The sequence below is a fragment of the Microcebus murinus genome, chromosome 5 (genome assembly GCF_040939455.1).
Source record: "Microcebus murinus isolate Inina chromosome 5, M.murinus_Inina_mat1.0, whole genome shotgun sequence".
Lineage (NCBI taxonomy): Eukaryota > Metazoa > Chordata > Mammalia > Primates > Cheirogaleidae > Microcebus > Microcebus murinus.
The window spans coordinates 12832150-13120507 of NC_134108.1; the positions used below are offsets into that span (position 1 = coordinate 12832150).

The 288358-nt window shown below is 35.7% G+C and overlaps 3 protein-coding genes and 1 pseudogene across 6 annotated transcripts; all 4 read left to right on the forward strand.

The window, feature by feature from the left end:
* Nucleotides 1–55688: 55688 nt before the first annotated feature.
* On the forward strand, nucleotides 55689–154268 carry RGS17 (regulator of G protein signaling 17). 2 transcript variants are annotated; one of them, XM_012748144.2, is made up of 5 exons: nucleotides 55689–55852; nucleotides 121389–121532; nucleotides 137153–137242; nucleotides 138727–138961; nucleotides 149877–154268. In XM_012748144.2, the coding sequence occupies exons 2-5, from the start codon at nucleotides 121414–121416 to the stop codon at nucleotides 150063–150065; spliced, it is 633 nt and encodes a 210-aa protein (XP_012603598.2). In that variant the 5' UTR covers nucleotides 55689–55852; nucleotides 121389–121413; the 3' UTR covers nucleotides 150066–154268. The 2 variants fall into 2 exon arrangements, with proteins under 2 accessions (XP_012603598.2, XP_075858968.1); XM_076002853.1 differs by lacking the exon at nucleotides 55689–55852 and adding an exon at nucleotides 101721–102233.
* A 5165-nt stretch (nucleotides 154269–159433) lies between these two features.
* Nucleotides 159434–174537, forward strand: MTRF1L (mitochondrial translation release factor 1 like). Of its 3 annotated transcripts, XM_012748148.3 has the most exons (7): nucleotides 159434–159733; nucleotides 164627–164706; nucleotides 167349–167532; nucleotides 167941–168104; nucleotides 169592–169709; nucleotides 170959–171095; nucleotides 172084–174537. In XM_012748148.3, the coding sequence occupies exons 1-7, from the start codon at nucleotides 159475–159477 to the stop codon at nucleotides 172282–172284; spliced, it is 1143 nt and encodes a 380-aa protein (XP_012603602.2). In that variant the 5' UTR covers nucleotides 159434–159474; the 3' UTR covers nucleotides 172285–174537. The 3 variants fall into 3 exon arrangements, with proteins under 3 accessions (XP_012603602.2, XP_075858969.1, XP_012603603.1); XM_076002854.1 differs by lacking the exon at nucleotides 172084–174537 and having other exon boundaries at nucleotides 170860–171091; XM_012748149.2 differs by lacking the exon at nucleotides 159434–159733 and having other exon boundaries at nucleotides 167374–167532.
* A 7147-nt stretch (nucleotides 174538–181684) lies between these two features.
* On the forward strand, nucleotides 181685–194151 carry FBXO5 (F-box protein 5). The gene is made up of 5 exons (XM_012748145.3): nucleotides 181685–181893; nucleotides 188703–189423; nucleotides 190812–190902; nucleotides 191922–192104; nucleotides 193281–194151. The coding sequence occupies exons 1-5, from the start codon at nucleotides 181797–181799 to the stop codon at nucleotides 193530–193532; spliced, it is 1344 nt and encodes a 447-aa protein (XP_012603599.1). The 5' UTR covers nucleotides 181685–181796; the 3' UTR covers nucleotides 193533–194151.
* Nucleotides 194152–199602: 5451 nt separating this feature from the next.
* LOC105862101 (kynureninase pseudogene) lies at nucleotides 199603–201139 on the forward strand (annotated as a pseudogene).
* Nucleotides 201140–288358: the final 87219 nt, after the last annotated feature.

Here is a 288358-nt window from a genome sequence, read left to right on the forward strand (position 1 = left end):
AGCACAGAGCACTGGAGAGTTCAAAATGTTTCCCGCTACTGCCTCTTCTCCACACAGCCTGGCATCCTGTGCCGTAACTCCGTACTGACTTCAGAAGCTTCCCTGCCTGAGAGGATGTGGAGGTCAGTGGAGAAACAGTCGTCTTCTTGTGGGTCAGATCACACTGCCCTGGCTGGCTGACAGACACGGCCATCCCACACTCTATTCCCTATTGTATATTTTGCACTCCCCAGACTTTGAGGTCAATTCTCCAGTTCACCTTATTTTTTCCAGCACTGCTTGTCCCTCACTGCTCCTCTGCAGATTCACAATGCTGTCCCATGGGAGAGCGATCCACTCGTGTGTAGCTGTGGACATTCTTTACTTCCTACTCGGAGAGCAGAGAGCCAGGAGGCCACCACTAATCTGCCATTTTGGTCTGTTTTTCCAGAAATAACTGAGTTAGAAAAATATTCAAGTGATTCAAGCTGAGGAAAAAAATCCCACATTATTTTCTTTTCAGCATTGGGTAAATATTTTTAAATCACATTTTATTATAAAATTGATTTATGATTACAGTTAATTTTTGAAATATACAAAATAATGAAAAATAAAAATCACTCATAATTCTGCCATCCACTGCAATGTTTATATTTCTTTTTATTTTTTCATATACTTTATAAATAAAAGTTGACTAGTGAAAATTGAGTAAGCTGCTCTTTTTCATTAAACATTGTTAACTATGTGGATTTTCTATGTCATTACATATATTTCAGAAACAACTTTTCAGGGCAACAAAGTATTTTACTTTAAGATTTGTCTTTATTAAAATACAATAGGAAAGAAAAGCCTTTTTTAGTTTTTTGCTAGCATAAATACATTTATGATGAACTCTTATAACACATTGTTGTGTGAATAAATGCTTTTTCTCACCTGGTATAAATTCCCAGAAGTGAAATTACTAAATGAAAAGAAATGAATATTTTAAGGCTTTTGATGCAAGTAACCAAACTGCCTTAGGGAAAGATTGGTAATTTATATGCCTGCCAACGATGAATTAGAATTTTCAATTACCTGGGAACTCAAAGATGCCATTATTATTTTAAAAACAAAATGACAAAACTAAACCCACTCATGTGAAATTAGTAGGTGAAAACCAATTGTCATTTTATCTTGCATTTCTTTGATCTCTAATTGGGTTAAACTTTTTCATACTTATTTGCTTCTTCCATTTCTCTTATTTTTGCCTCATTTTGTGATTTACTTATTTTTCTCTTGAATTATTTATTTTATTGCTTTTAAGAGGATTTTTAATATTAAAACTTTAACTGCTTGACTGTCATAAACTTTGCAAATATTTCCCAAATTTGCCATTGTCTTCTAATTTTATTATTGAGTTACTCATCTATTTTTGCATATATGTAGAAGTTTGAAATTATGAACCTTAAATATCAATCTGTTTTTTCCCCTTTGTGGTTTTGGTCTCAGTGACAAGCTTAGAGAAGCCCTGCCTGGCTCAAAATAACATAATTAACTAAAATTTTATTTTACAGTTTTATTTTTACATTACATCCTTTAATTTTTCTTTGCTCTACTTAATGATTTCCAATCATTAAATGCCTTTTATCTGAAATTCTAAATATCTGATATTGATAATCATAAACCTTTCATTTGCCTGATAAAACTATGCCTACTTTTACTTGAAACCCCTTTTCACTTTTTTAATGACACTCTTGATATTAACAAATATGTTTTTGCTTTTACCTTACCAAAGAGCTCTATCTTCATAACATCTTTCTGAATTATTTTTATATGCATTTAGGATTTATTTATCTTTGTGATCTTAAAAATTATAACAAAACATTTAGAGTGGGTGTCTTTTTAATGATATTGCTTACAATGACTGATTCAAACAGCACATACAAATCTTTTTTCTTAGCTCGATTTTGGTTCATATGTTTGGTTTATCTAAGTGATATTTTCTTGTTTTAGGGTCTTGCTGTTTTCTTAGTTTTCTTTAATATATGGACTTTTGAAAAGTTTTATTTTACTTACATGATCTTATATGTTTTAGAAGGCATACTTTCTATTCTACTAGAGCTAAAGTTTAAGTTTTTTGAGTTTTTCTCATTCACATAAAGTCTATTAATATAATCTGAGATATTATATAGCCACTGTTGTTATATTATTTTTAATATTATATGTTTTAGTTTTCATTTTTGTATAGAAAATATTTTCACTGTTCTTTTTACACCAGACTGCTTTGAATATTCAGGGTCTTTTGTGGTTCTGTATAAATTTTAGCATTGTTTTTTCGATTTCTGGGAAGAATTTCATTGGTATGTTTATAAGAATTGCATTCAATCTGTAGATCACTTTGGGTGGTATGGACATTTTAACAATATTAATTCTTTCAACCAGTGAGCTGGGATGTCATTCCATTTTTTGTGTCTTCTTCAGTTTCTTTCACCAATGTTTGATAGTTTTCATTCTAAAGATTTCTCACCTTCTTGGTTAAATTTATCTCTATCTAGGTTATTTATTTATTTATGTAGCTATTGTAAAATGGATTGCTTTCTTGATTTCTTCTTCAGATAATTCACTATTGGTTTATAGAAACACTACAGATTTCTGTATGTTGATTTTGTATCCTACAACTCTGCTGAATTTGTTTATTAATTCTAGTGGGATTTTTGGTGGAATCTTTGGGGTTATATATAAGATTATGTATATATGAGAATATGACATCTGCAAACAGGAATAATTTGACTCCCTCCTTTTTGTCCTTCATTCTGTTGATGTGAAATGTCACATTTATTTCATCCTCAGATAAATCCCACTTGATCATGGTCACTAATTTGTTTGATGTGCTGTTGGGCTTGGTTTCCTAGTATTTCATTGAGGATTTTTGCAGGTATGTTCATCAGGGATGTTGTCCATTACCTTTCTTTTTTTGTTGTTCTGGTTTTGATATTAGGGTAATGTTGGGCCTCATAGAATGAATTTGTAACAATTTCTCCCCCTTCAATTTTTTGGAATAATTTGAGAAGAGTTGGTATTATTTAATCTTTAAATATTTAGTAGAATTTAGTAGTGGATCCATCAGATCATGGGCTTTTCTTTAATAGGAGATCCTTTTTATTACTGGTTAAATTTCATTACTCATTATTGGTCAATTCAGATTTTCTATTTTTTCATGATTCAATCTTGGTAAGTTGTATGTGTCCAGAGATTTATCCATTTCGTCTAGATTTTCAAATCATTGGAGTATAGTTTTTCATAATAGCCCCTAATGATCTTTTGCATTTCTGTAGAGGCAGTTGTAATGATTCCATTTTAATCTGATTTTATTTATTGAGTTTTCTCTCTTTTTTTCTTAGTCTGGTGAAAGGTTTGTCAATTTTGTCTTTTTAAAAAGCCAACTCTTATTTTGTTGATCTTTTTATTGTTTTTTTAGTGTATTTTTATTTCTGCTCTGATCTTTGTTATTTCTTTCCTTCTACTTATTTTCCTTTTGGTTTGTTCTTATATGGTATCATAACACCTAACTTCAAAACATACTACAAAGCTGTGGTAACCCAAACAGCATGATACTGACATAAAAACAGACATATAAACCAATAGAATAGAAGAGAAATGCATCTACAGGCAACTAATTTTTAACAAAGGTGCTAAGTATGCACAATTGGGGATGGAGAGCTTCTTTAATAAGTTATGTTGGGAAAACTGGATATCCACATGCAGAAGAATGAAACTAGACCCTTACCTCTCACCATATACAAAAATTAATTCAAAATTAACTAAAGATTTAAATGTAAGACCCAAACTTGTGAAGCTACTAGAAGAAAATATAGGAGAAAAGCTCCAAGACATTCATCTAGGCAAGGGTTTTGGGATAAAATCACAAAAACACAGGCAACAAAAGCAAATATATGCAAGTGGGATTACATCAAACTAAACCACTTCTGCACAGAAAAGGAAAAATATCAACAAAGCAAAGAGACAACCTATAGAATCAAAGAATGTATTTGTAAACTGTATATCTGGTAAGGAGCTAATATCCAAAATATATAAGAAACTCAAAAGAATTCAACAACAACAAAGCAAATAACCCAATTTAAAAATGGGCAAAAGATTTGAATAGACATTTCTCAAAAGCAGACATACAATTGGCCAATAGACATTTGAAAACTTGCTCAATATCACCAATCAGAGAAATGCAAATGAAACTACAATGAGATATCAACTCTCTTTAGTCAGAATGGCTACTATCAAATAATCAAAAGATAACAAGTGTTGTAAGATGGGAATGTAAATTTGTACAGCCATTATGGAAAACAGTATGGAGATTCCTCAAAAATTTAAAAATAGAATGACCATATATGATCTAGCAATCTCACTATTGGGTATATATCCAAATGAAATGAAATCAAAGAGATGTCTGCACTCCTGTGTTTACTGCAGCACTATTCACAATAGCCAAGAAATGTAATCAACCTAAATGTCCATCAACAGATGAGTGGATAAAGAAAATGTAATATATATGTACAATGGAATACTATTCAGCCATAAAAAAGGATAAAATCCTGCCATTTGTGGACATAAATGAACTAGAGGACATTATGTTGAGTGAAATAAGCCCGGCACAGGAAGAGAAATATCACATGATCTCACTCATATGTAGAATCTACAATGTTGTTCTCAGAGAAGTAGAGACTAGAATGGTGCTTACAAGAAAATGAGGACAGGTTAACGGAAGGGGATTGCGAGAGATTGGTCAGTGGGTACAAAGCTACAGTTAAATAGGAGGAATAAGTTTTAGCACTCTATTGTATAGTAAGAAGACTATTAACAATAATGTATTTTATATTTCAAAATAGCAACGGGAAAGGTTTTTGAATGTTCTCATCACACAAAAAATAAATGTTCAAAGTGATGGATATGCTATTACCCAATTTGATCATTAAACAATTTTACTAAAACATCATCTTGTACTCCATAAATACATACAATTATTATATGTCAACAATAAATTTTAAAAAGATAATATTTTGACTTTATTTTATTTCAATATTCCTCATCATTCCACCAGATCATGATACTACAATTTATTTTCATTCTTTTTTTTATCTCCTCAGCCTGTCATTCAACTTCTGATTTCATTTCACCTCTGTCAACTGGTGTTATCAAGTGATTTTTTTAAAAGAATATCATACAGGTGTCACTTTAATTTACCATTTTTGATTTGAATATATTTTTATCTTCCTTAATTAGCAAAGGAAAAACTGGGTGATTATATAATTATTAGATCAAATTAAAATTTTACAAAGTATGCTCCACATGTTTGGCATTTAGGGTTGCATTGGACATTTTAGTAGATGATCTCTTTTTGTCTGCATGGACATTTATAAAAGATTTGTCATGCTAGAAGGGGTTGCTTATTTGATTTTTTTACTTTGTTTTGTTTTTGCAAACTCAGTATATGTCACACTGTGAATCTGTTCTCATTGTTGTTGAACCTTTTAATTTGTACATGTAAGATTGTTTTAATTGGTTTTGGCTTTGATTATTGATTCTCTTCTGTTAGCTTTTTATATTTTTCTAGCAATAAGATCAGTTCTTTCATTTCCTCATTTCCATCATTTACCTTTGTATTCTCAAAGAACTTCTAAATTTTATCCTCTGAATCACTAATCCCGTTTCCCACTTTTTAGTTCTGAGCTATTTCTTTTCTTGCCCTTCAATGAAGCAGAATGTGTGGAGATAAGGTTTTCTCTAAGAGATCCACTATGTGATTTGCCCGTGACACTGCTATTCTTTTGTGAGTGACAGTTCAATTGCAGTCTCGGGTTTATAGCTAGAGAGTAGATTACTAAGCAGAATCCCAAGGCCATATCTAGTCTCCAGTGGTAATTTACCTGGTGCAATTTGCTTCACTAGCGTTGATTCTTTTCTTCCGCTCGTCATTTAGTTTCTCTGAGTTGAAACACTTCATACTCAGAACCTCCTGTTGCCAGGCTTCTTGCAGGGTTTCTTTTGTCTTCCTCCTCTATGTCTCATTGATCGTTAGGTCAGTCTGTTCGTTTGTTCTACATTACTGTTCGAGTTTTCACCTTTTTCTATGTCTTCTCATGTATTAGTGAGAAACTGAGAAATACTAAATCTAAGAGCTGCTGAATAGAAATTATTTAAAACCTAAATACAAAGCCCCAAACTCTTACTTCTAGTGAAATTCTTTCTTATTAATACTTCATGCCTGACTCTCATCACTATAGATCATACTATTTTTCTCTATTTCATCATTACGGCCTCAATTGTGTCCCACACACCCAAGATTCATATGTTGAAGTCCAAACCCCCAGTACATCAAAATGTCACTGCATATGGAGATAGGGTCTTTAACGAGGTAAGGTAAAGTGAGGTCATTAGGGTGACCCCTAATCCAACCTGACTGGGGTCCTTATAAGAAGAGGAAATTTGGACACAGATGCATACAAAGGGAAGACCAGGTGAAGACACAAGGAAGATGTGGCCATTTACAAGCCAAGGGGAGAGACTTCAGAAGAAACCCTGCCAATTCCTTGATCTTGGACCTCTAGCCTCCAGAACTGTAAGAAAATAAATCTCTGTTGTTAAGCCACCCAGTCTGTAGTACTTTCTTATGGCAGCCCTAGTAGACTAATACAACCATTTCCTCTCCCACACTGATACGTGTCTATGTGACCTACTCTCATCTTCCTTCAAACCCCCTTTCCCTCTTCCACCGTCCTCACTCTCAGCCATTAACCCTGCATATTATGTCATTGAGTAAACAGAATCAATCAGAAAAGAACATCCATAGACACCACCACCACTTCTACCCATGAACATGGGGAACAAATATGGAGCAAACATAGAACATATAGAGCATCTAAAACCTTTGCATTGGCTACCCCCACTGCCAAAGCACTCTTCTTCCAGATGTCTGCATGACCAACTTAGTTCCCTTCTTCAAATAATTGCCCAAATATCACCTTCTCTATCTTTCTACTCTGACCTACCTATTTATAATACAATTACAATGCACATCCCAATCCCAAACTGACACCCGGATTAATTTTCCATAGCATCTTCTAATATTCTACATAATTTATGAATGTATTATATTTGTTATTTATTGTCTAGTCCAAGTTTATAGAAATACACGTCTATTTGCTTAATCACACATCTCATGCCCCTAGGTCAGTGTCTGGCACACAAGAGGTATTTGTTTAGATATCTTTGTATCTGTTTAATAACAGATGTTTATCAAATCTATTAATAAATTGAATATCTTCAAACAATAACAACTTTTCTCAATGCAAACTCTCTGTGTTGTTGGTGGCACAAAATAGGAGAAAAGACAAAAAGAGCCAACCTGGTGTTACGTAATGAAGGGTAACAGACACACCAGTGTTCTGGGCATGTCGATTGATGATCAGTTCCCAGGACAATAATGGATCTGGTATTTAGAAAGGAACCGTCTTCTTTACTAGCAGAAGTGTCTTCTCTGTTATCATATGCTTAGCACAGAATAGAGTACTAGGGCATCCACATCAGCATCGAGCTGCAATGTCCCTTTCTAAATTTCTATTCTCAGTGAACTTTCTTAACTGGTTTATTGGCTTTTTCCACAAAGCTCCCAGCTCTGGCTTGGATTGTACAGTACCTGCCAGCTTCATTCCCTATAGCATGCTTCTGTTCCTTCTCCCTTATAACAGTTCGTTCTTCTCTGCTGTGAGGCTGTGTTATACAGAAATCAAGGCCGTGCGGTTTGGAGCCAAGGTGCCTACATCTGAGTCCTCACTCTGGCCCTTCCTGGTGAACTTGACGTGCCTTAACCTGCAGCTTCCTTATCTTTGTAAGGGATTCAAAGGGTGCAGATCTTACGAAGTTTGTGAGGATTGAAATAGATAATGCACGTAAAAACTATTTAATAGAGTATTTGCAAACATTAAGCACTCAAAAAATGTTACCTGTTGTTGCTACTGTTGCTAATTGGCTCTGGTATTCATCTGGTATTAAGGATAAACTTTCTTAGAAACACTGGCAGAAGGAGTTTCTGCTTTACCCTGTTCTCTTTCAGTTGGCACCAGCCACACTTTACTTTCTATGTTTTCTTGGATTGTGTCACTTGGGCTGCAGAAAGCAGACACATTTGTAGGTAAAGCTAACTTTTATCTAGCCCTGCCCTACACTGAGCCTGGCTTGCTTCCCACTCTTTAGAGCTCCTAAATGCTTGAGAAGTATAGATGCAAGGGTTATCACAGCTCTCCAGTAGAGACTATCCGGCTACCTGACAGCTCAGCCTCCCCAAGAAAAAGTTTTTCTGTTCTATAGGCTATCGTACTTCTAGACACCAACTATCTGATTCTGCACTCAACTTTGGCTCATTGGATTTTCATCATTTTATCTCTAATATCTCTGCTTATGAACCTATAAAAGGATATATGTAAAAAATTCCCTGAATCTTAATAATTCTCCTTCCAGCTAGACACAAACCATGATTACCTATAGGAATAATACCAATTCATACAAATTAGTTTTCTCAGCATACCCCAATATATGATAGCTTCATTTGATAAAGTTTTACTGACGCTCTATAATGTGCCTGACTTTAACAAACCACTCATGGTTTCTGCCCAAGCATTTTACAGTATAATTGGGGAAACAGATCTTGATTGATTAATCCCAAACATTGACAAAGGAGTGACTAAAATAACCTGAGATATCATACAGTAGACTATTAATTTCATTGTGTCTAAATAAAGTTGCCTTACCAAGTATAGATATTGTTATACCCTAAGAATGCTTCATTGTTTTAATAAGAATTTTGTTTAACTCTGTTATGTGACTCTTTTTATAATCAAATAAATATGTGAAAGAACAAACCTGTAACTTTTTAAAAGAATTTCTGATGAGAAATTCTTAAACATGGTCAATATTTGATGAATCTATTTTAAATAAATGCATGTGTCTATATCTAGTCTTTAATTAGCAAGAAAGGAACTTTATAAACAAGGATCAATTCTGAAGCTCAGCAAGTGGCCCATTTTGATGTAGTCTCATAATTTACTAGAAAAATTTCACATTTTACTCTAGATTTATGGAGTGTTTGATCCAGAAACAGTTCAGTATGTTTAAGAGTCTCCTTCCAGTACCTTTGGCTTTGTGCCCAGTTTCAATCAAAGCAACATTTTTATTATCAAGTGGCTCCTTTCTGTCCTTTGATGTAGCTTTGGCTTATTAAATGCATGCTCAGTTCATTCCCTTCTATCAAACTTTTTAGCAGATTGATTCCTAAAAGCAGACAGTATTTTCAGACTCTACTGTAACTTTTCCACTTGCCTTAATCAAATCTCCTAATTGCAAGCAGACACTGAGGTAAGCATCAGCGTGGAGAAGGCCAAGCATTGATCACAGTCCAACACTTTCACTCTGGAATCTGACCAGAGCAAACCAATGGTTACACTTCTATTTTCTTGGCTGGAAATGAAGTACATGTGCCCATCAAAACCCCACAGGGCCATTAAGGCCTTTAAGAAATTACCTGTGGCTTCTCTTTGCAAACTTTTGGGAACCCACATAATTTGTACTTGAATATTGTTGAGAATAGTATGTTACAGGGATAATTTTCAACTGATGGTTAAGACAGTCCATACATTCTTTAATGTATGTACTTTATTAATGTCAATATCTATGTATGAAAAAAACTAACAATAAATTACTTAACTATAATGGGCCTTTAAAAACACATCTGTCACAGCAGAATCTGTTGGCTTACCCTGATGTGTTGGGGCTCTAGAAAGATATCAGGAAAGATTATTGTCTCTTTAATTATTGGGGCCCTTATTATATTTCAATTTGTCTGTGAGAAGAAACCCAGTCTGAATGTTCTCTACTCAATCCCCAGAATTCTCATGATAAGCAGCAGAATAGTTGTTCAATAAGTATTTGTATAATAAAAGGATAATTAAATAAATGAATGAACAAATTAATTTTTAATGAATGGCTTTCAGTCCTTTACCCAAACCTCCCCAATGCCTGCAGACATGAAATCTGCAGTCAGAGTGTTCAATAGTGCTATATTCCTAACCCTCCATTTTGTTTTACATCTAAGAGCCTTTCTCTAATTTTCATTTGATAGAAATCTCTGATCTCATGCTTATTTTAATATTTCTATTGCTGAAGCCTAGCTGTCTCATCCTTACCATGTAAACTGAAATGGTAGACTTGGCTCTATTCTCAATTCATGGTCATCTGACTTCTCTCTGAGGCATATTGAAGTCTTGAAATCAGCTGGATGAGAAATAAAAGAAGCTGGGTCTTAAAGACTTACAGTGAAGGCTTCCTTGAGGTTTTTCTCAATTACTCTTTTTTTCTCCCATAGACAAAAGTTGTCAGGCAAACAAAAACAACCCCAGTTTTGTATCGTGGGAAATATCATAATTTGCTATAGGATCTAGACATCTATCTTATTCTGATCTTCCAGGAAAATTTTAGGGATCCACTTGACAGAGAAAAACTGATGCCTCAATTATATCGGATTAGGATCTAGCTCTATGTCCCTGATGAATAATATTAAAAATGTAAGTAGCTTCATGCATATTTCAAAGCATTATAAATATAGCAACTTAATTTCTTTTCTTTTTAATTTGAGGAGAGTATGTGAGATCTTTCCAAAAGGTGTCAAAAAGTCACTGTTAGTTTTCAGATCAAGTCTAATCAAGTCTGAGCAAGACTCACCAAGAATGCAGACTTAGAGCAGATGTTTATCTCCATCATTTCCAATATCTTCAATAAAATGTTAATACATAAACAAATCCATTCCATCAGAGAGAATGGTCCATCCTAAGACAGGAGATTTTTAACAAATTTCTAAAAGATAGAAACTCAGTGAAAGCCTGTTGGCAGATTAAATACAGCAGTGTGAAATATGCAGGGGAAGTTGACAGCAAAGGAGAGAGTTTATCTTTCAGGGTAGACTCCAGAGAGGTTCCAGACTCAGATTGGCAAGTACAAAGGAGGTCCAGAAAAAAAAAAGAGCATGACACAGAAACTTCCTGAACCAGTGTCTCAAGCCTGAAATCTCCTTCATTCCCTACTCATAAGGCAGCCCAGGTTTTATGCTGGCAAACATCTGAGAGCTCCAAATAAATTCACCAAACTATGGAAATGAGGGGCAGATGGAATGGTTTCTGGAACTCCAGGAAAGCGCTTCCCATTCTGGCATATTGGAGGCCCCAGTCTAAAAACCAGCTCCACCCCTGTACATCCTCCAGTGAGCCCGCCATTGATAAGACCTTTCCCAGGCACAGAGCTCACAGTAACATTTCCTATTCATTGGAAAGACCTAGGAGGAAAACACCCTATACACAGGTCAGGAGAGAAACAGACTTAGCCCCCTTTATATTCAACCAAATCCTGATTCTTCAACATGAACAAAAAACTGATAATCACCAAGCATATGAAGAAAAACAAAAAACAACAAAGCTCCAAATGTACAAGACTCACTAGTACATTTTTAAGAACTTTTTTTTTAATTGACCTGTGAGCACACATGGAATTTTCTTGTGGTTGAAGGATTTAACATAAATGTTAGAACCCTGAGAATGTACAAGTAAGGATAGAGCTGACATGAGGTGGTAGAGGTAGAAGTAGAGGTGAAAACGGTGGTGGAGCACTAGCAGTAGCATCATCTTTCATGGTAGTAGAGGGTGTCAAGAGACAACGCTTAAACTTGATGGAATAAGAAATAGAATGTATTACTTAAAAGCATAAATGTAGCTAACAGAAGAACCGTATCAAAAATTATAATAAGAACAAGGGAAAGAGTGTAGGGTAAGCTAAATCCTATTCTTTTAAATCTAAGTAAACAAATCAGTGAATCAAATAATGTAACAGAATTGTCAGAACAAATAAGTACCTAAACTATTTATATTAGTGTTCTCTGAAAAATGGAACTGGAGATGTTGAAGGTGCCCAGGAGACTCTTGTTTTTCTATTCTAATAAATCTATTCTATTTCATTTTTATCTTGTATACAAGATATTACTTTAAAATATTAAAGCTGAAGATTGGTGAAAGAGAGAATTCTTTTCTTTAATTGGTGGCTAGATTTCCGATGTTTAGATGTCATTTGCCATAATTAATTGAATTAGTATCTCAATTGGTACCAGCATCATCAGGTTTACTTGACAGTACTTAAGCACATGAAAAAGTCAGATCCATCTACCCAGAAACTCCCTGTCAAAATCCCCCATGTATTGTCACAGAGTAGTTATGGTGGCCAAGGTGGACAATTGCCATCTTGGGCAACCAGGGATTGAAGAAACCCAGACGCAAACCTCAATGTCTTTTCTCAGGGCTCTGTCCACTATGCCTCCCAGTTCCTCCTGCCTTTGATCTTCCATATTTCTCATACTTTGACATAAGATTACGACCTCCTTTATTTTGACTTCATGTTCAATGTTGGCTTCTTTCAAGATCTGTCTCTGGTTTAACAGTCCAAGTCCTACCTATTCCTTGGATTTATGGTTTGGTTTTAGCACATCTGGTCACAAATTGTTTGGTGATCCCATCAGCATCAACAGCAAAACCTATATACCGCAGTATGAGACTGCCATAGACCAAATCATTTCTGCAAGACACCATACCAACCTGACGAAATTACAGTGACACCCCTTGAGGTTCGTGAATTGATATTATAACTATGGTAGTTATAAATCTGATAGTTCAGATTAAGGAAATATCACCCAGCCAGGAACTTGGGCAATTCAAATTCATTAATATTCATCATTCTCCAAAGGGTGTTTCAAGGGTTCAGCTCCATTTATATTATATCCTATAAATATTTTCTCTAAAACCTACTGTTAAACATTTGAATTATAGTTCACTTTTATCAATTAACTAAATTAATATTGTGAAATATTATATTGTACATTTCATCATTTAACCCTTATTGCACACATAATGATGTATTTCAAAATTTATTTTTGTTTACATTGAGCTTTGTACAACAAAGAGTATTCCACATAAGAGACATGCTGGTGGGACTGCAAACTAGTATAATCTCTTGGAAAGTAGTATGGAGATACCACAAAGAACTAAAAGTAAAGCTACCATTCGATCCAGCAATCCCATTACTGGGCATCTACCCAAAGGAAAAAAACCACATTCTATAAAAAAGACATCTGCAATAAAATGTCTATAGCAGCACAATGCACAATTGCAAAGATGTGGAAACAACCCAAGTGCCCATCAATACATGAGTGGATTAATAAAATGTGGCATATGTATACCATGGAGTGCTACTCAGCCATAAAAAAATGATGAACTACTTATTGTATTATCCTGGATGGAGCTGAAGCCCATTCTTCTAAGTGAAGTATCACAATAAAGGCAAAACAAGCATGACACGTACTCACCATTAAATTGGTACTAATTGATCAACACTAATATATACATATGAGAAGTAACATTCATAGGGTTTCGGGCAGTTGAGAGAGGGGATGAGGAGGATGGGTAAATCACCACCTAACAGATGCAGTGTGCTGTGTCTGGGGGATGGGCATGCTTGTTGGGCAGTGCAAAGGCAATCTGTACAAACCAAAGCATTCGTACCCCTGAAATTTAAAAAAAAAAATTTAAAAATAAAATAAATGGCCAAAAAAGAGTATTATAATTCAGCAAACCCACTACTAGGTAAATATCCAAAGGATATGAAATCAGGATGTCAAAGAGATATCTGCACTCCTATGTTCACTGTAGCATCATTCTCAATAGCCAAGATATGAAATCAATCTAAGTGTGCATCAATGGATAAATGAATTTTAAAAAAGTGATGTATAGACACAATAAAATACTAGTCAGCCTTAAACAAACAAAAAAAGCAACTGCCAAGTTTCAATAAAAACCAGATTCAACATGATTTGTTACTCCTTCTATTGATAGAATATTGAGATACTACAAAGAGCTAACAGGCGTTCTGTGTCACAAATTTAAAATACATTCAGTGTGCTTATAATAATAAGCATACTAAATTCTATTTTCTTGAAATATTTATAAATAGAATATATGAAAAGTGGTAGCTCCTAAGCTATTTTTTTAATTTGTCCCTACTAGTTAAAACTTTATTTTTATTTTGGGTTTTAAGATATAGAACCAGAAGCAGTAGACAATGAGGTAGGACCCCAAAATTTGGAATTTTCCACATGGGTGCTAAACCAGATTTTCATCCCTGGCTCTCTTAACTAATTGTACTACATGTGATTTGTTCACAAATATTCCAGCTTTATCTCTAAGCAGTAGTCTGCCCTTCAATAAAATGGGGGTAAAAAGGTTTGCTTCGCAGGGAAGTCATGATGTTTGCAAGTAAAAATCAATGTAAAAAATATGTAAATAAGCAAACTATTAAGTATCAAAAAAAGAGACAGAGACATCAAGACCATGATAATATTTGGCAGTGCATTTGCTAAGAGTGCCATAAAATAAAGTGTCATTACTTAATATTTAGCTGGCAATTGCCTCATATTGCTCAAAACACAAGACACTAAACAACCTTCTTTTTTAATACCAAAAAACCCTGTACAACTATTTATGAAATAAATGTATTGATCCTTTCATACAAGACTTAACAAACTCAATTGTTTTTTTTAAGTATCTCCATAGATTTATAGTAGTAAATGGGGCTCAGGGGAATTGGAGTAAAGATAATGCATGCTGAATTACTTTTCTATACTTCACTAGTTTCAATAATTTGAGCAAGATTCATAGTCCCTCTGAGCCTCTTTTTCCTAAGCATCCAAATGGGGATGTACTAATCAAGAGTTTTTGTTTACAAACAACAAAGACTAACTCAGGCTAACTTAAACAGAAAAGGAATATATTTGAAGGCTATTGTTTTGCTCAAAGCCTGAATAAGTAGTTCCGTTATAGGCTAATAAACTGATCAGAAATTAGAGGAACGTGAGATAACAAAAAGGAATATTCTGCTAAAGACAACATCGCTAGGGCCCGTACTACAGGAATACCACATTCAGTGAATCAGTTCAGATAAAGCCCCTGCATCTTTAAATCATCACCCAGGCAGGAATACCATGTCAACCCTGCCCTCCACCTACCGTGAAATCCCTAAAAATAAAATAATAGCTAATATTTTTATAGCACTTCCCCCATAAGCATCACTTTTCTGACCTCCCCCCATATATCATAATCCCCACAACACCATATGAGGTTATTCATTTTTATCAATTAATTATTCATTTTTATCAATTAACTAATGAAGTTGTTCACTTTGATCAACTAACTAATGAGGCACATACACCTCACGATTAGCCCCATTACACAGATTAGGAGACCAAGACAGAGAGATGGAACTCGCCAAAGCTGGTGAGTTGTGGTGCTAGAATTCCTACCTGCTCTTTACACTAATTTGTATGACAATCAATATACCAGCTAATTATATGGCAATTCATATACCAACCTCACAGATTATCACAATGCCTGGCACATAATGTCTGATCCATAATTAGGTGATAATACTATTTTCCCCACAATGCTACATGAAACAGAAATAACTGATCACCAAATATTTTCTAATGGTTTGCTAAAGTATTTATATTTCAAAAATACAGGCTGGGCTCCTATGTTGTATAAGTGTACAGTCAATCTCTCCTTGGTAGAAGACACAGATGTCTGCAGACGAAAATTCCACAGACTGGGGAAACACACAGATGATACAATTAAGAAGAGCACTCTAGCGTAGAGCTTCCCATCCATCCCACATTAAGACACTAAGAAGATGATAGCATTTGCACAGTACAAGAGTGAAACCAACCAGGATATTTGTAGCTGGGGCTGCCCCAGGCCCCACCTGGCCTTTCCTGAGAAGAGAGGGCATCAGTACCTCAGGACATCTACAGCCCATTCATGGCAAATCAGCGTGACTGGTGAGCGCCACTGTCAGCCTTGGAGAAAGTCTCAGACATCGATAATATGTCAGATTATGTTTTAATAAAATATTCTATTTCTTCTTTTTAAAAGATCACCAAAAGATTACAAACCAAATTCCTCCAACCTTCTACTTGTCTCACGTGCATAGATTTTCAAATTCATGCATGCAGTGTTTTTAAATTATGTTATGTAACAGGCCTCAAATATTAACATAGAGGTTAAAAAAAAAAACTGCTTAGTTAGTGCTGAGGCACTGGGGTGTTATGCCCTGTTGTCAAGTGTCTCCCCTGCTTCTTGGGAGACATCTTCATACACAGTGTGAGAAATTCTGATTTACATAAAATAGTCTTCTCTCTTTCTCTTCTTACCTCTACACCCCACTATACTAAGCTATTTATATTTCTGCAGATGTACCATACATTCCTCATCTCTGGCTTTTGCATATGCATAAAGCCAAAAGGACCCAGTTTCTATTCGAGGACCTGTCATCTGAGCAGTGAGGGCAACAATGGAGGCATTTCACATCTTTTCTGGCCACCGGAGCAAACAAAGCTACCTGGAAAACTGTCACACGTGAGAACCTAACCCCGCCAAGATTCTGGCACAGTCCTCCCCACATGTCCCCGTTGGACATTTAAGGATCTTTGTAACGGCAGAGCTTTTCCCGTGACTGAATAAAGTAGGGGCCATAAAAATTAAGCCATACAATAAAACTAATTTTAAGAGGATAAACTGCTCTTAATGAGACTATTGCATGCCAAAATCAGATTATTTTTATTAACAATGTAAAAGTCCAGAAAGGAAAAATAAACACCTCAGTGGCTAAAAAATAAATCTCTTCCATTAGTTAGGATATTTTAGGCAAAATATTTAATTGACCTCTTTCAAAATCTTCTCTTCATGACAAACAGTGTGAAAACCACTGGGATAAGTAACTATAAAATCTTGAGTGCCTTTTAACACTAACCGAGAGGGAAGATAGATCTATAATATGAAGTCAGCCATGTCCTGAGAGTCCTAAAATCACTCAAACATGCAAATTAAAATGCAAGTGTGCTCCTAAGCAAACAGAACTGCCTATTACAGCCGCAAATGACTCTAGCACAATACAGATTAAATTAAAGTAAGATGTTTCTTTCCCAAAGTAAGAGAGGATTATTAACAATGCATCAGGACAGGACAGGCTTCCAAAGTAAAATTCCTGTTACGTGGTGTGCTTGGAGCATTTTGGATTTACATTTTAGCATGTGGAAAGCCTCACATGTCCTAGCAAATCCCAAGCATGGATGCTTGGTAGAGGCAGTCCAGAGTCTCTAACCTGCTGTCACAGGTGACTCCATCCGTGGAAAATCATATGACAATCATAGCCATCTGGGAGGCAACTGGGAGGCAAGTTCATCCTTCACCTGTAAGTGCCAAAAGAGAAACTTTCACTTGGTAAGAGAGAAGATGTGAACAATGTCACTTTTGTGCATTGATATCACTATAGTTTATTTGTATGCCTTTTCTTGTAGATTTTCTAGGTGATGTCAGAAATCCCACCCTGATCATTTTTAAAAAATCATTATTTTAGCAGGAAAATGTATGCCAATAATAGCAAAAAAAAAAAAAAATTCTCGGCTCTGGACCATCTCTATTAAAATCTCTGAATCTTCCACTCCAAGTTCACCAGGGTCCTCAGTCTTGTTCAAAATCCCACCTGCTGCAGCCACAGCCTTTGCTTCTCCCTCTCTGCTGTGGGGCTCTTCTCTACTGGAGGGACCACTGTGGCTGGACACATCCACACCTTGAGCTTGGCACACTGCTGCTCCTACTAGGGCCTCTGTCCTAAAGTGGGCATGAATGCCTCCCCCAGTGTGTACAGTTTAGCATCCTAGAAAACATAGATTTATTATGCAGCCATATTTTCTAAGGAATTAGTTTCTATTCCCCACTCCCCTGATCCTCTCTGAATGCTGTATTCAAAAGCAGGTATTCTATTAATAGTTGAAGTTGTTCATTGTCAAAAGAAATTGCATACCTTTTGAATCTACAGGAACCAAGTAGCCCACCAACAGGTTTCTTGAGTTTATAGGGCAAACCACATCCCATTTCATAATATGCATATGCAGATAGAGATATGTGACAGAGATAGTTAGAGTATGTGACCATGAAATAATGACAGCAATTCTGCAAACTTCATTAAAAATCATTCTCATTTCTGTGTGTTTCTGCAGATGTCCATAATCACATATGTGGAGGCACGGTGTACACTGCAGTCTTCTCATTATAAACACACTCTGGCAATGCCACTCATACTCATGGCATCTGTTATCACTGATAAAAGGCAACTCACATGTGTATATCCCTAGCCCAAATAACTCTTCTGAACTCCCGCCTTGATTGTTCATTATCTTCTCAAATCCAAAGTGTCCAAGCTGAACACACATGTCATCCTGCTGCCTACCCTCCCATGGGACAGGATGGAGCTTACAGGGAACCGTGAGCCTCTTCAAGGGTTTTCCATCAAAACACCAACCACTGAGTATGGAGTGTAAGACAGAAACCTGAGTCGCCCTTATTCCTTCTCCTCACTCTCCATATCCAATCTATCCCCAAGTACTCCATATTTACTCGGGTGTTTTTTCTGGTCTCCTCAGCATCTCCAAGTCCTTCAACATCAAAACAGTCCAAACCATGTAGGACTCTAAATAAGATGTTTCACGCCATACTATATCAATGCAGGAGCCAAAGTTAAAAATATAAAGTAAAAATTATCCCACGTTCTAAATATACCACAAAGCAGTTGGAGACCAGATACCTCCTCTAGGTTTATCATGAAACAGCCAAACCAACTGGACCTCCAGCCACCATCCTACCATCTCCCTCCAGTGTACCTGAGCAGGTTACCATGAGGACAGAGAGGGTTAAAGGAAAATCATACACACTATGATTAGAGGAGAGTCTGGTAGCTGTGTAATCCTTTGATCACCCAACTGATACCATCACTACCCCCTTACAGTCAGGTGAAGGGGCTCCAAAAAAATCTCTTGAGTAGATTGGAAGATGTCTTCTCATTGGCTTCTCTTTTTCTGGTAGACCTGTTTATATGCCATTTGTGACTATTTGAGTGAAGAGAAAAAAAAGAAAAAAGAACTGGAAAGAGATGTCAATTTAAAAATGCAGACCATAAATAGCCTAAATTTCCACATTTGCTTGGATAAGGATGAGCAAGCATCCCATGGGTCTAGGAAACACCATGGAAGTTACCTGGTGTGAGTCACCGAGCCTGCACCTTATGCAGGGGACTGGCTGCTGGGTGAGGAAGAGCCAGCAACAAGAAGGTACAAGCAGGACATGGACAATGGGGGTGAGATCAACAAAGCAATCAGGCAGCGAGGAGGCCCACAAAATGTTATGGAAAGAAACCACACATGTGTCCCATGGAGAACGGTGGTGTTTGGAAGGCTGGCCCAAAACCGGGATGCATTCAGCCCATTGGAATTCACCAGAGAAACATGATGATCAGGAAAGGATGGCCTTATCACCATAAACAAACAAAAACAAAATAAGGCATTTGAACCCTTCTTCCTTCGTATCTTCTCCAAGTTCTCGACATATCCGAGGAGAAAGGGTTACTGGAAGGGAGTGAAGATGTGAAAGCACAGACAGCTCTTTCCCGTTATCATGGGAAGTTCTTCAGGCCAAAGTTCGAATCAGGTTGAGAAGGAGGGAGGAGAAGAGTCTGAAAGTGAACATGAGACTGAAGTTTTAAATGAACCCAACAGGAACTGGACTGACTGACTGAAAGTGCGCAATAGGTAGGGTCTGTTCAGACATCACTGAGGGATGGAGAAACAAGACCTGATGAGATTTATTTGAAGAAAGGGAGAAGAAAAAATAAAACTATTCCATTTCATATTTATGGTTAATGAAGCATAGACCTTTTAATAAGCTAAATACAAAAGCTACCATCATCTTTCAACTAGACCACTATATTAAATACTACAGGACTACGAGCATCCACTCTGGTCTCCCTCAAATGTAATTTTGAAAAAAATAAAGTACATCTAACTATGTCACCATCCCCCCTTTCATTAAAACCCTTCCATTTTAATACCCAATATTTTTAAGATCAAAACAAAATGCTTTAACTTAAACTATGAAAACCTGCAATGTCTAGATCACAGCTTGTCACATTGTTCCAAGCTCTCCTTTTTTGCAATTTACTCGAGCCTTCTTTCAGACCCTCCTGCTTGCCATGTGCTCTCTCATGCCACGAGATCTTTGTGCATGTTCTTCTCCCTGGATTTGTGCCACGTTTTGCTCAGTTAGCTCCTAATCATCCCTCTGACCTTACTCAAGCATCACCTCTTCGTAGCATCCTTTCCTGCCTCTGCCACATCCCTTGATTAGAGCTCTCATAGCACTGTGGGTCATTCCTTAAGGTACTTACCAGAGATACAATTGTATATGAATTCATGGGGTTATTTAATTATGTTTTTTTCTGTGCTTCTCGTCCTTTCCCAGCCCCCAACATTGAGCTCAGTGATGGCAGAGATCACACCTATTAGTACTCACTTGTGTGCCCCCCCACACACAGTTCAACACAGTGTCAGACACATAGTATATAGCAGGCGTCCTCAAACTATGGCCTGGAGGCCACATGTGGGCTGCCTAGCATATTTATCCAGCCCTCCGGGTGGTTTTGCTGCCGCTGCCTGTCCTGCTTAGCAGCTGACTCGTCCCGGGCCCACAGTGCGCGCTCTCCAATGGTCTGAGGGACAGTGAACTGGCCCCCTGTTTAAAAAGTTTGAGGACCCCTGGATATAGTAACTCAATGCTTGGTGAATGAATGAATTATAAAATGTATGCATTATAATACTGAAAATAATAGCTATTAAATTAGAGTCTGGCAGTAGCTTTTCTCTTAATCAGGATTAATATTATTGAAAATGCCAGTGATCTTCAATATTTCTGTCAACTGGTCAAGGGCCATAAAAATTTGAAAAGTTGACACTGAAACCCAAGATTCAAATGGGATCTCAAGGAGTTCTTTCTGTTTAGTTTTTGGTGTTTGGCCTCTGGGTTCCAATGTGAGTTATGTTGCTAATGTATTTGGGCAGTGGGGTCATCCAACAGGCAACTGGAGTGTAATTTTACATGTACAGGGAGGAAAGGACTAGCTGTCCTATCGCAAACAGCTGGCTTGCTAAAAATTGGTTCTTTTTGTTACAACCAGCAATAATGTTTTTCTTTTTTTTTTTTTTCCAATTTCAAAATATCAAGGAGATACAAATGTTTTTGTTACATTACTGTATAATGCTGAAGTCAGTGTGCCTGCCACCAGGACAGTGTTCATTGTACCTGATAGGTGAGTGTTCATCCTTTACCTCCCTCCCCCCTGTTTAGTTTCCAATGTCCTTTATTTCTCCTTGTGGTCATGTATACCTATAGTTGAGCTTCCATTTATTGGTAAGATCATGTGCTATTTAGAGTTTTTTTGTTTGACTGTTTTGTTACCTATGTTGTATACAGAGTGTTTGTTTTTTCATTCCTGAGATACTTCACTTAGGATAAGTATCTCCAGTTCCATCCAATTTGCTGTGAAAAGCATTATTTTGTTCCTTTTTATGGCTATGTAGTACTCCATGGCATATATATATACACCACATTTTCTTTATTGGCTCATGAATTGATGGGCACTTAGGTTGATTCCATATCTTTGCATTTGTGAACTGTGCTATAATAAACATTTGAGTGCAGATGTCTTTTTGATAAAATGATTTATTTTCCCTGTAATCTGTGTGCCCCAGGCCATAGAGATGCTGCTCCCTCGATATCCTCAAGTACTAGGAAGCATTTGGGTAAATCCATTAGGGAACAAAAGGTAAAGGTGAGGAAAACAGACTCACTAACAAGACCAAGTTCTCAATACAAAATGGAACAGAAATTATACCAGCAAAAGTACTACAACAATGTGTACATAGGAAGTCCCAGGAAATGCTAGAGAAGTACTAAAATGATTATATATGCATAACGTTTTATTTGATAATAAATTATGACCATGGGCAAAATTCTGTTCCAATTTTCTTTGTGTTTAATCTTTTAAATATATTACTATTTTAAAATTTTTGACCTAGTTAATTTGTTTTTTATATTCTTCATAGCTGAGTTGTAAAAAGTCTAATTTTCCAGAATGTCTTTCTCACATTTTTAAGGAACAAATAGTAGAATATGTTATTAGAATTCAGAGACAGTATTAAATTGGTTTAATTTGTTTGATGTTTCTATCTGGACACAGTGGGATCTCATAGACATACAACAACCAACCTGCCCCACACCAGACAATACATGGGAAGCTACTCAGATTTCTCCAAAATCATTGTTTAATAGAAACTTTCATGGATCAGTAGTACTTTGTGTTTCTAATGCTGAAGCAATGTCAATGCTAGATGAAATCATTCTTAGTTGGAAATTTGCTGCTCCCCTCTGGGAATATCATTTGAAAAATAACCTTATGTTTTGAAGGCTACTCTTAGTCTGATTAAATAATTTCCAAATGTCTGCTCCAGGCTGGAAAAATTTTTCTTTCTAGGAAGAATTTCACCATTTTTTCAACCCCAGAATGTCATCCTCAATCTACAAAATAGATCATAAATTAAAACGTTGAAGTAAAAACCAAACCTTATATGTACATCAAAGGTTCAGCCTGTGTTAAATAGTGACAAGCTTTAAAAAGAAAGGAAAGAAAAACGCCAGAATGCTTTGGAATATAAGGGCTCTAATCCCTTACTGTAATAGAAATTCTTTGATTTAAACATGTGGTCTGAACACTGCAGGCACAGGAGTACCATACAATTAAAAACATATTTAAGGCAAGAGTTTATAAAAGACATATTTATGCAATACTATATCTTAATCTGGAAAGAATATATATGTCATTTAAATATTAACCACTATCATGGAAACTATGGCTTATATATGGCAATGGTAAAGTTTTTCATTAATTTTTGTTGAAGCTAGCAAAGCTAATAATTAGAATTTACTTTAAATGAACATGGCTGATTGCCTTTCAGTTATTTTTCTTGAATTTCTATGGTAAGCAGCAATTTAAAAATTACTGTTGTGTGTTATTAATCATGATTCTCACATTTCATGACTTAATGAGTGTCATTTGTAAAGGAAAAATTGTGTTTATGTGGTTACTACTGTATAAAGTCATTTAAACAATGCAAGCAAAAAGCTTAGAAGAAAAATGGTGTGCTTTATTTCCATTGCCAATATTCTACCAGTGAAGCCTGCACAACTACCTGAATTATGTGGAGAGGGCTGGCATGCGTGAGTAGGGTGGGGATTGAGACCACCGCCCTTTGTATTAGAATATAATGTTCATGACTCATTGTTAGAAAGCCATGCTCTCTGTTTCAGTAACGGTGATGAGTTTGTCCTGAGTCATCTATACTCTTGCCCAGATGTTCCTGTGACTAACTGCTTGATTTTCAACAAGTACATCTCAGCAAAACAAACATATAGCACAAGATATCTATATTAATTTATAAATGTTTATGAAAATGAATAAAATATTAAATTACCATAATTTCCAAAGCACCTCCTATTAATAATGGATTTACTCCACAAAATGATTGAAGCCATCGATATTTTTCAGCGCTAGTGACTAAAGTCTCTCTCTCACTGATTTCCAGAAGCTTAGCACCAACTCTAAGTTATCAGCAGCTTAATAAGACAATTTTATATTACCATTCACTGGAGTCATTTTACTGCTATGCCCAAATCATTCAGGGCCACACAGATTTTCTTCCCTTCATTTCACAAGAATGGAAGCATAAAGGATTTTCAACTTGGTTGCATGCTTAGCAAAAGTATGGACTGTTACGATAAAGCATTCTAGTCACATTAGGCTGCACAGTTTCCTTTTCAAGGCGACTATTCAAAGATTGGATCATGATCATGAGGACATTTTTACAAGTTAGTAGTATGTTCTAACCCATAAAGTTGAGGGGCAGTGGGTTAATTTGAAAAAAGAACCCCAAAACTATAATTCATATGTATATAAGTCATAAATACTCTTATAAATGCAAATTTTATAATTAAAATATTGCTTGAGAATAGAGAACAAACTTGCTTCATGATGATGATGTGCAAAGGAGTAATAAACTGAGGCAACAGAGTCCTTTTTGGGGACTGAGGCTTAAGAATAGAAAACACAGCTGGTGCTGCTTATTTATGGGAGTCTGAATTATTAGGCAAGGCTAGGCTAGATAATTGTTGAAGGACCATTGCAACCAAAAGAGCTGCCCTTTTTCCAAAAAGTCACACTGGGGAAACAGTAGCCATAGTCAATCCCTCTACAGATCTCACAGCTTGTGACAAGACCTGCTGAAACTCTGGAAGGAGGAAATTTGAAATAACAAGAGACGTTGGAAAACTAAGTGGAATGTTTTGGAATTTATTACATTGCAGGAAGGCTAGTATAAATGTTAATCGCCTTATTGGAAGACCCTCTTTTAGGAGGCATACTGGGATGCACCAGTTCACTTAATTTTTATTAAAATTGAGTCTTAGGAATTACAACAGGGAGTCCTTGTAAAATGCGAGACTTTTCTGTGTCCTGCTCTGTTTACACTAATTGTCCAATAAAGAGACTGTGTAAGATAGAAATCATGAAATGTTTAGCATAGTTAATACTAGTAGTGGATTGATAGTAGCCTGCATGTCTACCTGATTATTCAATATAATACTGTAAAACCAGGAAGCTTAACTTTGAAATGAATGTGACCCTGTTTAGAATGGTAGACACATAGTGGGTAGTTAATCCTTATTATTATAGGTAATTCCATTATTTTCTTGTTATATGAAATAGAATACCTAAAGAAAATGTGCCATTAGGAATTCTTAAAAATATTTTTAAAGAGAGGGTATTATTACATCTGCATTTTGAAAAAGTCTTTTTGAAAGGCAATATAGAGAGTGACTTCAGGCTTGAAGATCACAAGATCAATTAACAGACAAATTCAGTGAACTCAAATAAGAGCCTGCTACTGGACATCTCACCAGCTTCATCTGCACCACCCCTTATCCTTCCACCGCTCATGGTAAAAACTGAAGTAAAGCCAAGTGAATAATCCTTGCAGCTGAGGTAGTCATCCAAAATGACCAGATAGAGTCGAAACTCATGAACAAGGTAAGGTGATGGGCAGAGGAAAGACCAGCCCAAAAACATATTTTAGGGAAAAAAGGTAGGAGTTAGCAGACTGAAGTGCTGGAAGTTGGCAGTGAGCACTTTTTAATGGGGACAGAGAAGATATCCTGACTTCAGCTGTTGGTGGAAAAGAAGCCCTCACGGAGAGAAACAGCCAACCTGGAAAGCAACAGGGCAGGCAAGCAGTGATACGGGCTGAAAGAACCATTGCAAAGGGGGTGGAGAAGCAACCCCAAATTTGAGTCCCTGCTGTACTGGTCAGTGCAAAACACAGTGTTGCAATGATTCTGCATGCAGGTGTGGAATGGGAAAGCTGAATGCCTTTCCATACTTCTATTTGACTCCAAAGGTTGAACAATCCCAGACTACCAGACCCATTCATAGGCACGGGGAAATTCAGAAATGCAATTATGATCAATCAACGATAATTGGTTTCTGTATCTAGTTAGGATTATCTGTTCCATTACTTACTACAATTGTGCAGATAATTTAAAATATATGAAAACTTTGTCTCGACTCTTTCTTGTTTTCATATTTTATTGTCAAGTACTTACAATGTATTAAACATCTAGGATCATTACTTCATAAATATTCTAATCTTTATTTTTAAAGTTACTAAAACTAGACCTAGTTGATATACATCCTCGCTGTGATTTTTTTTCTCTATATTGTAAAAGTAATTTGGAAGGGGCAGGGATCAGGAGTGACTTGGGCACAGCCTAAAGGATACACACACACTACTTCATGAATAACTAATTTCATGCATAGAATAAAATTTAGATAGAATCTAGTGAAACATCTCAAAGGAACTTGCATGATACATAGAAGAATAGCATAGGAAAGCATTATCACATAAAAAGGGGGATAGGACCTTTACAAAAATTAAACCCCAACTGGGGTCAACCCTTATTTTTTATTCTTTCTCATGTTGTTTCCTTCCCCTAAAAATTAAAACACATGAATATGAATACTTGTTTTCATATGAAGGCTTCAGTATTTTAATTTAACCATAAAACTGGCCAATTCATTTTTTAATATTTTTATCATGGTGAAATACACAGTATAATATAGGCCATTTTATCCATTTTTAGGTGAACAATTTGGTAGCATTGGTTACATTCACCATGTTGTGCAATCATCACCACTATCTCTTTCCAAAACCTTTTTGTCACCCCAGACAGTACCAATTAAACAATAACTGCCCATCCCCTCCTCTTTCCAGCACCTCATCACCTCTAATCTAATTTCTGTCTTTATGACAGGAAGTTGCCTAATCTAGATATTTAATAAAAATGGAGCCATGAAATATTTATCATTTTTATCTGGATTAGAATGCCGTTGCGTCAGCCTAGCTCACAGCAACCTCTGACTCCTGGTCTCAAGCGATCCTCCTGCCTCAGCTTCCCGAGTAGCTGGGACTACAGGCATGTGCCACCGCCCCCGCTAATTTTTTCTATTTTTAGTTGTTTGGCTAATTTCTTTCTTTTTATAGTAGAGACGGGGTCTCGCTCTTGCTCAGGCTGGTCTCGAACTCCTGAGCTCAAGCAATCCTCATGCCTCAGCTTCCCAAAGTGCTACGATTACAGGTATGAGCCACCGCGCCCGGCCTATCTGCATTATTTCAGTTAGCCTAATGTTTCCAAGGTTCATCCATGTTGTAGCATGCATAAAAATTCCATTCCGTTTATGGATGAATAATATTCCATACTATGTGTGTACCACCATATTTTTTTTAGCCACAGATTTGCTGATGGACACTTGGTTTGTTTCTACCTTTGATTACTATGAATGATGATACAATAAACATTGTTATACATATACTTATTTGAGTCCTTTTGTCAGTCATTGTGAGTATACACCTAAGAATGGAATTGCTGTGTTTAACTTTTTAAGGAACCACCAAACTTTTTCACTGTGGCTGCACCATCTTACATTCCCATCAAAAATGTACATGGGTTTCAATTTTTCTACATCCTTACCAACACTTGTTATTTTCATTTCTTTTAATTATATCCCCCCCAGTAGCTGTGAAATGACAGCTTGTTATGATTTTGATTTTCCTAATTACCATTGCCAATTTATTTGTAAAGCTATATTTAATAAAAAAACTAAATTTTGTGTTTCTAAATGCTCATTTCTGGTATTTTATTTTCTTAGGTGGGCTTTAAAAGTTTATATACTTAAATAGATATTTTAAAATCTATTTTACAAAATAGAATAAACTTATTAGCATTTTTTCTATTTATAATACATTCTAGAGCCAAAATTCAATAATGTCTTGATGAAAAACATAGTTTAACTTTTTTAGAAAGTACCAAAATGCATGGAACATTTCAAACAAGACTGACGGTAGCAGAGAACATATTCAATGTCTAGATACTGTCAAACTCTTTAATAAAAGCTTCTTAGTCACCTGATGTAGATAATATTACACTGTTCTAATTCTAAAAGAGACTATTTAAAAGATTATAGAAAGGACCTTTTCCTTGTATCCTCTTCTTGACTAAAAGTATATGCCTGCTTATAAAAAATGTAGCTTCATTTTATAATATCTTAAGAATGTTGTCTGATCCACACAACTTTGTAAGACACAAACAGAAATATTTGCCTTTCTTTAAACTTAGTTCTCTTTCCAATTTATGCCTGTTTTCATCTTCTTATTTTATTTTTCTCAAAGTATAAAATTGGAATTTATGTTTTAGGCACTATTGTGCAAGATAGCATAGAATTAATTATCATACTCATAAATATAAGTGATTCTAAAAATATGATATGTAGATAACTTCATAATTAACCTATAATTTAGGCATCCAGTGGTTTAAATGCATTAAGTTCTGTACTCTGTGTAGAGACATGCATATTTTAGTTCCTAATATTAAGATAAAGCTTGCTCCAAATAACTTTTTTGTTTTCATAATTTATTCTCCATTAAGTATGTATTAGTTGGGTATTTTTTAATTTCCTTTTACTAGTGTAGGGAAAGAAACAAGTAATGGATAAATATATTATGACTAAATTATACAGTCCAATAACTGTGAAACACATATTTCTCATTTCTTCACAGCATTCTATTAAAACTTCTAAAGCAAAGAGTATTGGAAATTTTTCTGGTTTTTTTCTTTTTAAAAATGAGAATCGCTTAGGAGAAAGATTACCAATTTAAGTTTTTTCTCTTATCTGTTTCCAACAGCCACACTCACCAACAAACTTCTCCCACTCCAAAGCATTGAAATAGACACGCTGCAAATGCAAAGGGATACATGTCTGGGATGTGAACACAGGAGTGGGTTGCTTCACTTCAGCTCCTTCTGGAAGATTAAACAGATCCTAATCCTGAAAAATACACAGAGAAAAGTTTCTTTCCCAAAACATATGCTTACAAAGTCATTGTAGTATTGAGTCGGGGGAGGGGGAGGAGGATCTTTCCACAGTCCTAACTTTGGGAAAGAAGAAGATGGTTTTCACCTGCTAAGGCCATAGTTTGAAACATCTTTGGTAGGTTGCAAACATTCATGGTCCAGAAACCCTTAATGATGCCTTTTACTAACAGTCCTTTAAGTAGAAATGGGAACTAATTGACAGAACATTCACCAAAAAGATGGAAAATAGGCAGAAATATGTGTCCTAAAAATAAAAAACTGGCAAGCGTTTTACTCTGACCTGAACTAGTCTTACATTTACTAATGATGAGAAAATACATTTTGACAGCCATGTAAACATTCTGAACCCCTGGGTAGGATGTATAATCTTATTAACAATAATTTAAAAAACAAATGACAAAAGCACAGAGTAATAATGCCTGCCTTTGCTCCTAAAATGGATAAATCATGTCTGAATCTGAGGGACTTAACTTACAAAACGGGACGAGGGAACATAATCTCCCTTTATAACTATGCCTGAGTGGGTGAAGTACTGATTTAGGGGCATGCCCATGGTGACATGACCAAGAGAACTGTGGCACCTAAATCTACTCCTAACGCTTAGGAAAGGGTGTATCACTTAGAAAGCTCTATCTCTATTTTTCTTCCAGAAATGTCCATGAACTCCCATGCAGTCCCTATGGAACAAAATCAGGAGCCTCTCAAGCAAGAGCTCTTCACAAATTTACTGCCTTTTAATTGCAAAGAAGAGGGCATTGAAGTGATCACAGGGGTTCTGCTCTTAGCCTACTGCGGTGGGCACCTGAGAAACCCTAAGGAATATATGGGTGCACACATATGCAAACCCTTCAAAGCCATATCTAAGAGAAAGTGGCTGATATAGGGGATGAGCTCACTGCTACATACTTAAATCATTTCCTACCAAAGAGAAATGCTTGGGTTTTTCAGATCAGTCATGGTGCACCACTTGGAGTTCTCTTGTCATTAAAGCAATGGTGTGTCTAGGCTGATATACAAATACATCCATCTTCTCTTGATAAATTAGCATGGATACCTCAAACAAGAATGTACCTATATGGATTTTTGGTTGTTTCAGGTACAACATACATGGTAATGAGCATGCTAAACTATATCTTTTATTATATCATGTTTGGTTTTATAATTTTATATATCATACAAATACCCCAGATGTAATATTCACGAATTTACTTAACCCATTTTCTCCAGCTACCAGGAGAAAAGAACCTCACCTTTAACAATAAACTTTAAAATGTTAAGACCCTTTTTCACCTTAGGATGGGCAATTTGATACTTTACTAAGAATGCACACCCTTACTCAAACTCAAAGGAGAGATCTCGTGTTTACCTTCGTGTCCAATTTTCACCTAACGTGGCTGCTTAACTGCAGCTCCAGGTTTCTCAAGTCTTCGCCAGCCATCTAACAATAACTGTCACCAGATCATTTCATCTCAAGCGAGCATAAACAATTCTCTTAATTCTTTAGTGAATGGTTTAAAGTAAGGCCGTGATGTGCAACAAAATTTTACTGCTGTGGTTCTCTAGCTAAGTCACTGATCTCAAAACTCAAAGAAGAATGGCCCAGGGAAGGCTACACAAATGCCTAATCACCATCCAAAATTGAATTAAACATTGTCTTCTCCTTAGGTCTAAATCAGGAAAAAAATTTTCCTAGACCTCTGTTCTCACTAAAAGTTGAATAAACATTAAATGACAGCATGGTGCCTATGAAAATCACCATGATTCACTATATTTAAGACATCTCGCTAATGGGACCTAGTGAGCAGGAAGTAGCATATACATATATGCTTATCCTCAATAGTCTTAATAAAAAATATACATTCCAGATGACAAAATCCAGGAAAATTCAAGAACCTGTAACCATGACAAATTTTGAGGTATCAAGTTCCTTTTAGGTCCAATATTCCTTTTAGGTCCAAAATGAAATACATGTTGCTTTAACTTGTACCTCCCATGGTTAAGAGAGAGTCACAACACTCGGTGGCCTCTTTGGACTTTGGAGACAATGTATAATGCATTTGGATGCCTTGCATTTGCCAAATAGCCTGTAAGGCTGACAGTTATGATAGGGAGCAGTACAAGTAAAGATGCTAAAACTGGGTTCAGCTGGGTTCCTTCAGTGTAAGGAACGATGCTAACTAGTCTTTATGAACTATTGTCTAGTAATCTATTATGGCATAACAAACCACCTAAAGTCATAATTACTTAAAACCACAACAATCATGTGTTCAACTCACAAATCTAAAATTTGAGCAGGGCTCAGTGGAGAAAACTCATCTCTCTTCTATAATGTCTCAGCCGAAATAACTCAAATGACTGAGAGGCATGGAAGCTCTCCATGTGGTCTCTTCCTGTGGTTTTTCCATTTATCTTGAGCATGGCAGCTTTGGGATATTTAAATTTCCTGCATGGATGCTCAGGGCTCTGAGCAGGAAAAATAGAACCTGCAGTCATTCTTTAAGAGGCTATGCTCAGATTTGGCTATGCATCACTTCTGCCATACTTGGTCAAGCCAATAAATAGGCCAGTCCAGATTCAAGAGCAGAGTAATTAGAATACTTTTCAATGAGCTTAGTAAAAAAGAATATGCAGCCACCTTTAACCTATGATAGTCAGTGGATCCAATATCACTCAAATTATCTGTGACTGAATACATTTCTGTAACAATCCTACAGTAGGCCTTAAAGTAAAAAATCATATCAGAAGTTGTGGACAAAGTCATGCCCTCCTTAATGAGTAGGTATTATCTTTTTGAGAAACAGTTCTTGGCTTGCTGTTAAATTCTGATACAGACTAAAGCTATGACTATGGGACACCAAGTGACCTGAGCACCACATCATCAAGTGGGTGTTATCTGATCCACCAAACGAAGACAAGCAAGCCTAATAATCCTCCATTTCCAAACAGAAAAGACATGTGCTTTATCAGATTTAGGCAGGCCCTGAATACACAGTAAAATGGGTGGGGGTCCCACATTCCTGGGATGCCTATTCCTGGTACCTGTACTTAGATCTCAGGAAACATCTGTGCCTCATTTGGAATTCCCTCTAAGTGAGAAGGAAAAAAATCGTAAGTCTGGTTTACAGATGGATCTTCATGACAAACCAGCACCTGGATGTTGGATTATTAGGGCTCTACATTTTCCATTTAGGGTGGTCTTGAAGGAAGGTAGGAATGGGCATTTCACATGGGAAGAACTTCAAGTACCACATTCAGTATTGTGTTATCTAGGATAAATGATACTTACTACTAAGGAGAGATGGATTGCCGATATATGATTGGAGATGAGGAGAAGTATGTCTATTTTGGGGGGAATCTTGCTAGTTCCTTCCTAATATGCCTACATGCAACTGAACAAGTGAAAGAAATAATTTAGCAGCTTAATGTAGGCAGGATCATCAGGAGTTCATGAGACATTTATTCTCAGGAATAAATTTCAAAAGACCTGTCAGCCCAAGAAACTGTCCAATAAAGGTGTTGGCTGAAAGCAAAGGAATATGAAATGAGCAGTTGAGAAAGAAATTATTGTATATCAAATATGACCTCATGAACAGCTGTAAAAACTACAATGATGACCAATATTTTTTCATTGCTTTGTTATGCTCTTATTTTTATACGGTTCCTTTTATTTCCCACTCTCCTTCTTGTCTATGATTTTATACAGAATGTGCAGGTAATGACATCTCAGTGCAGAGATTACAGGATATCAAGATGCTGCTAAGTTATGAACTAAAAAGAGAATGAATATAAAGCAGAAATTAATTCATGAACTGATGAGACTTTGTGCCATCACTTTCAAATAGAAGATTTGTTTTTGTTTGTACAGGGAATGAATTCATTATGTTAGGCAGAAACACTTTGAAGTTATGATGAGGTTATTTGGAACTTTAAGTATCAGAAGATGGGTAGGGTTGAATGTTGAAAAGCAAAAAGGGTGGAATGGGGGCAGAGACTGCACATTGGCTCACTCAGCACCAATTCCAGCACCAGTTGAGCCTACCTTCCTGTGTTGCAGTGACTGGAAATGGAATTTGCACATTAACATACCAAAGAAGAATAAACATTATTTTAACAAATGCAAAAAAATATATCATCATGTAAAAACCAACTTGTATTCATAATTGTTTAAGAGCTCTTAACTAACAAGAAGTAAGAATTAACTCGTTTAATCTAATAAAATAATCTACCAACCATAATAGCAAAAATTCATACCTCATGTTAAAATAAATATAAATGCATTCTATTATTATTGATGCTTTGGCAAACTAACATAATAAATTGAGAAAAAATGAGATGCAAATATTTAAAAAACATAAAAATATGTCATTATGCTTAAGTGATATATATTGGTCTATCAGAAAATAATAGTAATGAAGACAATTTTAGTATCATTTAACATTCATTAAATGCTTACTATATCAGGCACTTTACCAAACTGTTTATCTACATTAAATAAATAAAAATAAATTGTTTACAAAAACTACATTCTTTATTAAAAGAATAGATTCTTTAGAAAAATATTATGATTATTTGAAGTTCAACAATTAGTATGATATATGCATAACATATGCAACAAAATAATGTTCAGGTAAATATTTTTAATCTAAAAAGAAAAATAAATACAAAAAATCTAGTTCCCCAAAAAAATATATGGATAAAAAGGTAGGATAACACCTATATGAAGAAAATCAGAAAACATTATTTAGTGGCATAAATGGACAAATGGCAAAATATGCAAATGTCCTAGAAGAGAGGATTCAATATGGCATATACTTCATTTCTTCCTTATTTATATATAAATCAATGTAACTCAAAGCAACATACAAATAGAATATTTGCTAAAAATTGACAAACTGATTCTAAAATGCATACGAAAAAATAAATGTTAAAAATAACCAAGAAATTAAATAACTAAAGGAGGAATCAAGATTTATTTTAAAACTATGGTAACTAAAACATTTTATTTTTCCACAGAGAGAGACAAATATATCCATGGAGATAATTTTAGAAACAATGGTAATAAAAAAAACAAAATAAACATGCACAAAAATGAAAATTCAATATATGACAAAGGCAGAATCACAAATTAAGTCAGATGGAAAAATAAAGTAAAATATGATCCCAAATAGATTAAATAAGCAAGTATAAAAAATAAGCCAAAGGGTTTAAAACTCAGAATAACATATAGGAGAACATTTTTATAAAATCAAAACAAGGAGAAATTTCTTAAACAAAATGTAGGAAGCTCAAATCACAAATATACACGACAAAATTAACAGATTCCATTTGACAAAGTAACTATAAATAAGCCTAAATAAAAAACAAGCAATAAAATGGGGTAGATATTTTAAATACATATAACATGCAATAAATTATTTTTCAGAATATATAAAGAATTCCTACACATAAAAAAGAAAAATGAGTTAAGTATTTGAACAGCAATTCACTGAGAAAGAAACTCAAATGGGCAACAAATGAATCTCCCAGCTCATTTGCAGTGAGGTTGAGTGCCTGTAACTGAATTTTGGTAAATGGGATGTACATAGAAGTGATGAATACCACTTATGGTTCTGAGAAAAAGGGAAAATGAATGGAGTTGGAGAAAGAGTAATAATAAGAGAGGAAGAAGAGTTAGGAAAAAAAGGAGGAGAAAAGGGAAAAGAAAAAATAAAAGAGCAGGAGGAGGAAGAAGAGAAGCAGAAGTTAAAACTTTGTGGCAAAAGTAAAGGTAAGATATTCATGATGACAGGGATAAATGATAAAGAAGGACCATTTTCCACCATGTTATTTATTATGCAAGAGATTAAGAGTTCAGGATTTGTTACTGCAGCATAGCCTAACCCTAACCTGACTAATATAACACACAACCTGGTTTAGCCACAGCTTCCACATCCCAGTTAATGACAATTCCATCCCTTGAAATGTTAAAATAAAAGACTTGATGCCATTTCTACCTCCTCTTTTTCTTTAATATTCAACATCCAATCCATCAGTGAATCTTATGGCTTTCCCTCAGAAGACATCCAGAATCTAATTTTGATAGTCATCTTCCAAGTGGTCATAATTTATCACTTGGATTATTGTAGTTGTCTAAAAAGTATTCTATCTACTTCCTTATTCATTCTTTTATAGTCTAATCTTAAACCAGGAACCATAGTGATTCTTTTGAAATGTATGTCAGAATTTCTTTTACATATTATGTCAGTAGTGTAGTTGCCTTAAATCTCCCAAACTTCTCCTATAAACCAAAAGAGAAACCTGTATAGTTAAGACAATGGTAACAATAGACCCCAGACTATGAGTTTATCTTGGTGACAACCCAGCAACACAGTAGGACATGCACAAAATCAACAGCTGTGTAATAAGAGAGCATGAAGTGAAAGACAACTAAGTAGGTTCAAAGTCATAGAAACAAAAAAATCACTAATAAACCTCCAAAAGGAAAGGACTTGCCCTGAGAAGAAATCTGGGAAGAAAAATCTGAGAACAAATAGTGAAATTAGGAAAAAAATTCTCCCAGGCTCAGAGTTGTAAATAAATGCCACAATGACACAGATGTGGGGGAAAACTGGAGGTGATGGTTCTACCCTCCAATAAAATCTCACACATATCCAGAATAGTGCCTCATCCCACTGAACAATCAAATTAAAATAGGAAGGAACCATGAGAATGGAAGAAAAGAGAGAGAATGAGAGACTGCTTGAGATTCAGAGAAAGGAAGTCCCAGGAAGTACTTTAAGAGTAAATGCTTCTTATTAATAGTTGGTCTTACCACCAAAAAAAAAAAAAAAAACTCTGTGAAATGTTGGATATGTTAATTTGCTTCACCAATTTAACCATATTACTACTCATAACACCATGTTGTAAACCTCAAATATACATAATAAAATTTACTTAAAAAAAATTTAAAATATACAGGAAAGAATTATTATCAATGGATAAATGTTTTGAAAGAATAAATGCAAGGCCTAATGCAGAAAGCACAGCCATGGAATGAAAGACTTGTGAACTTTAAGGATGGGAGGCAGAAAAGCCTTTCTAAGCCAGATGTACCTTAGAGAAACAAACAAGTGGCTAGCAGAGAGAAGACATATTTTTAGTCCTTCCTGACAAAAACAGAGAAAAAGTTTTTAAACTATGCTCATTCAAACATGGGCAAGAAAAAAATAATTTCTAACACTATAAAAAATTACTATAATGAAAAAAGTAATAAATCCTTAATCATATTAAGACAAAGAGAAATCACCAGAAAAACTGAGGTCATGGAACAGATAAAAACTGCAATATATTCAGTAATACACTCAAAGCACAGGCAACCAAAGCAAAATTGGACAAAGGGGATCACATCAAGCTGAAAAGCTTGTGCACAGCAAAGGAAACAATCAACAAAGGGAAGAAAGAACCCACAGAATGGGACAAAATATTTGCAAACTACATATCTGACAAGGAACTAATAACTAGAACATATAAGGAGCTCCAACAACCCAATCGGAAAAAATCAGATAATCAAATTAAACAATGGGCAAAGGATTTCAATAGACATTTCTCAAAAGAAGATATACAAATGGCCAACAGGTATATGAAAAAGTGCTCTACATCATTAGTCATCAGAAAAATGCAAATCAAAACTACAATGAAATATCATCTCACCCCAGTTAAAATGATGACTTTTATCAAAAAGACAGGCAATAATAAATGCTGGTAAGGATGTAGAGAAAGGGGAAACCTCATACCCTGTTGGTGGGAATGTAAATTAGTGCAGCCACCATGGAGAACAATATGGAGGTTCCTCAAAACACTAAAAATAGAACTACCATAAGACCCAGCAGTTACACTGCTGAGTATATGTCCAAAAGAGGGGAAATCAGTATATCAGAAAGCTATCTGCACTACACGTTTATTGAAGCACTATTCATAACAGCCAAGATTTGGAATCAACCTAAGTGTCCATCAATGGATGAATGGATAAAGAAGTGTGGTATATATACACAATGGAATATTGTATAGCCACAAAAGAATGAAATCCTGCCGCTTGCAGCAACACGGGTGGAACTGAAGAATATTATGTTAAGTAAAATAAGCCAATCACAGAAAGGCACATCTTGTATGTTCTCATTTGTATGTGGGAGCTAAATATTAAAAACAATTGATCTCATGAAGACAGATAGTAGAATGATGATTACTAAAGGCCAGAAAGGGTAACTGGAGCGGGGAAATAAAGTGGGTATGGTTAATGGATGCAAAAATATAGTTAGATACATAGAATTAACAATATTTGATAGCACAACAAAGTGACTATAATCAAGAATAAGTTAGTGTATACTTTAAAATAACTAAAAGAGAGGAACTGGAATGTTCCTAACAGAAAGAAATGATAAATGCCCAGGGTGATAGATACCCCAATTATCCCAATTTGATTAATTCACATTGTATACTTATACTAAAACATTACATGTACCCTATAAAGATATACAAATATGTACCCATAATAATTAAAAATATAAGAGGAAAAATAATGCAATATATTATAGTATTTAAGTATTAGAGAATAATGAAAGATTTGATTAAAACCACACAAACAAAAAAAGGAAAGTTCAGAAAAACAAATAGATATCAGTAAAAAATTAAGGATAGAGAAAACAATATATCATAAACGAACACAAAAATAGAAAAACACAGGAGCAGAGAGATACCATAAAAGGCACAGTAAGGGAAATAGGAGCAAGAAGGAAGAAAATTGAGGGAAAATAAAATAGAAATTTGTTTTAATGTTAAAAAGGATTTGAGATATATGTGTTATTCAAAATAATGCCCCCGCAAAGATGTCTACATCCTAATTCTGAAACCTGTGAAAATGTTGCCTTGCATGTCAGAAGGACTTTATAGGTATGATTAAATTGAGGCTATTCAGATGAAGTGATTATCCTGGATTACCCAGGTAGGTGCAGTATAACCACCAGGATACGTAGAGGCAGCCGGTTCGGAAGCAGAGGAGAGGTGACAGCAGAAGCAGGGGTAAGAGTCATGCAGAGCCTTAAAAGGCTGGAAAAGGCATGGAAACAGATTCTACCCAGGATCTTCCAGAAGAAACACAGCTCTGCCAAACCATTTTATATTTCTGACCTGCAGAACCATAAGAAAATAAATGTGTGTTATTTTAAGCCACTGCATTTGTGGTAATGTGTTAGTTACATACAGCAGCAAAGGGAAACCAATACAACGTGATAAACAAAGAAGATTGGAAATCAAAAAGCCAACATATACGTAATTGAAGCCTTCAAACCATGAAAAAGAAGAAATATTTGAAACTATAACTGTAAAATATTTCGTGAAATAAAATATCAAAGAGCATAGCACACTGTGTACCTGAGAAAACCGACCAAAAATTATGAACATCCAATCACATTCTAAGCAAAAATTAGTATATTTTTTAAACGAGTTGGGAAATCCCTTTGTTATCCACAGAAGAAGTTAAAAATCACTTATAAGGGAACAACTATCAAACTGATATGAGAGTTTTCAAAAGCAACAGTTATGTTAAAGAAAGAATGCAGTAACTTTTTAAAAAAGATTTTAAATAGGAAGAAACTGTGAGACAAGAATTTTATGTCCAGCCAGACTTTTCTTCAAAATAAAAGTCCCACAGACAAATAGCTATAAATATGCAAAAGTTCAAGGAATATCGTTTTCATAATCACTTCCTAAGAAATCTACAAAAAAATGAGCTTTAACCACACCATGTTTATTGAAGGTTTAGAAAATCCTTAACTTAGTGAAATTAAGTTTAAAGGATGGGAATAGTACTGAAAAAATAGCTTGTAGTTTTATATGAAAAAATAAAGACTAGAAGGCAATGGGATAAACTGTTCAAAATGTTCAGGTATGTAAAAAAAAAAAGCCTATCAATCAAAGAATTATATGTCTGGCAAAACTATCTTCTGAAAATTAAGAAAAAATTACGATATTCCAAGGTAAATAAAAACTAAGAAAGTTTGTCAGTAGCTGATATATCTTTCAAAAAATACTAAAGAGAATCCTTTAGGCTGAAATTAAAAAACACTAGACTCTAACTCATTAACATGAAGAAGTAATGAGCACCAGTAAAGGTAACTACAATGTTGAACATAAAATAGCATAAACGTATATTTGTTCATTTCCCATTTTTCATATCTGATTTAAAAGACAACTGCATAAAGCAACAGTTATAAAATTTCAATGTATAATGGTAAAATTTATAATAATAGTATGAAGGAAAAGAAGAGAATAGAGTTACATAGGAGCAAAGATTTTGTATACTTTTGAAATTAAGTTGATATTAATTTGAACTAGAACTAGATTAAATGAAGACAATCTGAACTAGATTGTTATAAATTAAAATGTTAATAGTAGTCTACAGGACAATAACTAAGAATATATCTCAAAATCTATAGTAAAAGAAATGACAAGTGAATGAAAATGATACACTAGAAAGTATCTATTTAACACAAACTGAAGATAATAATGGAAGAATTGAGGAAAAAAGACATAAGTAGAAAAGTAAATCCTACCTTATCAGTAATTACATTAACTGTAAATGCATTAAACTCTCCAATGAAAAGGCAGAAGATGGTGAATGTATTACAAAAATTTTAGATGATCCAACTACATATTGTCTACAAGGGACAAACTTGAAATTTAAAGACACAATAGGTTGAAAGTAAAAAGAATAAAAAAATATGTACCATGCAGAGAGTAACCAAAAACCAAAAAAAATCTTGGGTGGTTACAATACTAGAAAAATAGACTTTAATACAAAAATTGTTGCTAGAGACAAAGGACATTTTATAATGCTATAATCAATAAATTCAACTGTGTAGATAAATGTGGAATTCACTATCTTGAATAATAAAAAGTAGATGTTATTTTTAAGTGTTGATAATGGAACAGAAAAAGATATCCAAAAAAGAGAATACAGAAAACATTAGTTTATTCTAAAGCAGTAAGACTTAAAATTAATAACAACATCAGAAAACAAAGTCTCTTCCACCTAGAAATTCTCTTTTCCAAGGGGATAGAGAAATTAAAATTGTAATTTCTAGAAAAATACCACATAACATAAACTTTGGGAAACCATTTCAGCAATCTTTAATATAAAATTTATAAATCAAATATTTATAACAATAAAAATTAGAAATTATATTGTTCAGATCCTCTATATCATTGCTTATTTTTTATTGCTATATCTTGGACTAAGAGAGATTAATTAAGATTTCCTATTGCTAATGTGTTTTTTCTACTTCTCCTGCATTTTCTGTAATTTTTGCTTTATTAAAATTCATACTGTACAATTTTGAATTTTGTCCTTTGTCTTTACAAAGTGCCTTTCTTTGTCTTTTTTCAAAGCATTTTAGCTTGAATCAATGCCAAGTTTGAGCTTCTGCTTTCTTTTTAATAAATTTATTGTTATACATTTCTTTTCTTCTTCTTTTTAGTGTTTCTGTGTCATTTGTTTCAGGCATGTCTCTAGTATGCACCATGGAGTGTTTTAACAGTAATCTAACCTGAAAATCTCTTTTTTATGATAATAGCGATAACCTTATTTAAATGTGTTGATATGAGAGCCCTATTGAGATCTCAATTCTGTCACATAATTTATATTGTTTACTGAATAAGAAATACCTGAGGCTGGGAAATTTATAAAGAAAAGAGGTTAATAAAATTAACTTCTAGTCTTTCCCTCATTCTTCTCCTTCACCACCTAAATTCATTGAATATCACAATCTTTCTTAGTGTTTACATTGTACTAAAATATTGGTAAGTCTCTACTACTTGATTTGTCACTTTAAATGATATCTTTTGACTCCCTGATATTGCTTAGGAAGAAGTCTGTGAGCTCGCACCATTTTCCAACTTCTCTCCTCATTTCCAACTGAATTTTTGTTAGCTCAATTATTTCTTCATTGTCAAAGCACATAACATATACAGATAGTCCCTCACTTATGATGATGGCTCTACTTAACAATTTTTTGGCCTTATGGTGGTACAAAACCATCAAACTATTGATGTATTACAAATTTTGAATTTTGATATTTTCTCAGACTAGTGATTCGGGGTATGATACTCTCTTGCAGTGCTGGGCAATGGCAGAAGCCACAGTTCCCAGTTAGCCATGCCATCCCCAGGGTGAACAACTGATACTCTATAGTGTACTATGTTGCCAGCCTTTTTTTGATAGCATGCTTTGTGTTTTTGCATCCCGGGATGTCTACAAAATGCCCATCTGTCTTAGTCCATCTAGTGTTGCTATAAAGAAATATCTGAGACTGGTAATTTACAAAGTAAAGAGATTTATTTGGCTTATGGTTCCATAGGCTGTACAAGAAGCATGGCACCAGTACCTGTTTCTGGTGAGGGCCTCAGGCAGATTCCACTCACAATGGAAGGGAAATGGGAGCTCCTGTGTGCAGACATCACATGGAAAGAAAGGAAGTGGGGGAGGTGCTGGGTACTTTTTAACAACCAGCTCTAACAGGAACTAATAGAGCAAGAACTCACTCACCCCTACCCCCAGCCAAAAGGGCATTAATCTATTCATGAAGAGCCTGCCTCCATGACCCAAACATCTCCCATTGGCCTTTGCCTCCAACATTGATATCAAACTTCAACATGTGGTTTTGGGGGATAATTATCCAAATCATAGCACCATCTGTGTTTCCTGCTTTAGGTGAGAAGAGGACTTACTCTTGAATTGGAACTCAAAACAATTGCCCAGCATGAAGGCCATCACACCTGAGTTAGAACTTTCCCAATTCATAATCTCAACCATCTTAAAGGATGAGAAGGAATCAGTGAAGCAGTGAAATCATCAGTATCAGTTAAATCCACAAAGAAAAGAGCTGGGCTGATTGATGATATGGAAAAATTACTTGTCACATGATTAGAAGACCATACAGAAAGAAGCACAAGCCACTTAGCCTACTGACACTCCAGGCTAGGCGAGAAGTCTTTTTGCTACACTAAAAGCATGCTGATGGTTCTACATGTACATAAATGTTGAAAGCAAGTCATGGGTGGTTCCAATGCTTTAAAAGCCATCATAATTTTTATAATATGAAGGTCAACAGTGAAGTTGCAAGGGCCTATACTGAAGGCAGTGAAGGAAAAGCTGAATAAGATAATAAAGGCACTTTTTAGGATAAAAGGCACTTTTAAGGAAAAGCTGAATAAGTTAATTGTGGATGAGAAATATCTGCCAGAACAAATATTTAATCTAGATGAAACAAGCTTGCTCTGGAAATATATACTGGAGTGTACATACATTCATCAAGAGTTTAAGACAATGCCAGGATTCAAAGCATTCTATAACAATGCTTTTGGGTGGAAATGTTACAGGGTTGAAATTAAATGCTTTATTAAACTATCTGATAAACAACAGGTTTATCAGAAAACTCTAGAGCATTCAAGAATTTGAGCAAGCATATGCGGCTTGTTGATTACCATAACGAGAAAGCATAGATGACATCAAAATTGTTTGAAGACTGGTTTTGAACCATTTTATTCCACAGACAAGAAAATATTGTAGGCAATAGAACATCCTAGTCAAGATCCTTCTGATCTTAGACAATGCTCCAGGATATCCACAGCATATCAGCAACACGCATCCTGATGTAAAAGTTGTGTATTTGCCACTGAGCACAACCTCGCTTATTCAACCAATGGACCTAAGTGCAGTATCTGCATTCAAAATATACTATTTACATAAAACATTTGTTCAGGCTGTTGAAGCAACTGAATTTAGCCAATGCTCTGAAAGTTTTAGAAAGGATTAAACATTCTAAATGCTATTTGCAACATAGCTACAGCATGAGAAGAAGATTGAGAAGAGAGTTTTGAAGACATATATAAACACATTCAAAGGCTTTAACAAAGATTCTCCTGTTGATAAAATAGTAAGTATGTTAGGTATATTAAATACATTTTTACCTTAGAATATTTCCAACTTATTATACAACAGGTTTATCAGGATATAACCCATGGCAAGTCAAGGAGTATCTGTGTGTGTGTGTGTGTGTGTGTGTGTGTGTGTGTATACACACACACACACATATTATATTGTCACATTTATCATCTTTTAAAACTCTTTAGATGCACTGTAAAATAAATTCAATATTTTCTCACTTGTAATATTGCCAAAAATCTTTCCAATCATCTCTTGATTAGCTAGATTTTCAAATTTATTTGTATAATATTGTACAAAGAAATCTTTGGTGATTTGTAAAACTTTCTTCCACTTTGATAGCTATTTCCTCCATGTCATTCCTTGTTCTGAGTATTTGTACTTTTTATGGTTTATTTACCTTATGGATTGTACTTTCTCCATTTTTATTTATTAATTTTAATATGGTTTATTTACTTTATGGATTTTTATTAGCTTTTTAGTTTATTTGTCTTACTTTTTTAATTATTCTGGCTCAAGTATTTCTGCTTACATCTTTAATAATTTCTTCCTCCTCTTCAGATTATTTTGTTGATTTATTTTTCCATTTGGAAGAGATAATTAACATATTTGTTTTCAGTCTTTCTTAGGTCTAGGAATCAACAAATTCCAAGCATGTGAATATAAAGAAATCCACACCAAGATTAAGGTGAAACTGCAAAAGAAAAAATACAAAGAGACTATCTTGAAAGAAACTGGAGAGAAAAGGTAGATAAGTAAAAAAGTAGATTAGTCAGACTGACAACTGACTTCTCAGAAGCAAAAATGGAAACTAAAATGCATGAAATATATTCAATTCCATACCTAAATATAACCCTAAAGAGACAAATCAGGGAATAGTTATAATAATATTCATATTAGCAATGTTTTTAATAGCCTAAAACATGAATAATTGAAATGACTATTAAAAAAATAGCGGAATGAACACATAAATGACGATATAGTCATACAATGGAATAGTATGTAGTAATTGAAAAAAACCACAGCTCAGCCATAAACACGGATAAACTCAAAATCTAATATTACATGAAAAAAAGCAAATCACAAAAGAATATATACTATTTAATGCTATTCATATAAGGTGTGAAAATAGCAAAACTATTCAAAATATTTTTCAAAACTATGTACATTGGTAGGTACAATAATGCACCCATAGGTGCCCACACCTATTTCCTGGAACCTGTGAATATGTTACCTTGCGTAGCAAACGAGATCATGAAGATGTGCTGAAGTTAAGAACCTTGAAATGGGGAGACTATCTAGGCGGGCCCAGTCTAATCACACGGAACCTTGAAGGCAGAAAATCTTTTTCAGCTGTGGTCAGAGGGACCAGTGACTAAGGGAGAAGGGTCAAAGAGATGGAAAGTTGCTGGTTTCAAAGATGAAAGGGGACAATGAGCCAAAGAATATGGGTGCCTCTGGAAAGTGGAAAAGGCAAGGAAATGGATTCTCCCCTGAAACCCCCCAGAAGGAAATGTAGCCCTATGAACACCTTGATTTTCGCCCAGTGAGATCCATGTCAGACTCCAAACTGACAGAACCACAAGATAATACATTTGCACTGTTTGAGGTCACCAATTTTGCAGTAACCTATTGCAGCAGCAGTATAAAACAAATATAATATACATGTAGCAAAATTATTTTGTAACTGTGCAAGAATGAACACAAAATCCAGAATCAGAGTGTGCGTTCAGGGACTTCAGACATGCTGGGAAATGTTTTAATTCTCAAAGGGTAATTATATGGGTGTTATTTTTTTTTTTTTAGTGTTCTTTCAACTCTTACACATTCTTTATTATTAATAAAATATTTCATATTTAAAAAACTATGTTTAAAGACAAAAGCAATAGACTAGGCTATCTGCTATAAGAGAAACATCCTCTTCTGTACCCTGAATGGACATGTACTTAGGTGTGGATTTGCTCAGTGGCCCTATAACTAGATGGATGACAGGGCAGGGAGTAGCAGTGACAAGATAGCTTCCTGCACTCTCCACCCTTTGGGATAGCAAGATTGTGTAAATTTTTCATCATTGTGTGGGCATCATGAAACTTACCTGTGTATTGAACCAACTTGCTGGCAGCAAAGAGAGCCACCCACTCAGTGAGGAGAACCCCAGCAACAAGAGTCTGTGGGGAGGCCCTCAGTGGCAGGCGCTGGTGTGAAAAGGGCTTGTGGAACTACTGCAGCAGCAGCTGGATATCGGGGAGCTGTGCAATGGGAGTCCGTGACTGCCACAGAACCCACAGGTGCCCACAGCCAACCAGCATCTGTACCCCCACCACAGCAATGAAAATGCCAGCCAGTTAGTGTGGGTCTCCAAAGCATAAAAAGCCAACAAGGAGAGAATTGTGACCAAGACCAGTTACGAGATGTTTGCCCTTTTCTCTACATCTCTCCTCCCTGGCTCTCTCCCACCCAAGGGAGCTGAATCACGGATCCTAGAAGAGGGAGCTGGACATGACAGAGCTGCAATGACAGAGCAGACTGCCCAGTCTCCATTCTAAGTTCCTCGAGCCAAAAGCCTGTCCTGTAACGGAAGAAAAGAAAGTTCTGAAAAAGATAAATGTTAAACAGGACTGGAGTGAGTTTAATAATGGAAAGTGACCAGATAATTATGGAATCTGCCCAACATATTATATCATCATGGAACGTGAAAAGAGATTTGACATAGAAAGGTTTAAAACTGGTAACTGGAAAAAAGGAAACTGTGTCAACTTAATATTCTATCAAATGGAGACTGCTGAAAACAACATTACAGAGATGTTCATGGGCACACAAGGCAGGACGTCTCATGATGCCATCTGAACTGCAGATCATAATGTTCAAGTTCAAAATGGGGGATTATAACTCCTACATCAAGCGCTATAGTTCAGCCACTCTTTCACCTTAGATAACCTATATAAGCTTTAGTCTACATCCACAAAATGTAGAATACTTTTTAAAGATATATCAATTTGCACAATTTAAGAAAGAATACTAGGACCTATTTTATAAGGTTGTTGTGAGGATTAAATCAAATGATAGCTACAAAGCACCCACCAAGAGGCTTGACACATAGTTGAAGGAAGTTCAATGACTGGCTGAGAGTTATAGAACTTGTAATGACTTGTGGAGATGCTGACTCTTGGGCTAAAGTGTAACCGGCTAAGAGAAAGGTGATGCTGATGATAGGGGGTGTGGTGTGTTGTTAATGATGGGGAGCACATTCCAGGCAGTGGGAACAACATAAGCAAAGAAAGGAGGCAAGAGACAGAACATTGTGATGTGAGATGGGTGGGAGAGGGGTGGCATGCAAACATTTTGGTGTTGCTGGAGCATAAATTACTAGTCAGGGAGAAAAGTCTAAAAAAAGAAATGAAGGACTGGATGTCCTACTTCCTGTCCTTCCATGCTCTGCATCCCAGAAAAAGGTAGGAACTCTTCAGCTAGCATGCAGATCAGGTCCTTTTTGACCAGTCTTGCCCACCTTTTAAAATCTAAAATCTCAAGTACCGCACAGACATATATCCTAGACTCTAGCACTACTTGAGATTCCTTGAACACGTAGAAAATTTTCATATCCTACTGCTCTGCTCACATTATCATTAATGCTTGACACATTCTGACTCCTCCTTCATCTGATTAATTTGATCTTTAAAATTTAATTCAACTGATACTACCATCAGGAAGCCTTGTCATTCTTTTATTATCTTATTATTATTATTCAACAAGTCTTTCTTGGGCACTTTATACCTTTATATGAGCAAGCAAAGTCCCTGTCCACAAGAAGCAAGCCTCACCTCATGAGGGAAAGGTCAAATAAACAGGCAGTCATTATACTAAACAATGTTATGACTGAGATCAGAGTAGGCCATTATAAGAGGCCTGGACTCCTCTCCAGGCCCCTGGGTATCAGAGGTTTCCCTTCCACCAAGGATTCTCTTGCTATGATCCTATTGCCCCCACTTAGACTGCTAGGAAAAGAAGTGGGAGGAAAGGAGAAGAAAATGCAGACATGCAAAAATTTATTGTGCTCTTTGTATGTGTCAGAAGCTATGATAAAGCACTTTACATGAATATCTTGTTTAATCCTCACAACACCCCTATAAGACATATAGTTATTATTCCCATTTCAAAGATAAAGAAATTAGAGGTAAATTAACTTGCCGGTGGCAGCTAGCAAGCAGGAAAGTCAAAACTCCAGCCTCAGTCAGACTAACTCCAATCCTAGGCTGTAAAACTCTGCCCTACACTCTTTATATAGCAACACAATGTCTCCATTAAAAAAAAAAATTATAGATTAAGGGCAATTATCACAATTCACTGTAGACATTGTTTATATGTCTGTGTTCCTCATCAGCCCATGTCCTTCTAGAGTCTTGGAGATTTTCTAGAACAGAGAGAATAAAGCCTACAGATTATTCTCCTTTTATCTGCAGTCCCCAACTGATAGATGACTCACCGTTAGCACTCAGTAAATGTTAGTTTGAATGCACTAATGCAAACCTAACTGAACAAATCCTTAAATGAATGAATTAACTCAAGAACTGGTAGGAACTGAACACATGGAAAGAGCCACAGAGCTTTAGGGGGCGGTGACAGTGGGCAACGGGCAAAGGTCCAGGCCAAAATGGCAAATTGCCAGTATCATAGAAGTCCAACCACAGGCAACAGGCAGATGTCTTGGCAGACAGGCAGCCCCCGTGTCAATGAATTTGGCACTAGGAAATGGATAGAAAACCAGGCAGGCAGGTGGTTGGCATCAAGAATTTTGGAAGCAGGTTGCAGATAGTACAGCACAATAGCAGGATCTCATTCCATTTAAAGACTTGAGAAATAGAACCGGCACATCTATCCCAGACAACAAAAGTGGGTATTCAGAGGCACACGGATTGATACACAAAGGCAAGGTCTGTAGCCAGGATACAAGGCCAGAGCTGCATCAGCAGGAGGGGTTGAAAGGTCCTGAGCCAACAGGCCTCTCTCTATTTCCTCCGTCTGGAATCCCTCTTGCTCTCTGCACCTGGGGACCCTTCAGAGACAGTTAGTTAACCTCTTCATAGTAATTTATGGGCCTCAGCTGTGAGGACTGGAGGGCTCTGGGAGCAGGAAGTCGAGTACATCATTATTAAAGTTTCTGTGATTGAGCCAAAACCAGTGGAATTATCCTTGATTCCTCAAATTCTTTTAACACTACACATCCAAACAGTCAGCAAATCCTACAAACTCTACCTTGAAAATGTATCCAGCATCTGACTACTCTTTCCTACTTTCACTGCCATGATGCTGGGCCCTGCTGTCACCATCTCTTGCCTAGTTTTAGTTGCAATAGCCCCCAACCGCCTTCTGCTTTCTGTCCTTCCCCATTTAGTCTGTCTGAAACGCAGTAGTAGCCAGAGTCATTCTATTTTCATTCTTATTTTCTATTTGGTTTTGTTGGCCCTTTCTTATGGATACTTAGCAGTTCTTTAAAAAGATGTGTTATTATATGCATTGCAAATATCTTCTCTAAGGGTATGGCTTGTCTTCATGGAAGTCCCTCATTCAAAATCCTCCAATACATCTCCAGCTCACCCAGAGTACAAGCCACCCTCCTAAACTATGAGGCAGCACAAATTACCTTCCTTTTCCCTCTCTACCCTCAGGTTTGACCACTCTCCTCATCTGTTCATTGCCTTCCTCTGTCTAAGACCAACACACTCACCCGAGGGCCTTTGCTCTGTCTGGCTGTCTGCTCTGCTGGAGTGCTCCCTCTCCAGATATCCACGAACCCAACCCATGGCTTCCATCAGATCTTAACTCAAATATCACCTTCTCAGTAAGGTCTTCTTTGAAACCCTCAATTGTAATTTCAGAAACCCTTCCAACTCACATGTATGCATGTCCATTTTGCCGATTTGCCTTTTTTCCCTTAGCATTATAATTATCTAACTATATGTTTTATTTATCTATGTTGATTTTTATGTCTTCAATACTAGAATATATGCCCCCTATGAGCAGAGATTTCTGTTTGTTTTGTTCCTTGCTTCATCTCCATACTTGGAACAGTGCCTGCCACACAGCCACATATAGATGGTCAATGTATATTGGCTGAATGAATTCAGAAAAATGGAGGCAAAATACATTTATATGCAAAGAAGAGTATGATTATGACTTTATTTTGTTTTAATTTTAGATTACAGAATCAATAAAATTGAGATCCTTGATGCCACATATATATACATATGCATGTGTTTATATACAGTGTGTGTTTGCATATGTGTATGTGTGTGCGTGTGAAAGAGAGAGAGAGAGAGAGAGAGAGAGAGAGAGAGAGAGAGAGGAAGAAACTTTGTGTTTATTTAGATGCCATTATGGCTTTTTTTTAAATCAAGGAGCTTTTCAGAGTTTTTAATATGCTAATGTATTTATGAAATCCTAAGAAATAAATTTAGAGATCAACTTTCATTATGCAACCTTATTTACCAAGTAAATTCATTGTTCCCAGAGTACTAATTTTGGAGGAAAAACAACAGTTTGAGAGTTCTTCAAGAACTATTGTTCTGATATGTATGACTCCTGTTTCTCAAAATCATTTGACTCCCCCAGTTGACTAGAAGAAATATTTCTAATACCAAGCAAAGGTACTAACAGCCTCAGAATCGTATTTAATACAGTACTACTAACAATTGATTAGACTTGGTATGGGGACAAAACAACTTTGCCATACCTGACATTTTAACCCCATCCCCACCACAATGTAGCCTCAATCTACATTTAAAACTTCCTGACTTTATATAACTGAAAGCTCTAACTGAGCTATACTAATCAAGTTTTCTGATACATATCCTATACCTATCACTGAACCACATACAAGCATGATACCATACTGTGACTTCCAAGACAAATGCTTTCCATACCTCTCAGCATATGCAAATGGTCCCCATTCTTTGCAGCTCACTAGAAGGGCCATAGCCACCCATAACCACTTAGCTGAGCATAGTCTCTCTAGACTAGACGCTACCTACTTTCCACTTTATTCCTTATGTTCTTACTCACTTATGCAAACTTGACAGACCCTGCACAATGCTGTGCATGTTCAGGTTGCTTAATAGATATTTTCTAACTGGTTGTCAAACAAAAGTGTAACAAGTACTTCCTATTTAACTATCTTATATTCTAAATCTCTCCTTCCTTGAACTGCTATTGCAAATCTGCAAAGCCATTCAAAACTAGTCTCATGAAAGGAAAAGAAAGGTCTTGGTGTGTTACTTCAATAGGCCACTTTGATCGTTTGTAATTTCCACTCTGTGCTGTTGAGAGTTCTGATTATAAAGCGCACAATTCCTTTTTCATCATTATCGGACCTAACTCCTAGAAAGAAAACATAATACCACATTATCTCAAGTGTTCTCATTGGTTTCCTTTGGTTACATCATGTATGTAAAGCCTATTTCACTTGGATTATAAATCCCCAAGAATAGCGCAATATTTTCCATTGTATTTCCATTTCCCATAATGCCAGTGTAGATGCTTTCTAAGAGCTTTTTAAGGGAGTTGGTGAGGAACAAATGAATGAAACTTGAATAGATTATTATATGGTGTTGGGTAAATGCTACTAATATTCAAGTGTAAAGACTTAGGCAAGACTATGTAAAGAATGTTCATATACTACTTTAACATATTTCATTCACTCTATGAAACTAGTTCACAGAAAATCAAGAAATCAGGGAATCTTTAACACAACTTTTGCATTTAAGCATAGATCTTATTAGTCACTTAAGTGTATTGAAATATACTTAAGTTGCAAATCAGAAGATTTGGAATTAATATGGAACTCAAAAATTAGTCACCCGGGCCCTTCTAGCTACTGAATGTCCCTCCACACACATATACACAAAGATGTGCATTAGCTTTACACATGTCTGAACTTGTTCTATCATGAACAAAAACACAGTAAGGATACTGGAAACTACTGCAAAATAAACCACTGCCTCTCTTTATCCTCACTCCTATCATGCCCTGGAAGTAGGTCTGACAAGTCAGAAGCCTGTTTCACAGCCCAGCAACTGCCACAGATCTCAAGATAATATAACACTAACCATTAAATTATGGAATTTTGCTCCACACACTGAGAATCTGACTGTAATAATTGGATATCATCATGTTCTCTAGGTAAGGTAAATATTTTGCTATTTTTCCAGGGAAGAACAGAGGATTGTTGTCCAACCATTGTATGATAGATCTGGTGAACCACAGAAAATGTGAATATGCAGGTTCCATCTAATGAATACTTTCATAAAGTATTTAGGGTGACTCAAAAACAACTCTACATTGTCAAGCAATTGTGGAAATATATAATACACAAAATCGATCATAACTGATAAAAAAAAATCACGTGAAGATGTTTTATATCTACTTACACAGATTCACTCAATTACCTTGAGATATAAATTCACATTCTGAAAGAAAACATTGAGACTTTTAAGTTGAAAGCCAGTAAGTTAAACAATTGAGGGAACATTAATGATTTATAAAAAATTAAGTGCATGTAAAATATGAAACTAATTATATTTCATTTTATATTTTTGGAAGGCAGACTATCTTTTCTTTTTCTCTTACCTCCTCCAACTATTGAAGAAACAAGGATTTTCTATCTAAATAAGTTCCCTGGGAAGCGCTTGTATCAAAGGTTTGATTAAAACCAGTTGGAAAAACATGACAAGCCTCGTTTACTAAAAGTATAGAAAAAGTGTACTTAAGCAGTCATATTCTAATTATCCTTCCACATTCTACCCTGGAGACGTTTGCCTGGCTGGAGCAGTCAAGGTTTTCTAGATTCAACCAAATAATTTCTTTTCTTCTCCTCTGCTCTTAAAAGAAAGAACAATTTCTCTTAAATAAATAAGCATGTGGGAAAAGAGAGTAAAATTTTGAAATGCTAAATAGTTTCTGCCTGGAATAATTATTGAAGGGTTTCAAACTTACTAAAATAGATTCCAGGTCTCCTTTTGATGACAAACACCCTTTAATAATGAGTAAATGTGCTCTAAATATTTTGATGCTCTGTCCTTTTCTACTGTCTCCTGTCTGCAAATATCTTGTCTGCAAATTTCCTACCTATCTTACTAGGAAGGCATTATACCAAAACTGCAGCTGTGTCCAGATTCTCTCTACTTAAAAACCATATTCATTATGGTGTGGAAAGGCTCATGATCAAATGCTGCTTGTCATCGTTGCCACACAGCTGTTTAATGATGACTAGCCCAGTGAGCTCTGAAATTCTGTATAGGGAGTAGAAGAGGCATTCCCATTGCCAAAATGAACGGAAATCCATTTCTGAGTCATATATAATAATTTCATATAATGTTTACATTTTTGCAAAAAATGAAGACGTTAATGCCAGGCATATAGGCAACATTCATAAGGTTTACTGAATTGAATTATTGACCTAGTCATCACTTGATATCAGTGGTGTTACAGCTATTTCCTAAGACTAAGCTTCTTAGTCCATTTAGTGTTGATAACACAGAAATACCTGAGACTGGGTAATTTATAAAGAAAAGAGGTTTATTTAGTTCAAAGTTATGCGGGCTGGGAAATTCAAGGGCATAGCTCTGGCTTCTAGCCAGAGCTTTCATGCTGAGTCATAACATAGAGGAGAAAGTCTAAGGGGAAGTAGACACATGTGAAGAGACAAAAACCCAGGGACATCTTGGATTTATAACAAGCCACTCTGAGGGACCTAATTCTTCCCTGGAGAACTAGTCTAGTCTCACGAGAGTGAGAACTCACTTACTACCTTGAGAACTGCATCAAGATATTCACAAAGGTCTGCCCTCATGATCTAAACACCTAGGCTAGGCCTCACCTTTTAATACCACCACACTGGGGACCAAATTTTAGTATGCATTTTGGATGAGACAATCTCAAACCATACCACCAAGATATACACCCAGAGACTGTAAGTTATCAAACTCTAAAAATGAAGGTCATTAGACCTGTGGCTGGTTACACCCAACTAGTCTACTTTCAGATGGTAGGTGACATGTCCAGTTCCTAGAATATTATCGTTGAAGATTCTGGCTAATGCATAAGGGATTACACAAAAAACCACAACCATGAAAGGAAGTCACGAAGAGGTTACATTTGACTTCAGTGAGTAAATGAATAGCAGAATAGCCAAGTTACCGTATGTCCAATACAGCCATTATTACAGTTTAGGGAAGTTCACAGAAGTAAAGATCCCCCCTTTTTTATTGAGTATGCTTGTTTCAAAGTTGGTTCTGAGAACCTTACACCACTGAATGAAGCCATCTTTGATAGGTTGGGCAGAGGAAACAATGTCATCTATTTGTGCACTTCCAAAAAAACCCCCAACAGATTCTGACAGGCAACAATTAGGATGCAAGAAGAAAAAATAGCAAAAACTAAAGAACACTTTTTCTAAGTTTGTTATTTATTCCTTCAATGCATCCTTCATTTATTGACTAAATATTTACTGAGTATATACTATGTGCCAAATCTTCTTCTGGGCACTAGAGATAAAACAGTGAAAAGTGAAGGCAAAGCTCATGAGATACTTTATTCTAGCAGAGGCTGGGGAGAGAATAAATAAGTAAACAAATAAATCCAAGCTGATTCAGATAGTGAAAAGTATTTTAAAGAAAATAAAACAAGGGGACCCAACAGAAAAGAACTCATTGGGGCAGATTAGATTGAGTGGTCAGATCAAGCCTTTCTGAGGGTGATATTTAGCAAACACCTATGTGATATTAAGGAGCCTGATATGCAAAGATCTGGAGGCAGTGGATTCCAGGCAGGAAAAGAAAAATAATAGCAAATACTATACGCAGACCTATGTGGCCAGAACACGCATGGCTATGGTCTATGGGCACAGCATAAGAGAACTAGGCACAGACAACATTACATAGAACCTTCTAAGCTGTTGTAGGAATTACAAGTTGTATTTGAAGTGCAATGAAAACTCATTGGAGAGTGTTAAGCAAAAGCATGACAAGATCTGGTCATGTTTTTAAAAGATTGCTCAGCTGTTCTTTGGAGAATGTGCTGTTTGGGGTTGTGGAGGATAGAATCAAGCAGACAAAATAGGAGGTCTTTGTAGTAGTTTGGGTGAGAGATGATAATGGCTTGGACTAAAGTTATAGCAATGGAGAGGGAGAGTAATGGATGAATGGGGGGATATGCTTTGGAGGTGGAGAAAACATGACTTACTAATTAATTGGATGTGGGAATGAAAGAAAGAGACAAAATAAGGATGACTTCTAAATTTTTGGACAGAGTAACTGCCTAGAGCAATTTGAAGAACAGGTTTGGAGGGGGTGGATATCCGGAGTTCTGCTTCTGAGATGCCTGTTAAACATGATAATAATAGTATCTACCTTGTAGGATTGTTATGAACAAAGAATAATATATGAAAAGAATTTAGATTAGTACCTAGTATGTAGCAACTGCTCAATAAATATCAACTCTTACAATTATTCTTCAAGTGGTGATGAAAAGGTAATTGAGGACACAAAAGAGCTCCCTGAGAGGCCATGGCTGCTGATACAGACCTGGGAATTACACAGGATTCAGTGCTGCTCAAACCATTTTTGGTGAAGGACTTCGATTTTTATCCATCCTGGACCAATGCTGCAGTGGACTGAATGTTATGTCTCCCCCAGTTCCCATGTTGACATCCTAACCCCCAAGGTGATGAGATTAAGAGGTGGAACCTTTGGAAGGTGATTAGGTGGTGAGGGTGGAGGCCTCGTGAGTGGGATTAGTGTCCGTACAAAGGAGACTCCAGAGAACTCCCTTGTTCACTTCCACCATGTGAAGACACAGTGAGAAGACAGGAGTCCATGAGCCATGAACCGGGCCCTCAAAAGACGTGGCATCTGTCTATATCCTGATCTTGGATTTCCCAGTTTCCAGAACTGTGAGAAGTAAGTTTTGATTGTTTATAAACCACCCAGTCTGTGGTATTTTGTTATAACAGCCTGAAAAGAAGAACACCAAAACTTTTGTTAAATCCCCAAAACAAAACAAAACAAAACAAAAACGAGCACAGTTTGAAGAGCTCAAAACCATGGGTGTGGCTAAAGAAGCCAGGCCCTGAAGAAAGGGCTCAGACACATTCAACATAGGTGCCTGTGTGAAGGGTGGGGGCTCAAGGGCGAAATTTTCAGTAGGCTGAAATAGCAACAGTGTGTCCCCATACGTCAGCACACATACAATGGGAAATCGCATACATGTACAAGTAATCGGTGTTAATCAGGTATAAGAAAAAAGCCTAATCACTCCTGCAGGAACTCATTCCTTTTCCCACAGATGGGGTATCTGAAGAGCAGGACACCGCTTCTCACCCTCACAAACACCTCAATCTAATCATGGGAGATGCAATCTAGCGCTCAAGATGCATTAAGTAGCAGGAGTTCCTTCCCTACCAAGCTGGGCTGCGCTTGGGCATAGAACAATTATCAGACCTGATAGCCACCAAGCTGTCCCCTAAGGATGCTCTAGGCCCCAAGCATCAGCACCTCTGTTAATAATTCACTACTCTTGCCTTGTCATCGGCTTCTCTCCTGAAAACTCCGCTCCAGGCCAGAGATTGCACCTGCAACAATTCTTACTGAGAAGGTTCCTGTTTCTGGGTGAGGAAGTCAATAAAGTAGGGGACTCTTCGTGAAGTCCTTTGGTAAGCAAAACTTGCTTAACTTCACACTTTCTGGGACCGGCGGGCAGGGAATGCTTCCCAGCGCTGGGTGGTGCCCCACGGACACGCCTCTGGTCGCAAGCCTGCCAGGCCCGGGACCACGTAAGGTGGGCTGCAGGTGAGCATGTAGTCGAGGGAGGCTGGGCGGAGAGCGGCTCGGGTCAAGGAAAGCTCGGCGGTCTCCGGGGCTCCCGCGAAGCTCGGGCGGGCGTAGGCTAACCTGGGAGCCGGGACTGAGCCCCTCCGCCCCCTGGGCGCGGGCCCTAGGCGGGCTCGCGGGGCTCGGCCGGGGGCCGCTCGCAGGAGGGCGGGCGGGGGGCGGGGCCGCGACTCTCGGGGCCGCGCGCCGGGGAAGAAGCGGCACCTCCGGCCGCGCGGGGCGAGGGGCTGCGCCCGCCCGCGGGGCGCATGCGCGCTGCGGAGCGGCTCCCCGCTCCCTCCCCGCCCACCCCTCCCTCCTCCCCACCCCCTTCCCTGCATCCTCGCCTCTCCCTCGCTCTCTCCTCGCCCGCTGGGTGCTGAAGTTGGGCGGATGGCAGCACACCGGCTCCGCTAGAGGACCGAGCAGCCCAGCCCCGCGCCCCCGGACCCTTCGGTGCGCTGCCCACACCTCCAGGCGACTAGGTAAGAGGCTGCCTCTGAAGCCGAGCGGGGCTAAGTAAATGACATCAAAATGTCTGCTTTGCACCAATGGATGGGTTTTTTCAAGGTGTAGGGGGGAGGTGAAGGAACGAGGGGGCGGAGAGTGCGACTGCGGGTGCCCCGGCGGGGGCGGCCGAGCGGCGCGGGGTCTCGGCGCTGCCCGGGCGCTGCGGGCTGGGAAGTTGCATCTCGTGTCGCCGCTGGACCCGGTCCGCTCGCCGCCCTCCCGCTGCTGCCGAGGGGCCGGGCGCGGGTCCTGCCCGCCCCGGGACCCCGCGGTCGGGTCCCCAGAGTTCCCGCGGAGAGCCGGGCGCCTTCGGGGAACCGGCCTAGAGGGCCGGGGGTGGCGGGAGAGCCCGCGGGGGCGCGAGGTCCTGCGGGTTTCTGTGGTTGGGTGGGTGAGAGCCGAACGTGCGATCAACAGTGTCTGAGCGGCCGATCGCCTCGGGGGCTATTTTTCCTCCCTTGTCTTTCTTTACCTTTGGGAAGATGCACCGTTCAGGTGCGAAAGGTGTAAGCAAAAGGGATTGCAAGGACGAACCCCTTGAGCAGCGGGGACGTATCTGGGGTGTGCGTGTGTGAGTGTATGGGGGGCTCTTTTGTTCTTTCCCCTCCCCTTAGTCACAGGAAAGGGAGTCCTGGCGTGCGCGGCACGGGGTGGATTCCACAGCCCCCGAGGGGCGAGGACGAGGAACGCCCACTACACCCGTAGCCGCTGCCCGGGTGGGTGTATCTGAGCCTCCTGGCTGTGGTGATGATGATTCCTTTCATTATCGATAGAATCACAGTTTACTAGCTGCCTCCTCGCCAGCCTCCCTCCTCCTCTCCCTCTCCACGAGCTGCGGCAGAGGCTGGGTGCAGACCCTCGGCGGCTGGCTCCTCTTCTCCCGACCTCCCTGCCTCGGTGAAAAACGCCGGAGGACTCAGGGCGGCGGAGGGGCAGCGCTGGCCGCGGGAGAGGAGATGCCCCTCGCCTCGGGAGGCTGCTGGCAGCGCGTCCCGGGCAGGCTGCTCCAGCCTCGGGAGTCCCTGGGCTCCCGGGGACCGAGCTGGAGTCGCCCGGCCGAAACGATGCCCGCCCGCCTGCGGGACCCGCCCTGCGTCCTCGCCCGCGCGCGGAGCCGGGACGCCGGCTCACCTGGGAGCAGCCCGGTCTCAGGAACGCGGGCCCGGCTCCTGGCATAGTTGTCCCGGCCCCCCTGACCTTTCCACCAATGCTTCTTTCTTCAAAAGAGTCACTAGAAGGTTTGGAGAACTTTACAAGCTTTTAGAGTTGTTTCTTTCTTTTTAAAAATTGTTTTACAGCGAGGTTCTTCCCATCATGGGACAGTTGTCACACGTAATAAAGAGAAATCTTAGTTTGGTTCCCATCGAGAATAAGCATTTCTGAGACTGTGTGCCATCTGCATTTCCGGCGTTCACACGTACCAGTTTTCCGGGTGATGAACCCTTCTGAAAATCATTGAAATGAAGAAAAGAGAAATGATTTTTACTTGTGTAGTGGAAAATATTGTTTTTCTCCTGGATTCATAGCTGCTAGACACTGTATGTATTAAATAATTTTTGAGAAGCATGAAACACTTTAAGTACATTGTATTTGTTTCTAAAGTCTTTTGTAGTAATAGTAACAGTTACCCACGAAATATACATTATAGCACTTGTCTCTAATGAAAGGGTGGTTTGTACTAATTCAAATGTATGCGAAGTTTGACCTCCTCCAGTTAAGTTACTCTTATTTAGCTATTTTTTTCTGTAAACATAAGCTATGACAGTAATTAGTACACTATGGGAGAGTAGATTTATTCACTATTTTTATGATCATAAAACTTTTATTTAGGGCCACCATGGGATAGTAGTTTATTTACAGTTTTGAAGATGAGAAAACACGTGTGTATTATTATAAAAAGATGGAGTGATATTATTTATTAAATAAAATGAATTTCCATGACAATGACACCTGATCTCAGAGCCATGGGCACTCATCCTTCTTCCTGGCATTGTACTCTGAAAGATTAAGGAAACCTCTCATTTACAGAACAAACAACATAAAGTGCCCGTTATGCCCATGATTTCAACCCTTTTTACTCTGATTCCTCAATTACTCCTTGGTGTTTAGTCCTCATGGACGGGAATTAACAAGGAGAGTTAATTTGCTGTCATGTTCAATTCTAAGGCAAACAGCATTTTCTTCTCAAATAGGTATTTCTTTGGCCATAGGGATTTTCCTTGAGGTCCTAGCTTAGTTGAACTCATAATGTTGAAGATCTAAGTCCATTATCATTCCTATGGACTTCTTATGTTTTTACATCATCATCATAAGCCTTAGTTAACATTTCCTACCAGTAGGGCCAGGAGCTTACCTATTTGACCTCATAAAGGTTAATAATCTAAATCTAAATTGATAAAAAAGAAACATTCTGGTTGATTCACAGACTAAAGTGTAGGAAAGAATTTACCTGTTAATCTAAAGCTTCAAAGATAATGGCCGTTGCATTATAAGTGCATTTGCTGAAATAAATGGGCTTTCCTGGAAAAGTGGAAGGTGAGCATGAGCAATGGGGTATGGAAGAAGGATGGGAATCCATTCAACCACATCTCTGCTGAGAATTCTGTTTCTGATAGTCGGTTGCCTCTGCTTACTTAACAATGAAGATATTGCACTACGCAGAAGGGCAAATTCAAGGACCATTGTTTATCCAGTGGTTGAGAATAGTGCTATGTGATGTGTAAAGTATTTTATTTCCCTTGATCACTATAGTTAGAGTATAAGTGTATCATAGAGGCTAAAAATTGTATGCCATTTCCAAGGGGATGTCATAGATCTGCAGAAAATTCCATTTTTTGTGGAAATTTTTGAAAAATAAAACAGTCCTTTGCTTTGTGTAGCCAGGACTTTTGATATTAAATTGATGGATATTCTCACTTTCCTTTTCTTTCCTTGTCTCTCTTTATTCCTGAAAGATACTTTCCTAACTGCCAAAGAAATTTATTTAGACTATAATTCCTACTATTGTGTCAGCACCTAGCACAATAGCTGGCAAAAGGCAGGTGTTAGATAAATATCTCTTTTTTTTTTTTTTTTCTTTTTTTTTTTTCTTTTATTTTAGTTCCATGTGTGTAAGATAAATATCTCTTAAATGAATAAATTTTGCAGAATTGACATGGCTTGCAAAAATATTCCAAGATCAGAATTGCATTTTTTTAAAAGAGCATTCATGCTCTTTACTAAGTATACTAGTTTAAGATCCTAAAAATCATGTTCATAGTCCTACATCTTTGGAGAAGCCTACATCTTTTTAGAATTGTCACTTGGTGAATATGTATGTTTTTAATATAACATTTATATTATTGATTTGTTTCCAAATTATAAATGCAGTATTTGCTTATTTTAGATCTCCTAGAACACAGAAGAATGTGTGAAACAGAAAATGAAAATTACCTGTGGGCAGTCATGGATGTATGAACACAAATTTTGGTTCAAGCTGACCTTAGCTTGTATCCTGGCTCCTCCATTTAATAATTCTGTTGTTCTTTGTGAATAACTTATGTGTCTTGGGCCTCAGTTTCCCCAGATACACAACAGGAATAAAGGATGATGGCAAGCATAAATATAATACAGTGTATATAAAGTGCTAAACATAGTGCTTAGCATGTACTGAGTACTTATAATTATTTCAATGCCTAAAGAACTGCCATTGAAAATAGAGTAGTTTATTACCAGTTCATTTCCTTTACATAAATATACCATTGTTTACAGAATTTGAAGCATGTCATAGAACTTTATACTTGCTTTTTTAAGTTAACATTACTTTATTGCTGTTTCTCAAGAAACTAAAATTGACATTTTTAATATAATATAGTGACTGCAAAATAATTTATCTTATGGATGTCTTAATTTACTTAACCATTCTTTCATTTTGGGATTTTTATCCTTATGTCTGGATTTTGTATTCCTATCTCTATTGCAGTTTTCCCTTTAGGCTTGATGCTTAGAACATCTAGTTTTCACTGACTGACATAATGCCATCTTTTAAAACAAAATTTGCTAACTTGATAGGTGAAAATAATATTTTTCAAACTTTTATTTCTTTGGTTACTAATAATAATTACTTTGTGACACACATTGAGCAAATTTTTTGTCTTTGAGGATGACTTGTTCATGTCTTTTTTCCGTGTTTTCATTGGGATTCTGGTAAGTTTTCATATTTGTCTGAGTGCTAATAATAAATATTTTAAAGTGAAAATCAAAAGGAAGGAAATTCTTAGTGGCAAAGACTACAAAGATCATTATGGCTAAATCAGAAATGCTGTATTTGTCATGATATCAGGGCTGCCAAGATGTTCATCACATACTACCACCATGCCTGGGCTTTCCAACTTGCACATTTCCTTTGAGAGGTTCAGAATCACTAAATACTTTGCACACAAACACCTGACTATGAGAATCTTGTGCATGAAGAGTTCCTTGTTTTTCATGGATTGTTTCTGCCAGTCACCAGTGTTATAGGAGGACTTTTCAGCTCTCTTGAGATAAATGGAGCTGAAAAGGAAGATGGGAATAGATGGAGGTCCTAAGTGACGTTAATTGTGATTTCTCATCAGAATTAAATAAATTAAGCTTAAGTATAAAACCATATCAGGATAGAATCATATCTCAAATTTTAAGCTCTAGGGTTAATTTAATTATTTAAATGGTAAGGATTTAAACCGTTCCCTTAATGAATTCTGTATCTGTAGTGTTTCACATGATTCAGTGGCCTTGTAAACTCCTGATTTTGAGTTTTTAAATTCTATGACTTTTGACAAATTTGAAATCAAAAGTTTAATTATTGAGCTTGGAAAATCTATAAAGTCTTTAGATATTGAGCTACTGACAGAGTGTATCATTTTATAATCATCAGTGGTCCTAGTTTATCAAATAGAGTAAAACCTCAGTAATTCGGAGTTAAGGAACCTAGGATTTATGATGGTAGGAGGTCCCTATAGGGGAAGCAATGAGCTGTGATAAAAAAATAAAATCCCATTTCAAATAGGAAGGGTTTGAATTTTTATTCTATTTACTAGATGTGTGGGCTTTTTCATGAAATTATGTAAGTATTTCATACTTAGAATTCTAGCATGAGTAATAAACATCTAAAATCTCCCTGAATTTATTAAACTTGGTTATGTGAGATTTTTTTTTAAATCCCTGTATCAGTAAATATAACTTTATTATAGACAATGAGTGTGGTTCACAAAGCAAATATTTACTTCCTTATCTTGGGTAACAGGCTTTTCACAGTACAGTACTGCTGATTGACTATTGAAATACACAGGTTGTAATTCAAGAGCCGTGGCATTACAATAAAACAGATACAACCCAGGGGAAATTATGCCATAATGAAATGAGCAGGTAAGTGTTTATTTCATTTCTTCAATTATCTCGAATCTTCCCGATGGCATAGTGAGTTAAATACGGTGAAAACTCTTTTTTGAAAATTGACGACACTTTATTTATTTCCAGTCTCAATGAAAAGTAGGGGCTTGTTTTTTTGGTGTACTTGAAATAATGTTATCTAATGTAGAGATTTTGAGTGAATTTTGTCTCTAGGTAGACCACCCCATGTCCCTGTCTCCTGTTCCCCCAATTCTACTTTTTCAGGATTCATTTAATCAAAATTAACAAATATTTGAAAGTCTACTATATGTAAAGCAGCAGTTTATAAGATTTGATTTAGACAATGTAAAAAAATATGGAAAATTGCCTTTGAAAGAAAGACACTTTCAAGGCAAACAACGTAATTTGGTAGAGAGAGCCCGAATTTTAGATTCAAATAACCATTAATTTAGCCTTCACCTCTTTGTTCTTCAGCATCATAATCTATAAAATTGAAGGCAATTTGAAAATGTTGAAGGATTAAATGAAATTATGTCTATAACATGCTTCCGATATTGGCAATCACTATGCAAGTGTTAGATACTGTACTAGAGTTAAATAATTAAAATAAATACAAGAAACATCATGTAGACAGTAAGTGCTTGAAGGGATTTTAATTTCTTGCCAGTATTTGTCTTAACTAATGGGTCCTTATTAGTGTTGAAATTGTTCTCCATGTGTTTCCTGTGTTATCCTTTCCTGACTAGCTTGTTTAACCAAACTGTTAAATCAACATTCATTCATTTAGAAACATTTTTGAGCACCTACTATGCACTAGCATCTGTGATATGATTTTTGGATGTAAAGATTAATTTAACATGGCCCCTTTTCCATAAGGAGTTCACATATAAGCTTCTTCAACTTATTATTTTGCTTTTATCTATTGAGTGCTGGTCATTCTGAGCTTACAAGTCATATCTAAAGATACCATAGGACTAATGAACAGGGATTTCCTTAGGGTTTAACAATTTAGACTAATTGATCTCAAAATTTAGGAGCTCCTAGTTCATACAAGGTGCTAAGCAGAGACTCAGAGATAAGGAGAAGGAAAGCAGAAAGTAGCTCTGCTGGTGGATAATTTAACAACCTCAATCATAACATCAAAACAATAAAAGCCTAGAGGCTTAACCCTCTTTGAACTTCAGCTCCCAATTCCTCTCAACAAAGTAAAAAAAAAAAAAAAAAAAAGTCTACATACATCTGTACTACTTTATGCCTTCCCTCGCCCCTCACTTAAAGACTACCCTGAGTGATGATTGTAATATAAAGTATTTTAAAATGTTGATGTCGTGGATGAAGAAAAGGAGAAGGAAAGTGATAGCCCTACCATTTCTTAAAGTCCACATTTCCCATGTAATAGCAATATTTTAAATTTTTATCCTGATCCTGTTATAGTTTCATCTTTGATAACAATCTTATTATAATATATAGTACATTGACCAGATTAAGAAAATGCATGTGGTTTTGAAAAAGAAAACCATTTTCAACATCAATTTGTTTAAATCACTAGAGTAATTTCTAAGTCTAATAGTTTTACCCTGATTTAGGAAGATTTGATATCATTTATAAAATCAAGGTAGAGACTTCAAATCCTTTCTAGCAGTAATTTGCCTAACTATGGAAATATGAAAGACATTGGCATTATGAATGAATTGACTTGGAGATAAGCTGAACCTTCATGTCAGCCACTAAATTTAACATGTTTGTCATTAAACCATTGACTGGACTATTAATAAGTAACCATGTGTGCTAATTTAAGGTTTGAACCTATTTTTTTCTCAATTTATTTCTACTCAGCACTACCATACAGCATTTTACCTGTGACCTATGAGTTTAGTATGATCAAGATTCACTAGATAAAAGCAAAGAAAAAACTAATATCTTTTATGAGGGCACTAAGGCCTAGACATGCTATAAAGCAATACAATGACATGTATAATTTACAAACTCTTATGACTAACTGCTGTATTGTGAATTTGAGTATTTAATACTGTAACGTAAATTGGAGTATTAAATGTTCCATTGTGAATTGGAATATTAAGATATTCTCTACCTACTATTTAGGTGAAGCTTGACATTTGATTTTTCTTTCTTTCTCTTTTTATTCTTTTAGCAGTAGTAGTATTTCTAAATATAATGGTAAATTGAGGCAGAAGGAATATTCATTCTTTTGTACATCTAATACTTCATAGAAAATAGTTATTTACTGTTATTTTACATAATTTTAGGATATTTACATAATTTTGTTTCTGAAATGTTAAATATATCAAGAACTCAAATGTTAAATCTGTCAGGGGGGAAAAATACCTACTGTTTTATTTTCTTCTGGTATTCAGGGATAAATTGTCCTGATTCTCATATCTGTGCTAGCTTATGAGTAAAGGATATTATCTATTTTGAGCCAACTATCAAAGCTCATTATTTTCTTCATCTGCTCATGTCCAGTAATCTCAATTTTCACTTTAAAGAGACATTTTAGACTAAATTACCTTTAGTTAAATTCAATATCTAATGACCTACCTATATTTATATGAATGATGGATTTAGTTAAAAGATATATTAATATATCATTTTAATACTAAAAACCAGGAGATACGAAAATACTTTATATACTGGAATAGTCGCCAAAGTTTAGTATTCTGAAAAGATGATTTTGTTATGTCAATATATGCACATATATTCATGTGTTTCCTATTTTATTCATGGGCTGAAAGCAGGTAACAATTGACATGATGCCTGTATAATTATGGCCAAGTGTTCAGGAGGAAAAGATACCTACTTTAGAATACGGGGGGAGTTACCACTGAGAAGAGAAAAAAGTCAAGTAAAAGGCAGGAAGGCTGGGCTTAGAAAACAAGACTACTACTTTAAAACTCATTATCTTAAAGTATAATATCATTCAATACATTATTATATAACTCTGCTGTATTATGTAACCACTTCCAGGTTCGTGAATCCATGTGACCGACTCTTAAGAAGGTAATTTTTTTCCCATTCAGTAATTTCATTGAGTGAACATCTGAGTAATGCAAGTGGAGTTTCATGAGGTCGAATTCCATTAAATAAATATTAATTCTGGGAAGGAAAAAAATGTGAAGCCCTTTTCTTGACCTGACATAAATTATATTAAATAGTTAAAAATTCTTATAGGTGATACCAGAATTCAATCATATTGATAAAAAAATCTATTCCAAGTTTTTCTTTGTAAATGCAACTATTTTAAGTCCATCTGATAGAAAATCAATTCTATTTTTGTGATGTAGAGACCTTTATGCATTGCTTTAAAATACCGGCAATGAATAAATGTGCATGCTAAGCTTTGTTTTATTGAGCAACAGGGCACTGCAATGACTTAATGTCTAAAATATTTATTAAGACATTGTGCTTGGAGAAGCTTGTTTGCTCATTGCCACTGAGATTATTTTTAAGAGAATGTGGATTTATGGTTTAGTAGGATCACTAAAAGTAGTTACTCAGTGAGGCTGCTGATTGCAACCAAAATCAACTTTGACACTTAGTGTGCTGGCTTCTGACCACTAGCCCCAAGAGAGTTCTGGTCTGGTTACATTTCAGGGAAAAAGGAGTTCATGTGCCTGAGAGTAGAGCTCAGAGAGTACAATCTAAATCTCTCTAATTTGGAGATAGGTAGAAATAAAGGAAAGAAAGAGAAGCCTTTTGGTACATTGGAAAATATGGCCTGCTTGGGTCTGAATTTCAAGTGTTTGTGTTGCAATTCCAAGCTTTCTTCAGGTTCAGCCACTCATCAGTTTTACCTCTGCTGTCTCCTTCCTCTTTATTCTTAATTAATGCACTATACAGTTGAATCCCTACTCTGTAACTGGGAATAGTAAAATTAAATAAGACATTGCCAAGTCTGAAGGAGCCTAAAGACTAGTTAAAGAGTGATCTCTACGTAAATTTCTATCATTATTTTTACATTCCAGAGAGAAATAAAATGCCATGAGAACTCAGGAACTTGATACTAATTTTAGAGGGTCAGACCAGGATCTGGCAAAATTTCACAGAGATTATGATATTTTCTCAGGTTATTGAAAAATAGAATTTTGACAGGCAAAGAAAGGCCTGTCCAGGCTCAAAGACAATGTAAATAAAGGTAGGTGTGGAATTAGGAACATTAAAAATATACTTCTGGAAAAAATTTTTGAAAGCATATCATACACACAGGAAATCACAGAATAAGGCCAGAAAGGAGACATGTATACTGGCAGGTGTTAATACGCAAGTAAGAAGTTGGGCTTTTCCTTGACAGGCAAAGAGTGCTTTTGAAACCATATAAACAGGAGATTGCAGGGCGAGACCTGTGCTCTGCAAGGGAAATGGGAACACCATGATTTCAGCCATCCAGGTGAGAGAAAATGAGGCTGAACTGGGAAACTGCAAAAGGCCGAATCCATGGGAAGATAACGGTGTCAGAAAATGTTCAAGTCAGAGCCTTCAGGACTTGGTGAACAAAGAGATTTAAAAGATGTAGCAGGAGCCATAAAACTGACAGCAAGGTTTTCAGCCTGTCAAATCTGAGTAATAAAGATGCCATTAAGACATGGAAAAACCAAACTGTTGAAGGGGTTAGTGAGGAAATAAATTGGGTTCAGCTTGGGAAGGAGTTTGACATAGCCATTAGAGTTCTCGCAGATGCTAAGCATGCTGTTTGTTAAAGAGCCTCAGGAATACTAGTTGGATTCAGCAGGAAGCAGCAAGTTATATCTTAGGCTATGTCAATAAAGCACCATAGTGTCTAGAATGAAGTTGGTGACAGTTCTGTTCTAGTCTGCATATTCAAATCATAATGGAATGTTATTTTGGATTTATTCTAGATACTATGTTTAGAGAGGTTAGGAATAGGAGTGGTAAAATTAACTTACAAAACAAAAATAATTCATAGGAGAAATGATTGGAGGAATTTATGCTTTCTTAACCTGAAGTACAGTGGTTCCCCTGGAGAATATGTGTCTTCACCATGGAGAAAAGCCATGGGAAATAATGAGACTACTTCTAAATGGCCCCAGTGATAAAATGGAAATAATGAAAACACATGGCAGTGTTGTAAAAAGATAATATGTGCAATGCCCCTGGCACACATTTGGCACTCAGTGTATCTTAGCTCTTATTGTTATTTGGAGTGGCATCAGAACCAGTGGACACACTTCATAGAGAGAGATTTTGCCATCTTTTTGGAAATAACTTTTTAACAGTCATAGTGGGCTAGTTAGGTGAGCTGCCTTGGAAGGGGGTCAGTTTGCTGTCACTTGGAGAGTGTATGGTGAACAAATACTTGGCAGAGGTGTCATGGAAGAGATTTAGGGATTGGGAGGGCCAAGGAACTGCAAGCCTCATTGTAACTCTGAAGTTCAAGTGGTTCCAGGAAATTTGGAATGTAAACCCTATAAGAGAAAGAAAGTCTTTTACTTACAAGTAACAGTAGTGGAAGATTGCCAAAGAAAAAAGAGCAGAGAGCAGAGGAGTGCATAGAATAGAGTCTTGGAGCATATCTTCATGAATGGACATGTGGAAAAAGAAGGAAACTGAAAATACACACATGCATACATGCATATGTTCATACATATATAGCCATACATAACATGGACAGAATAAAAAAAAGTATTATAAAGAGAATGAAGATATAGCAATATGACATAAAACCAAGGAAGTGGAGATTTTTTTAACCAATTTTATTCATATGTATATTAAGCTTCCACAAAGGATTGGAAGAGGTATGAAAAGGAAGATCAACTAAGGTATGTCATATGGCAGAAAGGGCGAATAAAATCAGGATCTGGATGACATGTCAGAGTTTGCAATGAGGAAGTTACTTGTGATTGTTTGGAAAGCACTTGTGATTAATGATTTATACATCATCTATTTCCAAAAGGTTTGAGGCAGCTCAAATAAAAGCACTTTCACACAGGGCAATGAAAATGAAACAAAATAAAGATAAGAAACCACAAAGAGAAATAAACGGAGAGGGGTGGTGGTACATGTACCACAAAACTGGGATAAGATTGTTACTGTAATAGGAGTATTTCCATTTAGCTCTGAGGTTCCTGGCAGCCAAAATAAAAAGGTAAGTGGACAGTTTACCTATCACTCATTGGTTAATAAAAGAAAACAGTTGTTCAGAAGAATTTTTATTTTCTGGTACTAAATTCTGTGAAGAGTGTATCCCATGGATTCTTAGATGAGAGGCTGTGGCATACTACACAATGTGGTCAGCGTTGGTTCTGCTGAAGGTGTAGGCTTGCTTTGAATTGTTTCTTCTTAAAGCCCCTGAAGGTCAGGTGAGCAATATTGAGATGAAGTCTGTAAAGCCAGTAAGGCAGTGATATTTCTTGTGAGCAGAGACTGGTTGGGTATTTGAATACTCCTGAGTCTGAATAATCAGCATAGGATAGCATTAGGGAAGAGGGTATCCTAGACAGGAGGTACAAGGCAGTCCCAGGAGCATGGAGAGAGAGGGTACTTAGCGTCCTGAAACCTCGGGCCCTTTGCACTTGCACTCGCTCCACCTAACAAGCTCTTCTTCAGTCTTTTTCATCATTTAAGTTTTAGTTCAGATGTCAACACTTCAAGGAGGCCTTTGTTGGACTCTCTGTCTAATGTCCCTTCTTCATCCCTTCTTCATCCTTCCTCGTATCTATCACTCTGTAATAATAACCTGTTTAATTTATTTCATAGCATTTACTGCTCTTTTAAATTATTTTATTTATTATCAGTCTCCCTCATCCCACAAACTGGAATGGAAGCTAGTACACCAAACAGTGCGGAACAGAGTAGGTGCTCAATATGTTGAAAGAATGAATGTTTTGTGTATGGGAAAGGACTCAGCTCAGTATCGATATAATAACTAAATAAGGTGGTAGTGTTGGAAATGGAGTAAATTTCTCCTAAAATTTCAGCTGAGACAAGGATGACGATTATGGTAATGACACAGTTGTATCCTGGGAATTTCCAGAACAATGGGGCTTGGAGGAAGAGCACAGATTATCTGTATGCTTTCTTGTCCACTCACGTGAAACACGGGTACTAATGTGAATGATAAATTCACAAATATTAATTGATTATGTTTATAAGGGAAGGTACCTAAATGGAAAGAGTTCAAAGAGTCCTATATGTGGTAAACTTTCTTTCTTCTCTTATTAGAGAATATTTTGTTAGTAGTACCCATTTAAATTTTGGAGACTATCTTCCAGGTTTCTTTCTAAGAGTAATTGGTCAATACATGCATCTCCTTTTATGACCCCTCCTGGTTGCTAACAACAGAACCATTATTGTACTAAAATATGTGCAAGTGTGTGCATGTGTGTATGTGTTTTAGTGGTAAGGAATGCATCAAAATTGCCTCCAGTGTAAATCCCAGGTGCTGACATACAAATAGAAAAGCAGTGGTGCCAGTGGAGAGAAGCTTATCAGACTTGGAAAGGAAACTAGGACCAGGAAAGGAAGAGACTGGAGACAGACTAGGATGTGAGCCAGACAGTGCTTGGAATGTAGACTAGCTGTTTGAAAGAACTATGGCAAGGAGAGGACTAAGTAAAGGAGAGATGACAGCAGCCTGAGGTGGGTAGCAAAACCAAATCAAACTTTCTCTTAATATTGAGTTTAGAGTTAGAGAGAGCTTAGCTTGTTGCCCATGAGAAGCAAAATTATCATTAGGGAAATGTCCATGGAATTTCCTGGAACATCAATTTTATTCATTCCTGACAAATCTAAAAATGTTGCCTTATGAAAAAACAAACAGCTATTAGGAAACAAAATGTAATGCTTATGGATTTTTGTCATTTGTTTACTTGTTTGTTTTTTAGGTGAGACCTCTTGTTTGGAAGAAATTTTGATTATTCTAGGCACCATGTTGAGCTTTGCCTTCAGGCTCCAGGGGGCGAGTTTGCAGTTTAATGGAATTTGAAATAGTGGAATTTCCCCAAGGTTGGAGACGAGTAAAAGGTTTTAGAGTCACAGAGCTTAGTAAGTTCAAAAGGCACCTTGAAACTATCTGAGTCCACAAAAATAATGGATTCTTCTTTTCCTCATTTCCTTATCTCTAATTTTTTAACTCATAGCCAGAAGAAAGATGTTATGAGACAAATATTACAAATTCATTAATTTGTTTTTCTCTAATGGCTTTACGTGAAGCATCTGAAATGGTGACAAGTGTTTTTAGCTTAGAAAAAGACAGATTTAAAAAATAATCTGTACCGAATGAGGAGTTTTGATCGTAGTATTAACTATATTACAAAGTCCATTAACCAAATGTTTGGCTATTAAAACAAACAAGTAAATAAAGACTTTCCTAATTATAATTTGTTTAAATTGTTCCACAAGAAGATGTCCAATATAATGAATGTTGCCTTCGTACAATGAGCAAAAGTAAATTACCATATTTAACCAGGTATACTCTTTAAGTGGAAATGAACGTTAAAAGGAAAAGTAGTCACCTTACAAACTCACTGGGAATGTACTCTTTGAATGCAAATATGAAATAAGATAGATTTTCTTATACACTCTCGTATTTGAAGGCAGAACAGTGAACTGTCATTCAAAAGTAAGGGGATAAACAGGAAATTGAAGTTCAGATCATAAAAATGGGAAAAATTGGTGTTTAGCTGCAAATCTTCCAAGCTATAAAGCAGAAACTAAATTCATATTCTGTAATGTTTTTTTGTGTGTTTGTTTCTAGTGTTCCATTGCATATGGCTTTTATAGAAATAATCTGGGAGTGAGGAGTAAGTGATTTTGGAAAATAAAGTTGTAACTAAAGAGGATTCAGGATGAATTTTTATGTGTGGCACATCCAGTGACTTTCTCTTTTAGCAAATACTTACTAAGCACCTACTATGTGCCACACACTGTCCTGGGAGATTCAGATTTATTATGGAACAAAACAGAACAATGAGGCTTGTATGCTGAATCCTTGAGTTTTTTTATTGGCTCATAGAGCATCTTTTGTGTTCCTTTGTAAAGCAGGGCTATCAAGTTACACACACACACACACACACACATGCAATGTATGTACATATACTTTTATTCTTACATTAAGTGAAAATAAATAAGGATAAATGAGGAAATACCAAAGGCATGGTGGATGTATCAGATTGGAATGTGATAGAAATTTTCTACATCTTAATTTTTTTAAAAACTGACATGACTCGCATCACTCCATCTTAAACCAATATATTAATGTCTTTATTGCAGTTCAGAAAATATTGGAATGGAGTGGAAGGAGAGAGCCTCCTCTCATTCAAGGAAATATATGGCTCATAGCATCTAAAGTTCTGGGCACGAGGGGGAGAAGTGAGCTCATTTTTCTTAGTCTAGAAATCTGACTTCCCTCCAGGAATTTCCTAGGAATGAATTGCCTGTTTCATCTTCATCTTTTAGCTGTTTCTTGCATTTGCTTGCCAAACTTGTTTCCCAGTGTTCCAGGCTCTGAGGTATATTTCAGAGAATTTGGGTGATGATTAACTGAAGTAGAAGAACTTTGAAGTACATAAGAAAATATAGATCATATTTAATAGAGGTTGAAAACCAAAAGGAATAAATTGCTGGAATTCATATTTAGGCAATAAGATAGGGATGCAACTTTGTTTTGTTTGAACTCTTGGGAAAAATGTGTATGGAAGCTATATAATGTACAGAGCCAGAATAATGAGGCAGAGGCAACTTACAATAATGAACAAGGATGTGATACTTTTTGGGGGGAGGAAACAGGTATTTTGCAAATTGCTTCATAATGTGAACTCAGGGTTTCCAATTATATCATGGGAGAAGCAATATTTCCTGAAAAAACTCACTTGGAGCAATCTGAGATCCTTTTTTTACCTGTGATTTTTATTATTCATAATGGCATATCCACGATAACGGATGGCTTTGTTTTCAAAGATGCCACTGGAGCAAGAAATGATGAATTATCAAGAGCTGTTAGGGATTTGATTGCTGCCAAGGGGAAATGAAGGAAAATAATCTGAATGTATTCCAAGAAAATATGTAATGATAGCTAATGCTCCAGTTGGTACTTTATTTGTTTTGAAATGAGGGACTTGGAGACGACAATGCAAGTGTTCTACCACCACTCACAATAATTTAAGATAAAACAGAGCAAGCGATATTTTTTCACAGCTGAGACTTTTAAATATTAATTTTTAAGAAAATTCTGTGTTTGGACGGAATTAAAATTGGATTGGATCATAATGCCTGATGTTATAGAAAATATAATATAGACTTTAAGAAGTTGATTTTATATTTGAAATTTTTTACAAACAATATAAAATATTCATCACAGAATTTAGTTTGGCTTTATAAGAACAATTAAAAGCTTCAAGGTGAAATGAAAATAAATTTAAATAAAGCATTGTTAAATTTGTATTGAACTTGTTTTCTGACACTTCAAATATAGCCAAAATGTTAGATATTTAGAGAAAACATGGCACCAGTGATTTTGAATACTGAGCTACTAAAGTGTTTATTTAATCTGAGATGACATCAGGAGAGCTGAGTTCTGGCTCTAGCTTAAGAAGTGTGCAGGGAACTCATGAACTGTAGCAGGACAGAGAATTGAATTAATATAATCAGGACGCCTGTGATGGCTACCATTAGTCACTCAGGATTGCCAATCAACAGTGAACCCAGTTTCCTTATAAAATGGTGAATTCTCTCTCCCTGAAAAAAGAGTTCCAAATGCAGACCTCATATCATTCAAGGACTAGCCTCTTCATCCCTTTCCTTCCACTCTTTCCTACTTGTGAAGTCCAATATACTCACCCCCAGAAAATTGTTTCTAATTAGCCACTTCCATTGTGCCTTTGCTCAAACTGTTTTCAGCCTGCAACGTTGTACATGCTTCCTTCACTTTTCTAGACTCTGACCACACCCTCGAGGTCTAAGCTAAAGTCATAAGATCCTTGTCTGGCAACCTCATAGTGAACTCCTCTTCCGTTGAAACTGCCTGTGTCACAATAATGACACTTGTATTCCCTTCTCTGTGAGTAAACCCTTCTCCTTTCTGTACCCTTATCAAGGGGTAGCATCTGTGCAGTCACCAGGAGTCAACCTGGACCCCCTTCTCACTCACAGCCTGCTCCTGTGTACTCTGTCCATAACTGAGCCTCAGCCCGTCTCTTCAGGGCTTCACACCTCTGCTCCGTTTCCCCATTCCTGCTCTCCCTGCTCACCATCATCCTCGCTCCTGGACCATTGCAGCAGCCTCCTCGCCCCCATGGTCGCTTGGCTCTACTTGCCTTCCACACGGATGCCAGGGTGATCAAGCATGTGACTCCTGTGCTGCTCTACACTCTGCAAGCAAGCCACGTCTCCCCACCACCTGCAGGATGAAATCCAGATGCTTTTGCACGGTGGCTTCCCTGATTCCTTCCTGCTTGTCTGTCCCAGGTTGCTGCCACCTTTCAGACTCCTTCTGCCCCAGCCACACGGAATGAATGAGGAATCTTTACAAAGTAGCCATGCTATTTAGGCCTCCTTGTTTTTGTCCGTGTGTCACCTCTGGATGGAATGTGTTCTCTACCTTTACCCATTTGGAAACCCTCGCCTTATATATTCTTTCAGTCCTCACCTCTAATATTGTTTTCAGTGAAACTGTCCCTGGCTGTCCCGCCATGATCATGATTCTGAGCTTGCTCCTCCCACCGGCAAGCACTTGGTGCAGACCTTTATGATTTCACAGCTGGCTTATAAGCTCACTGAGTATAATGACTAAGTCTTTTCCTAGCGTATAGTGTGGGGGAGTTTCTTAAAATGCTGAGCACCGGTAATAGGTCTCCAATAAATATTTGTCAGCTGTCCATAGAGCTGGAAGCTTACCTGCCAGCACTCTAGAACACGGTAACAAGAAAGACAGAGCAACATTTGTTTGCCAGGTAGCCCAAGGCTAAATTGGAGTGATAAAGTAGACATATTTGGGATGTCGAGGACAGATGCATTGCACCTGACCAGATTCCAGAATCCATGAGGCTGTTCTGCCTAAGCTCATTGTTTTGTTCTGAGTAAATCCCACAAGTCCTTACACCGGTCTGCAAAGCCCTGTGTGATCTGCCTGTGTCCCAGTGCCCCTGCCCTGTACCTTTCTGTGCTCATCACCTTCCACTCTCCCATGCTTTTCCTCTGCCCTGGCCACCCCAGCCTCTTACCTTTTCACACAGTGGGCCAGAACATTCCCAACTGGGCAAAATAAATTGCATTTTTCTTTATTCAAGCATCACCTTTTTAGGGATGCCTTCCTTAACCACTATTTAAAATTGCAGGTTCCCCCTATTCTCCCCACCCCACCCACCTTGTTTCTCTCCATACCACTTAGAAATTTCACGTGGTTTTTAGGTCTTTTATTCACTACCATATCCCAGGTACTAAAACCAAACCTAGCACACAGTAACCATTCGATAAATATTTGTTGAATAAATCAATGATTTAATCTGACATGTGCAACAGCTCTTCTTATGTATCTAACAGAAGTATTTCTCTTTGAATTATCTTTATGTCTGTGATCTAATTTCAGGTCTGGTAGTTGGTTAATGGCTGACCTTAGTCAAACATGCTCTGGATTAAGAGTCATTTATATTGGGTTTCACTCCTTGCTCTGCCACTTTCTAATTATGTGACCTTGAGTGAGTCATTCAATTTTTCTAGGCCCAGTTATACACATTTATAAAATAATCCTAATGGTACCTAGTGAATTGCTGGGAGTTTGACAAATATGTCAACAACTATAAAGTTCAAAAAGCATGTTAGTTGATAACTACTTTTATCTGCTATCTGTGCAAGGAATTGAAGAGACATGACATTATGCAGAGTTTGAACATAGTAGTCAAACAGATATAGATTTGAATTTTCTCTCTGCCCTTTCTTAGCTATCTGACTCTGAGAACCTTAGTTTGGCTCTTTTTCTATAAATAAGTAGGATATTTTATCTCAGAATTGATTGAAATATGGAATGAGGTAATATACCATGTTTCAACAATTCCAAAATGCACATTTTTTCACATTTCAGAAATCAGGATGCATTTTACAATCTGTGGTGTCTCCAGTTCAGTGAAATGTGGCATCCACTTCAAAGCTTTTATATGTGAAGCAGGAAGATAATTACAGTTTAGAATTTTTCAGGTCACTCTGACAATGTTAAGATATTTGCCTCTCTTCCTCTACAGGGAAAAAGTGGCTTCTAATGAATACTGATAAAGTGGTGAATTTTGTGTTACAGTGCCTAAAAGCCATTACTTCGTGGTTTGTCTTTAAAATTTGGTTTTCTGACTTTACCCCAAGGAAAAGAAATGATACATTTTTAAAACATTAACAACAAAACAATTTGCTCGGCTTATTTTATCTTAATAAGAGGAGGGCACTGTGTTTTTCTGGGTCCTTCTGCCTGTGTCTTCGCCTGTAGTTTGGTTTACACTTTCTCCTGTGTTTGGATGGTCACGGAGGACGAGAATAGGAGAATATCCTGGCAACCTCGCAACTGCACTCTAACATAATATGGTTGCTAGGAGAGGAGGCTAGTAGCAGCACTTGAGAGGAAGTGTGTGGCTCTGCTATCCTGGAGGAGCCGGTGGCTGTGGCAGAAGCCAACAGCTCAAAGCAGCATTCTCCACCCTGCCTTCTGCTGCAGGGCACGTAAATATAACTATTCTCCCATGCCCTCAGTAATAATTATGGACTATTTTAAATGCATTATAAACAAAAAGGTAATAAAAAAGTTACTACTAAAGGTGCCATCATAAAGATATGAAACATCTGAGCCCATTATTTCTCAAACACCCTTCTATTAAACTGAAACTACTGATGCAGTGTTAGAGTGTAGCAGTAGGTCATTACTCAGACGTTATATCCTCCCATGTATCTTGTGGTTTGTTGTAGTGCCCCTGGTTTTCAGTTAGCAAAATTAGAAAAGAATAACTCAAGACTGCTATGTGGGTTACTGTAAGAAATTCTGCACTCATTAGCCATGTTCTTTGTTCGCTGAACTATAAAAATTCTGAGATGGATGTAGTATACTTCCATAATGATTTTCAGTAGCAAAGGCTTGTTGTACAATTCATTTTATTCATTCAGCTGTTTCGGCGGAGAGTCTACCAAGTGCCAGTCACTGAATATCAGGGCAGTGGCTAAAAATAAATATTTTAAGATAGAATGCATAAAACGAGACACATACATAGTGAAAACAGAACGCCTAATGTTTGTGTTGTATTTTTCCTTTGTTTGAAAAAGGCACTAAAATGCTTTTGGGCTTAGCCCTTATTAGCATTTGAAAGAAAGTAATATTTAGAAAAAAAATATTTGAGGATCCAGCCACATAGGCCAACCCTCAGTTGGCAACTGTGATAGGATTTCCCCGCATGCATAGAGGGGCCTGGAGGAACTCTAAGGGACCATCTCCGTTTGTGATATTGCCAGTGTTACAGCCACTGGAGTGAGATAGCTTACAGAAGGCAGCAAACTTGGATAGTTTTCTCTCCTACCTGTTTTCATTATGTGCTTTATGGGTTCTGGACAAAATCAAGTATGTCATACTTGAGTCTGATTCAAGGCTACAACTATTACATTCTACATCTGCACTTCTTAGACTAAGGAACCTGTGATTCAGTTCATCTAGTTGCAAGTTGCAAGGCCTGTCGAATTCAGCTACCCTCACTTTTCCTATCTCTGAAGAATTGATTAACCATTTGATATGCAGGAAACTCTCTTAACTCATGAGCTTATGCCACCTGATTTTTACATTTTCCCCCATTAGATCTGACTACTAAAAAAAAAAAATGAGAATGTTAGCTTCCATCTGGATATGCTTTCATCCCAAATAAAAAGTGGCATTAGGTTACAGGGCAATATGGACATGACGAAGCACAGAGCGTAAAACATTTCTTCTTTGATTAGTAAAGATCTATGTTAAAATAAAAAGTTCCAATACAATTGACCATTCTACTCCTTCATAGCCCAAATCACCTCTGTAGGCATGTGAACACTCTAGAACTAGTCTGAGAATTCATATAGGTTCACATACATACATTCACATTATGCTCATCATTTTACTTGACTTGTAGGATGTGTTAGTCTGGTTAGAGAAAAACCAGGGACACATGTGTCTCTGGCATGTTACAATTCCTGTCCTCCCTGATGGCATCCCACCACACTCTTTCACAGCATCATCTAGGATCTGGCTGTTAGGACTCATTGGAGGAGTTGGGCAATAAGGCTTATCACTTCCTTAATGAAAGACTGTGAAAGAGCAAAATGCTTTCAAAGTACAAAGGCAAATAGTTGTATCAATGGCCTGAATGCCAGATGATGAATTTGATATCTTGCTGGTTGGTACCACTTCATAATCACCTAACCTAGGTAGTCATTCACCAATGGTAGCATATCCTGTTAACTGCTGAGGTTCTCCTTACCAGCTTCCAATTCCATTTAATGAAGGAATTCTGTATATAGAAATGACATCTGCCATTACTTGTAAATCAGTATTATACAATATGGTGACTGCTGGAGTACAGTTACTCTCGCTGTCCGTAGGAGATTGGTTCCAGTACTCAAGTCTGGCAGTGGCCCTGTTAAACCCACGTATAGGATTTCCTTGAGTTTCACATTCTACAAATACTGTATTTTTGTTTTGTAATAGCTGCATATAAGTGGACCCCTGCAGTTCAAATCCATGTTATTCAAGGGTCAACTATACATAGTAGCATGCTCATGGACTTTGAAATCTAACGTAGTAGGTTTGAATCTTAATTCCATTGCTTGGAACATGGGCAAATTGCTTAAATTTTTCAAAACTCAAGTTTCATTTCTAAAATGGCAAGAATATTTCCCTGATAGCATTATAAGGAATATATATGCTATCTGTATTCTAATTCCCTTTCTAACATTTGATTCTAGTCACAGATTGATATGAGGAATCACATCAGCATGTAAACAAGTATTTAGGAGAAATAACACATTTCTGAAAGAAAAAAGAGATAAAACATGACAAATAGAAACTTATTATTGCATCTTACACAAAATTTATATAATATAGCCAAGAAAAATGTGGTAGTATATTCACATAAGTGAATATACTATGTGAATATATTCTATATTCACAAAATACTTTTACATAAGTAAAAGTATTTTGTTTTTAAATGAATAGATTACCTAATATTACCCTCATGTAAAATTTTAATTAATCAGAACACTTGGAGTGGAGCCTATAGGTAAATGGTCTGCCAGGTTAATTAAGACTTAAAAAGTCTTCTTTAATTTTTTAAGAAAAATTCTTGTCAAATTGGTAGTAGTATTGATTTAGTTTTCTGCCCTATCAAGGGGAATATCCTAAATATAGTCTTTGATTTGTGAACCAGTAGCATCTTGAAAATATCATTATTAAAAGCAGTTCTCATATAAAGGGCTATAGATTGAAATGGAACCTGGAAGTGGTACAGCCACATAATGTTTGAGGGACTGAATGCCAGGTGCTGTGATAAGTCCTTTCAAATGTATTTTCTCATTTAATCTTCACCCATTCTGAGAAGTATTATTCCCCTTGTGGAATAATAATTGTACAGATAAGAAAACTGAAGTGTAGAGAATTTAGGTAATATGGTTACAATTAGCTGTTGCACTAAGGAGAAGTGCAACCAGCAATGAATACAGGACTTCTGATTACCAACCCTCCTCTGTTTTTCTATCCAAACTTTTTTATTGTTCTTCATAAAGCCATTCATCAAATACAAAGTCAAATAGATTCCAGCAGGAGAGAAACTTGGTATGAGCAGACTCATACTTGCCCTAGGACAGATAGAGCTGCATATTTTCTGAATAAATTTTAGAAGAGTTTGTCTGTTATGCTTCTCTAATAATAGCAGGATAAAAAAAAATTCAAATTGTGTTAGGGTTTTACTTATTTGAACTTCATTTTTCCCCCAGAGATATTTAAAATTTAGTCTAAACCTTTTCCACTAAATCGTTAAAGATTAATTAAAAATCCTGAAAGGATCTACATGTAAATCAATAAATGGTAAATGTTAAAAATAAAAAGACAAAGTCACTTTTCTCTAAACTCTCTTGATAGGAGAGAGAGAGAAAGCGAAGGAAAAAGCAGTGATTCCTGATGAGTCATCATTAAAGACTTAAACTGGTCATCATGAAAATTTTTACTTTCTCTCCTCTTATGTAAGTCACTTCAGGAACCCCTGTTGACTTAGGTCACCACCTCATCCATGCTCCAGTCCCTAAAAAACTCTATATTTCCCTATTTTATTCCCATGACCCACTTCTCCCTAATTCATGGTGGAGGATAGGCCCACCATCATCAGCAGTGTTCATTGTCTAGTCTTCTAGACAGACATATCCTCTTCTCTGGATATGCCTTTCATTCTCCTGGTCTTGGGAGACCTGACTCTTCCATGAAGTTATTTCCCTGGCAGCTCCAGCAAATGATGGCTTTTCACCCCTCTCTACCACTGGCCCAGTGGGGAAATAGATAATCCTTCTTGCTTACCATTGCTCCTCTCACACCAATGTTTCTCCCTCTTCCCTGAAAATCTCCAAATTTGAACCTCACATAATCAGATTACATCACCCCATACCACTCACTGTTGCTGTCATCTACTTGCTACTGTGTCACTCTCCCTCACATCTCACCAATTTTCCCTCCAAGTATACTGTTGCTCTCACAACCTTCCTCCTATTCCTACTAATTTTAGAGATTCCTCATAGAGTTCTTTGACCTCCTCTTTTCTAGGGATCTTGTTCGCCCCCCTATGCTAGACACTCACTCCCATGTCGTGCCTCCTTAGACCGAAGACTTCCAGAATCTCGGTATTGGTCAATTCTTTGACCCCACCGCCCCTCTGCTTCCAGACCTCTGAAGACCCTTTGGCCACACAGGGACCTAAAATCCATTAATTCACTGAACTTTAACACCTTACCATTGATTGAACTAAGGGAGATGTGTGGAAGGAGCATTTAAATCTACAGAGCATTTTTTCTTCCTTTTGCCCTTAAGAAATATTTGTTCATTCTTTCATGCATTTACAAAACATATTTTATCAAAAGTCACAAATAACAGTCGGCTAGTTCACTGCTTTTTCCATAATTTGTTAAGGAACAAATAAGGCAAAGTGCATGTTAAGTTATTACATTTCATTTATAAGTTGTGAGCCAACAAGACACTGAGTTGAAACAGCCACAGAAAAAACAGATTCTCTCAATAGTTCTCCTATAGCCAATGTTATATTTTAAAGGAAGAGGCCCTGGTGTAAGGAAGGGGTAGTCTCTACCTTTGTCCATGTTTTTCACATGCTCTCGATCATCTTTGTGAAATCTTTTTACAAAAAGTTAATTTATCCGAAATAAACACGAAAGAGGTGTTCAGTTTTAAAGGAATTATCCAACCTAGGGACATAAAGCACAGTTCTATCAACCCTTTTATTCATCAAACGTAACATGTTAAAATTTTGTAATAGAAAATTTTCCTCATAGAGAAAATATTCCTACGTTGTAAAGATTAATGTGAACTATTATGTGGCAGTGGTCCTATAGCTATAACAATCTGTGAGATGTAAGGGGCTTGATGTCAACATCTAGTCTGATCCTTCTCTTGTTACAGAAAAGGAAGAGGAACCCCAATGAGATTAAATGGCGTGTGATAAGGAAATGAACCCAAGTCGACACCAAGAATCTCTAGTTTGCAACAGCTAATGCTTATTGAGTGGTTAAGTTGGGAGTAAACACTTTGCCTAGCATTTTACATGTGTCACAAAACCATCACAGTAAGGTAGTTAGGTAGGTCACTATTTTTTTTAAATGAGGAAACAGCCCAGAGAGGCTAAGTAACTTCTCTATATCACACAGCAGATGAATCACAGAGTCAAACTTCAGCCTCACTGAACTTGCTTTTCCCCAATCATTTATGCCTTTTCCTAACTCTGTGCCTTTACATGTGACGTTTCTTCTATTGTGCAGGCCTGTTAGCCCTCTTTCCCTCATTCTGATCACCCAGCTGAAACATGGCTGTTGTGAGAAGCCGCTCCCCCCTTCCTCTAGGTTCCAGTATCATCTTGTTCCTAGCTCCATCAGAACCCTCGTAAATGATTTCTTCCCACATTACAAATTATCTTTCTTCTTAGAAGACTTTTGTCTCCCGGAACATTCTTTGTTATTATTTTTCCTTACATATCCTAGACCTAACACATGTCTGGAATATAGAAATTGCCTAGCAATATTAGTTGGATAACTATTATAAGGACGCAACAGACAAGCTATGTGTTTTAGAGACCCACCTGAAGCTGATATATTCAAATTTTAAGGGATGAAAACAGTTTGGATCCTAAGTATTGTTTGTAATTATTTGCAAACCAAGCTACAAATATTTCTATAGACTCTAAATAATCAAGCGCCTTCCCACATGGAGAGTTATACATCCTTTTTGTGACTCAGCAAATACAAATAATATATAATTAGATCGTTTTTCATAATCTGCCAGTAAAATTAGAAAAATGGCAATCTGGTAACCAGTTTGAGATCCTTGCTCTTAAAATATTTATTTCACAGAATCACTTGGAATAATTTTAGAAATTCAATTTTGTATCTTTGTGAAATAGTATATATAATATTCAAAAGCCTGCTATACTACAGATTCAATTATTAAGTGGATAAATCTTCCTAAAGTAAATACATCTGGTATTTAATTTCAAAATCTTTTTTTTTAATTGCAGCATTTTCCTAGAACACAAAGTAGAAAGAAACATTTAAAATTTTGAAGATTTAACAGTACTATTTCAGATTTGTTTGTCCTGTTTTATTTGTGCTATATTCTTTTTGCTGCTTTTTGTTAAATTATCTATTACATGGTGGCCAAGATATACTCCCTTAAATTTTTTTAATAGACTATCTTCAACATCAAAGAATATTTCATTATGAAGCAATGATTTTCTGTTACCGAGGATTTCATAATAATTTGCTGAGAATTGAACAAAACTGAATTTTATAAATATTATCTACCCATAGAGAGTAAGCCGCTTAAATTTCTATTTTATCCAAATTATTTGAATTATTTTCTTAAAAAAATGACTATTTCAGAAATTACCACAAACACATACCAAATAAATATTAAACTATTAATGGATATCTCTGAGATTTTGCATTATGATTAATATTGTTATTTTGGGAGATAAATATTTATCTTGTTTCTTTTATTCATGAAGATTATGTTAACCACAAAATTATATTAATCTGTGAATGTAGTAATTAAAATATTATAGATGTTTAAAAATTAAACATTCGAATTCAAAAATTATTTATAGAGCTTTCACTGATGACAAAACTGGATGCGCTATTTGGGAGAAGGTATAAAAGCCCTCATTTAAAATATGTGCCTCTGTGTAAATATGAACGAGGGAAGAAAGAGAGAGGACCAGAAAATTATTTTGAGACCTCCTGCCATTCGTTCTCCCATTGATTGCTTGTATAATTTTCAAATTATCAATATATTGAGAATATCTCAACGCACTATAAGAAAATTCTGACAAAGAACTAAAATTATTATATTTAAGTTTTCTTTCTCCTATTAACCCAGAGTCAGGCTTCCTAAAAATATTCAGTGCTCTGAATTTTCTTATGTGATTTTCAAAAGATCTCATAATGAAACCATGCAAATTAGGTAGAGAAAAGCAAAGATACAAGGACTGGAAGTTCTTAATGCAATGGAGATTATTTCTTCTTAATTAGCAACTTTAAATGCATATTACTTAAATAGTTCAATATAACTACCTTAATCATGGGTGTGTATAATATATATTTTGGAAGCATACAAACAGAAAACCTCATCCCTGGATGATACCAGATATTATGTAATCATATTTATTTAATGCACTTTCATAGACGTTGTGATTTGGGGCCTGAGAACAATCCTGTGGGTTACTAGAGTATTTTATCCCTATTTCACGTATGGAAAAACTAAGGCTCAGTAAATTTAAATGATTTGTCAACGATTACCCAGTGATTTAGTATAGGTAGGGCTGAAGTCCCAAGTCCTCTGACTTTAAGATCTTTTTTTACTGGTTTGCTTTGAGTCTCCAGAAAGCTGTAAATGGAAATTTGTTGTCCATTTATGCCCTTATCTACCAAGTCAAGATTGTGTTGAGTGCCCTTCCGGGTGCCTCTCTGTTCTCATCTCTGTGGACTCTGTAAAATGTATGTACGGCTTGTCCTACCCCTTAATAGACTTACCCAAATGTGTTCAGTGTACTCACCGCTTGTCCCCTTGTTTATTCCTCATACTTAAAGAAAGACAAAGAAGGATCATAATCAGGAATTGAGTCCCTTGCCTGGTAATTAACAAGCTTGTGGAAGATAAAGTGAACTTTCTCCTAGTGGGAAAAAGAAAGATGAACCAAACCAATACTAGAGGCACAAATGTTGCATTAACTTACAAAAAGATTCACCATCCTGGGTACCAGTGAGAAGTCATCCCTGGAGAACAGTGAGTTTAAGAGATAAAGAATCAGATCAGGCTACTCTAATAATCTAAAATGTAGATCATCTGCCTGTAGATAATCATGAAAATACCATAAAAATATCCATTTTTGAATGACACTCAAAATATGGAATCAAATAAGACACTAAGATGTGCCATATTTGGAAAAATAAATGAATGTTTCAAGAACATGATACTTGGTTGTAAGACTAATTAATTGCTGTTGATAATATTTCCTAAGTAGCCTTTTTATATATTTTGGGTTCTTCAAGTTATTTGTAGTCATTGTTAGGACTCTCTCCCCAGATACAGGGAAAGTGAAAATTTAGTACTCTGAAGCTCTGGTAATGTCAGGAGTTAGTCAGCCCTTTTTTCCTCCTCTTTTACTGGTTTTCAAATGAAAGCAAATCATAGAGGGAAATTAAAGCTATAACTGCTTCTATAACACTTTGTTCCTCAGGGTTTATTTGGACTAAAAGGAATGCACAACAGCAAAATGCGTTTAAGGTACAAGTTATGTGAGTCATCAGACACTGTTTGTATAATTCCAAAACATTCATAAGCCAAATTGAACTGGATGATTTGTGAGCAATGTTCTGACCTTTAGCATTTCCAAGTCTCATTTGACTTTGTAGCTTAGAGGTATTTTTTATGTGGACTGTGCCATTTTAGTTTTGTGATATCCAAGTCCATTCTGCACCAATCCATGTATTATTGTGCATTCCTTATCCAAAAGGCGGAATAAATAAAGGTGGGGTAGGAGTTAGGGAGAGATAAAAGGCACAAAACAGCCACATTAATGGGGAGTTACTTTAGAATACTGATACCAAAATACTGTGGTTTCCTAGAGAGATCTTAAAACAGATATTGATAGAAGCTTCAGTGTCAAAAACAGCATTTTCTTCAGGCAAAGAAGTACCCAAAGTCAACAATCCTATACCTTGTAAAATTTTAACATAGTACTTATCTAAGTGAGTTAAGAGAAGATGAACTATGTCTATATTTTTAAAAGAAAAAATACAAAAACTAAGTCTAGTAATCTTTTAAAAAAAAATTTAATGGTTGGCTTAAAGTAAGATTTTCATGTAGTAATATATATAGTAGTCAATAGCAGTCTTGAGATATTTCTAGCTGAATTTGAACATTACATTTCCACTAGTTTTCCCAATGGTGAGAAATCTCTTTTTCATCTAAAAAGCTCTTTGCTTGATATAAAGATGTGTCTGGTCAAATACTAATTGAGATTCTTTTTTTTTTAATTTCCCCAAATTTATAGAATATAATTCAATGGATATAGTATTTTAAAGTGTAGTATTTGATCAGAATCTTCATATTTAAATTATGGATCTTTTGTGCCATTTGTTTGCATAATATGTAATTATGGGGATTTTTAGCTCAATAACCATTAACGAAGATATTTTCTTTAAAAGTTTATGAATTTACATTTGATGAAATCATATTAGACAATTCTTCAAACTAGCCATTATTTTCATGTTCAGGAGTGGAATACAGTATCTCAAGATACTGGAAAAACACAGTTTAGAATAGCTGTGCTTTTGGATTGTACTACTAGGCAGCAGCCACATGTGAATATCATTCTACAGTAAGAGTAATAACAGTAGGAATCTACCCCAGATTAGTGCTGCTTCTATACCAAACTCCTTCTTCTTCATAACTTTCTGGCCTATAAAAGTAGGAAATTACAAATATTAAAATTATCTTTTAATCTCTCTCTCTATAAATCTTTAAAACATTTGATATTTATAAATACTTCCATTTTGTATAAATCATTGATTTATTGTTTTTAAAAGTTTTTTGTTAAATGGTCTTATTTAGTTAAATGGTCAAGTTCAATACATATGAAGTCATTAATCAGAGTAATAAAGTAAGGGCTTTCTATAATCTAGTCTCAGAAGTAACATCCCATCATTTTTGCCACATTCTGTTTTTTAGAGGCGAATCAGTATATCTGACCTATATTCAAGGGGAGAGGATTACACTCTGGTACTCTGATGAGAATACCAAGAGGTAGGGGCCCTCTCAGGGTCCTCAAAAGTCTCCTTCCATCACATCATCAGCTCAAAGTCCAGAATTTCATTGTCTGAACCAGATCTAGGGGCGAAGGAGGCTTCTTGGGGGTAATTGTTTAATTATAGCTCATAGAATACCCCGTCTTCATCTGTAGACAGAAGAGACAGGTTGTCTGTCTCCATGCACCACGCCCACCGTGGCGAACGCAGGAAGGATAACTGCTATCAACATTTCTCTTCAGAGTTCAGAGAGGGCAAGCAGAAAGCTCAAAAAATCACCAGTTTATGGAAATTTTGGAATCCAGCTGGGCAAATGTTGGAAGTTCTTGATTAGATCTCAAGGCCTAGGAACAATTTTCCATGGTTCCATAACTCAGCTCTGCCCTGAGTTATCTTTTCTTCCTTTTGAAAGGTAGCATGTGTTTGCAGCAGACTAGTTTGTGTGTTTGCATTTATAAAACACTAGAAGAGATGTATATGCATACATATACATACATATATATATACATATATATATATACACACACATATACAGAGAGAGAGGTGGCTAGATACACACAAATGTTAAGCATTGTTCTTAGGTTATGGAAAGTTTTTCATCATTGTGTATATCTGTGTTTTCTAGATTTTCTTCAATAAACATTTTTCAGCTTTTTTCACACATACAAAAAATCTTTACTAAAGAATAAGGGAAATTCTAATTTATATTAAGAAATATTACCCCTAGCATTCTTTTCCTACATGCATAATTATGTGAAAAGTAAGTCATAATAAGCAAGTTGCCTGGTGAACATTGATTCAGACTAAAAAAGAAAATAAGTTACTAGTGTCCTCATGCTGTAACTTGATAAATGTTCCCACTGTGGAATGATTAGTGGTACTGGGTCAGCTTGTTAAGCCATACATTTACTGAAGCTGGGCCGGTCTTGCCTTTCAAATCTACTTCAAAACTACTTCTTGTGTGTAAAGAGATCTTGAATTATCACAGTTTTCCTCACAGGATATAATTTTGTCTTCTTAAATACAGTCTTATTTGTGTCAGGTCTTCTGAACCACCTTTGTCCCCATAGTTACAAAAAAACCTTGGAGGTCATTCTTGCAAATGATGAATACCTTTAATTGGAATTCTCACTTCTTTCACTCTCAGAGTTCTGAGTTGCTTTAATGTTAACTCTCCTGCCCTAACTAAAAATATCTTAGTTGCATTTCCTAGGTTACTTTTTTTAATAGACTGCATTTTTTTAGAGCAGTTTTAAATTCACAGCAAAATCGCTCACAAGGTACAAAGAATTCCCATATATCCCTTTCCACCACTCATGCACAGCCTCCCTCATTACCGACGTCCCTCATGCGGGGTGGGGATGTTACCATTGATGAACCTACATTGACACATCATTACGACCCACAGTCCCTAGTTTACATTAGGGTTCACTTTTGGTGTTGTACATTCTCTGGGTGTGGACAGATATGTAAAGGCTTGTGTCCACCATTATGGTATCATACAGAGTAGTTTCACTGCTCTGCAAGTCCTCTGTGCTCCACCTTTTAAAAGAGTTAGTCACTTAGGTATTGATGGACTTTTCTTTGTCCATAAATCTTGACACTGCTATCTACCATTTTTATTTGCCCATTGCATTACAAAAAGAAAAGGTTAATAAAAGCAAAATGGGTGGTAGAATATGGAAAACTTTAGTGTTATTTTAGACCAGTGCTGTCCAATATAACTTCCTGTGATGGTGGAAATTTTGCACTGCAATACAGTAGCCACTAGCTATTTGCAATGTGTCTAATGTGACTGAAGACCTCAATTTTGAATAGTATTTGATACTAATTAATTTGAATTTAAGTAGCCACATATGGCTTGTGGCTACAATTATAGGACAGCTCAAAAAACTATTAAAATTGAAATAACCATAGAATTTGCTCAATTAAACTTCCTGGTAATCTCAGGAATTAACTAATTTTAAAGAGAGAGGTATTTAGTGATTAAAAGCACAGGCTCTCCGGCCAGACTCCTAGGTTCGTATGGGACATCTGTGTATTTAGTCTAGGGCAAATTGTTAGTAACTTCTCTGAGTCTTAATTTCCTCCTTTATGTGATAGGATTAAATGATAATGCCTACCTCTTAAGGTGTTTGTGACAATTAAGTGATCTAGTATATTCTGTGTGTTTAGAATTCTGCCTGCTGCTATTTACAGCAGTAATAATAATGCTGAAGCATATGCAGCCAAAAGAAGATACCTATTCCAGCAGCAATATTGTAGAAGTTAGCATTTCCTTCAGGGTGGCTATAAATATGTTATCCATCACGGTGACTGTGGCATCACATCTTCCTCTAGAGATCTTTATAAACAGGCTACGTAATTGATGTGCAGGCACATTATAAAGTAAGAAATGAACTCAAGACCACTCATGTTCGGTTTCACCCCAGTGGTACAATAGTAACATCTCTTATGCTTAGAATTAACTTTCAGATAACCTATGAGTTATAAAATATATTTCTAAAAGCACTACATCAAAATTTGTCATTATTTCTAAAAATCAATTCACATTGAATATGATGAATCATAGCATCATTTTGTCCTGTATTTTTCATTTTTTTTCTGCTTAGGAAAAAACAGAATAAGATCATTATGGTTCATGTGATGGTTAAATTCATAAAAGATTTCTTGAAACAATTTAGTAGTAGTCAGAAGAATAGCTGAAGCCCATTAGTTAGTAGGGATGTAATTATCCTTCAAGAGTTTGTGTCTCTCAGACATACACAAACAAATATGGATCCCAAGAGCTCTACTGAATTATCAAACATTAAAAATGACCATGTTAAAAAGACAACGTACCTCCTCTACACTCCATTTTTCTGTGTGAATCTCCGTAAATGAAGGCATTTAAACCTGTACAGTAAGCCCATCATGCTCATACTTGCAGACCAGGTATGTGCTTTATTTTTGAAAGGTCAGTCTCTTGGGCACTTATTGGATTTTGTTGAGGAAAAAAAATACAAGAGTAATGAAGTAAATGTGGCTATGAAACTTCAGTAATATTTACTTAATGCCATTCCTAGGTACAGAGAGAACCAGACATTTTGTGGGTGCTTTTTCTTGCTGTTAGAGTTATAATACTCAAAAGTATATGTCCTAGAACTAATCCTAGTATGTGAACTGGTAGTTATGGATCAGCAACAAAATATAAACCAATGCACTGTTTCCCGTATTTTTTTTTTTTTTTTGCAAGCCCCTTACCTCAGTGTGGACCAGTAATAAGCATTTTACAGACTGAAACTTTGAGAAGTGCTGAACCAGAGTGTCACAGGTGATATCAGTTCTGTTTACCTGTCTTCTGCCCATGTTATGGCACAGAGTCTGTTGTTGACTTTGCTGTTCATTTGCAGTGTGATCCTGGTAGAATTAATTGCCTTGTATCTTGGTCTTCTGTGTGTAAAGAGGATGTGGCACCTGACAATCCCTGAAGCCTTCCCTGAGCTGTAATTCAAATTTATGCAATGACTGAGTTTAGGTATAGTCATGGCTAGCAGTAGAAGGTAGGTTAAGTAAATTATGGCAATTAAGTATTATAGTATTAGAATGATGACTATGAATTCTGTATAAAAGAGACACATGATTATGATAAGTGAAACAAACAGTATGTCCTATACTATTTGCATACATACACTACTACAACCATGTAAAGTACATTAAAAAAAGAAGACCAAGCATAACTTGAAACACAAATTTTAAATCATTGTGAAACTATGGGAGTTATACATTAATTTCATTTCTTTGTCTAAATTTTTGTAACATGGTTATATTGTTCACAAATATAAACAATGAAATAGTCCATTTAAAGCATTCAATTAAACATAATACCTCCATGACTTTTGAGTCTTTTTCTATGTACTTTAATGTATAGAATGACCCTATTTTCATTATTTGGAATTTCCTATGGCATCTATTAGTCCCTTGTTCTAGCACCTGTTAAGACTCTTCCAGAGCAAGTATTTGTATACTTCTGGCCACTCTGGAGTCATAGAAAGTGTTCATTCCTCAGTAACTTCTATTATAGTAAAGGAGTCCCAGCTCCTCACAGCTAAGGCAGTCTCCTTACCTCTCCTTTAGATTATAGTCTGAAGTCTTTAAGTCACTTCCATCTTCAAAAATAAAATATCCTCTTTGACCCCATAGTATTTTGCAGCTATTTTTTTATCATTCCTCTCCCTTTCACAACCAAACTTTTAGAAAGAGTTGTTTAAGCCAGCTGACCCCGTTTGTCACCTCTTCTCTGTGTCTCACCCCCTCAGTCAGCCTGCCATCCCATGACCATGTTGAAATAGCCCTGGCCTTCTCCGCTTGTCACTGACCCCCATGGAGTTAAAGGATTTTAGGCAGCTCCTAGATCTCTGAGAGGGCCAGGGAGATGGGCTCTATAACTGACTGTCAAGGAGCAAGGCCCAGCTGGAGCAGCTGTAGAGAAAACCCCACTGCTACTCTCTTTCAGCACTGATAAAGCTCCAGGCTGGATGATAGAAGCTCTGCTACTCTCATCCTTGAGTGACCAAACGCTTCTACCACCTTGCAAGCCAGGAAGACCAATTTCTATGAATGTGGCCGTCTCCTTCCTCTGCTAAATCAAGTATTAATAGCTAATCATTCATCAAATTCCAACGAGCTGTTCACCGTTATATCCTGACAACCCAAGATCACATGTCACATCTGAGTGTTATTTATACATCAATGCTGTCAACATTCCTATTTCATGATGAGATTTATGATGTTTTTAATATTTGTACATGCTACAGATGTTTGCAATGTGTATGTCCTCAAAAATAAACCTTTGTGTGGAAAGCTGTATTATAGTTTTTCATACAGCAAAACTAACATTGTCTACTCAAGATAAGAATACTATTTTATACTCTGTAGCATCAACAAATTCAAGCAAGTTCAGTTTGTCATTTCACATTTTTCTTTGTTAAAATAAGGATCTTTATGTTGAAATTTAATTGATGTTATCCAGTTCTTGCATTTCCCTTCCAAGAGCTAAGCCACAGAGTGGTATCTACTGATTCCATTTCTTGTTTGTTTCTCTTTGTCTCCTCTGTCATCAGCATTGTCTGAAAGTTAATGAATCATGCCCATCAAAGATTAGTACTAATGACCTTATTTCCATAAAAACAGACTCACCACTCTGCCAGCTTTCCCTTCTGCAAGCTTGCCTGTAAGTAAGGAAATGATCCATCAGTTAAAAATTAAAAAGAAACTAGAAAATGTTTGTCTCCCATAAATCTGGCTTATGGCATAGGCCTATTTTATCATTTTTCCAAAAGAGAAAATATTTTTAAAAAATCTATGATGACAACTATAATAACTGTTTTCTTTAATCTGTTTTCTAAAGGCTAATGAAGAAAACCAATTTTCTTAGTCTCATGAAGTATTCTTTGTAATTACACAAGACACAACCTTTTCTCACTATTAGAATTCAGATAAATGTTTAATTAGAGATCCAGTCTTATCTTGGAAGAAATGGAAACTGGAATTTGTGGGGGAGAGTTCCAAAGAGGAGGGAATTTTTTAGGTAAAGAACTTCAGAAATCTGCTTAAGGTCTTCTTGAGTCTTGCCTGAATACTAGGCCATGAATACATAATATGAACAAGCCAAGCTAAGAAAAAGAGAAGAGTTGTAAATCAACCACGATTCCCAGGGATTACATTGAGAAAGCCAGTCAAACTCCAACTAGCCAGAATGGATGGAGAATCCACAATAATCACCTGGAACATTCAGTGGGGACCCCAGTGGGTGGGTTCAGGCCTTAGTAGTAAGACTGAACTGCCCCTGGAGTGATGGCTACTCTAGACCCATGCAGCAAAGCTTAAAAATGGACCTTGAGTGGAAAATGCTGACTGGCTAGTAGCTTAATATAATAGCTTGCCAGAACTAAGTCCAATTGCCATTAAAAGAAAAAAAAATAAAATTTACACATCTAACAATGTAAAATTACTAAGTCCAGTATCCGGTGAGAAATTACTAGGTACGCAAAGACAAAGTAAAATATGATTTCTTGTCAGGAAAAATATCAGCCAATGGAACCAGAATTTTAAAAAGGCATTGATGATGGAACTAGCAGAGAAGTAACATAGCTACAATGTTCAATAATTTAAAACAAAACATGAACACAATGAGAAGAGTAATGGCAGACAAAAAAGTCACAAAATGGAAATCTTGTAGATAAAAATGCAATGCCAAATAAAATCTTTGGATAAGCTTAATAGGACATTAGATTGTTCAAAAAAATCAGTGAACTTGAAAATTTAGTAATAAAACCTATCCTTAAAACACACAGAGAAAAAATATTGAAATAAACATTGACAAAGCCTCACTGTCAAGCTGTATAACATACATGTAAGTGAAATTCTAGAATGTGGCAGTGCACAAAAAATATTTGAAAAAATAATAGCCAACAATTTTCAAAATTTGATGAATTCTGTAATCTCACTGTTCCAAAAACTTTAATGAAACCCAAGCAAGATAAACCCTACCAATAAATGTTATTAATATAATAAAATAAAAACCAGTAATAAAGAAAAATCTTAAATACAGCCAGAACACACACACACACACACACACAGACAAAATATACAGAGAAAGAAAAGTATGACTACAACATTCAAGCTAGAAGTACAGTATGACATTTTAAAGTGCCAAAAGAAACAAACAACCTAGAATCTTTATACCCTCCCCAATAGATCTTTCAAGTTTGAAGCATAAATAAAAACTTTATCCAATCATCAACAACTGAGAACATTTCTGCCAAGCAGAACTGTACTGTGAAAAATATTAAACGACATTATTCAGCCAGAAAGAAAGTGATACCATGTAGAAACTTAGATCTGCACAAAGAAGTGAAATCTGTCAAACACAGTAAAAGTGTGAGTAAACATGAAAATTTTTTTCTATCCTTTTTTTTTTAATATTTATTCATTGGTTAAAGCAAAAATAACAACATGTATTGTGGGATATATAACATATGCAGAAATAATATATATAACAATAATAGCACAAGGAACTGGGGGCATGAGAAGTGGAAGTATACTCAAGAAAGAAAAGGGGAAAGGAGAGATGGGATAAATAGAAAATAAATAGCATGATAATAGATGTAAAACCAACCATATCAGTAATCACTGTAAATATAAACAGTCTACGCTCTTCACTTAGAAAGTAGATACTAGGCCGGGCGCGGTGGCTCACGCCTGTAATCCTAGCTCTCTGGGAGGCCGAGGCGGGTGGATTGCTCGAGGTCAGGAGTTCGAAACCAGCCTGAGCAAGAGCGAGACCCCGTCTCTACTATAAATAGAAAGAAATTAATTGGCCAACTAATATATATACAAAAAAAAATTAGCCGGGCATGGTGGCGCATGCCTGTAGTCCCAGCTACTTGGGAGGCTGAGGCAGGAGGATTGCTTGAGCCAGGAGTTTGAGGTTGCTGTGAGCTTGGCTGACGCCATGGCACTCACTCTAGCCTGGGCAACAAAGTGAGACTCTGTCTCAAAAAAAAAAAAAGAAAGTAGATACTGTAAGACTGAATAAAAAAGCAAAACCTACGTGTATATATTATCTACAAAAAACTCACTTTAAATATAAGGTACAAGTAGGTAAAGATGGCAAGGATAAACAAAGACATACTTTCAAATCAGTAATGATAGGTAATCTGGAGAAGCATATGAATATCAGAGATTTAGACTTCAGAATAAAGAATATAGCCAGGAAAAAAGAAGAACATTTTATTAAGAAGACGTAACAATGATATAAATGTACCTATACAGAAAGAAGGCTTCAAGATACTGAAAACAAAAACTAACAGAACTGACAGGAGAAATAGAAAAATTGACAATACTAATTGTAGATTTTAACATTCCTTTCTGGGTAATTGGTAAAACAAGTAGGCAGGAAATCAGAAAGGATAAAAATGCCTAAATAATGCTATCAACCAATTTAAACTAATTGAAATTTATAAAACACTTGCATGCAAATACAGCAGGATACACATTCTTTTTAAGTACACATAAAATATTTAATGCTAAGCTGTAAATCAATTCTTAAATGGAAAAAAACAAATTTAAGTTAAATTTTTAAATATGCACACTCTAGTCTGAAATGGAATTAAATTAACAAGAGAAAGACTTCTGAAAAATATACAAATAGTAATAAAACAATAGTCTTCTAAATCAAGTATGGGAAAAATGAAAAAAAATGCAGGAGAAATTAGGCATTGTTTTGAATTGAAAAAAATGAAAACACATTATAATTTTTATAATGCAGCTAAAGCAGTGTTTGGGTGAAATTTTACAGCATTCCATGCTTATATTAATAAAGAAGAAAGATCTCAGCGCAATTACTTAAACTTCCAAAATAATAAGCTAAAAGAAAGAGAGAAGTTTTAGTTCAAAATTCACAGAAGGAATGAAATAAAGATATGAGCATAAATTATGAAAACCAGGAAAATAATAGAATTGATGAGAAGAAAAGCTGGCTAATTGTAATAACAGTAAAAGTGATAAACCTCTGGTGAGAATAGGGAAGGGACAGAATTTACTAACATCGGGGGAAAAAAAAGAGGGAGCATCACTGTAGATCTTAAAGATATGGAAAGAATAAAGGAATGCTATCAACAACTTTATGTCAATGATGAACAGCCTACATAAAATGGACAAATTTCCTTAAAAGATATGTGAATGAGAAAAATACAAGAATATTGTATTCCAAGAATGTTTGATTTGATATTTGAAAATCATTTGATAGAATTTACTATATCAATGAGAAACAAGAAGAAAAATCATATGATCACATCAGTATATGTTAAAAAATAACAATTTAATACTCATTTGTGATTAAAAAGAAATTAGCAAAGTAGGAATAGAATACTCTCAATCTGATAAAGACTATTTCTGACAAATCAGCAGTTAACATCACAATTAATGGTGAAATCTGAATGCTTTCTTTTTATTTTTATGATCAGGTACAAACCAAGAATGTTAATATTACTTCTTTTCAATATTGTACTAGATGCCCAAGCCAGTGCAATAAGGTAAGAGAAAGAAATATAGATTGGAAAGGAAGAAGGAAAGCTGTCTTTATTTATAAAAGGCATAGTATTTGTAGAATATTTTCAGGAATAAAGAAAAAGAAAAACTATTAGAACTAAGATGCAAATTAAGTAAGTCACGATACAAAATTAATATGTAAAAACAACTATATTTCTACATTCTAGCAATGAACAACTAGAAATTAAATAATACTTATAATAATTGTTTTTAACCTGAAATATGTAAAGATAAATCTTTTTAAAATATGCAAGGTCTCAACCCTGAAAAATGATATAACAGCACTGAGAAATTTGAGAAGACACAAATATATAGTGAGACACCATGATATGGATCATTAAAATCAGTATTTTTAGGATCATAAATTTGTCCCACAATAATTTAATTCAATCTCAATCAAAATCCCAAAAGGCTTTTTTGTAGAAATTGACAAAATGATTCTAAAAATATACACAGAAATGCAAAGCATCTAGAATAGCCAAAACAATTTTGAAATAGAAGCACAAACTAGACTTCCTTTAAAGATACTGTAAGTCATTTGCATACATTAGAGACTACAAGAATAGACTCACAACAAATGGGATCACATCAAGCTAAAGTTTTTTTTACAGGAAAGGAAACAATCAAGAAAAAGAAGAGACAGCCCACATAATGGGAGAAAATATTTACAAACAATCCATCTGACAAGGTATTAATAACTAGAATATGCAAGGAGCTCCAACAACTCAATAGGAAGAAATTAAATAATCTAATCAAAAATAGGCAAAGGATCTGAATAGAAACTTCTCAAAAGAAGACGTACAAATGGCCAACAGGTATGTGAAAAAATACTCAACATCATTAGTCATCAGAGAAATGCAAATCAAAACTACAATAAGATATTACCTCACCCCAGTTAAAATGGCTTTTATGAAAAAGACAGGCAATAACAAATGTTGGCAAGGTTGTGGAGAAAAGGAAACCCTAGTACATTGTTGGTAGGAATGTAAATCAGTGCTATTGAGAACAATACGGAGGTTTCTCAGAAACCTTAAAATAGAATTTCCACATGACCCAGCAATCCCACCGCTGGGTATATATCCAAAGGAGGGGAAATCAATACATCAAAAAGATATCTGCATTCTCTTGTTTATTGTAGCACTATTTATAATAGCCAAGATATGGAATCAACCTAAGTGTCCATAAATGAATGAATGAAAGAAATTATGGTACATGAAAGAAATGACAGAAAGAATGAAAGAAATTATGGTACCAAATTATGGTACAAATTATGATACATATACATGATGAAATATTATAATATATAGCCACAAAAAAGAATGAAATCCTGCCATTTGCAACAGCATGGATGGAACTGAAGAACATTACGTTAAGTGAAATAAGCCAAGCACAAAAAGACAAATCTCTCATGTTTGCACTCACATCTGGAAGCTAAACATTGAAAACAATTGATATCATAGAGACAGAGACTAGAATGATGGCTACCAGAGGCTGGGAAGGGGAGCAGGGAGGGAGCATCAAGTGGGGATGGTTAATGGGTGCACAAATATACTTAGATAGTTAGAACAAATAATCTTTGATAGCACAACAAACTGACTATAATTAACCAGAGGTCCTCAAACTATTTAAACAGGGGGCCAGTTCACTGTCCCTCAGACCGCTGGAGGGCTGTTGGAGAGTGTGACGCACATTCCACACATGCGCACTGTGGGACCGGGACAACTCGGCTGCTAAGCAGGACAGGAAAAAAACAGTGGAATTGGAATGTTTCTCACACAAAGAAATGATAAATGCCTGAGGTGATGGATACCCCAATTACCCTGATTTGATTAATTCACTTTGTATGTGTGTATCAAAACATCACATGTACCCATAAAAGATATACAACTATTATGTACCCATAATAATTAATATTCTAAAAAATAAAAATAATAGGCCCACAGATGTATGGTCAGTTGATTTTCTTTTTCAGGTGTGTAAAGGGAATCCAATGGATATACTAGATTTTTTGCAAATGTTTCTAAAACAATTGGATGTCTATATTGAAAAACAGTGAACCTTGACTCTCACCTCATTCCATACATTAACTCAAAAATGGATCATGGACTTAAATGTGAAGTTTTAAATTATAAAACTCATAGTTAAAAAAAACAAGAGAGAGAAGAAAACTTTCATGACCTTGTGGTAGGTAAAGATTTATTTTTAGAACACAAAAAGCATAAAGCATGAGAAAAAAATTGATAAATTCAACTTCATCACAATTAAGTCTTTTGCTCTTTGAAAGAAACCATTAATAAAATGAAGAGGCCAGTCACAGATTGGAAGAAAACACTCACAGTACATATTTTTATCAAAGGATATAGAATGTTTCCAGAATATACAAAGCACTCTTACAATGTAATAAGAAGACAACCCAATTTAAGAAATAGTCCAAAGATTTGAAAAGAATTTCATAAAATAAGAGACAGTAGCTGCAAATAAACACATAAAATGGTGCTCATTATTAGTCATCAGGGAAATGCAAATACATGAATTCTCATTTAACCCTAGCATTTGCCCAGCTATGCAAGTACTGATGTTATCCTCACTTTGCAGAAGTTAAGTAACTTACTCAAAGTGATAGCAGACTGACTCCAAAGTCAATGTCCTTAGCCACTGTACATTTTACTGTATTATAATTAATACTGTTTTTTAAATGAAATGTATTTCTAGAAATGTGAAATCACTTCAGACCACTAGAGAGAAAAATTTATATTTTTCTAGAGTTTATAAATTTTAAAAATGAGTGTATTAAATCAGAAAATAATATGATTACTTTTTTATTTCAGAATATTATGGGGGTACAAATTTTAAGGTTATGTATAATGCCTTTGCCCCCTCCCCCCTCAAATCAGAACTTCAAGCATGACCATCCCCCAGATGGTACACATCTCACTCATTATGTATGTATATACCCATCCCCTTCTCCCCCCTCCTACCTGCCCAATATCTGATAAATGTAGTTCCTATGTGTCCACTTAGGTGCTGATCAGTTACTACCAATTTGCTGGTGAATATATGTGGTGCTTGTTGTTCCATTCTTGGGATACTTCACTTAGTAGTATGGGTTCTAGCTCTATCCAGGAAAATACAAGATGTGCTATATCACCATTGTTTCGTAAAGCTGAATAGTACTCCATGGTATACATATACCACATTTTATTAGTCCACTCATGTATTGATGGGCACTAGGGTTGTTTTCACAACTTTGCAACTGTGAATTGTGCTGCTATAAACATTCGATTGCATGTGTCTTTATTGTAGATTGTCCTTTGTTCTTTTGGGTAGATGCCCAGTAATGGGATTGCTGGATCAAATGGTAGATCTACTTGTATCGCTTTAAGGTATCTCCATATTGCTTTCCACAGAGGTTGAACTAGTTTTCAGTCCCACCAGCAGTGTAGGAGAGTTCCTATCTCTCCACATCCACGCCAACATTTATTGTTTGGGGACTTTTTGATAAAGGCCATTCTTACTGGAGATAAGTGATATCTGATTGCAGTTTTGATTTGCATTTCCCTGATGATTAGAGATGTTGAGCATTTTTCATACGTTTGTTAGCCATTATTCTGTCTTCTTTTGAAAAGTTTCTGTTCATGTTCTTTGCCCACTTTTTGATAGAGTTGTTTGATTTTTTCTTGCTGATTTTCATGAGTTCTAAGTAGATTCTAGTTATCAGCCCCTTATCAGATGTGTAGGATGCGAAAATTTTCTCCCGTTCTATAGGTTGTCTGTTTGTTCTCATGACTGTTTCTTTGGCTGTGCAGAAGCTTTTTAGTTTGATCATGTCCCATTTATTTATTTTTGTTACTGCTGTGATTTCCTTTGGGGTCTTCTTTATAAATTCTTTACCTAGGCCAATGTCTAGGAGAGTGTTTCTAACGTTTTCCTCTAGAATTCTAATAGTTTCATACCTTAGGTTTAAGTCTGTTATCCAGCGTGAGTTGATTTTTGTGGGAGGTGAAAGGTGTGGATCCTGCTTCAGCCTTCTACATGTGGCTATCCAGTTTGCCCAGCACTATTTATTGAATAAGGATTCTTTTCCCCAGTGAATGTTTTTGTCTGCTTTGTCAAAGATCAGTTGGCTATATGAGGATGGTTTATATCAGGGTTCTCAGTTCTGTTCTACTGGTCAGTGTCCCTATTTTTGTGCCAATACCATATTGATTTAATTACTACAGCTTTGTAGTATAGTTTGAAATCTGGCATATTGATACCTCCCATTTTGTTTTTATTGCCTAGAATTGTTTTTGATATATGGGGTCTTCTCTGGTTCCAAACAAAGTGTAAAATTATTTTGTCTGTATCTGTGAAAAATGATGTTCAGATTTTAATAGGGATTGCATTGAATCTGTAGATCAGTTTGGATAGTATAGATATTTTAACAATGTTGAGTCTGCCAACCCACGAGCATGGTATGGATTTCCATCTGTTTACATCCTCTGCTATTTCCTTCCTCAGTGTTTCATAGTTCTCCCTGTAGAGGTCTTTTACCTCCTTAGTTAAGTATGTTCCTAGGTACTTTATTTTCTTTGTTGCTATTGTGAAGGGTATTGAGTCTTGGATTTGGTTTTCAATTTGACTGTTATTGGGGTGTAGGAATACCTCTGATTTATGTGTATTGCTTTTGTATCCTAAGACTTTACTAAACTCATTTATCGATTCCAGGGGTCTCTTGGTTGATTCCTTGGGATTTTCTAAATATAATATCATATCATCAGCAAACAGTGAAAGTTTGATCTCTTCTGCCCCTATTTGGATACCTTTAATTCCACTTTCATGTCTGATTGCTTTAGCCAGGACTTCCAGCACTATGTTGAATAGAAGTGGAGATAGTGGGCAACCTTGCCTGGTTCTAGTTCTAAGTGGGGATGCTTTCAATTTGTTTAGTATGATGTTGGCTGTGGGTCTGTCATATATGGTTTGTATCATTTTTAGGTATGCTCCTTCTCTGCCTATTCTATTAAGTGTTCTTATTATAAAAGGGTGTTGAATTTTGTCAAATGCTTTTTCTGCACCTATTGAAAGGATCATATGGTCTTTGTTTTTGTTTCTCTTTATGTGGTGAATTACATTTATAGATTTGCTTATGTTGAACCATCCCTGCATCCCTGGGATGAAGCCAACTTGGTTGTGATGGATTATTTTCTTGATGAGCATCTGGATTTGGTTAGATAGGATTTTGTTGAGAATTTTTGCATCTATATTCATATGTGATATTGGTCTGTTGTTTTCTTTCTTTGTTGCATCCTTTCCTGGCTTTGGTATCAAAATGATATTGGCTTTATAGAATGAATTGGGTAGGTTTCCATCCTTCTCAATGTTGTGGAATAATTTCTGAAAGATAGGCACCAGTTCTTCTTTGTAGGTGTGGTAGAATTTGGGTATAAAACCATCTGGTCTGGGATTTTTCTTAGGATATAATGTTGCTACACCTAGGGTATCCTACAAAGAAAGTAAGGAATTGGTATATATGTCCTATATCGCTGATATATTTTTAATGGTAAATTTTTATAAACTAGTAATGGAGATTATACTTCACTGCACACTTTTCTCTTAAACAGCATAGAGTTTGCCTGTGTTAATGAAAAACACTAATGTTTTACACAAGTATTTCTCCAAAGATCAATTGAAAATGGTTCCAAAGCATGGCTGAATGTTTCTATCATGAGCCCCACCTTCCATTTTACCAAACTGTTTTACCTAGTCGTAAAAATTATAGTCATAGATTTGAAAATTCTGAGCACTGAATAACTTAGTTGATACCCTTATACTGTCAACTAATGGTTATTCTCTGGGGTCCTCAAACTTTTTAAATAGGGGGCTGGTTCACTGTCCCTCAGACCATTGGAAAGTGCGCACTGTAGGCCCAGGACGAGTCAGCTGCTAAGCAGGACAGGCAGTGGCTGGAGAAACACCCAGAGGGCCAAATAAATGTGCTAGGCAGCCTGTATGTGGCCTGTGGACTGTAGTTTGAGGACGCCTATAGATAGTGGGAAACGTACACACCAAAACAACCCACATCCAACTATTTATTTTCCTGTCTCTTTCCAAGTAGTACTTACCCTCTCCACTCACTCTACCTGTGAAACTCTCCACTCACTCTGTTACCCATTTGTGGAATAATTTTACTTGTCAATATCTACAATTTAGTTTTTATTGCTAATGACAATTCTCTCTCTCTTTTTTTTTAAATTTTTTGCCCTAAGTTTTTAAATCATGAAATTTAAATCATACAGAAAGATGTGTCATTTAAAAAGCTGCAGATGCCATGACACTTTACTTCTGAGGTACTTCAGTGTATATCACCAAAGAATAAATACAATCTCCTACTTAGTCACAATATCATCATCACAGCTAGTCAAATTAATGATAGTTCCATGATATCATCTAACATCCAGAGCAGACTGAAATTTCACCAGTTGTCTCAAGTGTCATTTACATCCAGTTTTTTTTTTTTTTTTTTTTCCAAACAGGGTTTAATGCAAACTCATGATGTATCACATTTGGTAATGTGTCTTTCTTTAGTCGCTATCAAACTAGAACAATTTCCCTATGTTTTTTTCCCCATAATATTGATTTTGTGAGTCTAGGAGAATTGTATTGTAGAAATTCCCATATTTTGAATTTGTCTTATGTTTCTTCTTAATGTCATTTAATTTGTTCCTTTGTCTCCTTTATTTTTGTAACTTGAAAATCAGATATAGAGACTTGGTGATATTCAAGTTAAGTACTTTTGGGGAAGAATAATAGATGACTGAGTACTTTCTCTGTTACACTTTATAATGCATCAGTTATAAGGCACACAATGTCACCTGGTTTCTCATTAGTTGTATTTGCTAAAAGATACCACTGAAACATCTCTCAACTATTTAAGTACATTTTTTTCTTTTTAATTACTAAAGAATCTGTGATATTTGGGCCCCATACAAAGGTTTTGTTCTCAGTCTTTCATATTATGGTTTCAAGGTCCATTGGAAATCATTGAGTGAGTCAATTACTTTATTGAGGAAAAATGATGATTTTCTAATTCTATCATTCCTATTACAATTGTTAGCTGGCATTGTTTATGAAGGGGCCTTACATCCTCCTATTTAGTATTACAATGGATGTGAATTTTTATTTGTTCAATGTGTAAAAATCTATTGCATACATTACTTTAAATTACTTTAACTTTGGCTTATGGGACCTTCTTCAAATTGGCTTCTGTTCCTTCATATGTGAACTCATTGGTCTTCAAACATTTCCCCACTATCTGGCATAAGATGCTCTTGGCTCCTCTAAAGATTTTTCTATGTAGACCTTGACTCACCATTTTTCCATGAAGCTCTGGTTCCTTTTTGTGAAGAATGATATTTAGAACCCAGGATTCAGATGATGTATATGTTCATTGCTACTGGAGTGTCATTGATTCTGAGATTTTTCAGTGGGAAGAGCAAGAAAATTTATTTTAACAATCATAAAGTCATCAGAATAATTCTAATTCAGTTATAATATTTCAAATTTTCTTAATTTTCATACTTCTCTTTTACATTGAAAATATTGATTCTTAGAAATCCCACATTTACTTATTTTTTTACATAGTTGTGTTATTATATTGTGTATAATAGTTTCATAATGACAATGCCAGTGTTAATACTAACAGACAACCTCCCAAATAGAGTTTAAGATTTCTTTGTTTATATCCAAACAAGGATGTATTATAGAGTATAGTGTTTAAAAATTATTTGCATGGCATCTTCTGTATATAGTTATATTAATTGTTTAATATACATTAGGTTTATTTGCATTTGTATTCAATTTTATAATTTTTAAATTTTATTTTATGAAAATGAAAAACATAGTTCAAAAGTCAAAATTATGTGCAAAGTTATGTTATGAGAAATCTGACCTCTAATTGTCTCCATTCCTACCCACCCGCTGTAAATAACCATTATCATTATCTGGGTCATCCCGTCTGTGTCATTTTTTTATAGAAGTAAGCACATATGTATGCATGTATGTGTATATACATTCAAAGACACAGATTCTATTTCCTTTTCTTTTTTATACACACATAAAAGAACACATTGTTTTGTCCTTTTCTTTCCTCATTTAACACATATGCTGGAAATTATTCCATATAGTTCATAGAGATCTTTCTCATCTTTTTTTACAGGTGCCCAGTTCTTCATTTTATAGATGTGCAGTGCCCTCCAGGGAACTTTCTTAGACTCTACTAACCATTCAGACTCAAAAGACTCTCTGTCTATTTAGAAGGATCAAGGACAGAAACCCTGAGGGCAGCATGAGTTGTTCCTCTCAGCAGGAATCCAGGTAGGGTTCCATGCCAGCGACAGCCCACTAAGCAGTTTAGGAACTCTTTTCCCTAGGTGACAGGTCTCAGGTGCAAGAAGATGAGATCCACATCAGACAGGGTGGAGATAGGGATGGGGGATGGTGGGGAGGCAACCTGGCTCCTCCTGGAGCCAATATGTCTTCTAATAGTTTCATAGACATAAGTTTTTAGGGTCCCCATGAGACATATGCCTGGTTACAAAAGTCACCATCCTCAGTGAAGATATTTGTGATTTATTACAATTCTCCCCAGCCCAGATGCAATTTACAAGTCAGGGTCTTTTTTTTTTTTTTGGTGGAACTTTCGGTTATTTTCAATCTTTTATTACTACAAATAATGTTGTAATGTGTAACGGCATGCATGTGCTGTTTCATATTTGTAGAGCTGAATCTTCACAGTACATTCCTGGAGGTGGGTTTTGTGAAATCAAAGGGTAAATGCATATATACTTTCATATATGCATTTTATGTACGTTAGGTATTGCCAAATTCCCTCCATAAGAGTAGAACAATTTTGTCTTCCATCCTGTAGCTTTTCTGACAGAATATAATGGCAAGCTTTTGACTCATAAATCTGATATCTAAAAAATAATATCCTAGTGTATTATAATTTGTATGTATTTTATGTATAAACTTGAACTTTGTTTTCTTGTGTTAAATTCTGCTGTACATTTCTTTTTAGTGAGCCATCTGTATATATAATAGCTTTTGTCCATTTTTAACTAGGCTTTTGATCTTTCTCTTCTTTTTAAAATGGCTCTTTATTTATCTGAAAATTAACCCTTTGTGCTATAAATCACAAAGATTTTCATCCAGTTTGTCATTTGCCTATTGAATATGCTTATGGCGGTTTGTTGTTTTGCTTTGTTTTTGCCATGCAAAATCTTTTCCTTTTTTTAGAATTTGAGCATGGTTTGCAAGATTTCCCCCTCCCCCAGGTTATAAATTAATTCACCCATGTTTTCTTATCAAGCTAGGTTTACCTGTGAATGACAAATAAGAATGGAATTTTACATAGTAAGTCAAATTATTCTCAGTTTACTTAAAGCTAGGTTTCCTAATTTAATATATATATAAATAATTGTTGAATATAGCACAGAATAAAATGTATGAACTCATTTATTTATCTTGTTTCTTACTCATCATTTTGTAAATTCATCCAGTTGAAATAATCATCCCAGCTGATTTTTCTCTTGATTCTGATCAGCATGCAGAGGAGGGCAGCTCATGGTTTCATGCTGAATTGTGCTAACAGGGGAACAGGTGATGGTCCCTGCCTTGCCAAGCTTTTTTCTTAAGTGTGTACTTCCAAAGAAAAGTTCAAAGAGGGGATTTTAGTTGCCTTCCCAGCCTAAGTTTCCATACAGAAGACAATCAACCAGTCAATCAATCCATCAGCCTTTACCTTGATACTATGAACTGCTGTATATACAAAAAAAAAAAAAAAATCCTTTTGAAAATATTATCAATCCAATTAATGATGAGAATAAAGATTGACAACAACATTCAATTTACTAAGGCTAAGGAGGAATTTCTAATAAACTGTATTCTGTTTAAAACCTCCCTATACCTGGCAACTGTGAAGGCAAGCCCCTTTCCAGCCAATTACAGGATTAAGGAAACATTTTTAATTTCATTCTACTCCATAGCCATATCAGTGTGGTAACTAGAGAGTTCCAAGTATTTCTGACATCCATTCTGCTTTTACAGGGAATTTTGTAGTGAGGAAGCTGTGGAGAAGGAATAGCATTCTTACTAACATATTTCATGTGACTAGTTAAAATGAGGGATACAGAGCCAAACAAAATGAGGGGGTTAGATTATTAAGAAAAATATTACTCATGTTGAATCAATTTTGCCTGCCTCATAAAACTCAGAAGCACTGACTGAGCTCAGCAGAGCGCTGCTGACTTCTGCTGTGCCTACTGTGTGTAAATTCAGTGTTATACAATAATACCCAGAAAACACTATCAGTTTTGGAAATGGAAGAAATCATGTAAGTTTCTCACACAAGTAGGGGCAGCTCTTTTCTGGGGGATGGTGTGATTCATTTCCTCCTTAAGAATTTTTTAAATGCTGAAAACAATTCCATATCTTTATATTACAAGGGTGACATGAAATACTCACCTTAATACTCCTAAAATACATTTGAATTCTAATGCACATCTTGAGGTGGATCTGAGTTTCATTTCTCTTTTATTTTATGTCTGGATACCATACTTAGTGACATACTGTAAGGAAAACTGAACCCCTCTCAGTACATTGTGTCACTGATTGATGTCACCCATCAATCAGTACTCAGGACGTGTAGGAAAATGTGCCAACGGGTCAACCTTCATGGTTAGATATCCACTACCTGCCCCTCCAGAATATTCTTGTCTCCCTCACCCTCCTCTGTCCAAGGAGACTGATGGGTAAGGGCTACCAACGTCAGTTCATTGGGCCAATAGCAAGCACTGCAGGCAAGCACATGAGGGCAGACTGGGTGTTTGAGGTGTTTGTTTACCACACAGTCATTGGGATGACCGCTTCTCTTGACCTACCTAAGATCACAGTTTTGGTCAGAAGGCCTCTCTCCACCCAGCCCTCACTGTCCCTAGATTCTGTTAACTGCTTTCTTTCCTTGTGCCTACATGACTACCTATACCTGTTACCTTTTACCTATCCCAGTGTGCTTCACTGTCCTTGAGTTTACCTACATTTGCCCACACCTTTTTTAAACAACCTATCATTAAACACTAAAAACTTAAGTTTGACTATACCGTTGCTTACTTTCTGGGACCCTGACTGCTAAATCCTCTTTGAAAATTTCATAGAGTTTCCATAGGTTATCAGAGGCATGCCTGTGGCAGCTCAAGCTGAGTCTGGAAAAGTTACAGAGGCTAATATGACTTTCTCAAATGGTACAAGCCTATTTGGAGGAAAAGATAGTAACTGCATCTCCAGGGCTGGGTTGAGAAGGACTGAAAGAGAATGGAGTAGAACAGAGTGGTTGTACAGGATACATTTCCCTATGATGACTCTAGTGAAATTACATTTCACTGTTTTTCTAAACTATTTTAGAAGCTCCTTGGGAGATACATTTGCAGTGAAGAGGAAGCCCCTTAATTGCAAACCAACCTACAAACGTTCATTGCAAACTAACTTAATGAAAACTGATAGATACATCATTAACATGAAAAATAAGACACTATCTTTGGCCCAATAGGAGCTGTACGTAGTAGGAACTTAATACCTGCATGTTCATTGATAGCTGAATTTTTAAGCCTTTAATTATAAACTACAGTCTATATATTTTTAATTTTGGATTACATATTTCACAACTGATATGAAATAGAAATCAAGTTTATTTGTAGGATGAACTTCCAACAGGTATTTAAGAGCTGACTCTTACAGGACTCCTTGATGAATAAGATAATTTAACTCTAGAAATTCCAAGTTGTTATGGAAAACTGTAGAAGCCCAGACCATCAAGAGAGATTGACAACATCATACAGCTTAGATGGCCTTAGCCAACCAGCTTTTCAGGGCATCTGGGATATGCCCATTGCCTGGCAGATAGATTTGCATGAGGGCTCTACTTCTGGTTGTGGTCACTTCTTGAGTCCTATAAAGGTTTGCCCTAGAAATCTGTGCTAGACCATGTTGCCTAGGAATTCTTCACAGAGAAAGAAGGATAATGGACTCTGGAGATAGGCAGTCTCAAATTTAAACCTGTACTGGGTATTAGCTGGATATCCCATGATTAAGTAATCTCTCTGGTTTCAGTTTTCTTATTTATAAAATGGTAATATCTACCTCGTAGTTTTTCTCTGAAGGCTGCGTGATAATGTATGTATTAATAAAAATAGCTCAAAAGAAGAGTTCTAGGCATCTTACTTCTATTTAATTGTATGAGCCATTTCTACCCAATTCAGTAACACATTGTCAGAGCCCTTATTTCATGAGGCTGACTTTTGATATCAGACATGTGATAACTGCAGTGTGTTTTATTTTTATTAATGCTGTAGTGGCTTATGGATTATGTAGAATAGAGCAATGCAATGATATCTTTTTCCAATAGTGTGTGAATTGATTATATGTTTTTCATACTCCTTAGTAATATTTGTTTCTACATGGCAAATCATTAGCATTAACTGAGCAGCCTGTGACAGTTGGGCACTGCCTTAGATGCTGGGGATACAAATAATAATTTGGTAAGTTTCTTATCCTTAAATCACTTGCAGAGAAAGTACAAAAGTATAAAAATAATGGTAATTAACATAAATTGAGAGCTCACTATGTGCCCAGTACTGTGCTAATTACAGGAATCTTTTCATTTAATCCTCACTACAGCCAATGAATTAGGTAATATTATTATCTTGATTTTATAATCGCATGACTTAGGGCTCAAAATGGTTAGATAGCTCACCCAATGAGTAAGAGGTAGAGCTACAGTTTGAATTCTCAACTGCTATCTTGGAGTATATTCTCTGTAACAATGCTAGTTCTGACATTTGGTACAGGCAATAGTGTTAGAACACAGCTACACAATGTGTGACCTATGGGCCTGTGCTCATTTGCAAAACAGTTGTTGTTGGCCTACAACCAATAACAAGGAAAGAAATCGAGAATTTGGAAACTTTTATAGCAATTTAACAGAGTAATTTTACATCGATTAAATCCTAATAGTAAAAACTAATTCGGGCTTGTATTTGCACTTTTTTTCTTTTATTATTCATTTTTATTGTATTTGACAAAAGTATTGCTCCATGGCTGATTGGAAATTTAAAAGCAAAAAACAAAACAAGAAAAATCACCTTGGTCCTGTACCACCAATAGTTTGGGAGTCGCTCTTCTAATCCAGAGGATTAGTGAGGTGGGAAGATGTCATGGATAAAGGGGGAATTATGATGACAATATGGATAGATGATGATAATGGAGTACTTACTATGTGCCCATCATTGTGCTTAGTATCTCATGGTTTATATGACTTGTATGTGTGTGTATATTCATGTCTGTATACTGTGTATATATAGAGAGAGTTGTTCTTCAGTATCCTCAGAGTATTGATTACAGAAGCCCTGAGAATGCCAAAATCTGCCGTACTAAAGTCCCTTACAGCCATATGCGTAGGTTCTATATCCGCAGGTTCTGGGGGACCGAACCTGCTGTTGGTTGAATTGTGGATACAGCCGGCCCACAGATATGGAGGGCCGACTGTATAAACACATAATTTAATATCCTTACAACAATTCCAGAACTTTATAAGGTAGGTATTTGTTATACCTGCTGTATATGATTATGTTCTGGAGATTGCTGCCAATATCCACTTCTCCCCCAGAATTATTCTTTGCTAAAAGCTGAACCAACTGTGTTTTTTTCATTACCAGTGCTCTTCACGCATGTCAGGATAGAGAATCATCATACTTTCCTATCGCCCCTCAGCTCTCCATAAAAGGAAGAAAAACAACTTTTCCTTTTATTTATCATCTTTTTTCTATACTTCAGAGAGTACTTCAGTGGGAGGTTGGGAATGGCTGTGTCAGGGGCTGCTGGTGGAGCCTTCATTCCTTCATCATCATGCGTATCCTTTCTGATAGCCGGTGCCCACTCTTCCTGGAATGAGTAAAAATGTTTTGCTGTGTGAGTGAAGAGTGCTGATTGAATTGATTCCATCACTTGTATACTTCCTGGAAGTTGGTCTATTCATTTAAAATATATATATTGAATTGGCATGAACTTTATAACAGGACTAGGGTGATGAAAATACATTATATTCAAGTCAGAGTGATGGGAAGACGTTATTTTGATCAAACAGACCTAATACATAATATGCTGTAGTGAAAGAGGACCATGAATCCTCTCCAACAAATTTTTACCATGAGTAAAACACGGGCTTTTGAAAAAGTTTACTGGTTACTTGACTGTGTCTGTAAATGCTCTTTTGTAGATGTCTATTAGTGTAAGACAAAATGTACAGAATGTAGCGTTGGAAAGAATAGATCATATACCCCTTCACATGCTGAACGTATCTGATGAGGTGGCCAAGTAAAGCTGTTCATCAAAATAGGAGGTATTGTGAAGTGCCAGAGAAAATCACAGGCAGTCTACATTGGTTTCCTTATAGAAAAAAATTTTAATAACATATAGGTATGTTATATCAAACACAAACATAAATGGAATATAGGATATATTTTGTGTATTTTAGCTTCTTCTGGGGATACTTCCACACAGTATATTAATCTCTTTCTTCTCTTTTAACATGCTTAAACATTGCTCTGAATTGAATTTCCATAGCAATTATCCCTGTTTATATAACTATCTTAAATAATTATATGGATAATTACTATTAGGGGAAACAGTCTCTGGAATCTCCTTTTTCAAATGCTATGCTTTTGTCTATTGAGTTTTTTTCTTTTCACATTTTAAGTATTTTTTTTCCTTTCCTTATTTTAGTCGTGCTTACCATCTTTATGTGTATTGAAAGAGTGAACATGTCTGCTCTCTGAAAAACAGTTTGATGAATCTCAAAGTGAACATGTAACACAGATGAAAGTGCTGTCAGTACTTTCCTAACTAATCACATTATGACTCTGTATTAAACACTCGTTTTTTTTTTTTTTTTTTTTTTTTTTTTTTTTTTTTTAGAATGACACACTGAAAGTCATAGGGCCATGCTAAGGATTCTCCTTGCAGTGTTTCTGACAAAGGGTGCTCTTACTGTATTTTTGTTCCCATTTCTAAGGCATTCATCCTAAGCTAATGCTGCTGTTCTAAAATAAAACAAAGCCTGAATAAAAATTGAATTTTTAAAAGCACTACTTTTATCTATATTGGTCTTCCAGGCTTTCGAGAATTTCTACGTAATTGAATGACTTTTCCTTTCATCTCAACTGCAGATCTGGCCTCTGTTAGAGAGCCTGTCTGTCTGCTCACCTATGCTGGAAAGAAATCTGTTTCCTTTGTTTCACTCATTTAGCATACTTTGGCTCAGCTCACTTATCTCAAGAAATAGATCTTATAATTAATACATAACATATATTGACTGAGCTCACTGATTCTCAAGCTTATTTATGGTGGTGCTTTTTTTTTTTTTTTTTTTTTTTTTTACCACATATCATTTTGAAAATATTAGCATCAAAATAACTAATTTTTAACTCTGTGTTTTGAAATGAAACACTGGCTTCTACTAGATTCCAAAATAAACAAACAATAGTGGGTACCAGCATTTTAAGGGAAAAAATGTGAGGTAAATCTTATGAGAGACATTTCTCCTCATGAAATTAATTTTTTTTTCCTATGAGCAAAATAGGGGAATGACTCTAGCTCACAAAATATCAGTGCTTGGTTGGAGCTTAATTGAGATTCACAATTATATTTTCATGTGTATCAATAGTACTAAGATGAATGACCCAGCCTCTGCCCTCAAAGAGCTCCTAGTCTTGTAGGAAAAACTAACAAATGGCATAAGTCAATGTGGAATTACGGGGCAAGGATGATGGAGCAGTGCCAGGCCTCTTCCCACAGGCCGGGAGGGTCTGCAAAGATTTCCTGGAGTAAACACCTCTAGCAGGTGCTGGCTACAACAACGAGGGTGCCGGAGTCCAGTGAGAAAAGCAGGCGTGTGCACAAATTGCATCTCTAAGAGGCAGGTGCACAATACTGTCTGAACACGAAGAAGGAAGCTTCTGTTCCTGCCCACATGGGAAGAGAGCAGACACATGGGCTGATAAGTGGAACAGGAGTTCAACAAGCCCTTTGTGGTCTGTCCTCCCACTTGGGGCTTCACTAGAACACACCGTGTCCTTCTGACTCTTGGGAATAGATAGACCTCCTCTACTACACACCAATTGCAACGCCTAGTGGGTCAGGTCACAACCCAGTGTGGACTGAACCTGTGCTGCCCAGGCCTCAGGCCCCTGTCACTCCATATTGTTTTATATCTTTAAAATGCAGATCCAGAGCCAGAAAATCTCAGGTGGGCCTTGAGATCTAACAACCGCCCAGGTGATGTGATGCTGCTTGCTGGCCCCCACGAACTACACTTTGAATGACAGAGGCCCAAATGTTAACTTCTTATGTTAAAATTGTTATTTGGCAGTTACCAATTAAGTCTATCACTCTTGCAGTGATATTTTAAAACCCATTGTGAATTTCTAAGAAAAGTCATCCGATGTGTTTTATAAATGTGAAGACAGAAGCTTGTCTAAGAGAACAATTGTTATGATTGGGATAACATTATTGAGTACTTTTCACTTGGTACCCTGTTATGGTTAGTAGTAAAAGTAGCAATAAATAATGTTTTCTTCCATTTCTTACAATTATTGAGGGAGGTAAATATCATTTTCCCATTTTGCAAGCAAAAGCAGAGAGGTTAAGTAACCTACTCAGTGCCACGCAGCCAGTACAAGGCAGACCTTGTGATTCAAGTTGAGATGTGTTCTTACTCCAGAGCCAATACCCACTGAAGAACATGGTCAAAAGAAGCAAATAGAAAGTTTATAGAAGCACAGAATCATTTGTGTAGAAATTTTCCTGTTCTGTGGAACAGAAATGGCTTAACCTTCTGGGGACATAAACTAGCAGCTGAGCTGCACAAGGTGCCCTTATCAAATAGCTCTGTCAAATAATGCTTTTAAGTGCGGCCCATAGATACACATGAGCCAAAACAAGGAGGGGGCTGATGCTATTCTGATTCTGTTCTTTAGAGATAGAGGAAAGCACAGGAGTGATTCTTTTTTAGTCTTTGCATATATTTATATGTAATTGCATATATGTAAATATTATGAACAGGAAGAGAGAACTGCTGACTCACCATTATGTGACATTTTATTGAAGATTATATATCAGCTAGGAAAAGAAACCACATGGACATATCCACGGCCGAAGCCAGATTCTGAACACCCCAAGCATGGACAGGAACCATATTCTTAGTGAATATTTGCTCTGAGTACACAGAGGTTACTTCTTGAATTTCTATTAGTTTAAATGTAATCATTAAATTGGTAATTTTGAACAAAAACAAAAACCAAAAAAAGCTAAAAAATCCACCGCCTTTTCCCCCCCGCCAAAAATAAAAGACTGTTCTGGATACAACTCCTCTTAGATAAATAGTTCATGAACTGGGAAATGGTATTGAAGGCTTGCTCAGTTATATAGATATATGCTGGTTTAGCTGAAGTAGGGTAGTTATCAGAAATTTTAAACTGAGAAGTGAGTTGCTTTTCTTCACGGGGAAAATACATCACAACTAACAATAAATATCTGCACTTGGTAAATTGTTTCCTTGTCCACTGCAGTGCTAAAGAGGGCCTCACAAATTTGGCTTATTTAGCAAATACCTTTGTGGGGCTCAACACTGATGAACAGCTACACGGTGAAACCAAATGCTTTCCCTCACAGTGACAAGATGGCTACAGTGATAATGAAGTTTGATTGTTGGATAACGAGTTGACTGTGGGCACCATGAGTCACTTGAGACTCAGTTCATTTACATGTGATAAAAAATACAGTGTCAGTGGTGAAATAAAAAAAAAAAAAAACCAAACCATTAGTGTTCTTTCTTCACTGAGTAAGCTTTTGTGTAGAACCCTGAGATAGGAAGATCCTAACCAATGGATACAAAAACTTCACCACCCACCACACAAGTGAAATGATCTCTCAGCAGGAAGATACTAATGGGAATCTTCAACATCTGTAGCCTGAAAACATTGTACTGAGCTAACTTTTTGGCAACGTTATGATCAACTCTCCTCAGTAACAGAGCTGTCACTTATTGAGTACTTAACTATTATTGCAAAGATTTGTCCCAAGTGTTTTATGTGTTCAGTTCATGTAACTCTTACAGTAGTACTGATATGTCCTATTATTATCAATTATTATCTGCCAATGAGGAAACTGGGACACAAATATGTTAAGTAACTAATCAAAGGTCATCCAACTAGTAGCAGAGGCAAGATTTGTATGCAGGCAGCCAGACTCCAGAGTTTGTTTACTCACCGTACGGTAGTGCAACTTGAAGGTGGGGATGAGGGATATTGCCATTTGTAAGTTTGAATCCTAAAAATATGGTGATACCAAGAGTGAGATGAGAACTAATTCTGATGTGCAGAGTCAGATATTTTCCAATTCAGCCTAATTTACCAAATTGGTACTCTCACTATAACATCTTGACTATTAAGAAAGATGTAGGAGCATTCTTTTCCTTCCAAAGTTAAGAAATATATAACTATTGCTTTTGTATTTATACATGATGTATACCAAAATGCACAGATTTTATATAGATTTTTTAAGATAAAATATGAATGTTTGTCATTTAGGCTTCAAGTCTCTAGGCTTGCTAGGTATGAGTTTAGTCCCATTCTGCATGAGGGACACTTTGGAAAAGGATGAGGAGCACTGCTCAAACTTGACGCTGTGCTCAAGCACAGTGAAACTTCCAAATCTCTGTCTTTGGAAAATAGATATTTTTAACAATCAGAGGAATCTTTCATATCTGCCATCGTCAATAATCAATATTTATTGTGCTTTTACCATAGGCATAGAATACCGTGAGAATCTGGGAAAACATATATACATATATATTTGTTTTGCTTTAAACTGGAATTGGTGAACTCTAGAAAAGGAAAATATAACAGTTGGACAGATTTTCCCTTCTGTGTTTACTGATATTTTTTCCTACCGTATTTACCCAAGCCAATGCTGTTCAGTACCAGTTTACAGTTACACACAGGAAGTAGGTGCAAATAAGGGTTCCAGGATGTGGTCATACCGTACCTGAGGGCATGTCACCATGTCCTATACTTATTCACCCATTGACTGGTATTTGGGAAGGAGCTTCCTAGGCACTGTCACTAAGCAGCTCTTTCAGATAGTTTATTTTCCCCCCAGCTCTGTGTCTAATTCCTTGGATGGTGCAGCTATGTAGCAAAATACGGTAGGAGTTTGTCTTAGCTGTGTGCTGGGCAGCCAAGGGTTTAGACACAGATGAGGTGGTGAACTGCTGGTATTCAGGAAGGTATAGGAATCAGTCAGAAAAATAAAAGCAATCTGTTCCAAATGGTATAGAAACCTACACAAAAGAAATTAGTGAGTAGGAATTTTTTTTCCAGAAGGAAGATGATTATGGCACAGCACATATAATTACCTCAGAAAAGCACAGAGAAAGCATTTGTCTATGATTTTTTTTTTCTAGCCAGCCAAGACTTAGAAGAGAGTAAATGGTCTTGAAAATCTAACATTATATTTGGACGCCCCATAGTGATTTCAAACCACAACATCTCTAGAGATTGCCTAAACAAGTGGATATTCAAGATGGCATTTACCTCATAGTTTTTTAAAATTGAATATTTAACAGTGAGAAAATTAGGTATTCAATTCTTAAGAAAGCTATTGAATCTTTCTGCAAATTTGTGGATTGTAGACAAAGACTCCTGTCTAGTATAAAGTTGTATTGTATTTGTGTGTGTGTTTCCAAAGAAAAAATGAAATATAAATACAGACAATAATAAAGCAAATACTCCTGTGCTCTGTAGCCCAATTAAATAAATATTAATATTTTGGTTTTGCTTCAGATCTTTTTTAAGGAAATGATTAAAGTTGAAATCCTTTCTTCTTCAATCACATTCCCATTATTATTCTCGCAAACCACCCAAAGTCATTTATCCAGTTCATGCTTCTATAACTTTGCTACATATATTATCCAGGAAAAATATGTATTATTGTTTGGATGCTTATGAAAATTATGCTAATGATATTGTATTTAATATTTTTTATTCAGCATTTTTCCATTCAACATTATTTCGTCATCCCCTCAAGTTGATTCATATAGATCTAAGTTACTCATTTTGAATGCTGTTTTATATAATATAATAACATATAACAATATCACCATTCTTTAATCTGTTCCTGAAAAGATGAAAATAGGATTGTGTGCCACCCCCACCCCCAGCTTCTCCCATTCCCACTTCCACATCTTTGATCTCAGATAATCTAACCTGTTGAAAATGAGGCAAACCTCCCCATCTTTGAAACTGAGAAGGAAGCTCTTAAGATATCTTAATCATCTTCCTGGTCATTCTTCCCTTGTCTTGAAGAATAGATCACATTTGCAGCTAAATAACTCTATGGTCTTGTCCTGCAAAATCCAAGAAATGTGACAGACTTCCTTGATTCCATCTCATCTCCTTCCCCTTCAGTTCAAATTGACAGTTATTCCTACTGATGTAGCTAAATTAAGTCTGTGGTTCACACCTATATTAATCCCCTTATCAAATGGTGGCTTGGCAGCACCCTTAGTGTTCTCTTTTAAACATGCTTTCTCATTTTTTGCAATGTGGTTTGGCCGATAATTTTCCAAGTCTATAACTTCTAGTTTCTTTTTCTTTAATAATTCCATCTTCAAGCCATTTCTCTCTTCTCATACTTTACTAAAAGCAGTCAAGAAGAACCAAGCCACTCCTTCAACACTTTGCTTAGATATTCTTAGCTAAATATCCAATTTCACTGGTCACAGTTTCTGACTTCCACAAACACTAGTATCTAAAAACAATTCAGCCAACTTCTTTGTCACTTAATAACAAGGATCAGCTTTTCTCCACTGGACAAGGTGGAAAAAAGAAAAATGCAATTAGCAGTGTTAATGAGGAGAATAGCATGTTTTTCATTTCAATGTGAGAATGGCCTTTATCATCCATATTTTTACTGACATTCTGTACATGATTATGTATTGTCTGAGACGATGGAAGCTTTCTTTACAGCTCTCCTCTTCCCTTTCTGATCCCTCACCAAAATTACTTTTGAAAGTCCCTTCATGACAATCTCAGCTTCTTGTAGATGTACTCCAAAACTCTTCTAGTCTCAGCCCATTGATCAACTCCAAAGCTGCTTTCACATTTTTAGGTATTTGTTACAGCAGAACACCACCTCTCAGTACCAATTTCTGATTTAGTTGGCTGAGGCTGCTATAATAAAATACCATAAGTAGGGCGGCTTTTCAACAACAGGCATTTATTTCTCACTGTTCTGGAGACTGGGAAATCAAGATCAAGGTACTGGCCTATTTGGTTCCTAATGAGGGCCCTCTTCCTGGTTGTAGATAGCTGACTTCTTGCTTTGTCCTTAAATGATAGAGAAAAAAGAGCAAGTACTCTGGCCTCTTCTTAAAAGGGTACTAATCTCATTTACAAGGGCTCTGTTTTTATGACCTAATTACGTCTCAAAGGCACTACCTTCAAATACGATCACATTGGGGATTAGATTTCAATATATGAGTTTGGGGGGGGGCATAAACTTTCAGTCCATAATAGGTTGTTTCCAATTTAAGGTGTTAAATATATTTTAATTAATGTCTTCATATACAGGTGTTGAAGTTTCTCCAGTGTAAAAACATGAAAGTGGAACTTGTCATAGGTCATATATATTGTAAACTAAATATAGTCAATATCATTCTTCGAGGTGATTGATCAATTTACATTCCCACAATTAATGTGCAGGAGTTTTTTATTTACCCAAGTCCCCCCAAATTAGTAGTAGTATTAGTATTGGTATTGTGTGATCTTTTTTTTTAACTGTGGAAAATTTGGATGTGGAATACTATTTTTTTATTTGAGTTTTTCTGGTTACTGGTTTTGAAACTCTATTCATCTTACTTGGAGTATTATATTTTACTTTTATAAACTGCACACACATTTCCTTTGCTAATTTTCTATTAGGTTTTTATATTTTTAAATTATGATATGTTACTTATATATTATGGATAAAAGTCCATATATGGATAAAAGTATCTTCCATTCTGATTCTCTATTTTTTACTTTATTTATGGTTTTCTTATTTGTTCAAAGGTTTTTCATAAATTAGACTACATCAAAAATTATCTTTTCCTTTTTAGCCTTGTGGTAAGAAATCCTTTTCTACACGGAAACTATAAAGATAGTCTTCTACACTTTTTGTAATAGTTTTATAATTTGTTTGTAATATCTGTCTTTTATTCACCTGAAGTTCATTTTTACGTAAGTTATCACTTGGAGATCTAATTTTTTCATATAGAAATCTAAACATGTCAATACAATTTTTGAATAGTCTATCATTTCTGAGTGATATAAAAGCATTCTCTAATTTAAGCCATGATTGCATATATGCCTGAATATATTTCTCAGCTCTATAAGAATTTTATTCTATTGGTCTTCTAATCTATTCCCATGCCATTGCCTAATTATTATAGTTTTATATTATGGAGTATAAGTGAATAAGTACCCCCACTTATTCTTATTTTCAGAAACATCTTGGTTATACTTTGTACTTTATTCTTTAATATAAGTTTTAGAATTCATTTGTTAAGTTCCATGAATAATTCAATTAGAATTTTTATTAAGTCACATTGAATTTGTAAAATAATTTGGTACAATTAACATTTTAAAGATATTCAGTCTTCCCACTTGAGAAAATAACTTATCTCTGTATTTAGGTCTCATTTTATGTTTTTTTATATAGTTTTATATAATTTCTATAAAATAATAACAATAGAAATATTCCCAGTTATCTCCTTGTTTTTGCTATTCATGTGAATTATGCCTTTCTTCTGTATATTCTAATTGGTTATTGCTAATGTATTAGAAATATACTGATATTTTTAAAGCTTGACGTGGTATCCCTCTTGAACTGTCTCTGATACTTATTTGTTGCTTCCCTTAGAATTTCTATGTAGATACCCATGTCATTTGTAAATAATAAAATTTGTGTTTTACTTTGCAATACTTACTAATTTTTTCTTTTTTTTTTCCTTTTTTTTTTTAATTTTTTCTTATTTTGTTACATTGGCTACGAAAGTAATAATTATGAATGTTGGGTATAATAGACTTCATTTTTTTCTTGTCATTAATAGGAATGCTTGTAAAATGCACTATTCAACAAATATTTTTGTGTACTACCTACCATGTTACAACAATGAACAAAGCAGACAAAAATGTCTACCTTCCTCAAATTTATTTTCTACTTGGTTAGACAAATAAGTATGTAAAACATGTAGTATGGCCATTGATGATATATCATATGGAGAAAAATTAGACAGGAAAGGGTGATGGGTCATGCTGAGGGTAGAGTGAGGGAGTTGTAATTTTAAGTGAGATGATCATGAAAGGTTTCAAGGAGAACATAATATTTGAGTAAAGACTTGAACAAGTCAAGCCCTAAGTGTGGAACAAGTGCAAAGACCCTGGCACATATTGTATGTGGCTGAGGAGCAGCAAGGAGACCATTGAGGTTGAACCAGAGTTAGTGAGGAGGAGAGGAAACGAGATACATTCAGAGGAGTAACAAAGGACCAGATTGCAAGAACATTGGCTTTTACTCTGGATAAGAAAAGAAGCCACTAAAATATTTTGAGTGGAATCCAATGGAAGATTATTTGCTGAAATTATCTGACTTATGTTTTGAAAGTCTCACTCTGCCTGTTGTCTGGAGAATAGAATAAAATTGAATAGGAATAGGAAGAGGTGGGCAGTGGTAGAAACAGAAGGGGAGCAGAGGAGAGCAGTTAAGAAGTGTCACATTTGTTGATCTGCTGATGTGGCATCTGGGTGAAATAGAGGAGTTAAAGATGAGTCCAGAGTTTTTGGTCTGAATAGTTAGAAGAATGAGGCTTTTCATTTACTAAAATTGGGGAAATTGTGGGAAGAATAAGTTTTGGGAAAAGATAATGGGGACATACTAGAACAGGTTAAGTTTGAGATGCTATGTTGAGAAAGTCAAGTGAAGATGTCAAGTAGATAGTTGGATATATGAGTCCTAAATTCAGGAAAATTATCTTTATTGGACTTGTAAATTTGGAGATTTTATACATAAAACTGGCAAGGCCAGTAAAAAGTCACAGTAAGTTCATTTAAAAAATGATAGAGAAGAGTCTAAGTATAGAGTACTGTGGCCATCCAAAATTTTGAACTAATGGAGATAATAGGAAACAAGAAAATCAACCAAAAAGAAGTTTCTAGAAAGCAAACAGGGGAGTGTGGTGCCCAGGAAGGCAAGAGAAGAAAGTATTTCAAAGAAGATGGAGTTATCACTGTGTCTGTCTTAGTTAGTTTGGGCTACTATAAACAAAGTGTCATAGATGGGGTGGCTTATTAACAACAGAAATTTATTTCTCACAGTTTTGTAAGCTGGAAGTCTGAGATCAGTGTGCCAGTATGTTGGTTTCTGGCTAGGGCTCTCTTCTGGGTTGAAGACTGCTGACTTCTTTTTACATCCTCTCATGGCAGAAAGAGGGCATGAGAACTCTCTGGGGTTCCTTTTATTAGGGCACTAACTCCATTCATGAGGGCTTCACCCTCATGACTCAGTTATCTCCCAAAGTTCCATCACATTTGGGGTTAGGATTTCAACATAAGGATTTTGGGGGGACAAACTCTGTCCATTGCAGTGTCAAATGCTGTTGGCCCAGAAGGAGATGACAAAGTGACTCCTGGATTCAACAATATGAGAGGATTGTGATGTCTACAAAGTCAGTTTCAATAGCGGGTGAAGGGCAGCCCTCCCATTTTCCTAACTTACGTAGTGCTTGATTGTTTCTAAACAGAGAAACATGGGATTTTGTTTTAGCCAGTCATTAAGTTCAGCATCATGTTTTACCAATTTCAGTGCTTAATTGTTTCTTATGTTCCACTCCTTTCCTCTATTTTTGTTTTCTCCTGACTAAAGTAGATTCCAGCAAATAATAGAGTAATAAACTCAGTTAATTTTTCAGAAATAATCTTCACTCTTAAATTTTTATTTAGCCAAATATAAAATTGTAGGATGACTGTTATCCTTCCTCAGCACATAGGACTCATCACTCCATTGCCCATTGTCTTCATATTAATTGTGGAAAGTCTCCTGTCAGTCAAAGCATTACGTTACTTGTTTGTAGGTAGTTCATCTGTTTTCTTTGTCTTACAGATCTGTGGTTTTGCTATTATGTGTATGACTATGGATTTATTTTTATTCTTGTTTTGTTTATCCTGCTCAGCATGTGGTGTGCTTTTTCATGTGAGGCTTTGTTTTGTTTTGTTTTCTTCCAATTCTGGGGAGTTCTCAGCCAACTTCCCTTAATATATCACTTCCTGACAATCTGTTATTTCTCCCCTTATGATGAAAATCTTGTTGGGTGCATACTGGAGCCTTTCAATGTTACTGCTTTACTTGTCTCAATTCTCTTTTTATGTTTCATCTTTTTATCTCTCTTTGCTGAATTCTGGGTATATTCCTTGTCACCATCACTTATTTTCTTTGGGATTGTTTTGGGAAGAGATTATTACATCTGAATGTTTTAATGTTTTTTGTTTTTATATTTCCATCTTCCATTATGTCTATTCTTATTTCATATTTGCTGATTTTTGTTTTATCATTTGTTTTATATAAATATTATCCTTTTCTTATCATATCATTTATCTTAAACATGTTGATGAAACTAATTTTAGGTGATTCTATTATTTGCATTTGATCTTGAATATATTCATCTCATAATTTTTGAGTTGGCTGTCTGTTTTCTGGTGTTAATTTGAATTTTTGCTTTCAGGCAGCACATTGAGTGACAGGTGCATTTTTCACTCTCACTCTTCAGAATGTAATGCTTTTTAGTTGTCTCCTCTAATCCCTCAAGATCTTAGTCTTGAGGCAATATCTTAGGATTCCCTCCCATCTGGCAATAATTTCGGAGATATCCCTGACCCAGTCACTGAACCAGTGGGCTGCTTGGCCTAGGTCCAATCTGGATGCTTTCTCTGCATCCTGCCCCTCCTGCAGCTAGATGTCATTGAATGGTAGAGATAGATTTTTCAGCACTTTTTTTATGAGTGGCAGAACCACAGCCCCTGATTTTATGCAGGTAGCCTGGAATCTGGTTCCCACCACTCATAAGGGAGTATCTTATACCCCACTGAAGCATCCACCTTTGCATCCACCTTTCTGCTTCCATACCTGAACTACAGAATGACTGTGGCTTTAGACCCATTTACCTACCACTGTGCTTATCTGTTCCATTTCTGGCCTAAAGAAATATTTATCTTATTTTTAAGAATAGTATTTTTTTTTTAAAGTGTCTATCATTGTATGTAGAACTGTGAAAATATAATTTTTAAGAAATAGACTCACAATGCCAAATAACCTGGAGCACTTTATAGTTTTAATAAATATTGCTCTTAGCCACACATGACAATATAAGTTTATGATTTACATATATTGCATATTTATGAAAAACATTATTCAGTAGGTTTCATTCCTTTTTCTAAGAGTTCATGTTAAATCATATTATTATTCTGCTAAAATAAACCTTTATCTTTTTATCCTCACCACAATCTTAAATCAAGATTGATCCTCTAAATAGGTGGCAACTCATTTGACCTGATTTTTAAGGTCATAGGCAGGGCATTCTGTACCCCAATATTCTTTGTACCTGCCATGATATATAAATTCTACCAAAGTAATTCCCCTGGATTTAATGACTTTTTAACTTTCTCCAAGGCTTTATTAAAGGAAAATAAATTTGGGGGCAGGTGGAGAAAGGGGAGCTCATGCCTTTGTAACACTGATGCCTAACAGAGAGTAAGGCTCTTTGGTAATGTCATCAAGATCAGGCCCCGGAAGATGAGTCAGAAGTGCCAAAAAGGATATTGGCTGTTTTAAGGAAAGTGCGAGGTCACCAAAAACAAATTTGATCTTCCTCATAATGTTATATAGTTAGAAACCTTGTAACAAAGAGTGGTGGTGCTCAATTCACCTTTCAGTAAACATCAATCGAAAAACGAGTTCTGTACACCCCTGTCATCATTTAAAGGTGTTCATAAAGGAGAGCAGATTTAATCAGTCTTGGTTTAAGAAGAAAGTTAAAAATAAATTTTCAAACCTTAACATGCTTACTTTACCAACGATTTTGATTACATGGGAATTTCATCACCATAATTTTATGTAGCAGGTAATGGTAGACGTTTGTCTCCAAAGTTTTTAGACTATTCTCCTAAAAAAAATTTCATGAGAATTTTTAGTTTGACCGATGAAGCTTACTGTTTTTCCTTTTCTCATGTTATCTTCCTCCTCCGTTAATTAAATTATGCTTCCTTCAGCAAAGGGAACTTATCCTTATGGAGATTTCTTTCAAGCCTTACATTTTCTCTCTTCTTTCAGCCAATCGGGTACTGAAGCAGCTGAAATGCGAAAAAGGCAGCAGTCACAAAATGAAGGAACACTTGCTGTGTCTCAAACGCCTGGAAACCAGAGGCCCAACAACACATGTTGCTTTTGTTGGTGCTGTTGTTGCAGCTGCTCCTGGTACGTCTCCCTACCTGTACCATACCACACCTGCACTAGGCAGTCACTAGTGCGAACATGCATGCCAAATCTTGGAATCGCAGAAACTTCTCAACATGCCTTTTTTTTTCCTTTGCAAGTAGGAATTATTGGAGATTATCATTGGTATAATGCAAACATTTCCATGAGCAAAATATAATATTTCCTCAGAATCTAAATTTAAATTGATAGTAAAGAATGAAAAATTATTTTATATTATGGTTTTCTTCATCCATGCTCCTTAAAAATATGGGTAAAAATAAGATTATTGTTATATATATATTTGTCAATAAACAATATTTTCCAATGTTACAGATGATGCAGGAACATTAAGATAACATCTAGTAGTATAGTAGGATCATATTCAATGTTGACTTTTAGTCATGCACCACTTGATAGGGTTTTGATCATTCAGTTGCACAGCCAGATAACTGTGAGTCAGGGTGGCAACCTCAGCCACAGAACTCCTGCCAATAAGGATGAGAGAAGAGCCACAGACTCACAACCACCCATCTGAAAGACTAGGAGATACTCTTGGTATGAAAGCCAAGTCATTTAATTAAAAATTCTGAACCTAGAGCCAGAGAACCCACTTTCCATCGCAGTTTTATTATTGGCAGGCTCTGGGACATCATGCAAAGTGGTGATCCTATTGTTCTTTGGTTTCCTCATTGACAAAACCAGGAAGAGTTAGACAAAGTGATTCCTAAGGTCCCATCTAGTGCTAAATGTCCATGATCCAGGGACCTCAGAGAACCTGCTCCAGTTCCAAATTCTCAAAGTGCCTTTCAGTGAGAAAACCAGTAGGACTCAAAACCCTAACATTTATGCACATGAGATTCCTCAGGGCAATGCTAGATTTAAGGAACTTTCCCTTGAACCATATATCTTGGAGTCTTTTAAGATCCCACTGGGATCCTCTAGACCAGCCATGGTCTTCTAGATCTCTCTGGCCCATTTCAAAACCTAAAGAAAGGCCCATATGCTTGATTCATGTTCATATGTGTGATCTCTACAGTTTCCCAACATCTTTCAAGGTTGGTTTTTTGATATGATGGCAAAAATATGTATCATTGTGACAAAAATAGAAGATGAAAAGTGTCATTATACTATAGTGGTGCCCTTGATGTTGAACAAGCTCCACCCACTCTAGAAAACTCTGATTCCAGAAAACCATCAGATATTGTAGTAATCTGGATGGTTTAAAGTAGTTTTTATAAATATCAAAATTGCTTTCCAGATTATGATTCTTTGTTGGAAAGCCATACATCATTTTTTTTTTCATTCTTAAACCTTAACAATTTCAGATGGAGGAAATAGAATTCTAGATAAGGTTATATTTCAGTCACAGTGTGTAATCTTCACTGTGTGTAACCACTCCTGAAGATATCATCCAGCTCTGGTCTTAATCCATGAAATACTGAGTAGTGACTAGATATGGTGGTTCTGAAGTCAGACTACCGGGGTTCAAGTCTTGTCCTCACTCATCACTATCTGTGTGACCTTCAGCAAATTTGTTAATCTCCCTGGTCCTCAGACTTCTCATGTGCCAAATAACAGTAATAAGAATTCCTACCTCCTAAGGTTATTATAAAATTAAATGAGATAAAATCTATAACAAGCCTAGAACAGTGTCTGACACATAGTAAGCATTTCATTGAGAGTTAGCTCCCTGGGCTATGGACCACTTCATATTGGAAAAAAAAAGATCTCTTAAAGAGGAGTTGGCTTGAAAGAATGTAAATAAAATCTGTTTTATTTTAATTTCTATGTGAAACATTACAAATATATTGTTATTGAGGACTGTGCTTCTATTTCTCAATTATACATTGAGGACTGTACTTCTATTTCTCATTTGCAGTGTGCCGCATATGTAATCAGAGTCTAATTTTATTTACCTGCCAAAAGTTGTTTCCAAATTGCTTCAGGATTAAAACACCAGAACGTATAGAGCACTGAAGTTCCGTTTCACTGTGTTTGTTAGCTACCAAACAAACATTTAGTGGGACTTGCTTTCGTTAATTTTAAAAGTACATATACATTAAATAACAAAACATTCAACACTAGCTCCTGAGCATCATATTGTCACAAAACACAGACAATGGATCAAGAATAAAACGGCTTTTGGAAGGTGTGCCAACTCTCCACACCTCTAAGGTGGATTCCCAAACACTTGGTGCATTGTGTGTGTGCTCTGTTAGTTCTAGACTGGGGCATCCTTGTCAGGAATTGCATTTGTTAGCAATGAGTGATGGCTGCCTAAGTCTATGACATAAAATGTACAGTTCATAAATTTACAAGTCCTTCCACATATGACAAATGATAGATAATTTCTAATGTAAACAACCTGATTTTGAAAAAAGGTTGAAGGTTAAATTGCCTGGAACTATGGATTTTAATTATGGCTATATTTCCTTATTGCAAATGAAAATGTCCTTTACACATGCATTTTAAGAATATTGTTATTTTTGTACTTTGAGTTTAGGAAAGAAAATTGTAATGGCTTTTTGGAGTGAAAAGAAAAAGAAATAAATGTTCTTCAGATTTTCCAGGATAGGTCAAAGGAGCAGAACAAAAAGAAACACTAAAAATATAATTTAGCTTCTAAAAAAAAGTTAGACATCAAAATACGAAGTAACTGTCATTCATGAATAGGAGTAGTTGTCATGTGGCTGAATTTACTTCCTTTTTAGGAAATAGAGTGGTAGGAAAATAAACGTCTATATCTAGCAATAAATATAAAATACCTCACTCCAGCTTCACATGTTATGGGTTTTTGAAACAATATATTTCCCTCAAATTTGCATTTCTCATTTATATTTCATTGTCAGCTCTTCTCCCATTTTTAAATCTATTCCTATCCTTTTAAAATTACCACTGCACTTTGTTTTGGGGGAGGACACGGAGAGTAAGTACATCACTGCTGAACGTTTCCACAGTTTCCTTCAAAATTCTGAACAGTCTGGATAAACTTCATAATGTCTTATCGAGCTGATCCACTCTCTATCTCTGTCCAGAAACCACTTCCTCCCCAGTCAGTCTCTCTATCCCCTCATTGGCCGCCAACTCCAAGGAGAGGAAACAAGAGGATGAGGTTTAGATCATTTAACTGTCTTACCAAAAGGAGTGATGGGTGCCTGAAGCTAGGCCACAAAGTGGGCCATCTGTCAATGTGCAAATCCTTCTATACATGGAACTAAGCTTATTCCGACCAGGTGAAGAGATAGCTTTGCCAGGACCACTTGTCTAGAGGTTCAGGATTGTCACTGGAAAACAGAATGACTTGCCTCTTCAGGCTCTACTCTCCCTTTTCTTTAAGAGAAAGAAACCTATGAAAGATGTTGTGGCCTTCTCTCAAATCACCCTCAGGCGGGACAGTGAATCAGTGAGGTTGTGCAGACACTCACATGTGCGATAACGCACGTAAAAGTGCATTGCAGACTAGACACTGTTGTGTGCTTACAAAAATGGGCTGCATCAGAATGGAAATAAGATGATAGAGCTTTCAAAGTTTAATCTGGGCTTAATGCTAATTTTCAAATTGTCCTGTGAACCCTCTCGTAACATCAGAGGTGACACTGAAATAACCCAGGCTGTTTCTTACACATAAAGTTTTTGATGCTAATACCTCTCTAATAACTGGCCACTTCTAGTGGTGTCCCATTGAGCAAGACAGGTTTCCCTATGTTTAGTCATACAAAATTAGAACTCAGGAGACCTCAGCTGCCATCGATCCAAAATGTTCACGTCGACCTTGCTTGCCACTTTGGGTGGTAAGAGATGACGGTTGTGGGAGGAGAGGACCAAGTATTGCTGGCCACAGCACTGACTGCTCCTTGCAGTTTCCAAGGGAATAGTGCTATCTTTAGCCATTTTATATATTAGACTTAGGTGTATGCTTTTGTTTAGGAAAAAAATGGCCCCACTAAAAAAAATAATGTTTGGAAAACGCTGTGTCTAATTTTACAGGTAAGGAAACTGATGATTTGCTTGCTGCCACTGGGCTCATTAGGGACAGAGATAGCACTAGAATGCAAGCCTCTTAATATCCAGGCTGTTGTTCAGTCTCTATTAATGCAACGCTTCCAAACTGTTCATTTCCAGATTTGATATGAACAAATACAACTTTCCCAACTGAATTCACAGTCCCATGAACTACTGGGTATTGCCTACGAGATTTGGCCCACTGTACTGGATTCTTCTCAGGAGAGATTGGTCACAGACTGAATTTAGTAAATTAACTAGCCCTTGCAAAGCTAAAATTGTCTCTCTTTTGAGCACATTAGTTCCCAGAGTTGCAAGACCATGGGAGAGATCTCATGAAGTGAATGTTAGGCACTTTAAAAACATGCTTTTGGGTGCCCCTCCCTCCATTTTTAACAAGTACCACAGCCTCCCTAATTCAAAACAGTGCAAAAATGTCCCATTTTATCCTCTGATGCTGTCACCCTTTAGCTCTCTGCCAATGGAAATACTAAGATGCAAGCCTTAAAAGTCAAAGGATATTTTTTGAAAGGAAAAACAAAAATCCATGTTTGCTCCATGGTGAAGAAGCCACTCCCTGGAAATAAAACCAACCACTCACACATGCAAGGTGAATCATTTCATCTGAGGCACCAATGAGCAAATGGTCTCCTCTGTACCTGCCACGCTTGGAGAGCTGATTCATCGCACATGGGAGCATTAGTTATTCCTGCGGAATAACTTACTGTACACAGGATTTCCAAAGTACTTTCAAAAGATCATTGTAAATGCCCCTTACCAAGAATTCTACAGTTTTGAAACTCCATCTCTCCATGGAAGGGGTAAATTTCCTCACCAGCTTCTATCAATTATATGAACTTTACAGAATCAAAAGGCATCTATCAAAATGAACCCAGGTTTTCCAGGCCAGATACACCAAAAAGTGGATAATTAGGACTATGAACCTTCTTTATGTTATTCATTCATTAATTTGCTCATTCACAATTTACTGAATGCCTCTTGTTGCCTGGCACTATTGCCCTTCCCCAGCTTTCACCAGGTTCTCCCCACCTCTACAGTGACAGGGAACAAAGTCTCCCCAAGTGACTACATCTAGATACGAATATTTGGTATTATTCCCAGGTCGCCCTCTAAAAGTTTAGTGTTATAGCTGCTCCTGCCATGTCTGTGTTACATATGACCGGAGTACCTCCGATTGTAAAGCTGCCAGAATTAGAACTAACTTGACCCTTTGCATGGAAGGTATATTGTACGCACTCTTTTTTTTTTTTTTTTTTGATTTTTTTTTTTTTTTTTGAGACAGAGTCTCACTTTGTTGCCCAGGCTAGAGTGAGTGCCATGGCATCAGCCTAGCTCACAGCAACCTCAAACTCCTGGGCTCAAGCAATCCTCCTGCCTCAGCCTCCCGAGTAGCTGGGACTACAGGCATGCGCCACCATGCCCGGCTAATTTTTTCTATATATATTAGTTGGCCAATTAATTTTTCTATTTATAGTAGAGACGGGGTCTCGCTCTTGCTCAGGTTGGTTTCGAACTCCTGAACTCAAACGATCCGCTCGGCTCGGCCTCCCAGAGAGCTAGGATTACAGGCGTGAGCCACCGTGCCCAGCCTGTACGCACTCTTTTTGACTGTTTACTGTAAGTGTAAACATTTTCTAAGTGCCACATTGCAGTATTAAGATCTTCTATGGAAAGATGGATGGGGAAGAAACAAAATAATAGATGAACATATTGTTTCCAGTCTTATTCAGGAGAGTAGGAAGAACAATGAGCCAGAAGAGAAAAGCCAGATGATTAAATCATTTCGAGTCAGAGCCAGCTTGGAAGGCGAGAAGCTCAGGGCCAGGGAAAGCTAGTTGGTGAGGAACCAAGGAAGCATCCTGGAGTGTACCATGGAACACCTGTGGGGACACTTGTGTGTGGTTCCCATGAGGTGCATGGTCAGAAGGGGAAGGAAGGGTCCCCAGGATGAAGTGCCTGGGAAGGGATCACAGAGCGGTAAGGGGGGAAGGGGGAAGTCAAAGGGCACAAGCCTCAGCGGGTACAGGAGAGGAATGCGTGAGCATGGGACGAGCCACCTCTTTAAAAGAGCACCCTGAGAGAGGTGGTGCCTCAGAGAGCTGGGTGTCAAGTAGGGCCAGTGGGAGAAAGTGGGCCAGGGAAGGTTGAGCGAGCAGGAGAGTGTATTTGATGTGGAAAGGGAGTTCCAGAGAAAACGAGTGTCTTCAAAGGGGGAAGTTAATAGTAGAGGGAGCCTCACTCCTCTGGAGAAGCCCAGAGTCCTAAGAGGACAGGAGGAAAGAGACTGTAGGTAAAGGGGTGTGGCAGTACATCTGGGGACAAGGCTCTGCACAGAGACAAAGGTGGGGTCCACTGGCCCCAGATACCCTAGTCGACTCCCAGGGTCAGACCTAGAAAAAGCCTTTCAAATCCCAGCCAAAGTTGACTCACTATATGTGGCAATGTGATGAGGACCATCTGTGTCTGGATAGGCCTGGCTGTGCCAGGGCTTCAGGGCTGACCTTGGCAATGGGCCAGTGCTGTTTATACCCATAGCCATGCCTTCCTCTGCCCTGGACAAGGCTAGACACATGGAAGGTCAGATTTTGTTTGTTTGTTTGTTGTGTTTTTCATTCTCTTTGAAGTACCCAAGAGTTAATTATATAAATGAATTTGAATTTTGCAGGGCAAGTCCAGATTAAATATGACAATCTGGGAGTCACCAGCATACAGTATACAAGAGCTGACAGTGATGGCCCTGGAGAGCATGCCAGGGGAAAAACAGGGAGCTGCAGGCACAAACCTCAGGTTGCACCTACATTTACAGAGCAGTAGAGAAGTGGGGAGTGGGAGAGCTGCAAACACAGAATATGGAGAACAGATAGTATCAGATGTAACATGCAAACACAGCAATGGGCTGCCACAGAAACCAAGAGAGTAGAGTTTCACGAAGAAGAGAGTAAGTACACCAGGGAGGTGCAATACAATAAGAATCGTGAACACCTTGTGATCTGACCTACTGGGGGATTATTTGTGAAATTTGCAAAAAAAATGAGCTTCTTAAGGTGCACGAGGAAGGGGCACTTGGAGAGAAAAAAGCTGCTATCAGAGAAAATGAGTGAGCTTCTCTTTAAAGTTTCTGAGACACCATGATCCTTCAGGATGAATGTTTGGTTTGAGGGAAGTCAGAGTTCCCTTCCTGACTTATTCAAAGCAAATTATTTAATTTCTAAAACAAGATAAAACTCAATCCTTCCAAATCCTGGCTAAATTTATTAGCTATTTGGACAATATTGAAGAACTTCACCAAGCATCTCCCAATCATACAAAAATGAGATTGATGGTTTTGCTACGCTTTCCCTATATATAAAATATCATAGTTCTGCTACATCTGATTGAAATAAGTATTAACTCTATTTTTGTTCCTCTCATTAAAATTCTTCATTGTATCTCTTGAGCCTAGCCTACTTTCTTTCATGGTCTAGGCATGGAAGACCTATTACAATCTGCTTGCTATTTTAGGAAATCGTCCAAGAATTACTTGTTCTTTCTTTTTGTCAGATAGGACAATAAGATCCACTTTTTGTGAAAATGGAGTTGATTGCATAATTCTGCTGAATTGGATATTATAAATATCATAATTTCCAATGCCATAAAATCCATACCTTTGTTTCAAATATCAATATACTATATATTAACATGCATCTCATGCATGGGAGAATCTGTTCTTAAGTAGAAAATAAATTTCTGACATTGATACTTTTCATTTGAAGCAATATAGATTATTTAAAAGTACAGAACCACTTTAATCTATCAATTCCATAAGTAATAGTGGAATGGTAACTTCATGCATTTAATTCTGAATAGAGGTAGTCCTGCCATATTTAATGATTACACACAATTCTAATGACATGTGTTGCTCATATAAAGCTGACTTTCAGGAGGCTGCATGGAATAGGAAATGAACAGCACTAGAATTAGACAGACCTGGATGTGTCCCAGTTTTATAACATAGAACTATGAGACCTTTGGGCAGTTACTTAATCTCTCTGAGCCTCAGTTTCTTCCTCAGTAAAATATGATTAATAACATATATAAATGACTTCGTTTAAGGTTCAGTGCATGCTATGAACCCCCCTGCATAACCCTCTATTGATAGGTATTATTTCTGTCCCTTTCAAAAGTCTCAGACCCAAACGAATTTACCAGACTTTGTAGGATTTGACCATTGCATGTTTGGCAGTGCTCTATTTATGCTTTTTATGATAGGGAAACAAGCTTCCAAAATCAGAAGCTTGAGCTCCGACTTAACTAAGGCATGTGATGACTCAGATGATGGCATGCCATTTTAATAACAGTATATACTAACTAAATAGAAGTCCATCTGGCCTTTTCACCTCCAAGATATTTGCTTTCCAACAAAAGCATCCACTAACTTAATTATGAATTACAGGGGAAATTACAGTGGGTTGGAGGAACAGCTTAAAATAGAATTTCAATCAACCTGAGAACTGAAGTAGAAGACTCTGATGACTGGCATGGATTTATGTAAAGTATATCTACCTCAGTCCTACAATTCTTTTCATTTTAAGGAAAAACGAAGAAACCCTGTTCATGTCAAATAAGCTTTGGTTATCTAATTAAACATAAGCTTACAGAGTGGGTCCAGATTTTCACCATGTAATTATTTGTTAAATGGAGTTGGCATTGTAAATCAAATGTGCCGATGAACTTAAAATACATGGCTTGGGGTTTGAAATGAAAATGTAATGCAGATAAAAAGAGAATTTTTTAAATTCATCTTTTCAAACAGATGCATAGAGAGAGAAATTGGCACAGAGAGAGAGAGAAAGAGAGAGAGAGAGAGGGAGAGAGAGAGAATCAAAGAATGAAGAGATTTATCTTCAGTTTCCATGTGTCAAAAGAAGTGGTGAATGTTTATATACAACCCAAACTAGAATTGAAAGTATGGAGAACCCACTCTCACAGTGGCTATTTGAAAACATTTTAAATAGAAAATATTTCCTATTGGTATTTAAAAACCTTTTCTAATTAATTTGTTCTAAGAACCTATGACCTAAGTTCCATTTTACCCCAGCATGAAAGTAGAGTGTAAAGCAATTTATTATTGGAAAGGATAAGGACAATGTTAATAGGATTATGGCTGCCTGTCTTTAAGACTAAAATATTCCTAAATCAAATGACTCTGTCCAGGGTGTATTGAGAACATTTTCTAAATATCAAAAAGGAAAAATGGTCGCAGTTATACACACCTCCCAAGATCACACTTATTCCTCTCAAGTTTGATGATTATTACACTCACAGAAAGATTGAATGACTCTTTTAAAATTCCTTAGAAAGATATAATTATCAAAACTTCTTACATGTAGCCCCCTTCATAAGAGTAATTACTCCCAAAAACTCTTCAGGTTTTCTTTATTTTGACTGATTAGATATTGTATTTATAAAGGTAACACAGCCATCTAGTGGACAGATTTTTAATAGCTGATTATTTTACTTGAGACGTTTAAATTCATGAAACAAAAGCTTAAGCCAAACGAAATATTTGTTTATGACATACAATACTTGATTATAAAATGTGGGGGGAGTGTTTATAGTGGCAATGTGGGATTTTTTTTAGATAAGTGTGGGGTTTTGTTTTAGACAAGTGTTGTATAACATTTCCAAACAGATTTCTAACCACAATTCCCATCCCTACTTACCCCACTCACAACCAAGCTGTATTATATTAGTAAAAACTTAGAAATCAGATGAAGTTCACAGGTTTGACACTGAGTTTCTATGTGTCAGAAATTAGAGATGTTACATAGTAACTGTTCCACCTTCAGGTGCCTGTTTTTTTTGGGGGGAGGGGGTTGTTGTTTTAGTTTTTTGATAGTCTCCATCAGTTCTGTTTTCTTTTCTTTGTTCCCCTCTCCTAAGTTATCTTTGCTGGTGGAAGAAAGTAGAACTTCCCCGGGGAGGCCCTCCTTAGATACAACAACACCTTGTCTGCAGTCATTAGTGGCATTACCTTTTTTCTTTCTCTTTCACGCTTTGCTGTCAAAACCTTCTGTAACAACTCCTTTATGGTAATCTCAAATTCCAGGGAATGGAGCAGTTGCTTCTCACCAATATCCATCATAAACCCAGTGCTCTGGGCAACAACTCCTGTGGAGTGATATTCTATTTGGTTGGGGGGAGGGATTTACACTTAGTGGGCTGGTTTGTAATAGGACGTTTACCCTTTCTAAACCTTTAGGAAACATAAATTTGTGTAAACAACTGAAAAAGTAACATACCACAGTTAACTCTCTCATGTAAAGAGAAGTAGCGTTGCAGAGTGAAGATGAGCATGAGACAGTAAGTCAGAAGATGTGGGCCAGGCGAGGTGGCTCACGCCTGTAATCCTAGCACTCTGGGAGGCCAAGGCGGGAGGATTGATTGCTCAAGCTCAGGAGTTCAGAACCAGCCTGAGCAAGAGGGAGACCCTGTCTCTACTAAAAACAGGAAGAAATTAATTGGCCAACTAAAAATATATAGAAAAAATTAGCTGGGCATGGTGGCATATGCCTGTAGTCCCAGATACTCGGGAGGCTGAGACAGAAGGATTGCTTGAGCCCAGGCGTTTGAGGTTGCTGTGAGCTAGGCTGACGCTATAGCACTCCAGCCCAGGCAACAGAGTGAGACTCCGGCTCAAAAAAAAGAAGTGAGTTCCAATCCTAGCTCTGATATTGTTTGAGTTGTGGATATTGCAAAGTCATGACCGTTGCCTTGTAAATAAAATGGGAATGATTAATAACAAGTCCTCTGCTTACCTAACAGGACTGTTGTGAGGAAGAAATAGTAAGATACTGTATGAGAAAGTGTTTTAGAATAATAGCAAAGTGTAAGTCTCTATTTTCTTGGGTTAAAATAAAAAGCTCTTTGGTAAACTTGGAATTGTCATTTTCACATGCAGCCGATTGGTTCTTCCATTTAATTAAACATTTGTAATAATGTGCCTTTTTGTCACAAGTTTTTATTCCTTGCTTTATATCCTTGTGAAGTAGGTTACTACCATTATCCCCATTATGAATGAGGAAAATAAAGCACAGAAAGCCAAAAATCATCCTAAAGCATGTATATTCTGCATTGGAGTCAACTTCATTGTTTTCTTGGCCCGCCCCATACCGCATATTTCACTGCTATTCTAATCTACTGCCCTGCTCTGGGACATCTCATCTATCCATCCTGTTCTGCGTTTGCATCATGCTTTTTTTTTTACAACTTCCAGGCCCTGTGGGATGTTATCCCGCCTCTGCATGGAAGCCCCTTTGTCTGGGTCTCCACCTGGTAAAATGCCTGCTAATTTGCCACCCTATTTAATCATTGCCTCCTCTGTGTAGCTTTTCTCAGTTCTCTCATGCAAAAGTACAGATACCACACCCGTGTCTAAGAAACATCACGTAAATAACCCTATTTTAGTTGTTATCACAGTGCCATGTGATGTTTATTTACCTGTCTGAGCGCCTCGATAGGGCAAAGGCTTTGTCTTATTCATCTTGTATTTCCGACCCGGGCAATGTTGCATAAAACAGGTGTTTCATACATATTTGTAAGTTCTTGTTAACTCCTGAATAGAGCTGTGCTATTTTACTATGATAGTTTGAATGATGAAAATGAAAGCTCTAAAGAAAAATCTACCAATTTTTGTTCAGAACCTGAAGGATGTTGATTTTATTGTTGCGCTGGGAACTTTGAGCTGTTTCATGAATAGAAAAGATTGACAACACAATGTGAGAGTATAAAAATACCGAAAAGTCTGCCCTCACCAATGACAGTGGCTCTTTCTTGGAGCCTTGATGTCATACCATATTAAATTGAAGCATCTTATTGATTCCTCAGTTGAATTTTTCTGTAAATATATGTGGTTTTGTGACCAGCCTCCATCCTAGAGTTACCATGGCTACTGCAAAGTTTTCATCTTATTTGCAACCCTTTTAAGGGCTGTTTTAAAGAACCAATTGTTTTTCTTACAATAGTAGACTGCCTTCTAAAATAGGCCCTGCACATATCTAGCATGACAGATCAGTAGATAAACTCTTATCATTGGCAGCAGGTAATGTTTTTCCCACCCCATTACCCACCCTCCCCTGTAAACAAACAACCCACTCACACACAGAGAGTACATTTCCTTATTTTTTTGAAATGTACCAAATGCATTTCCTCCCTTCTCAAGGTCTCCATTTTAGAAAATATCTGATAGGATTTTCAATACTTATTTTAGTATATTTAGCTTAGATTATTGGCATTTTTTTTCTTCCTTGCAGTATTTAAGCCTTGATCAAGACTCCTATCATGAGCATTGTGTATTCATTTTGTTCTCTTTGTGACTTTAATTATTTTAAAAGTAGAAATGTTAATTTAAAATGTTGCATACATAAAAGTGGAAACAAAAAAGCAGGTCTCTGTGTGACCCCTCACAACTTTGGTGTTTTTCTTTTAGGGCTTTTCTCAAACACAAATTCTTAGTGATTTATTATCTTAAAAAATAATACTAACTAGAGCAGGATGAAGTGAAATTGGAGACAGACATTAGTATCAGCACAGACAGGCAATCCAGTATCAATTCCTCATCTATTTTCTCCCTTTCTCTTCATCTTAAAATGGCATTTTCAGTGGTTCTTGATAATTACAACCTTGAGACCCATTTTCTAAGAACGGTAGTAAAAGGTAGTTAATTGAAAGGACAACTTGCCGGTTGCTAAAGTTCAATTTCTTTCTACAGGGCAAGACTGTGTTCAGTATTAGATCAAGGGATGGCACAGCGGTGAACAGTTAAGCATTTATTGAATGTCTGTTATAAGTAGTTTTAGTCCAAATGTGTGTCCATATTTTGCCATCTGTAGAAATGAAAGATGTAAACACAGCCCACTATTTCATAATGATCGCTCTAATATGGTAGCATTTGGAATGTTTGTAAATATCACAGAAACAGATATGAGAGCCAGAATTCATGTTCGGAAACTTGTGAATCATGCGTGTGGATTCCAGATTTGTTGCTCTACAGCAAAAGCATAAGAGAGAACAAATTTTTCAAAGATGTTGTGTGAAATGAGGTATACCTACATTCTGCGGGGCACATTCTGCGGGGCACTGTGGAAATGTAACAACAATAAATTCTCAAGGAGTTTATTATTTAAGCTGAGAAAGAGAGCTCTTTTTCTAATCTCTTTATAGTGCTTTACTATGTGCACACATATACATATAAACTTAATAAACCTTGGCAGAATCAGTATTAATTTCCTATTTATATAAAATCTTTCTAGAATTTACAAAAAATTCTTATTTTAGGTATACAAGAACTTTCACAGAATTTTTTCAGTGGTGGATTTCCCCCTCCCATCCAATTTCCCATAATGACTGGAAATACATCGAATTCCAGAGAAGCAGTCTTACTCAAAGATACTTTGAGACATTAATGAATCTCCTCTAAAACACTTTTCTCACTTAAGTGTAGAGAAACCTAGAGGACTGGGGTTTCCTAGGCTGCCTCAAGCCACATACACATTCACGGTACCCACATACAGAGACCTGAAAAATATCGCACTGCTCTTTCTGAATCCCTGCCCCTGGCTATGCTACATCAGAGGCTTTGACATCTCTAAGCACGGGATTGCTCCCTCCTGCAGGGCTCTCCCTAACAGGCCGCTCTAGTTTCTGTTTCCCAGGACTCTCCCAGCCACACCACTTTTCTGTCCATAGCTCTACGCCAAGGAAACTGCCACTGTCCCTAGAAATGGATAGAGAGGAGAGCTCAATTTTTTTCCCCATTAAATTCCATTTTTTTTCTATGAAGTGCCTTTTTTCTGACTAAAGAATCCTTTCCAATTCCTATTGGCTTCTCTTTCTGGCTTAGTCCACGTTCTACAGTAAATCGTCCTGGCCAGTCTCACTCTCGGTTGCACATTGACCTGTGCATTACGCTCCTCCTCCTAAGATCCTTCCCTTTGCTGCGTTCTCTCCATCCTCACCCTTGCATAAGAGAATAGAGAAAGGAATTAATGAGATGCTGTTTCGGTCTCTCTGATCAGATTTTCCAGATTAAGATAACTACTTGTTAGACTCCTCCCCTTGAATACACCTTCTTTCCACTCCCACCACGTTTACTGACCTTTTCTGCATTCACATAATCAGGGATGTGTTGCCCCAGTGTCTTCAGAGGGCCTGCCTCACAGTGGGCGCTCAGTAAAAATACAGGGTTGTTCAAAAGAGTAGGCTTCAAACTCCGACCATATCAAATATTCAGTGTTCAATTTTGACCAACCTGCCAGATAGCTCTGCACTTCACTTTGCTCATCTGTAAAATGGGGACAATAACATCAATACTAAAAGAATGGTGCCTGGAACATAATAGGCCCCTCCAAATAATACTTTCCATCACCTCTTATGGAGTAAATAAATGAAAGAATGAACAAATGAAAGAGATGTTATCGGAACTTCCTTCGCTCCCTGACATGCTCTCCTGAAGCTCCTTGGCTTCTAGACAGGGGTATCAGTTGGCTGATTTAAAATCTTGAGTTTTCCAAGGCCATTGAGTCATTTTCCCCACCTTGTTTCTTAGTATCTCCCCATAACTCCCCTATATTTCTAGTCTACACCTAGAACCTTGGGTGTTCCACTGTAGGGCACTGCTCAGCTACAGTTTATCTGAATCGGACAATTCTTATTCTTGTTCTGAGTTGCTAAAACCCATGGATTATCCTAGATCCTATAATCCTGTAGCATTGCCAAACCTATGCCCTGGAGATGCAGAGACTCCTTCCACCCGATGCTCTCCTATTCCAAACCCCCAGAGTTTCTGGCCTATCCCTCGAAAGTCATTGGAGATTGACTAACTGAGATGAAAGGAGAAAGATAAGGTCAACTATAAATCCAGTAGCTTGAATTTTAGTGGTTGAGGGAATGATGTTATTGGTGACAGCAACTTGGTTTGCAGGGAAGGATGATGTAAATTAAGCAAAATCTGTATTAAATTCTGACACGTTTGATCTTCTTGGCTATGAAGCTATCCCTTTCTTAGGGAAAGTAAATGGAAAACAAACTATGAATAGAACTAACCAGAAGTCAAAGTGGCTTTCCATTTCAAAGAGTAATGTAGGCTGGACGCTGTGGCTCATGCCTGTAATCCCAGAACTTTGGGCTGAGGCAAGAGGACCACTTGAGGCCAGGAGTGTGAGACCAGCCTGGGCATCATAACAAGACCCTGCTTTTATAAAAAATATAAAATAAATAAATAGTGTAATGTAACGATATATATCACATTGTTTAATGATGTAAGTATCTTGGAGATTTTAAAGTAATTTGCTTATGTAAGGATGAAGTCAAAATGTATAATAATATCCATTTTTGAGATTCTGATTTATTTTATTATTTTATTAGGAAATTATTCTCTTTCCTTTAGTTGACACAGGCTTACCCATCATTTAAAAATGGTATTGCTGTTTTTATGCTTGAAATAGTCTCACACAGTTGAGGGTAAAATCCTCTGTGAAATGTTTTTCCTGCAAAAAGTACTATTTTCTTTGACTAATTGAATTACCCTTGACAAAAGAAAGTGTTGTGCTGCCTTACAGCCTCACCGTTAGGAATGAAGAAAGAGGGGAAACTGCTGGAAGACCCGCACTTACTACAAAAATGGAGAGCATCCAGGTCCTAGAAGAATGGTGAGTGTGAGAGCCACATAGTAATTGTTTCTCATATTTATATCCCCTTCACATCTATTGAGTGCTGAAGTGTTATCTTTTGCCTCATTGTACTCTTCAATCTGACTTTGTGGCATGAACACAAACTCAATCTGAAAGATTTTGACATTGCAAATTGCTTTTCGTCCATTTTTTTCTATTAGCTATATGACGATATTGGCTAAAATGTTGTCTATCTTTCTCTTTCAAAAAGTAAAAATTATTACATGTATACTCCCCCCAAATCACCCTAATTCTTTAATTCCCATTTCTGAGAATTTTTTTAGGTTCTGTTTATAAGGGAATTGCCTAAACACACAAGAACAGGGAATGGAATGTTGCAGTCAGTCAGGATAGGCAATCGGCGGGCTCCCAAACCTCTTTCCATCAGAACAGACTCTGACCAAGTGTTTTCTCCCAAATGACAAGCTGAAATGCAGTGCCCCTGGAATAAAATCAAAATACAAATTGACTATTCATGTAATTACAAGTGATTTCTCTCTCTGCTTTTTATGAGACAGTTTTAGTAATGATGCTTCATAGTAATTTTTAAGCTTTTCAATTTAAAAATTTTTTAAGTGAATAAGGAAGTTCAGACATTATAGAATAGTAAAAATCTATGTAAAATAGCTGGTCCAAAAGGTAAGAAAAAATAAAATATAAATACTTCTTTGAGCAAATATATTTTAGGTTGAGAAATTATTATAACAAATAGACCAATTAATGGGAAAGCAAGATCAGGGTCATTTTAACCACAAGAATCTTCAAGCTTCCCTCTTCCTTTTCTTTGATGTATAAGCAGGTGGACTAATGGTGGCTTGTGCAGTATAGCAGTCACTGAAAATCTGTACATAGACATCAAAAAAGTCCCCAGTGTTATTATAAAAGTCCTCTTCATTTCAACTGTGATAACTCCATTCATGACTAACCATTCATAACTTTTCACAGAAAAATTCTTAAAGTTTAGGAAAATATGTGACAAGTTCATATAATGTATTATTTTATATCCAGTGACAAATGAAAAAAGTGGATACGAGATTTTTTTAAAAATATGTGTCTTATGGTTGGAAAACAGAAATCTGTATCAGAAGCAAAGAAAAAATTCAGTTTGTCCTACGAGCCTTATAGACTGTTACTATCAACTTGCAATATATTAGTTTGAACATTTCCAGGCTTCATTAGGAATTTATGATGACCTGCATGCATATTGTATGTAGGCCCTTGCCATGTGAATACTTGGCTCCCTCACACATCCCTTGTGCCCACAAGAATTTTTGTCAAGACCCAGAAATAACTGACCTAGTCGTGCCCAGATATTTATTTGCCGGATCAGGCTGGAGTGAGTGGCAGAATACTAACCACTAGATGGCAGCAATGGCTAGAATTTCCATCAGCTCCTCTCCTTACCTGGTCTAGCATTATAGGTCAAAGTTCCCTTTGATAAAGGCCCCATTCTGTCTCTGCAGCCAAAACCCCACCGCAGAGGAAGTCTTGTCCTGGTCTCAAAATTTTGACAAGATGATGAAGGCCCCAGCTGGAAGAAACCTTTTCAGAGAATTCCTCCGGACAGAATACAGTGAAGAGAACCTACTTTTCTGGCTTGCCTGTGAAGACTTAAAGAAAGAGCAAAACAAAAAAGTAATTGAAGAAAAGGCCAGAATGATATATGAAGATTACATTTCTATCTTATCACCAAAAGAGGTAAAAATCTGGAAAATGTTGAGGGGGGCTTCCTTAAACCAAGGATAATCCTAAAGGGACGGCCGTCCAAGTTGGGTAATGCATGGGATGTGGACAGATTAGATGTCTCTGGGTAGATAAATTCGCTTCCATTCGGAGAATCTCCCTGAACCCATGTTTGGAGGCTAGGTATCTCCACTGTGCTTTCATCATTTATCTCTGGCTGAATCTTGTCTACTTGCTTTTCAGAACTAACACCAAGGAGCCTGGTTAAGCACAATTTGCTGTGACTTAAACTAAAATGGAAAGGAAGAATTTACTCTGGGGTGGTGTTTCTCAAAGTGTGATCTCCAGATCACTTGTATGAGAATCACCTGGAAGATTTGTTTAAAAAGCCAATTCTTAAGGCCTACCCAGGACTTCTGGAATCTCAATTTTTGGAAATAGAGCCCAGAAATCTGCATTTTTAACAAGCGTTGCACACACACACACACACACACACACACAAGTTTGAAAATATCTGGTATTGGCTAAAATCAAAACAAAACAAAACAAAAAAGCCCGCTTGATGTTTATGACTGAATTTTTACAGAACTGAAGAATGGGCCTTTTGGCCACTAATATTTTGTGGGGAGAGATGGGGAATGGAGATTATTTTACTTAATTTAGATTTTCTGTTATTGAAAGTGCAGACGTTTTTTCTCCCCTTGCCAGAGTGTAACTAATCAATCAGGAACACTTCTAGGAACCAAATAGCACTTTTCTATTGATTTTTTTAAAAATTAATTGGTACTTGAAAAGTGTTTTAGCTAACAATTAAAAGTATTGGGTGAGGGAGGGTTAACTGGGTGATTAGGCCCCTGTATCCCTGAGTGACAGAGCTTTACAGGTCAAGAACAAAGACATTGCTAGAATGCCTTCTCTTTTCCATGCCACCTTCTTCTTATTTGGTCTTTTTCTTCTAAATTACTATGATTTTTACTTTGCATTTAAATGTCCTGAACTGATATGTTCTGCTCTTAGAAAGGCAAAGTTTGGTTTCCATATCCCTCTCTTGTGCACCTGAACATCCATGGGCTTTGGTCATCAGTCCCTCATCCAGCACTTGGTGTGGTCCCATTCTGCCTTATACTTCTTATTCTGAGATCTATAAAAGGAATTAGTTGTGCTTTTTTTTTCTTTTTTATTTCAGCATAGTATGGGGTACAAATGTTTAGGTGCCTATTTTATTAATCTCTAATAGAATGCTACATAAACTATTTCACTTCTACTGAGGTATACAGTACCTAAATAATTTAGATTTTTTTTTATTAGTTAGGTTAAAGTGCCATTGGTAATCCAGTACTCCAGGACAATTGTCTCTACAAAATGAGAAACCTTCTAGAATTGGATGCACAAAAGATTGTTTTATTTTTATTTCCTACATGAACGTAGAAAAGGTATTCATGAAAACCAGGTGGGGAGAATTTTTCTGTAGCCTCAGAACATTGAAATGATGTCACATTGATTAGATGTCACATGATAGAACATTGATTTCTAAACCAGTATAATTCTGCATCCTAAAAATACACTCAGATTCTAGTCTATGTGGAAGCTCAGCATCTAACCAACTCTATTTGGATTTTATTAATATGATAATTCTCGTTTTTATTTTACTTTACATTATTCTATTTTATGCCAATGCGTTGATCTTGGAACATTTTTATTTTAAAGTTGCATTAAATGGCAAGTAAACCAAATGATCCAAATGTGCCCAAGGATATGCTTCTCTTGCTTATAATTACATAAAATTGCAGAGTCCTTGGGAAGATTAGCCCATTTCTCTCCCAAAAATATGTGACATGTGTCATGTTAAAGTGATAGTTGTCTAGATTATCTAGGCCTTTGTATTATATATGTATTCTTAAAATGATTACTGTTGCATTTTGTTAAATGTTAGGAGAAAAAATAGTCTCCATATCAAGTACATATAGTTCCTTTATTTTTATAGTTTCTATTTTTTAATCTTTAGTTTTTATGGGAAACATTTCCCTGTTACCCCTGTAGCCCTGATTTTCAGATGTTACTGATGGTGCTTCATAAAATGCTTAATTTCCACAAAGTTACTTTGAGTTTCAGCTAAAAGTCATTAAAATATTATTTCCTGATTAAAAGCATGACCACACTTGAATTATATAGACTAATATTTAGTGTCATAACTATATTTATTCTATCATTTATGTTTCCTAGTATCCACATTGGCCATTACCCACTCTTTAATACTCTCAAAATATCACACACAGAGAGATACAGAGAGGTGAAATTCAAATTTTTAATATTTTGCTGACTTGTAAATAAATTGTAAATAACTCTCAACATAGAATTTAAATTATTAGACTATATGAAGAGCTTTTCTTTAGCAATTTATTTCTCATCCATCAACATAGTAATTAAACTTCAGCAAAAAAAAAAAACAAACTAAAAGTGCGTATTTTCAGTTATAAAAGATAATTGTTAAAAAGCTATATTTTAAATGAAGGGATTATGTTCGATGACTTGACTGATTGATGCACTCACAACATGGTACTCACTTTATAGCTATTTCAGAGCCCTCCCCAGTCTATTATACCTCACTGACCGTGCTGTGCAAAAACTAATCAATTTCTAATCAGCTACAATACATTACTAATTGATGATACAAACTGATGATATCACTCTTCAAAATTTGTTTTCTAACATCGGAGAGAACACATGTCACACCAAGAGAGTTGTGATTATATGGTAGTCCGAGCAGTGGACTAATAGTCAGGTGCACAGGATTCTAGACCTAGCTTTGCTGCAACCTAATCTGTGTCCCAGGATAAATCACTTTACCTCTGTCTCAGTACTCAGTTGATTTGTTTATAAAAATAATAGTAAAAATGAGCACAGAAATGAGTAAAGCTAATTATAACAGCTATAAGGCTATTTGTGCTACTACTTCACTCTCCCCACCAAATTATATGGTTTATCAATCAGGGTTCTCTTCACTGCTGTTCCTAGATTAAACCTCAGAATCTTTCTCAACACAGTACTCAAGGTAGCCACAACAAACCAACCAGGGTTAGTGTCTATTTCTCATTTTGGGGCTAGACAATCTGGCCTTTCTACCTCTGAAATTCTATAGCTGTTTCTGCTTATTCACAATATTTTTAAAGAATATAATCATTTGAATTATTTACAAAATCATAATGACTGAATAACTAAAAATAGTCAAGATTTTATTACAGTATTTGTCTTCACAAGACCTTCATTTTACTTTGATTGTTATCAAGTTCCTCTTTGTTAAATGTAAAGTCAGCATTAAAAAATGTATTTATATTTATATATACATAACTTTTTTCCCTAATGAAGCCACTTAAGTCAATGTGCTGAAAATTACATTACATATCATTGTTTTAAGAGGATGTTTTATACATTTGTAATAATTTGAGCATTGTGTTATAAAATAAGATGTTTGCAATCAGGAGGTGATATAACTTCTGTTCTCAATATTGTGCACATTTTAAGAGGGACAAGGGCAAATTTTAAATTTTTAAAAAAATCTAAAAATTTAAAGATTGCATTTCTTTAAAAAAGTAAATTTTTTAAATGATATCTTCAAGGGGAAAACAAATGAAGATAATAAAGAGGCATTTAAGACTAATAGTAGCCTTGTTGCACATAACAGATCTTAGTGGCAGCTTATATTTATTAGGTATTGAAAAGAGAAACCTAGTAAAATAAAGAACTTGAATAAAAAGTCTATTTAAAGGCTGTTATCAAGTATAAACAGCACTGAACTATTGAAAAAAGAAATAATTGTAAATGCTTCAATAAATAAGACTTTTATCTGAATTGAAGAAAACTATGTTTGTTCAGTTATCTACAAATCTACTTAGTGATGGCATTGTCCTTAACCAGGACTGTAACGTGGCCCTGCCACCTGCCGTCTGTCTCACACTCAGCAACTCACTTCGGGGCTCTGAATCCTCAAGCTTCCTAGTGTCATAGAATGAGGATGTGGAGAAAGCTCTAAACTCCACATCTGTGATGTTTAAGCTCTGCCATGTGCTAATTTTAGTAATAATAGGAATTGTTTGCTTTTTCTGATTTCAGCCTAAATTCCCAGCTACTATCCGAGAGAAAAAAGTAATAAACCTACTTAAACACTAGAGTTATCTAAAAGTCATGCTTATGTGATTAACATGTGAATTCTATGTGTGCTTGTTTATGTATCTTCAAGTGAAACTATACAAATTTAGCACTTTCAATGATTTAACTTAGTTTATTTAAATAGGAATCATTTGACTGTTATTTTCCTAGACTTATATCTTTATGCATGCATATTATTATTCAAAAATATTTACTGAGTATTTTCCATGGGCCAGGCACTGGGCTAGATGTTGGGATGTCATGGTGAACAAGACAGACGCTGTCTATCCCTTATGGAACTTACATTTTAGGAAGACAGAAAAATCATGTTGAAAACAAGTAACTAAAAATTGTGATAAACATTATGATGGGGTGGAGGTTGAATGATGCAGTTTAGAATATGAGTAGTCATGCAAGGTCACTCTGAGAAGGTAAAATTCAAATTGATACAAAAGCCAGAGACATTGTGTTTGATCAGGAAAGGTTCATCATAATTTTGATCAGTTATTATTATCACTATTAATCCTTTACATTGGGCTTAAATTTGCTGTTGGCAAAGTGGTTTTTCATATGTTACTACAAACTGAGTCTCACAATAATCCTTCAGCCAGGGCAGATGGCACCACTTTACATCAAAGAAAACTGATTCTCAAAGAGGTAAAATGAATATCTGAAGACATTAGAATTATATCTGATAGAGATAGAGCACAAGCCCAAGAACTTCTGATTCCTGAAATAGTGCTTTTCTAACTATAACATGAGGATTAGTTCTTTCATTGCCTAATATTTTCTTTAGGACACTATTGTAGATTTCTATAAACCCAACTTTAGAACTTCAGACAACATGACAAATAGTAACCTTCACCACATCCCTATTCCTCTCCAAGACAAGAAAGATATAGTTTCCCATCACCTGGACACTATTGACAATGTGGTTACTATGCTTTATCCTACTAATAATCTTCATTCCAAAAGATAAATTCAAACAATCTGTTTTATTTACAATTTGTAATTATTTTCAGCAAAAATAACAAGCACAAAATAATATATGACTAAATGTGCACATGGTAAAAATTTATTAAAATCAATGGAAGAATTAGGTGTCTGTTAAATCTGTAAATTTTAACATGGGAATACCAAATTTAGTTCAAATTAAAAACAGAAAATTTCCAGTGGCAGAAGTTATAATTAGTAAAATTTGATATGATCTTATAAAGGAAAAAAAATTAATCAGAATTTTACTTGGAAAAGAATCCTAAATAAAGCAACTTTAGTAATATTAAAAATAAGATAAGGAAAATGGGGAAAAAATTATGACATATAAAAAAAAATTGTTCAGGAGATTAACTAAATTAACATAAAGAAGGGGCCCTCTGCGGGAGAAAAAGACTTTCAGTGAAAATTAATCATTTTCAGTATAATTTTGCCAAATTTGTTCACAAGGTCAAATTTTCTGCTGTATCTTGATGACTAGAACAAAAACTTGGTGTACTGCCTTTAGCAATACATACCTATCTTCATATTCTCCTTTACTGGATAGGAAATCTAGTAAGATCAACCAGGGTATATAATCCAGTTCAGCCCAGATTTTCCCAAGCCACACTAGCATGATTTCTCTGTCTTCATTCTGTCTACTTCACTTCCAGACTCTTGTTGGACCCTTTGCTCTCATTATATTTTCCTCCCCAGTAATTTGTGGCACTGCCAGTGGATATGTTTATTATGCTTGCAAGCTGCTTGTTTTTCCTCTTCGCTATCTCCTACTCCCTGTGGGAATGAATGCTTCCAAGTTCACTGAGGCCTCTCTCAGTCACTTGTGTCTTTTAAAAGCTTCAGTTGTCATGTCTCAACATTTGCCAAAGTTTTCAGCACTGCCCAAACTGCCAGTTAAATGCTGACAAGCTCATCACTGCTGTCTTGTGCCCTATCTTACAGTAGTAGTGCTTTTTTATAAACTCCATCATTGCCTTAATGCGCCCTTCCCTCTCCCCCACTCCCCATCTGAGTCTATGGAGACTGAGTAAGAGGAGACTTTATTGCCCAAGGATAGCTCTTGTCTTGTGCCGTTCTCTCGTCCCCTAGGATGACTTCTATCCAGGAAGCTTCTCAGTCCCTCATGCAATAGAGTCCAGATAAGATGGGTTTATGAGCCACCCAGGCACACCTGAATCCTAGGCTGACTATGGCTCAGGCCCTACCTGGCATCTGCCTCCAATACCTGTATTATAGATGCTCCACATTCTGAAGCACAAAGATGCCACAAGATGAAACTATGGTTGTTATATCCATAGGATTTGTCCCTATTATTTGACCTCTCTGCACTTCTTTTGACTGACCAACAACCTTTTCAAACAAACAACCAGATATTAAGGTAAATATTTTATTATTTAAATGAAAATACCAAATGCATTTTGTTACAAATTACCAAATATTGAACTATACTACTTTCTCTGCAATATTTCACTATTGTTTTTAATTTTCAAAAAAATTTAAAGTTAAATTTTAAAGTTAAAATTTAAAGTTAAAACTCAAGACATTAAATAATTCAGGATATTTTTTTATTCTTCTGTCTTAAGATAACAAATATGATTCCAGCTACTGAAAAGAAACTGTTACTATATTTAACGATGCTGTTAATTAAGAAGTAGATGACTCTCTTTTCTTTCTCACTAATCTAAGGTTTCCTTCTCCATTAAAACAAAATGTTCTCTCAAGTTTGAAAGTAAGAGCACCATTTCCCAAAACAATGGAATGTGTTTGGTAAGACTTTACCTTACCATAACACAACATTTGAGACTAAGATAAATCAGTTTAAACTCCAGAGTCAACATTTTCCTATGACATAAAAAGAGAAAATATATTTTTATGTGAAATAAAAACATTTGGGAAAAAATTATGTACATTTTAATTACTTTGTACTTGATGATGACTTCATATGGCAATAATACAGAAAATAAAAGCTAAATAGTTCCTTTCCAGAACATCCTTATTTTTAAAGAATTTCCAACAAAAAAAGAATGTAAAGTTCAGCTTCAAGATGTTTTTCAGCCATACCTTAGAGATACTGCAGGTTCAGTTACAGACTACTGAGTTAAAGCAAATATTGCAATAAAACAAATTACACACATATTTTGGTTTCCCAGTTCATATAAAAGTCATATTTATACTATAGTCTATGAAGTATGCAGTAGCATTATGTCTAAAAAAATAATGTACATACCTTAATTTAAAATACCCTATTGCTAAAAAAGTTTAATGTTCATCTGAGCCTTCCGTGAGTCATAATCTTTTTGCTGCCATAGGATCTTGACATTGACGGCTGCTGACTGATCAGGGTGGTTGTTGCTGAAGGTTGGGGGAGCTGTGGTATTTTAAAATAAAACAACAATGAAGTTTGCTGCATAGATGGACTCTTCCTTTCATGAAAGATTCTCTGTAGCTTGTAATGCTGTTTGGTAGCATTTTACCCACAGTAAAACTTCTTTCTAAAGTGGAGTCATTCCTCTCTAACTCTGTCACTGCTTTATCAACTAAGTTTATGTAATATTCTAGATTCACAGCATCTTCACCAGGAATCCATTTCATCTCAAGAAACCACTTTCTTTGCTCATCCATAATTAGCAGCTCCCCATCCATTAAAATTTTATTATGAAATTGCAGCAATTCAGTCACATCTTCAGGCTTTGCTTCTAATTCTAGTTCTCTTGCTGTTTCCACCACATCTGTAGTTACTTCCTCCACTGAAGTCTTGAACCTCTCAAAGTCATCCACGAGGGTCGGAATCAACTTCTTCCAAATCTGTTAATGTTGATATTTTGACCTCTTTCCATGAATCGCTAATGTTCTTAATGGCATCTACAATGGTGAATCCTTTCCAGAAGGTTTTCGATTCACTTTGCCTAGATCCATCAGCTATAGCCTTATAAAATGTATTTCTTAAATAATAAAGCTTGAAATTTGAAATTACTACCTGATCCATGCATTGAAGAATGGATTTTGTCTTAGCAGGCACGAAAACATTAATATCCTTGTACATTTCCATCACAGCTCTTGAGTTACCAAGTGTATTGTCACTGAGCAGTACAATTTTGAAAGGAATCTTTTTTTCCTGAGCAATATAGCCCAATAAATAGTGGGTTTTAAATACTCAGTAAACCCTGTTTTAAGCAGATATGCTGTCATGCAGTCTTTATTGTTCCATTTATAGGGCACAGGCCCTATCAATTTATTATAATTCTAAGGGCCCTAGAATTTTCAGAATGGTAAATAAGCATTGGCTTCAGCTTAAAGTTACCACCTGCATTAGCTTAGACAGGAGAATCAGCCTGTGCTTTAAAGCTTTGAAGCCATTGACTTCTCCTCTCTAGCTATGAAAGTCCTAGATGACATCTTCTTCCAATAGAAGGCTGTTTTTCATCTATATTGAAAATCTGTTGTTTCGTATAGCCACCTTCATCAATGATCTTAGATAGATCTTCTGGATAACTTGCTGCAGTTTTTATACCAGCATTTGCTGCTTCACTGGGCACTTTCATGTTATGGAGATGGTTTCTTCCCTTAAATCTCAAAAGCCAACCTCTGCTAGCTCCAAACGTTTCTTCTGCAGCTTCCTTACATCTCTCAGCCTTCGTAGAATTGAAGAGAATTCCAGTGTTGCTCTCGGTTGGGCTTTGGCTTAAGGGAATGTTGCAACTGGTTTCATCTTCTATCCAGTCTATTCAAATTTTCCCCATTTTAGCAATAAGGCTGTTTTGCTTTCTTATCATTCATATTTTCACTAGAACAGCATTCAGTTTCCTTCAAGAATTTTTCTTTTGTGTTCACAACTTGGTTTACTGTTTGACTCAAGAGTCCTAGCTTTCAGCCTACCTTGGCTTTTGACATGCCTTCTTCACTAAGCTTAAGCATTGCTAGCTTTTGATTGAAGTTGAAAGACATGCAACTCTTTCTTTCACTTGAACACTTAGAGGCCATAGTAGGGTTATTACTTGGCCTAATTTATCAATTGAGTCTTATATGAGCACAGTTTATGGCCCCCCCAAAACAATTATAATAGTACCATCAATTATCACTGATCACAGATCACCATAACAGATATAATAATAATGACAAAGTCTGGAACATTGTAAGAATTATCAAAATGTGACAAAGAAACACAGTGAGCACACACTGTTGGGAAAATGGCAGTAATAGTCTTGCTTGACAAAGAGTTTCCACAAACCTTCAGTTTGAAAAAGAAAAACACAGTATCTGGAAAGCACAATAAAGTGAAGCATAATAAAATGAGGTATGCCTGTGTAGGTTGGTCCAACTATACAGAAATGTAGTCTGGATCACAATTTCCTGACAAATCTAGTAGTTATCTGTGGGATGTGTCAATCAACCCAATTCCACATGGTCTGCAGAGCTCAGGAGTCTGGGGATACTGGATGGAAGATGCTTGACTTCAATCAGAGATGGTTTCAGTCCTCAGATTTGGTCCAAACAGTGGGTGGGAAAAGAAGCCAGAACAAAAAGGCTTTTGCAAAATGCTTATGACAAAATGTCTAGGTATAAATATGAAAAGTTTGTATCAATGTGAATATATCATGAGAAAATTGACTATAGATTACAGTGTCCTATCCTTGCTCAATAGTGAGGATTAAGGAAAATGATCAGGATTCTGAGTGATTGTTTGCCTCTTGCAGAGTTTTTCTAACATGGTGTTTCAAGACAGAGCTTTAGTTCTGTTCCACCAATAATGCCTTTATTACTATTTATTTTTTCCCCACTTCCCTTTCCAACACATCCAACAGGATTAACATTTAGTGAGGAAGTGGAAACAAATGAAATCACTGTAGAATTAACCTTAAACTCCTAGGCTCAAGCAATCCTCCTGCCTCAGCCTCCCAAGTAGCTGAGACTACAGGCATGCGCCACCATGCCCGGCTAATGTTTTCTATATATATTAGTTGGCCAATTAATTTATTTCTATTTATAGTAGAGACGGGGTCTCACTCTTGCTCAGGCTGGTTTCGAACTCCTGACCTCCGGCAATCCTCCCACCTCAGCCTCCCAGAGTGCTAGGGTTACAGGCAAGAGCCACCACGCCCGGCCTAATTTCTGTACACTTTTCAAATAACACTGTATTGATAATTTTAATGAATATTCTGAATTCCTATTTATATTTCTCCTTTCAGAGATTACACTCCAAGCAGTTGTTCTGCTTCATCTTTAGTACAGAGATCTTTGGATGTAAACGGATGTTTTCTATGTATTTCTTTACTATGCCCTTCCACATTCCTAGTTTCCTACTTTTGACACAGTAGGACTTGTTGGGACATGAAACTATTGGGAATCAGCACTGGATACGCATGCTAATTTTTGTCAGGGGATTCTTCTTTGCCAGTAGATTTTTTTTTTATCTTGTTAACAAGACAGTCACCCCAGAAGTCACAGAATAGGCAGTGTTGAATTCACATTCTGGCTAGGGAATTCTCTGGTACAATGAGTAGAAAGTGTCAAAAAACTCCTTAATGAATGCATTCAGGAATAGAAAAGGTAAATCCAAATAAGTTGAAGTATCTTTGAACTAAATTTCTACTCTACAAGACTGGTTGTCTTCTGTTTGTTTAATTCAACTGTTGTAGAGAAAAGTACACCAGGTTTTGAAAAGATGAGCTCAAAATTTTCAGTAGTTGGATTTACTCTTTGAGTTTTCTCTAAATGTCACAAACCTGTGGTTACTTAATTGAAGTCTTTTGGAAAAATATTATTTAATGTATCTGCTCTCATTTCTTTTTAGGTCAGTCTTGATTCTCGAGTTAGAGAGGTGATCAATAGAAATCTGTTGGATCCTAATCCTCACATGTATGAAGATGCCCAACTTCAGATATATACTTTAATGCACAGAGATTCTTTTCCAAGGTTTTTGAACTCTCAAATTTATAAGTCATTTGTTGAAAGTACTGCCGGCTCTTCTTCTGAATCTTAATTTTCATTAAAAAGAATCATTTTGGAGGGCTGGGATGGGAAATAAAAGTAGTTAAATAACATCAGAAACTGAGTTCCTGGAGAACTACAGTTTAGTATTCCTCAGGCTACTGTGAAAATACAACCATTACGGTTTTTGTCTCCATTTTTATCAAGGTTATCCATGATTAAGTTTGGAGAAAATACCACGTGAAACAATGAATTGCCAAATTGTTTTATTCAATACTCATACTACTTGCAAGCAAACTGTATTTGTAGTCCTATGAACAGTCTCCTCGTGTATCTCCAGAGACTGCATGTGCAAAGTAAAACTGCTTCATTTGCCACATAGTTGTTGTAATATTTAATCCAGTAGCATAACTTATATCTGTATATTTAAGGACTTTTGTGCAATATGGTCTTATAGAAATAACTGCCAAAAATTTGGCCATGGTTTGCATTTTTTAATATAATCTAAGACAAAAAGCAATTTTTACAATGTAACAATGGTATTCAATACGCTATATACTGTGTTTAGTACAATAATTTTGAAGCCAATATTTCTGTATATGAAAAAAGAGCTATTTATCTCTGTTTGTTGGAAAATTCTAATGGAGGATTCCTATGGTTATCGACTGCCAAAATGGTGGCATTTTCATTACCGAAGAGTTTGCTATGGTTAAAAAAGAAGAAGAAGAAGAAAAGAATAAAAGCACAAAATAATTTGAAGATATCCTATCTCAATGACAAATCAAAGAGTGATATTGTTTTTAATTGTAATAGAAGAAAATGAATCTATGTATATATCAGATGTCCAATACTGTAATTAATTTATTAAAGACTGGCTCTCCAGTTCTAAAATGATTGTGTAAAGTTATGTACTTCAGCAAAAAAATAACAACAATAATAATAAGGTTGATAATTTAGTTTTGGAATATAAAAATGATTTAATAAAGGAATGCCTACATGTAGCACTGTAAAACATTTTGATGAATGGCATCTCTCCTGTGGCATATTTTCCTTGAAAGTGAAATCCAGTGAAAAGCTAAGTTTTTACCAAGAGAAGTTTTATAGGGGTTATGAAGAAGTTAATTCTCTACTTCAGACCTTAACTGTTTTCACATACTATCTTAAGAATGACTTATTTTGAAGATGTTTAAAATCAAACTATTTATTCTCATCCATAATTAAAAGGCAGTACAGTGCTCAGATATTCTAGCTGCCATATTATTTTTTATAAGTATACTAAATCTTTAAGACAAAAACATGCCTTATGCTGGCATGTACTTCTGACCTTCCAGAAAACAATATTATCCTATTGTGCACAAAACAATAATAATAATAATAATCGGTGTCATATTTATATCAAGGTGTTACATTTGAATATTAATATCCCCCGGAGACTATTTTTTTAATCTTAAGCTGAATGAATATAATACTGAGTAACCTAAAATGAAAGTTTTAAAAAGATTTATATCCACTGAGAACACTGGCCTTATATTAAGGATGATATTAAAAGTATAGGTTTTCTTTGTCATTTTTTTAACTACCTCTCATTTTTTAATTTATTAAACATATTTTTTAAAATAACAAGTTTGGGGCTTTCTTTTTAAATTTATTTTACTTGAAAGGTTGGCATCGTAAGTTTCTTTTTCCATAAACTTAAAACATTTCAATAATTTTTTTTAGTGTGAATATGATTTTCTAATTTATATAGAATTCAGGAGACATGATTAAAAGGGCTATTATCTATTCCCTATGCAAATATATTAACTGTTGCATTGTTTGACAAAATGGGATTTTAAAAAAAAATTTGCAGAGTAGAAAACAAAAATTCTGTTTACACTGGCGTTGCTGACTATCCTACCATATTCAGCACTTTTAAATACATTATTTATGAAAACATAGTTAGAAATGCAAGATAGAAAATATTTATAATGATCATTTCTTTTAACAAATGCCTGTTTTTTCTGAAAGTGTTAGTGTGTTAGGATATATTTTATTCATATCATTTAGATATTTACTATTTGAATAATAGTTTTCAGTAATATGTTGAAAACAGATAGTTATGAAGATGTTTACAAAAAGTCATATTTTTTCCTAGAGAGTAAAGAAAAAACTAAAATAATCATCACTTCTATTGTAAAGTTCTATTGTTCCGAATTATTTAATTTTTTTCTTGATTAGAGTTTATTATGCTACTATGATGTATACACATATATGGTGTAGTATTATACTTGTTTCTGTGTTTGAGGCACAATAAATTGGTGCACATGACTAGAAAATATGTAATATACTCTGCTACTGGCATGCATTGATCTTTTTAAATGTAGACTTTATATTCTTCTTGTTACTATATATGATGGTGACCTGCTAGTCGTAAGTTATCTTTATAAGATACTTTGGACTATTAGATGAATTGTCTGTTTGACAATACCTTTAATATTTTACCAAATGTAAAAGATAAGGGCCCTTATAAAGAGTCCTAATCTCTAATCTGGGCATTTGTAGAATACAGATTTTGAAGTTGGCATATCCTTTTAAAACCTGATTAGGAAATTGTGTGAGAATGACTCTGGAGTAGATGTACACATCAGCTGTTGGTAAACATGTTATGTGAGCATTTCTGTGCTAAACTCACATTTTCGGAGGTGTGGAGGGTTTCTCATTTAGGAATGTGTCTGTATATTTGCAACTCTACCAATTTTTAAGTATGGGATAATTCCTTCTGTTTAAGTTATAGAGCTATAATAAACAAAAAAGCCCTCAACTGGAGTCTATGCTACAATTCCAAGAGCACAATATTTGTTTTAGTAGAAGTTGATTTTTCCTAGTGAGTGAATTCCTCCCTGTGGAAAAATTAGCACTTTAAAGGGAACACTTTGTGTTGTAGATTGCCAAGATATCTTCCTATACTGTTATAATTTGCCAATGCATACAGAAAAAGGTTAACGCACTTTCTATGGTGCCTAATTTCAGAAGTATCTATAATGGGAAAAAAAGTAGAGGTTATAGATTATGTATATATAAATAAATCGGAGAGCCAGATTTATTCAGAGATTGATATTGTACATAAATCACACTAATGTATGGATGGCACTTCTTTACTCTGGCTAATTGTTATTATGTTATCCAAAGGTAGTATAGATGCTTTGGCAGTGTTACAGGGCACATATGAACAACGAGACCAAAACATTGATTTTTGATATAGAAGTTATGAAATGTAAAAGTCAAGACCATAATGTGGTCTTTTTTTTTTTAAATCTTAAAGTATGTATATAGAATGACCAGTTCTGATATTTGGTCATGGTGCATGGGGTGTTTATTAGTATTCTTTAGTCCTGCCTACGTTCTAAGTTACAGAATGAAATGTGTATTGTTTATTTATCTGATAAATAAAGTTCACTTTTGCAAAAAGACTATAGAAATAGGTAATGTTTATTTATTAAGGGCAAAAATACATGTTCATCCCATTAAGCTGGTTTAAAATAATACCTGATTTTAATTTTGAGTTTATCCATAATTTATACACCTTTAACTTATACTGAAAAAATAAATTATATTGTAATTGTGACAAATTACATTTGCAAAAGTACCTGTCATCAGATCCTTTGGTAAAGAAATGTAAAAGGAAGAAAGGACAATAAAATTGGAAAATAGAAAAATAAGAACTCTTTTGAAAACCACCTAAAATGTATTAAAGAAATAGAAAATACTTATAGATAGAACTTTATCAAACATGTATTTGGAATACTTTTAGCTTGATATACTAGCAAATTACTTTGAAAGGTTGTAAAGATATTTTCAGAATATTTTCTTGCCCATCTCTGTACATTGACAGTTTATGATCTAACTTTCGAAATGTATTTCACAAACACTTATATTTGAGTCTCTTTCAGTTTTTAAATTTCTGACGAATATAAAGTATCTGTTCTCCTGAGAAAAGAGTATTCAATCTGTAAAAATTTTAGTAATTCCTCACTTGCTATATTTGCAAATATTTATCAATAAAACTGATAGCAAAAATTTGTTTCAGATTTTCTATGCAACACTTACAATCCTTGCAATACACAACAGTACATAGAATGATCAATGCCAGACTTTGATTTCTTTATAAGTATTCTAAAAATTATTACTCTGATAAGTATAATCCTCTCCAGCCCAAGTGACATCTTTTCACATAAATTCAAGGTGATATTCAAGACATTGTCTCTAATTAAAAGAATATGGAGGCCGGGCGCTGTGGCTCACGCCTGTAATCCTAGCTCTTGGGAGGCCGAGGCGGGCGGATTGCTCAAGGTCAGGAGTTCAAAACCAGCCTGAGCAAGAGCAAGACCCCGTCTCTACTATAAATAGAAAGAAATTAATTGGCCAACTGATATATATATAAAAAAAAAAAAAAAATTAGCCGGGCATGGTGGCGCATGCCTGTAGTCCCAGCTACCCGGGAGGCTGAGGCAGAAGGATCACTCGAGCCCAGGAGTTTGAGGTTGCTGTGAGCTAGGCTGACGCCACGGCACTCACTCTAGCCTGGGCAACAAAGCGAGACTCTGTCTCAAAAAAAAAAAAAAAAAAAATGGAAAGCAAAGTGCTGCTCTGATAATAGCTCCCAGTTTGAGAATTAATTTTATTCCTATGACAAAAGCTCTAAAATGAGCAGAGAAAAGGAATGCTATTAAGCACTGATGATGACAATCAAATGTAATATTTTTAATACATCATATGTTCAACCTGAAATTTATTCTTCCCTCATTATTTCTCATATTAAGTCTCTTTACCAGTTCATAAATTTCACAATTTTAAAACTGATGACTCATACCTAACTGCCATCACAGCATTATGGCTTTTAAATAGTTAGAAATAAATATTTTAGAATAATAGTTAAACAGATTGTTTTTCTGTCCTATGCTTGGATACATTTCCTTTAAAAATCTAGCTTGGGCCGGGCAGGGTGGCTCACGCCTGTAATCCTAGCACTCTTGGAGGCCGAGGCAGGTGGATTGCTCAAGGGCAGGAGTTCAAAACCAGCCTAAGCAAAAGCGAGAACCCATCTCTACTATAAATAGAAAGAAATTAATTGGCAAACTAAATATATATATATGCCAGACATGGTGGTGCATGCCTATAGTCCCAGCTACTCGGGAGGCTGAGGCAGGAGGATCTCTTGAGCCCAGGAGTTTGAGGTTGCTGTGAGCTAGGCTGATGCCATGGCACTCTAGCCTGGGCAACAAAAGTGAGACTCTGTCTCAAAATAAATAAAAAAATAAAAAATAAAAAGTCCAGCTCTCATTACTGTATTAAAAGCATGCTTCATACAATTATTACTAATGGAAATGTATGTCCACAGATTCACATATGGAGCATAGTGTAAGAACATCAGAAACTTTGAATTACAAATTTGATTTCAAGTGACATTGTGTCTCATGTGACTTTGAGCAAATCATTTATCTCCTCTGAGATAAATGTTTCCTATTCTGCAAATGATGAATATAACCATTTATAGGATGGCCATGAGCATTTAAAAAAATAAACATGGAAAGAATAAAGTGTGACATGTAATATCAAAGTTCTTCAGCTCAATAGTTACTATTTTTCAGGAATGTCTGTGTTAAATGTCATTTTATTGCACTTTTGTCCTACTATTTTCAAAACATACTTTAAAATCTGATTTGATCATTCATTAAAATATTATACAATTAATCTTATTTTAAGATGTGAGCTGTATCAATGTTATTGCTTTGTTCAGTAATGTGATTCCAAGTTAATATTTTCCAGTCGTCAACATCACATCAAATCTACAGTCTAGAAATGTTTCTTTCAATCACACACATGAGAAAGAGACAGAGAGTATGTGTTGTAGGTTAAAATTTAAATTTAAATAAGACAAATCATCTAAATTTTGTATTTCCAAAGGAAATAAAACAACATTCCCAAGAATAGGAATAATATAAATATCAAGTCATTTGCCAAATATATAAATCGGTGATAGAGCTAAAACTAAAGTATAGGAGATTGATCATCAGAAAACATTCTTTTTAATGTTAAGGTCATATCATTTTCTTTAACAATTTTACCATGAAAATAAAAAACTGATAAAAGGTGGTAATGTGTTAATAAAGTTTTTCATTAAACCTTTTATTTTGGAATAGTTTAAGATTTATGGAAAAACTGCAAAGATAGTACAGAGAAGTTCCATATATCTCATATATATGTCAAATTATTGAACCAATATTAATTCATTAAGCCTACACTTAGTTTATACCTAATATGCTTTTTCTATCCCAAGATCCCATTTATATACCACATTACATTTAGTTGTCACATGTTCTTAGGTTCCTCTTAACTGTAACAGTTCTCAAACTTACCTTGTTTTTGATGGCTTTGACAGTAGTGAGGAGCATTTGTCTGGTATTTTGTAGAATGTCCTATTGGGATTTGACTGATGTTTTTCTAATGATTAGATAAGGGTTTTGGTTTTTGGAAGGAAAACCACAGAGATAAAGTGCCATTCTCATCACAAGATATCATAGGTACATGCCATCATCATGACTCCTCTTAGCTGTGACAGTTTCATAAAATTTAGGCTCCCCTTAACTGTTAATGTTAACCTTGATCACCTAACTGAGTTAGCATCTAGTAGGTTTCTCCACTGTAAAGAAATACATTTTTTAAGAGATTATATTGAAGGTAAATTTTCTGGATGTTTACACTGAGCTGAAAAAATCAGGGCAGATTCCTTAACACTAATATTAGATTCCATTAAATGATTGCTAACAAATACTATTAAGAAAATACAATGAACTGAATAGTGAAATGGAAAAATAAAACTCCAAAAGTCTTAGCTTGAATACTCACTTAATAGAGGTGAAAGTAAATTTTTCCCTTGAATTACCTGTATAATTAATTACCTTAATCCTCTTCACATTTTGCATATTAAAAATCTTAGTCTTACTCATTGTCATAAGAAGTAATTTAAATTGATAACTATTTTGCTTAGTGCTCCTCTATAATGCCTTTCATTAAACAATGAATATCGATTATTAAAACAAGGTAAAATACTTGATATTCTTCTCTCCTGGCTTTAACCTATTTGTCATAAGTACAATGTTTATTGTTTATGATTTTTAAATGTTTGCTAAATATTAAAAAAGCATTTCAATGTGCTTGGGTCTGTAAAATTTATCACATTGAAGGTGTATAATTTTTTACTACCATGTTCATTATACATAACAATCTATATCTATATATTGGACTCCACCAATATTTATTAGTGGACTATAAAGAAGTTTTGAATGCATGAATACAACTTAAGAGGCACCATGCTTGGTTATTTTGCAATGCCAGAATAATGCAGGTACTCCTAAATTGAATAGATAGTGTAGATTATGGTTCCTCCAATTTAAGTTGTTCTGGGTTTTTAATTCCTCTTTCCTTGGATATATTTTATCATTTTACCTATGTACCATAATATACTTCCTGAAAATGCTAGAATTTTCACCATGTAATAAAATTTGAGCATGTCAACAATGTAAGAAAATTCAGATGTCTCAAACTGATATATTTCTTTTGAATTTTCAAAGCAAATCAAACTACAGTTGTTTTCATTTGACAATATTGTGGAAACCTATGGATATTATTGTAAAAATGCATATGCATACACTTGACTTTCTTAAAGTGCTTTGAATTAATAAAGAAATCACCAACTTAGACAAGTTACCGTTTCTTCATTAGTATAACACTATAGGAATAAAAGGTTCACTTATATGTGTTACTCAAAATGCTTAGACACCTGAGAGAAAATAATAAATTCTGGCTAGATTCTTCATTGTTCTATAAGGCTATTGCTTATTATAATTTTGCACCTTTTATAAATAATAAAATATATTCTTGAAATAAGTTATGTTTTGAAAATTCAGCTGAAAGATTTATCATGTTGAGTTCAAATGAATCCCACCATTTCTATGGTTTAAAAAACTTCAAAGTTGAGTTTAGAGTTGGGAAATAACTATTCCGAATAGAGATGTAAACAACCTCACCAGTCCTTTTTTATATCAGATCAGAATTAAAATAAAATGAAATTCAAACACTATCTTACAGCAAAACCATTTTATAAAGTAGTGTAACTTGAATAAACACAGTAAAATGAAGAACTGAGGTAATTAGAGGTTTAAAGTAGAAAAATTATTTTTGCTTTCTGTTATTTGGAGAGTCATTTCATTCTTCCACATCACTCTGCTTTGTACGTAATGGTAAGGGAAGAATAGAGAAGCAATGCAAACTCATTTTCTAAGAATTTTGTACTTAACCTCAATAGTTTTGATTAAATAATGCAAGGCTATTTTAACATTGTTAAGAGCTCTCATTTTTTATTATTCAATTTTTTGAAAACTAATTTAGAAGCTCTTTAAATATGTCCTTTCTCTCAACAGTGAAACAGCATTTAATAGACCCTAACCAAAATAGGCAATAAGTATTTTCCACATTGAGCGCTCAGCCCTTACATTCCCAGGGAAGTCTTGCTTGTATCAAATCCATCATCTCCGTTTCTGTGCTAGACTGTGACTAGATCTTTTGAAAACTGCAAAACATTATACCAATAAACTTAAACTTTACTATTCCTGACAATTATCTGCTATGTGCAGTTTTTTGCTAAGGAATGGGGTGTGGGCCACCAGACACGGGTTTCTGAAGGTTTTGTTGTGCTGTAGCTTGTTCTAACACGGATTCACCCAACCTCTTAAAAAAGCAGCTGGCGAAAACTGGGAAAAGGAACGTGCAGGCGAGGAAGAAAGTCTTTTGAAAGCAAGTCAATTACGTGGCAGATGCAGGCAGGAACGTAGATTTTGTAAATTTATTCGGTTGTCTTAGATACACTTGCCACGTCCTCATTAACACGAATCTGACCCACCGTGGTAAAGAGAAACATGAGCAGGAAAGAAGGAAAATAAATGAAAACACACACACACAACCATCCGAAAGTTCGCTCCTGAAGACTAATGGCCAGGCTGGCACTAGGGACAGACTTCGGTGGCTGTGACCCCTGCCCCTAGAGAGGGTCTTGAACCCTCCCATTCAATGCTTGGGAAACAAATCCTCGCCGCCAGCAGAGCGACAACTTGCTGCTTTCCCCTTCCAGCCCAACATGCCGCCGGGGCAAGTGTGATGAGGCCCGAGGTCTCCCGCAGTTGCGGGCTAACAGCCCAGCCCCTAGAGTTCTCTGCTTGGCCACTTCAACTTTTGGCCTCCGGGACTTCTGCAACATCTTCAGCCTCAGCCGGAAGTTCCCTCCAAAGCTTCCGGGTCATAACACAGCGCGTGCGCAAGAGAGGGCTTGGTCTCCCTCGTCCCTATTTCCGATTCCCGTGTGGCGTCGCGAGACTTGCTGTCCGGAACTTCCTGTCCTGGTCGCACCCCGCAGTCTCAGAATAGCGATGAGGCCCTGGCGCTTGTGGGCTGCTGCTCGGTGCCTGTGGGCCCGCCCGGCTGTGGGTCCGGCCCGCCGGCCTCTAAGCTGCGGTAGCCCGCCGCTGGAAGAACTATTCTCGAGCGGAGGGCCTTTGCGGACCTTCCTCGAGCGCCAGGCAGGGTCTGAAGCCCAGTTGCAGGTCAGGAGGCCGGAGTTGGTGGCAGTGGCCAAACGGCTGAGCGAGAAGGAGCAGGAGCTGCAGGAGACCGAGCACCTGCTGCACGGTAAGGGCCAGGCCCAGGAGAGCGGTGTCAGAGCAGATTCTTGACTCTTCGTTTGCTTTTTCCACTAAGCCATTGGCGATACCCACACTCTACCTGAGTTTGAAATGACTCACTTCAGCTGGTTTTGTTTTGGATCAGAAGTCAACACATTATTATGTGCGTTTTGATCCCAGCCTCTCCTGTTGGCTCTCCTGCTTCACTCCCTTTCACAGAATTTAAATTGGCGCTTATTTGCATACTCTCTGGCAGAAGCTCTTTAGCTCACTAAGGACAAATGATACACTGTCGTTTTGGGGCTTGAGAGCAGTGTTTCTCAAAGTGGTATGGAGACTATCTAAAATAGTATCAAGAGCAGTATTTGTTAAAACCAAACTTGGGACTCAGACTCTGAGACGTAGGCATATGTATTTTTAGCAAGTTTCCCCATGTGTTTGGCGCGCATCTGAATCTGAGAATTGGTGCTTAGGTTTCTGCATTACTACAAGCTCCTAGGGATTCCGAGCTGCTGGTCCGTGTACCACACTTTGGGTAGCAAGGCTTTAGAGAGGGTCGCAGTCTATGGAGAGACAGAATTAAGTACATATAATACAGCTGATAAGTGAGAGCAGACATAAATGTATGAATAAATAACTAGGAAAGCAAGAAAGTGTTGGGAAGGCATTACAGAGATGTAAAGGCCCACCCTTAGATGATATAATAATAATTTTAACCTTTATTGATCCCTTACTGTGGGCTTTGCTTAGTTTTCTTTATGCATCAACACCTCCAGTTCACTTAGCAAACTATGAGGTAGGGACTATTAGCCCCATGCAACAAAAGATGAACCTGAGGCATAAAGAGGTAAAATAACTCTGTTCAGGGTTACACAGTTTATAAGAAATGGAGTTGGGATTGGGCTGCAGATCTCATCCTCGGAAGAAGAGAGGTGAGGTTATGGGGGGTGGCAGGTTGGAACCATTTTGTATGGGGAATCAAATACTAGTCTAAGAGGTTGGTTTTTATCCTGTTGGCAGAAAGAAGCCAGCAGAAGCTTTTGGATTGGGGAGTGAGTAACAGAATTCATTTGGTCACTTAGGAAGCTTGATTTGTCGCACTTTAGAAGCCAACTTGGAAATGGGATTGAAGATGCAAGGAAAAACAGGCAGCTAACACAGTAGTGTAAGTGAGATATAAGAATAGTCTAAAGTGATTTAAGAGAAAAGGAGCATTCCTAGAGTTTTTAAAAAACAAAAGATTAGTAAATGGTATTGGGAAAAATATCTCTTGGGGAATCATTAAATTGGTTTCTATAGCTTAAGCCAGACTTAAAATCCAAGTGGATTTAAGGGTTAGCTATTTTAAAAATCAAACTATAGGGAAGTTAACAGAATATTAGAAAGTTGTTGCTGACAGAATGCAACTCAGCTTAAACAATAGAAAAATGTCATTCATCAAATCTTCAGTTCTTACGACTAATTAACAAAAAATTAAGGAAGTACTTTTAGGAGCTTACAACACCTAGTAAGGGAGAGAGATGCATAAGAAGTAAAAATATAAGTGTATTAGTGTTTAACTTTTGCAGTGAAGAGCAGAGTGTTATAAGAGCAAATGCTGTGTTTAAATGGAACTGAAAGGGTAAGCAAGAGTTTGTCAGGTTGTGCAGGAGAAGGGAATTGAAGGCAGAGGTGATCAGCACAGACAGGTAAAGGTACCAAAATGGGAAATACGATATGGCAGGAGCATAGAATAGGTGTGGGAGATGATAATGTAATAGAAACTTTAAGCTAGAAAGGCTATTAAGAACCTTACATGACAAAGAATTTGTATTTGTTTTTATAGACCATGGGAAGTTAACATATGTTTTTATGCAGAGAAGTAGGATTTTTTTTTAAAAGGAAAGTTAATGTTGGCATCAGTATTGAGGATGAATTGGAGTATTCTCCAGAAACCCTGGTGGCTGAAAGGCCAGTGAAGAGGCTGTTGAAACAGTCTAAGGGAGAGGTGGTAACAGGCACAGGTCTGACTCCCAAGATATTCTGGGGAATGACAGGATTTGGTGTCTTAAGTCCTGAAAAGGATGAAGGAAAGACAAAGTCTTAGGCTTCTGGCTTCAAAACATGAGTGGTACTGTTAATTAAAATGAAAATATAAACACTGGCTCAAATTTAGGAAAAAGATGAGTTTTGCATTGAATGGCTATATTAAGTTCAAAATACCTACAAGAAGGACGTTCAGACAAAGATATACATACTAGTCTAGGAGAAAAAAACTACTGGCCTAGGAGGAAAATTGAGCCTGAATAATTCTATGAGAGCTCTCAGGATATACAGTACATGTTAAATTAAAACCTTAGAAGTAGATGAGAATACTCAGGGAAAATTTGTGAAGATAGAAACAAGCCTAATAGTGCCAAAAATACATAGTATTTGAGGAGCAGGCAGAGGAGAGCTATAAAAGATCAAGAAAGAACAAGCAAAGCTTTAGGACCTTGAACCAGATAAATAAATGAAGCTGTAAAAACCAATTAAAGAAAATTTCAAGAAGTAAGATTGTCACTATCTGACTTAGAAAGGTAAAGCTTGCCTTTTCAGCTCACACTGAAATAAGTCATTAGATTTGGTAGTTTTGTTACTGATGATTTTAATAATTTTCATTTGTTACTATTTAGAATAAACTGGGTTATTTTTATTTTCCGGTTCCATTGGAGTATAATTGACAAGTAAAAATGGTATATATTTAAGGTGATGATGCATTGTTTTGATGTATGCATATATTATGAAGTGATCACCACTGTCTATATGATTATTGAATCCATTGTTAACAACTTAAGAATTAAATTAGAGTTAGCAGAAAAATAATAATATTGCATTTTATCTCCAGAAATTTTGGTAAGAAAAGAGGGATGGCAACATTCAGTTACTTCAGAGATTAAAAAGAAAAAGACCCTTTCAGAATGGGGAAACTAAACATCTTTGTATCTTTGTAGGCAGAGGGGAAAGAGAAGGCAGGCAATGCAGTAAGTGCCCACTAAACATATGCTGATTTATGATTGTGAAAGAGAAATTAAAGAACTCACGTGTTACTATGAATTACTCCTCAGTGTAAACCCTCTAGAGCTGTGTGGTCCAGTAGGGTAGTTAGTAGCCACACATGGCTGTTGAGGATCTATCTGTATGTGGCTAGTCTGAATTGAGATGTGCTGTAAGTGTAAAATACACAGAGATTTCAGACTCAGTATTAAAAAATTAATTTTATATGTTGAAATGATAATATTTTGGGAATAATGGGTTAAATAATAGATAGTATTAAAATTAAATTACTTCTAGACTCTAGTTCCAATGTTCTTAGCTTTGTAGAACGTATTTCAGAACTGAAAGACACCTTAGAACTTCCATTATGCTCTTGACATAACTGAGACTCAGAGAAGTTGAGTTTGTTGCTATAAGAGAGCACCTTAGGGCCGGGCGAGGTGGCTCACGCCTATAATCCTAGCTCTCTGGGAGGCTGAGGCGGGCGGATTGCTTGAGGTCAGGAGTTCGAAACCAGCCTGAGCAAGAGCGAGACCCCCGTCTCTACTATAAATAGAAAGAAATTAATTGGCCAACTAATATATACAAAAAATTAGCCGGGCATGGTGGCGAATGCCTGTAGTCCCAGCTACTTGGGAGGCTGAGGCAGGAGGATCCCTTGAGCCCAGGAGTTTGAGGTTGCTGTGAGCTAGGCTGACGCCATGGCACTCACTCTATCTAGCCTGGGCAACAAAGCGAGACTCTGTCTCAAAAAAAAAAAAAAAAAAAAAAAGAGAGCACCTTAGCAGTTGAGCTAGGGCTGGAATTCATTTTTCCTAATTCAAATTTCTGCTATACCACACGCTTGCCAAAATAATTTCCACCAATGCTTCCTGTGATTACTTGTCTCAAGTTTCTGCTATTGTCATTTTCCTTGAGTTAATCTTTCTTTCCTTTTTCTGTCCATCCCCAAAACAAACAAATTAAATTCCTTCAAGATGCTACTATTTTCATATTTGGTCACAGAGTGTTTTAGGTTGCTATTCTTTGTGAGTTTTTTCCCTCTAGAAAAATATGAAGAAACTAAAATTATCTATAATCCTGCCTTGAGGGCAGGTCTTATATCTGTATTATCCCCAGTTCCCAGCATGGTTGGTTTTTAATAGATAAGCATACAAACTGATACTTTGTTACAAAGAGTTTCACCATAGAGAACGATTTGTAATAGCTAAAAATTTCCCTATTCCTTCCTCCTTTCTATAGGCTGCATATTGTCCATAGGGTAGAGGAATGAAAAAGTAAATTTTGTAAGGAAAAAATGAGAATTCAAAGATGAAAAAATAGGGGTAAAGCCAGAGGGGAACACTTCATGTAAACATTCTGTAAACATTAGGCATAGTCTAATAAATGTTTTTTGGGTGGATACTTATTTTATATTAATGAAACATTTACTAATAAGACCATAAATAACTTTCAAATTTTTAATTCAATTTTGGTTTAACTGGTAGGAACTTTTGTTCCACTGCTGTCTAACTAGCTAATGTATTCATTTTTTATTGTATAGTCTAAATTGGAAAATGAAAAGCATATCTATTAATGTAACTACAGAGGTGAAATTATAGAAAGGTTTAGCTTCTTTATATTTTTTATAGACTTTATTTTTAGACTATATTTTTATTTTCCTTATCCTTTGATCATCAGAAAAAAAGTTTTTTGTTTTTTTATACCCACATGCTTATGAAAACAAATGCATAAAATACTACTTTTAATTAATGGCATTTATTAAAAGGACAAGATAAAACTTTTTTTTTCCCTTCAGCTATAATAACAATAAAACTATTAACTGTAAGTCTTTTGGCAATTTAATACTAATTAAGAACAACTTAACTGTTGCCTTTTTTCTTAGATAAGAATGAAGATTTAAGAAAACTTGCAGAAAATGAAATAACTTTGTGTCAAAAAGAAATAACTCAGTTGAAGCATCAGGTATGGTATTTGTACAAAAAATAAAGCATTCGTTCAGTCACTTATGCATTTTATTAGAGTTTTATAAAAACAACTTAAGAAATAATTTGTTACTATTTACAATAAACTGGGTTGTTTTTATTTTCCAGCTTTATTGTAGTGTAATTGACAAATAAAAATATTAATATTATATATTTAAGGTGTATGATGTGGCGTTTTGATATATGGATACACTATGAAATGATTACCACTATCAGTAAACGGTTTTTAAAGAAAGAAAAGGTATACTTCATGTGTTTCTGTTTTAATGATATTAAAAGGATGATAGTAAACTAAAACCCCAGACTTTACCACTGTACAATATATACGTGTAATAGAATTCAACTTGTATACCCGAAATCTATTTTTTTAAAAAAAAGACTAGAGAGCTCTCACAGAAAGACAAATGTCACACTAGCACTTTTTGGAAAGGTGATGAAATATGGGCATATCTCCCCTCTTTTGGTTTTTAACACAACAACTGCCCTGTGAGTTATATTTAACTCATGCTAGTTTTGAGTCCGGGGCTTTGTGAAGCATATGTAACTCACGTGTCTTCATCTTGGGAGGTGTGTGAACTGTTTTTCAAGTTGCACATAACTGACACACAGAAAACAATAAAAAATAATAAATTTTTCATTAAATTAGAAAGGATCATTTTGTTTCCAATTCTGTATTGTATTTTCATAATAAAACACCATCGCCTGAAGGAATTTTTTGTTTTTCTAGTGTGTCAGTCAATGTGTTAAGGGGGTTGAGATAAGTACTGGGTAGAAGAGGTTATTGAGTGATGGAAGACCGAACTCCTCAGGGGCAGGAATATTTATTTTTTGTCTCTAGCACTATGAGAATGCCAGACCAAGAATAGGCCCTTTAGGATTTTAAGAATTGAATTACATTGCTTTTGTTTACATCCAGAAGAAATGCAGGAGAACATATAGGAATTAGATGAAGAACAATCATGAAATTAGAACCACTCTTTGCTAATTCTGTAAAGCAGAAATTAAAGGCTGACAGCAGTTATCTCAGGATAGTAAGTGAAAGAACATGTTAAAGTGAAGGAGCCAAGAAAGTGAATACTTAATTTTCAGAGTCTGCCTCTTCTTTAGCCAAATGTGAAAATTATTAAAAATTAATGTCCCTAAAATCTACTCTAGAGGGAGAGTTCCACTATAGAGTGGAACTTTTACCCATTTTCTACCCTTTTACCCATTTTCTAAATTTTTTGTGAATTAGAAGGATGTATGTGTTAAAGGTCACACAGTTCAGTGGCTACTAACCAACAAAAAAGTAAAATCTATTGTTAGTTCAAGATGTGAACAATCACATTTTATTGGCATAGGCTAGAGAGATGGAAAAGTAATAACAAGTATAGCTCCTGACCAACGTAAACTGTGACCTCAGGTAGTTTAGAACTCAGGTATACTTGGTTTCAGTTCCATGTCTTCCACTTTCTAGTTGTATAATGTTGAGCAACTAGATTAACCCCAACTAGATTAACTAGATTAAGATCAACCACTCTTAACTTAGTTTCACATCTTAATGTAGAACTGTTAACAGTACCTACCCAAGATTGTTTTAAGAATTAATGTGGTCTGGCACAGTGGCCCATGCCTGTAATCCCAGCACTGTGGGAGGCCAAGGAACGAGGATTGCTTGAGGCCAGAAGTTTGAGGCTGCAGTGAGCTATTATTGTGCCACTGCACTCCAGCCTGGGTGAGATCCTGTTTCTTAAAACAATAAATAAAAAGAATAAAGTATGTATAGTGCTTAGCAGAATGCCTGTCATATATTAAAAGAACCAATAACGGTTGGTAGCTTTTCTTATTGATCTAATCTAAGAAGCCTTTATTCTAGATCCCCGTAATTGGTACAATCTTAGGTGTGAAACATTCTATTACATTGGGAGGAAGACCCATCTGGGCACAAAGATTTAAGTTCTTGTGCCTGCTAGGCCAGTAACTAACACTTTGCCCTTTAACAAGTAATTTAATCTCTGTTAACCTCAGTTTCTTTTACATGTAAAATGACGGAATTAGGGCGACTTCCGGGGCCCCGCTCTTGGGGCCCCAGAACCTCGTCCACAAAAAAAAAAAAAAAAAAAAAAAAAAAAAAATGACGGAATTGGACCAGATCATCTCTAGGGGCCTTTTCAGTTTCAAAATTACAAATTTCTATTCCATATGAAGGAAGCTTAAATACAAATGCAATCTTGAGTGTTTTTGTTTTTCTGCCATAGGCCTTAAATTTCATAAGGATAGACTAGAATCTTCTTTTGCATTCTGCTCACAGTATAATGTCGTACTCATAACAAGCACTTAATTCTTATTAACTGAATAGAGAATTGATATAAAGCATACAAGAACCCCAAGAGACAATAAAACAAGCCTGTAAGTTTTAGCTGATTCTTATAGCATCTATAATACAGCTGTAACATTAATACTTTATGGAAGTTATGTATTATATGGTTCTCACTGGCAAGATGGTTGAACAGTACTCAGCAATATTATTTGCTTAAAGAAACTTAAATATTTAAAATTCCTGAATCTAATCATTTAGCTTTAGGGAGGGTACATTTAAAATAATTCTTAATTATAGGAGGGGTGATATTTTTGTATTTACAGATTATCTTACTTTTGGTTCCCTCAGAAGAAACAGATGAAAACGATTTGATCCTGGAGGTGACTGCAGGAGTTGGGGGTCAAGAGGCAATGTTGTTTACTTCAGAGATATTTGAAATGTATCAGCAATATGCTGCTTTTAAAAGATGGAATTTTGAAACCCTGGAATATTTTCCAAGTGAAACAGGTCAGTGAACTGGTCAATTTGTTTTAGATAAAGTATAGATTTTTATCTATACATGTCTTAGGAAAAGGGTGGGAAAGATCATGACCAGGCAAATATACCGATTTTGAAATGGCCTGTAAAATGTAATGGATAATCATTCAATAATATTAATCATTGACTTACTAATGGTCTTTAAAAGTGGTCTTTTAGATGTGTTATTGACATCAGTTCACTAGTCCCATAAATGCTTTATATTTAATAACTGTAAGTAATAAAGATTAAGTGTAAAACACTATTTTAATGTTTTATAATCTGTGCTTATATCCTTTTGTAACTCTCAAATATATTTCAGGATAGTAGATGTGATGGTCAGTTATTTATAAATGGCAGGAATAATAAAAGGAATTCTGTTTTCCCTGTATTTTCAAGGTGGCCTTAGACATGCATCTGCCAGCATTGGGGGTTCAGAAGCATATAAGCATATGAAATTTGAAGGCGGTGTGCACAGAGTACAAAGAGTGCCAAAGACAGAGAAGCAAGGCCGCATCCATACTAGCACTATGACTGTGGCAATATTACCCCAGCCTACTGAGGTAAGGCATAATAAGCCCCTCCCTCTCCTTGGGATTCAGGGCCTAGCACAATGTCTTGCCTCCAGAGTTTACTCAGACCTTCCTAAATTGAGTATCTCCTTTATCATTTGGTCTTCCTCACGTATTTTGAGTTGCTTTTGATAATCTATAATCTCAGTCCAAAAACTACAATTTTATAATAGATGATAAGAATTAAGGATTTATAAGTGATCCAATCTTACATTGTCTATGTGTGTATGACTTTTTGTCCACTAATGTAGTCACTGTGTGGCCATTTCTACAGGTGAAGTAATAACATATTTAAATATAATAACTTTTGTGTGACTGATTCCCAAGGTACTAATAGCAAAAATCCTATTTTAACATGGTAATTATTTAATAGAATTGCTACTTCATAACCCAATCACATCAAAATAGAAATATATTGTTATAGTGTTCATAATGAGTATACTTTATTCTCACAAAGCAAATTCTCAATCCATATTTGTAAGATAACTTACTTTAGAATTTAGAAGTTCTTTTGCTTAATTTCCCGTCTATTGAAGAGTGGTAGGAAATATTTGATTTTGTTTTGAGAATGAACTATGAATGTTTTGAGGAGAAGGAAGTTTGAGAGTTTCTATATTAATTTTGGGGAAAAGTCCTATTAGACTCTCTATTGTAATAGAGTTTATGGAGTTCCTGTCTTTACATCTTGCTGGTTTCTTTAGATCAAATTTTCGTGACGCCTAGATGAGAAAGTAAGTAGTTAAGGGAGAGCGATTTCAAGAAAAGATAGCAGACTGAAGTCCATGTATCATCTAATTCTTCTAGCAAACATAAGAGGGAGTCACGTAGGGAGACGTAGAGGGCCTCGGGAATGGTAGGATTCTTACTGCCAGGGTTATTGAAATGTCAGAGTGGTTCATAGTTTTTGATGAAAAAATACTACTTAAACTTGAGTGCTTTTGATGGTGGCTACCAGGACAGAGCATTGTCTTGACATAGATCCCAGTGTATCCATGAATGGAGTCTATACCCATGACTTCTTAGCCATTGCCATTTCCATTCGCCTCACTTCTGCCTCCAAGTATGTTTGAAATTAAACAAAATAAACCCTTCCTATAATTCTCAAGCTAGCATTTTTTTTCTCTGCTAGTCTTTTTAAATTCAGAAAAATTCTACAGAATCTCACATTAGTTCATATATTCACATTTCTAACAGTAGCTATTAACAAGTTCTGCTGCTCCTATGGTAAGAAAAGAGAAACTTAAAAGAGAATCTCATTTTATGAGGATTAGGATGGGTTTGTTTTCATCTTGTGTGATGTTTTGATTCCCTACTCTTCCAAAAAGGAAAAGAGTTTAAAAATTCCAACTACTTTCTATTCTTAAACCATACAAATCTCTTTTGAATTCGGTACATGTGTTTATAAATGGGTACTTCTTGCCTTTATATAACTGGTATATGTAATTTTTAAAAATCCCAACTTTTCTTTTTCTGTATAGATTAATCTGGTGATTAATCCTAAAGATTTGAGAATTGACACTAAGCGAGCCAGTGGAGCTGGAGGACAACATGTAAACAAGACGGACAGTGCTGTCCGGATAGTTCACCTTCCAACAGGTATGTACTTCTTCAGTGTAACACTGAAGAAAGAAATCAGTTTCTGAATGACTTGATTAATTTCCCATTGAAATAGATCCTCAATTACCAGAGGAATGTATACAACTAAGAATTAGTATTAAATACTTGATTTATTTAGAATCCTTAGCCAATATTTTGTGGGATAATTTTGAAGACAGAGTGATCTAAACCTAGGGAATTTCCATGTTAGTGACTATGAGTAGGTGTGGGGTAGTCCTTCCAGCTGGCCTTCTGAAGTTTATACTTAATAGTTTTAGCTATTTTTAAAAAAATCCTCACAGTGAAGTAATTATTATAGGTTTTTTATCAGAAAATGCACTAAATCACTGGTTGTCAGTCTTTTGTCAGGGGGAGGGGAACACGGACTCCTTTGAAAACTGAAAGTGCCAGACCTCCTACCTAGAAACATACACACATGCAGAGCTTTGCATATTATTTCAGAGGTTTCTTCCCATTAATTTCATTCACCCACCTCCAGGGAATCTGATTCTAGATAGTTAATCCAACGAGATTTCATCTCAGTCTTTCTTAAGAGTCTCCAGTATAGCAGTAGGCAGCAATAAATGTGTTTTACAAATATTGCTGTAATGATTTACATGTGATAAAGAGTATATGGATAGCAAGCCTCAATTATCTAGAAAGAAAACAAGAATCTCTTACTATGAGTGAGAATATATGGATAGCAAGCCTCAGTTATCTAGAAAGAAAACAAGAATCTCTTACTATGAGTGATCTCAAATTGGCATAATTCTCATTAACCAATACTGGCTGGGAGTGCTGGATTGCTATGATTTGTTCTTTGAGATAGAGAAAAATCCTGTTAAACTTGGTGATGTCTTATGTAATACAGGGTATGTAGATAGGAATGGGGAAAAAAATATTAATAGTGATTATCTCTAGTAATAGGATATTTAACTTGTTAGTTATTACTTCAAAAACATTTTAGTGGCTAGCTGAGGGAAAAGTCCATATTAAATGATTTATGCTTATTGTTTAGTGTGTGTACCTTCAATATGGAAATAACTTGTGCTATAGCTCAAACTTAAATTTTCAGTTTTCTGATAAACTATACAAGTTATTAAGTTTATAGGTTTTTTTATTAGAGTCCTGTTTTTTTCTATTTATAAAGGAAGAAGAAAAAGGATAAGAAGGAAAAGGAGTATTCCTTGGTAAAAAATAAAGAAGAATTTTTTTATTAAAACTCTTTAATTCTCATAACACTATTCAGGTGTTGTTTCTGAATGCCAACAAGAGAGATCTCAACTGAAAAATAGAGAGATGGCTATGAAAAAGTTACGTGCAAAACTGTACAGCATGCATCTTGAAGAAGAAACAAGTAAAAGATACAATGCTAGAAAGATTCAGGTAAAATGACTTTTAAAAATGTTTTTAAACAATAAAAATATTTTAGATACCTCAGTTTTTATATATGTCAAAATAAAAAACATTCAAGTACCTTATCTAAGGGCTATGCTTGTTTTCTTAAGATCTCTACCCTGTTTTCTATATTCACAGGCATTTTTGTCAGATTTTTAAAGTTACTAAAAAAAGATATAGAATCACTCTTCATTTTTATCCCTTCAAATTATAAAAGCAACAAAGTTGGAAAGCATACTGAACTTACTTCCTATTTAGTTTTTAATTTTATAACTATAGAGCCTTTTAAGAATTCCTCAATATGGGCTAGATGCAGTGGCTGATGCCCATAATTATGGTACTTTGGGAGACCCAAGGCAAGAAGATTGCTTGAGGCCAAGAATTCAAGACCAGCCTGAGCAACATAGCAAGGCCCCATCTCTAAAAAAAATTTTTAAAAAGTTACCCAGACGCAGTGGTGTACTCCTCTAATACAAGATACTTGTGAGGCTGAGGCAGGAGGATCTCTTGAGCCTGGGAGTTGGGGGTTGCAGTGAGCTATGATGATATCACTGCACTCTAGCCCAGGCAAGACCCTGTCTCAAAAAAAATTCTCAATATGGGGAATTCACCTTCCCACCACTGAAGATGACTACATTAAGGCAGATAAAATGTGTCATCACTGTGTAGTAGATATTTGTATTTTGCAGATGGGGAAACTAAAGTTTAAAGTTGAAGTGAATTGCCTAAAGTCATAGAGCACTGAAATGGCAAAGACAGGATTCAAATATTAATATAAATCTGTCTGATTTTAAAGCCTGTGTTCTTTTTTCTGTATCATGTTCCCATGTCATTTGGGGATTCAAAATGTTTAAAACTTGTTTCTTACATTTTGATTCATGTTATAAATCAAGAACTTAATCTCCAAGTAAGTTAAACCTGTACGTTGAAGTTGCCTTGAATCTAACTATCTCATTATCTCTTTTTATACATATAGGTTGGAACTAAAGGAAGGTCAGAGAAAATAAGAACATATAATTTTCCACAGAACCGAGTCACAGATCACAGAATAAACAAGTCACTACATGATCTTGAAACTTTTATGCAAGGAGATTATCTACTGGATGAACTTGTACAGTCATTGAAGGACTATGCTGATTATGAATCTTTAGTAGAAATTATTTCCCAAAAAGTTTAAATTGATTTGTTATGAAAAACTTTTTATAGCTTAGAAAAATTCTATTATTGCAAATCATATCATATGTAAATACAGTTTTCTCTTGAAAAACAAGAATTAACACAATTGGAGTAATATGCATATTCTTAAGACATAGATAATTTACATAAATATTTCTCAATGCATTAGTAAAAAACATACAATATACAGATGTTCCTCCATTTACAATGGCGCTACTTCCCAATAATAAATCCATCATAAGTTGAAAATATCTTAAGTCAAATTCATTTAATGCTAACAACATAGCACACAGTCCCTTAGTGGTTTAACTAACAATTTTTCGTCTTTATGATGATGTGAAAGAGATACACATTTGTAATCTGTAGGAGCTCCCTGACCTAAGATGGGGCTATGTCCCAGTAAACCCATGGTAAAGTCAGAAAATCATAAGTCAAACCACTGTAAATTGGGGACCATCTGTAATCATGACTGTGTCAATCTTGGATTCATCCTTGTAAATGAGTAGGCAAAAGAAGATAGTCCTTTGTCCTATTATGTGTAAATATTTAATGGGTAATCAAAAATTGGGTTTAACTCTATTATTATTATTAACTTCAAATATAGAATGAAATATAATAGTAAATACTATATCAGGGTCCAGTCAGGAGAAAAACCATACGATTAATTTCTATAGAGAAATTTTAACTGATAATGCAGTTAGCTATTAAGAGGGATAAAGGAACTCATACATTAGGACTGAAAGAGAGTACACAAGGAAGGAACACCCTTGGAAGGAGTTCCCCTTCCTCAAGGTGAATTTAGGCCTATTTGGGAGGGTGTGGCTGCAGCCTACACAGTGATGGAGAGAGGATCCCTGGGCTACCCTGGGGCAGAGCCGGTGTGAAGTTGGTGGATCAGGTCTTGCAGGCAGAGAACCTCAAACTTTCAGGACAGGTAAGCAAGAAGCCTGGTAGGGTATGAATAAAACTTTTTGGACAATAAGCCTCAGTAGGTATTTGTATTGGTCAGGGTTTTCCAGAGAAGCAGAAACCACCAAAGCAGCAGAATCATTATAAAGATTGGCTCCTGTGATTATTGATGCTGACAAGTCCCAGATCTGCAATGTGAGCCAGAAGGCTGGATACCCAAGAGAGCTGATGGTACAGTTCCAGTCCAAACGCAGTCTGTTGAGGAATTCTCTCTTGCTTGGAAGGAGCTGGTCTTTTTGTTCTGTTCAGGCTTTCAACTGATTTGGATGAAGCCTACCAACATGGAAGGCAATCTGCTTTACTCAAAATTCACTGATTTAAATGTCACTCTCGTCCAAAAACACCCTCACAGAAACATTCAGAATAACGTTTGATCAAATTATCTGGGCACCCTGTGCCCCAGCCAAGTTGACATAAAATTAACCATCACAGTGTCCAAGAGCACCCCAGGCAGCTGTACCATAGAAGAGGAAAAACAAGAAAATCTCCTTCCTCCCGCAGTGCTACTGAAGCATAGTAATGTTTAAACATTACCATGTAGCACTGCATGGTAATGCTTACATACAATACCATATTTTGAAAATGCAAGCTGAAATATTTTAAAGTGCCACTGTATTTGTAATTTACTTCAAACATTAAGCAAACATGAAAACCTTTCATATTTGAAACTTGCTCCAGTTTCAAATATGAAACCACCCCCTACTGACAATGCTTAACATGGTGCTAGCTGGCAAAGGCAAAATGTTTAAATAGGTTGCTATGGTTTGAATGTGCCCCCTCTGAAATCAAGTGTTGCCAATGTGATGGTATTAAGAGGTGGGGCCTGTAAGAGGTGAGTAGGCCATGAGGGCTTCTCCTTTATGAACAGGATTTAGACCCTTATAAAATGGGCTTCCTGGAGCATGCTGCTAGCTTGCCCTGCCATGTGAAGATGCAGCAAGAAACTGCTCCTGCTGGGCGAGGTGGCTCACGCCTGTAATCCTAGCACTCTGGGAGGCCAAGGCAGGCAGATTGCTCGAGGCCAGGAGTTCGAAACCAGCCTGAGCAGAAGCGAGACCCCGTCTCTACTATAAATAGAAAGAAATTAATTGGCCAACTAAAAATACATAGAAAAAATTAGCCGGGCATGGTGGCGCATGCCTGCAGTCCCAGCTACTTGGGAGGCTGAGGCATTAGGATTGCTTGAGCCCAGGTGTTTGAGGTTGCTGTGAGCTAGGCTGATGCTACAGCACTCACTCTAGCCTGGGCAACAAAGAGACTCTGTCTCAAAAAAAAAAAAGAAAAACTGCTCCTGCCAGACAACAAATGCCCCTTAATCTTGGACTTCCCAGCCTCCACAACTGTGACAAATACATTTCTGTTCTTCATAAATTAGTCGGTCTCATGTATTCTATTACAGCTGCACAAAATGACTAAGACACAGGTCCAGCTCCAATATCACAAACTCGGGCAATGAAAGGTGAATTTGTTGCTGAGACAATAAATTTAACTGGCACAAACACTCATTACCTAAGTTTCAATGTTTTCATATTTGCTTAGTGTTTGAAGTAAATTACAAATATGACACTTCACCTTTAAACATTTCAACTTGTATTTTTAAAAAATGGTATTATTCTACTTAAGCATATGCCATCATCTAACAATTCACATAATTCCCTAATATCTTCAAATGCCCAGTAATATAAATTTTCTCAATTCTCCTCAAAATGTATATTACAGCTGGCTTCCTCAAACCAGGATCCAATGAAGGACTACACACAGAATTTGGTTGTTAACATTTCTTAAGCCTCGCTAAATGTAGAACAGCCCTACTGTTCCTCTCCCCCTTTTCATGGCACTACATTTGAGGTCAGGCTAGATATTATGGTGTCATTTAACTTGTTCCTGAAGTCAGTATTTCCTGCAAACTGGAATTCAGAGCTTAATACTCAGCTAGGTTTGAATACTCCATCCCCTTCTGTGACTTGGTATTACTGTCACTAAAATATCTATTTAAATAAGGCCCGGTTTGAATGCTCTGATATGCTTTTACTGAGATGTATTAGATTCCCCCCAAAATGACAGATGAAACAAATGAATTCACCCTGTGAACTGAGAATTTATAGTTGAAAATAAGCTTAAAGCTCAATCAGTATAATCTTTATCAATATTCTTCTGTCAAAAGATTCAAAAGAAATAACTTGTTTCTTTTTCCATGGGAATCCTGGTTATAGATAGTTTTTTTTCTGAGAAGACTAAATACAGAGAATTGGGCGCTGAGAGGGAAGGAAACCCAGGAATGTTTGCAAGGGGCCGCACAGGTATAAAAGAATTTGTGGTGGTGAGAGCAAAAGAGAATAAAGTGTGCGTGATGAAGAAATGTAGAACATTTTAGTTGCTGGATAAATAAGTGAGAAAAGGTGGAAATGGCTTATGAGGTTTTTTAAGAACATGAGGTAAACTAAGAACTCTATGAAAAGAACTCCATATAAGGAAATACTAAATTTATAGTAGTTACAAGATACGATTTCTAGAGAAAATTACTTTAAAGTTATGATTAAAATACTGAAGAATTAGGAGATATTTAGTTAACTCCCAAAATTGCCACCCTTTTTCCATATATGTTAAAATCAATAGTAGTCTTAGTTCTTATGAGCGTATGTACTATGCAAATTCAAACTGTATTTGTCAGATAATGTTTCCTCTTTAAGTCAACATTTATTAGCCAGATTTTCTCTACAGCCTAGCTTGTGCTAATCTTCACAGTACTTTATAGTGATCATTTATCTCACCTTATTGGTCTACAAGAGAGGTGCAGAAAAGTGATTAAATATTAAAGATAAGTATTTAAAGCTGGCCAAATGTGGTTACCAAGTAAGTCAGAATTTTAATTTGCAGAGAATCCCTCTCCTTTGCAATCCATTTATGAAAAGCATTCTGCCTTCATAAGAACAGTTGATAAATGCAGCAGTGACCTGTGCAACTCAAGAATACAATACAAGACCAATTGTTCAATCATACTCAGTGTCTCCCACTATTCTATCCTGTTAGGTCTTTCAGTTTCCAGGGTGTTTTGAACAAGAGGTACATATTCATAGGTTATTCAACATTACAATGTACTATTACTTAGTTTTCCCTTACCTCTTCTCACATATAATAATTAGAAAAGTTAGATTGAGATTGTGAAGTCTTGAATGTTGGAGTTTATTCTGTAAACAAGGGGGAGCTATTAAGAGTTTGTTTATTCTCCTCAGCCCATCCCTCTCCACTCCCTTATCCCTTGCCCTACAGGAAAAGAAGGTATGAGAGCTGTACTAATTAAAGTGGGAAAAAACCCTTGATCAATTTTTAAACTTCCCATCCATTAGAACATCATAATTGGTTAGAAAAAAAATCATAAAACTTAGGTGATTTTAACAATATAAATTTAAAATATATATATCAGTAGGTGTATTATGAGCACATACAGAGTAGTAATACAGGTCTGTGAACTGGTACTGGCTGCTCCTCTACCCACTAATCTTAAGTATTCCTACATGATCATATGTAACTTTGGAAACCCAGTAAGTGTAGAGCACCCTGATTCTGGCAGAAGCAGCCTACTGGAATCCTAAGTGTAACATTTTAAGGTCCTTGGAATTTGTAGATGTTTGCACAAACAATCCACCAACACAACTACCTTAATTAGAAACCATGCATTGTCACTCCTACCTGCTTTTGGTCATGCTGCCCCTCTACCTAGAAAACACATAGTTTACCTTTGTAGACAGATGTAAGGTCCAACCTAAAGGGCAGAGCTTCAGGTAGAGCTGCTCCTCCATTTGTATTTCATAGTACTTTACCACATGCTGTGGTCTGAATGTGGCCCCCAAAATTCATGTTTTGGAAACTTAATCCCCAGTGCAACAGGATTGGAGGTAGGGCCTTTGGGGAGGTGTTCAGGTCATGAGGGTTCTACCTCATTAACAGATTATTGAGTTATAAAATAGCCTGATGGAGGCAATTTGACCCTTTTTGCCCTTCCACCTTTTGCCATATGAGGATACAGCATCCTTCCCCTCCAGACAACCCAAAATATCTTGGAAGCATACAACAGCCCTCACCAGATGCCCAAGCACCTGTTCTTGGATTTCCAGTCCCCCAAACTGTGAGAAATTAACTGTTCTTTATAAATTACCCAGTCCGTAGTGTTCTGTTAAAGCAGCACTTAACAGACGAAGTCACCATACCTGAACATTTACCATAAGGAAGTAAACTTACTGATTTGTTCTATCTCCGACTGTGCTTAATGTGGAAATGGGGAAAAATGGGTTAGGGAATAGGACAAACAAGTATTGCTAGACCTCTCACACAGTCTCACTCAATGGACAAGGTTGTGTTTTTGTCATTCTTGTGCATTCAGGAGTGAACATCACACTATAGTAGGCACTAAATAGATGTCTAAAAGCAGTCATAACTCTGTATTGTTCAGAAAGAACCAAAATTCAACTTAATTTCAAAAAGGCCTACAGCACCAACTAATCAAAACTCATCAGCTAGAATGGCAATTGTGAAGATTTTAAACAGATAATTACTATCATTACAATGAAACTTGTTATTTTCTTCTATAACTCATTTCTCATTGTGTGATATCAATTTTGGTCACGGTATTACCATTCTCCATCACTCCCACATTTAAAATGTAGTCACCTGAGATTCTTCCTCACATTCTGTATACTGCTAAATTCTACTCTGCTGGTAAACACCTTAATTCTCTCCAATCCTATGACCACTACCCTTGTTCAAAATTACTTCTCTTGGACTACTTTAATTGTTATCTGACTCCTCCCTGCATCGTATCTGCTCTCTAATTCTGGTTACATATAACTGCTTGATTAATCCTTCTGATCTCGCCATTCTTTGCTCAATAATGAAATACCTCCCCACTTCCTCCCAAATAAAACTCCAACTCTCACCTGTGCAATACATCCATAATCTGTATCCAGCATCACTTTGTATAAGCCTATTTTACACACCACCTCCTTTATGCCACATCAGTTTTTCCTGATAAATGCACCTGCATTTAAGCTTTCCCCCATTTTGTTCATTTTGCTGTGGAAGGGCTCCTTCATCCCCATTTCCTCAAAAGATATCCCTCACAGCAGTGGTTCTCAACCACAGGCAGTTTGCCCTGCAGGGGACATCTGGCAATGTTTGGAGACTGTTAGCTGGAAGAGAGAATTAGAAATTAGGGATGCTGTTAAATACCCTACAATGCACAGGACAGCCCCTCGCCCCCTAATAAAAAATTACCTCTCTCAAAATGTCAATACTGCTAGGCCGGGCGCTGTGGCTCACGCCTGTAATCCTAGCTCTTGGGAGGCCGAGGCGGGCGGATTGCTCAAGGTCAGGAGTTCAAAACCAGCCTGAGCAAGAGCGAGACCCCGTCTCTACTATAAATAGAAAGAAATCAATTGGCCAACTGATATATATATATATAAAAAATTAGCCGGGCATGGTGGCGCATGCCTGTAGTCCCAGCTACTTGGGAGGCTGAGGCAGGAGGATCACTCGAGCCCAGGAGTTTGAGGTTGCTGTGAGCTAGGCTGACGCCACGGCACTCACTCTAGCCTGGACAACAAAGCGAGACTCTGTCTCAAAAAAAAAAAAAAAAAAAAAAAATGTCAATACTGCTAAGGTTAAGAAACCTTGTCCTATAGATTATTCCCTTACCCTGGCATATAGATGTTAACATCTCTGTTCTATAACAATCCTCACTGTAACTTTAAATGTATTTGACTCACCCAGTGTTCTATTATACCCTTACTGTATACACCTTATTCCCCTCACACACACCTCATGATCCTTTTCTTCAAAAATTATTTTCTGAGCATCTAGTATGTCTGTTATGTGGCAAGCACACAGATAGTAAGCACAAGAGCAAATACCATGTCCCAATTATTCCTATATACCTTATTGTATTTTGCATGTAGTGGGTCTGCAATAAGAATTTGATCAAAGACTAAGGGAAATTTTCTCTGCACTTCATTTTGCAGAAAATGAAAACAACAACTCTGATTCACATTTATATGCAGGAAGAAAAAGGTGTATATACCTGCTGGCATCTAGTAAAATACAGAATGGCCCTAAGTTTTTCACTAAAGATAAAATTAATAGGTGCCCATGAACATACTGAACAGTTGTCAGTTATGAATATTTTATTGTAATCAATTAAAGCTCAAATAATCATTTAAAGTCAATGATTACGTAACCTAATAAACTAAAACGACTGATAGATTATTCCAGATTATTACAGTATGAAACAAAATGTACCTGGCTCTTTATATTACTAAATTTTGATTTTTCCAGTAATATATCAGCCTTTTTTTGGAAGAAAAAAAAATGCAGCAGTACACTTTTAAGCTGTGGAAAAGAGCCAAAGGTTATTTTCCAGGTGCTTAACTAATTTAATGAGAACCTTTGCCTACCTCAAATTTCGTATTTCCATCCACATCTGAAAATAAAAGAGGTGAATAAATATCTCTAACGTCAGGCCGGGCATGGTGGCTCACACCTGTAATCCCTCAGCACTTTGGAAGGCTGAGGTGGGATGATCACTTGAGCCCAGGAGTTCAAGATTGCAGTGAGGTCAAAGTGGGAAGTAATGTGAAAATGCACCATAAACAACCAGGACCCTAACAAACATTACTCCCCATAATAACATAAGAAGAAAGAACAGGGACTTTTGAATCCTGCAGAATGGGACTGGAATCTCTGCTTACTAGCCATGTGGTTCTAATAACCACATGGTGAGAATTAATTTACATTTCTAAGCACAATCATGACAAAATGAAATAATGCTTAGATTATTGTTGAGAATTGAAGGCTACCATTAACATTCTTTTGATCGTACGTAAAAATAAGCTATTATAGTTTTAATATTCACTCAAATAACTCCCTTGCTAAAATTCCTCCAACAGCTACAGGTTGCAATCAGAAGAAAGTCTAAACTCTACACGGAAACCTAGGAGGTCCTACAGGATCTGGCTTCTGCCTACCCCTCTAACCTCATCTCCTACTCTATTCCCTACTTAATGACTTATAGTCCCGCACTCTGGTCTTTTTTTCCTAGGCTTATTATGCAGCTCTTTGCATTGCCAGTTTACCATTCACAACTAAGCCCAAAGGCTCAGAAACCTTCCTCACCATCAAAAATCCTTAACCTATGCCCCTAACCTCCATTCTCTACCCCACTGTTGTTTTACACCCTCTTCGATGTACTGAAATTGTTAATTGTCAATTTCTTTCCCATTGGTGTGTAAAATCCCTTTACACCTGTATCTCCAGGACCTAGCACCACAGCCAGGCCCTATAGGGTTAAGGGGATGCATTTTGTCACCGCTTACGTGCATGTTCGAATAGTTGAAAGTTCAGGATCACTAACGGTAAGGCACAATTTCAATACAGCCATTCCAGCCATCACTAAAAAAAAAAAAAAAAAAAATTCACCTGGAAAGGGGCCTCTAGCCCAAGAGAGTGGAGATTTTTATTTATTCTTTTTGCGGGGAGGACTACCGTCTCTTGAGCTTGACCCCTGAAGGCGAGAAACAAAATGCCAGGGGCATACAGACAACTACAGTAAACTTAACGTCCGTCTGCAGAGCCGCGGCTGAAGGTACAAATAAATGCGCTTACAAGGAAGAAGTGACGGTCCCGCCCTCAGCCCTGCCGGAAGGCCCGGGGAGACGCGGCCGCAGGTCTCCCGCCACAGGCGCTCGAGTCCGCACGCGCAGGGAGGGGCGCGGAACGCCTCGCGGTACCCGCTCCTCCGCCCCTCCCTCGGGAAAGCCGCGGGGTCCCCAGCGCGCAAGCGCCGACCCGCCAACTCCGCCGCCACCGCCCTCAAACGGCGCCTGCGCAGAGGCACGGGCAGGGAGGGGCGATATTAGGGAGGAGAGTGCGCGCGTAAATCCTAGAGAGGCGGGCTAAGCCGGACTGGGGGGAGGGTTCGTCTTCCGGAAAGTCCGGATTCCGGGACTACAAGAGTTGCCGCTCACCGAACTCCCACTTGTGAGATGATCGAAGAAAAGCCAGCTGCCATTTGTACCTATCGGAGGTCTGCAGATAGAAGCCGCAGCTGTCTTATGGCTGAAATTAGGACTTGCAGGAGGCTGCTTCCCAAGGCGGCGGAGCGCAGCTTGGCGGGCGCACGCATGCGTGGTCGAGTTCCTCCACGTGCGGCCGGGCCGCGGCCTCCCCGCGCTCAGAGGCCCCGCCCCCGGCCGCAGCATCTTTCCGGACGTGCGGAGCCGGTGAGAAGGCAGGGGGTTGGGCTTCGCGGCTCGGCCCCGCCCCGGCAGCCTCCAATTGGGTATGGATGAGAGAGGCTCCGCCCGCAGCTTTCCTATTGGTGCGTGCGTGCGAGCGACGCGTCCCATTGGACCGCGCGGATTTGGGCACCAAATTCAAAGATTTTAAAAGTACCAGCTGGCGCCTTTTAAGGGATACAGCGCTGTGAAGCAGGCGGCTGGCTTCTCACCTTCCAGAACAGCTCCTTCACCTGAGGCAGGCCCCGCGTCCCCTGGTATGAGCCGGCGCTCCTGCAGCTGCTCCCCACGGCCACCTTCCTGCTCTTGCAGCTCCAGCACTGTGACAGCCGCCGGGCGCCCTAGCCCCTCGGACAGTGAGTGAGGGGAGCGGCGTGAGGGGGCTTGCATTCCGCGAGGGGTGCAAGGTGAGGGGCGCCCCGTGCGACCCCTGATTCACCACCTTCCGAACCTGGCACGGCCACAAGCTGGGGCGCGGGCGGGCGGCGGCGGCGGTTCCTGGGTTCTGGAGAAGTCTGGGGGTCGAGCAGGGGAAGCTAGATGTGCTGGGGTGGGATGGTGGGCCGCCCATGCTGAATCCGACTCCTACTCTGGAGAAGGTGCGTGTCGTGGCAAACTAGGGCGCCCTTTTTCCTTCTCGGAAAGACCTACCTATCCCCACCCTACTTGAATAGGCGCCAAATGCCCCCTCCCCTCCCCCACCCTATGGCTGCTGGCTCTGACAGGGCTGCGAGCCGGCAGCCCCCAGGGTCTGGTCAGGTGCCTCACCCCCACTCCCTCTGCCCCTTACCCATACCTGTCCCGCACCCCAAGACCCGAAGTCAATTTCCCCGATTTTTCGCCACATCAGTCTTGCTGGCGGGCGCGGGAGATCTATCTCGCGGTTATCTCCCGCCTCCTCCGCATGTCCCGCGCCCTGAGGGGCAGTCCCACAGACCCCTCAGGAGTTCCAGGGTCTCCCTCCCCACTCCCGCCAAATGCAGAGGACCCCCATCCCCTGCATTGGACCAAAATCAACTGGAACGTCCAAACAAAAACGTTAATTTTTTCCTTTTTTTCCCCTTTGCCTGTAACTCAGTCTTAAGGTCTGGAGTAGAAAGGGGGGGAGAGTTTTGAAAGAGCACTTTTTACTACAAAACCTTGAATTTGTCCATAATGTTTAGTTGATTTTGTGAGAACTGAAGAATTGGTTAATTTTTCCACTTGTACTCGTGAAGAACTAGATGGTCCTTTATTTCAAAGTTTTTAAGAGATGGAAGGCACTCAAATGCTTATTTTTATCCTCTTTGTTGCTACCTCTAAACGAAATCCAAATGCATTAAATTTACCTCCGAAATGAAAAAGTTTAATAATTCGACATTGTACTATTGGTAATGTCTCTTTCATTAGAAAAGGTATCCAGAGTCTCTAGAAAAAATAATTTTTAACAGGTTAGATATATTTCTAGAAGATCCTGGATCATAAATCTCCCTTTGAAATTCTGAAGCTTGATGGCTTATGAGAGAGTCTTTTGATTATTAATTCCAGTTGTCTTTACTACTTTGCTCCTTAGAAAGTATTTGTTGCCCCTTAGGACTTTTTCTCCTGTTTACAGGCTTGAGGAAATGAAATTTTTAAAAATTATTGCATCCAAATAGTTTTGAAAGTAGGCTTTTCTAAAGTTTTCTCTTAAGATTTACACTACATAGTGGCAAGCCTTGGGCCTCTCTCAGGTTCTTAAGGAGTGGCCATGGCCTAACATGTGCACATGGTGGTTATCTATAGGTATCAGAGACTGGAACATAATTATTTCGTTAGCATTAGAAGACCTGTAAAGATTTTTGGGCCTTAATTATGATATGTAATATGTAGTGTTAAGTCTGTCTTGGAAAATCAAATAGTTTACTACCATTTTTCGGTTATTGGGCTGAGAATTGGTAAATGAGAGGTTTAAAAAAATGGCATGTTTGAGTCTTTATTAATATCTCCACTTTAGGGAAAATAAAAAATACTAATAGAATGTTCTAAGTTCACAAAGGTAGTCAAAAGGCTGAGCAAGAATTTTCATTTGAACTTGGATCTGATCCTTAAATCCATACATTCTAGTAGAAAAGTATATAGTCTGACATGTATACTTCTGTGTTGGTTGTATTTTACTACTTTTGAATGTTAATGACTGACAATGTAAGGAATATGAAAGGGTTTGGCTTATGTGATTAAAAGTAGATTCTGTGGATTAGATCCCTATGACTGGGACTCTGCCATTGATTTACTCTAGTTTTATTTTCTTACTCTCATTTTATGGATGAGGAAATTGAGGCTTTAAGAGTTTACCTCCCTCCTCAGTTTTCCCCAACTCAATAAATGGCACTTTCTACCTTAGATACATAAGCCCTAAACTGCAGAGTATTTTTTTTACTCCCCTTTCCTTCATATCCCCATCTAGCATATTGGTAAGCTCTATTTCCTTTACCCTCCTAAATAATAGACTTTGAATCTATCCAAGTATCTTCATTTCCACTGTAATCATCTTAGCCCCTGATGCTCCACTCTTAGGACCCCTATGATGAACACTTCTATTTCTCCCTGCTTCTACTTTTACCTTACTACAATCCACAGCTGCCAATGATCTTTTAAAAACATAAACCAAATTTTTCTCTTCCAGTTAGAACCCCTCAAAGGCCCAGCCTATCCTACAAATTTATAGACCATTCTACCTATTCAACATTATTTTTTAATCATCTCCCTCTAGCTCAGAGTGCTGCAGCCCTATAGATCTTTCTTTTCCTTGCTTCCTGTGTTTGTCTCTGGAACTGTCCCACCAAATTTCCACAAGAATTTCAGATCTCAGAATGTCGCCTTCTCTAAAAGATCATCCCTGACTAATATCTTCCTCTCTCTCTACCTTGTCTCTAAGTGAGCATTAGAAAAATGAAGTGGCAAACTAGACTCTTAACCCTCATCTGTTTTAACTCGAGGTTATAGAACCATGTAATATTTTCTTTTCTGGATAATATCAGATCAATTATATGAATACTACATCTATTTACTAAATTTGGCTTGGGCATTGGAAGGCACTGGGCTTGTTAAAAGATGGGTTTAGCCTTCTGCAAACAGTTGGTTCAGCTTCCTTTTGTAAAAAGGTGATACTATTTAGTTTATTCTGTAGTATTGTTAGAGATTAAAAATCCATTCATTTCACATTTTAAAATTATATCTACAACCAGAATCCAGATTTTCATTTCTAATAATTCTTTCCCAAATAAAGGAACTAGGGTTGCTTGGAGAAATGACTGATTCTAGGACTGGAACAGGGAAAATACAAGGTGAGCCTGGAGCATCGTATAGTTCCAGAAAATAAGGATTGCTCAAGAAACAAAATGATGCAAATAGGTCAAATGGACACTGAAGCCAACTGAAAGAACTCACAGTAGTGAAAGCAGAAACAATTTGAACAGGAACATAAGTAGTGTTGGATTATAGCCCGAAGTCCACGAGTCTATACTAATATAAGTGATTGTATAAATGAATGGGAAAGCATAGACAGATCTCCTATGCAAAAGAATTTCAAATGGTATATAGATTTACTCCCTCTCAAAGAAATAGAGCATGACTTCCCTCCCCTTTAAGTGTAAGCTGTGCATAGTAACTTCAAAGAGTATGGTATAGAAAAGAAACAAAAGGAATAACTTTACAGTGGAGAAACCTGACAGATACTACTTCAGCCAAGTGATGAAGGTTAACATCAATGATAAATCATATTGATAGCATGAACCCTTGACATGATGTGGTAACAATAGTATTTTACTTCTGTGGTCTTTTTCCTAAAACCTCACAGCCTCAGACTAACTGAGAAAAACATCAGATAAATCCTAATTGAGGGATAGGCTACATTTAGTACTGACTAGTACTTCTCAAAATTGCCAAGGTCATCATAAACAAAGTCATAGAAGTTATAACCAAAAAGAACTTGAGGAGACATAAGAAGCAAATGGAATCCTGGATGGGATCCTGGAGCAGAAACAAAGGTAGAAACTAAGGATTTTCAAATAAAATAGGGACTTCAGTTAATAATAATGCATCAATATTGGTTCGTTAATCTTGACATGGATGCAAGTTAGTAATGTAAGAGTTGGGTATTGGGTGCTTGATGTACAGGAATTCTGTACTAGCAACTTTTTTGTAAGTGCAAGTTTATTAAATGTTTTAAAAAATACTAAATCTATTCATGTGAAAATACATGTTGGCACAAGAGGAATGTGGTAGTCATTGTGTTCACTTTAAGTTCCTTTAGTGCTAATTTAGTGAGGAAGATTCTAATGTTAACTAGGAAACACATTTTTAGGTTGCATGTCTTCATTGTATCAGGCACTGTATCATGTGCTTGCATTCTATACTAAGCAATAGCAGTCATGTTTCACCTTTAAGGAACTTACAATAATCTTACAACGTAAAATTGGTAGTGCTTTGAAGTAGGGTTTGACGAGATCTGAGAAGTCCCCTCACAGATAAATATGAAGCTATACATGAGTAATTAATTAGAAGCTAAATAGGCAAAGGAAGCAGAAAAGCTACTCCAGGCAGGTTGAAAAGCATAATGTACAAAGCACCTGAGATGGGAAAAGTCACTGTTACTAAGAAGGCCCACTTATATAAGAAATGTACAAGTGTTTTTCTTTGGTACCTGGAAGAGCTCTTGAACCATGAATTCTGGCTTTTTATAAATGAGTATAAATGTGAAACAAGATATAGTATACTTTGCCTTAATTTGCAAGTTCTATTTATTCAAAGCACCTCATTCTCATGTGAGATAGGGGGAAGAACACTGAATTTATAGTCAAGAAATCTGATTTAACTACTTGTCTTGGGCAACATACTTACCTGAGCTTCACTGTGCTCAATTACTGTAAAAATAACTCCCCATCCTACCTCAAAAAGGTTGTGAGGACCAAGTGTTTGGAAACATTGGAAGTTGCAAGCTTCTAAACTAATATAAAGTATTTTAATCATTATTAGCTCTAATTTTAAAGAACTGTCTATGTTCAAAGTATAGAGTTGAATGAAAGGTTCTATAGGACAGTAGAAACTGGGTTCTAAAGACAGCAGAGGGAGAAGAATGCCTTTGAGTTCCTGAAGTATTTTCAGGCCTCTTTGCTTTGGGTAGCTAAACTGAGTAAAAGGCATGCCTTTATAGTTGTCTTCTGCTTTTTTATCTTCTCAGATAAATTGTGGTCATATGTAAATCAAGCCTAATTGTTTAGTTGAGTGAGAATGGAAATAATCTCTCTTGGCATTTTTTTCCTCATCTCAGTGAAAGGAAACTACTCAGAATAATTTGTTATAGAGTTAGAGTTAATTGGGGGGGTTAAAATTTATGTATTCTTTTTATTTTTTGTGCCGGTGAACTCTTAGTTTAAACCTAACTTTTAGATTTAGTGGGATCCTGAAGCACATACTATGTGTCTTTAATTGTGTTAGACACTGGGAATTTAAAAGCAGTTTCTATCTACAAGGTCACTTTCTATGAAGGTTATCTGTTTGTACTTTGACTTGAAAGGTTTTGCTCTAAGTAGAAATGGTTAAATTAGCATGGACAGTTTAACAATACTTAGTACAGACTGAACATAGTGACTAGTACATACATTTACTGATAGGATAAGTTGTTGCCTATATATGACTGGCTTGTGAGGGGGATAGTAGCTGGAGCACATTTTAACCTAAAGAATCAGGCTTTTTAAGCTCATGTCCTCATTGTTCCCCTACTCATTATCCTGCCTTCAGCTATGGGTTCAGTAGATCCTGAACCCATCTACCATATTCCTTCCAAGCATTGTGCCTTTGCTCAGGTTATCCTTCAGTGAATGCCCTTCCCAACCTCTCTTGTAAGCTGTGGTTCTCAACTGGAACAGAGAAAATTTTGCTACTGGCGTCTTCCCCCTTAACCAATATTTGCCAATAACTGGTAACTGTAGACATTTGTTTACTGTTGTACCTTGGGAGTGATAGCTGCTCTTTGTGTCTAATGGGTAAAGGCTGCTAAACATCGTACCATGTACAGGATAGCCCCCAAGAACAATGAATTATTTGATCCCAAATGCCAGTAGTACAGAGATTGAGAAACCCAACTTTAAAGTGGTTTAAAATGCTGCCTGTTCCATTGTGTCTTAACTGTTTTTTCTTAGGCCCTTAGGGTAGGGGCTGAGGTGATAATGCAAACCCAAACAAATCTTTGGCTTTTTTGAAGTTTAAGTTTGAATTAGTAATCATGAATTCTAATGAATAATATCCAGAAATAATTGCATGATTCTTTTAATAGTGTCAACACTTGTTTTTCCATTTATGCTACTTATCACAAATAGCTAATGTATTATTTTAAGTCATTTGAAGCAGTTGAACAGTAATTTACACTTGCTGCCCTACCACTTTTAGATCTGGTTAATTAATAGTAGTGGTATTCTTATTTACCAACTCATAATTCTGATTGGTAGCTGAACTGTTCTTCTGACTCTGGTTAATTAGTCATGAAAAAATCTTTGTTCAGTAATTGAAGATAGCAGTTTATAACACCTATTAGCCAAGATATAGGGAGATGTCCCTGTGCTTGAGTTTACTATCCAGCAGCATATACAAACACCTTAAATATGTTAAAGGGTCACCAAGAGCACCAAAAAGAATAAACCTTGCAGATGAGCACTGTGGGAGTTCAGGTGGACTTTAACTTATGGATGTTTAAATGTATTGCTTTTTCTTTCCTTTTTTACAAGCTACCTATAGATTTCGTGATTATTTTAAGGCTTATAATAATTGCTAATGTTTAAATAATAAACAAATTTTTCATTTATTACTTTTTATCAATATTATTCTGAATTGTACATATTCTTTTCCCCCATTGGTCTTAACCATTTTTATAGTCAATGGCTTGGGTTATGCTTAAGTCAGAGCAAACTATAGTGCCATTTCAAGTCCAGGGTATAGGTACTGATTCTAGAAGTATTTGTGATTAAAAGATTTAAATAATATTTCTACATGTTATTGACATGTCGATAATTGAACTTGAGTAATGTCACAGACCTATAGGCAAAACATAATGCCGAGCGAATGCATAGTAATCTTTGTATATCCTAATTTAAGAAGTAAGGATATGTGGAAATTTTGCCATTAAGTAAATGTTATGTTCTTTTTGTAGGTTGTAAAGAAGAAGAAAGTTCTACTCTTTCTGTCAAAATGAAGTGTGATTTTAATTGTGGCCATGTTCATGCTGGACTTAAACTAGTAAAACCTGATGACATTGGAAGACTAGGTTCCTACACTCTTACATATTTGGAAGGTTCTTGTAAAGACTACATTAAAGACTATGAGAGGTTATCATGTCTTGGGTCACCAATTGTGAGCCCTAGCATTGTAGAACTTGAAACTGAAAGCAAGCCCTTGCATAACAAGGAAAATCAACGTGTGCAAAAAACACTTAATAGTACAAATGAAATAGAAGAACTAGAGACGAGTAGACTTTATGAAGACAGTGGCTATTCTTCATTTTCTCAGCAAAGTGGTCTCAATGAACATGAAGAGGGTAGCCTTTCCCTGGAAGAAAATTTCAGTGACAGTCCACAATCCTGCCCGCTACAGATGCAAAGCCCAGACCAATATCCCAACAAAAACTTACTGCCAGCTCTTCATTTTGAAAAAGTAGTTTGCTCAACATTAAAAAAGAATACAAAACGAAATCCGAAAAGAGACCGGGAGATGCTGAAGGAAATTATAGCCAGAGGAAATTTTAGATTACAGAATATAATTGGCAGGAAAATGGGCCTAGAGTGTGTAGATATTCTCAGCGAACTCTTTCAGAGGGGACTCAGACATCTCTTAGCAAGTATTTTAGCTCAGCTCAGTGATATGGACTTAATCAAGTAAGTATTACTACTTTGAATATACTATGTATATATTTGTATAGTCCACTCAACACTTTTGTTGGTTGGCTCAGCACTACCAGCTCATGCAAAGACTGATGTGTAGGTTGAGTATCCCTTATCCAAAAATGCTTGGGACAAGAAGGGCTTCAGATATTTTCAAATTTGGGAATATTTGCATTATTGAACATTCCTAATCCAGAATGTTCCGATGTACGTTTCCTTTGAGCATCATGGCAGGACTCAAAAAGTTTCAGATTTTTTGATTAGGGATGCTCAACCTGTAGTAGGGTAGATTTGCAATGTTTAATTGAGATGATGACTTCTGCTTGATTGCTAGTATTTCACTACCTGTATGCCACTTTAGAAGCATGCATTTAATCTGGTCATTTCAAATTTTATATTCATGCTATTAGAAAAATGTATTTCTTTTCAGACTGAGGTTTTTGTTCCTTTTAGTTCTGAAACTTCTAGTATGCAAATTATATCTTGGACCTAAATATAAAACAGCCTAGTTCTAGTAGAGATCCAATAGGCATTATGACTTTTGTCACACCTGAAAGTTAGAAATAATTTCTGTTTCTTGTAGGCCATTTTTGATGTAGGGCTCTCGGGTTTGACAATGATGAAAATATGAAAGCCCACAAATAGGGATCTGATTATGACTGTTTTTTGAAACCTTACATATATTAACTATCCTTTTTTGTCATTCTACTAAGGAAAATCAGGATGAGATAACTTTGAGAATGATTATATAGACTATAGGATTAGATTGGATTTAACTCAACTGGATTCATTTTTTGGCTTTTTGAAAAATTGGAGGTACTCTGCAAATGTGGCTTTATACTGATCTTTAGGAAATATGGCAAAAGCGAGACAGATACAAGTATTGATTTTTACTGTGTTCTGGCTTCTTGAGGGATAATCAACATCACAGTCTACCTTTTCTGTTAACATAGGGGTTTTTTTTTTTAATTAATTTTCACTAATAGCATGTCCTGGAGTACCTTGAAATTTGTCTACAGCTTTTACCAAATAGCCAAAATGATGTTATATGTATTACACAATGGTGGCTACTCATTTTATGTTTGCAGATATTGTTGAAAAAATACAAAGTTATGTTTCTTAAGCCTGGATGCATTTATTTGATTGGAAGCTCTTTAAAAAATATAGTACCCTGGGCCCATTTTAAACCAATTAAACCTAAATTACTAGGCATGGGGGGCATCCTTAAATCTTAAATTACCCCAGGCAATTCCAATGTTTAGTCAGGTTTGAAAAGTATTGGTTATATAAATTTCTGTTTGCACTGTTAATGTTTTCCTACTGTATTCATCTTAGCTTTGTGATGTTTTAATTGTTTCCTTTATGATCATTTACTTTTCCAGTGTGTCTAAAGTGAGCACAACTTGGAAGAAGATTCTAGAAGATGATAAGGGAGCATTCCAATTGTACAATAAAGCAGTGCAGAGAGTTACTGTAAGTCTTTACTGTTGATTTTTTCATTTTAAAATACACTGCTAGTGCTGTTTCAGAAATAGGAGGCAAAAATAGGAAAGAAAAAGTCTGGAAACCCTCCTTTACATTCACAAAATATTTCAGCCTTGCTCTAGAACTTACTGAGAAAACAAATTCAAAAATAGAAAGGAATCTCACCTCAGTCATTTATTTCTTAGGTGCTCTCTAGAAACAGAATGTCTAAAATAACACAGGGGAATTACTCAGTTCTTAGATGGGCGAGATGACCATATAGCTGATCTTGGTTGCCATTTGTGTATTAATATGTTTTGTAATCTTTGGAAAATTTGGAAAAGCTGTTTTACTTTTTAGGGATTGAGAAATAGGAGCAACGAAATATTTTTTTTTTCAGTTACCAGGAAACAGTTAAATGTCAACATATTGAAGATTCTTAATGTAGGAGGAAAATGAAATTACTTTTCTGAAATACTTGAGTTATTAATACTTTGGAAGTGTTTCTGAGAATCAGGATCAGTACGTGAAGGAAAGTTCATACCTTAAAGTTGGACAGACTTAGGTCCAAATTTTTTGTTGCTACTTATTAGCTATGTAACTTTTGTCAATTATTGCTTAAATTCTCCAAGTTTAGTTTCTTTATCAATAAACTGGTGTTAATGGAAAAATCTAATCTGAAAAGCTGATTTTAAATGGGACTGTTGCCATCTGCTGGTGGTGGGAAGAATAACCTTTTGTTCTGGTAGTAGTTTGACGTTGGTTAGTTACAAATCATGTATTAAATTCATAATCCCATGTGAATGATTTCTCACAATTTTTGTCAATAAGTTAGGCTTTACATGAGTTAATATTAAGATGTCACTGTGTTTAAGCAGATGCGGGTAAATTGCATGTAGGAATAAGTCTTTACATTCTTATTTGCCATTTCTTACATGTGCAAACATAACAAAAATATCTGGTGGTTGGTAATATAGGAAAGAAAATTTTTAAGTTTTAAATTTCTATTAAAACTTTTTTTTAATTAGGAAGGCAACATTAAGTTTTCACCACATGCTTCAACCCGAGAGTATGTTATGTTCAGAATCCCATTGGCTTCTGTTCAAAAAGCAGCAGTCCAGACTCCTCCCCAAAAAGATGCACAAACCAAGTTATCCAATCAAGATGATCAGAAGGGTTCTACTTACAGTCGACACAATGAATTCTCTGAGGTAATTCGTTGTTTAATCAATAAGTTAGAAACATGATCATTTATTTTTAAAAGGATTTAGAGTGAAAAATGAAAAAAAAAACTTTCAAATGTAAGTTGGCTCTAGTTAATTACTAATAAATTAGGATAGCTGATACTGATGGTCATTTAAATTTAATTATAGTATTATAATTCAAATTATTAGGGAATTGTTAGTAGGATGGGAATCTTCTGTCCTCTTCATTTTATTCCCAAAAATGTGGGAAACCAAAACACTGTTCCAAATTAGGAAAGTACACAGAGATGTCTTTGTATGAACTGCTTGGCATTGTTTATAAAAGTTCAATGATGTTGAGTTCTAATTTAAAAACACTAAGAAAATAATGAAAAACCTTGATTTTAAAATTGATAATACTACTCAATGCTGTGTTTTGCAATTGCTGCCTTTAATTGAAGAAGAGAGCTAAGCAGCAAAAGGCCACCTTTCTGAAATCATCAACCTCCTATTATACCTTTAAATCATTGGGTGATGTGTGTTAAAAGTTCTAACATGTAGATAATTTTGTAAGCTTAATTTAGAGAACCATAATCTTATCTAAGAGTGATAAGATATTTTTTTAATGTTGACTATGTCATATGTTGGTCAATATATAGAAATTCTATATGGTAAAATTTAGTTTCTGTCTTAAATGTTTATAATGTTTGACTATTACAACATGTAAACTTATTCAAAAATTTATTGGGCATCTGTTATCGGGTACTATTATAGATAGGACAACAAGGTAAACTTCCAATCCTTACAATCTAAATAGGAGATAGCTGCATAAAAATAAATGCCATATAGTGTGATAAGGTGCTATTAAAAAAAGACAGAACTATAGGTGAAAGAGCAACCAACTCCTTAAAGACACTAGGAATACTTTCCAGGAAATGTGACATTTAATTTAGGCATTGTGTTAGTAGCATTCACAAAGGAGAGCATATGTAAAAGTAGCAATAGGAAATGGCCATTAGACCACTTGACAAGTGATGCTATTTGTCACCATTGAACAGTAAACTTAAGGGCAGGAATTGTCTTATATCTGACAGTGGTGCTTCATACATGTATTGGGAAAGGTGCAGAGGTGCCCTTCTTAGTTTTACTAACTAATTACATTCAGTCCTTATTAAAATATGTTTGTGTAATTTTTCTTTTTAGGTTGCTAAGACTTTGAAAAAAAACGAAAGCCTCAAGGCCTGTATTCGTTGTAATTCACCTGCAAAATATGATTGCTATTTACAACGGGCAACCTGTAAACGAGAAGGCTGTGGATTTGATTATTGTACAAGGTGTCTGTGTAATTATCATACCACCAAAGACTGTTCAAATGGCAAGCTCCTAAAAGCCAGTTGTAAAACAGGTCCCCTGCCTGGTACAAAAAAAAGCAAAAACAATTTACGAAGATTATGATCTCTTATTAAATCAAGTTGTTCCTGATCATGAACATTAGTGAGAAAATATTAGGTTTTAACTTAAAATGTATTGTGATTTTCAATTTTACATTGAAATTTTTTCCCAGTGGATAAAGAGGATATATACAACCTCTTAAACTATTTTACAATTTAATGTGAAATTGTTTAAAATTCTCAGTACAAATCAGAAAATTTAAATATTTTAAATAAAAAAGGAAAAGTAAGTAGTAATCTGATACTTGTGATACGAAGTAAAACGATTCAATTTTATGGTGAAAGAAGACTGGAATTTTACCTAGACAATCTTAGATATAAATCTTGTTTACCATCTATTGGCATTTGAGACATTTTATTTGTCTTATCAAATTAATACCAATGGAAATACCAGTTTCTGGAGTAGTAATTTAAATGTTTTGTCTCCTTTCTTAAACCTTTTTCATTGTGTATATCTCCCAAGAAAGTATCTTTTGTAAAATTTCCTTTCCTTTTTTCTGATGTCTGTGTTTTAATATTTTTGTGTACATGTAAATAATTTTGTATTTTTATGTGTCAAAGAAAATAAATGTCTTTTGTATGTACATATAAAAATAAATTTTGTTCCTATTAATAAAATTGTTATGAGCTTAATAAATAATGTATGCTTTTTGTTTTTATCAATATCTTAATCCTAGAAACAGCTAAATTAGGTAGCTACAGTAGATTGCATTTGTTTGTGTGAAGTCATTGAGTGGATCTATGTATGGATTCCTCTGGGGAGTTTGTGAGATTCCCAGGCTTCACCCCTGATCCCAGTTTCCTTCTCACTCCCAATAGATTAATTTAGTAGTTGTGGAGGGGGGTCTTGAAATAAGCATCTCAAGATGATTCAATACAGGAATACTGTAAAACACAAAAAAATGCCAGAAAGATTAAAAGTGTGTAGAGTAACGTGCTATCTTGGCTGCAATCAGGCATCTAGTAACAAGAGCCCAAGACAAAAAGACATTTTTATTAATTCCAAAGTTAAATATGTTTTAGTTTCAGTTGTGAATATGGAAAAAGTATGAGGTAGAATTCAGGGAAAAGGCATTAAAGATTTACGGGTGGGCCTCAGATCCTTTTATGGGTGTATCTTGTCTAAGGAGTAGAAACTCCAATAAGATTAACAGACCCACTTTGTAATTTTTAAAACTGCTTTATTGAAGTAAAATTGACATAAAATACACCACATAAAGTATAATATGGTAAGTTTTAACATACATGAAGCTATCACCACAATTAAAGTAATGAACATAGCCGTCATCCCCAGGTTTTTCCCTGCCTCTGTAATCCCTCCTGTCAACTCCCAGGCAGTCGCTGATCTGCTTGTCATTGTAGACCAGTTCACTTTTGTAGAATTTTATATAATTAATAGTGAACAAAAACGTATTATCTCAATTCTGGAGGCTGAAAGGTCCTTCTTACTGTGTCATTGTATGACAAAAGGGTAAGAGAGAAAGATTGAATTTGCAGTCTAAAACCTTCTTCTATAATCAGTATTAGTGCACTTGTGAGGGTGTAGCCCTCATGACATAAACACTTCCCATTAGACCCTACCCTGTTGCATCTGGGATTAAGTTTCCAACACATGTTTTTCAGGAGACACGTTCAAACCGGAACACCATGGATCAAGTGAAATTCATTCTTGAGATGCAAAGATGGTTCAACATATGCAAATCTAAATGTGATACAGCACACTAACAGAATAAAAGAAAATTATATAGTCATCTCAATAGATGCAGAAGAAACATTTCATAAAATTTAATATCCTTTCATAATAAACCCTCTCAACAAATTAGGTATACTCAGAATAATAAGGACCATATATGATAAACCTACTAACAAAGCTAACATGGTACTGAATGGAAAAAAATTGAAGGCCTTTTTTCTAAGATCTGGAACAAGACAAGGATGCCCACTTTGACCACTTTTATTTAATATAATACTGGAAGTGCTGGCCAAAGGTATTAGGCAAGAGAAAGAAATAAAGGGTATTGGAAAGGAAGAATTCAAATGAGTGTTGTTCATAGATGACATGATTTTCTACTTAGAAAAACCTAAAAACTACACCAACAACCTGATGAAACTGGTAAATTCAGTAAAGATGCGGGATACGAGGTCAGCATACAGAAATCAGTAGCGTTCATACATGCCCACAGTGAACAATCTGAAAAAGACATCAAGAAAGCAATCTCTTTCTTGATGTCTTTTTCAGATTTAAAGAATATAAAATACATAGAAATCATTTAAAGAAGTGAAAGATCTATACAAGGAAAACTATAAAACACTGATTAAAGAAATTGAAGAATACACATACATACAAAAAATGGAAAGATATTCCATACTCCATGATTTGGAAGAATTAATATTATTAAGATGACAATATTACCCAAAGCAAATTACAGATTCAATGCAATCCTTATCAAAATACCAATGACAGTCTTCTCAGAAAAAAAAATCCTAAAATTTACATGGAACCACAAAAGACCCTGAATAGCTAGAGCAGTCCTGAACAAAAAGAACAGAGCTGGAGGCGTAACACTACCTGACTTCAAAATTTACTGCAAAGCTATTGTAACCAAATTGGCATGGTACTGGGATTAAAACAGACACATAGACCCATGGAACAGAATAGAGAGCCCAGACATCAATCCATGCATTTACAGTCAACTCCTCTTCAACAAAGGCACCAAAAACATACAATAAGGAAAGGGTAGTCTGTTGAATAAATGGTGCTGGGTAAACTGGATAACTATATGCAGAATGATGAAACTGGACCCCTATATCTCACTATCCACAAAAATCAAATCAAAATGGATTAAAGACTTGAATCTAACACCTGAAACCATGAAATTACTAGAAGAAAACATTGGGGAAACACTCTAGGACATTGGTCTGGGAGAAGATTTCTTTGTGTAAGACCTCAAAAGCACAGGCAACCAAAGCAAAAATAGACAAATGGGATCACATCAAGCTAAAAAGTTTTTGCACAGCAAGGAAAACAATCAACAAAGTGAAGAGACAAGCCACAGAATGGGAGATAATATTTGCAAACAACCTATCTGGCAATGGATTAATAACCAGAATATATAATGCACTTGAACAACTCAAAAAGGAAAATAAAATTCATAAATAATCCAATTAAAAATTGGGAAAAAGATCTGAATAGAAGACACTTCTCAAAAGAAGACAAACAAATGACCAACAGCCATATGAAAATGTTCAACATTACCAATCATCAAAGAAATGCAAGTCAAAAACTACAGTGAGATATCAATTCACCTCAGTTAAAATGGCTTTTATAAAATAGACAGACAATGATGGATGCTGATGAGAATGTGGAGAAAGGGGACCCCTCTTACACTGTTGGTGGGAATGTAAATTAGTACAGCCACTATGGAGGCTCCTCAGAAAACTAAAAATGGAACTACCATATCATCCAGCAATTCCACTACTAGGTATACATATATAAGAAAGGAAATCAGTATATCAAAAATACATCTGTACACCCATTTTTATTGCAGCAGTATTCATTCATAATAGCCAAAATATGCAATCAACCTAAGTGTCCATCAATGTATAAATGGAGAAAGAAAATTATATATATATATATGTATATGAAATGTTATTTAGCCATAAAAAAATATGAAGTCCTGTCATTTGCAGCAACATGAATGGACCTGAAGGTCATTATATTGAGTGAAATAAGCCAGGCACAGAAAGACAAATATTACATGTTCTCACTCACATGTAGGAGCTAAAAACATGGATCTCATGTAGGTAGAGTAGATTGGTGGTTACCACAGGCTGGGAACGGAAGCAGGGAGGGGAGGATGAAGAGAAATTGACTTATGGGTACAAATATGCAGTTTGATAGAAGAAAGAAGACTTAGTGTTAGATAGATTAATAAAGTAACTATAGTTTACAATAATCTATTGTATATTCCAAAATAGCTAAAAAAAGAATTAAAATATAGGTTCTAGCATAAAGAAAAGACAAATATTTAAGGTAATGGATACATAAAGTACACTGATTTGATCTTTACAGATTATATGAATGTATTAAATTATCACATGTACTCTGAAAAAAACAGGTACAGAAGGAATGTAACTCAACACAATAGCTGTGTCACACCCACAGCTAACATCTTAGTGATGAAAAGTTGGAAGCTCTTCCTCTAAGATCAGGAGTGAGACAAGAATACCCACTCTCACACAGTGTTGGAAGTCCTAGCCAGAGAAATTGGGCAAGAAAAAGAAATAAAAGGCATTATTAGGGCTAATAAATAAATTAATTTTTTACAATATAGAGATTAAGTACATGTCAAGTATTGTGTCTTTTTGAGATATAATGCACATATCACAAAATCCATCTACCATTTTAAGTGCAAAAGGCAGGTTTTTAAAGTATATTTATAGAATTGTGCAAACATTACCACTATTTAATTCCAAAACATTTTCATCACCCCAAAAAGAAACCTGTAATCCCATTTCCCACTACCCTCACCTCCTGGCATTCACTAATCTACTTTTTGTCTCTATGGATTTGCCTATTCAAGACATTTCATGTAAATGGAGTCATACAGTATGTGGCCTGTTATGTCAGGCTTCTTTCACTTAACATGTTTTCAAGGTCATCCACATTGTAGCATGTGTAATTACTTTATTCTTTTTCTGACTGAATAGTATTCCACTGTAAAAATACACCACATTTTGTTCATTCATCAATTGATAGACATTTGAGTTGTTTTCACTTTTTAGCTATTATGAATAATGCTTATATAAAAATGCATGCACAAGTTTTTATGTAAACATGTTTTCAATTTCCTTGGGTTTACCTAGGAGTGTAATTTCTAGGTCACATGGTAACTATATGTTTAATTTTTTGAGTAACCACCAAACTGTTTTTCACAGCAAGCGCATTATTTTACATTCCCACCAACAATGTATGAGAATTCCAATTCTTCCTCTACAATCTGGATGAGTTTTATTTATTTATCTTTTATAATTGCCCTGGAGAAAATCTCCAGTATAATATTGAATTAAAATGATAAGACTGGACATCTTTGACTTGTTCTTGATCTTTAGGCACTCCCCTGCCAGTGTCACCATGGTATATCGGGTGTTTGAATGACAGATAAGTTGTCCCCTTAGCTCGAAGGTCTTTAGATTGAGAGGAACCACGCTTGAGGAACTGTATTTAAGGAACATACCTGAAGAGCCTCATCTTGACCAGGTCCTAATTTAGTTGATGAGATTCTGGATTTTGAGCTGAAGCTATAATGGAATGAGACTTTTGAGATTTTGGGGAGAGGGTAAGTATGTTTTCATATGAGGGGGATGTGAATCCCTAGGGCCAGAGGAGACTGTAATAGCCAGCTTCTGAAATAATTTGCCAATAATCCCAACCTCTTGGTATTCATGCTTGTGTGTGATCCCCTTCCACACTGTATCAGGTTTGGTCTCTATGACCAATGGAATATAGCAGAAGTGACAGCATGTTGCTTCTAAGACTAAGTGATAAAATACATTGTGATTTCTGCCTCTCTTTTTTCTTCAGATCTCTCACTTTAGGGGAAGGTTGTCAATTATGAGCAGCCTATGGAGAGAGCCACATTATGAGAAACAGAGGTCTTTGGAAAGTCCAAAGTGGAGAAAACTGAGGCTTCCTGACAATTGCTAAATGTGTGAGTCTTGCTGAAAGCAGATCCTCTAGCCTTTAGGCAAATTTAGTCCCTACCAACATCCTGAGTGCAACTTGAGCTACCCAGCTAAACTGGTTCCAAATGTATGCCCTCCAAAAAGCTGTGAGATAATAAATGTTTGCTGTTTTAAGCCTCTAAGTTTTGGGGTAATTTCTTGTGCAGAAATAGGTAACTAATACAAAGTGGGCCCACACTTCTAGGAGAGTTGGGCAAGAGAAAATTCAGTCAAAGTCTTTTCTCAGCGGTTCTTTGAGTTTCTCACCCTAAGGTCTGACATAAATTTGCAAAGAATTCTCTTGAGAGGTTCCTTGAGAGATTCTAGGAGCTGTGGACCCCTTTGGAATCCTAGTAGAGAACCATTTGTAATGGAGCCTTCACCTCTTGAGCTGCCTGCTGACACTGTGCGACGCATCACAGCTGAACTCAAATGTCACCCGACGGATGAGAGGGTTGCTCTCCACTTAGACAAGGAAGATAAGCCGAGGCACTTCAGAGAGTATTTTTATATCCCCAAAATGCGGGATCTGCCTCCAATTGATTTATCTTTAGTGAATAAGGATGAAAATGCCATCTATTTCTTGGGAAATTCTCTTGGCCATCAACCAAAAATGGTTAAACCATATATTGAAGAAGAACTTGATAAGTGAGCCAAAATGGGAGGCTATGGTCATGACGTAGGGAAGCGTCCTTGGATTATAGGAGATGAGATTATTGTAGGCCTTATGAAGGACATGGTAGGAGCCAAGGAGAAAGAAATTGCCTTAATGAATGCTTTGACTATTAATTTACATCTTCTGTTATCATTCTTTAAGGCCTACGCCGAAATGGCATAAAATTCTTCTAGAAGCCAAAGCCTTCCCTTCTGATCATTATGCTATTGAATCACAGTTACAACTTCACGGACTTAATGTTGACAAAAGTATGCGGATGATAAAGCCAAGAGAGGGGAAGAAACCTTAAGAATAGAGGATATCCTTGAAGTAATTGAGAAGGAAGGAGACTCAATCGCAGTGGTCCTGTTCAGTGGGCTGCATTTTTATACTGGGCAGTTCTTTAATATTCCTGCCATCACCAAAGCTGGACAAGCAAAGGGTTGTTTTGTTGGCTTTGATCTAGCTCATGCAGTTGGAAACGTTGAACTCCACTTACATGACTGGGGAGTTGATTTTGCCTGCTGGTGTTCCTACAAGTATTTAAATGCAGGAGCAGGAGGTATTGCTGGTGCCTTTATCCATGAAAAGCACACCCATAAAATTAAACCCACATTAGTGGGATGGTTTGGCCATGAACTAAGCACGAGATTCAAAATGGATAACAAGCTGCAGTTAATCCCAGGTGTCAGTGGATTCCGAATTTCAAATCCTCCCATTTTGTTGGTTTGTTCCTTACAAGCTAGTTTAGAGATCTTTAAGCAGGCAACTATGAAAGCATTGAGGAGAAAATCTATTTTGCTAACTGGTTATCTGGAATACCTGATGAAGCATTACTACAGCAAAGATAAAGCAGACACCAAGAAACCAATGGTGAACATAATTACACCATCCCATATAGAGGATCGGGGTTGCCAGCTGACACTAACATTTTCTGTTTCTAAGAAGGATGTTTTCCAAGAACTAGAAAAAAGAGGAGTAGTTTGTGACAAGCAGGAACCAAGTGGCATTCGAGTGGCTCCAGTTCCTTTCTACAATTCTTTCCATGATGTTTATAGATTCATTAATCTGCTCACTTCTGTACTTGACTCTACAGGAACAAAAAATTAGCAGTGTTTTCTAGAATAACTTAGACAAATTATACTGAAAGGTGCTGTGTTTATTTTACTGGTATTCATTTTTTAATTATTGAAAATATTTCAAAATTGACTGCTTATAACTGGCAATAAATCATATACTTTATTTATTTATTTATTTATTTTTTGAGACAGAGTCTCACCTTATTGCTCAGGCTAGAGTGAGTGCCATGGCATCAGCCTAGCTCACAGCAACCTCAAACTCCTGGGCTCAAGCAATCCTCCTGCCTCAGCCTCCCAAATGGCTGGGACTACAGGCATGCACCACCATGCCCGGCTAATTTTTTCTATATATATTAGTGGGCCAATTAATTTCTTTCTATTTATAGTAGAAACGGGGTCTCGCTCAGGCTGGTTTCGAACTCCTGACCTTGAGCGATCCACCCGCCTCGGCCTCCCAGAGTGCTAGGATTACAGGTGTGAGCCATCGCGCCCGGCCTAAATCATATACTTTAAAAAAAAAAAAAGTCTTTTCTCAGATCCTTCAATTGGCTATACTAATTAATATTGAGAAGATCAGGTCTTCTGAGAGACTCTGAGACATGTAATTGCTTGACCTGGAATGGATACTGGTTTAGGTACAGGCTGACAGCCACTTTATAGCTATGTAGAGTGTTCCCTAAAAAAGGAACTCATATTCCCAGGCCAAAATAGGTTTGGGACTGATCTGATCACAAAAAAATGGACTATTTTAAGCCTGCTACATACAGGAGAATGGTTTACCTATAGATGTTAGTATTTTCATGGTTACTGTGATATATATGGTATTTTTAAAAAATTATTTATTTTTTACAAAAAGTCGCAGTACTGGCTTCAAGGTTACTGAAACTTCTTTCCCTGTATTTCAGCATCCAGGAAGACCTATCTGTTTTATGCATTGAGTCTGAATAAAGTCTATCTCACAAGAATCCTTAGACAGTTGATGTTGATGACAAGAATGCAATCTGGATGAGTTTTAATTATTTTTCTTTTCTAATTGCCCTGGAGAAAACCAGGGTCAGAAGTACCCTTAAGCTGATCCTGGCCAAATATGACCTGCAACTGAGAGGCCAGCTCCAGAATGACTTCCCTTACATGACTCCTTGGCCAAGCCAGTGAGCAGTCTATATTCTCACATGGTCATTTCTAGCCATCCAAATGTAGTGTGGGACCCACTAGTATTTCTGATCAGTCGGAGTGACCATTAATGGCAGATATGTCTTCGCTGAGGGCTGTATTCTAATGAAGAGAGTCAGGTTTGGCAGCTCTGCAGTAGCTCTGTTGACACTTATGAATGGTGCAGATTATATTTTAGTATTTCTGCTGAATTCTCAACATGTGCATATGCATTGGTCTTCTGTGGGTGTTCTCAGCTTCAGCCTCACATTTCCCTAAAGCAAATATCGAATTAACATATTAACACAGAAGCCTACTTGCCATTTGCCAAGGTTCATGGTGGAGTGTTATCTGGCACCCAGAGATTAGCATATCCATTTCCTCTCTTCAAGAAGATTGATATGCCTCGAGTTCCTCATATAACTCGAATATCTGCCATAAAGATTGCATAGAACAGAAAAACATGATGGTCCTTCTACCAATTTCTTAAATTCATAATTTTACTCTGATTGCTTGGCACTTTTCCATTTTTCCCAAATTCTGCTTCAACAATGTAAACACAGTGCCACAAGATGGTGCTCTTATAACACCATACTTTTGAGTTTATGCACGTAAAGTTCAATATAAAAATGGATGTAATAATATTACTGCTTTTTTAGTCAATTTATGCTGTCAGATTACAAAATTAAGTCCATACAGAGTGTTAAGCTAGGATAGGAAGATATAAATAAATTTACTTTTTGGTCTCAAGTATGAAGGACACTGTCTTGCTTCTCTTCAACATTTTTATCCATAGTTTATATTCGAAGTCCAGATCTTCACTGTGCTTTGCACTAGCAACATGTAACTACCAAATACTTGAAATGTGGCCCATTCCAATCCAAACTGAGATGCACCATAAATGTAAAATAAACACCAGGTATTGAAGATTTAGTATTAAGAAAAGCAAAATCTCATCAATTGACTACATGTTGATATAATGTAGGAGATATACTGGGTTAAAAAAATACTATGAAGATTATTAAATTTACCTGTTTCTTTTTATTCTGGTCTTATCAAAATTACAAAATTATTTAGCAAGGGACCTCATTATTTTGATAATCATAAACATCTGGATATTTGTAAGCTTTAACATTTTGGCCATAATAAAAGCACAATAGCTTTTATTTATTTATGTGCCAGATATTTTCTATGTAATTACTATGTTAATAACATCAAACAGGCAGTATTACTTTCTCTTTATAGATATGAAAACTGAAGCTCAATGTGGCAACTAGAAAATTTAAAATCATAAATGTGACTGATTTTATGTTTCTATTGGACACTGATGGTCTAAGATCACACAACAAATAAGTACCAGAGGAGTCTTTTCTGGCACCATACCTAAATATGTCACAGTATAGGACCCTGACACCCAGATCTACCATACCTTTTAAAAATAAGTTGAGTTCTAGATATGGAGATAAGAGGGTATTTTCTAGAAAAATGAAGGAATAGATTTCATCTCAACAGACTATAACGCTTTCCTCCAGAACTCCTACCACTCATAGTTTTGCAGTAACTCACTTGTCATTTGACCTCTGCCCCCATCTCATTCTCAAACTGACAGGAAACTGCTACTACCAAAGCAGGTCAAGTCCTTGTGTTCCTATCACTTAGAATTTGTTTCATAAATATTTCTGGAATGAATGAATGAGAAAACAACTAGATACATCTAAATATTGACAAGTAAATATCCACTGTATTTAGTTAATTTAATTCTTTCTATGTTGTTGATATCAAAAGATAACTCTATCCATAAACAGAAGAGGCTGCATAGTCATATAATAGATATGCCAAAACTTGTATTTGTTCAAAGTACCCATGAGATAGTAGGGTCCCAAAATGGAAAGAGTAATCCCATGCCATCAGGTGTCTCTGGTTTGCAATCCTGACTTTTCTACTTAGTTTAACTTTGGGCACATTTTTAACATTTATGAGCTTCAGTTTTCATATCTATAAAGAGAAAGTAATACTGCCTATTTGATATTATTAACATAGTAATTAAATAGAAACTATTGGCACATAAATAAATGTAGCTATTGTGTTTTTATTATGGCCAAAATGTTAAAGCTTACAAATATCTGGATGTTTATGATTACCAAAATAATGAGGTCCCTTTCTAAATAATTCTGTAACTTTGATAAGACCAGAATAATCTCATACTAAATATCCCATCACTTTTATTATTTATTCCTGAGAATTGAAAACTTTTTTTGTCCTTAGTAGATAAGCAGAGAGAGTAACTTTATTACAAGAAAATAATTTTGTTGAAACATGAGTCCTTTAAATGACTTTGAAGCTCACAGATGTTTATAGCTATTCATTTACTTGTTTATTAAAAACACTTTTTGAGCATCTTCTATGTGCAATTACATATGCTGGGTGATGTCTAATGCAGAATCTTTCTCAACCAGGTTTCCAGAAAAGAACTGAGCTTGAACAACCTAAGGTATTTATTATACATAATAAATTTTCTCCTAGGCATCTAGGATGGTATCAGTTATGAATCTTTCTTGAGGAAATTAGGAAAATAAACATTCAAGTAAGTTTCTGGGTTCTCTGGCTCAGGTAGGAAGTCTGGTTGAGAAAGTCTAGGAGATGTGGAAAAAGACAAAAAGAGATACTAAATTAAAACAGAAGACAAAATGAAATAAATACAAAGTAGGAAAAATATTTTGCTAACAGAATGGAAGGAAAAATACTTCTAACAAGAGAATCAGAACAAAGAAATTATTGAAGAGAATCTTAAAGGATGAAAAGAATTGCCCTTTCCTTGCTCCTCCTTGAAAATGTGCAGAATATTGTGCTATGCCCTGTGATTGATTCAGAGACGAATCAGTCAAGGAGCTTCTGTGGTTTTCGGAGACGTGGTAAGCACTTGAAGAGAGGCACACTGGCAAATTACTATGTGAACTCAGGGTGGGAATGCTGGTGCCTCAGAAGTTCCTTTGCTACTGTGAAGAAAAGTAATTCTCATCATTTGTTTTCTTCACATAATAGGAAAAAAAAAACAGTATCTATTTCACCCTAAGAATTAGGAAAAGTCCATTGAAAACTTTTTTAATGACTGAAGAATAAGATGGTAGAAGAGGAAACTCAGAGGTGGTATTAGAGACTGTGACAATCCAAAGAAACACGTGCGTTGGTGACCTAAGTTCTGAACACGCTTAAGTAATTATTTATTTTGAAGGACTAATGTTGATTTTTTAAAAATCTAAACTTATTTTTAAAGTAAAATATTCCAATATTTTTAAGGACAAATTTTTTCATTCCAGAAGATAAATCAGATGCACTTTCAATGAGTGGAGGATGAATTGTAGGAGGGTAAATGAGCAGATATAGTATATTGTCAGTGGATCTATCTTCTGAAAAATCATTTTTTAGTCCCAAGCCATAGGAAATCATGTTCTTACTCTCTAGATTAACAAGAATTTTACATAAAATCACAGATTCTCCCAAGACTGATGTGCAAGCAATCTCTAATGCCATCACCATCTTCCTGAGAGACTCAATGAGAAAGAGAGAAGAATCCTTAGCCAAAGAAGGTAGCTGAAGGTGATAGTTTCTCAGCATTCGAGGGAATACAGAGGCATTCTGAGGGTCTCTTGGCTTCCAGGAAACAAGGAGCTTGTCACTGCTGGAACTGAAAGAGGAGGGAAGAGGAACATAAGAGAACAACACTTCCCATCCTTCCTCAGCTTCCCAAATACAGGAAAAATATCCAACAGTGTTGGTGACTTCATATAAAATGCTGTGCAATTGTCGAGTTGGATTAGTCAATTTACATTTAATGCCTATTGGTTTCAATTACCTGAGTGTATAGTCCGATGAACAAAGAAATAATATCTTGTTATATACAGGCTTTTGCTTGTGGGTCACAGGTAAGGAGAGCAGAAGTGGTCCTTAAGGCCTTAGGAAGGCATCATCCCCAGAACTCGTGAATCCTGAAAATTCTAGCATTACAATGAAAGGAATGCCACATTTCCTGTTAGCAATCATTCCTCAGAAGATAGTGTACAATAGATTCATGATAATTCATGATAATGCTTTGGGGCATGCTGATAAATCCCTTTTTACTTAAAGTTATTTCTAAGAAGACCTGTGACTCTGATATTTATCCCTTGAGATTTTACTTTGAGTTTCCTTTGCACAGATGTCATTCTGGAGGCTTAGCTGTGACTACTGACTACACTGACTACTGACTACACTAAGTGGTTGACCGCTTAGTCTTAGTATTCTTATGTCTTGTTCCTGGAAGATACGCCTGCCATTTTCATGAGCTTGCAAACTTTTCAAGTGCTCAGGATGTCAGTAAACTTAGTGTTTTCTCTTCCTATTGCACCTAAATGTTTTCTTTTACTTCCTTGGTCTTCCACCAGAGGGCATGATAAACCTACCTAATACACAGTTTGGCGCTATTTTCTTCAATTCATGAAGTGAACTTTCTGGACTTGTTTAAAATGGTGCTAATTTCATTACTCTAAGGTTTTGTGGCTAAGAGCAGGGTCTTGAAGCTGAACTATCTGAGTTTGGATCCCAGCTCTGCTGTTTGCCAGCTCTGTGACCTTTTGGAATTCCTTAATTTCCTCTCTGAGCAACAGTTCTTATTCTTGTAAAATGAAAACAACCTTCCTTTTGGGTTGCTATGAGGACTGAATGAGTTTAGACATATATATATAAAGCACTTGGAACCAAGTCCGGCTATAATAAAGCACTAGGTAAGAGAGACCTACTCTCAAAGTTTATGAAAATGGCAGTTCTGCTTACTTAGCAGTTAGCTGGAAAGCATCTAAGAGTTGAAAGCTACTAAATAAAGCTAATTACTACCATTTTTGAGTGTCAGGTGTGTACAAGGGCTTACTTGAGTGCTTTTTCCACCTAACAGACATATGAGGAAGAAATGTATGTCCATTTGCTTATTGATCCATCACAAGCACTAGAACAGTGCCTGAGACATTGTAGGTGTCCATTAATATGGTTTAAATAAAAGCAAGATAGTTTTTAGTTTTTTGTGGGTAAGAAAGTGGAAGCTCGGGGAGTTGATAAAACTTACCCAGGATCACACAAGTAAGTGAAATATGTTCTACCTTAACCCAAATCTGACTGATTATAAAAGCAACCTTCTTTCCACAGGATTTATTTCACCTTGAAGAAAAGTTGAAAGGATTGAAGAAAATGAAATTTTAGTTGACTTTCATAATTGAATTGTTTGGCTGAGTTTTTATAGTATTAGGAGGGAGAATGTAATATATACTTTTTACTAAGACTTTACGAAGACTGTTTCACCAGGATTAGATGGTGCTTAGCAAAGCAATTAACTTAAGGGATTACTTATTAAATAATTACTCTCATAAAAGTCTAACAAATATTCCTGAATAATACTTTCCCTAAGGCATTTTGCAGCCTATTTTCCATAACCAAATGGAATAAGCAAAATATAAAGAAAAAAGAACATTAAAAACCTGCTTACATTTAAACTCACATTTTTGGAGGGCTCAATGGCTGGCTCACAGTTCATGCTCAGTACGTGTGTGTTGAATGCCTATGTGTGAGAGGGAGTGAAAACAAATAACTACGGTCACAGTATTCTAGTCTTGGTGTACAATGGACAGTCAGCTGGCCAGCAGCATCTGCACTACCTGGAAATGTGTTAGAAATGCAGTTGCATCCCAGGTCTACTGAATCACAATCAGCATTTTAATGAGATCCTGAGTGATTTATATGCACATTAAGGTTTGGGAAACTGCTGTAGCCAATATGGTTAATTGTGGAAAACAAATGATTGATTCCCATTAACTAATTAATCACATCCTATTGAGCATGTTTTGAAAAGCAAGGAACTGGAAGAAAATTTATGCTAGCCACCACAAAATATTTTTTTTTGGAGCAGGGGAAGGTAGAACTCTGAGAATGTGTTTAGAAATGAAAACTACAAACTCATTTCTTCTTTTTAGGGACAAGGACTCATCATGCCAACTTAGAGCAGGTTTCTCCAATTTTACAAAATGATTTCTTGTGTGGATTACTTGTATGATAGCTTTGATTTCCCTTTATTTATGGGCTCATGCAGCCTGAAGTAATTTTATTGTCAATGTTATCCTTATGTTTCATGTGTGAATCATCAAAATGTATTTCTTTAATCCAAGGTGGAGGTGGATAGCCAAACTAAAATTTATAGGACTGTCATCCTTTGTGACAGATGTCTCATGTTAGGCTATAAAACCTTTCTGCCTGTGAAAAGGCAAAGGAATCTGCAGTGATATATATAAGGTTCAGTTATGTGGAAATATATTGTAAAATATTTCTACCTAGTATACTATAGTATGTGTATACATGCTATACATGTATATATATGCACATGTACATATATGTATACTTGCACTGTTGTACATGTATACATCTATAGATATTATTTTATTAGTATTTTATATGTATATATTTTATATGTAATATGAATGTGAATACTTTTTAAAAAATTTGTGATATCTTCTCAGGTTTTTTAAAAAGTTATATTCACCATAATATAATAACTTCTTAAAAATAGATATTTGTTTTTGTAAATATTCAAAAATTATAAAACAGAATACTAACACTGGGATATCTGGGTAGAAGTTTCTCTTTTTAGTGTTCAACCATGTCCGTATAGTCCAGGACTACTAAAAATCATTAATAAACTAGAAATAATAATAATAATAAAGCAATTTTCTCCAGTGACTTACAAATTGTCTTTACATTACCAACATGCAAATTTTTCATCTGCAAAATTTAACTCTTTCTTTTAAAAATATGAACCTGATTACTGTACTTGGATAGTCATTTGTGCCTCTGTGACCAGAAATTAAGTCATCTGTAATGTAGAGTATTTTGATCAGATTATCTTGAAATAACCTTTGGTTTGGTTCCAAACCAAAATGATAGTCTTCATTTCCCTTTAAATCTCTATGGTTTTGCACAGAATCATAGATTCTACGTTTCTAGTGTCTTATCCTTACTTTGAAATCTAATTGAAGAAGGCAGCAGCATTGGCTGTCTCGTGGTGCATTTGAGGACTCTTGCCTTCTACTAAATGAAAAGGAAATAAAATGGCTTTACTGGTGGCTGCAATGAGTTCATCTGAAAAACACTGTGCTTAAACTTTCTATTTTATATCTACTTCAATAAAGCAGGGGCTTCATTCTGCTGAAAACAGTTTTGTACTTATTTGTGAAGACAGTTGTGCTCACTTAATTTTTTTCTCTCCTTCTTGTTTATAATCAGATTATGCACTAGATACTCTGGAGAAACAAAAATTTTAGGAAAAAATTGTTCCATCTTCAAGGAGGTTTCAATTTTATCATAGATGGTAAGTCCATAAAAACTGCACTATTATGCATTGGCAGTATTGTAGTGATTTTTTTTTTCTTTTTTATTTCAGCATATTACAGGGGTACAAATGTTTAGGTTGCGTCTATTGCCCTTGCCCCACCCAAGTCAGAGCTTCAAGCAAGTCCATCCCCCAGAGGTGCACACTGCACCCATTAGGTGTGAACATACTCATCCCCTCCTCCCTCCTCCTACCTGCCCAACACCCGATGAATGTTATTACTATATGTGCACTTAAATGTTGATCAGTTAAAACCAATTTAAAGGTGAGTACATGTGGTGCTTGTTTTTCCATTGTAGGGATTATTAAAGGAAGGTATTTGGAAATCTAGTCAAATTGAAGAATTCCTTCAATTGCAATAGTTTACATCATTATCAATGGAAAAAAAATTATGAAGCACAATTTTTGTTATACATCAATATATACCTGTTTGTTTTATTGGAAAAATAGTTTCACAGTATTATGAAATTAATAGTCAAGTTTCCAATCTTATAATTTAATCTCTGTAAGAATAGGTAGCACCAAATATAAGGAGAGAAATACTATGATTTTTTTTTTTTGCCTGTTACATATATTTCATGGAAATTTGATCTCTGAGAATTGATAAGCAAAGTATTTTCAAGGAATTTCTAGTGACATATTTTTCATGATACTCAAATTTATAGAAGAGTAAAATAAATATTTTCACAATAGCAAGACCATGTCAAAAGCTTATTAACTAAACACCCTGCTTCCACTCCCATAAAATCATTCAGTATTGGAGTAGTACTTTTAAAAAGCAAATTAGATTATGCACTAGATACTCTGGAGAAACAAAAATTTTAGGAAAACATTGTTCCATCTTCAAGGAGGTTTCAATTTACTGATATCCTTGGGAATAACTTTATATCCAGGGTCATCTTCATGGGTAGTAACCCATGTAGTTGCATGGAGCTCCTGGTGAATAGATGTTTGAGCTCAGATTTGGTTTCAATAGCACTTATATATTTGTTTTAATTTATTTTTTTTGAAACAGATTTGCTAATTTGTATTTTTCTTTTAAAATTTATTGTCATAAAGAGAGTCATAGTATGCTTTTTCAATTCTTATCTATAGTTATTTTCCTTTTTTCTAGACCCAATATAATTAATTTGAGAATTCACTTTGTTTTTATCAATCCCATTGTGAATAAAAAAAATTTATTGGTCTTTTCAAAAATTCAGCTTTTGAGTTTTTTGTGCATCTCCTTATTTCTTTGTTTGTTATATTATGAACTTTTATTCTTGCCCTTGCAATTTTCTTCCTTTTATGTCTACACACCTAGGCTATATGATATAACCTGCTCTCCTTAGACATCAAACCTGTGCAGCATGTTACTCTACTGAATACTGCAGGCAATTGTAACACAATGGTAAGTATTTGCATATCTAAAGATAGAAAATGTACAATAAAAATATGATATAAAAGATAAAAAACGGTACATCAGTATAGGGCAATTATCATGCATGGAGCTTGCTGGACTGGAAGTTGCTCTGGATGAGTCAGTGGGTGAGTGGTGGGTAGACGTGAAGACCTAGGACATTACTATAAACTTCTGTAGACTTCATAAACATTTTATATTTAGGCTACACTAAATTTATTTTTAAATTTTTCTTTCTTCAATAATAAATTAACCTTACCTTACTGCAACAATTTTTACTTTATAAACTTTTAAATATTTTTAAACTTTTTGAATCTTTTATAATTACTCAGCTTTAAACACACATTGTATGCCTGTATCAAAACACCACATGTACCCTATACATATATACAGCTGTTATGTATTCATCATATTAATAATTAAAAAGTAAAAAAAATTACTACACAAACACGCACAACCTAGCCCTACACAGGGTCAGGATCATCAATATCATTGTCTTCTACCTACACATCTTGTCCTACTGGAAGGTCTTCAGGGGCAGCAACACACATGAATCTATCATCTCCTGTGATAACAATGACTTCTTCTGGAATACCTCCTAAATGACATGCCTAAGGCCATTTTATGGTTAATTTTTTTGTAAGTAGAGGGAATACACTCTAAAATAATTATAAAAAGTAGAGTAAATACATCAACCAATAACATAGTTTAAAATCAAATATGATACACTGTATGTAATTGTACATGAAATAATATATTTATACAACTGGTAGTGCAGTGGGTTTGTTTATATCAGCACCACCATAAACATGTGAGTAATTTATTGTAGTTATGACCTTATGACAGCGACAACATCACTAGGTTATAGGATTTTTTCACCTCCATTATAATCTTATGGGACCACCATTGGGTATGTGATCTATCATTGTAGTGCATGACTGCAGTTTAAATTTCTGCTATCTTTTCATCCACATTCAGGCCTAGGGTTGTGATTAACATAGGAAGTTACTTTGTTATTTTATTCTTTTCCCCCCAATATCCAAACATAGAAAAGCTTTCTTGCCACATCTGCAGTCTGATGAGTAAAGTTTTCTCACCCCTTTAAATGGAGGGGTAACTATTTAAAGATCCTGATTTAGGACAGTAACCTTAGGTCCTCCTTTTCACCTTAGGCCAAGTTTCTTGTATACAAGGTACATTCTGGAAACTATTATACAAGGCAATCTCATAAATGTGGATGAAAAAGTCCTAAGAATATTATTAGCAAATGAATGCAATAATATATAGCAAGGATAATACATCATGACCAAGTTGGAATTATCCCAAGAAAGCAAAAAAGGTTTCACATTTAAAAAAATCAATCACTAGAGGCCAGGAGCGGTGGCTCATGCCTGTAATCCTAGCACTCTGGGAGGCCGAGGCGGGCAGATTGCTCGAGGTTAGGAGTTCAAAACCAGCCTGAGCAAGAGCGAGACCCCGTCTCTACTATAAATAGAAATAAATTAATTGGCCAACTAATATATATATAGAAAAAATTAGCTGGGCATGGTGGCACATGCCTGTAGTCCCAGCTACTCAGGAGGCTGAGGCAGGAGGATTGCTTGAACCCAGGAGTTTGAGGTTGCTGTGAGCTAGGCTGATGCCACGGCACTTATGCTAGCCTGGGCAACAGAGTGAGACTCTGTCTCAAAAAAAAAAAAAAAAAATCAATCACTATAATATACCACATTAAAAGAATAAACGGAAAAAAGATCATTTATATATACACAGAAAAAAAAAACACATTTGATTAAATTCAATACTTAAACATTTGCTTTCAGTAGAATGGTGCTTCTTGTACCAGGCTAATTCTTCCTCTAACTAAGAACAAATGAAAGTTGGATAAAATAGAAAAACATCAGTTTGAGGCATCAAAAAGCAAGAAAGACAGGCATACCTTGAGAAGTCAATATCTTGAAGATAAAGGAAAACTCTTGGTGAGCCCTACATTTGCTATTACACTACCCCCTTGAGGCATTGGCCAATTTATGTAATATGCATAGAAGTGATACATAAAGTGGCCAACTAGATTTTATGACAGTCTCACTGAGATGGAGAGAGAGAAAAAAAATGACATTTAGAGCTACCAAGGCAACCAGAATTTGAGAGGCTGTGATCCCAGAAGAAAGGGTACCAAAAAGAAGTGGTGCCCAAGATTCTTCATGTAATTCTCCGTTGGTGAAGTTACTTATTTTTAAATTGCAGAAGCTTAGGTCCAGTGGTTAAGAAACCAAGAAGGGCATTGCTGTTAAGAAGCTAAAGAGCTAAGCAGAGATGTCAGCAGTCCCAGCTGGAAAGACAAAAATTAGACTCCACTGCCCACCAAAGAAGAGGGTCCCTGGCCATTACTCCAGGCTTTCTGTGGCCTCCACTGTTAACTATACCTAAGAATAAAGGATACACTGGAAATAGACCAGTATTCTAAAAGCCTGAAACACAGCCTCAGATAAACTCAATCAAAGGTTACATACTATACTCTAGATAAGCCACCTATACTCTATGCATATGCTGGGAAAGAAAACCAAATCCTCTCTAAAGGGGAATAACATAACTTAAAGACTCTAAAATTTATTTAATTTACAATATATTGCACTTGTTAAACAATTACTACTTATGCCAGAAAATAACTGACTAAAGAGCAAGAGACAAAGCAAACAATATTAATAGACTCAAAGATAATCTGGATATTGGATCTTCAAATATGAACTTAAAAATAACTCTAATTAATGTGTTTAAGAACATAGGTCAAGAGAATGGAATGTAAGTTCTAATACTAAAAATGAAATAACTGAAATTAATTGACAGATCAGATCCAGCCAAAGAGAGAATTAGTAAATTGGAAGATATCTTAGTAGAAAATATTCAGAGAGTAGCCTAGAGAATAAAAAGAATGAGGAAAACCCAAGTGAGAAAAGAGACATAGAGAACATAGTGGAAGGTCTAATGTACATTTAATTGAAGTCTCAAAGGGCAAGAGAGAGAGAGAGATAAAGGGAAACAGAAACAATGTTTGAAGAGAAACCACATAAAAAACCTTCTAAAAATAATAAAATATGTTAAGCCCAAAATTCTAGAAGCACTATTCCATAAAGTAAAATGACTACAAAGAAAACCATATCTAGGCACTTTACACTAAAGCTGCTGAAAAGCAAGGGCAAAACAAAAGTCTTAAAAACATCCAGAGGAAGGAAACAGGACACATTATGAAAAAGACACAAAGAGACTCAGTTGACTTCGCAAGAGAAATAATGGAAACCAGAAGAAGAGGAGCATAAAAAGAGGTAAATATCTGGGTAACCGAAATGAATACTGATTCTTTAAAAGATTAATTATAATAGTTTGTAGTTAAAAATGTGTGTATAATTAAAATATATGTCAACAGTAGTGAAAGAGAGATAAATAGAAATGTTAATTTCCAGACTTGGGTCTGGAATTTGGGCTGTCTTAAGAAGGGAGTGATAGAACAGACATTTCTGTCTCAAGTTATGCAGGCTTTTTGAATATAGCAATAATATATTTTCATATGGCTTAAGTTAACTTAATAGAGATATATACTGTATTTAGTATATTTACTATATACTCAAGACTCAACTAATGACAAATTGTGGTTTGCTTTCCTTTCTCTCTCTCTCTCTCACACACACATACACACACACATCTTTTTTCTTGAGGTGGGTTGTGTATCTGAATATTTTCATTTCACTTAAAAAATAAACTTTTAACTGAACTAAATATTCTTTTTCCTTAGTCAGTATGTTCCCCCCAGGTAGGAAAACTCTCTAGAGAAACAGTTATTGTCAAAACAGTGTTTGCAATTATTTCGGGCTTATTATCAAGCTGTGAGAGCATGATTTACACTTTTCAACTCCTGGGGAAATAGGATGCCTTGCCTTTTCATGAACTTGCCTCGAAATACCTAATCTCCCAACTGTTTTTGTTTGAACATTTTCCTATAATTCATGCTGCCTATTTCTTGACCTAGTTGACTTGTTATATATCTCAGTTTACTTCATGGTTGTTATGTCCTTATAGGCTCTTTGAGGGAGGTTCTCTTACATTAGTTACACACAGGAATTTCTAAAAGTAGATCATCTTTTAATATCCTCTATATATATTCTAACCACAATTTATTGTTTATTTAATCAATAAAAAGCTTTATTACTGTGGATTCACTAATGAAAACATCACTGTATTCAAATCTAGAATATTCTGCCTGATATTCTATACCATGTGTCAAACACATAACTTGAATTGAATTGAATTACCCCTGAGAATAAAACCTTCTGCAGATTAACATGAAGAGTCAGAGCAAAGCGATGTTCCCCTTCTACCCCAAATAGTTGCAGAATGGCTTTCTGAACTAGTGGTATCACCAGGTGCATAACTAGTTGAACAAACCATCATAGGACCGGACAGTCTCATGGCACAATGCAATTTTAAATGGCCTCTGGTCTGATTAATTTTCTTCCATGACTTTTCCAGGCATACAGTCATGCATACCTGATAGATCTGCCATGAGAATTTTTTTTGTTCTATTTTCAGAAATAAAAATAATTATGGAAAGTTATATCATTAAGTGCCTTCCATGTGTTAGGCACTAAGCTAAGCACTTTACATGATACAAACTCATTTTAATCATTTAACTCCCTTCCCCAACCCCCTAAAACTCTAATACCTTTTAAGTTAGGTATTTTTTTGAGTCTCATTTTATAAATGTTTATCCTGGGGTTCACTGAGCTTAAATAACTTAAGCTCAGATCTCTGTGTCTCAAAACCATGCCCTTGGGCTTGAACATGCCACTCCCCTACCCCCAACTCCTCTCATGCTGGAAACCAGAATCTTTGTACTTTGCTCTCTCCCTCTCTGTTTTTCTGGCTACAAAACTTTCATATCTGGGGTAGCTTTGATAGTAAATATATTTTTTATGTACATTTAAGTCCAAGTGTCTGTCTTTACAGAACTCATAATTTTAGTCTTATCCCTAACTGAAGTAAAATAATACATTTTATAAAATAAACTTTGGAATTAGTGAGAACATATTAGGGGACAGAAACCTTTCTTGAGGCCTCTGAAATTATGCCTCACAGATGTATGTCCTTTATCTATGACTAAGACTGACCTTTATAGACACTATTGATTTTTTGCTCTCTACTCCTGGAGCTACAATCTCAGATGAAGAGAGAAGAAAAGAACTAAGGCTACGTATGATGCAGAAGTGAGTCATGGGTAAAAAATGATAATTTATCTATTCCACAATGACAGTTCTATTTAGGATAACTTAACTTTCATAAAATACAGGTGTGAAGACAATAATTACTTTTATTGCTTTTAGAAAATCACAGTCTTCCATATATTTCAAAAATTTGGTTTTATTTAATGGTAGCTTTTTAACAAGATTATAAGAGAAACAGATGTATCAGACAGATAAAATAATATTTTAAATGGGATCTGCCATCATGTAACTGGCTTCCATATTGGTAATTTTCTTTGAATATTTATGTGTAAGAACTATTTGTCAAATTAGGGGAAGTAATGCCTATTTCTCACTTTTTCCATAGTGCTAATTTTATACCAAGTTTATCTTATATAAAGCTCTTTACCTATTGTTCTTTAAATTTATTTGAAGTGTGTTTAGTATGATCTTTTGCTATGTGAGACTATTGATTTAACAGCTTTTACATAGCAAAACATTACTAGCTGGAAATAATTGATGATGTTAAAATATTGATCACATTATTAAAAGTGACAGATTTATTCAGGCAGATTGAGTAATGCAAGCGTGAATGAGATCGTGTATATTACTATTATATAACTTTGACTAATTCAGTCCTTTGTTATCAGAACTGAAAGAGAAAAAAATGATATTAAAATCCTAGAACACTCTTAATAGCTCAATTTTTCTCTTGTGATTACAATGTAAAACCAAAACGTTTTAATTAAGTCATTTCATTTAGCTTAATGTGCTCCTTAACGTAATTAATAACAAAATTCACAATTATAAAATAATAAACAGGTAGATTGACCAAATAGTATCCACAGTTATTGTGCAAAACAGAGAGGAACATCTAATAATATGCCAAAATATTTTCTTTCTCTCTTTCTGAATTTTAAGTATACATTAATCTTTGCATTTCTAACTATTCAGGCTCCTATATATTGCTGTTTAAAAATTTTCTTATGACATTAAAGTGAGTTTAAAAGACTCAAACCACAAAAGACTATTTTTGTTTATAAGCATTAGAGAGTACTGACATTCTTACCACAAGGAGACAGAAGGAAATTTTGAGAGGCATTGGATATGTCTGTTGTGGTGATGATACCACAGGTATTTGCATATGTCTAAATTCATTAAACTGTGCATAGTAAATATGTGCAAATTTTTGTCTATCAAATATACCTCAATAAAGCTGTTGAGAAGAGATAGAGAGAGAGAGAAAGAGAGACAGAGACAGAGACAGAGAGACAGAGCAAGCATTCCAGGCAGGCATAGTATTTTCAAAGGCCCAGAGGCAAGAGAGGGTCCAGGGGTAAGAGGAATTCCGAGTGATGGGAGGGAAGGCTGGTCACTGGTCTCCAGTCCAGTCCTGGCTACTCTAATAAGCCAGGTGTGAAGTCATTCAACTGCCAATGGCAACCTTTAACTGAAGGGTTCAAACAGGAAAAGGACATCGTCAGATTTGCTCTTTTGGTAGATTGTGCTGTTTTATGTAGAGAGGATTAGATTATTTTTTTTCTGTTGTGAAAATGAGGTTAAAGAGAAGCCAGAAGAATATATTTTTAAAAAAGTTCTCTTCGCAGAAGACAAGATACTAAGGGCTTGTATCTCTAGTATGATAAAAAATTAGATTAAACTTCTTTTTTTTCCCTTGGTTGGAAAGTTAGCATAGACTTTAGGAAAACATCTATAAGTTGTGAGTAACCAGTAACTGCATGTTAAACTTAAAGCTTCTCTGACATCTAATGTACTGTGAGAACAAAGAAAACTAGTTGAGTTAATCAGTGATTATTAACCGTTGGTGATTTACTTTTTCCTTTAACAAATATTTATATTTTTTATCTAGCAATGTCCTGGGCACTGGATACACAATGAACAAAATAGATGTGTCTCTGCTTATGGGATTGATTGTCTATATATTCTGAATCAAGATGTTTATAACTTTTTAAAGTTTGGATTCAGTTGTGTAAGCTTTGTTAATTGCAAAGGGCTGCCCAATTTTCTACCCTTTAAAGTCCTAAAACTCTTAGTTATTGAGCCCATTTAACCCCTAACTCCATGTCTGAATTTCCTCCCTTCCGCAGGGTCAATCTTGCCACAAGTTATTGCCCTAGTGTGGGCAATAAGGACCTCAGTCAGTAGCCATCTGGCTTCCTTGTATCTTGCTGTAGCTCTTGCTCTGTCTTTGGTGCTGTGAGTGCTGTTGGCTGGGTTTTCTGGTTTGTACTTGAGTGGTTGGACCCTGAACCTGACCTGGGCTCCTCAAGCTCCCTAATTATCTGGCTTTTTGTCAATAATCTGTCTCACATCACAAAGGTAGATACTACAGATGGTAATGATGGTTTTGATGATGATGATGGCTATGATAGCAACTATAATTCAAATTAATATGTGATTATCTTTGGTCAATCCTTGGCTCACATCACTTGTGGTTTAACTGGACTTTTCCCCTTCAACATAAGCCATAATAAGCCTTCTAGGCTTATGGGTTGGCATGTCTACTCTAGAGCAATAGCACTATAGAGTCAAATTATTGACTGATGTTAAATGATAAGTTTATCTTTTTTTCTTCCGGTTGAAATTTTTCTTTGTTTTGGCTTAGTTTCAAGCACTTTTAAAAATTTAAAACTTTAAAATATTTTATGGAATTTTGAAAAATTTTGTGGAATTTGAAAAAGTTATTTTTATAATTTCATAGTTGCTAAACTTTTAAAATGTTAAACCACTAAATCTTAGTAAAAAAAATAAACTTTGATAGCTAGCACTGATTCAGTATCAATGCTCACAGTTTAATTTTTTTAATTCATTAATTGATTTCATTAAGTCAACAAATACTTATTGGATGACTACTATGTTCCAGGCACTGTATTGTGTTCAGGGGATACAAAGTAGGAAAAACAAAGTCCCTGTTAGTGAGAACTGGATCAGTCATTTCATATGTGACAACCAGGCAAACTATGCACCATTTGTTTACAGGTTAATAAATGGCTTATGGAGCTGATTTATACCAATCACTAAATGTTTCTAAACAGGTAATTGAATATATTAGCCTTGCAAATATTTAAAAAATATTAATATTAAGCTTCAAAAGTTGCTGCTTTGTGCTTCTATATTTTGGCATGTCCTTGTCCAGAATACTGCTTCCTTTCTCTCTGCACCATTATTTGTCACTTCTCTTCATCACATAGGACATAAAAATTTACCTGTAACAAACCACACAGTCAATAGTTGCATGTATTTACCATTGACTCTATATATAGTGCTAATGGATTTGACAGATGCTTGGAATTCTGAGGTTCCAGGAAGAGGAAAGCCAATGGGGACTTGATACGGGTATAGGGTGTTGGGTTATTGAGTGTGAGAAGGGTGATTAGGAGAGATTTCATGGGAATCGATGTAATTTGATCTGGACTTTGAAGGATGGACATGGTGATCAATGTGGGAAGGGAAGATTCTCTAGCATAGAGAGAGCATAGGACACTGCTGAAGACTATGGATTGGCAGTTTATTAGAATATTAAGTTGGATAGAATAAGACCAAAGTATGAGGGTATCTGGACACCAGGCAAATGGCTTATCTAGGTAGCCACAGAGTGTGTGAAACAGACTGACAGTGATAGCAGTGTGCAGGAGGGTGGATCATGCAGTAGCAATCCAAATAACGAGAGCCAGGGAGGCTGGGTTTGAAAGCCATCCTCTCTTTTCACTTGAATTACTCAGAAATCCTGTGAGCACACAGCCTTCATGCAAACAAAAGAAAAAAGGCAAAGAAACAAGCAGGATGTCACTAAATAATAATCTGATGATAAGATACCTTAGTGACTCACTTTTTGCATGCTGGAATTTTTTTTTTTTTTTTTTTTTTTTTGCCTCTTGTCAAAAGGACTAGCTGCCTTATACATTTTATATACGTAAGTCTTCAGATTCTGGTTGTTGAAAAGTGTCACACAATAAAGACATGATAAAAGGATACAAAGCAGGGCAGATTTTCACTTTTGGCAAACTACCATTCTGAGAAACCTCTTCACTCTTTTCTATATAATCTATTTAATATCAGAAGGAATATGGCTATCATTAGAGATCTTATTCCCACATGATGACATTCTTTTCACTTGCAGAGCAAATAACTTTCTAACTATATTGATGAAGCGGAACTTGGTCTCTTTTGAATTCTCTGAGACTGCTTCAAAGGTGACATGGAGTCTGGCCTGCCATGAGCAGCTCTATAATGTCAAATGCCATTGATTGGATTTGTGCAGCCAGATGTCAGAGGCCACCCAACAAATTGAGTGTAATATTATTGAAACTCATGACAAAGAAGGAAGGACACAAAGGGATTAATTGTCAATTAAGGTTTGAAGAAAACATTTATTTATGGTTACTCACATTTTTAAAGGTTATTTAGCTACATTTTAAAAGTCTGGAAACATTACGCCATCTTTATTTTTTTTCAAAAATGATTAAAATAGGAAACAATGACTGTAAGGAATAAAACTTTAATTTAATATTTCTGCATGCATGCGTATTATGGCAATAAAATTTTAATTTTCATTAGGAAAAGATAAAGGAAACAAATTACTATTAACCTTCAATTTACCTCTTAGTGAATTAAATGATGAATCATACGCATTCAACACTGATCAGAACATTATTCATATAATGGCTACTTTTCCAAGTTTCTAAAATTTAGAGCAAGTTAGAAAACTTGAATTGATTTCAGGAAAGAGCCATACATCCACATTTTTAGAATATTAATGCATAAAGCCCAAAAGAGAAGACTAGAGAAACTGAAATTACTTGGTCTTGAGAAAAAAAAAAGTCATATATGTGAAATCTATTCTGAGAGGAACAGAATAGGGAAAAAACCAGCATTAACTAAATGATAAAAGATTTTTGAATAGATAGGAAACAAACTTCCTTACAAGTTAGTTCAACTAGGCTGTTAAAATGTTTGCCTTTAATTCCATGGGCCTGTAACTGTTAAGAAGAGTTCTATTAAAAGAAATACATTTGCATCACTACTCCACCTCCACCTATATTTGCCCAAATGACACTTATTTTAAGGCCTACTTTTGGTATTTAAAGACATTCTGTTAAAGGACAGACTAAGAACATGACCATATTCACTGCCATTCCTTTAAGTTACCATACTTCTAAGAAGTACGGGAAAGTTGGGGCCAATTAATAGAATCCTGATACAATAAATCATATATTCTTTAAGATTCTTTATGATTCTTTAAATCATATATTCATAAATCAATATTCTTTAAGCTTCTATCAGCTTTGCCATTTTCCTCCAGTGCTTCCAATAGGGGCTTACACATAAAAGATGTTCTGCATATTTTGTTGAGAGAATGAATCTGTACTGACATCATTTAGTATTCCTTATCAAATTCTTATTTATAAAAATGGCATAAGAACATTCATTGGGTGTTGGGCAGGTGGGAGTGGGAAGACAGGGATGGTTATATTCACATTTAAAGGGTGTGATGCGTACCATCTGGGGGATGGATATGCTTGAATCTCTGACTCGGTTGGGGCAAAGGCAATATATGTACCCTAACCATTTGTGCCCCCATAATATGGTGAAATAAAAAAAATAGTTAAAAAATAGCATAGGAGTGGTGGCTCACGTCTGTAATCCTAGCACTCTGGGAGGCCGAGGCTGGAGGATCGCTCAAGGTCAGGAGTTTGAAACCAGCCTGAGCAAGAGCAAGACCCCATCTCTACTATAAATAGAAAGAAATTCATTGGCCAACTAAAAATATATAGAAAAAATTAGGCGGACACAGTGGTGCATTCCTGTAGTCCCAGCCACTCGGGAGGCTGAGGCAGAAGGATTGCTTGAGCCCAGTTTGAGGTTGCTGTGAGCTAGGCTGACACCATGGCACCCTAAGCTGGGCAACAGAGTGAGACTCTGTCTCAAAAAAAAAAAAAAAAAAAAAAAAAAACATAGGAGATTATCTTTTACTAGAAGAAAGACAGTAAATATTTATTCTAATCTCATACCAAAAGGTACTGGCTCTATTTCTGATACCTGATTCAAAATTACTATTTATGTTTTACTTTGCCTACTACCAAAAGGATTTGAGGTAGCTTATAAAAATTCAATGAAGCAAATCAATAAAAATGTATTGGTATTTTCTGTTCCAGTAGAAGCATACAATGCTATGCGATGGGGATACCAAAATGGATATGGCATTTTCTTTGTACCCAGGAAGCTCACTGTCTAGTGGAGGCTAGCAATTAACTATAATACATGTAGTCAGTATTACAGTGGTGATATGAGCAAAGTGCTCTAATGCAATAAGTAAAGACAAATGCAATAAGACCACAAAATCATTGCAATTCTGATTAAAAAAATAAGAGTCCTGCATTGGGTAGAGGCAGATATAAAAAGAAAACCTGGACTAAGACAAAAACAAAAAACAAAAAAAGTACTATAATTGAGCCTACTATCATCTAATAAGGGGAATCATGAGACTTTCTCAGGAGATTCATCTTATTTTTATAACACTAAATTGATCATGTTCGTCTTTACATGAGTGCCATGAATAAAACTGGTGCTACTTCACACGAAGAAATACATAGAACTTTTAAATAAATATCTCTTTTTTCCTATGCCAGTACTTGACAATGGCTTGTAATACAATTATGTATTGTACCTCCATGAAGACATTCCTGCAGGAAATAAAGAAGTGTAGTCAGACTGCGAGTTTTTTTCATTATCTGATTCGATATGAAAGTTTAATCTAGAAGTTCCACAGAAGTAAAAGACATCTTCCGTATTCTATAACAGACTGCTGCTGTCCACTTTTGTTACACTGACATGTGTAGCAATGTGGCATGTGCATGTGGCATGTGCCATTATTTATACTGTTTTCTTATCAATGCCCAGCAGTCCAGTTACATGCAACATCTCTTGTTCCTTCTTCAGTGATTGACTCCGGGTTGGTGGTGCTAATTATTTTATTCATTTGTAGAGATGGAGGTCTCACTATGTTGCCCAGGTTGATCTTGAACTCCTGGCCTCAGGACTTTATAACTGCCCAATCTATAATCAAAGTTATTTTAAAATTATATTAAAAAGTACATGTCTATGTAAAATACATAAGAGTACTCTATGGATGCACAACTCTATTATGTTGGCAAAAGCTCATATTTTGAGAAAAATCTGATTTAAAGGCAAACTTCTTTCTTCCTTTTTTCTATCCTTCCACAACTATTTCTTGGGGGATGAATCTGGAGCAGTCACAGCTACAGGCATTTAGCATATAACAGCAAACAAGTTCAATGAAATCCTGTCCCCAAGGCTAGTAACTACAACAGAAGCAACACATAATAATAAATCAAAAGAAATCTCTCTGGAGCTGAACTAATAGTTTAATGGTTGTTTGCAACTTAAAAGCTAGTTGAATTTTAATTTTGTCACAGATGAATTAAAAATTATTTATCAAAAAAGCAATCTATCATGGCTTTTAAATGATATTTTAAGTGGAAACTTGGGGAACACAGTAATAGATGCCAAACAAATTCCATTATGATTCTCATGTCTGATCATTCTATATTTTATTTTCCTAGGGAAGAAATTGAATAACTTTACTTAGAATGAATTAATTAATTAATAATAATTATTAGAAATTTTAATATTAAGCCATTATAAATGGAGAGCTTATCCCTCATCCCACCTGTGCAACATTTCGTTGGCCAGAATAGAACATTTTAGCATTTTATTCAAACTCATAAAAAAATCTCAATGACTTTATTAAAGAGTGCAGTTATCTAAATAATTTAACTGTCTTCAGAAACCTTTTTTTGGAGAGACTGTGGAATGGGAGAGTGGAGAAAGAACTAATAGGCCAATTTGTCCATTCTAGGATTATCATAAGTAAAATATAAAAATAATGAAGCAAACAGAAAAGAAATAGAGTTTAAATCAGAGAAAAAGATTTTTCAGAATAATGAGTTTTTGAACCATTAGTCAAAAGAAATTTAAATTTTGTTTGGAAATTTTGAATAAGCTATATAGGATTTCATTAAAATTTACAAAAATTTGTTGAGAATTTAAATGTGCTTGTAATATTAACTTTAACATTGTCCTTGTCAGTTACATAAAACTCACAAGATGCACATGCAATTCATATAAATATGAATGCTTATAAGAGTTTTTTAAAAAATAAATGTTATAAATATTTTAACCACAGAGCAAAAGCCCTGTGATTTTTTGCTGTTATCTCCTTACATTTACCCACCCATCCACTTAGTATCACCCGAAGTATTCCACTTGACAAAGTGTCTAACAATTGAGTCCACTTTTCTCCAAACCTGTTTATATCCCACTTTTAAGGTCACTTTACAAAATTAATTTTTATGCTAGCTCCATATTCTACAAACATCCTTGACATTATTACATACTTCTGAAGACAATTATCTTTTTCACATAGGAGATAAAATAGTTTTTGTGGGGTTTTTTTGGTGAGAAGATATGAATGGCCCTAGTTCTGAGTAGGTATTTGCTAATTTACGTGACTTCACTTTCTCTCTTCTCCAAATTTACATGCAAGTACATCATTCTGATTATTAACAACTATAATAATCACCTTCTACGTGCTTTCTATGTGCATATTCATTCCCTAAGTCAGTATTAGTTGAATGTTTTTACTGTACCAGGTATTGCTATATATCAGGATGTTCATTTTACTATTTCATTTTAATGCGTTTATTTTTTTAATTTTTTTGTAGTGGAAAAACAGGGTCTCATTCTGTTGCCTGGGCTAGAGTACACTGGCTATTATCACAGCTTACTGCAACCTCAAACTTCTGAGCTCAAATGAGCCTCCTCCCTCAGCCTCCCAAGTAGGGACTATAGGAATCCACCACCACATCCAGCTAATTTTTAAATTTTTTTGTAGCGACGGGTCTTGCTATGTTGCTCAGACTGGTGTCAAACTCCTGGCCTCAAGCAATTCTCCCAAAGTTTTAGGATTACAGGTATGAACCACTGTGCCTTGCTAATTCATTTTTTTTTTATTAACTACCATGTGCAGACCACTGTAAGTGATTAAAAAATATATATGAGCAAAACACTAAGACCTTGGGAGAGGTATCAATGTAGTAAAGTATGGAAAACCAGTTACTATAGAAACAAAACAAAACAAAAAACCCAAAAAAATCCTTTACTTGAAGTAAATTAAAAATTTTAAAAAATTCACAAAAATGTGTCAACTGTTGCTTAACTCTGCAAAATGGAAAGAAATCCTAAAAATACAAAAATGGTGAAAAATATGTTAATTTTATTTTAACTGCTGATTTTAGGTTTCATATTATCAGATTATTAGATGACTTATTGGTAAAAGTTTGAAACCATAAGTTTTTATTTTTTTTCATTCTGACATTAATAAATTGAAAAACTCCAGAAGACAAATGTAAAATGAGAAAGATCAAAGTGTAGAGGGACCAGGTAAACAAGTGATGGGAGTATTGGTATCATAAATTTAAGAATTTACTGTGGAAAACATAGTTGTTGTTCTAATACTCAGTTTCTGCCAAATCAGTTATTTAATACATGCTTGTGAGGGGCCTGGATGGTGTCAGTTTGGATAAGTAGGAACTACATTTCCCAGAATCCTCTTCCCTGTACAGTTTCAGGTTAGAATTGGTGAAATAAAGTGTGGCATGGGATTTAGAAAGGCAGAAATGAAGCAACAAACATGACTTTCTGATTTCAGCTTTCCTTGATTTTCCCACCAGCTCTATGCATTCTTACTGTGGCAATAGGATGTGCTTATTTGACATATTTCTTTGTAGACTCTGGCTTATCTCTGCTTACCAATGCTTAAGCAGGGCGGGTTAGTGATTCCCTGATTCTACATGACCCCTTAAGACCTTTATTTACTAGCTTTTCCCAAAATTGTGTAAGATTTCATTCCTATAATAAAGCCCTTATTTGAAAACACTCATAGTAGTTCTGTTTCTTGATTGATCCCTGACTGATACTATCAGAGGTTCCAGGAGAGCAAAAGCTTAAGAATTGGAACCTAGAATTGGTCCTCTGATTTGATTCATTAAAGCAACCTTGTTGCCAATAGCAAAGCAATAACTGGTATTCTATGGCATGTGGTCGTAAAAGGCTTAACTTCAATTATCACTTAGAGTCATCTAAAACATTTATAGAACATTTATAGAAGGCAAGATTTTGGTTGACCATGTAGCTGCTGCCATAGAACCTTTTAGTGGACTCAGGAAATATAATGTTTTATTGGTGGTTTCCAACAGGAACCAACTTGGAGAAAGAAAATTTGAGTTCACTGTCAAGGCCTAAGTAAGAGGCCATAGCTTCTACGATTGCCCTAAAATAAATTCTTATTTCCTATAGCTACAGAATCAAGATTTCTAGAAGCCAAATCCAAAGCCTAATGCTTTTACTTTGCCAAATAATAATACAAATTAAATCTTCACCTCACAAGGTCTCTTAAGTTGAAGCTAGGACACTGACTGTGAAGGAGTGGAATTCTGGAAAATCAGGATGACAAAATGAGAGCAGATTCTGATGAAGCTGAGAAGACTAAATCCTAAATTCTGCTAAGCCCCCTAGGCCAATACAAGGATACCTTTCTCTCCTGTCTTAGGAAGTTAGTGCCCCTTTACTTGTAGAAATCGTAATGATCTCCTGTGAGTAGTTGTCTTGCAAGGACTGGTGATTCCCCTCAAAACTTGCCTCTACCCCTTTGAGGACAATAGATCTCCATAGATGGAAAGCTCCATTTTTGTGCAAGACTCTCAATCAGCCCCTTTTATTCTACTTTCATATATGAATTGATAGCTAGATTCAACAGACATTTTAAGAAAGCTTCTATATGAAACAGACAATAATAAAATCACTAACCAAAACCTAGCACCAATAACAAAAAACCCCCACAATTTGCAAAAAAAAAAACAAAAAAAAAAACAGATAAAGAAAGGGTAAAGAACAAAAAGAAAAATAACGTATCCCTGAAACAAAAAAGAGTACTATACAAAGAACAATCAGAGAATGAGAGAGATAGCTCATGGGAACTAAACATATAATGGCAGAAATAAAAAAAAGTGAATGAAATATTGAAAAGATAAAATAATGCCCTAAAAAATTGGTTAAAAGGCATACACAAACTAGGAGCAAAAGGATAAGAAACTAGAGTTTTACTATGCTAGGGCCAACATCCATATAATAGGAAACTAAAGAGAATGGAGAAAACAAAAGGGAAAAAATTGTCAAAACACAGTTTAAAGAAAATTCCCAGTGCCAAACAACCTAAGTTTCATACAGACAATGTTTACAGAGGTGCTCTGTGAAATAAATGAAAATACAACCAACATAGTATATCTATTGTAGAATTTCAGAACATTTGGAATAAGATGCTAACCACTTCCAAAATAGAAAAACTTAGCTTCAAAGAAACATGTAATTTAATTTCTCATTGGCAACACTTGAATCAAGACAACAGTGAAACAAAGCCCATGCATTCTTTGTCAGGAAGCTACTGAAAAATGTGTTTCACTAAAATGAGAGGTTACCCAAAGAGGAAAAAAGAGACATGAAATGCACAAGAGACATGTGAGAAGAGCCCAGGCTTATGGTCAGGAAGCTCTCAGGCTGCTCCATGCAGCTCACCCAGGAAGCAAGCGGTTTGGACTAGGTCAGGAGACTGTGGAGAGTTGTCTCCAAAAGAAGAAATTCATAAAATATAGGTAATATATTCCAACTTAATGAGACAAAAATTGCCCAAATAGGGGACATATGGAAGATAAATTAATAGCATGGTACACTAAGCAAACAGATAATACAAGATTCCAGGGAGAAAACAATTGTATGAGTCACCATCACATACAACATGGCTTGGTACTGAATATTGAACAAACCACAATGAGTATGTCACATATTGGGAGAAAGGGGAATAAGCATGTGTATATAGATTAGGTAGTGGTGGAAAAAAATTACATCAGCCCTAGGCTTTCATAATGCCAAATCCATAGATTATGCCTAAAATGGAAAACACAGGGAATGGCAGGCTAAATAGTTTATGTAGAGGTAAAAATCTAAAAGAATTAAAATTGTTCAGGAGGATGGAATGCCAGTGAGGGGTGTAGAAGGAAACTATGTTTTTCTTAGTGAATCACACAGAACCATTTGACTTTTTAAATTTGTATTTGTATAACTTTATAGAACTGTTTGACTCAGTATGTGCAAGTATGACTGACAAAAGTTTGAAAAAATAAAAAATGACACAATTTATGCATAAATGATTAAACGTTTCTGATCACGTCTGAGTGAGGTTTGGGAGATTAACTGCAAACCGAGATAAATGAGTGGGTAATTGTAATTGAGTTTATTATAGTTTACATAATTTAATCTAAATGTCATTCATCTTAAACTCAGTAGTTTGAATCATTAGTGATGCATAGTTGACAATAGGAAAGGAAGAACCTGTTTTTTAAGTCATCCATCTTTTTTTTATTCTGATTATGCAGGGTATGACTTTTCCAGATGCCAATGGTTGCTACAGTCAGGTGAGGTGCTTCTCCCTCTACATCTTATCATCCATGAAAATCTCTTTTTTTGTGATTCTTCAGGCTGGAGCTGGATCTCTCTAGCACCCTACTCCAGGTGTGCTGATTTCACTACACCCTTAGACATTATTCTCCTCTCCCCGTCAGAGTGTGATGTTTGTGACCAGTCACTACAGCCCTTTTTTCTTGTCTCCATAAACGTTGACCAGCTTGAAAGTCTAACATCAAAACATAATGAGTGTAATCAAGTGGAGGAAAGAAAAGCCATTCAAAAGTGGTTATTTCTCCCCACCTAATGTATAGGTTCTTGTGAGAATGTTTCTTCTGTTATTTTTAAGACTTCCTAAGACTGAAATAGCTTTCTCATTGAACAAGCTATGGAGAATGAATACCTTCAGGTCAGGGTCAATCTGGTCTTTAAAGACCTCCTAGTTTATTTGATTAACTTCAGTCAAAAGATAAATTACACAGTTATGTGACATCTGAAAGTCACTTTGATAGAACTGAAGTACGTGGTGACCTAGAAACTTTTATTAGATTTTGTCAGATAGGAGTAATTGTGACAATGTAAATCCCTTTTTCTCTTGGTAAATGCTCACTGGATCAAAATAACTATTATGTTATCCCCTGTGCTTCTGCCTACCCTAGCTTCTTTCATTTCATCAGATGCCCCTTTGGTAACTCCATTCCTCTCTCCTTCAGCTTGGTTTCCTAGAGAGATATTCTTTTTGACCTAAATTGTTGGTACCTATCCCATCCTTCCATTTGGCTTTAGAAGAAACAGAGAGTTTTAATGGAGATGTGACTTCTCACGGTTTCCACAGTGTAATTTGTAAATATGATGTTTATTAACACAGTTGAATAAGATTTATAGTCCCCTTTTTCAAGATGTGTTAAAATAATATAATAGAAACTCTAAACAACATCCATTCTAGACCTTAGTTTCTTAACAAGCAACATATTTAACAGTTTTAACACTACATGAAGACTACATAAATCTAGTGAGATAAAAGAATCCTTCCTTCATCTGTTCCTATTTTCCTTTTATTTATCATTATTTCTTACTATAAATATATATGTATATATATACTAAGTATAAATATGTAAATATACTATATATATTCTATCTTTTATTTCCTGGTAGAAAGAGAACAGAGAGTGGACTGTAATTTTTTTCCTATTACAACTCTGGTATTTTTGCCTTCATTACCAAGTAGGAAATCTCTACAAAGGTGTACTTATTGTCTCTAAAGGCCCTGGTTATAATAATTTCCACTGTAGTACTTAATATTTAATTAGTCCATTCATTGAAGTAAAATCTCAAGTTTATTTCTAAATAGATTCATAGTCTAGACTGATACTTCACTAACAAAACAATTCATTTAATAGGATGTATCTGAGAATAAAGAAAATTTTGTTATATCATAGCTTTGGCTATTATTTGTCTCAATAATTTGTCTTTATTTCTGTTAGATGAAGGTTAAACAGTGATTTGGGAGTTTTTGTTAGAGAAATGAGTCCTGTGAGACTGTTTGAAGTAGGGTAAGCAACTTGCTCTTCTGCCTTCCTAAGCCTGGTCAGAATGAAAGAATAGGAATGAAAGGGGGATATTGGCATGTATCCTAAATTTACCATTTTACAAACTAAACGCAGTAAGATTGGTTTAGATGCATTCCTTGAGGCTCAGGGGAGAGAACCCTCTGGGAATGCCAAGGATGCTTTGAAATTTGCAAAGCCTTCACAGAGGTGAGTTTAGATGGGTCTTGAGAGATGTACCGCATATGCAGAGATAACTATATAAATTTTTTGAACTGACCCTTTAAAGTGAGATCTTATATCCTATATCAGTTGATGTGTTAATAATTTGGGAAACCTATATTACTCCACTATTATTTATGAATAATAATATTATCTTGATACTTTATATGGGGATAAAATATACCCCACTAATAGGAAAAAATCTTCATTTCCCCAAAGCCACTTTACCGACTTCAACATGATTCAAATTAAATAAGTTATTTCTCATGCAAGGGCAGGCAATCCTGTCTTCGCATGCTAATGGAGAGATGTATCTAGTAAAAGTTATCCATAATTGATAATGGAGACAAAAATAGTAATTATGGAAAGGCAATCTTAAGCTAAGAGTCCAATATATCATATGAACCCTCATTTAGAGTAACAAAAGTACAATATATTTTGGAAACTTTAATTTTCTTCTACAGGCAATTTTGAATTAGTCATCCTCTTGATCTTTATTAACAACACGGAGTTTCAAATAAAATCCTGTGTTCACTGTGCTATTAAATTACAGGAAAGTTTTACTTGACTTGATAAATTATGTGGATGTATACATACCTCCACTACTTATGTATGAACCAAGATGGATTTAATCCTCTGAAAAATGACCTGTCCAGCTGTGTTGGGTCCAATTTTCCTACCATGATGATACATGCAGTTTCACAACTCCAAATGTTGCTGAAGGTTATGTCTGTGCAAATTTGGGAAGGCTGCCAGCTCAGAAGATCACTTGAGGCAGTTCTGTCATTCATTAAGCATGAAATTGCATATTCCCCAAATTAATTTCTTCAAGGAACAAAAGGAAAACAGTAGTTTGGAAAATAAAACCTAAAACAATGTAGTTAATCTTTTTTTTAAAAAAAGGTATGCGGGTAATTTCAGTAAATGAAAACAAAAAATAAGCTCTTCACTAGAAGTTTTGGTGTTTTTCTAACACAGAGTGTTAACATTCAGCTTGTTTTTACTTGACAAAATAGAACCTAATAAAAGACACAGTATGGCATATTGCAGAGGCAAAGAAACAAACCTAAAATATGGGCATACTAGAATGAAAAAGCTTCTTTAGTGAACTATTTCTGTTATAAATAAAGATTAACCCTGATAGCAGACTTTAGGCAGTTTCTAACTGGAAATAACGAAACTCAAATTAAAAATAATAACATCCATGTGTAATAATTAATGCCTACTTTAATTATTAATATATAATTTTTGTGGAACTTTACTATAAAGTAATATACATAATCCTTCCTGTGGAAATAAGTAAAATAATATTTCTACAAGGACTGAATGGATTACATATTCTAGTGTCTCATCAACATATAATATTAAACATTTCACTTCTAATTTTCTGGTCTCATTTTTTCTGATCATGTATTTTGCTAATTTCAAAAGCTTATCATTTCTGTAATTTGGCGGCTGTTTCTACCCTTCACAAAATGATTATATGGAATTTGTGGGTGACACGAGTACTAGCCTGACTACCACCACTGGATTCTCACTGGGTCACATGCACCCCAAGTCCACTGGTTTTGAACCAGCACAGTTACAAGAATTGCCCAATGGCTACTACAGTCTTTGTGGCCTGACAGCTTTACAAATTTGTTCCGGGCCCCAGACCCCTTTTTGTCAGCCAGTGGTGGGGCTAGCCAGAAATCGAGGTTTGGAGGGAGGATTTCCCTCTGGCCTGGCTGGTGTCAATGTTCCCTCCTTGGGCATCAGGTGAATTCTCCCTGTGCTGTGTTCCCCTGTGACAGAGCAGCCCTAAGTTCCTATACAAAATCCCACCATTACTTTACTATCCCTTCCCTATGGTTGCATAAATTCTCTCTCCTCTTGAAGGGTTGGTGTGGCACTGCTGGGGAGAAGGGGTGGTGAATGGTGGTGTAGGCAATGCGAGACTATCTTTTCTGCCCTCTTCAGTGTCTCTTTACTTGATATAGTATTAAAACCAGGTTCAATGAATGCTCACCTGATTTTTGGTTCCTCTGAAGGTGCTTCCTTGTTGGGTAGTTGTCGAATCTGGTGTTCATGGAGGTTTCTACTTGGCCATCTTGCTATGCTTCCCTCTTAAAACATTTTTATCTTCTTTACTAAACTGCAGGCAAACCTAGAACAGAACTAGACTTGGAACATCAATAACCTCTAAGACTTTTTACAGTCTGGCACATGAATAAAAGACTGAATAAACTACATTCCCAATTGTCTTAGATTATTTGTTCTCTTGACTGTATTCTAACTTTTGTATTAGACTTTTTTTTAATAACTTCCCTTCTTTCTTTTGTTCTTGGCAGTATTATGTTATATGCTATATGAGATATATATACACACAAACATTAATGGATAGATGATATATATGTATATACATATGTCATACACAATGTGCTTTGTTTCAGACAGTATCTCAAAATATCTTTTTCATCTTCACCAGTCGTATCTCTTATATTTGATGCTATTCTTAAGAGAACCCTGGTGAGTAAATAACCATAAGGATCCTGTAGCCAGCCTTGGCTGACGTATGTTTCTTTCATTGCCAGCATATTAAGTGAAATGCTACTTCTATAATGCACAGCAATGTCTTTAGATATCTCTGCAATGTTTCCAGTATCCACTAACTTTCTATGTTCTTGAAGAGAAAATAATGACCTTAGCAAAATCTTTTGTTTTTTTTAAAGGTCTAATCAAGAATAATAATTATTCTTTTTATTCCTTTCCTTTAGTTTGTTCGACAGTTTCTCTTAAGTTTATCAAATATGTACATCTTCTGCCTGGTTTGACTCCATCTGTCTCTCATACCCTCTACTATTATTTCTATATGGTTTAAGCCTCTCTATTTCCCAAAAATAAATTTTAAAAAATCTCATTGCTACACTGGTCTCACTGTGTTAGTCATTTCACCTTTCTCTGGAGTCATAAAAAAACTTCTGTCAAAGGCTGGCTCAAGAGAAATAAATTACAATCAAAGCTGACATTCCCAAGTACAACCATAAAGAAAGGAGAACAAAATAGAGTAAGAAGGTGGAGGCTGCCAATTGCAGGTGTGGTGTCTGAATCTTGGATCTGCCCATGAATAATCTGTGTCTATTTGGGCAAGTTAATTTACTGATGAGCCTATATTCCCTCATCTTTCTTTAGTAATGAAAACTACTTTTTCTACTTTTTTCCATTATGTGATAACTTTATAAAGCTTCTTGCACTGTGCTTCTGTGTTTGGCCTTACAAAGTGCTTCAATACAATGCAACATTCAACTTTTCGTCAGTCACAGAGCCTGGCAAGATGAAAGGAAAAAGATATGCCCCTGGCCTCAGGCAGTTCACAGTCTTGTTTGGCTACCACCATACCCCTGACCTCTCTTTTCTTCCAATCAAAGTGTCCTTCCAATACATCATAAGAAATGCTGATCAGTGATGTTCTCTGTATACCATGTTGGAGAAGGTCTTAATGTGAGGTTACTGATGCAGGTCTATGATTTGGAGAACATTCTATTAATAGAACTGCAAGCACAGATGGCCCAGCGCTCTTTTCAGGGACAGCTTTCTGAACCACATCCATGGCAGCTGGTTCACATGAGATGGTCTTTACCAGTGGAAGAAGGAATCAGGTGGCCTGGCTTATTCTCAACTGGGTGGCGCCCCATGAAATTGGACACTGTTTAGCATATAGTTGCTGGTTTTCAATGCAGACCGTTTTGTGATTTTACTGCTTTTTCTTTACAAAAAAGTTTCATTTGCTTTCTGCTTAGCTAGGTTACTGTCTTTCTAGCTCAACTTTCCTTCTATGTGATCAATGGCACTTGTGTTTCAGATAGAAATAAATTAAAAGTAAAGGTTAAAGGCAAAATTTGATTTAAAAAATAGCATTATGTGTGGTGTGAACTCATGGAGCAAATGAGTATTCTATATGCTTCCAACGCTGTTTGGCTTAAGTTAACATTATATTTAATGCTACTCTTTTTCACTGCATGAAAAGAAAATCTCAGACAGGGAAAAGTCTCAGTGATATTATTTATTGAGTTGGAGCAAGATGATAGGTCTGCTATGGTCTAAACATGTCCCCTCCAAATTCATATGTGGAAATCCTGCCTTCAAGCTAATGGTATTAGGAGGTGAGGCCTTTGGGATGTATTTAGATATTCCCAATGTGGAGTCAGTGTTTAGTGAGGACTGATCAACCACAAAGCAGGCCCTCACCAGACATCTAATCTACTGGGACATTGATCTTGGACTTCCCAGCCTCCAGAACTGTGAAAAGTTAATTTCTGTTGTTTATAAGCTACCTGGCATTTTGTTATAGCAGCCCAACCAGACTAAGACAGAGCCAATGGAATTTTTACTGTTTTAAGTACTCATATGCCAGGGAACTATTCTAAATACTATGATAAAACAAAACAATAACAACAACAAACTTGGATGACTTTCTGTGCTAGAAATCTCTTGTTTGCTGTAAGATGTGCAGAGCCTGGAAGTTGACATGTCCTCTGCCATGAGATCCTTGTGTCAGTGTCTGGCCCACAGGCTTCTCTTAGAATCTACCACTGGATTCCCACTGCAGGCTCAGTCATGACCTGTGATTGGTGGTGTTGTGATCATTGTGGACAGAGAAGAGGAGTCCTTGTTTATTGCTATTCAAACCTGAATAATTTTAGAATTACCTAAAAGAACTTTTATGAAAATTCATATTGCTGTCTCCATGATTTTGATTTTGTAGGTCTACTGAGAAGCTTCAGAGTATGTCTTATTATAAAGCTTCTTAGTTGCTTCTAACAGTGAACCAGAATTAAAACATACTCAAGAAAATATGCCTCTGGTCTTACTTCTAGTAACTAAGTTCTGCCTTTCTTATCTTGTCCTCCATTCCTAGTAACTAAATGTGTTCTCCAGTGCCAAAGCTCCTTTTTTTGATACACTGCCTAGTACCCTTTAAAACTGTGGGATTACTTTGTTCTGTCTAATTAGCTTTATCCCTATACTCTCACTTGCAACAGAGTCCTAAGCTCTAAATCACAATAACCAAGGCCATATGGGGAGGCCAGGATGCCTTGCTGCAGATCTCCCTGGAAGTGCAAACTTATCTCCCTAATGCTGTGCTCTGGGTCCACCTGCCTGTCAGAGTGTATACTCTTGTCATATTGGATGTCCCTAACTTTAGCTACTTCTCTGTATTACCCTTGTTGCCTGAAAAATTTCTGCACCAGAAGTCTCATATTTAGGCATGCATAGTGATCATCTGAAGCATGGATTAAACAGAATTTTGCACTCACCCACCCCAGTCAATAAATCAGACCCTCTAGGAATCGATCTTTAGGAAACCAAATTTTTAAGAAGTAGCCAGATCTTTCTGATGGAGGTACCACTGGACCATACTTTAAGATAGACAACCTACAGCTAGGTTCATTTCCCTAAGTTCAATTCCTATTTTGTGGACAGATCTTATTTCAAGTCTTAACTCATTTAAGTTTAATCCATCCTGTTACAATTAAGATGTTATCCTTGTGGCTGTGTGATGAAATACACTAGTGTTAAATTAAATCCAAATGTTACCTATTCCAATTCTCGTCTTCCCAGATGAGATTTATCTTACTTTCTTCTTCTGAACTTTCATAGCTCTCTCTTTAGCTAGTCACCATATCCTGTCTTACAATGTAGCCATCTGTCCATTTTAAGAGACTATGCGCTTAATGAGGCAGTCTCCGGGTCTGGGTTGTCTCTGTATTTCCAATGCTTGGCACAGTGACACGTGCCTGGCACATGGTGGGTGATCAAAAATGCATATTGCATAAAAGAGAGATAGTGCTAGACTTCAGATGAAGACAGAAAGAAGTCGTGTGATTTTTCGGAGGTTTACTCTCTTTTTAGAAAGTAATTTGAAAGTATTTTAAGACTTTCCTTGAAAATGTCAGCTACAAAAAAAAATCTTTGTAAAAAGAATAATTGGTAATAATGGTGAAAAGAAGGAATATTCCAAGAAGGACAAAAAAATGATGAGTCTTTCTATTTGGTCACAGTTTTGACCAAGGAGACTGTTTATATAGATAGGACTTGGGAATTATTTGGCAGACACGAGTTAGATAGTAACAATCCTGAGTTCTTAAAAACAGTGTGTGCAATATCTTAGTCTTTACAGTGGTTGCTTGTTTTTAGGTCAAAACAAACTAAATCAGCTAGCTTCAGAAATTGACCTCTTACAAACATTTTTTAGAATGTTTGAAACACTTTCTTTCAAGAGAGACTTCAACATCGGACACTATTGTTCCATCACAATACAAAGAGAACTAAGTTTTTTTTTTTGGAGTGCTCAATAAAACTCTAAGAAGCAAAAGACCAATCCACCTGACCATTTCTTCCTACAATACAGTTGGTAACCAGGCTTGGATTCTTGATGTTATGTATTTCTTTCCTTTTTCATCAAGGAAAGGAACTGAAGGAAATCAGTTTGTCTTAATTTCTTCACTTATTTCTGAACTCCTATTGGCTGTAAGAACAAGAAAGCTTTTCAGTGTCACTCACAAAATGAGGTGGTAAAAACTGAAACTGGAAGCATCTATTTCCAAAAAATTAGCCAGCATCAGAAACTAGTTATTATGATATTAGAAGCCTTAATGCATCTACCAATTGGAAGAATGAGATGTGGGAGCTGACACAACTTGATAGCAAGTTTCCAATGGAAAAGTTTATTTTTGTTTTTTAAAAAGCATTTATATGCAATGAGCTGTATGTAAAGTGCACAGTTAAGCTTTCAAAATGATGAACTTGGCCAATATTCCAGTCTCCCTGATATTATTTCACTCCTTCCTCTTCTTTTAGTCAGGGTCCAGTCAAGAAAGAGAAACCACACCAGTTAAATTAAAAGGATTTAATGCAAGAATTTTTAATCATTTGTTAAAGAAGTGAAAATTTAAATAGGTAGGACTAATGATTCACAGTGTCTTAGTCTGTTTATACTACTATAACTAAATACCTGAGAATGGGCAATTCATAAAGAACAGAAATTTATTTCCTCACAATTCTTGAGGCTGGGAAGTCCAAGAACAAGGCGTCGTCAGGTTCAATTGTCTGGTAGGGGCTGCTCTGTGCTTCCAAGATGGTGCCTTGTTGCTGCATCCTCTGGAGAGGAGGGATGCTTATCCTTACATGGTATAAGGCAGAAATGAAAAGGAAGGAAGAGCTCAAATACTACATGAAGCCTCTTTTATAAGGGCCTTAATTTCATTCACGAATGGAGGAGCTCTCATGACCTAGTCCCCTCTTAAAGGGCCCATCACTTAATACCATCACATTGGCCATTAAGTTTCAGCACTTGAATTTTGGAGTAGACACATGCAAGCCATAGGACAGAGGTAGTAGCTAAAGGAAGTAGGTTTACCCCTGAGCCTAGAAAAAAAGAGAAAATACTGGGATTATTAAATTTAGAAGTCAGTAGGAGAGCTTTGTAGATTTGGGACCCAGGCTTATGATTAGGGGAGCTTCTTGGCTACAACTAGTTTCCCAGGTACTTGCAAGAAGGCACCCCTAGAACTTGTGAAGCCTGAAGGTTACAGCATAAGTGAGTCAAAATCTCTGCTCTTAAGATGTTCCCAGTGTAGCAGGGAAGGTAATAATATATGTGAAGGTAATTTTCAAATTGCAAGGTTCTATATAAAAACAAAGTTCAATTATAGTTATTAAAATAAATTTTTAGGTTTATTTATCATGGCCATTCAAATGAGATATTCAGGGACAGTCTAGATATCATATCTTCTTCCCATTATCAAACTGTGTGTTAGACTATGGAACCTGATTTTTGCTTTGGAATATATAATAATCAACTATAAGCATATATATCAAAATCAGCTTCTAAATCTACTTAATTAGCACCTAGACTGATTAAAAGTAACATAAATTTCACAGTCTGTGCTTCATTGGTATTCAAGACTTGTTTATTATAGCCTAGCTTTCCCAGTTGACTTCAGATAGTTCTAGAGACTAGATTAGCTTCCTGGGGGGTTGGACAGGGCGGAGCTGAGAGGGATGGAGAAGTGTTGCTGCTGTTGCACATTTTGAGAAATTCTTAAACACACTGAAATAGAGACCGAGTCATTCAATACAGGGGAAAATAATGTAAACTAAGTGATTCTACCTTTTTGTTTCATGAGCAAAAAATTGTTTACCACAAACTTTAAGAGTTAGAAAACAGTCCATCAATAGAACTCGAGTTATATATACTTTCAAGTGAAAAGTAATTTCAGTTCAATCTTTTCCAGCTCTACTTATATACACAGGTGGCAAACTCAACATTTGTATTTTGGTTAATTACAAAAGAACATGAAATTTAATTATGAAATAATGGGCACAGAGAATATTTCCTCTTGGTTTAGGATAACAATCTTTTCCTGCACAATTTTGTCCCAGAAATCAGCTGATTTATGTAATTGCCACATAAATATTCTGCATTTTGTCAGAAAAGAAATATTCTACAAATATCTGCAGCAAGGATCTCTCCCTGTAATTAGCTTCTCATTATGCAGCTCACCCTTCAATCCACTCAAATAGCCCTTTATGCTAATTGCACAATATTTCATTGTTAGCAGAATGTGCAAATAGTGCTTTTGTCATTTAACAGAAGTTGGGTCCTTAATACAGACCTTTTGAAAAATGAAGCACATTGCCTGGCACATAATGTTAAAGAAAAAAATTATTCCTGATACTTGATAAAGATGGTAGGGAAGGCCTCATTCAAAGGGGGCTATTACAGCAGAGTTTTGTAGTAGGAGAGAGAGATCAGTCACTCTCATACAATAAGGACAAGTGGAGATTTTTAGCCAAGGAGCAGGGTCAGGGGTGGTCGGTAGACAGAAAATTACTAAGTGGAGATATCTGGGGTAAGGGGGATTCTGGCTGGACCAATTGAGGATTATTGCTGAAATCAGGCAGAGTGACAAGATATCGAGGGTGGGGGATAAGGAATTTAATCATACATCAATTTTTTTTTTCTAAATTGACCCAAAATGATTCTTGCTAAAACTGAACATGGACGAACATATCAACCCAAAAGTCAGGTCTTAGTTTAGAAGACAGTTCAGAGGAGCCTGACTTGAGTTGGGTCAAGGGAGAGTCTTTGTCAATAGTATTTATAAAGTTTTTATTGATTTATTGAATATTATTATAATCAAAACACAGACAGCTACATTTTAAGTGAAATGTGATATGTTGCTCAACAATGCAACTCCTGAGTAGCCCAGCATTTCTTTACTGTCTCATTTTTACTTCTAAAACGATAAATAAATGGCATTAAAATTACTTGTAGAGTTTAACGAAGTGACTCTTCAGAAGTCATGAATTATAAAGACAATCTAAATTTAAAATACTTAGAGTCTTTTTGCAATTATTCTCATCTTCCCAAGAGCAATTCTTATTAATTCTTCTTAGTAATAGTGTACTTAGAGTAAACCTTTTGAATCTTTGCTATGTAACGGATATTTTAAAATCTTTACATGATTATTTCATTTTATACAACATAGTTATAAATAGGGTCCTATTATTATTCTTGTGTCATAGGTATGGAAAACTAAGAGGGATTGGGTAAATTGCTAGACTATACCCAGTTAGCACATGGTAGAGCCAAGATTCAAGGCCAGGTCTTCTTGACACCAAAATCCATTTAGTTAAGCACTGTATTATATGTGGTAGAAAGTAATTATAGGAAAACATGGCACCTTTAGAATTGTAATAGAAGACCAAATGTTTTCAAAAGTAAACATTTGAGTTGGAAGTGAAACATATGAAATAAATCATATACTAAAGCAAATAGAAAAAAGAGTCTGAAATTCAGAAAAAAAGAAAACAGCTTGAATAGTCTATTGAGTCACAAACAAAATCAATAGATTTTTCAGTTCAATACGACGTGAGTAGTGCTCAAAAACTTGATATTGAGAACCTTATTATTTCAAGGTTTTTGGCTGTCAAATATCCCTTCTGGGGTGGGGGGAATAACTCCTCTCCAAATCTGTCTGGTCCTGGTGGGGCTGTCAGTCATAGTACACAGCTGCTCTTCCCCCCCCCCCATCAAGAGATGGGTAGTACCTGGGAGAATCTAGGAACCTGATTTCCAATGCCCAGGATAGCGTGGTGGCTCATGCCTGTAATCCTAGCACTCTGGGAGGCTGAGGCGGCTTGAGCTCAGGAGTTGGAGACTGATTCCCAAATACCAGCTGTGTACTCCCCATCTGACAGAGCTGTTAATTTTACCATGAGCCCACATCCACTGAGGGGCAGCCTGAGATCAAGGTCAGAGTAGCTGAGCCTCTACTCTTTGTTTGGCCTTTGGCTTTTGCCTTGCCTGAAGGGGGCAGACTGGAGGTCAAGGTAGAACATTAGGTGAGGTTTAAGGAGACTAGACTAGGGCAAGTACAAAGAGAGAAAAAACAGAAAAGATAAGGAACAATTTTATGGACCATGACTTGATAAGATTTCTGGCTTTGATTCCTAGGCAATCCCATTAATAATCATTAAAATACAGACCATCAAATCACTGGAAATAAATATATACCCAGAAACAGAACTTCCTATTATTTACACTACTACTGGGCTGATCTGAAGACCAGGGAAGGGGGATGAGGGGGCCATCAGCATATTTTGCCTGGATTTCCGCAATGTTTCCTGATACTTCTGGCTCAGACAGCCCTTGTTCCCTCCAATGGCCATTTTGCATTCCTTAGGTAGGTATGCTTCCCCTTAGGGGATCTTTTCATGTTCTTTACCCCTTTGAACTCTCTTCCCTCAGGTGTCTGCTCAGCTCACTTTCTCTCTCCCTCTAGTCTCTATTTAAATTTCACCTTTGCTAAATGGCCTCCCCTGACCATATTAATACTAAAAAATTGCCATCTCACCTGCCAACACAACACCTGTTTGTCTTCCACTCCGGAATGTCCTTTCCATGGTAGATTGTGCTCTGCTTCTTCATTACCAGCTCTAATCCCTTTCCAAAGGGTGTAACTTACTTGTTACAGTCTCCTTCGCTGACCATCAACCTGCCCTCACTAGAGCACCATCTCCTTGGGTCTAGTGATTATGTTTGTTTTGTATCCTGATGCATCCCAAGTATCTAGAATAATGCCTGGGAAATTGTACACAGTCATTACATATTTGTGGAATGAATAAGTTCAGCACCAAATCGAAAATTTAAGGGAGCTTATTGCCAGGAGGTGCCCGAGTCTGAAAAGAGAAACTTGAGGGCTCATAAGCAAAGGCAATCACCAGCCCTTCAAAACATACCCGCAGGATGGGAGGTGCTCATGCCATGCAACCCACTTTTTATAATTTTAAGAGCCTAGAACTGAATTCTTTTTTACATATAAACCCAAAGTATATTTTGCATGATTTTATGTTTTACTGATTTTTATCAGCAATACAACTACAGTGTAAAGGAAAGAATTTTGTGTTTTGTTTTGATTGGAATTTTCCCAAGCATTATTCACCATTTCAAAAACTGAAGGTGATAACATCAATGTCATTCATGTTGTTTGTGTTGCTAATATAACACACCAATAGTAGTCTATATACATAGCAGTCTCATTCATGATGAGTCTATATTCAGGAACAAACATCTGACACTTTTATTATATATTTAAATTCAAATACATTTATACCTCAATAGTAAAATATTGAATTACATGTTATCTTATATCAAATTATTTTTCTTTCTTCTCCGGTATAATTAAGGCATCATATGGATTCTTTTACAATCACATGTGTATTGATTCATTAATTTTGTTAAAGTTCCTATTCAAATTTCCCACAAAATATTCTTTTTAGTTCATTTTTTCTTTCTAGATTTTGGACCCAGAATCCAATAAAAAAAATTGGATTTTGTTGTTATGCTTCTTTAGATTCCTTCAATCCAGGGTAGTTTTTCCACGTTTCCTTTGCATCGTTGATATTTTTGAATTATCCAGTCCAGTGGTTTTGTACAATGTCCCACAATTTGCATTTGTCTATGATTAAGATTTCTCTGATTGTTTCCCCGTGATTAGATTCTCTTTGAAAATACTAGGTGAAATGATGTCTTTCCAGCACATTCTATTAGGAGGCAAATAATATCAGAGTGTCCTATTGCTGTCAGGTTTGACCACTTGATATTCTCACACAAAAAGGTGCCTTTCTACACTTTGAATTAGTAATAGTTGAGATAACGCTTTTAGATAATACGAATACTCTGTTTTACAAAAAAATTTTACCCAGTGGTTTTAGCATCCATTGATGATTCTTTCTTGAATCAATGATCATGTTGGTAGTTCAAAAACAGTGACTTTCTAATTCTATAATTTTTTTCTAAATTTATCAGAAGTCTTCTGTAAAGAAGAATTTACTTTCCTTCCCTTACCCACATTTTTTGAATATCATTCAGAATTCTAATTATTTTAAAATTTAATATCTTATAATACATTTTTCTGATCATTATTTTTTATTCAAATTCACTCATATTTTGCTAATGGTAACTCTTGCTTGGATCTTGCAGCTAACTGTTTTTCAGTACTTTCTTACTTTGTGGCAAAACAAAATGTACCATCTTTCATTATATTTCCTTTGCTTCAACCTTCAGGGATATGCTTATTTCTACTGGAGGTGTCATTGTTTCTCCATTATATAAATGTAATAAATATATTTATAAATCTATAAAATAAATCTATCTTTCTATTATGTGTCATCACCCAACTACTGAGAGAGTTCATACTGATATCTAGAATTTTAATTCAACATACAGAATTCTTTCTCTTTATTCCCATATCTTGTTCAACAATGTCAACACACATAGTCATTGAATTTATTCTACAATACAAAAAAAATTCAGAATTTTCCCACCAATATCACTTCAACAGCAGACTAGCCAAATAAAGTTCAAGATTTCTTGGTAGTCATTTTTGTCCTTAGAATATATCCTCCTTAAGGTACAATCAGAACATTATATTCAAATTACTTGATTTAATATTCTTGGTATGATTATATTATCAATTTGATAAAGATATAGGTTCCTTTTTTTTTTTCTGATTGGTGTCCTATTTTACTTTTTTCCCTCGAGCTCTTATGGATTTTCTTTTTTTTTTTTTTGACTATGAAAGTATTAACATGTTAAAAGTAAAGTTTATATAAAAAAGTATACTCAGAAAAATCTCATTCTCTTCTTGGTCACTTTTTTATCCTCCTCCCATAATCCATGATATTAATTTTCCTTTCTTCTTGGGTTTCTTTTTTGTACAAAGAAGCAAATATATACGTATCTTCTCTCCTGTCTTCTTTACACAAAAGTTGCATATTATATATTTTTTTCCATTTTTATTTTTTCTCTTTTAACAATGTATTTTGAAAATCACTCCATATCAATTCATAGATTCCAAATTATTTTTCCAGTTGCTGTATTCCATTGTGTATATATAACATAGTTTATTTAACTCTTCTCTTATTTATGAGCAATGAGGTTGTTTCTAGTAATTTGCAGTTAGACATAATGCCACAAAGAAAAACTTGGTTCATATGTTTTTGTATTGTTGAAGAAATATTAATATATTAGCATAAATTACTAGAAATGAGATTGCTGTAGCAAAGGGTAAAGAGATATGTCATTTTGTAAGTTATTGCTAAATTTTGTTCCATGTAGGTTTCACCATTTTGCATACTTAATAATTTATGATAGAATCTGTTTCTCACAGTCTTATTGACAGTGTATAATGAATATTTGAGAATGTAAGATACCATAAGTGGTATCTGTTTATTTTTCATTACTGTTATTAAAAGTGTCATTGAACATCTTTTCATATGTTTAAGCACCATTTATATATCTTTGTGTGTGTGTGTGTGTGTGTGTGTGTGAGAGAGAGAGAGAACTCTGCTTTTTTTTCTGATCTAGTTTTTATACTTTTCTCCTTATATTTTAAGTTATTTGTATATTAGGAATGCTAGACCTTTATACATAACCTATAGTGCAAATACATTTTTGTACTTTGTTGTTTTTTGACTTTGCTTGTTGTGTTTTTTGCCATGTACTTTTTATTTCCAGTTCTGACCCTCAAATTCTTCCAAGAGTTACTTCACAAACAAAATATAGAACTATAATTAAAAGGGACATGTACTTAAGGCATTTCATGTAGTATATTTTCCCTTGCTTTTTACTTTTATGGAGGCTTCCTCTGTAGATTTGAGTTGGTACAGCAGCCTTTGTCCAATGCATTTAGAATGCTGTCAGTGGAGCATTTAAGAAATGTGTGCAGACAATACGCCACATAGGTAAATGGCTGTGGAGAACTAAAGCAATTTCCATCGAGTACTTAGTTGATTCACTTGAGTAGATAAATACTTTATGAAGTTTATTAAATTGTTTTATTGAATTTTTAAAGCAAACACAGCTGTGCTCTACCATTACATAATTTACCTCCCATTAAGGAAGTACTTTAAAAATATGATTGAGCCCTTTAAAACTGCACAATGCATTGCATATTTGTACTGCAAAGTATTAAGATATGAATACAACATTCATTGCCATCAGAACAAGTAGTTTCTCACTCCATGTTTAAAGAGTTGATTTAATGAGACTAGTTTCCTTTACTATGTCATCCTTTCTACAATTTTTATGTATGTTATTCCTTCATCTAAGTACGTAATTCAATGCATTCTTTTCTGTGCTCATCTCATTTGCCAATTAATTATTTAAACACAAGTAATGTATTAGAACTTTGTGCTTGAACTTTTGAATTTCGTGTTAATCTCTTAAATATGTGAGAGTACTAGCGAGTGCAGGCAAGTTGATTTAGACTTATTGCAGAAGATTTAGAAGCAAAGTGTCATTAGAAACATTATTTAGAACTTTCTTTTTAATTTCATGTATTTATATTTGGCTACAAAAGTTCACCCTCATTATAACCATTTTTGTAAAAAAGTAAAAGATGAAAAAATAAAACCTTAGTTTCAACATACTTAAACATAAAAGGTATTATCATTTTAGCATGGCTTCCTATTTTCCTATTAGTCCATACATAATTGGAGATGCTTTATACATGTATTATTTTTTATGCACATATATCTTGCTTTATGTTTCTACATGTATAAAATGATACAATTTCATTTCAATAGATATAAAGTCATTTACATAATATTTCAGGACTTTATATTTTTTCTGTATTTTAAAATGAATTCAATTAAATGCAATCTTTTTACCTTTTTATTTGACTCTTTAAACATTTGTAGAAACAGCTGTAGAAGAAAAGAAAAGAAAGTTAAAAACTTATATACCAAGTAAATTGATTAAAAATGAATTGCTATATTCATTGGTTTAGCCTCAGGTGGTATTATTAAGAATAAAAATAATATAGACCTGAATGGTTGGTAGAATTGCACATTCTTCTTTAGAAGTTAATGGTGATGTTATTTTTCCAAGATGCATGTATTTAAATATTGGTACTCATTTGTGAATCATTTTTGGTTAGCTCATATACTTAGTAATTACTTTTTTCTCCTTCAAGTGACTCATGAAGTACTTACTAATTACTTTCTAAATGCATGGTCTGTTGAAGGATGTGTGGAGAATAAAATAGGTATTCTCTACACTCAAGGTATTTTTATCCTAGTAGATGGTGAAAATTTAGAATTTCTTTCATGAAGCATAGCAAGTATACATTTTTGGTTTAACTTAAAAGTTTAAGATTGGAGTTGAAGATATTACTTTTTATTCATTAAGAGAAAGTACAATGTGTATTGGTAAACTGGTAAGTAGTCAGGATTATATTTGAAAAGATTTGCCAGGGCAGAAAAATATTAGCAAATGTTGCTAAAAGAAACAAACTAAAACTGTAGTCAAAGGAATGAAGTTGTAAACCTCTAATTGATACACTTTTTAGGAACTGTTAACACTTTGGTTCTTTTTACATTTTTTTTCCCCATTTGGGGTGCATGGCACAGCATTTTTCTGATTCTCTTACATTTCTTATTTTTCTTCCTTCGTTAGTTCCTGAACCATGTGCATTTTTCAAGACTACTTCCTGAGTCATTTTCCTTTTCCCCTTTCTTAATTTCTGAGAAAACTCCTGGGTTCTTAAAACTTCAGCACTCCAACCAGGTGCACTGCTGTACAGAAGTCCTCTCCAAGTAGGTGGATAGCCACGGTTTTTCTTCAGATTTGAATTCTTACTTTGGTAGGAAGGGAAAGAAGGATACACAAATAATTATGCTATTTCTTTACCAGGGATACAAAGACACTTTGAAACCAATCTCTTCACAACACATGAAAAACATAGACTGCATTTTAATTACTCCCTTTCCTTATATTCAGCCAAGCCCCAATAAGACTTCCGTTGTCATGCTTCACTCAAATTTATCTCACTCATTTTGGTTCCAACTGCCATAGTCCAGATCCTTATCGCCTGACTCTGATTTAATTATAGTGATATTTTTCTAATTTCTTTTTCACTGATTCTCTCTGTTGCCAGATGAATCTTCCTAAAATATGTCCTCCCTAGTAACTTTCTTGTTTACAATTCTCAGGAATTTCACATTATCTACTGGGCAATGTCAGCTCCTAGCCCAGGAGGCTTTCTGTTCCTGACCTCAATCTAACTTTCTAGATTTTTCTTACACTCATTCTTTTGCGACATACTCTCCCATCTGTTTTTTTTTTTTTTCCAGCTTATACTTAGCTGCTTAGAATGACCTTCTGCATTCCTTTCCACCTTTAAATATTTAATACTATTATAGTCAAAGTCTCAATTCTTTGTGAAGTCTTTGTGAATTCGTAGCATTTGTAACATGTTTATTTCATCCCTAATCATATATGGCATTAGATATCAAATTCAATGATAAATATTTTTGTGCTGTGTACCGTGGACAATAATAATATAAATTTAAACCACAATCTTGGGAAATGTAATAGTCTAGACCCATAGAATAGCCACATTGAGTACTTGAAATGCGGCTCATGTGACTAAGACACTTGAGTTTATTTTATTTAATTTTAATTAATTTATATTTGAATTGTAAATCTGAAACAGTATAAAAGATTTTTCTGTTCAACACAACTTTATTGTTTAAGTAGGACTGTATTTAACTTTAATTGTTGTGTCTCATATGACGTTGTATTGCAGTGTGTGTAGGGGGTGGGGGTGGGTGGGGGCATATTCCTCATTCCTAGTAATGCAAATTAACGCCTCAATCATCTAGTCAGTATCCATGAACCAACTCACTTCCAAAAATGTTTTCTAAGCACTGATAGAACATTGTAATGTGTTCATTTGAATTGTTAATACAGACAGCACAAGTTACAATATCCATGTAATTGTAATTGGTAATATGATGGGAATATTTATTATATTTTTGTTATAATATTATTTTTCTAGTTAAAAAACAAGTATGGTCATTTTTTTTTAGATTAAAAGCGAAGGCATACTACTGATATAAAATCAAGAGTTGCAGAAGCCAGCACTATGCCTGGAAGAGCAGAGAAAGGGGGCAGAAAAAGAGATACTTTATAAAAAGTGAAATTTCTACAATTAAGCCACTGAACAGTTGCTTCATAAGCAAAATCTCTCTAACAGTGTCAATGATCCATTGCATTGAAATTGGAAAAACTGAAATCACTTTCTTTTCATTTTAGTTGAATCTCATAATAGAAGAGATACTGTTCAGTTAGCACTGTGGGTACATTTTGTCTCAAAGGATTTACTTCCAAATATACAAAGATATGTGGTTTCATAGCTGCATGGAAAAGATCATTTTGACTTTTTCATATCTTCAAAGGAGAATTTAAGCTAATTATGAAAAAGCTAATTTATATCATAACAGTGTCCTAGTATATTAGAGTTTTAAAACAATAACTTTTGTTTCTTTATTTCTTGATTCTGTTCTATGATACATACTACGCATGTGCAGATTTCTGAGACATATTTTTCAAAATACTCCATGAGTACATTTGTTCAGTACATACTATGAATTATTCCAAGTTTGGGGAACTGTTGAGGGAAATATTATAGAAGACTAGGAAATCTAATGATCTTGAGTTCTTTGCCAAAACTCACTCAGTTGTGAATAAATTAAAAAAAAATTACTGTGCTGTTAATTCCAATTCAAGATGAAATTGAGAGTAAGAATGAAAGTAAGAAATGCTTGACAAATATTTAGCAATTAAAGATAAAAATGGCTGTGTGGTTTATATTCTCTCACTGATATCACACTATAGGTAAATAGCATAAATTTGAAGCTCCAACAACAGAAAGAAGCATATTTGTGAGGAGGCAAACATGTATGGGAACTTATGTTTTAATTAAAACTTTATATAATGCAAAACAGTATAAAGATTTTACACATTTTATGAATCAGTATTCAGAAGATTTTAATTATAACTGACAATGTTGTGTAAATTGCCTGCATAAGCTATAAGAAAAATTTGAAGAATGCTTTGTTGATAATGATTAATTTATAATTGATTTTAAATTTATGCATTAGTCTTTGAATTCAATGTTAACAATGCTGAGTTGACCTAAGAATCAGTGAATTTACTTAACTTGGAGAGCTGTAGTTTTCAAAAAATTTTATTTTTAATGATTATGGGTACATAATATTTATATATATATTTATAGGGCACATGTATGTTTTGATATGGGCATATAATGTATATTAATCAAATCAAGATAATTGTGGTAGCTATTCACAACCTCAGGCAATTATCATTTCTTTATGTTAGGAACATTCCAATTCCATGGTTTTAGTTATTTTAAAGTATACCCTAACTTGTTGATTATAGTCACTTTGTTGTGCTATCAAATATTGTTCAAATATTTAACTGTATTTTTGCACCCATTAACCATCCCCACTTTATCTCCCTTCACTCCACTCCCCTTGCCCGCCTCTAGTAACTATTATTCTACTCTGTTTCCATGAGATCCATTGTCTTAGCTCCCACATAGGAGTGAGAATATGTGAGATTTGTCTTTCTGTGCTGTGCTTATTTCACTTCACACAATGTTGGAGAGAGGTAGTTTTAAATGTACATGACTTTGCTTCAAAGTCAAACCAATTCTTTAGAAAAAGATGAATAGATGTTGTCGATGTGAATATGAATATTAAAGGAAGATAATTTTTGACACTCAATTCAATTATTGGAAAACTTGGAATAACTTGAGTATGTGAATCTATGTTTCAACTGTAAATTTTAAGAAATCCAAATATAGGTCAAGTATTTCTGATGAAAATTTAGCATCTGAATTGAAATGTCTTTTAAGTGTAAAATACACACTAAATTTTCAAGACAGAAAAAGAATGTAAAATATTTCATAACAAATATTTTATATTGGTCAAACATTGAAATGCTAATGTTTTGGATGTAGTTGGTTAAATAAACATACTATTAAAATTAATTTTGCCTGTTTCCTTTTATTTTTTAATATAGTTGCTAGAAAATTTTAAATTACTTACATGGTTCTCATTATGTTTCTATTGGACAGTACTACCATAGACAACTCGTACTGTGACATCATACTGCTATTAACTCCTTTAATATCATTTACCTTTTCAAGGTGCCAAACTCATGTTCCCTGCCACACTAGATTCTACTTGAGATTAGGGATCCTGTTTTTCCTTTCTCATTTATGCAACTTTTGTTGAGTGCTTGCTCATAAGATAGATTTACTGCACTCAAAGAACTCATAGTCTAATGGGAAAAGATAGGTAAATAAATATCAAAATATGGAGACAAAAATGCTTAAAAAGCATGCGTTCAAAACACTATGGCTCCAGAGAGGTTCCACCCACCATAGCACTTCAGCAAGGCAGTGCTGGAGACTTTGAAACTAATATAACAAACAAAATTCAAGCCTTTGAATGTACAGCGGAATCAGAGTAGTGGGAAAATGCTAGTGGGAAAGAAATAGCCATAATAGAATTGAAAGTGAAGTAAGAACTTTGGGATAAAATGAATTAAACTTTGAGTTTGGATGGAAGTCTTGTTCCCAGTGGGTTTGGATGGAAGTTTTGGCTTCATGTAAAGTTCATGTTGGAAATGAAGGAATACAATCTCATGTGATGGCAAAAACTTAAGCTTTGTTGCAGAGTCTGGAAGTAATAAAAAATAGTAATGTGAAAATATACATCCTGTCATATCTACCAGTTTCAAAGATACTGTTTCGCGGTTGTGTTCAATGCAAGGACCATCTCTCAGAAGCGCTAATATGGCGTAGGATTTGCTCATTGCTTCTGCTTTGGCGCCCTCAAGTGGTCATTTGAAACCGGGCATTTGCGGCATGATATTATCTGTGTATTGCTCTTATTTGCAATTATGCACCATCCTTGCTTTAACTAGCTTTTGCCAAATATGTCTGTAATAGGTTGCCCCTTTGAAGATGAAGCTTTTGGTAAGTTGTTTTTAGAGAACTTTGCTTTCTAAATAAATTGAAGAAACTACCGTTTTATAAGTGTATACTTATTTTAGGCAACAAAAGACTTTGAAGAAGCTATAAAGTGCTGGCCCCGGAGTGTTTCTGGAGAAGGACAGGAGCAAACCATCAGTCTTTTGAAAATTCTCTACAAATGTTTCTGTGCTAAGAGAGAGGACTTGGAACTTTCCAACATCCAAAGAGTCTGCCTTATGATAAGATTTACAGAGGGGAGAAATGGTCACCTCCTATATCTTTATCTAGTTCTTTAAACTTCCCCTGGGTTGTAGAGATGAGCATCACAGTCCAATAGCTAAGCTTAGGCATACTGTCCTTGAATGCATAATGCCCCATCTCTTCACAGGCACTCAGAATGTGCCTATTCTGACATATGCTAGTATATTATGTGGCCCAATGAAGAGTCTCAGTTGTTAATGCTCATCATAAATAGATGTACCCAGTATGAGAAATGAACTCACTACTCATTCTTTTAGAAACAATCAGCTGGATTTCAAGGGAAATTTTTAAACCGTATTTTTATTTCTTACAAAGCATAAAATAATGCTACTTTAGTGTGATGAGTAAGACTTTGTATTTATTGTAGCATCTTTCTTGTAAAAGTTCAAAGCATTTCATAGTTTATGATTTCATTAACACTGACAATTACTCTAAGGTGGCACAATTGTTAATTCCTTCTGTAGGCTCTCAGATTCTTCAATTTAATAGCAGAAGAGCTGCCAGGACTTAGAAATAAAGAAGACTTGGTAATTGATATTTGGCAGAAGGAGAAAGAATTCTGAGTAACCAACAGGAATTAACAGATGCAGAATCTCAGCACATTAAAAACAAAAATCCTAAATGATTAGCTATAGAGTCAGGTGATATTTTATATATTGTCTAAGATATTTCCAATTTTCAAAAATTTAACATTACGATATAAAATGTATTCTTATTACAGATGACAAAGGAGAAAGAAGAAACAATGATATGCTAGGATTCTGCTATTTGATAACTCTGATTAACATTTTTCATAAATATTCATGTATTTTTGTTATTATGAGATGAATCTGATTATGATTTTTGAAATGAGACATTAATTTCATCTGGGATTTACAGTACAATTTAAAGATTTTTTTCCCATAGAAACCCTGACACTTCATTGTACTTGATTTGAGCTAATTTTTTTTGGTTGTAGATGAAAAATCTTTCAATTAAACTTCATGTAAACATACTGGATTTGAATAAAATTGTGGCATCAAGTTATCAAAAGTAAATTGGGGAAAGGGCAATATATGTAACATAAACATTTGTACCCCCCAAATATGCTGAAATTAAAAAAATCAAATGAGACCCTCATAATAGGCTAAAATAAAAATAAATAAATTAATTAAAAAGCACAAAAAATCAAATGAGAAAATAAAAAAGTTAATTGTTAATTATATTAACCATTTTACAGTAATAATTGTTAATAACATCAATAATTCTTAATAATATTAAGAATATTATTTATTCAACATACATTTATTAAATGTCTGTCATATATAACCACCAACTCCCATATAATCTCTTGGAATAAAAATCTAACTAGGAATAAAGTGTTTTGAGGGATTCAAACAAGTAATACCGGCCTTTCTGAACACCTTGTGTGATTCTGAGAAAGTAAGTAGGAAAGACCTATTTTATCTAATATCTAGAGTTTGTGATAAACAAATAAGATAATCCATATAAAAAGTATTCTCAGAATTCTAGAATTCTAAGTTTTAGTTGTAATTCATTCTTTTCATTGTGTGTTACTATACCATAAGACAAGTGCATTCAGATAATGGTCTCTGTTTATAATATTTCTTCATGTAACAATAAACAACCAACCACTTGCTAGGTCTGTAGAGGAGAGAAATAGGTGATCAAATGAATGATCTCTGGCTAGCTCACATAGTTGTTTAAAGACATATCTTTTCCTTAATGTACTTTATCTTCTCTGAGGTAAATGTTTGTGTCTTTTTTGTTTTTGAATTCCCTTTGTACTAGCCAAATGTCTGACACAAAGTAAGTGTGCAATAAGTCATTTTAAGTTTGTTAATATATCAATATATTAATAAACTCTTAGCAGATGAAATAAACTCTTAACAATGAGTCAAAGAATTCTGGTAAAAGCTAAAGTGATGATAATAACAGTAACAACAATTAATTGGTAGGATATGGAAGTTACCAGAAAGCCAAAGAAAGCTAGATGGTAAAATGACTGACACTTCATACACCTGGAGAATGATAGCCCACCCTCAGAGGCAGAATTTTATGTAACTCCATGTGAATTTTGCATAATAAAATGAAATTCTGAGGTGTCAGTGGCTATGACAACTGAAGCTGTGAGTGTTGTAGTCTACCCAAGGGTCTTTCTAGAACACTGAATATAGGAGAATAGCGTTGCTATGGGCTGTACATGTACAAATAAGTTAGCAAACTTAATTTTGAGATAGATTAATATTTTGAAAGTCATAATTCTGTGTTTATTGTTGTTATATCTTCAAAATTTATCCTGAAGTTTAATTTTTTTCAAAAACATATTCATTTCCTTCTAATTTCTCCAGGGTGAAATGGTAGCTTTTCAAATGGAAATATTCTTCTGTATGTAAATATAAATAATAATCACTACTAAATATTTCAAATAACTACTGTTTATATTTTTATTACATATGTTATATCGAAAAAGTCCAATTCTCTAGCAGGCTATTTAATATTCTCTACAGCCCATCCCAAGGAGGTATTTTCAGCTAATTTCTAAACATTTACTCCTGCTTTACCAGAAATAGCTCATAATCAAACAGCTTTCACCAAAGCTCCCTCTTCTTCCCCAGCAACAAAAACAAAAAAATCAAAAAGACAAACAATAGCAGTAACAAGAGACCAGTCAGACACCCAGCACATGCTATGTGAGTTCCTTGACCTTGGCACGTGACAAATTGACTTGTGGTTGCACCTGTGTTGGTTCCATAGACATTCTGGCTTCATATTGTGTTATAGCCAGCTATGTTCAGGAGAAGGAACAGAATTGGAGTTGACAAGATATTAAGAACTTTCCCCCAGGAAAATTGTCTATTGGATAAAAAACAAAGTTGACATCCGGGGATCAATTCCTTGGTAACAGGAGCTCAGTGAGATAAGATGCTATATATAGGATGAGAGAGTTACATATAGGAACCAGATGTAAATTATTTGAGAGCCATTGTAGTGGTATAAATAATAGGAATTGGACATTTACTGGACATGGCTATCAGATTTCTATGTCTAAGTGAAAGGGTGAATTTTCATTTCCATTAATGGAAATAAGAAGATGAGGAAGAGGAGAATGTTTGGTGGAAAAGATTTGATCTTTTGTCAGGACACCCAGGGGAAATGTATAATAGAATTCTAAAAGTGTGGAGCTGGAGTTTGGGAAAGATGACATCATCATGTACTCCTAAATAAAAAAGGCTAATCTCCTAAAGGAGGAGGAATTAGTCAGAGTCTAAAATCTGGAACATTGCTTTGGGTCAAATAACAACCACCCCTAAACAAGAATGACTTGTGGAGGATCCACGTAATAAAATGCTCCTGTAAATGTTAATTGAGAATACAAGAAACTATATAGCATAACACAAAAAAATTATGATTAGTAATTTCAGCCTATTCCTACAAGATTATTAAGAACACAGTATATTACCTTCATATGCATGAAGACTGAAATTCATTTGACAAATATTTATTGGTCGCTTGCTAAATGCCTTTTGCTGTTCTAGGCACTGGAACTCTTAAGATGGCTTATGGAGATTTGAGTGAAGTGGCACGTTGTGGAGGTTACAGAGAGGGCTTCGGCGTTGGAATTATGCTGGGCTTGACTAGAGACCCTGCTTTGCCATCACCTGCTATTGGGGAGGTGGCTCAGTCTCCCTGAGTCTCACTTTTCTCGTTTGTAAAGTGGAGATGTTTAATAACTCATGGAGTTGTGAATTAATAAGGAACAAATGTTGACAACTTTAACGCAGTACCTGATGAGTAGTAAGAATTGAATAAATGCTTACATTTTTTCATTTTTACAGCAACGATTGAGGCCAGCTGTCCCTTTGGAAAGGTTTCAAAATACCATTTTCAGCTTTCCAAAGGCTAGTGACCTAAACTGAAGTCTCTTTTTACATTTTAGCCTATATATATTTCAGGAGTTCTTTTCTTCATCCTATTCTGAGTCATTCACATTTATAGCAAGAGATTTTTCTTTTCCCCAAACAGTATTTCATGCTTAAAGTAAATTTTCAAGCTGTCTCAAGGCTATTTTTTTCTGTACCATTAGGCCTTAATGTTTTAACAACAACAACAATTTTAACTGAAATGGTAAACTTGTAGTGAAAATGTTTGGATACATTAAAAAAAAAAAACCCAACAGATTTATTGAGGTATAGTTTACATAAAACAAAATTACCCCGTTGCAAGTGTATATAGTTCGATGATCTCAGTAAATTTGTAGCTGTACAACCATCACACTCATTGTGAAAACATTTCCATCACCCCAAATGTCCACTTGCACACTTCTGTGGTTAATTCTATTTTCTACTCTCAGCAACCACAAATATGCTTTCTGTCTCTATAAATTTACCTTTTCTAGACATTTCATATAAATGGAATTATACAATATGTAGAATATTGCACCTGGTTTCTTCAATTTAGCATACTGTTTTTGAGGTTCAGCCCCATCGTAACAGTATCAGTACTTCTTTTTATTGATGTATAAACTTCATTGTGTAAATATGTTTTGTGCCCCATTGTTTATTTGGGAACCATTTGGATAATTTCCACTTTCTCGCTATGATGATTAATGCTGCTATGAACATTAGTATTCATGTTTTTTTTACTGTGAAGTATGTTGCCATTTCTCTTGGATAGAGTCCAAAGAGTGGAATTGTTGGGTCAGATAGTAAATTATGTTTCACTTTACAAGAAACTGCCCAATTGTTTTCCAAAGTGGCTGTGCCGTTACAGTTCCTACCAGCTATGCAATAGGATTCCAGTTCTCCAGATCCTTGCCAACACATGGTATTGTCTGTCTTTTTAATTATAGCCATTCTAATAAATGAGAATTTATTATGATTTTTGGCCATTTAATTATGATTTTTATTTTGCATTTTTCTAATGAGGTGAAAAGTTAGGAGAACTTCTAGCTAATGCTGGTGGATTGAATGGACACACATATTTATAAGAACTTTTTAAAATATTTTTTAAATTTCAGCATATGAGGGAGTACAAATGTTTAGGTTACATATATTGCCTTGCCCCACCTGAGTCAGAGCTTCAAGCACGTCCATCCCCCAGATAGTGTGCACCACACCTAATGTGGAAACAACCCAAGTGCCCATAAATACATGAGTGGATTATAAGAACTTTTATCCACAAGAACAAAGAGAATAGAAGAGGAGATGATAGTGAAAAAAAAATTCTGGAAACTGGAAAGAAACTGGCAACCAACTTTGGCTGGTTACAAACACGTGGTAACCTACTTTGCAGGCTGCAGAAAGCCCAAGCGAAGCTGGTAGTGGATGTTACTCAGAAAGAAGTTGATTTGTACTTCAAAATCTCAGAAATCTGAGGAATGGGTACATCTAGTATCTCTAAAAGTGAGATTCATGGGAGGCTGGAACAGGAGGATTGGTTGGTTGTCTACATAATAATAATTTCAACTTCTACCTAAACACTGTCTGAACAGTGAGATTCCATGCAATGTATACAGAAAGATTTAGGAATAAAGGAAAGTTATCTAAGAAAGTTTCTGCATACTAGATTTCCAAATAAGTTGTGACTTTTGACTAAGCTCAGAAAAAAACTGTTCCTTCAGATTTTTTAAAGTTTGCATGCATATCCATTGCACATGCAAACCCAACCCTTTCTTCCCCTCAAATGAAGGTTTATATATCAGCAATCTTTCATTATAAAATAGGAGCTAGAGTTTTTAGTTTGATTCATCCTTCCTAATAGGCAGCTGGTCTCTTTTACCAGCTGATACTTCATATGAAATTGTCCTCCAGATATTTCATCAAAATGGTTTGCAGCATACACCCTACATTTACCTCATGTCCCTTTTGTGGTTCATTGTAAATTTGCACAATGAGGGAGTCTGGGTGGCAGCTGCAAATTTTCTGGTTTTCAATACACACAGCATATTTGTCGGCAATTAGGTCTCTGCTTCTTTTTCTGCACTTGTATTCTCAGTACAGAGCAGTGATGGCAAATTAATTGTTACAATGATCTGGACTGGGCACTCCCTTCCCAATAATGCAAACTGAAGTCCTTCCAAGTGATGGATCATTCTAAAGACCAAGAAGCAGCAATAAAGAAAATACAGCCTCCATGTGTTTTAAAATTCTTTGAGTCTTGTAAAATGTTCTTCCTGAAGATAACATTGTTTTATCTTCAATTGCTTGATAAATTTGCCACACCTGCCTACTGCCCTTGCACAGTGCTTTTCAAAAAATTTCCTGGTATGCCTTTAATGGTAGAAGAAACTGAATACTCATCCTTAGAAGAATGGGTACACAGCCTACGATTATGGAAAAGTGAAGCCCCAAGTTTTAGCTTAAAAACTATACTAGTTTTATGTGCCAATTAAAAGGCATAATTTTGTATATTATTGTAATACTCAACTTCCTGCCTAGGGGGAAATTATGTTGTAAAAATGTGTGTGAAGTTTATACCATTAATTTGAAAATACCTTGCCACATTCTCTGTTATGCCTGGCTCTGTGCATTCTAGATTTGAAGTGCAAAGCAAAATATCCCTAGTAAGAAATCAGGACTTAAGTTGCTTCAGGACATAATTCCTTCTATGTTTTTTTTCTTTTATCCTCTTAAGTTACTCTTCTCTGAATTGGGCAGATATTGTTAACTTTCTTGTAAGTTCTTCCTGGTGACCATCTATAGTTCCTTACTCCAGTGATATTTAAATTTCAGAATTCCAAATTGATTAAAGTGCGCGTGCGCGTGTGCACACACACACACACACACACACACACACACACACACACACACACAGCACAGTTCCTATGCATGCAGGCTTTAAACTCAGACAATCTGGGTTTGAAACCCAGGTCCTTCATTTTCATGACATGTGAATTTGAGCCATTTAATTACTCCTCAGTTTTCTCATCTATACAATGGAGGTGAATATAGAACTTATCTTTTAGGGGTGTTGTAAACATTAGATGAAATACTCTATGTGAAGTACTTAGAACAGTGCAGGCCAATAGTACAAATGATCAATATTCTTACCTCTCATGCCTAGATAAGAAAATTGAGTCCAGAAAGAGAGAAGTTCTAAGATGTGCAAAATGTTGGTACATCTTTCTATGTAGCCATTCTCAACAAAAAGCCAACACAGTAGCCTATCGCAGTCTTCTGGATAATGAACACTGAGAGAAAAGGAAACACGTACATGTATTTATTCATTCTTTACTCATGCAACACCCACACACCAAGACCTGCAGGGGGAGCCATTCATACTAGTTGAAAGCCATTGAAAATGCATGTTTATGTTCATTATACTATAAGCAACATGCTAATCTCTAACTTAGGGTTAGAGTCTCTGTTTCTGCTTTGGGGCACACTTATAGGTGCTGATGGTTCTAGTCACACCACTAGATTGAATGATCCAAGCCAAGCTTTGCAAGCTCAGCTATACCTTTGCTACTGCTGGAAAAATTTTCCCAGTAGTATGTCTGTTGCATCACCTATAGCAGCTTTTCTAAACATTCCTTTTATTCAAACCCCTCCAGTTCACCCCTCTGTTCCTTGCCTGTGACCTGTTGAGATTTTATGAAGTTCAAGATTATTTACTGTAAGTTTCCTGAACTTCCTCCTCTCCTCCTCAAAACTGAAGTGTATATGAATGTATCTTCTCCCCTTTCTCCTCTCTCAGAGAAGTAGACATCTCTCTTTGCAAAGCCTAATCCTTTGCAAAGTTCTTGATCCTGCTCAAGTTCCTTGTTTTATCAATTCATGTTTCCCTCCTTCTCACCTGACTCTTTTTCCTAGAAGTATCAAAGCAGCATCTTCTTCTCACTGCCCACTGGTCACTAAACCCCACTGCTACTAGTAACTCAGTAGGAACTACTTATAAAATAACCATGTGTTTTCCACTAAGAGATCTGACATCTGCAAGCAAAAGAAATCAGATTATCTTCAAAACAGATTTAACTGGGAAAAAGGGGTGGGGAGAAAAGAAAAACAGCTTTAACTAATAACTTAGTGACACATTATGAGTAAAATAAGATGTTCTGACTATTAAAAAACTCAAAATCACACATAGAAAATAAGGACAAGCTTATACATTTGTCATGTTAATATGAGATCTATCCAGAAAGTATGCAGCTATTGTTAATATAATCTAATAGTACATGGATGGATACTTTCTGGACAATATTTACTGAGCGACTTCTGGAAATCTTCACATGCCAGAAATATTAAAGGAGCCATCTCTGTTTTTTAAGTGTTTGTATTCTAAAGAAGATTTTAGTTTCTCAACAGGCCAATGAGCTTTCATGGGGGAGGTACAAGAAATTAAGTTGTATTATTGACTTATGTTATAATTTTCCAATGCTTTAGGCAGGAAAAGAACAAGTAAGATTCTTCCAATACTTTGGGCTGGAAAAACCTATTTTGGAGTTGCTAAAGTTACCTACTTTTAAGTATTTATGTACTGAAATCTGGAGGGAATGCTAAATGACTTATTAAGACGTATTTATTTCACTTAAATTGTGATGATTAGATTTCTGAGTTTCTGAATAACAACTATAGATCCATATTTCTCTCCTTCTATTTCATTGCTCACTGATAATTTTATTTTATGCTGCTTTGGAATTCATCTCATAAAATGCTGTATGTTCTCACATTGTGAAGTGTGTCTGTTGCCTGATTCTTGATGGCATAGCATACACTTAAAAAAAATAGTCTGTTTTCTCTTTAGGAACATTTTAAAATCAAGTGATATTTGAGAATGAAGCAAAGGGAGAAAGTAATAATGTTTTAATCAAACTACATCTAGAAAAATTTGTTCTTAAATTACAAAAACATGTATAATAAAAAGGAATAGAAAATAACTCCTCACTGCCTACAATATTTATGATGATGAAATCTGAAATTCAAGTAAAAGCAAGTTTTATAACATTTTTAGTATACAAAACCAAAAAATAATGGCTTTTTTCTGTATCCAAAAATGAGAAGTTCACCAAAGCTGGCCTGGCTCTGTGTCTGGGTAGCATAGAGCATTCTAACTATTATATCACTATAAATTTCTTCTAGTAATAGACAAATCACTGGGAACAGTAGACTACATTTATTTTGCCCTCTCTAATATATCCCAATCACTCCTTAATCTACTGCAATTTGGCTTCTGCTCCAAGCCATTTATATAAGCTTTTTAAAAGGTCAAGAATGACTTCCATGTTGCTAAATAAAATGAACATGGTCATAATTTTATTTGACTCTGAGCATCATTGACACCATACTCCACTTCTGGTTGTTGTTGTTGTTATTGCTCATGCACAGCTTGACTTAAAATATAGTAAAATTGGGGGACTAGAGAACTAGATAAAGGCAGTATGGCAGAGGTATAAAATAGATCACATTATCTTTTTATTTTTTTATTTGCCTCATATTTATTTTATTTTTTGAAAAATCTTAACTACACACAATTTTGGAACACACAGTTATGTGATGATATATGTATACAGTGTGCAATGATTGAATCGAGCTGATTAACATATTTATCCTCTTAAATACTTATTGTTTATTCCTCATGTCTATCCTTTGACCATCATCTCCCCATTCCCTTCACCCTTAGCCTCTGTAACCACCATTCTGCTCTCATTCAATAACACTCTCCAATTTTGGCTACCTAATTTTTCCTTAAAATATTTTACTTAAAAGGGAGGAAAACATGCTACAGTATATTGTTCTTAAATCCTGATTCTTCCATGACTGATTAAGACTTAGGCCTTCCAAAAGACCATCACTGTGGAGTGTTTTCCTGTGTGAATAATAATAATTTTTTGAGTAGCCTCCATACTGTTTTCCACAGTAGCTACACAATTTTGCATTCCCATCAACAGTGTGCAAGGGTTCCAATTTCTCCACATCCTCACCAACACTTATCTTTTGAGTGTTCCGTCTCTTTTAGCTCTGTATACCTTCTTCCCACCTGGAAAATCCTCTCAAGCTCTCCACTGACCCCAAGCTTCAGGATCCATAAGAAAACCTTTAATCTTTCGAAATGTAGGAGACAGGACTGTTACTTATCCTTGGTAGAAAAATGGTAAAGCAGAATCAAAATGTAAAAATTTGTCTAACTCTGAGCCATGTCCCTTTTCATATTTCAGCAACATCATCACTCGTCTTTTCATTTTCCCTGTATTTAGTTAATTCTACTATTCTGGCATATGCTCATATTACGTGGGCCTCTCATAAATTCCATTGCTGGAAAGCATCACCCTTATTCTTTATCTCTACCCCTTATCAGAGTTAATGAAAATGAATCGGGAGCAAATGATCAAAATGATGTCTTATCTGAAGAACCAAGGAAAAGGCAGAGAATACTAAGAAAGACAATGACAGTTCTGTGATTCAGAGAAATATAAGATAAAAATAGCCTACCTTTATCCCTTCCCATACTTTGAATATGTTATCTCACTGCCTTCTGACCTCCATGTTTTCCACTGAGAAATACGCTGTCAATCTTATAGATCTTGAGGATGATATATGCTATATTGCTTCTCTCCTGCTGCTTTCAGTGATATATCTAGATATGGCTTTCTCTGAGTTTTTCCTACTTGAAATTTGCGAAACTTTTTATATATGTAAATTAATATTTTGCATAAAAATTATGAAGCTTTCTGTCATTATTTCTTCAAATATGCTTTTTGTTCTTTCTCGCTTTCTTCTCCCTCTGGAACTTTCATTATGTGTATTTTGATACATTTGATGATGTCCCACAGTTTCTGAGGCTGTGTTCATTTTTCTATCTTCAGTTTTTCTTTTTGTTCCTCATACTGAATAATATAAATTGATCTATATTTGATTTTGCCAATAATTTCTCCTGCCAGTTCAAATCCGCTATTGAGACTTTCTGGTAAATTTGTCTTTCAAATTATTGTACTTTTTAACTCCAAAATTACTATTTGCTTCTTTTTTATAGTTTCTGATTCTTTATTACTATTCTCTAGTTGGTGAGATATCACTCTTATATTTCCTTTAGTTATTTAGCATGGTTTATTTCTTTGAACATATTTATAATAGCTTATTTAAAGACTGTCCAGGAAATCATTGTCTGAGCTTTCTATGGGACAGTTTCTAATGATGACAATTTTTTCCTGTGTATGGGCCATACTTTCCAGTTTCTTTACAAGCCTCATAATTTTTTCATTAAAATTGGATGTTTAAACTAATATATAGTAACTCTGAAAATCATATTTCTCCCTTTAAAGTTTTACATAAAAAGCTCTGCTGAACCTGAGGCCTTAGGTTCCCAAGGAAAAAAATAGAAGAGTTGTTTGTCAAAGCCATAAGTGATGAGGGGGTGATAATTTCTGCAGGAAGGGCTAAGGGTAAGTTGCTCTACCCTCTTGATATTTCCTTCCCTCTGGTTTGAGAAATAACTAGAAGAGAAAAATATTTCTATATATAAAAGAAAGGCATTCTTATAATAGTCTCCTTTTATTTTTCTACCCCCAGAAGTTCTTTTATTTGCTAAACATTGTCATTTTCCCTGTTGCTATCTTAAACGTGACATTGAGATTACATGATAAAAATGTTCCTTTAGGCAATTCTTTCAAGTAAAGCTGAACCAAACTAAACTAAAATAAAGTAAGAGTTGCACATTTCCATGGTTATAGATTTACTTTTTAAATTTTTCAGGTCCTATAGTATCTATACCAATTTTATTCTAACAGCAAAGATTGCAGTTATTAGGCATATTTTCATTAAAGGTAAAAGATTCCTTTAAATCTCTCATCCTAAAAAAGAAAGATAGTGAGAACTGTGTTTCCTCATAGTGTTTCCAGAAGTTATCAGAATAGGGTGGAAATATTCAGTTGTGAATTTTCAACACTGCTGTCCTTCCATATCTCCTACAAATAAACTACAGGTGATTGTAATATTTTTAAAAGCATAAAGTTATGTACAGTATGAATCTGCAAATTCTTTTATAATCAAGAAGTCAGCTGGAGCTCTTTTTAAGTCCCCAATTAACCTGAATCTTCAGGTTCCCCCTGGAAGTGCAAAGGTCTCCCAGCATTATCTGCTAATATCTAGGTGTTTGCACCCTCTTCTGCATCAGACTCCTTGATTCATATATGAGGCATCCTCAAAAATTGATGAAAAATGCATATTATGAAAATATGCATGGATTTCAATCTTTTTGAATCAATATAAACTTATTCTAACTTGTTATAACATGTTTGAATAGGATATAGTTTGGGGCATATCTTAGAGGATAAGATATCAGTTTGAAAAGATCCCCTATCAGAACAACATGAATTCTGCTAAAATTAAAGCAAGAAAGTACATCAAATTGATGTTGAAGTTGGGGTAGAAGAATGTCAAAATCACTGATGCTTTACAAAAAATTTATAGGGACAATGCCCAAAGAAATCATCAGTTTACAAATGGACAACTCATTTTGAAAAGGGACAAGATGATTTTGAAACTGAAACCCAAAAGGGCAGACAATCCACACCAATTCGTGAGGAAAAACATTAATCTTATTCATACCCTAATTGAAGAGGATCAACAATTAACAGCAGAAACAATAGCCAACACCACAGACATCTCAACTGGTTCAGTTTACACAATTCTGACTGAAAAATTAAAGTTGAGCAAACTTTCCACTCAGCACCAAAACTTCATGTCCAGATCAGCTACAGACAAAAGTAGAACTTTCAATGGAGAGTTTAAACAAAGTGGGACAAGATCCTGAAGCATTTCTTTAGAGAACTGTAACAGGATGTGAAACGTGGCTTTATCTGTATGATCCTGAAGATAAAGCACAATTCAAACAGTGGCTACCAAGAGGTGGGTGTGGTCCAGTCAAAGCAAAAGCAGACTGGTCAAGAGCAAAGGTCATGGCAACAGTTTTTTGGGATGCTCAAAGCATTTTGCTTATTGATCTTCTGACCTCTTTTTGTTTTCTAATCTTAAAAAGTTTGTAAAGGTCATTCATTTTTCTTCAGTTAATAATGTAAAAAAGACCACACTGACATGGTTAAATTCCCAGGACCTTCAGTTCTTTAAGGATAAACTAAATGGCTGGTATCATTTCTTACCAAAGTGTCTTGAACTTGATGGACCTTATATTGAGAAATAAAGTTTATATCTTTTTGTTTTTAGATTTTAATTCCATTTTCCACAAACAGTTTGAAGTCCCTTGTATATTGGTATGTTTTGTTCATGTGAGCCCAGATGCAGAACTTAGTTTCCTTATTTTTTTTCCTATAAAAAATTAGTGTACACTCTTTATTTATTTATTTATTTATTTTTGAGATTAATAGTCCTTGTTGAAGGTTTAGGAAAAGATTTTCATTTGAGTATGTGGACTTTCATTATCTCACCAAGCCTTTCTCCTCCTCTGCCTTTTGGTGTCTGCTCTTTTCCTGCTCAGACTTGCCAATTTTCCTTTGGTAGCATAGCTACTTATATCTCCTTAATTTCCACACCTCAAATTTACATAATCAAATCCATTGATGATTTTCATTTAACTGAATCCACCCTACCTAAAAGACAGTTGGGTTGTACATAATGAAAGCATTTCAGTATGACCTTGAGACACAAAAACATAATCACTAGAATTCTGAAATATGAGAACAGGTAAATTTGGAAGCCAGTCTTAGTATTATCTGTCTCAGAATTTCAGCAGCTCTTTGATTAGGTAACACAAAGAATGATGACATTAAGGATATTTATAAGATTATCTATGCTGTTAAAGCTACTATAGTCCAACACGTGTTAGAGTAATTAACACACCTCCGTATCCTCTAAGAATTCTATACTCCCCTCCCATAAGATGAAGATGTAAAAGACACAAGATGAAGTAAAAGGCACTGGGAATAAAACCTGAGCCGAAGATGGCTTTACATCTCTTACCATTCATCTCCTAATAACAAGTGTAATTCTAACCAAACATCCACTATTTTATAATGAGCTGAAAATAAGCTTATTTTTTAATGGAAACAGGGTATAAATGAGCTTTCTGAAATATTAATTTCATAGTTTACAGCATAGGGGCATCTTAATTCTTGAGCCAGGACTTCTAGTTCTTTCTTTTTGTCTTTCATATTCTTTGTAAATGTATGTCAAGATTAATATATGAGTTATTTCCCTTGTAGTAATTGTATCTGTATCCAAATGAATAGATGGCACCTGTGTAAGCATAGAGAAGATTTTGCTTTATAATTAAGTAGTCAAAGTCATGTTTGTGTCTGGCTATTTAAGGTTGGAAAAATTCTGTCTGGTTAGTTCAAGTTTCCAGAATTCCTCTGAGGTTTACCATGTCTAATTCAGAAATGCCGACTCAAACTTTTTCAGAATTTCTGATAACTCTGGCTTCCCTCAACAGTTACAGACCATTTTGCTACTGGAATATAGGATTTGAAGAACTTGTATTTGTTACAGTGTCTCCTCTTTTACAGATATTTTCATTTTGTAACCAAGATTTTTTTTCTTTCAAGTTACTTTTTAGTCTTTTCTTCCTAGGTACTTTATGATTAAACTCTCAACTTTTCTCTAGTAGAACAGATTTTAGACACTGAAATATATAATTTAATTGTGAAATTCAGAATTGACCTCTGGATTTTGTATGTCTCCAGTCTAATGTTTCAAACTACTTGACATTAAAATATTAAGCCATTCTGTCATTTTTGAGCAATTTCCTGAATAATTTCCAATTTCCAAGCTATTTGTACACAGGAAATTTCTGTGTAACAAAGGTTGCACCCAGTGAAGTCAGGAGCCTGTCATCTAATTATAAGCATCTCTTATTATCTTCAGTTAAGTCTGCTGTGACCCTGAAACAACTTCTCATATCTGAAACCAAACTATGGAAAGACCCTAATGGGTATCAAAAGTACCATTTATCTACCAAAAGAACTAATTATCAGGGTGTTCCAGGGATCTCTGGATACATGTTTGGCAATGATGTTTATTTCCTAAGAACTCAGATCCCATGAGACTTCTAGAAATACCTTTAGCTCTCAATCAGAAGTTAACATTCTCCCTTACTTAGATTGAAACCCCTCAGTATTAGAGAACAAAACCACGTCCTGTAGGAGGAGGCATTCCTTGCAGATATGAGCCTTAGGGTTTGGAAATGACCCCCCGGTGGAGGGCTAAAAAGAATAGCCTGAATTGCCACTGTGAGGATTTACGGTTCTAGAGTCCCCTACGTTTTAGTATTATGGTTGTATCAGGAGAGGCACCACATTGAATGGGTGTGAGGAGATGGTAGTGAGTAAGTGTAAGAGGTAGATTAATATGCTAATGACCTGATTTTATCATTATAAAATATACACCTGTATTGAAATCTCACATAGCACCCCATAAATAAATATAATCATTTGTTAATTAAAAATAAAATAAAACTTAAAAAATTAGAGTAACTTATGTCAATATATATTTTTGCCAGGTCACTACTATTTATTGAGCATTTAATAAAATATCATTTAAAAATTAGCCTGAATCAACATTTTACATTAAAACAGTTTACACCTTAATTTTCAAAATATCTGTAACAGGAAAGGAATTTAATTCTAGACTACGTAGACACTTTGGCTTCTGGAGAAAACTGGTCTGGGGCGATCTCAACTTCAAACAAGTAATAGCATTTTAAAAATGAGTTAGCCCTGGCTATACGTGTTTATCATATCTCTTTCTCTGCTCAGGCTGCAGGACTCAAGAATAGCTCTGATACATCACATCACAGAAATTAGATCACTTCAAGGAAAGTGAAGCTGGGCTTCACAAACATTAGAACCGTCTTAGCTCAATAAAGCTTAGCAGAACAAGTATTTTATTACATTTAAGAGTTGTAGACTTTAAAAAATATTCATAAAATATTTTTACAAATATCTAAATTTCTATTTTGAACTTGTTAGTGTCCCCAAAGAGAAAAGTTAATATTGTTTGATTTTTTTTTTTTAATCTCATAGAAGTTTCTCTTTCAGTGATCAAAAGAAAGCAGTAAATGGAATCTATACTGATTTAACATTAGGTGTGCACCTCTACCTGAAACTGGTATTAGTTTTGGACTAGCTTAATCTTTGTAACTTATTTAGGCACATCTTTAAATTTTGTGCACCCTGATATACAAGGTAAGTTAACTTTTTCCTTGTGGTAGTCTAGTGATGAGATTTGTGTTAACTGGTTAGATTCCTTTATGTCTAAAGACCTCTAGACTCTCAGACTGCCTATAATACCTTGAGACCATACCTTAATATAGAGATTTCAGTAAATCACAGTATGGGGCAGGGAACTAATCTAGAAAGCCAAAGTGCACCGTATGAACACTCCACAGATCTTTTTCCCCCAACATTGATAGTCAAACACTAGATAAAGAGGCCCACAGTTAAGTGCCAAATTAGTCTTCTCCCACTGCTATCCTTTCTGAAAGACACAATGATCTCCTCAGATATCTGAAATGAATCCACACAAATGAGAGATTTTACCTATGTGATCCCACTATCAAATTATGGAAAGCAGTTCCAGGGTCAAAATTACAGGAAGCAGTTAAAGGGACTTTGAGAAAAGCGTAGTCCCCCACACAGTAATACACATCTAAAAGAGTTTTCCAATCATCTTTTCACAAGATTAGCATTAAAAACCAACCAAATACGCATAGAACCCTCAAGTCCCCCTGCCTCCGCCCCCCTCAACAATTTGTCTTTGGTCTTTGCTTTTTCTCAGACGACACCTTGTTCCTAACAAAAGGTGGGGGCCAATCCCCCCAACAGCCCTTTCTTCAATCATTCCATCAACAGCTCTTCATTTCCTGAAGTGCCTCTCTTTTCCAAAGAGGTAATACTGAGATCAGTCAGAAAGACCTTCTGAGAACACTGGATCGATTTCTGGGTCTGTCCCAGTGACTCAAGATGAATTGTCTTGTATCAACGAAGCACCCAACGCAGTTCACAAAACAGCCCTCAGCCCGACTGCCCAATTTTGGCCCTGGCTTGTTCACACATTTCTCCCAACAAAGTTCGGACATCTGGTACACCAGCTGCTCGAACCGCTGCTTCTGGTCTCCACCTGGATGAAGCGCTGCAAGTGCAGGTACACAGCACCCACACCCGCCAAGGAGGAACACTAAGAGGAATGCACCTCAGCACAACCACGCGTGCCCAGACGACCTCTGCCCCATCTCACGAACCCTCTCATCTGTTGTCTGATTTTTAAACACATTTTTATCATGGAGAATTTCAAATATAAAAATATAGAAAATACTTCAATTGTAATAATATAATGCCAGTCTAGTTTCATCCATATTTCTGCCCAGTATCCTTGCACATAAGTTCTGGGTGTGCCACGAATGCAGCACCCTGACCACTTCTTACCCAGATCAATTCTCAAGGTTGAGTGTGCAAGTAACTTTGAGAGATGAATTCATGACTCCCTTTAAGACAAAAAACAGGTTTGCTTATTTTACTACAAAACAGTAAATTTCCCTAACTCAGTGTTCTTCAACTACACTGCAAATCCACTGTGTGCCCACTATTCATTTGGGGCCCTTGTATCATCCCCATGGGACTTGAAAGCAAGAGGAACCCATGCAAATCATGGTGCTTGCTGTGCTGTCAGTCAAAATGTCTTTTGCCTCTGACTCAGAAGTCTTGTCTCTTCTGTCAGCATCCATGAAACAATAGCAGGCTAACTTATTAGATTATAAGTAAGGTAAAATCAAATTCCAAGTCTGAAAGATGCTGCAATGACATATGGTATTTTATTAGAATTGGAGGGATTAGTATGAGCTTGTAGTTATAAAGATAGATAGATGATAGATAGATATTGATGTGTATGTATATGTAAATAAATAAACAAATATTTTTACAAATATTGCCCAGCTATCTATGTTGAGAGGAGTGAACAACAATATCCTAGTAGATTGCTACTGTGTTCGCATGCCCTTAGATTTTGGATTTTAGATACCAGTCTCCTCTAAAAGAAACCAGGACTTCCTGGAGAACTGGCTAATTCTAGGGCATGGGATAAGAAAGTGCAAGATGAACCTGGGGCAGCTTTCTGTGTCAGAAAGTAAGAAGGTACTCAAAGAATGATGTGGACATGTGAAAAGGACACAGGAGTCAGTTTGAAAGGGATCCCATTGGACAAGTTTAGGATAATTCTGAGGATCAAAATACTGGTGGTAAAGAATTATAACCCACTGAAATAAAAAAAGGAATAAATAATGGCATTCTTTATAGTAGAGTGACAGCTAATATATGTTGAAAGAAAAAAAGAAAAATGTAAATACAAAATCAACATTTGACAACCACCATAACAATAATTATTTGAGGCAAGAAACTTTAATAGAAGCTAAAAATGGTGGATGTTGGTTGGTGAAAAGGATAATATTTACATAATCTCAAAGTATCTCCCCCTCCATAAAATACTACAGAGGACAAAGTGAAAATGGTGACTCTACAATGGAGAAACCTGGCAGATACCACTTTAGCCAGGTGATTAAGATGGGATGATAATGTATTAATAATATAATATACATACTGATATGATGTTCCAAGTACACATCACTTTTCTGCTACTTCTGTACAAAACTTAAACATGATTATGAGGAAACTTAAATAAGCACAAAATGAACAATATGCTTTATATTGGCCTGTGGCCTGTGTTCTTCAAAATGTGAAGGTCAAGAAAGATATGAAAGACTAAGGAAGAGTTCCAGAACAAAAGAGACTGAAGGTGCATGCCAATTAAATAAAAGGAGGGATCTTGGATTGGATTTTGCACAAGAAACTGGGTTTTTTGCCCTTTCTTCAAAGAATATTACTGGGAAATTGATGAAATTTGAATAAAGTCTCTACATCAGATAGTAATATATCAAAGGCAATTTCATAATTTTGACCATTGTTATGTGATTATATAAGAGAATGTGTTTTTCGGGGAACTTAAACTGAAAAATTCATGGGTAATGGGACATATATCTACAATTTCTAAATGGCTCAGAACAGATTTATATATATATAAAATATATATATAGTATATAAAATATACAAAATACTTGTGTAATCTACAAAAATAGATTACATATGTAATCTATATCTATATCTATCTGCTTATTTATGGAGAAAGTGAAAGAGTAAAGCAAATGTGATAAAATGTTAACATTTGGGGAATTTTCGTAAAGGGCTCACAGAGATTCTTTGTATAATTTTTGCAACTTTTTAATAAGTGTGGAATTGTTTTTTTAAAGTTTATAAAATTGTATTCCTTACAAAATCCAACAAGTTTTATTTTTATTTTTGGATATAGTCTACAGGTTTTAGTAAAACTTAAGTAATTGGAATTAAAAACAACACATTATTAATCCTGGCCAAACATGGGCTGGAAATTTAATCTCTCTGAGCTTCAAAGACATATAATTGAAATATTCATATATATGCACTTATGTGCCTCATTATACTTAATAATTGTATATAGCAAGCATAAGTTGAATTCTGATTTATTTATTTATTTATTTTTTATTTCAGGATATTACCAAGTAAAAACGTTTTGGTTACATGAATTACTTTTATACAGTTTGAGTCAAAATTATAAATTGTGTTCATCACCTAAGTAGTGTACATTTGCTTTTGATTTGTTTGTTGTTTAATTCAGATAAGACATTAGATAGCTCTGTTTCCTTTCAACAGTCAAAAGATTCATGCATCCCATATAAAAGTATTTTATTAATTAATTTAACATTAATCAAACAACTAAACACTTTTAAAGACAATTGTACACTTTTAAAGCAATTTGTATCCTGTTAATTTGCGAGTGCATTTTAGTATTTAGCCTCTATTTTCTAGAGCAGTTTTAGATTCACAGAAAAATTGTGCTAATGTAGAGTTCCCACATAGTTCACACTCAGTTTCTCATACTAATAACATCCTACATTAGTATGGTAAATTTGTCACAATTAATGAATCAATATTGATTAATTGTCATTAACTATGGTACATAGTTTATTCAGATTTTTTTTTATTTGTTTTTAAATGAAAAGTTTATGGCATGGAATTGAAGAGAGAGTGCTTATAACATCAAACAGCAATTCTTGATCTCAGGTAATGTATTGTACTGCAAGTAACTTATTCTGACAAATATTTAAAGTACAATTTAACTGACTAATTTTCTTTTCAGATTAGAGCATGGTTATTGTCATATTGATATTATTGACGTTTTTGGTAAAATTTTTCTGAGTGGGAGAGAATGGGTTGGATGTGGCCAGTACACTGCACATTACAAACAGACCCGCAGTAGATGCTCCATCAGCTGTGACTGACTTGTCATCAATAAAAGCAGCATACTTGAATTATTCCAGTGATTTATGTTTCTGTACATATTAGATTTAATCAAAATATATATTGTATGCACGGAAAGGAGTGCATCCATATTTGAACATCATCTGTCATGTATTTTATAAGTAAAGACAATTTTAAAATTAATGGACCAAATATGGTGAATGATTTGGAAAAAAACAATAACTTACAGTTGACAAATATGTTTATAATTGAACAGAGTTTATGTGGAACATTTCAGTGTTTATAATTTGTATAAGCAAAAAGTGATAAATCTATTTTATCATTTACAAATAAAATAATTTTCAGAAAGAAAACATTTTGAAGATAAATATAACTACTACATTCCCTAGAAGCAGCTCTAGATAATGTTTCTATAATAATTGTAAACAACCACATTTGATTTGATGAGTCCACTACTGCTGTAAAGCATTAGTACAAAGGGGCACTTAACTCCTTTAAATTAATTGCATTTGTATAAATGGAATTGGCTTGGTCAAAAGCTGTTTTTTAATAAACTAGACTTTATGTTCAAGAGTGAGCATAATCCCTTGGTTCAAGAGTCACTGCAATGAAAAAGGGACTGATTCATCACATTAAGTCAGAATTTCCTTTTGTATTTTCTATTGATGAGGAGCTGCTGGATATATTTGACTCATTAGGAAAATCCACTCCATCAAAATTCACTTTTATCATTATCACCTACTTCAGTGCATGCTTTCTCAGTTGTTTTCAAATATAAATTTCCCCAGGAATATATTAATAAGTAGGTTGACCTAGTGACAATTCAATTCACCATGTCTTCATTAGGTATTTTAAAATCGAAACTCACTTAGATCTACTACTAGAGCATACAGAAAATGTATCAGTCTTGGCCATAAAGAATTATACTACTTAGTAAAACAAACTATATTCACATGAAATAATTAGAGCATATTAAATGCTAAAAAAATATAGTAAACCCTAATACATGCTTAGATTTTTGTTTCTTTATTACTCTCTGTATTTTTTCTAGGGATTTTGAGAGATTAAAGAACTAGATCATCACCCCATCGTCTTTCCAGAATCAATCAGTAGGTGGAAAATGAGAAACGAACTCCATAGTTGATGCATCTGAAAAGATTTCAAGCCAAAAGGAATTAATGTGGAAGAGAAGTTTTAAAAGTGCTCAGGCTTACAGTTTTACCAAATTCTACCCAAATTCTAACTGTTGTGTTCTTGTATGTGATTACATTGTCTCTCATAACACCATGTAGAGGTAAAATTATGCAATTTCTAGGGGCCCGTCAGGCTTCAAATTTCCACAATTGAGTGCAATTCTGCTGAATATAGTTGTTCAAATAAATAATCATGTAATGTAGTTGTATCAGATAAATAATTTTGAATATTTGGGAGAAGATTTATCAAAGAGAGAATTTTTAGAAGTGCTCTAAAGCAGGTGTAATCTTCATGGTAAATGCCAATAGAATGTATGACTAACAAATTAATAAGAAATTAGTGGACTAATAAAAATTTTTGATTAACTGAAGAAAAAAAAGAATGCAGAATAAAAGCAACATAAACTCAGTGAGTCAAGTGGAAATAATTGGTAAGAAACTAGACATAAACAGAACCATATCAGATACCACAATATATTGCCATTGCACAATAATGTTGCATAGTAAAACAAAATAAATTTTGATATTTTGTGCATGCTAAAATTTTTGCATTAATTTTTAACCTTCATTATGTTATTTACCTTGATTACTATTTTTAGCACCTTCTTAAATTTTGTGCCCTAGGTGACTGCCTCATAGACCACACCCTAATCCCTGCCCTGAGCTGGAACCCTTCTCTTGAAAGTTAATCTCTGAACATTTCACTTGGTAATTCCTTTGACCTTCCCCTTTGAGGGGAGAGGAACATGTGCTTCTTGCTTTCTGGGTTCAACTCCTTGACCACCATCTCTGTCTCTGGAGAGGCTAGAGATAAGAAAAAAAGATTTTCCACTTAGTAGGTCAACCAACTGCTCTCCAGTGGATCCTACATTTCCCTCTCAGTTACTTCCTTTACTGGCTCCTCCTCCTGGACCTCCTTAGAAGGCACATCCTCATCTAACTGGTCATCAGATGCTGAGCTCCATAATTTCATCCCATAGCTCTTCTCTTTCCCTCCCTCTTGCCATGACTCCTCAGCTTTCCTGTGTCCACCTCAGCTTCCTACACATCCTTTCTTCTCAGGAACATTATGCACCTGCCCGCTGCCTTAACACTGTCTCAATGTCAGGTAACGTCCCCATACCTAGGGACTATGCGAATGATTAAGCTAATTCTAGAAATTTTTATACATATTTAATCCAAATACTAACCTGCTTTGAAGGTGGCTGGGCACCTTCAGGGCACCTTACAGGGCTGGGCACAGTGGCTCATCCCTGTAATCCCAGCACTTTGGGAGGCGGAGGTGGGAGGATAGCTTGTGGCTGAAAGTTCAAGACCAACCTTGACAACATAGCAAGACTCTATCTCTACAAAAAATAAGATAAAATATACTGAGAGTGGTGACATGCACCTGTAGTCCCAGCTACTTCAGGGACTGAGGTAGGAGGATTGCTTGAGCTCAGGAGTTTGAGGTTGCAGTGAGCTATGATCATGCCACTGCACTCCAGCCTGGGTGACAGAGCAAGACCCTATCTCTAGGAAAAAAAGAAGTGGCCCAGATCATGTTATCACTTTCCCACTTTCTAAAAACATGTGGGGGTTAGAGGTAGGGTCCAATTTAAACCCTAGAGTATATGAGTGGCTCCATAGTGGAAGTAGAGAATGATTTCTCAGTGACTACTTCTAAATACTATTTTCCTCCTGAATCAAATGAGTTTGTACTAACTGCAGAGTCTCAGAACCAGAATTTCCCATAACTCTGTAAAGAGAAAAATCTAGTAATCATTAAACATACTAATCATATAGATTCTAAATGTTATTTATTGTAAGTATATCATCTTTCCTTTAATTATCACTTTAATATGCATATTATGTGTTGTTTTACATTTTTAGTTTTATATAACTTAAAAGTATTTTTTATAATTTAATAACTACAGTGAATTTTCAGTATTTTAAGTACATTGTGCAATTTTTTTAAATTAGCAGCTCAGGATCACAGGTGAAATATTTCTCACTACCATCTTTTCTTCTAATATACTGTCTGTGTTACTCACCAGCTGGGAAAACCTAAGTAAGTGACCAAAATTTCTATTTATTAGTTTCCCCACTACAATGAAGACATGATTAATACTTACTTCACAGGGCTGCTTTAGTAATACAGTGAATTAACATGTACAAAGTGCCTACAACACTGCCTGTTGCACAGCAGATGCCCAACCCAACAAGTATTCACCATCATTAACATGATTAATATATATGGGGTTCTTTAGTCTAAAGTTCATTTGTCTTATTTGTCTAAATTTTTTCTCATGTTAAATAAATTGGGTCATTCTGAATTCAAAACAGAACTCAATTATTGCACTAATCTTTTTACTTGCTGAAACAAATTAATAAAAAGGGATATCACAACTTAACCAAATATTGAAATAATTTGATTTTTGCCTTTACTTTTCATTAAAGATAAGGATTTTGGGGAGTAGGTAGAGTCCCAAATATGATAACAATTTTGCCCTATCATGAAATAGAAATAAGGAATACAGAGTGTAGGGGATTCTTTTCATTATAATGCATGTTTTAGGTTGGACTATAATAGGAACTACTAATTAAATAATACTGAAAATATCCATTTAGAAGAAGTAGGGACATAAAACTCTAGAGTTCTGGGTATGTATATTCTGACTGTGAAAACCATTTTATAGTCCATGAAGTTTGGAGGTTGAACAGATGACCTTTGCTGTAGGAAAAGTCTGGACAAAAATGAAACTTTAATTTGGAACAACTACATTCAGCAGGACTGCACTCAATTGTGGAAATTTAAAGCCTGACGGGCCCCTAGAAATTGCATAATTTTACCTCTACATGGTGTTATGAGGGACAATGTGATCACATACAAGAACACATCAGTTAGGGTAGAATTTGGTAAAACTATAAGCCTGAGCACTTTTAAAACTTCTCTTCCACATTAATTCCTTTTGGCTTGATATCTTTTCAGATGCATCAACTATGGAGTTCATTTCTCATTTTTCACCTAAAAGACTCTTATCTCATACAATGCAAAGGACTTACGGGAACTCACTATTTCAGTGAAATGATGATGTTCTCCACATTTATCTTATTCTGATATCTCCTTGGATGAAGTTTTAATTAAGAGAATCAAATTCTTAAGTTTGAAGGAGAATAACTGTCATCCTTTTTCAAAAAGAAATAACTATGTTTAAAAGAATTCTTAAAAGGATTTCTTTATGTATGTGTTTTATTACCTTTTCACAAATCAAACTTAGAGGATAATTTTGCCAAAATAATAATTACTATTAATTTAATTTTAATTGACAAATAATTGTATATATTTGTGAGGTACAATGTGATGTTTACTATTTATTAAGGGCTCCCTGTAGGTCTACATACCTTATCTACTTCAATTCCTACAGTAATGCTATGAGCTAAATATCACTGTATGTATTTTATTGATGAAGGGAGTAAAACTCAGGAAAGTCATATAACATGCTCAAGGACAAGGTTAATAGCCCTAACCCATATCCTTCTGAATCAAGGCCCCATATCTTTAACCACAATGTCATAGTGCAGATTTTTTTTTTCCTAGAAGACTTAAATTTTAAAAGTACCTATTATACTTGCACCTATATGCACCTATACTTATACCTATATGTGCACAACTGTTTTAACTATTTCTTTCACTGTTTCAACTATTTCCTTCACTGTTTCTGCGTATAATGAATGTTATAGCTTTCAGTAAGATGATTATAGAGCTTCATGCAGGAATTCACTGTGACATATACAATCAAAATACTTGTTATAATAAATTTTTTTCTTCTTAAATTATAAGTAGATTACTTTTGCTTTTTAAAATTATAACTTAATTATTTTGTCAATATAGATTAAGATATGATGATAGGTAAGCATCCATTTATTTTTAAGAACACTATCTGTGAAACACAAAAATCAGGATGATGTGTTTCTTTTAGTACTTTTCATGATTATTGATGGATGTTGCATGATTGAAAATCCCAGGTGAATGCCTTGCTGGTAGTAGCACCTGCAGGCCTAGGAGTGGTACCCTCAGAAGAAGGAAAGCGTCTAAGGTATTGACACTACCAGTAGCATAAACGAAGAGTTTGTACCCAAGTGAGAGAAGGGAACTAGATGGAGCTGGCATGGGACCAGAATGGCCTCCCCACCACAAATATAGTTTCCCCTTTCTCCTCCTTGCTACACTTCCAGAAAAGCTAGACCCAGAAGAGGAAAGAGAAGAGGGTGTGTAACTAAGAGGTAATGTACTTCCACCAGCCCCATTCCATCTTCACAAAGACGCTGACATGAGAGGAGAAGAGGAAGGCCAGACGTGGGCTCTTCCTCACTTTAGGTTCCTCCTTGAGAGGAAATGAGTTAGTCTTAAATGAAGCTTGATATCAAAGCTTCCAAGATGCCATTATGTGATGGGAAAAGAATCTCAGAGTTTTGTTAAAGGAAGTGATTGGAAAAAAATGAAAATGTTCATGTTTTGACCCCACCAAGTTATCTCCTCAGTTAACCAGAGATATTTACATGAGATAAGAGTTAGCATGGCATGAATTTTGCTTCTTTTCATTTTTTAAAGTTTTATACTGCATTTAACACATTATTAGTGATTTTAGTTTATGAAATAGACACTAAATATTTAATTTAGCACATTCTGATTGGGCAGATTTTATAAAATTCACAGGGTGCTAGCATAGAGGACACAAAGGCATACGAGGTTTCCTTTCCAAGAGTTTACAGTTGGCTAGAGGGAATATATAAGCACTTAAGTTATACAAAGAGATAAGAGTCAATTAATAGTATAAACTCTGCCAACATTCATATAAAACATATTTTAGAGAAAATATTGTATTTGTGTAATGTTAGAAAAAATTAAATACTATATGTTAAACCTTCTCATATTTTCTTCATCTACCTCCTAGATGTTCCCTTTGAATCCATATTTTATGTGTTAGGTCTGGTCATACCTTTCTAATTATTACTATCAATGACATGTGGGAGTGCACAAAACACCAGTGAAAATAGGGAGTATATGATAGCCTCTAATAATGGAAAATTTCTTTATCAAGAGCCAAATTAAAAAGCCAGAGCCCTCTAGTTTATTGTTTCCAGCATTTGAAGCTTAGACAAAAGCTGCTCTGACCAGTCCTTGTGGATATGACTGTTTTTCTTCATCCCTTTTGCTCTAGCAGATGCCCTGTCAACCCTTTCTTGAACTTCTTTGATTCTGATACCTTGCCTGCACAATCTCTTACTATCTTTCATCTGGCTTTCCAGCTACTGTGTTCTCTTCCTGTCAGTCTAGACTTCCTTTCTTTATCTGAAGCCAGAACTGCCTTTAAGTATCTACTCTACTTCATTTGATTGGTCCTCGGCCTCACTCTCTCCTAGCAGGGACCATTTATAACCACTCATTCCGAAACACACACACACACACACACACACACACACACACACACACACACACACACACATCCCCCCCTAAAAAAATCTTGAAATTGTAGTGACCAATATATTCTCTTATATTCACCTGATTTAAGCAGCACTGTAAATTAGGAAATCATGTCTAAAAGGAAATCAAGGTATTCTTATGTCTAGAAATAAGTATTTGATTCATTTGAGAATATTTTAAGCTGACGTCAAAGATTTTAATACAATTTTGTCGAAGAGGGAGCATAATATGACAAACAAAACACTTGAGAATGTTTAGGTATTCTCTCAAATATATTAACATGATAAGATAAAATTTAGTCCTCAAATTGGAACAGAGCAGTTAAGGTAGCATGCACTGGCGGGTAATCAAACTAAGGCTTGCTAATTAAATTGTACTGCAGCAGATAACAATGCAGTTGATGATGCCCAGTGTATTCCATGATTGTCACAAATTGCTGTTACTTATGAAACAGAGCAGTAGCTTTCCACTTGAATATGTTCCAGAGCAAAGAGAACTGCTTGTATATGCACATATGCTCACAGGTGCTTGGTAGCTTTCTCTAAATATTTTCAAATGGGTATTTTAAAGCACAGAGGAAGCTTTGGAATTTTTTTCCTGTGAATTAGCATTGTCAAGTAACCCATCACTTGCAAGATTAAAGCCAGAAAACTAACATATCTTGTCTCCACAAGGAATATATATATGTGTGTGTGTGTGTGTACATATGCATTTTACATCATTTTTCACTGGTTGTCACATATCTCAATGAATTAGACTATGGTGCTAATACAGAGTTCCAACTCTAGGGAGGTAGCTATACTTGAACACATTACAAAACCAACATCTTTACCACTCTAAAAGAACTCACTGAATATGGAATGTGCTGCCTGGAGAGAACTTTTCTCAGCAATAGAGATGTACAAGTATACACTAGACAGTCAGGTAGCTATTATGTTGAATTGGAATTTCAAGTACAAGGTGATTGTTAAATCTATTTTGGCTGACTCTTATGTCCCATTGGTGACAGCCTAGTCACAGAACACAGAAGCTATGGTGTGATTGGCCTGTGTCATCCTGGCAAAATTCAATGTAAATGACAATTCCTGCATATTTTTCTCAGAACTAGTTTCTAAGAAAGCAGAAAATCAGCCATATGAAACTTGGCTAAAGTGATAAATGGCCTCAGTCTTCAAATGTGTATACCACTCTCACCTTCAACTAGGTCACCTGCACAGCAGTTCATCACTTGACTGGGAAAAAGTTATCTAAGGCACACTATGTGGTGAACAATCTAAGGGATTATTCTGTGAAGTAGAAGATTTGACTTCTGATTTACAGTCTGTTCTCGCTGAAGGTAGAACCTAAGGCGTGATCATTTCTCCTATCCTTTTATGTCACTGTAGATCTCTTTTCAAAATGCTTCTCAAAGCTATACATTTCACATTTTAAGTGGATATTTGGTTAATGGCTGCATCCCTCCACCAGACTGAAGCCCATGAGAATGGGAACCCTGTTATATTTCATCCTGCTTCATGTACCTAGTATTTAGCACAGCACCAGGCACAACTTGGATGCTGGAACATTTACTGAATACATGAATGAGTGAATTTGATTCATCCAGGGATCTGTTTCTCCATATTCAACATAACGAGGTACTTATATGATGTCTGGATATTGCTCGAGTTTCTTACATTTTTAATGGTTGTGTGCCACCATTTTATGGCCCCTGCCCCTCAGAAACTTTGCAATGATTTGGAAAAAGAGGTATATATGAAATTACTAGAGAAAAAGGATAGAGTCGACAATCAAGCATTCTCACGTGGTTACTGAGTTCAGAAAATGAATAGATAAATTATGCCAGCAATTAAGATCTTACAAGATGGGATACATTTGGATAATGGAAAGGATATTGGAAGACATTTCCGGGTTAGCAGTAGAGAAATGACAAAAAAGAAAGAAGACAGAGGCAAACATGAAGATGGGATGTGCAAGGCAATGTGAAAATTTTCTCCATATCTGCATTTTTGCATGATTAAAATTTCCAATTTATTCTATTAATGTTTGTTTCTCTACATAATTAAATGATGGAGTAAATGTCATAGCCCATATCTTTGTGACTGGCTTTTTCAAAATTATTTAATTGTATTTACTGATTCCTGGAAGTTCAGATTACAAATATCACATCCCAGATCTTGGCAGACCAAATGACAATGCAATACTCTTAGGAAGAAAAATGTCCACCTCCATCATGCTGTGTGAAGGCAGATTTTGACAAAAGAGATGTTTGCCTCCTGTCAAAAATAAAAGGAAAAAGTTCAAGTTCTTTAATTCTGAAAAGCAGGTAGATGTAACAGTTTATAATAGTCTGTGAAATGACCAGAAAGAGAATTCCAATTGCCTTAATGATTAGAAGTGAGACTTGAAGTCAAGAAATTCAAAGCCTCTTTACAAAGCCAGGCTCTTCTCATTATTTAAGGATACATGTGATCACAGGCACACAATTGTACAAATGCAGCATCCTTTTGCTTATCCTAGAGAATGTACAGCCACATGGCACAATGGTTTTGATTAATACCACTGAAATCAGAAAGGAGAAATTCAAGTGGAAATAACACCCAACTAAATGTGCACACAATAATAAAGTGCTGTATTTGTTTGATATGAAGAATGAGGACTACTTCTTAGTTTTAGGTAAATTTTTGAAAAGAAAGTGAAAATATTTTCAACAAGTAAAAGGCAATATGTACATACCATTATTTTGACTGGGGGTACAAGATACATTTAAAAATAAATATTGAATCAAGGAAAAACACTTCTTTTGTGAATCTTACTTTTGAACTTAAGTAACTAGTTCTTCCCATAGGACTACACTTTAAATTGTAAAAATTTCAAAACCTGTAGTTATATTTTTATTGTATGAAAATGTTCCAAAAATTCCTTCTGGAGAGAAAATGGAATCATAAAATTCTCAACAAAAGGAGAAAAAGTGGAATTTTAAAAAAGGAACAAAGAACAGAGACAAAAATTAAAATTAAATTAAAAAATTAAAAACAGCAACAAATATGATAAATATTAATCTAAGTGTATCAATAATCACTTTGAATGTCAATGGTTAGATGCACCAATTAAAATACAGAAATTGTCAGAATGAATCAAAAACCAAGACTCAACTATATATTTTTATAAGAAAAAGACATGTACCAAAAGTCTGTTAAAATTAAATTGATACAAAAATATATTATGCTAACACTAATCAAAAGAAAGCGTAGGTAACTATATTAATTTCAGACAGAACAGACTTCAGATGAAGGAATGTTAGTAGGGATTAGAAGACATTATACAATTATAAGGAATAAATCTTCAGGAAGATATAACAATTCTTAATGTGTATGTACCTAACCACAAAGCATCAAACTACATGTGGCTAAAACTGGTATAACTGTAAGGGGAAACAGATGAATCCACTATTACAGTTCGACACTTCGACATGCCCCTATCAGAAATGGACAGATCCAGCAGGCAGAAAATCAGTACCAACATAGTTGAACTCAACAACACAATCAATGAACTGGATATAATTGATATCTATAGATGACTTTATCCAATGGTAGCAGACTACACATTCTTCTCAAGGTCACATGGAAGATTCACCAAGATAGACCACATTGTAGGTCATAAATCACATCTTAAAAAATTGGAAAGAAAATAAATTATGCAATGTCTTCTCTTAGACCATGGTGGAATTAGACTGGAAATCCTTAACAGAAAGATAACTGGAAAATCCCCCAATACAAAATACATGAAGATGAAACAGCACACTTCTAAGTACTACATGAATTAAAGTAGAAATATCAATGGAAATTTATTGTTATTTTTTTGAATGGGCCATTATTATTTTTATTTTTTCTCAATTTTATTTTAATAGATTTAGGGGATACAAATGTTTTTTTGTTACATGCATGAATTTTATAGTGGAAAAATCTAGGCTTTCAGTGTACCTATCACCTGAATAATGTACATTGTACCCAGTAGGTAGTTTTACATTCTGTACCCTCTTCCATCCTCCCCTTCTGAGTCTCCATGTCCCTTATGTCACTTTATATGACCATACAGACCCACAGCTTAGCTCCCACTTATAAGTGACAACACATGGTGTTTCATTTTTTTATTCCTGGGTTACTTTACTTAGGATAATGGCCTCTAGTTTCATGTAAGTTGCTGCAAAACACATATTTTATTCTTTTTCATGGCTGGGTATTATTCCATGAGTTTTTTGTGTGTGTATATACATATGTATGTATAAAATCACATTTCCTTTATCCACTCAGCACTTGATGGGCACTTAGGTTGGTTCCCTATCTTTGCAATTGTGAATTGTGCCAAGAAAAACATAAGTGTAAGTGTCTTTTTTTAAAATAAAATTACCTCTTTTCCTTTGGGTAGATTCCCAGTAGTAGGATTGCTAGATCAAATGGGAGGTCTACTTTCAGCTCTTTGAGAAATCTAAATACTATTTTTCATAGAGGCTGTACTATTTTATATTCCTGCCAACATATAAACATTTTATTTTCACCACATCCATGCCAGTATGTATGTGTGTGTGTGTGTGTGTGTGTGTGTGTGTTACTTTTTAATAATGGCCATTTTGACAGGGTAAGGTGACATCTCATGTGGTTTTAATTTGCATTTCATGATGACTAGTGATGTTGGGCATTTTTTCATGTCTTTGATGGCTGTTTCTCTTTTTTTGAAGAATGTCTGTTCATGTCTTTTGCCCATTTTTTAATGAGGTTATTTGTTTTTTTCTTGCTGATTTATTTGAGTTCCTTATAGATTTTTATTATTAGGCCTTTGTCAGATGTATAGTTTGCAAATATTTTCTCACATTCTGGAGGTTGTCTGTTTACTCTGTTGATTATTTCTTTTGCTGGGTAGGAGCCTTTTAGTTTAAGTTCCCATTTATATATTTTTGGTTTTGTTCTATTTGCTTTTGAGGTCTTACTCATAAGTTCTTTCCCTAGGCCAATGTTGAGGATAGTTTTTTCTAGTTTTTTTTTCCTAATATTTTTATGGTTTCAGGTCTTATGTTTAAGTCTTTAATCCATTTTGAGTTAATTTGTATATTTGGTGAGAGATAGAGATCCAATTTTATTTTTCTGCATGTCACTATCCAATTTTGCCAGCACCAATTATTAAATAGGGTGTCCTTTCCTCAGCATACGTTTTTGTCTGCTTTGTCAAATATCAGCTGGTTGTAAGTATTTGCCTTTATTCCTGGGTTCTCTATTCTGTTCTACTGATATATATGTCTATTTTCATACCAGTACCATGCTGCCTTGGTTACTATAGCCTTGTAGGATACTTTGAAGTTGGGTAACATGATAGAATGTTATTTAGTGCCAAAAAAGAAAAAGAAATGATCTATCAAGCTATGATCAGACATCAAAGAAACATAAATGTATATTACGAAGTGAAAGAAGCTAATATGAAAATGCTTCTTACTGAATGATTCCAACTACATGACATTGTGGAAAAGACAAAACAATGAAGACAATGAAAAGATCAGTTGTTGCCAAGGGTTAGGGTGAGGGAGGGATGAGTAAGCAGAGCACAGGGGATTTTTAGGGCACTGTAAATAAATACTCTGTATGACACTATAATGGTGGATAGATGTCATTATGCATTTGCCCAAACCCATAGAATGTGCAATACCAACAATGAACCTTAATGTAAACTATGGACTTTGATTCTTATATGTCAATCTAGGTCCAATTGTTGGGGGATGCTGATAATGGGGCCATGGATGTGCCAGGAGAAATATGGGAATCACTGTACCTTCTGCTCAATTTTGCTGTGAACCTACAACTGCTCTTTAAAAAAATAAACCAAACAAAAACCTCTTCTTTTGTCTATCACATATGCTTGAACTATAACTTAAAATGTTTCCCCAAATTATTCCTCCAACATTAGTGGAATTCTAATTTATAGCATAATTCTTGGTGCTTGGGGATACAAAGAAGGAGAACCTATGATTTCTACCCTCAGGAGACTTAGATAAAAGCTGTGAGAACAAAAGTTATCTAATAGTATGGGGCAGTTTATGTATTAAATGAGTGGTATATTAATTAAGAATCACAGCAGCTAAGATAGAACGATGACTGAAGTTCCCCATGGTGGAATGTGGTTGAATTTGGGCTTGGGACAGTTACTGAAATTTTGATGGTAGGAGAAAGGGGAGATGGAAAATAGGGAAGAAGGGATAGTGTGAACAAAGGTGTGGATGCTGGATTTGATGGTTGGCTAGGGTTACACAGAGTAGGACAATCTGGTTGGTAAAGGGGATGTATGGGAAAGATAGAGGGAGAGGAAAAATTGATTTTTTAAAAATTAAGATTATGAATAAAATGAAAGAGTAAGCATGATTATATTTAAAGCTTTCTTCAATATTGTTTTATTTTAAATGTTAAAAATTTTCCATGATCCCTGATATTGTAGGGACCAAAGATTTACAACCTTGGGTTATCTGATAGTTCAGTAATAGATATGATTTTGGAGAATGCAGACTAACCATAGAGGCTTGCCTAGAGAGTTCACAAGAAAATTCTGAAAGCAATGTTCTTATCTTAGTGGCAAGCCCTCATTCTCCAATGGGAAAATCAAGTTTGTATTTGAGTGTCATTTTTAGTATCTGCAAATGTCACACACAGACCTTTTGTTTTTACTTCAATAACCTGCACATAGTGTATATTTAGCTTAGGGCCCTTTCAACTTCAAAAGACCTATTTACCTTGGTGCAAAAAATATATTTACTTGTTATACAGGTTGTATAGATTCACCAAATATCTTTTTATTTTCTAATATAAAGAAATAAGATAGTGGGTGAATAATTCTTTGCATTCTTTTAGTAATGATAAAGAAGCTAATGTTTTCCTCTGTAGTCAAATTATTCTCTGTTAGAAGTGGCAATATACACTGTCTTAAAATTGAATGTTGGCATATTTTAAAATTTTTAATCCTACTTTAATGAAATTTAACAATGATATTAACCTGGTGTTTTTAAGTTTTTAAAAAAGTTTTTAAAGTTTTATGAGTAAGTAAAGCAATTACCCATAATTTCACATTATGATATGACTATTCCTATTTTTGAGCTGATTTGTCAATATGTATATATAATGCACATACACTTTGCCAATGTGATCTTTTCACTTAATACCACATCATAAATATTTTTCTTGTTTCCATAGTTTTAAAAATTACTGAGATATTAGTGCAATAATTAAACTTGTTTCATGCACTTTATAAATGCTTTGTAATCCTCCCTCAGTAATTTTTGAAGCATTGATTTTACTCTTTTTTTTTTTTGGTCTCATAATGATTCTTTTAAACTTCCTTTATCTTTTCTAATGTTATACTTCTGAATTTATATTTTATCTTTATGTTACTTTCAATTTTCTTCTAAGGAAGCCAAGGTGTAACTTGAAAGCCATATGCCTTCTTATTGCTCATTAATTAAATTTCATAATCTGAAACACTATTTTTTAATCTTCAAACAAGTTTTGTTGTATTATTTAAAATTTTTATTCTAATTTTTTTCCCTAAAATTTGCTCCATTTATTTAGTCTTGCAGTGTCTCTTCAACTTGTTAGGACATTATTTACTATGGATACCACATACTTTAGTGACTTTGTTCTATAATGGGAACACCATTTCACTGATCATTAAAGGGTTTTATTTTCCTGGTCCACAATCCAATTGGAGAGCTTACATCTAAATCTGGTTTTACAGTTCTAAATTTATATTTTGCCATCTATTTTACAGAAAGAATTCTTGGGTGGGAAAGTGAGAGTTCACAGTTCTAAGAACACCTTTTTATTGTTTTCACATACAAATGACACATTCCTAAGTAAGTCTTGGCTAAGATCTTTTTCCTTTCAGATACCAGGCCATCAACTGACATTGTTATTTGTAATGAGGTTCAGAGGAACCCTGAAGTTAATATCCTGAAAGTAAATTTAAACTTTCTTTAAATGAAGAGTTGAAGGGTTTTGTTTTTTTTACCTTTAAAGTTTAAGAATTTCACCAAACTATATGCAAGTGCTGACTTTTTATGATTAATTTTGCTTGCAATGTCAAAAGCACTTTGAATATCCAATGATACTGCTTTTTTAGTTTACATTATGACTTTCACTATACAATCTTTTTCATGTCCTGTTTTCTTCCTTAGTAATTCCTATTATTTGGACATTTGCTTTCTACATTTTTATTCCACACTTGTCATTTTTCTGTCTCTTTCTTTTTATTAGTTATTTTTTCCCTGTTATTAGCTTCACCTTCTATCATTCACCTTTACTTTGAAAGAATTGATTCTTCTCTGTGCTGCTTCTAATAGAAATTTATTTATTCTTTTTCAAATTCATTGTGACCTCTTCTCATAGCAGCCATATCAGTAAGAGCAGCTTGAGCCAAAATTACTTCCTGGGATGCCAGGAGTGGAGGGGGTGCAGTGGAGGAGGTGCCCAGATGCAGGGATGCCAGCTCACTTGTCTCTCCTGGCACTCCTCCTTGGGATGAGAGCCCTGTGTCCCTTCGCTGGCCTGAGGCACCAGGATCAGGGAGGGGGGGGGAAACTTTCACCCTTTCCCTGGGCTCTGGAGCTCCCTGGATTTGGTGGGTGCCAATTTGTCCTTTATATCCTCCTCTCTCTCAGCTGCCCAGTTCCTCCTGGGAGTGTCCCTGGACTCCACTGGTGTCAGTCCTTGCGGTCTACTTCCAAGCAGTAATCACTCTCCACTCTCCTCGGTCCAACCAACTCTTCTGCCGGGAAGGTCCTATAAGCTTTGTCTCTAATTGGCCTTCTTGAAGTCTCACCATCATAATTTCATTGTAGAGGAAATAGGACTCAGAATAACTTGCCAAGATCACATAGCTAATAAATATTACACAGGATTTTAAGCCAATTCTACCTTAACCCTTGCAGCTGACTCTGTATAAGTTTGACAGAACAGTTGAATCTCATAATCAAGTGGCAAAACCAAAGGAGCTACCTGAAAATGGTTCTGTGAACTGCCCACCCATCTGCCCTGATAATATAAAATACAAAAAAAAAAAAAAAAAAGAAAGTGTCAAGTATGCTTGGTTCCCTTCTCCTTTTGTTGAAGGCCACCAAACAAATAACTGGAAAAATTTATAAGAACAGAAAATGGGGGCCATTTTCCATCTAGTCATTAGGGAAGGTGAATCTACTGGTTTGGGGCCTAGATTTACATGAATTTATCAAAACTTCTCACTGAATGTCATGATTTCCCAGCCAACTTTTTTAGGGACTCCATGTCAGAAAGAAGCCTTGGAAAAGAGACTCAGCCTCTGCTAGGTTTCCTATACTTCCCTTTCCAGGCTAAGTAGGAAAGGGCTTCTCAGTTGTGGTCTGTGCAGCCTACCACGGCTGGGTCTCTTTGTTGGGATATAGAGTACACAAATACTTAATTTTACTAAGGGCAAAGATTGTTTTCCAGAGTGGCTTTGTCAGTTCACTCTTGACAAAAGTGGCTGAATGTTGTCAATTCCTCATCCTTGGTAGCATTTGACAGGTGTAAAATGGTAAATTGATCCTGTTTAAATTTTTCTTTATCCATTTTCTTATTCAATTTCCTGAAATATTCTTTTTGACTCTTAGGAACACCTTCTTATTTCTAATGTTATTTTCTTCTTGATTTTACACATTGCAAATATCGTCTCTCTCCTTATCTTTCTATCTCTGGATTCTGTTTACTTTAAACTTCTGCTTACCAATTGCTTCTATTTATATAAGGCTTTCTTCTTAATCAAAATTTCTGCTGTCCAATGAGTTTGTCCTTCTCTCTCTGTGTTGAACTAAAAACTCCCAATATCAAATTGGACTAGTTCATCATTGTCATTTTTGTTGAGCAAAGTTCTCATGTGACTTCACCTCAAAGACCATCATCTACCTTTTAATTGAAACTTGGATTATATAATCTTTCACGGAAAATTAACTGTAGGGTTAAGGTGCCAGGATCAGGTTTCTCCAAAATAGCATTGTATGTAGAAGGAAAATGTAGGTGCAAATCTTTGGGAAGGGGATGGTGAACATGACAGGCATTCTCAAGCTTGGACTTTTCAGTAAGAAGCCTAATGTGATTAATAAAAACTCATAATAAAATTGGTAATAATGTCTGTTTTGTATTTTCTTATATTTGTGATTTAAAGTTCATGTAAATTAATTTCCACTAATTTTTTTTATTTTTA

Bases quoted from the DNA above. Each gene is read 5' to 3' on its own strand.
- RGS17 (XM_076002853.1), top strand. From the start codon at position 102,205: ATGAGTTGTTCCTCTCAGCAGGAATCCAG. The intron at 121,533-137,152 runs GTACGTCTCCCT...GCTGCCTTACAG, and splicing joins TGTTGTTGCAGCTGCTCCTG to CCTCACCGTTAGGAATGAAG. The intron at 138,962-149,876 runs GTAAAAATCTGG...ATTTCTTTTTAG, and splicing joins CTATCTTATCACCAAAAGAG to GTCAGTCTTGATTCTCGAGT.
- MTRF1L (XM_012748148.3), top strand. From the start codon at position 159,475: ATGAGGCCCTGGCGCTTGTGGGCTGCTGCTCGGTGCCTGTGGGCCCGC. The intron at 164,707-167,348 runs GTATGGTATTTG...TTGTATTTACAG, and splicing joins TAACTCAGTTGAAGCATCAG to ATTATCTTACTTTTGGTTCC. The intron at 171,096-172,083 runs GTAAAATGACTT...TTATACATATAG, and splicing joins ACAATGCTAGAAAGATTCAG to GTTGGAACTAAAGGAAGGTC.
- FBXO5 (XM_012748145.3), top strand. From the start codon at position 181,797: ATGAGCCGGCGCTCCTGCAGCTGCTCCCCACGGCCACCTTCCTGCTCT. The intron at 190,903-191,921 runs GTAAGTCTTTAC...TTTTTTAATTAG, and splicing joins AAGCAGTGCAGAGAGTTACT to GAAGGCAACATTAAGTTTTC. The intron at 192,105-193,280 runs GTAATTCGTTGT...TTTTCTTTTTAG, and splicing joins GACACAATGAATTCTCTGAG to GTTGCTAAGACTTTGAAAAA.